The 244,224-nt window shown below is 47.0% G+C and overlaps 2 protein-coding genes across 5 annotated transcripts; both read left to right on the forward strand.

Moving 5' to 3' along the window:
• Nucleotides 1–8,340: 8,340 nt before the first annotated feature.
• On the forward strand, nucleotides 8,341–29,971 carry WSB1 (WD repeat and SOCS box containing 1). Its single transcript, XM_038758958.1, has 9 exons — nucleotides 8,341–8,510; nucleotides 17,128–17,296; nucleotides 17,967–18,229; nucleotides 19,796–19,927; nucleotides 22,362–22,462; nucleotides 24,847–25,019; nucleotides 26,297–26,410; nucleotides 28,206–28,313; nucleotides 28,828–29,971. Exons 1-9 carry the CDS (start codon nucleotides 8,471–8,473, stop codon nucleotides 28,985–28,987), a joined length of 1,260 nt encoding a protein of 419 aa, XP_038614886.1. The 5' UTR covers nucleotides 8,341–8,470; the 3' UTR covers nucleotides 28,988–29,971.
• Nucleotides 29,972–77,261: 47,290 nt separating this feature from the next.
• KSR1 (kinase suppressor of ras 1) lies at nucleotides 77,262–239,581 on the forward strand. 4 transcript variants are annotated; one of them, XM_038758760.1, is made up of 20 exons: nucleotides 77,262–77,371; nucleotides 159,765–159,905; nucleotides 189,260–189,407; nucleotides 191,624–192,083; nucleotides 195,923–195,927; nucleotides 199,895–199,955; nucleotides 202,629–202,712; nucleotides 204,097–204,158; nucleotides 204,241–204,347; nucleotides 205,983–206,151; nucleotides 207,635–207,676; nucleotides 213,830–213,884; nucleotides 218,097–218,145; nucleotides 218,761–219,140; nucleotides 219,826–219,922; nucleotides 222,180–222,313; nucleotides 223,786–223,917; nucleotides 224,292–224,427; nucleotides 228,032–228,165; nucleotides 235,954–239,581. In XM_038758760.1, exons 3-20 carry the CDS (start codon nucleotides 189,299–189,301, stop codon nucleotides 236,030–236,032), a joined length of 2,295 nt encoding a protein of 764 aa, XP_038614688.1. In that variant the 5' UTR covers nucleotides 77,262–77,371; nucleotides 159,765–159,905; nucleotides 189,260–189,298; the 3' UTR covers nucleotides 236,033–239,581. The 4 variants fall into 4 exon arrangements, with proteins under 4 accessions (XP_038614688.1, XP_038614687.1, XP_038614686.1 ...); XM_038758759.1 differs by lacking the exon at nucleotides 235,954–239,581 and adding an exon at nucleotides 229,969–230,892; XM_038758758.1 differs by lacking the exon at nucleotides 77,262–77,371 and having other exon boundaries at nucleotides 159,834–159,905; nucleotides 234,723–239,581.
• The last annotated feature ends 4,643 nt before the right edge of the window (nucleotides 239,582–244,224 follow it).

Consider the following 244,224-nt stretch of genomic DNA (forward strand, 5'->3'; position numbering starts at 1 on the left):
GGAAGACTACCCCTGCCAAGAAAATCATTTTCCTGTGAACACTACTTAATACTGGGTGGGATTCAGGGCTGAAAGCTAAAAAAAAAAAATCCAACTAGAAGCAGGGTGGCCCTCACCAGCCAGGTGGGCTTTAAAAAGACTCTGGGCCCACAGCCCTGTGCCTTGGGGCAGAGTAGGGGCAGCCAAAGAGGAATAATAATAATAATGATGACATTTGTTAAGCGCTTACTACGTGCCAAGCACTGTTCTAAGCGCTGAGGGGGATACAAGGTGATCAGGCTGTCCCACGTGGGGCTCACAGTCTTCATCCCCATTTAACAGATGAGGCACAGAGAAGTTAAGTGACTGTCATTCATTCATCCATTCAATCATATTTATTGAGCGCTTACTTGTGCAGAGCACTGTACTAAGCGCTTGGGACTTGCCCAAGGTCACACAGCAGACACGTGGTGGAGCCGGGATTCGAACCCATGACCTTTGACTCCAAAGCCCGGGCTCTTTCCACTGAGCCACGCTGCTTCTATAATGATGGCATTTGTCAAGCGCTTGCTATGTGCAAAGCACTGTTCTAAGTGCTGGGGAGGATACAAGGTGATCAGGCTGTCCCACGTGGGGCTCACAGCCTTCATCCCCGTTTTACAGATGAGGAAGCAGAGGGAGGCACTTGCAGAGGAAGCAGATGATGGTGATAGTAGAGTACTCGGCACACAGGAAGCGCTCAATAAATACAAATGAATGAATAAAATGCCAATGTTATTATTATTATTAATACGCATATTTCCCACTCTCTGCCCCCGGTCGTGTCGGTGAAGGCTTGCCTCACTGAATTGGGTGTCAAACCCAGCACGCAGGGAAGGATGTGCCTCTGTCTGCATCGCCGCCCTAAGTTGGTCCATCCCCGACCCCCCTTCCCTCCTAAGCAAGGGCGGAACTTTCTTTGGCTGCCACGGCTTGGCTCAGGCAGCCCGGGTTTCTTTTTAACTCGAGAAACAAGTACTCCTAGCTACAGCTCATTTGATTCAGGCAATCACTCTGGCACCTTGCAAGCACCGCTGCGCAGCATTCCCACTTGGGAGTTTCCGATCCAAGACCCTACTGCTCTTCAGCCGGCAGCTGGAAAAAATCGCTTGAATGTTCACTCACCCAGCCTTGAAAGCCTTCACAGAGAGCGTTGCCCATCGGTCTCCAAGTGATCCGGCGATTCTATGAGTAAATGACATTTTTTTCATATTTTAATGATCGGAGTACACATGCCATGTTGAAGTTGAATCACTCCAGTGTTGCCGGAGTTTCGGTAATACGGGATTGACTTTTCTGCGAACTTCAGGAACTTTTAGACTGTGAGCCCACTGTTGGGTAGGGACTGTCTCTATGTGTTGCCAATTTGTGCTTCCCAAGCGCTTAGTACAGTGCTCTGCACATAGTAAGCGCTCAATAAATACGATTGATTGATTCAGGTCAGACGGTTGATGAAAACCCACCTTCCCTGGGCTTACTCGGTTCCCTTCTTCCTTCCTGAAAACAACCGGCTGAATTCCAGGCCACCAGGCAATCAAGACTTTTAAAATATTCTGTTTAAGCTACTCTATCCCTGTCAAAAAGACTGGGTAGGTGGCTTGGGAGTACTGCGGATTGGCAGAAAGTTTAGTGGGCTGACAAAATGGTTCATATCCAGCCCCTTCCATCCCACCTCCAAACCAAAAGATGACTGGGGAATTAACAACTTCATTCTTCAGGCTCACTGGGGGCAGGGAACGTTTCTACCGACTCTGTACGCTGTTACGGGCAGGGAATGTGGCTGTTTATTATTATATTGTATTCTCCCAACTGCTTAGGACAGTGATCTGCACACAGTAAGCGCTCATTAAATATGACTGACTGAATGGATGAATGAATATTATAGTGTACTCTCCGACGGCTTAGTACAGTGCTCTGCACACCTCGATTGATTCGGCACAAACAGGCAGAAAGAACCATGCCCTTCCTCACTGACGGTGAACAGATGGCAAAGGCTATTTGGTGGAGAGACAAACAGGAGCCTTGGCTAGATAGTATCGTCTCTTGGATAAACGACAACTAGGGCATCTTTTCCACCTGTTAGACTTTGCATCCGTTTCCCCTGAGCACTTTAGTTCTCTCAACACCCTACTTCATTTACATATCTTAGCAATTATACTAGTAATTATACTAGGTATAATATCAATATCTATTATCAATATCAATATCAATTATCAATAATAACAATATCTTTTAGACTGTGAGCCTACTGTTGGGTAGGGACTGTCTCTATATGTTGCCAATTTGTGCTTCCCAAGCGCTTAGTACAGTGCTCTGCACATAGTAAGCGCTCAATAAATATGATTGATTGATTGATTGATTGATAGGTAGCACCTCCTTGTCTTGTCTTATGCTGTCGAGTCGTCTCCGACCCATAGCAACGCCACGGACACATCTCTCCCGGAACGCCCCACCTCCATCTGCAAACGTTCTGGTAGGGTATCCATAGAGTTTTCTTGGGAAAAATTCCCTTCTTCCATGCAGTCAACCTGAATCTCCGCCCTCGACTTTCTCCCCTGCCGCTGCTGCTCAGCACAGGGAAGGTAGTGTATCCATAGAGTTTTCTTGGGAAAAATGACCTCCTTCTGCGCAGTCAACCTGAATCTCCGCCCTCGACTTTCTCCCCTGCCGCTGCTGCTCAGCACAGGGAAGGTAGTGTATCCGTAGAGTTTTCTTGGGAAAAATGACCTCCTTCCACGCTGTCAACCTGAATCTCCACCCTCGACTTTCTCCCCTGCCGCTGCTGCCCAGCACAGGGAAGTTTTGACTTGTAGGAGATGGCCTTCCACTCGCCAGTCACTGTACAAGCTAGGAATGGAATGGGTAGGCCTCTGCTTGACTTTCCCCTCTCGTAGTCGAGACTGGTAGCATACTGGAAACTCTCCAGGTGCAACCCTAGCCATAATTTATTTTAACATCTGCCTCCTCAGCTAGAGCGTAAACTCTTTTAAGGCAGGGATTGTCTACTTACTTCCTCACATTCCTCAGCTTCAAAGCCTTATTAAAAGCACATCTCCTCCAAGGGGACTTCCCCAACTAAACCCTCATTTCCTCTTCTCTCCACTCCCTTTTGCACCATCCTTGTACTTGGATTTGTACCCTTCACTTACCCCTCCCTCAGTCCCACAGCACTTAAGTAAATGACTGTAATTCATTTATATTAATGTCTGCCTCTCCCTCTAGACTGTAAACTCGCCGTGGTCCGGGAAAATGTCTACTAATTTTGCTATACTATGCTCACCCAAGTGCTCTGCACACAGTAAGGACTCGATAAATAAAATTGACTGATTACACGCTTCACATCTTACCCCTTTCATTCCCTGCTTCAAACAGGATTTTCACCCCCCAGCCCAGCTGCAAGGAGAAATTTGACATTATCAGCAAACCATTTCCAACAGTGTTGGACGCATCCTACCTTGTTAGAGAATTATGATATCTATTAGGTACTCCGATTAATAATTACAATTATGGTACTTAAAATACCACAATCATTACTATTACAAAATATGCCTTTTGCCTGCCGTGTGACCTTGGCCAAGCCACTTAACATCTCAGGGCTTCGGTTTCCTCATCTGTAAAATGGGGTTAAGCATTGAGAAGCAGTGTGGCTTAGTGGAAAGAGCCTGGGTTTGGGAGTCACAAATTCTAATCCCGGCTCCGCCCCTTACCATCATCAATCATATTTATTGAGCGCTTACTATGTGCAGAGCACTGTACTAAGCGCTTGGGAAGTACAAATTGGCAACATATAGAGACAGTCCCTACCCAACAGTGGGCTCAAAGTCTAAAAGCTGTGTGATTTGGGGCAAGTCACTTCACTTCTCTGGGCCTCAGTTCCCTCATCTGTAAAATGGGGATGAAGACTGCGAGCCCCACGTGGGACAAACTGATTACCTTATATCAACCCCAGTGCTTAGAACAGTGCTTCACACATAGTAAGTGCTTAATAAATACCATCCCCATTCATTCATTCATTCATTCATTCAATCGTATTTACTGAGCGCTTACTGTGTGCAGAGCACTGTACTAAGCGCTTGGGAAGTCCAAGTTGGCAACATATAGAGAAGGTCCCTACCCAAAAACGGGCTCACAGTCTAGAAGAGGGAGACAGACAACAAGACAAAACATGTGGACAGGTGTCAAGTCATCATTTGTTCTCCCTCCCCTTGGAGCCCTGTGGAGGCCAGGGCCTGTGATAGGGAAGATTATTTATTACTCTATTTATTTATTTATTTTATTTGTACATATTTATTCTATTTATTTTATTTTGTTAATATGTTTTTGTTTTGCTCTCTGCCTCCCCCCTCTAGACTGTGAGCCTACTGTTGGGTAGGGACCGTCTCTATACGTTGCCAACTTTCAGACTGTGAGCCCACTGTTGGGTAGGGACCGTCTCTATATGTTGCCATCTTGCACTTCCCAAGCGCTTAGTCCAGTGCTCTGCACACAGTAAGCGCTCAATAAATGATTGATTGTACTTCCCCTGCACTTAGTCCAGTGCTCTGCACACAGTAAGCGCTCAATAAATACGATTGAATGAATGACTGGGCAAGGAATGTCACTGTTTATTGTTGTATTGTATTCTCCCAAGCGTTTCGTACAGTGCTCGCCACACTGTAAGAGTTTAAGAAATACGGTTGAATGGATGAATCTACCTCAGCGCTTAGTCCACTACTTGGCCCTCACTAAACACCCAACAGTTACCACAAATATTATTTCTGGACAGTAATGCCTCAACAATGACCAGATTATTACTATATAGTAATTAAAACAGTTGAGATAATCTATGCCTCGATTTATACACAGCTCTACACTCCCTCCCCGCCTTGGCCTTCCCTTGGCTCCTCCATTTTCCCTTCAGCCTGCCTGTGACGTCATCACGCCCCGCCTTACGCACGGCGCCCCGTTTGGCGCCGCTGAGCGACGTGAGGCTGTCAGTGACGTCACCACGCCCCCGCCCTTCGCGCGACGCTCTATTGGGGGCCGCTGAGCGACGTGAGGCTGTCAGTGACGTCACCACGCCCCCGCCCTTCGCGCGACGCTCTATTGGGGGCCGCTGAGCGACGTGAGGCTGTCAGTGACGTCACCACGCCCCGCCCTTCGCGCGACGCTGTCAGTGACGTCACCACGTCCCCCCCCAGCGGCGCTATTCATTCATTCATTCAATCGTATTATTGAGCGCTTACTGTGTGCAGAGCACTGTACTAAGCGCTTGAGAAGTACAAGTTGCCAACATATAGAGACGGTCCCTACCCAACAGCGGCCTCACAGGCGCTATACGCTGGGTCCGCCCTCAGCTCGTGACGTCACCAGGCCCCACCCTCAAGGCGGTGCTGCATTTATTTTACTTGCAATAATAATAATAAAAATAACGGCATTTATGAAGCGCTTACTATGTGCAAAGCACTGTTCTAAGCGCTGGGAAGGTTACAAAGTGATCAGGTTGTCCCACGGGGGGCTCACAGTCTTAATCCCCATTTTACAGATGAGGTAACCGAGGCCCAGAGACGTTAAGTGACTTGCCCAAAGTCACACAGCTGACAATTGGAGGAGCCCGGGATTTGATCCCATGACCTCTGACTCCAAGGCCCGGGCCCTTTCCACTGAGCCATGAAATGCATGTTTACCATATTTTGCTAATGATGTGCATATAGCTATAATTCTATTTATTCTGAAGGTTTTGACACCTGTCTACGTGTCTTGTTTTGTTGTCTCCCCCTTCTAGACCGTGAGCCCGTTGTTGGGTAGGGACTGTCTCTATGTTGCCGACTTGTACTTCCCAAGCGCTTAGTACAGTGCTCTGCACACAGTAAGCGCTCAATAAATACGATTGATTGATTGCACACAGTAAGCACCCAATAAATATGATTGAATGAATGAATGTGAGCCCGTTGTTGGGTAGGGACCGTCTCTATGTTGCCAACTTGTACTTCCCAAGCGCTTAGTACAGTGCTCTGCACACAGTAAGCGCTCAATAAATATGATTGATTGATTGATTGCACACAGTAAGCACATAATATGATTTAATGAATGAATGTGAGCCCGTTGTTGAGTAGGGACCGTCTCTATATGTTGCCCACATGTGCTTCCCAAGCGCTTAGTCCGGTGCTCTACACACAATAAGCGCTCAATAAATACGATTGCTTGAATGAATGAATATCGGAGAAACAGCGTGACTCAATGGAAAGAGCAAGGGTTTTGGAGTACGAGGTCATGGGTTCAAATCCCAACCCTGCCAATTGTCAGCTGTGTGACCTTGGGCAAGTCACTTAGCTTCTCAATGCCTCAGTGACCTAATCTGTAAAATGGGGATTAGGACTGTGAGCCCCATGTGGGACAATCTGATCAACTTGTATCCTCCCGAGCGCTTAGAGCAGCGCTTTGCAAATGGCATCACTAATTAATTCCGGGTCGCCCGTCGCCCAGAGACCCTCCGCTCGTGACGTCACCGGGCCCCACCCTCCTGGGCGGGGCCGCGCGCGCTGTATTCTGGGGCGTGTCATCATCATCAATAGTCTTTATTGAGCGCTTACTATGTGCAGAGCACTGTACCAAGTGCTTGGGAAGTACAAATTGGCAACATCTAGAGACAGTCCCTACCCAACAGCGGGCTCACAGTCTAAAAGGGGGAGACAGAGAACAAAACCAAACATACTAACAAAATAAAATAAATAGAATAGCTATGGACAAGTAAAATAAATAAATAAATACAGTAATAAATATGTACAAACATATACATATATACAGGTGCTGCTCATAGGCCTCCTCTCATGACGTCACCACGCCCCGCTCTGCAGATGGTGCCGCGGCACTATATTCTGGGGCGTGTCGCTCATTGGCCCTCTTCTCGTGACGTCACCAATCCCCGCCCCTCAGGCAGTGCCGCACACTCATTGGCCCTCCGCTCATGACGTCACCAGGCCCCGCTCCCCTAGGCACTGCGCAGCGCTATATTCCGGGGCGCGTCGCTTATTGGCCCACCGCTCATGACGTCACCAGGCCCCGCCCCCCTCGACGGTGTCGCGGGGCTATATTCTGGGCCGTTGAGAGCCGCGGAACTCCGCCCGTGACGTCGCCTGATGTCACCATGTCCAGCCTCCCCCCCAGGCGGTGCTGCAGCACTATATTGAGAGCCGCGGAACTCCGCCCGTGACGTCACCTGCCCCCTCGGCGCTATACCTGGGGCACGTCGCTCATTGGCCCTCCGCCCGTGATGTCACCATACTCCCCCCCCCCAGGCTGTGACGCAACACTATATCTGGGGCGCGCCACTCATTGGCCCTCCGATCGTGACGTCACCAGGCCCCCCCCACCAGGCGATCCCCCGCGGCGCTCTATTCTGGGGTGCGCCGCTCATTGGCCCTCCGCCCGTGACGTCACCGTGCTCCCCCCCAGGCGGTACCGCGGGGGGGGGGTCTATATTCTGGGGCGTGTCGCTGATTGGTTCTCCTCTCGTGACGTCACCTGTCCCCGCCCTCCCAGGCGATTCCGCGGCGCTATATTCTGGGGCGCGTCGCTCAGCGGCCCTACGCCCGTGACGTCACCGTGCTATATGCTGGTGCGCGTCGCTCATTGGTCCTCCGCCCGTGACGTCGCCATGCCCCGCCCCCCAGGCGGTACCGCGGGGAGGGGTCTATATTCCGGGGCGTGTTGCTGATTGGCTCTCCTATCGTGACGTCACCCGTCCCCGCCCTCCCAGGCGATCCCCCGCGGCGCTCTATTCTGGGGCGCGCCGCTCATTGGCCCTCCGCCCGTGACGTCACCGAGCTATATGCTGGTGCACTTCGCTCATTGGTCCTCCGCCCGTGACGTCGACATGCCCCACCCCTCAGGCGGTACAGCGGGGAGGGGTGGTCTATATTCTGGGGCGCGTCGCTGATTGGCTCTCCTAGCGTGACGTCACCAGTCTCCGCCCTCCCAGGCGATCCGCGGCGTTATATTCTGGGGCGCGTCGCTCCGCGGCCCTCCGCCCGTGACGTCACCGTGCTATATGCTGGTGCGCGTCGCTTATTGGCAGTCTGCCCGTGACGTCACCCTGCTCCGCCCCCCAGGCGGTACCGCGGAGGGTCTTTATTCCGGGGCGCGTCGCTGATTGGCTCTCCCGTCGTGACGTCACCCGTCCCCGCCCTCCCAGACGATCCCCCCGCGGCGCTCTATTCTGCGGCGCGCCGCTCATTGGCCCTCCGCCCCGTGACGTCACCAGGCCCCGCCCCCCGGGCGTCGCCGCGTGGCTACCCCCCGGGCCGCCGGCCATTTTGTGCCCAGTGTGTGGTCGGCGTCGGGCGGAGCGTGAGGGAGGCGTCGGGCGGCGTTGGCAGGTCCCTGAGGAAACCCGTTCTTCCGCCGCGGATCCGCATCCTTCTCCCCCTCACCAGGCCGAGTCGCGTTCCCGGGACCAGTCGGTGCCCCATAGATGGCCAGCTTTCCCCCGAGGGTCAACGAGAATGAGATCGGTGAGGATCTGCCCGCTCCTCACCCATTCGGCCCATCATTCATTCATTCAGTCGTCCTCATTCATTCAGTCGTATTCATTCATATTTATTGAGCGCTTCCTGTGTGCATGTCTATTCTATTTATTTTATTTTGTTAGTATGTTCGGTTTGTATCAGCCTTCCCATCCGCCATGCTCTCTTCCTCCCTTCAAGGCCCTGCTGAGAGCTCACCTCCTCCAGGAGGCCTTCCCAGACTGAGCCCCCTCGTCCGCCTCTCCATCCCCCCATCTTACCTCCTTCCCTTCCCCACAGCACCTGTATATATGGATATATACATATGTTGCCAATTTGTACTTCCCAAGCGCTTAGTACAGTGCTCTGCACATAGCGCTCAATAAATACGATTGATGATGTATATATGCTTGTACATGTTTATTACTCTATTTTACTTGTACATATCTATTCTATTTATTTTATTTTGTTAGTATGTTTGGTTTTGTTCTCTGTCTCCCCCTTTTAGACTGTGAGCCCACTGTTGGGTCGGGACTGTCTCTAGATGTTGCCAATTTGTACTTCCCAAGCGCTTAGTACAGTGCTCTGCACATAGCGCTCAATAAATACGATTGATGATGTATATATGTTTGTACATGTTTATTACTCTATTTTACTTGTACATATCTATTCTATTTATTTTATTTTGTTAGTATGTTTGGTTTTGTTCTCTGTCTCCCCCTTTTAGACTGTGAGCCCACTGTTGGGTCGGGACGGTCTCTATATGTTGCCAATTTGTACTTCCCAAGCGCTTAGTACAGTGCTCTGCACATAGTAAGCGCTCAATAAATACGATTGATGATGATGATGATGATGTTTGGTTTTGTTCTCTGTCTCCCCCTTCTAGACTGTGAGCCCACTGTTGGGTAGGGACTGTCTCTAGATGTTGCCAATTTGTACTTCCCAAGCGCTTAGTACAGTGCTCTGCACACAGAAAGCGCTCAATAAATACGATTGATTGATTGATTGATTCTCCTCCAGAAGGCCTTCCCACACTGAGCCCCTTCCTTCCTCTCCCCCTCGTCCCCCTCTCCATCCCCCCCATTTTACCTCGTTCCCTTCCCCACAGCGCCTGTATATATGGATATATGTTTATACATATTTATTACTCCATTTATTTATTTTACTTGTACATATCTATTTATTTTATTTTGTTAGTATGTTTGGTTTTGTTCTCCGTCTCCCCTTTTTAGACTGTGAGCCTACTGTTGGGTAGGGACCGTCTCTAGATGTTGCCAACTTGTACTTCCCAAGCGCTTAGTCCAGTGCTCTGCACACAGTAAGCGCTCAATAAATACGATTGATTGATTTGTTCTCTGTCTCCCCCTTCTAGACTGAGCCCGCTGTTGGGTAGGGACTGTCTCTAGATGTTGCCAACTTGGACTTCCCAAGCGCTTAGTACAGTGCTCTGCGCACAGTAAGCGCTCAATAAATACGGTTGATTGATTGATGTGCCCGCTCCTCAGCCATTCAGCCCCTCATTCATTCATTCAATCGTCTTTATTCATTCGTTCAGTCATATTCATCCAATCGTATTTATTCATTCATTCATTCGATCGTATTTATTGAGCGCTTCCTGTGTGCAGAGCACTGGACTAAGCGCTTGGAAAGTCCAAGGTGGCAGTATTATAGAGACGGTCCCTACCCGACATGGGGCTCACATGCATTCATTCAATCAGACCAATTGAGCGCTTACTGTGTGCACAGCACTGTACTAAGCGCTTGGGAAGGACAAGTTGGCAACATATCGAGACGGTCCCTACCCAACAGGGGGCTCACAGTCATTCATTCATCCGTTCATTCAATCATACTGATTAATTAATCAATCAATCGTATTTATTTGAGCGCTTACTGTGTGCAGAGCACTGTACTAAGCGCTTGGGAAGGACAAGTAAGCGCTTACTGTGTGCAGAGCACTGTACTAAGCGCTTGGGAGGTACAAGTTGGCAACATAGACGGTCCCTACCCAACGGGGGCTCACATTTATTCATTCATTCGTTCATTCAATCATACTGATTAATCAGTCAATCAATCGGATTTATTGACTGCTTACTGTGTGCAGAGCACTGGACTAAGCGCTTGGGAAGGACAAGTTGGCAACCTATAGAGGCGGTCCCTACCCAACATCGGGCTCATTCACTATTCGCCACCGTTCATCGGTTATTATTGATTCGTTATTGACTGGAAGCCCCCTGTTGGGTAGGGACCGTCTCTATAGGTTGCCAACTTGTCCTTCCCAAGCGCTTAGTACAGTGCTCTGCACACATTAAGCGCTCAATAAATACGATTGAGTGAGCGAATGAATGAATGTGAGCTCGCCGTTGGGTAGGGACCGTCTCTCTGTACTTCCCAAGCGCTTAGTACAGTGCTCTGCACACAGCGCTCAATCAGTATGATTGAATGAACGAATGAATGTGAGCCCACTGTTGGGTAGGGACCGTCTCTATAACGTTGCCGACTTGTACTTCCCAAGCGCTTAGTACAGTGCTGTGCACACAGTAAGCATTTTATCAGTATGATTGAATGAACGAATGAATGAATGAATGTGAGCCCGCTGTTGGGTAGGGACCGTCTCTATAATGTTGCTGACTTGTACTTCCCAAGCGCTTAGGACAGTGCTCTGCACACACTAAGCGCTCAATAAATACGTTTGAATGAATTATTGGGTGCCGACGCCGTGCGGAGCACTGTCCTAAGCGCCTTGACAGTTCAATAACAGGGAAGCAGCGTTGCTCAGTGGCAAGACCCGGGCTTTGGAGTCAGGGGTCAGGGGTTCAAATCCCGGCCCTGTCAATTGTCAGTTGTGTGACTTTGAGCAAGTCACTTCACTTCCCTGGGCCTCAGTTCCCTCATCTGGAAAACGGGGATGAAGACTGTGAGCCCCCCGTGGAGCAACCTGATCACCTTGTAACCTCCCCAGCGCTTAGAACAGTGCTTTGTATATAGTAAGCGCTTAATAAATTTCATTATTATTATTGTTGGGCGCCGACGCTGTGCGGGGCACTGCCCTAAGCGCTTCGACGGTTCAGCAACAGAGACAACCCCTGCCCTCAACGGGCTCACTATTTGGGGCTGGGGGGTGGGGACGGGACTGACATTAAAACAAGTAACAGGCATCAATAGAAATAAATAGAATTGTAGATTTATTCACATTCATTTAATCATGCCTACTGTGTGCAGAGCACTGTACTAAGTGCTTGGAAATAATAATGATGATGGTATTTGTTAAGCGCTTACTATGTGCCAAGCACTGTTCTAAGCGCGGGGGGGATATAAGGTGATCAGGTTGTCCCATATGGGACTCACAGTCTTCATCCCCATTTTACAGATGAAGGACTTGGGACATGGAGAATTATAATGATGGTATTAAGCGCTTACTATGTGCCAAGCGCTATTCTAAGCGGGGGCGGGGGGGATACAAGGTGATCAGGTTGTCCCACGTGGGACTCACAGTCTTCATCCCCATTTTACAGATGAGGGAACTGAGGCACAGAGAATAATAATGATGTTATTTTGTTAAGTGCTTACTATGTGTAAAGCACTGCTCTGAGTGTGGGGAGGGGGAGATACAAGGTAATCAGGTTGTCCCACGTGGGGCTCACAGTCTTAATCCCCATTTTACAGATGAGGGAACTGAGGCACAGAGAATAATAATTTTGTTATTTTGTTAAGCGCTTACTAAGTGTAAAGCACTGTTCTAAGCGCGGGGAGGGGGAGATACAAGGTAATCAGGTTGTCCCACATGGGGCTCACAGTCTTAATCCCCATTTTACAGATGAGGGAACTGAGGCACAGAGAGTAATGATATTTGTTAAGCGCTTACCATGTGCAAAGCACTGTTCTAAGCACCGGGTTGGGGGGGGGGGGGGGGGGGATAAAGGCAATCAGGTTGTCCCACATTGGGGCTCACAGTCTTAATCCCCATTTTACGGATGAGGGAACTGAGGCTCAGGAAGTGACTTGCCCAAAGTCCCACAGCGGACAAGTGGCGGAATTAGAACCCGTGACCTCTGACTCACAAGCCCGGGCTCTTTCCACTGAGCCACGCTGCTTCTCAAGGACAACACAGCAATAGAGAGAGACAATCCGTGCCCGCAACCGGCTCACTATCTAGAGGGGGAGAGACAGACATCAAAACAAGTAACAGGCATCACTAGAAATAAGTTGAATTTTAGATCTATACACATCAATCATTCAGTCGTACTTATTGAGCGCTTTCTGTGTGCAGAGCACTGTACTAAGCGCTTGGAAACTACAATTCAGCAATAGAGACAGTCCCTGCCCGCAGGGGGCTCATAGTCTAGAGGGGGGAGACGGACATCTAAACAAGTGAACGGGCGTCAGTAGAAATAAATAGAATTATAGATAGGTACACAGCGAAACAAGTAAACAGGCATTGGTAGAAATAAATAGAATTATAGATAGGTACAAAGTGAAACAAACAGGCATCAATAGAAATAGAATTATAGTTAGACACATCAAAATAGAAATAAATAAATTACAGATAAATACATATAGACATAAGTGCCGTGGGGAGGGGAGAGCAAAGGGAGTGAGTCGAGGTGACGGAAGGGAGGGGGAGGGGAGGAAAAAGCGCTTAGTACAGTGCTCTGCACACAGTAAGCGCTCAATAAACACGATTGAATGTATGAATGAAAAGGGGGGCTTAGTCTGGGGGGGGGCTCTTGGAGGAGGTGTGCCTTCATTCATTCAGTCGTATTTATTGAGCGCTTACTGTGTGCGGAGCACTGTACTAAGCGCTTGGGAAGTAGGGCTTGGAAAGGGGAAGAGGGATGGTTTGGTGGATTTGAGGAGCTCGGTGGTCGTGCACCGAGGTGCCACTGCTGCCCACCCTGGATTGTCTCTCTTTATTGCTGTATTGTACTTTCCAGGCGCTTAGTACAGTGCTCTGCACACGGTAAGCGCTCAGTAAATACAATGGAATGAATGAAGAGGAAGCAGAAAAGATGCCCTAAGGTTTTGAAGTTCCTTAAGATCAGGCAGCGTGTCTTTCCAGCCTATTGTTCTCTCCCCGAGCGCATAGCACATAATGATGATGGTATTTGTTAAGCGCTGATTAGGTGCTCCAGGCAGTGTATTAGGCGCCTGTTGGCTACAAGTAGATCGGGTGGGACCCAGTCCCTGTCCCATGGGGGGCTCACAGGCTCAATCCCCATTTTGCAGATGAGGTTGCTGAGGCACAGAGGAAGTGAAACGACTGGCCCAAGGTCACGCAGTAGACGAGGGGCAGAGCGCTTACTGTGTGCGAAGCACGGAAGTAAGCGCTTAGTTCTGTGCCCTGCGCACAGAAAGCGCCCAATAAATACCACTGATGGATCGCTGGCTTTAGGGCCATTCAAACCAGAGCTGAGAAAAGACGACTGCACAAAGGTGCTTCGCAACTTGGCTCTCCACCGAGTCGCTGGCTCAGTCATGTTCGTTGTGTGGAGAGCACTGTACTAAGCGCTTGGGAGAGTACGATGCAGCAGTAAAGACACATTCCCTGCCCACGAAGAGCCTACAGTCTAGAGGGAGCCAAATCGGTTGAATTTTTCGGGATTATATCTTTATCCTATTTTATTTCTCCTCCACTGCAGAGTGTCTCCATCCAGTGCAGAGAGAAAAATCTCAGGAACGTGGACGTAGAGCATTTTGCCTAGAGGGGAGTGGGTGAGGGGCAAACTTGGGTCTGGAAACAGTTCAAGGATCTAGGCGTCTTTAAAAAAAAATTATATGGGATTTGGGAACAAAGGATGCATCCACTGGTGAGGCCAGGGACCTTTATCTATGCAGCATTACCTTTATTTTAAAGTATTTTAATCTTGTAATAGAGTATTAGAGGTGACTCTGTGCCTAAAATTGTAGACTCGGGGCTACAATACACCCCCAAAACGTTATCTGGCCCCTTCTTTTTCCCTCACCCCGTCCTTATCTAAGGAACATGGAGACTGGAATGGAGACTCTACAGCCTCCGTCAATCAATGATATTTATTGAGCACTTACTGAGTGCATCATCATCATCATCAATCGTATTTATTGAGCGCTTACTGTGTGCAGAGCACCGTACTAAGCGCTTGGGAAGTACAAATTAGCAACATATAGGACAGTCCCTACCCAACAGTGGGCTCACAGTCTAAAAGTGCAGAGCACAGTACTAAGTGCTCAGGAGAGCACATTCCCTGCCCACAGTGAGATTATAGTCTAGAGGACTGCCTCCCTTGCAAATATTCCTTGGCCTTACAGCCCAAAAATTCCCCTTTGTTTCCAACCAAACTCTTGCTGAAATCCTTAGAAACCTAAGAGTAAGTCTTCATGGACTTGGAGGTTTGCATTTCAGCCTGAACAAGCTTTCCTCCTTTTTTCCATCCCTTCAATACTGTAAAATGTGGGAACCAAAACTGGACACACTGCTAATAAGGCCTTGACCAGTGCCAAGTAGAGTAAAGATGATATTCCCCAACTATGTCACACAGTCCAGGAAATTCGTTCGCTTCACGGGCTGTTATGGCCCCTCGTTTGCCCAATAAGCTTAGCGTGGCCTTCATCTCGTCTCTCAAATTTGGGTTTTTTTTTTGTTCCTCCCCCATTGAGCTTTTTCCTGTATTTGATAGACGATTTTTTTAAACGGCCGCGGTCACTTTGAATTCCGACCCTCTCTTATCCAGCCTTAGTAGTTCCACCCGATGAAGATCTCCTGCAAATTTAGCATTTATATATAAAAAAATAGGCTGTACTGAGATCAGATCTTTGAATTGCAGTAACGATAAAAGGGGTGTGATTGTCAGAAATTTCTGGGCCGAACAAAAATGCGGCGGGAGGATCCTGAAGCATTTTGCATTGAATTTCGACTCGCCACACGCCCTTCACTTCTGGAAGGAACAGAAATGCCGGTTTCTATGGGTAGCAGTCTTATCACCGACGAAGGAATGAAGAATTCCTTCCTCGCCTTCCCTTTGTGAGGATGGGCGGTTGCTGCCATCGCATGTGTCAGGTTTCTCATGTACGCACTGCTTAGAGGCAGTCAGTACACAATGGCAGCAGAGGAATTTCCAGAGAGCACGTAGGAGAGCCGGAGACACCCTTGGGCCTCTACCCTCTCTTTTCAGGGTCGCCTTACCGCACGTTGTGAAAACGGGCCGAGGGAATGGGAGGAAGGAATAGAAAGAAAAAGCTAAGTGACTCAGAGATGGCACAGATGTGACACATTCCCATAATACGCCCTAGGAATTTTCTGTTTATCAAACAGGAGGTTTATCTACTTGGGTCCTGGTGGCTGTTCTCATGGAAAGTCTCCCGTAAAGCAGAGCATTTAAGAGTAAGAGACACGATACAGGCGTGCCGAAAAGTGATCATTAATATGCCTACAGTCTCTTTGGTGCTTTGAAGTCACTTGGGTTTTTTAATGCCCGGAACATTGCCATTATTGCTGTAAAAAGTAACCAGCTGTATCCCTTATTCCTATCTAGTGCATGAAAACAATGAGTATTTTTTTTCATTGAGCCTTCAATTTAGACAAGATGTGAATTTATCCTTGATCGTGAAAGTGGACTTCGTCCTTTCTTTGAAACCTCTTTTCCCATGTTGTTCGTCAAGCGTTTGTGACGTAGTCTTCTCTTTGTGCTGTCATATTAAAAAAATCCGTAGAGACTCACAATTGCTGCCTCGTATTATGGCCAAATGAAGGAATGGGCAGGGTTATTATTGGCCCCTGTCTTTATTTTCATAGGTCTGTAATTGGGAGCTTATGGTTTTTTTTCTGCTTCAATAGGAAAGCTGCATTGAAAAATAAATTTGACCCACAGTTTGTCAGGGGAAAACTATTGATGGTCCTGTCTCCCCAGTTCCAAGAAACTCATATTTCTCCCGGGTTCCTGGCCCGGAATTTGGAAGGCTGTCCAGTCTTTCCAAAAGATGACTGCCCTCAGTTTAGTAAAATAAAATGGGATAAAGTTAGGAATGGGTTAAAAACATGATGATCTCATTTTGGGCCCTGTCCTGCTAGTGTTCCAAACAGATTAGAAATATGGTGTTCGGCACACAGTAAACACTTGATAAATATCATTGATTGCTTGATTAAAAATTGGTTTAAACTTGCTGATTTCCCTCCCCCATCTGTAAATACCTCTGATCTTGTCAGTTCACTGGTGATAAACACTCTCTGAGAGTTCGCACCCACCAGTCCAAGGGACATTGATCGGCCCTTGACCAGTTTCAGCTAACCCTTTTGTACTTTAATTGTGATAGAAGGTAATAACTTGAAGTCAGGAATTGGGCATTTTTTGGTACTCTTACTAGAGCATGATGGTTTAAACGTCAAGATTTTTACATAAGTTCTAGCTTTAAATATTTTTCCTTGCATTCTCCATGCCGTGCCCCTCTCCCCCCACCGCCCCGCCCCAGAAGGCAAAGGAAGAGTTACTTCAAAATTGGGGTGCTTTTTTCCTAGGGTGGGAGGATGGAGGTGTTTAGGAAGAGAACTGAAATTAGTGGTAATGGTTTAGAAAAACGTTAAAGACTTCGGAGGCCGTTGAAGTTACAGGCTAATCACGTGCATTTCTTGCTGCTTTATTTTCATTTTTCACTTTAGTGAGATCACGGACTATAGGAGAACTTTTAGCCCCGGTAGCTCCTTTCGACAAGAAATCTGGGCGTGAAAACTGGACGGTTGCCTTTGCTCCGGATGGGTCTTATTTTGCCTGGTCACAAGGACATCGCACTGTGAAGTTGGTTCCGTGGGCCCAGTGCCTTAAGAACTTGTAAGACTCCCTTTTTCTTTTCCTTATAACATTTTTATAAGACTTGTAAGACTCCCTTTTCCTTATAACATTGTCAGTCATGCAGAATCCCAGGTTTGCTCATACACCTTTCCTCTTGGGAGCAGTGAGGCACTGACCAGCGACTCAGCTCCTCTTAGGTCAGATGGAAAGGTGCTTTCATCTTTGCACCATGTAAACTCAATTATCAGAAATGTTGCAGAGGGGCATTCGGAACAACATAATACTAAATATCCCCTTAGAACAAATTGGCCTATAAACGGCTAAATTTCCTCAGATTAATTTGGGTGGCTAAGAAGCCTGTTGTTCTGGTGTTTTGTTACCAGCTTTTTGGGATGGTACAAAAAGCTTTATCCCAAATGTCACAAAAGAAACCCAAGTAGGCACGTCAGCTCTCTGCTGTTTGAAGGTCTAGGACCTCTCAATACACAAAGAGCGTGATCGACTGCTTGAGTTTGTTAAAAGAAGCCTTGGGATTTGGCATTGGCATTTTTTCCACCCTCCCTTTCCTTGGTGCCATTTTCAGATTAATTGAAGTCTTTAACAAGCATTTGAAAATCATGCTTTTAACAAGGCAGGGCACTAATTAGCCCACGTTGTGTTTAGAGAAAATTTCGAGGTTTTTTTTTCAAAATTTAAACTTGTTTTTCAGTTTGTTGCCCGGCTCCACCAAGAATGTCACCAATTCAAGACTCTCAAGACAAAATAGCGACGGTGGTCAAAAGAACAAGCCTTGTGAGCACGTCATAGACTGCGGAGATATAGTCTGGAGTCTCGCCTTTGGGTCTTCGGTACCTGAGAAGCAAAGTCGTTGCGTGAATATAGAATGGCATCGATTCAAGTTTGGTCAGGATCAGCTCCTCCTCGCAACGGGGTTAAACAATGGGCGTATCAAGATATGGGATGTGTATACAGGTATAGGATCTTCGTGGAAACTCTCAATGTCTTGGTCTACTTTTTAATTGTGGCACGCTCATTTCCCCTTCAAGGCGAAGGATGTACATGGTCACTGAGAGCAAAGTGTGTGAGTTCATGGCTTAAAAGCAGAAAATACTTCAGAATTAGACAGAATGGGATCTCGTTAGTCGGTTGATTTGGGGGGTTTTTTGATCCGGAAGGAGTTCAGCCTGTGCTTGGCATCCTGGGACTTTTAAAAAGGTTTATTTTTTATTTCCTGAGCTACTGCAACTTGTTTAAGTCTGCCCCATTTTTATTTTTTTAAAAAACTTGGTAAAAATGTCTACTCCATGCATGTTGCTTGCTGAAAGAGTCCTTGGGAAAGAGAGAGGAAGTGCGCCAGTTGCTAGTTAATTATTATTGCCCAAATAGTAATTCACTTCATCTTCCCAGCTTAAAAAGGTGTTTTCATGTGGTCCTTGTTCATGATTGGATCACCCTGAGGTTTCAAGGCAAACTCCTCATCAATCATTACCTAACCCCAGGAATGCTTAAGTAGCAACAGGATTGAAAGTTTTAACTCCAATGAGATATTGCGATTTCACTCACTCTGGGTGATCAAATTCATAAGCACTTTTTCTGGAAAGCTAATTGTATTTATTGCGCACTTACTGTGTGCAGAGCACCGTACTAAGCACTTAGGAGAGTATAGTGTAATAATAGACATATTCCCTGCCCACAGTGAGCTTACAGTGCAGAGGAGTGGCTTCTGGAAAAGCAGAATAGCTAAGTAGAGCTCAGGCCCTGCTCTGCCACTTGTCTGCTGTGTGGCCTTAAGCATGTCCTTTGCTGTTTCTGTGCCTCAGTTACCTTGACTGTGAAATGGGGATTAAAATGTGAGCCCCATGTGAGATATGAACTGTGTCCAACCTGATTAGCTGGTCTATACCCCAGTGCTTAGTACAGTGGTTGGCACATAGGTGGTTGAGAGTTGTTCAAATGATAAAATTAGTCTATAGATCTTAGAGGAAAGGATAAACTGTTTTACTGGAGGGCTCGTGAACCAAACTATATTTTGTCACTCTGAGGTATGTAGGCAAGATTCGTTTTCTTCCAGTTAAAGAATGGAAAGTATTTTTTGAACAGTGGTGTATATGAAATAAGGAAAACTTTAATGTATTTTTTTTTACCAAATTGCATCCCAGCCAATTTTCTGAAATGGATGTCTAGTATAATTTTTTTATATATATACAAAAGTTAAATCATCTTGACCCAGGAATATGATTAAATGGCTGACTCCTCAAGGATCCTTGAACTTTTAACGATCCCAGAGCTTACCAAAGAAGAAAATTCTAGAATTAAATCTCATGTATTTTATTTTTTTCCTCTTGAATACAAATAATTAACCCTCCATATAAAACACTTAATTTTTCCTAGATTTTCATGTAGGGATCGTAGAAGCTTTCACTCACTCAGCGATTAGAAACACTAAACAATCTTCTTCCCCATCTTCCTCGTGTTGCAAGATTGATAATTTGAAGTATTTTGTTTAAGATCAATGTTTAAGATCTTTTTTCCGTTTAGGAAAGCTCCTCCTTAACCTGATGGACCACGCTGAAGTAGTAAGAGATTTAACTTTTGCCCCAGATGGCAGCCTGATCCTAGTGTCAGCTTCAAGAGACAAAACTCTAAGAGTATGGGACCTGAAAGATGATGGTAAGCGTCGTTTTTAGGGCCTGAGGAAAGATAATTTGTTGGGGATGTCATTTATCTTGTTCAGGAATCCGAGGCATGGGTTACAGTAGACTTTAATAAATTGTATCGAACAATCTTATCCTCTTCATTTGTTTTTTCATCTTCATGTAAGAAGCAACAGAGACATGAAAGGAGTCCAGAGCAGGAGCCAGCTAGGTATTTTAAGAAAACAATGGGCAGGGATCATCCTTGCTTTCTTTGTGTTTCCCAAGCACTTAGTCCAATGTGTCTCACCGGCATTCCTATACGTAAACCAATTCCATAGATTTAGGTTACCTTCACACACTGTCTGGAGCAGTTTCAGGGTTCTGTCTAAATTGGAAAACTTTCCATTTGCTTTTCTTATCTAAGTATGTAAGCACAGACTGTTGTAGCCCTTGTCTAGTGAAAGTATACTTGGGTCCTAAAGGAGCATGTTAATGCAGAGAAAAACCCATGACCATAAACTAAGACTATAAATGCCATTGATTGAAAGGCAGATGTAATGTGTTGCTTGAAGATGTATTAAAAATGCAGTGTTTCTTTCAGAGCTGTGGGAAGTGTGCCTAGATATATGTTTTTACACTTCTACACCAAAAACATTTTGCATGAAAGACCTGATTTATTTTATTTTGTTAGTATGTTTGGTTTTGTTCTCCATCTCCCCCTTTTAGACTGTGAGCCCACTGTTGGGTAGGGACTGTCTCTATATGTTGCCAACTTGTACTTCCCAAGCGCTTAGTACAGTGCTCTGCACACAGTAAGCGCTCTATAAATACGATTGATTGATCAGTCAACACTAAAACTAAGAGCTCTTGTACCACGTGATTGGGATAATACAGTAGAATAAGGCATGATCCCTGGTCACTCGGAGCTGAAAGCATAGGAGAAAGGCATAAAATGAATTATGAAGAGGAGGGAAAAGCGCTCAAATAGAGTTTGTAAAAATGTACTGGGAGATGGGAAGTAGCAAGAGCAGAAATGCCAAGGAGGACCAAAAGTGCTTAGATGAGAGTGAGAAGACGTGACCGTGGAGAAAAGTTAACCTGAATTGAGGAGAGATCTCACAAGAGGCTTGGAGCTCTGGATTCAAAATGAGCGGGGAGGGGTGTGAGCCAGGGATCGGAAGGGAGAGTAAAGAACGGTGCCCAAGGAGAAGGTGAGCTCTGGAGGAATGGTGGGCTTGGCCTAGTGTTTGGATCAGGAGAAAAGAATGGATAATTAAGAATGGATAATTAGGGAAGAGCGAGCCGATACAACTGCCTTAAAGTCCGGAATCTGTCGGATGTGAAAATGAACGGATTGCGGATGGGGATTTGTGGATCGGTCAATTGGTGGTATTTATTGAGAGCTAACTCTGTGCCGAGCACTGTAGTAAGTGCTTGGGAGAGTACAGGATAAGAGATTTGATAGGCCTGTTCACTGCCCACAAGGAGCTTATAGCCTAGAGGGTGAGACCGACGCAGTGTATTATTTAGTACGGATTTGTACATAAGTGCTCTGGGGCTGATGGTGGGGTGAACAGAGGATGCCAGAAGAGAGTTTTGTGCAGAACTCTACTTTAGATTCAAGTAGCAGAGTGAAATATGGTTTGGTGAGACTGGAGGCAAGGGAAACCAGTGAGGAGGCGGATAAGTAGTCAAGCTAGGACACTGGCTTGTTCATTCAGTGCTGTCATCTGGTCCTGTTCTGAGAGACGGAATGCCATAACATCGACTGTGAGGAGCAGGAAACAAAATGTTCCGTTTGAGAGAGGCAGTTGAAGTTTAGCCTCATCTTCAGCCTGCAGTACAACGCTTGGCGCACAGCATTTTTTTATATTGTATTTGTTAAGCGCTTGATACAAGCTCATCAGGCGGGACACGGTCCCTGTCCCACATGGGGCTCACTGTCTGAATCCCCATTTTACAGATGAGATAAATTACCCCGTGTCATACAGGGGACAAGTGCAGGAGCTGGGCTTAATAAAACCCGGGTCCTTCTGACTCCTGGGCCCAAACCATCACTTAACAAATACCACTAACATTATTACAATAATAATTACCACTGTGTCACTACTACGATTACTTCTGAATGGTTTTTGGAAGTATAGGCAAACTACGGGAGAGCCCTTTTGTGACGTACTTAAAAAATATGTTGACTCCAAGACCAGAAATAACTAGACCTCAAGTAAGAGGACTTTTCGTGCTATGGGAGAACTCAGAGATTGTGTTTGGGCGTCTTTGCTGGAATGCTTTTGCCACACGAGGTCCACGATGGAGAAGAAAAGGACACAAATGGGGTTGTGGAGAATAAATACGGAAAGTTACGAAGATCGAAGCCCTGAAGTTAGGCGGGGCATTGTAAAAGCTTGCTTTTTTATTTTTAAGACGTTTATGTAATGGACAACTCAGTAACGCTACTCTTTTCTGCGCAGGAAATATGATGAAGGTGTTGAGGGGACACCAGAACTGGGTGTACAGCTGTGCGTTCTCCCCCGACTCGTCCATGCTGTGTTCGGTTGGAGCCAGTAAAGCAGTATGTGTCAGAGTTCTTGCACATTGATTTGTGAATTGGGTTATCGTAATGTGTGCGTAATCATTTTAAATCTAAGTAACTATTAAGCCTGTGCTCGGTGTCATGAATAGTGTTTTTTTCATGATGATGCAAGAAATTGCATGAAATAAATTGAATCCATGGACAATTATTGATTGTGAATGGAGAACATGCCCTGCTTTTAGTTGGTAATTTTAAATGTCCTTTAAAGAAGTGGGCTTGGCCCATGTGCTTAGCTGTTTGATATGAACTCAAGATAATTTAATTGCCTAGAAAAGGGGACTAGCCCAAATATCGTAAAGCTATTCTGTTGTAAATTATTTTCTGTATTCTGTTTCCTGGGGGCGGGTGGGGGGTGGGGTGGGAGGGGTGTTTTTTGGTTTTTTTAAATTATTGTGTTTTGAGACAATTCTGAGAGTAACTTTTATAAACACTGAAGTAAAGATAGCTCACCTAGAGTGAGTAGTTAGATGGCTTCTGTCCGGTCTGTACTGCTAGCATAAGTGAGTGCAGAACAGGCATTAAACCACCTTCTGCGGGCTGGTTTGTTTGGTGTTTTTTTTTGTTAGGTAGTTTCCTTTTTAGGACCTAACAGCTCTGAGTTAGCATAAAATAGAGTAAAAGGAGCTTGCATTGCTTTCAGAGACATATAAAAATACTTGGCTCCAAGAGCCCGGTCCAGTGTGACTTGTAAAATGGCTTTTAGCTCATTTGGTTGAGACTACCGTTAGAATGTTTTTTGTAGCGAATAACAACTTTTGTAATTCCAAAGTACGATTTAAAAAAAAAAGAATAGTTGAAAATGCCAGAATAGGATGAGCAGCTTAGTTCCCGATATGCCAGTCTAGCGCTTTAAAAATCATAGAAAGAACAGAGCTGGATGTTGACATTGCTATTTTAGGTTGTGTGTTTTCCATAAGCTTCTTGCTTTCCCTGTCACAGGTGGTGGCAGCAATATTGGTGTGATTGAGGTTAAGCTGGCACCACTCGCACACAGGCGCACAATGGTGTTAGCTGGGCAGAAAGAGTGGCATCTCTGGCTACCGGGCTGGGGGCGACCTTTACCGTAGGATGAAGTAACCTTGCAATCGACTGCAAGGGGTACTGTACGTACGCAGGTGTTGGTCGATGTCCACTTTCTGCTTTTCTTTCTTTCTTTTATTTATTTATTTTTTTAATTTTACCCACAGTGAAACCCACCAACCCTTCCACTTAAATTGGTTTGCAGATTTAACGGCAAGTGAAACCAATTGAGTAGAACCTAATTGGCTTGGAAATGGTTTCCCTGACCCTTTTTTGGGGAAGTCTGGGAGGGGCTAGTGGTACCTCAAACCTTGCTCCTGCCTAAGCTTTCCCTTGATTTCATGGTGTTGGAAATACGGATGTTGAATTTGTGCAGAAAGAGCCAAAAACGTGGCCGGATCCCATAATGGGGAAAGAACGCTCATATGACTATTGTGTGCATAAGCTACATGTTCACCGATTTAAAAACAAACAAAAAAAAAAACCCAAAACAAAATTCTGAGAAATATGATAAAACCATATTTGAAGTCAAATCTGCACAGTCTAAAGTCTCACTGCAATTCTTAATCTGAAAGTCTAAAGTCACTGCAGTTCTTAATCTGAAATGGTGAAAATGTGCACCAGAACACTTTTAAAGTCCGTTCTTTGTAAATGCATTGAATGTGATTAATAGTAGAGTTAAAGTTTGAGAGTAAGAAGGATAAATCTCAGAAATGTTGCCTTTTATTATTTTCGTAATGTAGAAGTTTTAAGTTTATAACGTGGTTAAGCTTCCTTGTTTGTTTGCCAAAGAAATTTCGTTTGGCTGTGAAAATTCTCTTTGCTTGCAGTATCTGTTTCTCTTCCTAGGCTCACGTTGGTGACCCAAGCCTATTGTAAACAAGTGATAATCTCAAAGGGAGATGCCACTGGAGTAACAATTTGTTAACCTTACATTTTCTGTCTGTATATTTTTTAAAATTTTGGTAGTTACTGGAAAAAAGGGGGATTGTAGTGTTTAACCCTATTTGTTTCTGTATATTTTACATTAACTATTTTGTATAAATGGATTTCATTGTACCTTTGTGGTTAAATTGAATTGACTATTTAAAATATTGGTTTACTTTGTAATTAACATTTAACAGAAACTTTTGAAATAGAACTTGCATGTCTGCTTTAATTAACTTTAAAAACTGATTTTAATATACCCGACTATGACACTGAGCGTATTATTTAATTATTCTTAATTGATACGGCCTAATTTAATACGATCTTAAATAAATCTAGCAGTCAGATAAGATGTTGTTGTTTTTTTTTCCTCTGTGTGTCCGAATGAAGCTATAACATTAGCTTTTCTATTACAGGTTTTTCTTTGGAATATGGATAAATACACCATGATAAGGAAACTAGAGGGGCATCACAATGATGTTGTAGCTTGTGAGTTTTCTCCTGATGGAGCACTACTGGCTACTGCATCTTATGACACGCGAGTTTATGTCTGGGATCCATACACTGGGTCCATCCTGATGGAATTTGGGTAAGTGAAACCGCAAATTCTCCTCTTCCCCCTCCTTTTTAGCCTTTTGGGGGGCTAAAATAATACCGTGGGGAGATGCCTGTGTAGCTTTCAGAAGCGACACAAGAGATTATCCACTCTTTTGAAAGCTTGAAGTTTTAGAATTTGAATTACATCAAGAGCCAAGGGGCGTGTGCTGAAACTTCGCTTGGAGTCCTTGCACTGGGATCCAGGGTGTTTTTGTTGTTGTTTTATGGTGTTCGTTAAGTGTTTACTATGGGCCAGGCACTTTACTAAGGGTTGAGACAGACTATTCAGGTTAGACAGTCTACGTCCCACGTGGGGCTCACAGTCTTACTCCCCATTTTACAGTTGAGGTAACTGAGGCACAGAGAAGTGAAGCGACTGATTGTGGTGTGCAGTCCCTTGTTGGGACCAATAGTCACATCTCTAGGCAGGCAGGGTTTTGAAGTGGCTTCTGGGTGGTGACTGGCCGAAAGTGAAACTGTCAGTGTGAAGTACAAGCGCTTAGTACAGTGCTCTGCACACAGTAAGCACTCAATAAATATGATTGATTGATTGCGAAGCAGTATGGGCTAGTGGATAGAGAACGGGCCTGGAACTCAGAAGGACCTGGGTTTCAATACTGGCTCCGCCTCTTGTCTGCTGTGTGACCTTGGGCAAGTCACTTTACCTCTCTGTGCCTCAGCTACCTCCTCTGTAAAATGGGGATTAAGACTGTGAGCCCCATGTGGGATGTGAACAGTGTCCAACTTGACTGTCTTGTGTTTACCCCAGCCCTTAGTACAGTGCCTGGCACATAGTAAGCACTTGAATATCATGGGGAAACAAAAAAGGTGCTGATTCTCTAATAGTATCACTCTGGAAATATGTATATATGTTTGTACATATTTGTTACTCTATTTTACTTGTACATATCTATTCTATTTATTTTATTTTGTTAGTATGTTTGGTTTTGTTCTCTGTCTCCCCCTTTTAGACTGTGAGCCCACTGTTGGGTAGGGACTGTCTCTAGATGTTGCCAACTTGGACTTCCCAAGTGCTTAGCACAGTGCTCTGCACACAGTAAGCGCTCAATAAATACGATTGATGATGACGATGGAAATACTTCATTTGGAAAGCTGGCTTACCTGAAAGGAATCACAACTGGATTTTCCAGTTTAGTGTGCTGTTTGCCCTGCTTGGCTCTCCGGAGTCTTTTTGATCAGATAGTGAGTTGACAAGAAGCCGGGTTGTCAACTAAAGAAAGCTACGTTTGTTTCTATGTTTGCCTGCAGGCATCTGTTCCCCCCTCCGACTCCAATATTTGCTGGAGGAGCAAACGATCGTTGGGTGCGATCTGTATCTTTTAGTCATGATGGACTACATATCGCCAGCCTTGCCGATGATAAGTAAGTACTTTTTTTTTTTTATAGCATCCCTCGACCTTCCCACTTAAGCACATCTTTCGGTCCCCCTGAAAGCCATTTGCGCTGTGGTTTTCTAATATCTCCCTTTAGAAACCAGGCCGTATGAGATGCCGATGTCTGTAAAAGAAGGTTTTTGGCACCTTCCTGAGCTGTGATCTTGTAAGCTAGCGATGACACACGCCATCAGCAGTGGTACTTATCGAGCGCTTACTATGTGCAGAGTGCCGTATTAGTCACCCGGGAGAGTACAGTGCACACACGACTCTTTCCCCACGTCCCTAAGTTGTACTCGTAATTACGGTATGTCAAGAACGTATTGGCGACTGAGTCATCAGTGAAACTTCAGGTTAAACCTGTGACTTGGGGAAGGAAGCCCAGAAAATGAAACCTAAATGGGGAGAGGAGCGCTAAGAACGCCTGCCACCCGCGGTTCAGGTCCACAGCCTGGGGCCTCTGGATTTGGGGTGTGAAGGCCAAGTGGCAGAGGCGTGGTACGCTGACCCATCTTTGAGTTAGCGAGACCAAATGACAGCTTTTTCTGGCCCATCTGAGAAGTTGAATCATGTAGCTGAGGCCCGTTTTTATTGGAAATTAAAATCCAAAACAGTCGTAATAATAGCACTTACTATGTGCCAGACACTGCTGGGGTGGATTCAAGGAAATCGGGTTGGACACAGCCCCATGTCCCACGGGAGGCTCACAGTCTCAATCCCTATTATACAAGTGAGGTAGCGGAGGCCCAGAGAAGTGAAGTGACTTGCCGAAGGTCACACAGCAGACAAGTGGCAGAGCCCATGACCTTCTGATTCCCAGGCCCATGCTCTATCCACTGTAGCATGCTGCTTCTCAAAGAGAGGAGTATGTTTGCATATGCCCCGAGAGCTGGCAAGACATGCTAGATTGAGGTGGTTAAAGGGAAGGAATAAAAGCGTAGGTTTCTTCAGCAAAATTTGTTGCGATTGAATTGCTCTTGTGTCTGCTCTGAGAGACCTTGGACCCCAGTCCCCTCTCAGGTTACCCGCGGGACCCGAAGCAAATCGGTATGGCCGGTTCCCCTGCAGGGAAAGGCTTCCGGTGTCCGATAAAAGGTGGAGTGATGAAATGGATGCAGCGTTTCAAGTCTCATTTAGTTTAATCGAAAGGGAGGGCTGCTACTTCCTGGAAATTTAAGCAAACTGTGTGGAGAATTACTTGAATTTATCTTTCGGGGAGGGGAGTGGCGGCCCGCAAAACATGAACAGAATACCCAGGCTCTGGAAATGGAAGTTGTCCAACAAATAACTGTGGTATTTAAGTGCTTACTCTTACCTCCCCAGCCTCCCCAGCGCTTAGAACAGTGCCTTGCACATAGCGCTTAATAAATGTCATTATTATTATTAACACTCTGTGCCAAGCACCGTTTTAAGCACTGGGGTAGACAGAAGATCGCTCCCATTCTAAGTAAGAGGGAGAACAGGTATTGACTCCCTATTTTACATATAAGGGAATTGAGGCACGGAGAAGTTAAGTGACCTGCCCAAGGTCACAGAGCATAGAGTAATCTTATGCTATGGAAGATTAACTCCTCAAATTCCCAGCTTGCGGGTGGCTTTGGAATGTTTGAGCAAGATGTCATCTCAGACACTTTATGACTTCTCAGCAACAACGTCTAGTTTATCTGGATTGTAAAGTCATTCCTTCTATTTTTGCTCTCAGACTTCAGTGGTGCGTGTCTGGGGAGTTTTGGTTTTGCTCTAAGAAACTCGGCGGCTTACACACTTAACCATTTCCTTTCCAGAATGGTGAGGTTCTGGAGAATCGATGAAGATTATCCAGTGCAAGTTGCACCTTTGAGCAATGGCCTTTGCTGTGCCTTTTCTACTGATGGCAGTGTTTTAGCTGCTGGGTAAATACGTTTTGAATTCTCCCTCTTCTTTCTTCTCCCCTGCCCTCTTTATGTTCTTTGGAAGTGTGGAGTGTAAAAAAGAAAAAAAATTACAAATACTAAAATAGGCTTCTTGGCTATCCTGAAGAAATCCCACCTAGTTTTAAATTCACGAATAGAGATTTGAGACCTGGAACTATCTGGGATGGAAGTCCAGGGCTCCGAGTTGTAACCAACTCCCTGGTTTTGTTCTTTTCTGTGCTGCTGCCTTTTGGGAGCAGCCCCTCGCTGCCAAGGGTGACGAGGCAGCCTCTGACAGTGAGAGTGATCAGTGTCCAGGTCTTCCACCAGTGGGTTCGTTACGGACGCTAATGACCACAGAGCAGTTCCAGGTTTCCCCCCACCACCGTCCTCTCCCCACCTGCTCGGGCCTCGGTGGCCCCGAGATGCCCACAGAAGAGCCGTTCGGGGGTTCTCTATGATTTGCAGGGCATTGAAGGTCCTTTTCTTCGTTTGTTTCTTTCTGTGTGCGCAGGACACATGATGGGAGCGTATATTTTTGGGCCACTCCAAAGCAGGTTTCCAGTCTCCAACACTTATGTCGTATGGCGATCCGGAGGGTGATGCCCACCTACCAAGTCCAGAAGCTCTCTCTCCCTTCCAAAGTGGTGGAGTTCCTCTCCTACCAGTCTTAGAAGGCTCACAGATTTCCAGTGTTCTCGAAACTGGCAGAACCCATTTTACAGAAACCTCAAGCTGTTCAGGCATTTAAGCATCCAGAAGATTTATTTAAATTTGATACGTCCTTGTCCTGCATTTTGACCAGGTGGAGTTTTTTAAATATTATTTATAGACCACGGTAGGAGCGTTTCAGAAGATCTCAAATGTACAAGTTTTTTTTTTATCTAACTGAAAACGTGTACATATTTAGACAAGCTGCTACATAAGTGTACCCATTTATTGCTTTCCTAATTTTTAGTGTGTATCGTGTACATATTGCTTAAGTAGAGCCATAGTATGTATCTTTGCTGTAAAGGGAAGGAGCTTTTATTCCGGGACACTAAGTTAGTACATTTTGACTTAGAGCTGAATTGCCCTCCTCATAAGATGTATTAGCTGGGGAGTTGGAAAACTGACCCACAAGTAAAACACATGTTTAGGTTTGTGGAGGGGAAAATTTTTTTGCATTCCTTAGGAAGAGTGTGTGAGAGGAGAAGAAAGGGGTTGAAGACGATGAATTAAGTATAGAACGGATCCGAGACTGTGACTAGTAAACAAGTAGGTTTTTGTCTGACAAGAACTGCAGGCCTTAATTTTAGAGAGCAACGTGTAATTCCATCCCCGCGTGGTTGGAAGTATTCCAGATCTGAATCGATTCCAAAAACTATCTACTGTACTATTGCCTAGAATTTGGTCTGTGATGTAAGATGCCTTTTTTTTCCCCTCTTTCCGAATACCCTGGTTTTTGTTTTCTGTACCTTATTGTTTCTGCAGGGGGTGATATTGGTGAATTGCCAAAGATAAGCAATATGTTTGCTTTTGCCTTCTGTAATTTATCTGTACCTGCAGATAAGAATGTATGCATTATGTAAAATGCCTGATGATATATTTTTGTTGAATATTTTTATTAAAGACTTGAACAAAACACCTGGACCGATCGAGCGGGGGTGTTCAGTTTTCTAAGTAGTTTGGTCCGCTTTGTAAGAAGATAGGCCGTTGGCCTCCACGGAAATGCCTCACGTTGCATGAATAGTATATGCCGAAAAGCAAGGGAAACCTAAAGTAGGGCAGGGGGGTTGGGTTTTAAACTGGGCTGCTCGTCATGGAGAATCGTTCATTGTAAAGAGCTCGGGACAGCTGGGAGGTAATAGAATTGTGAAGCAAATCGGAGAATCTGGAAGGGTTCCAACAGGCCAGCAGCAAAGGAGGAGAAAAAAGTAATAGAGTGAGTTGACTCAAAGTCCTTTCTTAGTGGCGTTCATCTAGGTTCCTGGGCATATTGAGGGTTTTGGTCACCTGCTGATCTAGCCTTAAAATGGGATGCATTCGTATTTATTGAGCATTTACTGAGTGCAGAGCACTGTACTAAGTGCTTGGGAAAGTACAATACAGCAATAAACAGTGACAGTCTCTGCCCACAACGATCTTACCGTCTAGAGGATAAAAACTGCATTCCAATGAGCTGAACAGTAGTACTTTAAAGTGAAATTTTAATAATAATATTGGCATTTGTTAAGCGCTTACTATGTGCACAGCACTGTTCTAAGCACTGGACTATTTAAGTAGTCCAAGAAGGGTCTGGATATATTCATCGACGATGTTAGAAAAAGTTAGGGATGCTAGAAAGCTGAAGAGGTTAGCTAGCTAGATGCCTCGGGGGAGGTGGGGGTCCAGGAATCCACCATCTCCGGTGGGTGGGTTGTAAGAGAAAGCGGAGTGTCTTACAAGGTGTATCCCGATTGACGGTGGATGTCGAAAAAGCCAACCATCTCAGTTTCTGTAAACGTTCTTCGGGGCCTCCGAGGGAGACTGAAAATCAGCTTAGAGCTGCCGTATCCATGCTGACTCAATTTCCCCCCTTCCCCCACCCCCCATTCCAAGAGCATCTCCTTTCTGCAGGCGAGGAAGAAAGTTCTAAATCGGTGGTGGAAAAATTGCGATAACTTTCATCCTTTGATCAGACGTTGGCAAATGCTAAATTTATGGCCCTCCGATTTTTGTTCGGCTCCAGGGGCCGAGGAGGAAGGAAAGAGCGTTCCCTTTGGACTTCATAGTCGTAAGAATGGCAAAAGGCCAGTGCATAAGAGAAGCAGCGTGGCTCAGTGCTTTGGAGTCAGAGGTCATGGGTTCAAATCCCGGCTCCTCCAAGTGTCAGCTGTGTGACTTTGGGCAAGTCACTTCTCTGGGACTCAGTTACCTCATCTGTAAAATGGGGATGAAGATGGTGAGCCCCCCGTGGGACAACCTGATCACCTTGTAACCTCCCCAGCGCTTAGAACAGTGCTTTGCACATAGTAAGCGCTTAATAAATGCCATCATTATTATTATTATTATAAAGGGGTTTGGGTCTGAACATTAGCACAATGACATTTACGGGTCCACTGGCCTAATAATAATAATAATGATGTACGGCCAATTCCAGAGCACGAGTCAGCATGTGGTTAGGTTAGATTATTGTTGGGGTACTGAAGAACTTGCACTTGATATCGTGACCCTGTGTGGTTAAGGGATGTCACACTCTTGGAGGAAACTCTAAGCATGCGGCCTAAAGCCCAGGGAGCACTACTCTGGCTAGAAGCAGTGTTGCCTAGTGGATAGAGCACAGGCTTGGGAGTCAAAAGGACCTGAGTTCTAATCCCTGCTCCACCACTTGTATGCTGTGTGACCTGAGGTGAGTCTTCCTGTGTGTAGGTGGAAGAGGCCTAATCTTTTCAGTTCCTCCTTATATAGACGTTCTATCTCCCTGACTCTTTTGTCCTTTATATCTTTCCCAGCTCTATTATGGTCTTTCTAAGATGTGGGAATCAAAATTACAAGCAGCATTCCAGGGGCAGAAATGCCGTAATCATACGGCATTTTTCCTTCTTTACGGTAGTTTTTAAGCCTTACTATGTGTCAAGCGCTGGAGTAGATAAAAGTTTACAAGGTTGGATACGGTCCGTGTCTCACATGGGGCTCACAATCTAAGTAGGATTTAATCCCCATTTTACAGTTGAGAACATTGAGACTTGGAGAAGTGAAGACACTTGCCCAACGTCACATAGCAAGCAATTGGCGCAGGACTGGAAGTCAGGAGGCTTGGGTTCTAATCCTCACTCCATCACTTGCCTGCTGGGTGACCTTGGACAAGTCACTTTTCTGGGTCTCATTCATTCATTCAATCGTATTTATTGAGCGCTTACTGTGCGCAGAGCACTGTACTAAGCGCTTGGGAAGTACAAGTTGGCAATATATAGAGACGGTCCTGTCTCAGTTTCCTCATCTGGAAAATAGGGCTCAAGTACTTGTTCTCCCTCTTCCTTAGACTATGAGCCTCATCCGGGACAGGGACTGTTTCTTATCCGATTGTATTGCATCTGACCCCAGAGCTTGGCACATACTAAGCACTGAACGAATACCACAATAATTATTATTATTAAGTAACAATCAATGAAGTGATATCAGAGACTACCAATGAATTAATGATACAGTTTAGGTCAGAATTACAAAGGAGATGTAGCAGGATTTGATATTTTTCCTCCTCCACGTCCCAACCTGGACTTTTTTAGGCTGCAAGACACCTACTCTGGTATTGGACACCTAAGCTTTGCGATTTCAAGCAAAATTGTACTCTTTCATGCCAAGAAAATATTAGTACCTCAGGAAAATCAAATGTTATTTTAACCCAACAAAACAGTGTTTGTCTCTCTAAATGGTGTCTCCTTCCTCAGACAAAATGTTCCAGTGTCTGCAGGCGAAATCCGTTGTTTGTAATGTCCTTGATGACTTTTGTGACCTCAACGCGCTCCATCCCTTCCGGAGAGCTGGTGTGCTGAGAGGTATTGAAAAGCCCACAGACAGGGTGTCTGAGGATACATTTGATTTGGTTTCTTTCCCAAAAGAGGCCAATGAAAGAAATCCTTGGCTGTTTCAAAGCTGTGAAGAGCCAGGGTCATCAGGAACTGTAATCACAATCCTGGCGTTAATGCCAAGAGTAACACAGAAGTTATTAACAGTTATTTTGTACCACTGATGCACTCTGTGAGAAGCAGCGTGGCTCAGTGGAAAGAGCCCGGGCTTTGGAGTCGGAGGTCAGGGGTTCAAATCCCGGCTCCACCAATTGTCAGCTGTGTGACTTTGGGCAAGTCTCAACTTCTCTGTGCCTCAGTTACCTCATCTGTAAAATGGGGGATTAAGACTGTGAGCCCCCCGTGGGACAACTTGATCACCTTGTAACCTCCCCAGCGCTTAGAACAGTGCTTTGCACATAGTAAGCACTTAATAAATGCCATCATCATCATTATTATTATTATCTATGAATGAATCTTCTCTATGTTGAGAGAGAAAAATGAAGAATGGCAACTCTAAAGTTCCCAGAATAAGTCACGAGTCCAATAATGTACCTATGGATTTACATATAATAATAATTGTATTTGTTAAGCGCTTACTATGTGCGAAGCACTGCTCTAAGAGCTGGGGTTGATACAGGATAATCAGGTTGTCCCACGTGGGGCTCACAGTCTTAATCCCCATTTTACAGATGAGGTAATTGAGGCTCAGAGAAGTTAGGTGACTTGCCCAAAATCTTATAGCTGGTAAGTGGCAGAGTCAGGATTAGAACCCATGACCTCTAACTCCCAAGCCCGTATTCTTTCCACTAAGCCCCGCTGCTTCTCTTAGCCACACTGCTTCCCTACTCATTTATTCATTATTCATTTTTCAATTTGCTCTGATCGGTTATGTTGGACTTTCTCTGAATTCCGCTGTTATTTCCCACTGTTCTGTGTATCAGATTGTAAACTCCACAAGGGCAGGGACTGGGGCCTCTTATACTGTGCTCTCTTATCTGCATCTGCACAACAGGAGATGCTCAACAAATACTACTGATTGTTACATAACATAATCCAGCGCTTACAACAGTGCCTTGCATGTAGTAAGCGCTTAATAAATGCCATTATCATTATCAAAAGTTGAATCAAATTGTCCTCCCCTTAGGACTATACTTCAGAAGTTGCATCCTGGGACTTTTCTGAATTGTTGTAATAAGTTGTCTGTCAGTAGTGCCCTGTTTGGGTGAGAGAGAGGTGCTTATTATTATTCAGACCTTATTCAGACCAAATCCTATTAATTGCCTTAGTAATTAATTACACACCCCAGCAGATGCTCCGGGAAGCCCAGAGCAGTCCCTAAGTGTCCCTAGACAGTAGATATTTATAATAATAATAATAATGTTGGTATTTGTTAAGCGCTTACTATGTGCCAAGCACTGTTCTAAGCGCTGGGGAGGTTACAAGGTGATCAGGTTGTCCCACGGGGGGCTCACAGTCCCCTTAATCCCCATTTTCCAGATGAGGTGCCTGAGGCCCAGAGAAGGGAAGCTGACAAGTGGCAGAGCCGGGACTTGAACCCATGACCTCTGACTCCAAAGCCCGGGCTCTTCCCACTGAGCCACGCTGCTTCTCTGTTTATCTGACCTGCTCACACTGGGAGCCCACTGTTGGGTAGGGACTGTCTCTATATGTTGCCAGTTTGCACTTCCCAAGCGCTTAGTGCAGTGCTCTGCACATAGTAAGCACTCAATAAATACGATTGATGATGATGACTGAAAAATCAACAGCAGGGCCCGGATTCAAGCTGCTGCTTCCAGTAGAAACAGGGCTTCTGCACAAGCAGCAGTATTTGAGAAGGTCATTTGTACTGAATAATTCATTTCAATCTGAGCTGGGAAATACAATTTGACTGGAAAGAGGAGGAAGAGGAGGGTACTTTGTCCATGTATCATGATCAGGAGGGCTACATATTCCTTATAGGCTTGGAGCTGCCTCAGGGGACTGAAATTATGGGGTTCCATGCTGTTGGTACAAGTTTTCCCTCCCAGCAAGCCAGTGAAGTGTCTTGTTCTTCACAGAGCCCAGGATAACACCATTAACTCACACCACAAATTGGAGGCCAGGGTGGGATTAGATCGAATAGTAATAATTAATAATTGTGGTATTTGTTAAGCGCTTACTAAGTACCAAGTGCTGTTCTTAGTGCTGGGGTAGATTCATTCATTCATTCAGTCGTATTTATTGAGGGCTTACTGATTGATTGATTGGTAGGAGGGGAGAGGGATTTGCCTCAAAGAGTGTGGTTGGCAAAATTTTCCTTTGTGTGTTTCCATTTCTTCATTGTCCTATTTGCTCTGTCGAGAGATTTTTGATTGGATTTTTGACTCAATCACCTTGCCCCCTCCTAATAATAATGATGGCATTTGTTAAGAGCTTACTATGTGCCAAGCACTGTTCTAAGCACTGGCGGGGCCGGTGGGGGGGGGGGGATACAAGGTAATCAGGTTGTCCCACATGGGGCTCACAGTCTTCATCCCCATTTTCCAGATGAGGGAACTGAGGCCCAGAGAAGTGAGGTGACTTGCCCAAAGTCCCACAGCTGACAGTTGGCAGAGCCGGGATTAGAACCCATGACCTCTGTCTCCCAAGCCTGGGCTCTGTCCTCTGAGCCATGCTGCTTCTTTTCACCTTCCTTTCTTCCTTCTTTTCCTACCTCATTTTGCTACTCTCCTACTACAATCCAGCCCGCTCTCTTCACTACTCTAATCATCATCATCATCATCATCATCAATCGTATTTATTGAGCGCTTACGGTGTGCAGAGCACTGGACTAAGCGCTTGGGAAGCCCAAGTTGGCAACGTATAGAGACGGTCCCTACCCAACAGTGGGCTCACAGACTAGAAGGGGGAGACAAGAGAACAAAACAAAACATATTGACAAAATAAAATAAATAGAATATGTACAAGTAAAATAAATATAAAGATACAAAGTAATTGGGTTGGACACAGCCCCAGTGCCACATGGGCTCACAGTCTTGATCCCCATTTTACAGATGAGGTAACGGAGGCCCAGAGAAGTGAGGGGACTTGCCCAAGGTCCCACAGCAGACATGTGGCTGAGCCAGGATTAGAACCCATGTCCTTCCCCTCCCCACAGCACCTGTAGATATGTTTGTACAGATTTATTACTCTATTTTACTTGTACATACTTACTATTCTATTTATTTTGTTAATGATGTGCATCTAGCTTTACTTCTATTTATTCTGACGAGTTGACACCCGTCCACGTGTTTCGTTTTGTTGTCTGTCTCCCCCTTCTAGACTGTGAGCCCGTTGTTGGGTAGGGACCGTCTCTATATGTTGCCAACTTGTACTTCCCAAGTGTTTATTACAGTGCTCTGCACACTATAAGCGCTCAATAAGTACGATTGAATGAATGAAAGACTCCCACGCCTGTGGTCTTTCCACTAGGCCACGGTTGTGAGGGTCTTTCCCCTTCTATGATAACAACGCTTTCCTGCCCAGGTTCAAAGTCTCCGCCTGATCATTTATTTCCCCTTTACATCTGTTTTCACAGTCAATTTTCAGGAAGGTTTTTTTTTCCAAAACAAAAGCTGAATGTTTTCCAAAAACAGACACACCCCAAATCCAGGCCTCATGTGAGCGGTCTTATGATAAGTAGAAACTGGAGTATCTTGGAGGCAGCGGGGATTCAGGGAAGAAAACAAGAGGAAATAGTCCACAGTAAGGGCTTCTTATCAGCCAGAGCTCAGACTGACTCCTTTTAGCCATGAACATGCCTGCTCTAATCAGCAAATCCAGGCTCTTAGCTTCTTCTCGGGATTTGGAGGGCAGGTGGAGAATTCCAGCAGGAATGACGATTTTTAGAAACCAAAGAGTTGGGAAACACTAGGGTCTGTTCATTTTAATCCTGCAAGTGAGGCGGGAATTTGAAGTGTCCGTCCTCTGCCAACCGAATGAAATGGGACAATGCTAGCTCAAACCTGATTTTTATTATCCAGATCAAAAGTTCACTCCCTCTAAAGGTTCACTCCTTAGATAAAGTCTTGGAGGCCTGGGGTGGGGAGAAGTTAAAGGGAAAGAGGGACTGTAATAATAATGATGGTATTTGTTAAGCGCTTACTATGTGCCAAGCACTGTTCTAAGGCGCTGAAGCTCCTCAAGGGCAGGAATCGGTACTTTCCCAAACGTTTACTGCAGTACTCCCAGTAAACGCTCTATCAAAAGCTCGTTATGGGCAGGAAACATGTCTGTTCATCAATCGTATTTATTGAGTGCTTACTGTGTGCAGAGCACTGTACTAAGCGCTTGGGAAGTACAAGTTGGCAACATATAGAGACGGTCCCTATCCAACAGTGGGCTCACAGTCTAAAAGGGGGAGACAGAGAACAAAACCAAACATATCAACAAAATTGAATTGTAGTAGTAATGATAGCATTTATTAATAATAATAATGGCATTTATTAAGCGCTTACTATGTGCAAAGCACTGTTCTAAGCGCTGGGGAGGTTACAAGGTGATCAGATTGTCCCTTGGGGGCCTCACAGTCTTAATCCCCATTTTACAGATGAGGGAACTGAGGCCCAGAGAAGTGAAGTGACTTGCCCAAAGTCACACAGCTGACAGTTGGCGGAGCCGGAATTTGAACCCGTGACCTGTGACTCCAAAGCCCGGACTCTTTCCAATGAGCCACGCTGCTTCTCAAGCGCTCACTATGTGCCAAGCTCTGTTCTAAGCGCTGAAGCTCCTCAAGGGCAGGAATCGGTACTCTCCCAAACGTTTACTGCAGTACTCTGCTCACAGTAAACGCTCTATCAATAGCTCGTTATGGGCAGGAAACATGTCTGTTGAATTGTAATAGTAATGATAGCATTTATTAAGCGCTTACTATGTGCCAAGCACTGTTCTAAGCTCTGGGGAGGTTACAAGGTGATCAGGTTGTCCCACGGGGGGCTCACAGTCTTTATCCTCATTTTACAGATGAGGTCACTGAGGCACAGAGAAGTGAAGTGACTTGCCCAAAGTCACACAGCTGACAACCGGCGGAGCCAGGATTTGAACCCATGACCTCTGACTCCGAAGCCCTTGCTCTTTCCACTGAGCCATGCTGCTCCCAAGCGCTTAATACAGTGTTCTGTCCATTATAGGGAACTAGCTTGGCATAACGGATAGAGCAAGGGCCTGGGAATCGGACGATTGTGGGTTCTAATCCCGGCTCTGCCACTCTCAATCAATCAATCAATCGTATCTATTGAGCGCTTACTGTGTGCAGAGCACTGTACTAAGCGCTTGGGAAGTACAAGTCGGCAACACATAGAGACGGTCCCTACCCAACAGCGGGCTCACAGTCTAGAAGGGGGAGACAGAGAACAAAACCAAACATACTAACAAAATAAAATAAATAGAATAGATATGTACAAGTAAGATAAATAAATAAATAAATAGAGTAATAAATATGTGGTGTGACCTTGGGCAAGTCACTTCACTTCTCTGTGCCTCAGTTATCTCATCTGTAAAATGGAGATTGAGACTGTGATCCCCATGTGGGAGAGGGATTATGTCCAACCTGATTTGCTTGTATCCACCCCAGGGCTTAGTACAGTGCTTGGTACACAGTAAATAATAATAATAATTATGGCATTTATTAAACACTTACTATGTGCCAAGCACTGTTCTAAGAGCTGGGGAGGTTACAAGTTTATCAGGTTGTCCCACGGGGGGCTCACAGTCTTCATCCCCATTTGCCAGATGAGGGAACTGAGGCACAGAGAAGTTAAGTGACTTGCCCAAAGTCACACCGCTGACAAGTGGCGGAGCCGGGATTTGAAATGCTTAACAAATACCACTATTATTATTATTAATAAGCACCCAATAAATACCACTGATTGATTGTTTGACTGAAGCTGGTAGGGAGAGAGATAAATACAAGGTACTCCTCCTGCAGTTTGCATTTGACTCAGAATTGGCTGAATGTGAGCAGATAAACAGCTAATCAATCAATCAATCGTATTTATTGATCGCTTACTGTGTGCAGAGCACTGTACTAAGCGCTTGGGAAGTCCAAGTTGGCAACATATAGAGACAGTCCCTACCCAACAGTGGGCTCACAGTCAAAAAAAGGGGGGCTGCATTCATTCCACAACAAGCCCAGAGGAAGATTAGTTCAAGGCCGTCAACTCGGATGGAGCGCTGGAACCGGGGCCTGGGAGAAATAGGAGCCGGGGCACACTGAGTCATGAGTAGATAGGACCCGGTTTCTTCATCATCATCATCATCAATCGTATTTATTGAGCGCTTACTATGTGCAGAGCACTGTACTAAGCGCTTGGGAAGTACAAATTGGCTTCCGATCCGACAGCCACCCCAGAGTTGCTGGTCTACCCTGGATCAGCCCCTCAGTCTTGCCCTTCACTTTTCCCATCTGTACTAGGGGTTGAGCTCATAAAAAGCAAGCTGTGGGTTGTTTTAAATGGTATCGGAATGGGTGCCGTGCTAAAATCTGGGGTAGATACGGGATAATTCGGTCCGACGAGGCATCAGGAAACCCGGGTTCTAGCCCCAGCTCTACCATCGGCCTGCTGCGTGACGTTGGGCAAGTCATTTAACCTCTCTGGTCCCCAATTTCCTCATCCGTCCGATGTGGATAAAATAAATTGTGATCCCCATGTGGGACTGAGCCCCTTCCTTCCTCTCCCCCTCGTCCCCCTCTCCATCCCCCCCATCTTACCTCCTTCCCTTCCCCACAGCACCTGTATATATGGATATATGTTTGTACATATTTATTACTCTATTTATTTATTTATTTATTTTACTTGTACATAGCTATTCTATTTATTTTATTTTGTTAGTATGTTTGGTTTTGTTCTCTGTCTCCCCCTTTTAGACTGTGAGCCCACTGTTGGGTAGGGACTGTCTCTATATGTTGCCAATTTGTACTTCCCAAGCTCTTAGTACAGTGCTCTGCACATAGTAAGCGCTCAATAAATACGATTGATGATGATGATGACGGGGGCTGTGTCCTATTTTATACCCTCCTAACGACCTCAGAGCTTAATCAAGGCCATGATTATCATGCTCCTTTTGGATTATGCTTTCATCTTTAACTGCCAAGAATCTCTGTGAACTCAGTCATTTAATCAGGGTGCTGTAAATGAAAGGGGCAGAGCCCCCACCCTATTTTTATGGTATTCCTTAAGCGCTTCCATGAACCAAACAATAGCAATGCAGATATAAATTTTTAAAAGGCGTTAACGACGCACTCTCTTAGACTAAACAGGGTCGGGACAATCCCTGCCGTCCAAAGGTTAACAGAACCTATTTGGGTTTTCGGTGGTTGTTTTTAGTTTTGTTTTGTTTTGTTTTGAAATGGTATTTAAGCACTTACTATATGCCAGGCACTGTTCTAAGTGCTCAGGGTAGATACAAGTGTATCAGGATGGACACAATCCCTGTTCCGCGTGGGGCTCACAGTTGAAGTTGGAGGGAGGAGGATTTAATCCTCATTTTACAGGTGAAGAAACTGAGGCACAGAGAAGTCAAGTGACTTGCCTAAGGTCACACAGTAGATGCATGGCAGAGTCAGGATTGGAACCCAGGTCCTCTAACGCCCAGGCCCCTGCTCTTTCCACTAGGCCAGGCTGTATCTCTCAGCTGTGTGGCCTTGGGCAAGTCACTTAACTTCTCTGTGCCTCAGTTACCTCATCTGTAAAATGGGGATTAAGACTGCGAGCCCCCCGTGGGATAACCCGATCACTTTGTATCCCCCCAGCGCTTAGAACAGTGCTTTGCACATAGTAAGCGCTTAACAAATACCACTATTATTATTATTATTATCCCTGCCTGCTTACTACTAGTTACTACCAATTCTCAGGAGGATAAATTTTTTAATACTTAGTATTGACGCCTGTGGCCCAGAGTGCTTCTGATGCACATTTATTGAACTGGATTGAAATTAATTAGAACATGGAAACACAGGTAAGGAAATGATTTATCTTTTCAATCCATCACTGGTATTTACTGAGCATTCACTGTGTGCAGAGCACTATACCAAGAGCTTGGGAGAGTACAATACAATAGAGGTAGTAGACATAATAATAATAATAATAATGATGATGGCATTTATTAAGCACTTACTATGTGCAGAGCACTGTTCTAAGCCCTGGATGGCATTTGTTAATTGCTTACTATGTGCAAAGCACTGTTCTAAGCGCTGGGGGGGATACAAGGTGATCAGGTTGTCCCACGGGGGGCTCACAGTCTTAATCCCCATTTTACAGATGAGGTAACTGAGGCTCAGAGAAGTTAAGTGACTTTCCCAAAGTCACACAGCAGACATGTGGCGGAGTCAGGATTAGAACCCACAACCTCTGACTCCCAAGCCCGGGTTCCTTCCACTGAGCCACGATCCCTGCCCACAAGCCTAATGGATAGCGCACAGGCCTGGGGGTCAGAAGGACCTGGGTTCTAATCCTGGCTCCCCGACTTGTCTGCTGTGTGACCTTGGGCAAATCACTTCACATCTCTGTGCCTCAGTTATCTTTTAGACTGTGAGCCCACTGTTGGGTAGGGACTGTCTCTATGTGTTGCCAATTTGTACTTCCCAAGCGCTTAGTACAGTACTCTGCACATAGTAAGTGCTCAATAAATATGATTGATTGATTGATTGATTGATTAAAGTGCAGATTAAAAGTCAAGCCCCATGTGGGGCATGGACCTGATTACCTTGTAAAGACCTCAGTACAGAGCCTGGCACTTAATAAGCACTTAACGGATACCATTAAAAAATAAATAAATACCACTGAATGATCGAGGGTATCAGAGATTTGTGTGAGAGAAACAAGCAAGAGAGTATCAGTCATCTTGGGCCTTCTGGGGGGTTATATAAAAAAATGTAGATGGAGCATGGGCTTGGAAGTCAGAAGGACCTGGGTTCTAATCCTGCTCCCCGACTTGCCTGCTGTGTGACCTCGGGCAAGTCACCTCACTTCTCTGTGCTTCAGTTAACTCATCTGTAAAATGGGGATTAGAACTGTGAGCCCTATGTGGGGCACGGACTGTGTCCAATCTGATTAACTTGTAGCAACTCTAGCACTTAGTACAGGGCATGGCACGTAGTAAGTCCTTAAAAATACCATAAAATAAAATTTAAAAAAAATCAAGAGGCTTTAAATAAGGCTGCCTCCCCCAGCCTCCAGGGACTGGGCACTAAAATTGGGGTGTAAGAACCAGGCAACTCCATACTGAACACCGATTCCTGCTCTGATTCAAGCGCACCTTCCACCCTCATGGCCTTGAAAAAGAACAGCAGACTTGAGAGGGGAGTTTTCATATCATTAACTGGGAAAACCTTGGATTAAATTATTTACTCTATTTTAGTTGTACATATCTATCCTATTTATTTTATTTTGTTGGTATGTTTGGTTTTGTTCCGTCTCCCCCTTTTAGACTGTGAGCCCACTGTTGGGTAGGGACTGTCTCTAGATGTTGCCAATTTGTACTTCCCAAGCGCTTAGTACAGTGCTCTGCACATAGTAAGCGCTCAATAAATACGATTGATGATGATGATGATGATCTGTCATGTTTTTCCTTTAAAGAATGTAGCGTCCTTCCACAGCTGCGGTGTCATTGGGAACTAGAAAATGTTATTGAGCTCTCTTGGAAGAAATCCCTTTTGTGTACTCTCCCTATCGATTTTTATATCGAGACCTCAGATTTAATAGGCAGTATGGCAAGAGAGAGCCCCAAAAAACGTCAGTCACCTGAACCAGAACTATTACAAACTCAAAACGCGCGTAGAAAGTACTTTGAGAACATGTACTGTGTCTTTTTCCTAATGATACTACTAGTAATAAGTGTTTGTTAAGCTCTTTCTATGTGCTAAGCACTGCACTAAGCGCTGGGATAGATTTGCCCAAGGTAATACAACAGCGCAAGGATTAGAACCCGGCTCTTTCTGCCTCCCAAGACTGTGCTCTATCCACTAGACCATGCTGAATCTCAAGTACTTAGTACTTCTCAATACTTAATAAAGTGCCCTGCACACAAGTGCTCAATAAATATTTTATTGATTTTAGACTGTGAGCCCACTGTTGGGTAGGGACTGTCTGTAGATGTTGCCAACTTGTACTTCCCAAGCGCTTAGTACAGTGCTCTGCACACAGTAAGCGCTCAATAAATGCAATTGATTGATTGATTGATTGAAATGAATGAATGAAATGGAATGAATGAATGAAATGGAATGAATGAATGAACGAACGAACGAATGAGCGAATGAATGAATGAAGGAATGAGTGAATGAATGAATGAATGAATGAATGAATGAATGAATGAATGAATGGGAATTGAAAAAGAGCCGGCAGCATTCTGGGGTGGGCGCGCCCTCTGGTGGCTGTCTTGTCTCACTGCCGTTGACTTGAGCTGGAATCAATCGATCAATCAATCAATCGTATTGATTGAGCGCTTTCTGTGTGCAGAGCACTGTACTAAGCGCTTGGGAAGTCCAAGTTGGCAACATATAGAGACGGTCCCTACCCAACAGTGGGCTCACAGTCTAAAAGGGGGAGACAGAGAACACAACCAAACATACTAACAAAATAAAATAAATAGAATAGATCTGTACAAGTACATATCTACGAGAGCTGGAAGTTGTTAGAGCTCTCTCTCTCTCTCTCTCTCTCTCTCTCTCTCTCCTCTCTCTCTCTCTCTCTCCCCTTCCTGTCCCTTGGGAAAGACTTGGGATCTAATGGTCCGGAAATGTCCCGCTTCCCGAGACCGGAGGTCATGCAGGCCTGTGCCGAGGCATATTAGCAAAGATCCTTAGCCACCTGGAAGTGTTTTTACTAACTGGAGCCCCTCTGTCCCATATTTTGCTGACTTATTTTGCCATATATGTTGCCGACTTGTACTTCCCAAGCGCTTAGTACAGTGCTCTGCACACAGTAAGCGCTCAGTAAATACGATTGATTGATTGAATGAATGAATGAATATTTAAATTGCAAAATAAACCAGGAGGACTGCAGCCTGGGACTTGAGGAATTCAGCTTTGGCTTCCTCCTCTTTTTTTAAAAAAAACGGTATTTGTTCATTCATTCATTCATTCATTCATTCATTCAATCGTATTTATTGAGCGCTTACTGTGTGCAGAGCACTGTACTAAGAGCTTGGGAAGTACAAGTCGGCGACCTATAAAGACGGTCCCTACCCAACAATGGGCTCACAGTCTAAAAGAAACTGATGGTCAAAGTCAGGAAATAATAATAATGTTGGTATTTGTTAAGTGCTTACTATGTGCCAAGCATGGTCCTAAGCGCTGGGGTAGATACGAGGTAATCAGGTTGTCCCACGTGGGGCTCACAGTCTTCATCCCCATTTTACAGAGGAGGGAACTGAGGCCCAGAGAAGTGAAGTGACCTGCCCAAAGTCACACAGCTGACAAGTGGCATAGCCGGGATTAGAACCCACGACCTCTGACTCCCAAGCCCAGGCTCTTTCCACTGAGCCACGTTGTTGCATTTGTTAATATGTGCCAGGCACTGTGCTAAGCGCTGGGGTAGATACAAGCTAATCAGGTTGGACACAGGCCCGTGTCCCACGTGGGGCTTATGGTTTTAATCCTCCCTTTAGACTGTGAGCCCGCTGTTGGGTAGGGACCGTCTCTATATGTTGCCAACTTGTACTTCCCAAGCGCTTAGTACAGCGCTCTTCACACAGTAAGTGCTCAATAAATACGATTGAATGAATGAAATGAGCTAATTTTTTTTAATGGCATTTGTTAAGCACTTACTATGTGGCAAACACTGTTCTAAGCACTGGGGTAGATACAAGGTAATCAGGTTGTCCCACGTGGGGCTCACAGTCTTCATCCCCATTTTACAGATGAGGGAACTGAGGCCCAGAGAAGTGAAGTGACTTGCCCAAAGTCACACAGCTGACAAGTGGCAGAGCCGGCATGACCTCTGGCTCCCAAGTCCGGGCTCTTTCCACTAGCCAAGATAATTGAGGCATAGAGAAGTGAAGTAACTTGCCCAAGGTCACACAGCAGAGAAGTGCCAGAGCCAGGATTAGAACCCAGGTCCTCAACTCCCAGGCTCATAATCTTTCTACGAGGCCATGCTGCTTCCCAGCACTCCCCTCGAGATCTCCCTTTGATCGCAGACCTGTCTTTCAGGGGGTGAAGGAGAGACAAGGACTCCTCAGTGGGGATAGTCAGACCGGTTTAAAATTGGTCATTTCCCTCCTGACAAAAGGCGTGCCACCTGATGAACGTGGAGACATTCAGACAGTGAAGAAAAAAATCAGACGCGCGCTCAAGAAATAGGCCGAAGATTAACGTTAGGAAGATTTGTTAAGAAGAGCCTGGAAAAAAATCATGAAATGTGTTGTTGTAACAATTGCCACAAAAATACAACTGTCAATTCTATGGTGTTTCCACTGACCTTGTATGGATCCGAAAGGCAGACAGGGGAAAAACAGGATAGAAAGAGCACTGATTCTTTTCAAGTGTGGTAGTGGAGAAGGCTTTTGCAAAACACCACGGAGGGCCTGAAAAACAAACAAATGGGTTTGAGAGAAATTTAAGTCAGTGTGACCCTTGGAAGGCCAAATGACTCAATTTAGATTAGCATATTTTGTACACAACATCAGGAGAGAAGACACTAATGCAAAGAAACGTCCAGGGAAAACGCGAACGAGGCAGATTGGCAGCTAGATGGATAGAGACTTTTAGACTGTGAGCCCACTGTTGGGTAGGGACTGTCTCTATATGTTGCCAATTTGTACTTCCCAAGCGCTTAGTCCAGTGCTCTGCACATAGTAAGCGCTCAATAAATACGATTGATGATGATGATGATGATAGAGACCATAAACAATGATAGCGGAAGAACTGTTAGCGAGGTTGTGGATTACGGCAGAAGACAGGACGTTCTGGAGAAAATATATCCATAGAGTCGCTCTGAAATCGGAAAAGAATCAACGGCACTTGGTAATGATGATAATAATTAGGCTGACTCCCTGAGTTTGGAGGGGCGGTGGTTTCTGCAGCCCCTTGGGATCAGGAGGTTGCCTCCCCCCACCACACATCGAATGTGTCAGCTTCAAAATAGAATCAGCTTTTACTGACACAGGCCCATGTTCTATCCACTAAACCATTGCACTTAGTGCTTCTCAAGGATTTATCACGATGTTCTGAACACAATCAGTGCTCAAAAAATACCATTTGATTGCTTGATTGACTGACAGGAGGGGAAGGGGATTTAGCGCCCTTAGGGTGTGGCTGGAGAACTGTTGCTTTTTTGTGTGTCTCCATTTCTTCATTGTTTTACTTGCTCTGTCAACTGTTAATAATAATAATAATAATAATAATAATAATGGTATTTGTTAAGGGCTTACTATGTGCCAAGCACTGTTCTGAGCGCTGAGGGAGATACAAGGTAATCAGGTTGTCCCACATCATCATCAATCGTATTTATTGAGCGCTTACTGTGTGCAGAGCACTGTACTAAGCGCTTGGGAAGTACAAATTGGCAACATATAGAGACAGTCCCTACCCAACAGTGGGCTCACAGTCTAAAAGATGGGGCTCACAATCTTCATCCCCATTTTCCAGATGAGGTAACTGAGGCACAGAGAAGTTAAGTGACTTGCCCAAAGTCACCCAGCTGATAAGTGGCGGAGGCGGGATTCAAACCCGTGCCCCCTGAATCCCAAGCCCACTCTCACTTTCTATCATTTGACTGAATGACAAAATGACAGGGGTTCAATGCCCTGTCCAGGATTCAAGGCTTGTGGTTTTGTTTTGCCTTTTTTTTAATGGTACTTATTAAACGCTTACTACATACCAATCAATCAATCAATCAATCGTATTTATTGAGCACCTACTGTGTGCAGAGCACTGTACTAAGCGCTTGGGAAGTACAAGTTGGCAACATATAGAGACAGTCCCTACCCAACAGTGGGCTCACAGTCTAAAAGGGGGAGACAGAGAACAAAACCAAACATACTAATAAAATAAAATAAATAGAATAGATATGTACAAGTAAAATAAATAAATAAATAGAGTAATAAATATGTACAAACATATATACATATATACAGGTGCTGTGGGGAAGGGAAGGAGGTAAGATGGGGGGGATGGAGAGGGGGACAAGGGGGAGAGGAAGGAAGGGGCTCAAGTCTGGGAAGGCCTCCTGGAGGAGGTGAGCTCTCAGTAGGGCCTTGATAGGCCCTCTCAGTAGGGCCTTGAATACCAGGCACTATTCTAAGCAGTGGGGCAGAGATAAAGTTAGATCAGGTTAGGCACAGTCCATGTCCCGCATGGGACTCACATTCTTAATCCCCATTTTACATACGAGGTAAATGAGGCACAGAGAAATTAAGTTAATTTATCCGAGGTCACACAACAGACAAGTGGCAGAGTCAGGATTAGAACCCAGGTCCTTCTGACTCCGAAGTCTGTTCTCTATCCATGAGGCCACGCTGCCCTAGGTTCTCCAGAGCATCCAGCTTGCTCCCACTCGGGGCAGGAAGAATGACGAGAAAGGCAGGCTGGTTTGGGAAGACTCAAAACTTGACCTACTTCTTTCCCTTTCTACAGTTGTTGGCAAAATCTTGTGGAATTCTCTGCTCACGGCACAGATCCCAAACAAATGCGTCAGGCTTCTTTTCCCTTTATTTCCTAAAGTCCCAGCAGTCTGCTTTTTACAGCTGGCGAGACTGATGTCCTTGGCTGGGGGCGGGCAAGGAGTTGGCAAGGTCTGGGCAGAGGAAGTTTTGGGCTCCTGCATTACTTTCCCCATTGTTTTCCCTCTGAACCCAACACAGAGATCCTAATCTCTGCCATGAGCAATAAAAATGACATCAGGGAAAATGAAAATCTCCAAGATCCCTGCTCCGTCCAGCTCCAACCCAAGAGCTAGAAAAAGACCTGGATTGAATTGGAGATCTGGGTTCTAATCCCACCTCTGTCATTTGCCTGCTGTGAGACCTTCAAGTGACTTGACTTCTCCGTGGCTCAGTTTCCACATCTATAAAATAGGGACTAAATCAATCAATCAATCAATCAATCAATCGCATTTATTGAGCGCTTACTGTGTGCAGAGCACCGCACTGAGCGCTTGGGAAGTACAAGTTGGCAACATATAGAGACAGTCCCTACCCAGCAGTGGGCTCACAGTCTAAACGGGGGAGACAGAGAACAAAACCAAACATACTAACAAAATAAAATAAATAGAATAGATATGTACAAGTAAAATAAATAAATAAATAGAGTAATAAATATGTACAAACATATCATCATCATCATCAATCGTATTGATTGAGCCCTTACTATGTGCAGAGCACTGTACTAAGCACTTGGGAAGTACAAATTGGCAACATATAGAGACAGTTCCTACCCAACAGTGGGCTCACAGTCTAAAAGGGGGAGACAGAGAACAAAACCAAACATACTAACAAAATAAAATAAATAGAATAGCTATGTACAAGTAAAATAAATAAATAAATAGAGTAATAAATATGTACAAACATATATACATATATACAGGTGCTGTGGGGAAGGGAAGGAGGTAAAGGGGGGGATGGAGAGGGGGACGAGGGGGAGAGGAAGGCAGGGGCTCAGTCTGGGAAGGCCTCTTGGAGGAGGTGAGCTCTCAGCAGGGCCTTGAAGGGAGATACATATATACATATATATGTATACATATATACAGGTGCTGTGGGGAAGGGACCTTCCCGTAAAACTGTGAGCGCCGGATGGGAGAGAGACTGTGTCTGATCTGATTGTATTTTCTCTACCGAAGCACTTTAGCATAATGTTCGGCACATAGTGACCACTTAGCAAATTCCACAATTTTTTTTTATTACTACTAAAGAAGAACAAACTGCTCTCTTGCGAAGCAGCCAAGGTACTGTAAGCATCACAGAATGGGGAAGAGTGGGTGGAGAGGAGATTTTATGAGCTTCCTTTCCACAGAAACTGTGCTCCCAGGCTTGCGGGGGCAGAAGTGGGAAAGGGTACAAGAAAGAAGGTGATGCTTCGGAGAGGAGAGAGCAGTGTTTTTCCAAGGGGGTCTGAGGGCAGGGAGCTTCCTGGGATCATATCCCCCCACATCCACGGGGCCAGAACCAGCAAAAGAGTTGGGGAAATTTTCCTCATGGTGCTCACTGGGACCCCGGACCTCCCAATTTGTGGAGGGGACTAGTGGATAGAGCATGGGCCTGGGAATTAGAAGGTCTAATAATCATAATTATGGTATTTATTAAGCCCTATGTGCCAAGCACTGTTCTAAGCTGTGGGAAGATACGCATTAATCAGGTTGGACACAGTCCCTGTCCCACATGGGGCTCATAGTCTTAACCTCCATTTTACAGATGAGGTAACTGAGGCACAGAGAAGTGAAGTGACTTGCCCAAGGCCACACAGCCGACAAGTGGCGAAGCCGGAATTAGAACCCATGACCTTCTAACTCCCAGGCCTGTGTTCTATCCATGCTGCTTCCCATGCTTGCTGTGGGCAAGGGATGTCACTGTTTATTGTTGCACTGTACTTTCCCAAGCACGTAGATCGGCGTCTGCACACAGTAAGCATTCAATAAATACGATTGAATGAAAGAATGAAGTCATGGGTTCTAATCCCGGCTCTGCCACTCCTCTGCCGTGGGACCTTGGACAAGTCACTTCTCTGGGCCTCGGTTACCTCACCCGTAAAATGGGATTGAGACTGGGAGCTCCACGTGGGACGGGGACTGTGACCAAGCTGATTTACTTGTATCCACCCCAGTGCTTAGCGCAGTGCCTGACACAGTAAGCGCTAAGCAAATACCATTATTATTATTACTCTTCCAAGTGCTTAGCACAGTGCTAATTCTATTTATTTATAATAATACCTGTTTACTTGTTTTGATGTCTGTCTCCCCCCTTCTAGCATGGCTTAATGGAAAGAGCCCGGGCTTGGGAGTCAGGGGTTGTGGGTTCTAATCCCGGCTCCACCGCCAGTCAGCTGTGTGACTTCGGGCAAGTCACTTCACTTCTCTGGGCCTCAATGACCTCATCTGTAAAATGGGGGTTATGACTGTGAGCCCCACGTGGGACAACCTGATGACCTTGTATCTACCCCAGCGCCTAGAACAGTGTTTGGCATGTAGTAAGCGCTTAATAATAACGATAAAAAGCCCGCTGTGGGCAGGAATTGTCTTTCTTTATTGCTGAATTGTACTTTCCAAGCGCTTAGTACAGTTCTCTGCACACAGTAAGCGCTCAATACCTGTATATATGTTTGTACGTATTTATTACTCTCTTTATTTGTACATATTTATTCTATTTATTTTATTTTGTTAATATGTTTTGTTTTGTCTTGTCTCCCCCTTCTAGACTGTGAGCCCGCTGTTGGGTAGGGACCGTCTCTATATGTTGCCAACTTGGACTTCCCAAGCGCTTGGTACAGTGCTCTGCACACAGTAAGCGCTCAATACCTGTATATATGTATATATGTTCGTACGTATTTATTACTCTATTTTATTCGTACATGTTTATTCTATTTATTTTATTTTGTTAATATGTTTTGTTTTGTTGTCTGTCTCCCCCTTCTAGACTGTGAGCCCGCTGTTGGGTAGGGACCGTCTTTAGATGTTGCCAACTTGGACTTCCCAAGCGCTTAGTACAGTGCTCTGCACACTGTAAGTGCTCAATACCTGTATATATATATATATATATATATATATATATATATATATATATATATATGTTCGTACGTATTTATTACTCTATTTATTTTATTTGTACATATTTATTCTATTTATTTTATTTCGTTAATATGTTTTGTTTTGTTGTCTGTCTGTAGACTGTGAGCCCGCTGTCGGGTAGGGACCGTCTCTAGATGTTGCCAACTTGGACTTCCCAAGCGCTTGAAGGTACAGCGCTCTGCACCCAGTAAGCGCTCAATAGATGATTGAATGAATAAGCGCTCAACAAACAATAATAATGATGGCATTTATTAAGCGCTTACTATGTGCAAAGCACTGTTCTAAGCGCTGGGGAGGTTACAAGGTGATCAGGTTGTCCCACGTGGGGCTCACAGTCTTCATCCCCATTTTACAGATGAGGGAACTGAGGAAGTGAAGTGACTTGCCCAAAGTCACCCAGCTGACAATTGTGCCCCTTCCTTCCTCTCCCCCTCGTCCCCCTCTCCATCCCCCCATCTTACCTCCTTCCCTTCCCCACAGCACCTGTATATGTTTGTACATATTTATTACTCTATTTATTTATTTATTCTACTTGTACATATCTATTCTATTTATTTTATTTTGTTAGTATGTTTGGTTTTGTTCTCTGTCTCCCCCTTTTAGACTGTGAGCCCACTGTTGGGTAGGGACTGTCTCTAGATGTTGCCAACTTGGACTTCCCAAGCGCTTGGTACAGTGCTCTGCACACAGTAAGCGCTCAATAAATACGATTGATGATGATGATGAATTGGCAGAGTACCATTGATTGCTTCTCCCCTAATCTCTCTTCTTCTTTGCCCTGATGGGGGGACAAAGGGTGGGCTTCCCTCAGGGCCTCCATCTCCTCCCTCCCTCAGATTCCTTCTGTGAGGGAGGAGGCCGCAGAGGCTGACGGGAAAAAACCAACCCACTTCCGGCCGCATCCTTCATTTCCCGCCATTATCTGGGGGGCGGGTGTGTCCTCCGCGCATGCGCAGCAGCATTTCCCCGCTGCCCAGTGACGTCATCCGCCCCGCCCCTGCCTCTAGCCGCTCCGACAGCAGAGGGCGCCATTCTTCCAGTCATTCATTCAATCCATTCATTCATTCAGTCGTACTTATTGAGCGCTTACTGTGGGCAGGGCACTGTACTAAGCGCTTGGGAAGGGCAGTTCGACATCAGAGACCATCCCTACCCAACAACAGGCTCATGGTCTAGAAGGGGGAGATGGACAACAAAGCAAGTAAGTGTCAATACCATCAATAATAATAATAATGGCATTTATTCATTCAGTCAGTCATATTTATTGAGCGCTTACTGTGGGCAGAGCACTGTACTAAGCGCTTGGGAAGGACAGTTCGGCATCAGAGACCATCCCTACCCAACAACGGGCTCACGGTCTAGAAGGGGGAGACGGAAAACAAAACAAGTAGGTGTCAATACCATCAATAATAATAATAATAATGGCATTTATTCATTCATTCAATCGTATTTATTGAGCGCTTACTGTGTGCAGTGCACTGTACTAAGTGCTTGGGATGGACAGTTTAGCATCAGAGACCATCCCTACCCAACAACGGGCTCACGGTCTAGAAGGGGGAGATGGACAACAAAGCAAGTAGGTGTCAATACCATCAATAATAATAATAATGGCATTTATTCATTCATTCATTCAATCGTACTTATTGAGCGCTTACTGTGTGCAGAGCACTGTACTAAGCGCTTGGAAGTACAATTAGGCATCAGAGACAAACCCTACCCAACAACGGGCTCACAGTCTAGAAGGGGGAGACGGACAACAAAACAAGTAGGTGTCAATACCATCAATAATAATAAAAATAATAATAATGGCATTTATTCATTCATTCAGTCGTATTTATTGAGCACTTACTGTGTGCAGTGCACTGTACTAAGCGCTTGGGAAGTACAAGTACATATAGAGACAGTCCCTACCCAACAGCGGGCTCACAGTCTAGAAGGGGGAATTTATTAAGCGCTTACTATGTGCAAAGCACTGTTCTAAGCACTGGGGAGGTTACAAGGTGATCAGGTTGTCCCACGGGGGGCTCACAGTCTTCATCCCCATTTTCCAGATGAGGTAACTGAGGCCCAGAGAAGTGAAGTGACTTGCCCAAAGTCACACAGCTGACAATTGGCGGAGCTGGGATTTGAACCCATGATCTCTGACTCCAAAGCCCGGGCTCTTTCCATTGAGCCACGCTGCTTCTCCCTTATCAAGGAGATAAATAGAATTATAGATCTATACACCTCATTAATAAAATTCAATCGTATTTGGTGAGCGCTTACTGGGTGCGGAGCACTGAACTAAGTGCTTGGGAGAGTGCAATTTGTACATATTTATTCTAATTATTTTATTTTGTTAATATGTTTTGTTTTGTTCTCTGTCTCCCCCTTCTAGACTGTGAGCCCACTGTTGGGTAGGGACCGTCTCTATATGTTGCCAACTTTGACTTCCCAAGTGCTTAGTACAGTGCTCTGCACACAGTAAGCGCTCAATAAATACGATTGATTGATTGATTGTACTTCCCAAGCGCTTAGTACAGTGCTCTGCACACAGTAAGCGCTCAATAAATACAATTGATTGATTGATTGTATTTCCCAAGTTCTTAGTACAGTGCTCTGCATGCAGTAAGCGCTCAATAAATACGATTGACTGAATGAATGAATGCTGCTTTTCAGATGAGAAGCAGCGTGGCTCAGTGGACAAGAGCCCGGGCTTTGGAGTCAGAGGTCATGGGTTCAAATCCCGGCTCCGCCACTTGTCAGCTGCGTGACTTTGGGCAAGTCACTTCACTTCTCTGTGCCTCAGTTCCCTCATCTGTAAAATGGCGATTAAGACTGTGAGCCCCCTGTGGGACACCCTGATCACCTTGTAACCTCCCCAGCGCTTAGAACAGTGCTTTGCACATAGTAAGCACTTAATAAATGCCATCATCATCATTATTATTATTATTATGAGGAAACTGAGGTCCAGAGAAAACGAGAAGTGAAGTGACCTGCCTGGCGATCAAGCAGAACTCCCTGGGCTGCAAGAGGAGGGAGTTTCCAGCTAGGAACCCACACCTAACCCCCATCCCAGTCCCACAGCATTTATAATAATAATAATGATGGCATTTATTAAGCGCTTACTCTGTGCAAAGCACTGTTCTAAGCACTGGGGAGGTTACAAGGTGATCAGGTTGTCTCACGGGGGGCTCACAGTCTTCATCCCCATTTTACAGATGAGGGAAGTGAGGCGCGGAGAAGTGAAGTGATTTTCCCAAAGTCACCCAGTTGGCAATTGGCAGAGCCGGGATTTGAACCCATGCCCTCTGACTCCAAAGCCCGGGCTCTTTCCACTGAGCCACGCCGCTTCACCTCCGACCCTGCCAGCCCCATGAGTCAATGGGCCACCTAGATGCCCAATGGACACCTGGAAACAGAGGATAATCTGTAGTCCCCAAAGGACCCAAGAGTTGTTATCTGGTCCCCTTCCCTGAAGCCAAACAGCCACAAAGTGGGAATTTTCTGGAATTGGGCCTCATTAAAGCCGCATCAGCAGCATGGAGTCAGGGGTCGTGGGTTCGAATCCCAGCTCCGCCCATTGTCAGCTGTGTGCCTTTGGGCAAGTCACTTCACTTCTCTGTGCCTCAGTTCCCTCATCTGGAAAATGGGGATGAAGACTGTGAGCCCCCCGTGGGACAACCTGATCACCTTGGAACCTCCCCAGCGCTTAGAACAGTGCTTTGCACAGAGTAAGCGCTTAATAAATGCCATCATTATTTATTATTTATTATGGTCTAGTAGTTGGGAGTCAGGAGATCTGGGTTCTAATCTCAGCTCTCCAACCTGCCTGCTGGGTGACCTTGGGCTAGTCACTTCAGTTCTCTGGGCCTCAGTTGGTTTCCAGTGAAAAGGCACCTCCGAAAATGTCATAATAATCACATTAATAATAGTATTTGTTAAGCGCTTGCTACGAGCCAGGCATTGTGCTGAGCACAGGGGTGGATACAAGCAAATCAGATTGGACACAGATACAGATGAGGTCACTGAGACCCAGAGAAGTGAAGCGACTTACGCAAAGTTACACAGCAGACAAGCGACAGTGTAGGGATTATTTATTTATTTTATTTGTTCATATCTATTCTATTTTATTTTGTTAGTATGTTTGGTTTTGTTCTCTGTCTCCCCCTTTTAGACTGTGAGCCCACTGTTGGGTAGGGACTGTCTCTCTATGTTGCCAATTTGTATTTCCCAAGCGCTTAGTACAGTGCTCTGCACATAGTAAGAGCTCAATAAATACGATTGATGATGATGATGATGATGATGATGAGAACCCATGTCCTTCTGATTCCCAGGCCCGTGCTCCGGCGTGCCGCTTCTCATCAGCCCTTCCTTGGGATTTACTATCCTCCCACTGGCCCTCAATTATCCAGGCTCTGTCATCTTCCTTCAATGTGTGCCCAGGATTGCCACAGCACTTCATAGGATGAACCAGAGCTGATCCTGCCCTCAGGAGCTTCCATTCTCGCAACCCAATTTCAGCCCAGCTGAAGTTCCCACTCAGCCTTCAAACTCGGGAACACTGCAGAAATTTTGAATCCTCAGGGGATCATTCAGTGTCACATCTCTCCTTTGAGATGTGAAATGTGAAAGGCAGATGTGAGTTCTATCACGTCCTGAACAGCTGCTGCTTCCAAGGTGGGGGCCTGGCCCGCTGGTCCCCCTTTCTCCGGGAAAGGGGCGGCTGGAAGGGAAAATGACTTAGGGGCCTATTCCCCCCCCTCATCCCCCACCCCAGGAGTCTCCTTTTTTATTTTAGTGCCTCTCCGAACAGCGTGGAGAGACGCAAACGGGCTTATTGTGTTTGGAGCAAGAGGCCTGCCAGCTGAGAGCGGAGTGAAGAGGCTGTTGTGTTTAGCTTCTCTGCCTTGGGACTGGATGGCCCAAATATTCCCGTGGGAAAGGAACAAGACACGGGACTTCACGCCCGCAAGCCCTGCCCGGCTCATCCCGCTGGTCCCAGCCTCGAGTCCGGGATGATTTGCCCCCGGGCTTGGGGCCTCGAAACTCTGAAGCGGCCTGCCGGCCCGGTACCCGTTAATTTCCGTTTTAATGGTATTTGTGAAGTGCTTATTATGTACCTGGCACTGTATTAAGTGCTGCAGTAGATATAAGCTAGTCAGGTTGGACACAGCCCATGTCCCACCGTCTTAATCCCCATTTTACAGATGAGGTGGCTGAGGACCCAAAGAAGCGAAGTGACTTGCCCAGGGTCACCCAGCAGACAAGTGGTGGAGCAGAGATTAGAACCCAGGTCCTTCTGGGCCGTGCTGTATCCACTAGGGCTTTTAGACTGGGAGCCCACTGTTGGGTAGGGACTGTCTCTATATGTTGCCAACTTGGACTTCCCAAGCGCTTAGTACAGTGCTCTGCACACAGTAAGCGCTCAATAAATACGATTGATGATGATGATGATGATAGGGCACGCTCAGCAGCCTTGAAGCCCACCCTCCCCAGCTATGGAACTGTGACCTTGGACAAGTCTCTTAACTTCGCTGTGCCTCAGTTCTCTCAACTACAAAAAGGAGATTAAATACCTGGTCTCCCTCCTACTTAGACTGTGAGCCCCATGTGGGACTGGCTTATCTAATAATGGCATTTTTAGATATCTAGATATCTAGTATCTATCCCAGCACTAAGTACAGTGCTTGGCACATAATAATAATAATGACGGTATTTTTTAAGCGCTTACTATGTGCCAAGCACTGTTCTAAGCACTGGGGGAGATACAAGGTGATCAGGTTGTCCCACGTGGGGCTCACAGGCTTCATCCCCATTTTACAGATGAGGCCCAGAGAATAATAATAATAATATTAATAATGGCATTTATTAGGCGCTTACTATGTGCAAAGCACTGTTCTAAGCACTGGGGAGGTTACAGGGTGATCAGTTTGTCCCTCGGGGGGCTCACAGTCTTAATCCCCATTTTATAGATGGGGTAACTGAGGCGCAGAGAAGTGAAGTGACTTGCCCAAAGTCACACAGCAGACAAGTGGCGGAGCTGGGATTAGAACTCATGACCTGTACATATGTATATATGTTTGTACATATTTATTACTCTATTTATTAATTTATTTTACTTGTACATATCTATTCTATTTATTTTGTTAGTATGTTTGGTTTTGTTCTCCGTCTCCCCCTTTTAGACTGTGAGCCCACTGTTGGGTAGGGACTGTCTCTATATGTTGCCAACTTGTACTTCCCAAGCGCTTAGTACAGTGCTGTGCACACAGTAAGCACTCAATAAATACGATTGATTGATTGATTGATTGACCCCTGACTCCCAAGCCCGGGCTCTTTCCACTGAGCCACGCTGCTTCTCTAGCGTGGTAAAGCGCTAGAGAAGCAGCACTTAACAGATAGTAGCGCTTAACAAATACCACAATTATTATTATTACTACAGTAGTACCCTGAGCAGTGAGGCATCCTTAGGCCTTCACCCATTACCCTCCCCGCAAAAGCCTTTTCATTAATTAGGTGCTTTGCAAATACCCGTTCCTGCCCGGGGTGAAGAGCCAGCGAGAGATCCTTCTTGGGAAGACTCGCTCACTTCTATTGTTAGCATTGAGGAAACCGAAGCACAGAGAGGTCAAGTGGCCAGGCTAAGGTCACACTGCAGAGCTGGGAGTAGAAAGTAGTTCCCCTGAGCATTAAGCTCAGTTTGGAAACCTTCTCAGCCGGCAAAAGCACAGTTGCCGTCCCACCGAAAGGCCTTTTAATGTCCTAAATTCCCCATCCCGAGTATCAAGGGCGTTAAGTAACCAGGTGCCTTGGACTGGAGTCACCCAGGGCCCACCCTGGCTGGCTCCAACTGGGGCCCTGCAGCCAACAACTGCCCATTCTGGGAGTCCGGGGACTGGTAAGCGCTCAATAAATACGATTGATGATGATGATGGTCCCTTCTCTGGCCCCCAAGGACTCTTGCGAAAGAGAAAATAACCACCGACCAAATTAATCCTGATCGGAGGTCGTTGGGGTGGGGGATCAGAGATGGTGTGGAGAGTCAGGGCGGAGCATCTGAGAAGGGGTCAAATCGAGAAACGAGAAAGGGAGTGAGCTTTGATGCTGCTTATGGGCGGGAAAGCTCTCCATTCATTCATTCAATCGTATTTATTGAGCGCTTACCGTGTGCAGAGCACTGTACTAAGCGCTTGGAAAGTACAATTCGGCAATAGAGACGATCCCTACCCGACAACGGGCTCACAGTCTAGAAGGGGGGAGATAGGTAACAAACCAAAACGAGTAGATAGGCATCAATAGCATCAATATACATACAATTATAGATATACACAGGTCATTGATAAAATAGAATAACAAATCTGTACATATATACTCATTCATTCATTCATTCAATCATATTTATTGAGCGCTTATCGTGTGCAGAGCACTGTACTAAGCGCTTGGAAAGTACAATTCGGCAATAGAGACGATCCCTACCCGACAACGGGCTCACAGTCTAGAAGGGGGGAGATAGATAAGAAACCAAAATAAGTAGATAGGCATCAATAGCATCAATATACATAGAATTATAGATCAATCAATCAATCAATCAATCGTATTTATTGAGCGCTTACTGTGTGCAGAGCACTGTACTAAGCGCTGGGGAAGTACAAGTTGGCAACATATAGAGACAGTCCCTACCCAACAGTGGGCTCAACAGGTCATTAATAAAATAGAATAACAAATATGTACATATATACTCATTCATTCATTCAGTCATATTTATTGAGCGCTTACCGTGTGCAGAGCACTGTACTAAGCGCTTGGGAAGTACAATTCGGCAATAGAGACAATCCCTACCCGACAACGGGCTCACAGTCTAGAAGGGGGGAGATAGATAACACACCAAAACAAGTAGATAGGCATCAATAGCATCAAAATACATAGAATTACAAATATATACAGGTCATTAATAAAACAGAATAACAAATATATACACATATACTCATTCATTCATTCATTCAATCGTATTTATTGAGCACTTACCATGTGCACAGCACTGTACTAAGAGCTTGGGAAGTACAATTCGGCAATAGAGACAATCCCTACCCGACAATGGGCTCACAGTCTAGAAGGGGGGAGATAGATAACAAACCAAAACAAGTAGATAGGCATCAATAGCATCAATATACATAGAATTACAGATATATACAGGTCATTAATAAAATAGAATAACAAATATGTACATATATACTCAGTCATTCATTCAATTGTATTTATTGAGCACTTACTGTGTGCAGAGCACTGTACTAAGCGCTTGGAAAGTACAATTCGGCAATAGAGACAATCCCTATCCGACAATGGGCTCACAGTCTAGAAGGGGGAGATAGATAACAAACCAAAACAAGTAGATAGGCATCAATAGCATCAATCTACATAGAATTATAGATATATACAGGTCATTAATAATAATAATAATAATGATGGCATTTATTAAGTGCTTACTATGTGCAAAGCACTGTTCTAAGCGCTGGGTTAATAAAATAGAATAACAAATATGTACATACATATTCATTCATTCAATCGTATTTATTGAGCGCTTCCTGTGTGCAGAGCACTGTACTAAGCGCTTGGGAAGTACAAGCTGGCAACATATAGAGGCGGTCCCTACCCAACAGCAGGCTCACAGTCTAGAAGGGGGAGACAGACAACAAAACAAAACGTATTAACAAAATAAAATAAATAGAACAGTAAATATGTACAAGTAAAATAAATAGAGTAATAAATCTGTAGAAACAGATGCTGTGGGGAGGGAAAGGAGGTAGGGCAGGGGGGATGGGGAGGGGGAGAGGAAGGAGGGGGCTCATTCTTGGAAGGCCTCCTGGAGGGGGTGAGCTCTCAGTAGGGCTTTGAAGGGAGGAAGAGAGCTAGCTTGGCGGATGGGCAGAGGGAGGGCATTCCAGGCCCGGGGGAATAATAATAATAATGGCATTTATTAAGCGCTTCCTATGTGCAAATCACTGTTCTAAGCACTGGGGAGGTTGCAACATGCAACATGCAACATGATCAGGTTTTCCCACGGGGACAATCCCCATTTTACAGATGAGGGAACTGAAGCACAGAGAAGTGAAGTGACTTGCCCAAAGTCACACAGCTGGCAATTGGCGGAGCCGGGATTTGAAGCCATGACCTCTGACTCCAAAGCCCAGGCTCTTTCCACTGAGTCACGCTGCTTCCCCATACTCATCGGATGGAAGGGATAGGATTCATTCATTCGTTCAAGCGTATTTATTCATTCATTCATTCAATCGTATTTATTGAGCACTTACTGTGTGCAGAGCACTGTACTAAGCGCTTGGGAAGTCCAAGTTGGCAACATCTAGAGACGGTCCCTACCCAACAGTGGGCTCACAGTCTAGAAGGGGGAGACAGAGAACAAAACAAAACATGTTAACAAAATAAAATAAATAGAATAGATATGTACAAATAAAATAGAGTAATAAATACATACAAACATATATACCTATATACAGGTGCTGTGGGGAGGGGAAGGAGGGAAGGCGGGGAGATGGGAAGGGGGAAAGGAAGGAGGGGGCTCAGTGTGGGAAGGCTTCCTGGAGGAGGTGAGCTCTCAGTAGGGCCTTGAAGGGAGGAAGAGAGCTAGCTTGGAGGATTACCAGAAGGATCCACACTCCCTCCCCACCGATCAAGAAAATACTGGCCCAGAACTTGAGTCAGAGAAAGCCAGATACAGCCCCAGATGGTTTCATTGCGGTGCAAACGGCTCCCGGGATACTTACATCTTATCAATTTATTGAGCGCTTACTGTGTGCAGAGCACTGTACTGAGTGCTTGGGAAGTATAATTTGGCAACATATAGAGACGGTCCCTACCCAACAGTGGGCTCACAGTCTAGAAGATAGGATGGTCTCACCCTCTGGAGAGACTTCAGAGTCCAACCGGGACTTCTCTGGAGAAGTCCCGGTAGCCCAGCAGTCGGGGTTCCGCCCGCGGATGTGGAAAGGGGGCTGCGGATGGCATTATCTCGCCCCTCCGGAGCTCCAGCCGGCTAAAGGAAGCAGTCCAACGCCACAGGCGGCTTGGACCCCAGATGGCCGGTGATCCGGCCTTTCTCCCGGGAGGAAGGAAGTGATGAGCAATAGGTCCGAAGGGGCTGTCCGGGCTGGGCCTCGGTGGGGAAGGGAAGGCTCAGCAGACAGCGGGGAAGGAGGTGATGCATTGTAGGGGCGGGAAATTTCCATCCAGAATGTGCTTCTCTGTGTCTTGGAGATCAATCAATCAATCAATCAATCAATCAATCGTATTTATTGAGCGCTTACTATGTGCAGAGCACTGTACTAAGCGCTTGGGAAGTACAAATTGGCAACACATAGAGACAGTCCCTACCCAACAGTGGGCTCACAGTCTAAAAGTGGGCTCACAGTCTAAAGAGATAAGGTCGAAGAGCCTTTGTCATCTGTTACGAGTTAAAACCTGAACAGGAGTATAATAATAATGATAATAATGATGATGGTATTTGTTAAGCGCTTACTATGTGCAAAGCACCGTTCTAAGCGCTGGGGAGGTTACAAGGTGATCAGGTGGTCCCACGGGGGGCTCACTGTATGACCTTGGGGAAGTCACTTAATTTCTCTGTGCCTCACTGTGCCTCACTGTGTGCTGAGCACTGGACTAAGCGCTTGGGAAGTCCAAGTTGGCAACATATAGAGACGGTCCTCCTCCTCCTCATTCATTCATTCAATCGTATTTATTCAGCGCTTACTGTGTGCAGAGCACTGGACTAAGCGCTCGGGAAGTACAAGTTGGCAACATATAGAGACGGTCCCTATCCAACAGCGGGCTCACGGTCTAGAAGGGGGAGACAGATGACAAAACAAAACATATTAACAAAATAAAATAAGTAGAATAGTAAATTCATTCGATCGTATTTATTGAGCGCTTACTGTGTGCAGAGCACTGTACTAAGCACTTGGGAAGTACAAGTTGGCAACACATAGAGACGATCCTCCTCCTCCTCATTCATTCATTCAATCGTATTTATTGAGCGCTTCCTGTGTGCAGAGCACCGGACTAAGCGCTTGGGAAGTCCAAGTTGGCAACATATAGAGACGGTCCCTACCCAACCGCGGGCTCACAAGTCTAGAAGATTGTCCCTATCTGTTGCCAAATTGGACTTTCCAAGCACAGCCTAATCATCATCATCATCATCAATCGTATTTATTGAGCGCTTACTGTGTGCAGAGCACTGGACTAAGCGCTTGGGAAGTCCAAGTCGGCAACATCTAGAGACAGTCCCTACCCAACAGTGGGCTCACAGTCTAGAAGGGGGAGACAGAGAACAAAACCAAACCTATTAGCAAAATAAAATAAATAGAATAGATATGTCCAAGTAAAATAAATAAATAAATAGAGTAATAAATATGTACAAACATATATACATATATATGTATGTATGTGTATATATGTTTGTACATATATATACATTTATTACATATATACATATATATACATATATATATATATATATATATATATATATATATATATACATATATGCAGCCTAATCACCCTGTAACCTCCCCAGCGCCCAGAACAGTGCCCCGTACTTCCAATCTTAGTATTATACTCTGGATTTTTCCCTGCCCCCTGGACTTCTCCTCCTGGGGATTTAGAGGAAGGACAGACTGTGAGCCCACTGTTGGGTAGGGACTGTCTCTATGTGTTGCCAACTTGTCCTTCCCAAGCGCTTAGTACAGTGCTCTGCACACAGTAAGCACTCAATAAATACGATTGATGATGACAGAGCAGACTCTGGCAAGCCGCCCCGTTCAGTGCTGCAGTCCCACCAGATGTTTGCGCTCAGAACTGGCTTAAAATGTGAGAACCCGAGTGTACGTTCTCCGTGCCTGGGGCAGGGAGAGCCAAGAAGCACACGGTTGAAGTCAAACGGATTGAGCAAGAGATGTGAACTAGATTCAGGAGGAGAAAAAAGCAAGTGAGAGACAGAGACAGTGAGAGCATGGCTCTCAAGAGGCTCTGAGACAATGTCCTTTTACCCCAAACCCTGCGGATCTCCATCCGCTGGGCCGCTAGACACAAATTTGGGTCAAGGCACGGGCCCCGCTTCATGAAAAGGCGAGAAACAAAATGGGCCATTTTCTAGAGGGAGGGGACAGTCCAGGAAACGGCAGCTCTTGGAATGGGTGGCTGAATGCAGCAAGATCTATAGTGCTCTGATGGGTTGAGCCAAACTGGGCTGTCTCTTGGGGGGAAACTGTGAAGAGAGGAAGTGTGGAGACCTCCAATCATGAGCCACTGATGGATGATTTGGTTATTAAAATTGGGATTAGAAAGGTCACCAAGTCCATTCTCCTGCCTCCAATCAATCAATCAATCAGCCGTATTTATTGAGCGCTTCCTGTGTGCGGAGCGCTTGGGAAGTCCAAGTTGGCAACATATAGAGACAGTCCCTACCCAACAGTGGGCTCACAGTCTAAAAGGGGGAGACAGAGAACAAAACCAAACATACTAACAAAATAAAATAAATAGAATAGATAGGTACAAGTAAAAGAAATAAATAGAGTAATAAATATGTACAAACATAGATACATATATACAGGTGCTGTGGGGAAGGGAAGGAGTGAATGCAGCAAGATTTATAGTGCTCTGATGGGTTGAGCCAAACTGGGCTGTCTCTTGGGGGGAAAGTGTGAAGAGAGGAAGTGTGGAGACCTCCAATCATGAGCCACTGATCAATCAATCAATCAATCGTATTTATTGAGCGCTTACTATGTGCAGAGCACTGTACTAAGCGCTTGGGAAGTACAAATTGGCATCACATAGAGACAGTCCCTACTCAACAGTGGGCTCACAGTCTAAAAGACTGATGGATGATTTGGTTATTAAAATTGGGATTAGAAAGGTCACCTAGCCCATTCTCCTGCCTCCATCATCAATCGTATTTATTGAGCGCTTACTGTGTGCAGAGCACTGTACTAAGCGCTTGGGAAGTACAAATTGGCAACATATAGAGACAGTCCCTACCCAACAGTGGGCTCACAGACCAAACTGAACTGAAACCACCCCAGTGGCTGCCTCCCCATTTATGAATCTTTCAGAAAACAAATTCCACAATCTTTTTGAGCAACCACCTTGGAGAGATATAACCCGAACCACCAGAAAGTTCTTTCTATAACGTAGCCAAATCTCCCTTGCTGGTTCCAGCCAATTTCCTCTCACTCCTAATGGGAGAATAGCCAGTTATGAAGCAGAAAGTCCTAAGGAACCCAACCAGTTCTTTTCCTGCTATTTATCCACTCTTCTCCCACTACACCCCAGCTCCTCCTCATTATTCCATTTATTTATTTATTTATCTTACTTGTACATATCTATTCTATTTATTTTATTTTGTCAATATGTTTGGTTTTGTTCTCTGTCTCCCCCTTCTAGACTGTGAGCCCGCTGTTGGGTAGGGACTGTCTCTATGTGTTGCCGACTTGTACTTCACAAGCGCTTAGTACAGTGCTCTGCACACAGTAAGCGCTTAATAAATATGATTGATTGATTGATTGATATTCATCTCCTACTTACTGTGCCTCGTTCTTTTCTTTCCCTCCTCCATTCATTCATTCATTCAATCGTATTTATTGAGCGCTTACTGTGTGCAGAGCACTGTACTAAGCGCTTGGGAAGTACAAATCGGCAACATATAGAGACGATCCCTACCCAACAGTGGGTTCACAGTCTAGAAGGCGGAGACAGACAGCAAAACAAAACATATTAACAAAATAAAATAAATAGAATAAACATGTACAAATAAAATAAGTAAATAAAGGGTAATATAAGATAAATAAATAAATAGAGTAGTACACATGGTAAGAGCCCACTGCGGGACAAGGCCTGCGTCCAACCCGATCTCCTTGGGAGCCACCCCGGCGTTAATTCATTCATTCAATTGTATTTATTGAGCGCTTACTGTGTGCAGAGCACTGTACTAAGCACTTGGAAAGTACAAGTTGGCAACATATAGAGACAGTCCCTACCCAACAGTGGGCTCACAGTCTAAAAGGGGGAGACAGAGAACAAAACTATACTAACAAAATAAAATAAATAGAATAGATATGTACAAGTAAAATAAATGCTCATGTCCACCCCACAGCCTGGAACTCTCTTCCCTTTCATAAATAATAATACTAATAGTTGTGGTATTTGTTTAGCACTTACTATGCACCTAGCACTGTTCTAAGCTCCAGGGTAGATACAAGGTAATTAGGTTGGATAAAGTCCCTGTCCCACATGAGGCTCACCATCTTAATCCCCATTTTACCAAAAACTGAAGCACAGAGAGGTTAAGTGACTTGCCCAAGGTCACCAAGTAGACATGTCTCCCCTAGGTCTGATCTGATTGTATCGTAACAATGCCACACATGGCACAGCGCTCGACACATTGCAAGCACTTAACAAATACCACTATTATTAATAGTACTAAGCATTCTGGGCATCAACAGTTGAGGCTTGAAATGCACAAGAGCCGACCATTGTTGGAATGAGCCATCTAGAAAGACGGTAAAATATCCTTTTTTTGGAGATCTTTAAGATCAACCACTGTCTTTTAGGATGATTTAAATATAGCCCAGCCAGGAAGCAGGGGATTGGTAGTCAAAGGCTACTGCCTGTTGGGAATCTCTTTCAGTGATAAGGATGTTTTCCCTTTATCTCATCTCAATCTCTGCTCCTGCAAGTTGAATCCATTTCCTTTACTTCGTGAACATAACTGGAAAATAGTCACCACCTTCCATTTAATCGTCTAATTTCCCCAGAGTTGAAGGGACCCTGTTTGCTCTCTCCTGGAGACACAGTGCCTTGAGGATGTCCCGTAGAACCACGGAGAATCGGGTCATCATCATCATCATCAATCGTATTTATTGAGCGCTTACTGTGTGCAGAGCACTGTACTAAGCGCTTGGGAAGTACAAGTTGGCAACATATAGAGACAGTCCCTACCCAACACTGGGCTCACAGTCTAAAAGGGGGAGACAGAGAACAAACCCAAACATACTAACGAAATAAAATAAATAGAATAGATATGTACAAGTAAAATAAATAAATAAATAAATAGAGTAACAAATCTGTACAAACATATATACATATATACAGGTGCTGTGGGGAAGGGAAGGAGGTAAGATGGGGGGGGATGGAGAGGGGGACGAGGGTCCCCTATAATGCCAGGAGAATGTGATAAAGGAGCCATGAGGCGACATGCTTAAAATGCTACTCTGGAGACAAAGTCAAAGAACCTGCAAGGGGGTCATGGTGATGAAGCGAATTGGGGGTAATGTTAGATTTCTAGGGCTTGCCTGCCTCTGTGGTTCCCTGGCACGAGAAGCAGCGTGGCTCAATGGAAAGAGCCCGGGCTTTGGAGTCAGAGTCATGGGTTCAAATCTCGGCTCTGCCAATTGTCAGCTGGGTGACGCTGGGCAAGTCACTTCACTTCGCTGGGCCTCAGTTCCCTCATCTGGAAAATGGGGATTAACACTGTGAGCCCCCCGTGGGACAACCTGATCACCTTGTATCCCCCCAGCGCTTAGAACAGTGCTTTGCACATAGTAAGCGTTTAATACATGCTATTATTATTATTATTATTATTTGAATGACGTCTTTTTGGAGTGCAGGAAATGATGAGAGAGTTTCCAAGGCCAGTAGAGTAACTACACTAGAATGCTTTCCATGACTAGTTAGGGTTAGGGTTAGGAGCAATACATCTGTGTCCCTCAGTGGGTTTAGAAATAATAATAATAATAATAATGGCATTTATTAAGAGCTTCCTATGTGCAAAGCACTGTTCTAAGCACTGGGGAGGTAACAAGGTGATCAGGTTGTCCCTCGGGGGGCTCAGTCTTAATCCCCATTTTACAGATGAGGTAACTGAGGCCCAGAGAAGCGAAGTGACTTGCTCAAAGTCACACAGCTGACAATTGGCAGAGCCGGGATTTGAACCCACGACCTCTGACTCCAAAGCCCGGGCTCCTTCCACTGAGCCACGCTGCTTCTCCAAATAGAAATAGTTTACGCGGAGAGCCTGCCTGGGGAAAGAGTCTGGCTCTCCTGAAGGCAAGAGAAGCCTTCCTGGGGACTGTAAACTCGTTGTGGGCAGAGAATGTGTCTGCTGTACTCTAGCAAGTGCTTAGTATAGTGCTCTGCACAGAATAAACCCTCAATAAATACTATTGATTGATTAATTGATTGAAGAAGCAATGTGGCCCAGGCCCATAGCCTGGGGAAGGGAAGGGGGGTGTCAGGAGATTCCCATTCCAGCCCTACCACCTGCCTGCTGTGTATCCTTGGACAAGTTATTTCACTTCTCTGGGCCTCGGTCTCTTCATCTATAAAATGGGGATTCAATGAGGATGTTCTCTCTCCTACGTAGACTCTGGGACAGGGATTGTATCCGACATGAGTCTCCCCCGCAGTGCCTAGTATGGTATTTGGAACATAGTAAGTCCTTAACAAATACCTCAATTGTTATTATTATTATTACTATTAGTATTGAAAAAAGCAGGCCAACTGTAGGAGAAAACATAGAAATAGATGGTCCAACTGCTTCTTGGGCCAAGCTAGGGCCTAGCTAGGGTCAATGAAGGCGTAATCTTAAATCCCTCCTCCCCAGTGCTGTTTTTGGGTTTGCTGTGGGCTCCCAGGCCCTCAATCCCTCTCATCAATGACCAAAGAGGTTGCAGGACAACCAGCATGGACCGCCTACTGTTTCAGCCAATAGACCCGAAATTCAACCTTAAAAGAATGGTTCCCAAAGCACAGTGCCGGGGGTGAAGAAGACAAGCTAATATTTCCCTCTAGCTCCTTTACGGCTGACAGGCCCATCAGCTGTTGAAATGGCCCCTGAATGGATTTCCCAATCTACAAACCCCCCCGGGGGTGCTTCCAGTCTGTGAATTCCAAGCAGTTTGGGTAGTTTCTCAGGGTGAGTAGCAATTTATTGGAGATGAGAGAGAGAGCCTGCTGATTCCATTTCTCTAGCTCCCCGGGCCAGGGAAGGAGGAGAGGGGTTCGTGCGGACTGCTTGTTATGGGGCCTTTGGTTTCAAGGCGGGATTGGAAATAATAATAATAATAATAGTATTTGTTAAGCGCTTACTATGTGCCAAGCACCGTTCTAAGCGCTGATGGGGTGGTAGTGGGGAGGGGGAGTCCCTGCTTCCCCGCCTCTATTCGAGCGATACTGTTCTCATTTTTAGCTTGCCCGCCAACAGCGCAGCTCACTTATCACAACATTGGAATGAGACGATGAAATTAAATTACCGAATTTGAGATAATGGGAATTTTGTCTGAAGATACTGGCATGGGGATTGGGGGAAGCGAAGAGGTGGGCGTTTCCTAGAGAAGAAGTCTGTGATGGCTCACTCGCCGTTCCCCACCTTCCTCCCCAACACCTAGAAAAGCCGCCCCCACAGCATCAACCTCTCCATCCCCCCCATCTTACCTCCTTCCCTTCCCCACAGCACCTGTATATATGTATATGTCTGTACATATTTATTACTCTATTTATTTATTTATTTATTTATTTTACTTGTACATATCTATTCTATTTGTTTTATTTCGTTAGTATGTTTGGTTTTGTTCTCTGTCTCCCCCTTTTAGACTGTGAGCCCACTGCTGGGTAGGGACCGTCTCTATATGTTGCCAACTTGGACTTCCCGACCGCTTAGTACAGTGCTCTGCACACAGTAAGCGGTCAATAAATACGATTGATTGATTGATTGATTGATTACTCTATTTATTTATTTATTTATTTTACTTGTACATATCTATTCTATTTGTTTTATTTCGTTAGTATGTTTGGTTTTGTTCTCTGTCTCCCCCTTTTAGACTGTGAGCCCACTGTTGGGTAGGGACCGTCTCTATATGTTGCCAACTTGGACTTCCCAAGCGCTTAGTACAGTGCTCTGCACACAGTAAGCGCTCAATAAATACGATTGATTGATTGATTGATTGATTACTCTATTTATTTATTTATCTTACTTGTACATATCTATTCTATTTATTTTATTTCGTTAGTATGTTTGGTTTTGTTCTCTGTCTCCCCCTTTCAGGCTGTGAGCCCACTGTTGGGTAGGGACCGTCTCTATATGTTGCCAACTTGGACTTCCCAAGCGCTTAGTACAGTGCTCTGCACACAGTAAGAGCTCAATAAATACGATTGATTGATTGATTGATTGATTAATCAACCGGCCTCTCTCTGCCAAGTGCAGCGAGGGGCAGCGCACAGTCACTCAGCATCCCCCTGGGCGGCTCTCTTGCTTCCGGCCCGAAGAGCGTCCGATCTGTCATGAGGCCCAGTGGTGTCTGAGGTTCCGCCGCAGGATGTGGAGAAAATGGAAATGAAGAGAATCATTTTCTTCGAGGAAATGCTTGTCCCCTGCTTCTGGTAGGCCATTCGTCACAGAAAAGCCCCTCTAGCATTGTTCTTCCTCAGCCTAATTGGAAACCCCAAAGGAAGATTTTTTTTTAAAGCCAGAAGAGTTTTCATTTCTGTGGACATTCCAAGATCTTTGCAAAAAAAAAAAAAAAAATGGCATTTGTCTGTTCCAGGCACTGTACTGAGCACTGGGATAGGTATAAGATAATTCATTCATTCAATCGTATTTATTGAGCGCCTACTGTGTGCAGAGACTGTGAGCCCACTGTTGGGTAGGGACTGTCTCTATATGTTGCCAACTTGTACTTCCCAAGCGCTTAGTACAGTGCTCTGCACACAGTAAGTGCTCAATAAATACGATTGATTGATTGCAGAGCACTGTACTAAGCGCTTGGGAAGTACAAGTTGGCAACATATAGAGACGGTCCCTACCCAACAGTGGGCTCGCAGTCTAGAAGGACTCTAATCAGGTTAGACACAATCCATGTCCCACGTGGGGCTCACAGTCTTAATCTGAATTTTACAGCTGAGATAACTGAGGCACAGAGAATAATAATAATAGTAATAATAATAATAATAATAATAATAATGATGATGATGATGATGGCATTTATTAAGCGCTTACTATGTGCAAAGCACTGTTCTAAGTGCTGGGGAGTTTACAAGGTGATCAGATTGTCCCACATGGGGCTCACAGTCTTAATCCCCATTTTACAGATGAGGGAACTGAGGCACGGAGAAGTGAAGCGACTTGCCCAAGGTCACCCAGCAGACAAGTGGCAGAGTCAGGATTAGAATCCAGGCCCTTTATTTGACCTCTAATCTTGTCTCCCCCATTTCCCGCGAGCAGTCCAATGTATTGACTGCTTACTGTGTGCAGAGCACTGTACCGAGAGCTTGGAAAGTACAGTTTGGCGACAGATAGAGACAAACCCTGCCCACAACAGGTTCACAGTCTAGAAGGGGGAGACAGGCATCAGACCAAGTAAACAGGCTTAAATTCCCACCTTTGTACTCTTTCCCAGTGCTTAATACAGGGCTCTTCACCCAGTAAACACGGAATAAATATTAATACTATAGAAAGCAAATCAGAATCAAACACCGTAGCTCCAAATTAAGTCAACCCCCTTTTCCTATTTGCATGTTTTTATCAGGAACTCAAGAGATCAGGTTTCCAGGGCTTTTTCCTACAGCGCTGGAAGCACCGGTGGCATCAGTGCATTTTGAATATTAATAACAATAAAATCTTAATGAATAAGATAAGCAAAAAATGTCAACTGCTCAGAGGTAAATGCAAGAGAGCCTCAGCTCGGGGGGACCTTCGAATATCTAGCTTAAACCACCCCGCTGATAAATTGCCCTTTAAAATGTAAACATCACCTCGGCTAAAACTGTAGCTGGGCCTTTAGCCCTGCAGTAAATGTGAAATTAAAATAAATGTATTTCTGTAAGAACTAAATCAAACTGCCCGATTCCTGTCCTCTGAAAGATGTCTGCATTTAAAAGATGGATGAATTGCGATAGTTCTCTTAGGGAAAATAAAATATTGGTCCGATGCAGGTTAAAAAATAAACTTTGACTTCCATCACCCTGGTATTTCCGCAGAAGATTAGGGCCTGAACTGTCTAGATAACACGCTAGTGTAGACAAGGGCCGGTTTTGTTAGCTTTGGGGCGTCTAAGGTGGTGTTTCTCTTCAGGCCAAGAGGATGTTGTGAGTGGGAAGGGCATTGGGTCCAATCAGAATATCTTGTAGCCACTCCATCATTTAGCACATGGTATTCGCTAAATAAATAAAATACTTCCACTTTCTAATAATGAAAAAATGACCTCAGACTTGGGGACTTTCACCTGTCCGGTGAAAGACTTATGGAAATGGTCATAGCGAAACCAGCATTAGCAACCTACTCAAAACACTTATTTGCATGCAGGAGTTATGTACTCTTATGAAACGCTCTGAAAGAATTGACGTAGCTCTTTCTATAAACATTAATGTATCCTTCATGGTGTTGCAATTGCAAATCCGGTGGACTTCCCTGGGGCAAAACACGAGGAGAAAAATAGATTCCCAAACCCCTCTAGACTGTAAGCGCCTTATTTTTTTAAAAAATGAGATTTGTTAAGGGTTCACTAAGTGCACTATTCTAAACACTGAGGTTGATACGAGGTAATCAGGTTGGACAGAGGCCATGCCCCACCTGGGGCTCACAGTTTTCATCCCCATTTTGCAGATGAAGTAGCTGAGGCCCAGAGAATTTAAGTGACTTGCCAAGGTCAACACAGCAGATAAGTGGCAGAGCCAGGACTAGAATCCAGGCCCTTTTGACTCCCAAGCCCATGCTCTAACCACGCTTAGAACAGTGCTTTGCACATAGTGAGCGCTTAATAAATGCTATTATTATCATAGGCCATGCTCCTTGTCTTCCCCAGCATTTAATACAGTGCCTGGTATAGAGTAAGTGCTAACAAATATCATTTTAAAAAGAGCTCGTTTGGGGCATGAAAAGCGTCCACAAAAATCTGTCGCATTGCATTTCATTCATTCATTCATTCATTCAATCGTATTTATTGAGCGCTTACTGTGTGGAGAGCACTGTACTAAGCGCTTGGGAAGTCCAAGTTGGCAACATATAGAGACGGTCCCTACCCAACAGCGGGCTCACAGCCTAGAAGGGGGAGACAGATGACAAAACATGTGGACAGGTGTCAAGTCGTCTAGTGTTATCCCCGTTTTGTAGATGGATAGACTGAGGCCCAGGGGGAGAACAAGGATAGAACTACCATCGCCAGACCCACAGCTCAATAATAATAATTATTGTGGTATTTGTTAATCACATTATGTGCCAGGCACTGTATTAAGCGCTGGACTGGATAATAATAATAATAATAATAATAATGGCATTTATTAAGCGCTTACTGTGTGCAAAGCACTGTTCTAAGCGCTGGAGAGGTTGCAAGATGATCAGGTTGTCCCACGGGGGGCTCACAATCTTAATCCCCATTTTACAGATGAGGTAACTGAGGCACAGAGAAGTTAAGTGATTTGCCCAAAGTCACACAGCTGACAATTGGTGGAGCCGGGATTCGAACCCCTGACCTCTGACTCCAAATCCCGGCTCTTTCCACTGAGCCACAAGCAAATCGTGTGGGACACAGTTCCCGTCCCACATGGAGCTCACAGCCTCAGTTCTCATTTTTCAGATGAGGTAACAGGCTTAGAGAAGTGAAGTGACTTCTCCCAAGCGCTTGGTACAGTGCTGTGCACACCGTGAGTGCTCATTAAATACCATCGATGATGGCGAGGATAGTCAGACATAATCCCCATTCCAATCAATCAATCAATCGTATTTATTGAGCGCTTCCTGTGTGCAGAGCACTGGACTAAGCGCTTGGGAAGTCCAAGTTGGCAATGACGAGGATAGTCAGACATAATCCCCATTCCAATCAATCAATCGTATTTATTGAGCACTTACTGTGTGCAGAGCACTGGACTAAGCGCTTGGGAAGTCCAAGTCGGCAACATATAGAGACGGTCCCTACCCAACAGTGGGCTCACAGTCTAGGTGAACCCACTGTTTCCACCCAGAGTATCCACACTGGGTACACAGTCTAAGAGAAGTGGAGAACGGGTCTCATCCCGTTTTATAGAAGAGAAAACTGAGGCTCAGAGAAGCCAAGTACTTGCCCGAGGCCGCACCGCAGGAAAGCGGTGTTATGACTTGAATCGGGGTCTCCTGCCTGCAAGTGCGCTGGTCTTTCCTACTGGACCAGGCCGTGCTGCCAGCTTCCTCCTGAAAAGTGGAAAATAGGGCCTTCTGAACAATGGACTTTTGTCAGAGCGAAGAATTGAAGACTGAGCCCCTTCCTTCCTCTCCTCGTCATCCCCCTCTCCATCCCCCCACCTTACCTCCTTCCCTTCCCCACAGCACCTGTATATATGTATATATGCTTGTACATATTAATTAATTTATTTATTTTACTTGTACATATCTATTCTATTTATTTTATTAGTATGTTTGGTTTTGTCTCCCCCTTTTAGACTGTGAGCCCACTGTTGGGTAGGGACTGTCTCTATATGTTGCCAGTTTGTACTTCCCAAGCGCTTAGTCTAGTGCTCTGCGCACAGTAAGCGCTCAATAAATACGATTGATGATGATGATCAATCTCCTCACCGTACCTCGTTCTCGCCTGTCCCGCCATCGACCCCCGGCCCACGTCACCCCCCGGGCCTGGAATGCCCTCCCTCTGCCCATCCGCCAAGCACGCTCTCTTCCTCCCTTCAAGGCCCTGCTGAGAGCTCACCTCCTCCAGGAGGCCTTCCCAGACTGAGCCCCTTCCTTCTTCTCCCCCTCGTCCCCCTCTCCATCCCCCCATCTTACCTCCTTCCCTTCCCCACAGCACCTGTATATATGTATATATGCTTGTACAGATTTATTCCTCTATTTATTTATTTATTTATTTTACTTGTACCTATCTATTCCATTTATTTTATTTTGTTGGTATGTTTGGTTTTGTTCCGTCTCCCCCTTTTAGACTGTGAGCCCACTGTTGGGTAGGGACTGTCTCTAGATGTTGCCAATTTGTACTTCCCAAGCGCTTAGTCCAGTGCTCTGTGCACAGTAAGCGCTCAATAAATACGATTGATGATGATGATGATGATGAATTGAAATGTTTGTTTTTTTTTCCAGAGCTTTCCCCTGCGCCCCATCCCTGAGAAAAAGCTGAGGGGGGAGAAGCGTCTGAGAGGCTACAGGGAGAGGCTACATGCTCCACTTCGGAGGGAGGCTACAAGCCCTGCTTCCCAGCCCGAAGCACCGTGCCCTCCCTTGGCTACTTTTTGAGAGCCAACTATGGCTGCGGAGCATTTCCACCCAAAGAAAGGGAGACCAGACCCAAACTCAGATGCCATTTTGCAGTCCGGGCTGTCACCGAGACACCTGCCCCGGAGAAACGAATATGGCTCCGTAGGATCACCGCTTCCAGAGTGTGAGCCCACTGTTGGGTAGGGACCATCTCTCTATGTTGCCAACTTGGACTTCCCAAGCGCTTAGTACAGTGCTTTGCACACAGTAAGCGCTCAATAAATACGATTGATTGATTGATTGAAGTCTCTTTCACCACTGGCCCCTGGCTCACAACCTCCCTCCTGTCTGGAACTCACTTCCCCTTCACAATCAATCAATCAATTACTGGTATTTATTGAGCACTAACTGTGGGCAGACCACTGTTCTAAGCATTTGGGAAACTTGGTAGACACGATCACCGTTCACAAGAACCTTGCAAATCTAGTAGAAGAGTTTACAATCTACATCCAATCTAGATGAGAGAAGCAGCGTGGCTCAGTCAGAGGTCATGGGTTCAAATCCCGGCTCTGTCACATCGGCTGTGTGACTTTGGGCAAGTCACTTCAGTTCTCTGGGCCTCAGTTACCTCATCTGTAAAATGGGGATTAAGATTGTGAGCCCCCCGTGGGACAACCTGATCACCCTGTATCCCCCAGTGCTTAGAACAGTGCTTTGCACACAGTAAGTGCTTAACAAATACCATTATTATTATTATTCAGCAGACCATCGCTCTCTCCCTCTTCAAGCCCATACTAAAATCGCATCTCCTCCAGAAAGCCTTCCCTGCCTAATCTCTCATCTCTCCACACCATTTCCCCCTCCAATTCACAATCAATCAATCGTATTTATTGAGCGCTTACTGTGTGCAGAGCACTGTACTCAGCGCTTGGGAAGTACAAGTTGGCAACCTATAGAGACAGTCCCTACCCAACAGTGGGCTCACAGTCTAGAAGGGGGAGACAGAGAACAAAACCAAACATACTAACAAAATAAAATAAATAGAATAGATGCGTACAAGTAAAATAAATAAATAGAGTAATAAATATGTACAGGCATATATACGTACATATATATACACTATATATACATACATGCACAGCCGCCAATTGTCAGCTGTGTGACTTTGGGCAAGTCCCTTCACTTCTCTGGGCCTCAGTTACCTCATCTGTAAAATGGGGATGATGACTATGAGCCCCACGTGGGACAACCTGATCGCCTTGTAACGTCCCCTGCGCTTAGAACAGTACTTTGCACATAGTAAGCGCTTAATAAATGCCATCATTATTATTATTAGAAGGGGACGTCTACCTCACATTACCCCCTAGCGATTAGAACGGTGCTTGGCTTAACAAATACCATCATCATTATGATTATTATCGAGATCCGAAGCCGGGGGTTTAGGCAGGGCCTACCGCAATGGCGTCGGGGTGGGGCACGTGGCGGCGGCGGCGACAGACTACAAGTCCCAGCATGCCCCGGGGGGCGGGGGTTGGAGCAGGTGCGGACTACAAGTCCCAGCGTGCCCTGGGGCACTCCAAGCCCCAGCGTGCCAGAGAAGCAGCGTGGCTCAGTGGGAAAGAGCCCGGGCTTTGGAGTCAGAGGTCATGGGTTCAAATCCCGCTCCGCCAATGGTCAGCTGGGTGACTTTGGGCAAGTCACTTCACTTCTCTGCGCCTCAGTTCCCTCATCTGTAGTAATTATAATAATAATAATGATGATGATGGCATTTGTTAAGCGCTTACCCTGCACAAAGCACTGTTCTAAGCGCTGGGGAGGATACAAGGTGATCAGGTTGTCCCACGGCGGGCTCACAATCTTAATCCCCATTTTCCAGATGAGGGAACTGAGTCCCAGAGAAGTGAAGTGACTTGCCCAAAGTCACCCAGCTGACAAGCGGTGGAGTCAGGATTTGAACCCATGACCTCTGACTCCAAAGCCTGGGTTCTTTCCACTGAGCCATGCTGCTTCTTCCATCTGTAAAATGGGGGTGAAGACTGTGAGGCCCCCGAGGGACAACTTGATCACCTTGTATCCTCTCCACTGCTTAGAACAGTGCTTTGCACATAGTAAGCGCTTAATAAATGCCGTTATTATTATTTATTATTATTACTAAGTCCCAGCGTGCCCCAGAGGGGGGTGGAAGAGGTGCAGACTACAAATCCCAACATGCCAGAGAAGCAGCGTGGCTCAGTGGGAAAGAGTCCGGGCTTTGGAGTCAGAAGTCATGGGTTCAAATTCCGCTTCACCAATTGTCAGCTGTGTGACTTTGGGCAAGCCCCTTAACTTCTCCGGGCCTCAGTTCCTCACCTGTAAAATGGGGATGAAGACTGTGAGCCCCCCGTGGGACAACCTGATCACCTTGTAACCTCCCCAGCGCTTAGAACGGTGCTATGCACATAGTAAGCACTTAATAAATGCCATTATTATTATTATTATTAAGTCCCAGAGTGCCCCGGGGGCGCGGAGCAAGTGCGGACTACAAGTCCCAGCGTGCCCCGGGGGGGGGGTGGTCGTGGAGCAGGTGCAGACTACAAGTCCCAGCATGCCCCGGGAGGGTGGAGCAGGTGCGGACTACAAGTCCCAGCGTGCCCCGGGAGGGCGGAGCAGGTGCGGACTACAAGTCCCAGCGTGCCCGGGGGGGGCGGAGCAGGTTCAGACTACAAGTCCCAGCGTGCCCGGGGGGGGCGGAGCGGGTTCAGACTACAAGTCCCAGCGTGCCCGGGGGGCGTGGAGCAGGTGCGGACTACAAGTCCCAGCGTGCCCGGGGGGCGTGGAGCAGGTGCGGACTACAAGTCCCAGCGTGCCCCGGGGGGGGGTGGTCGTGGAGCAGGTGCAGACTACAAGTCCCAGCGTGCCCCGGGAGGGCGGAGCAGGTGCGGACTACAAGTCCCAGCGTGCCCGGGGGGCGTGGAGCAGGTGCGGACTACAAGTCCCAGCGTGCCCCGGGGGGGTGGTGGTCGTGGAGCAGGTGCAGACTACAAGTCCCAGCGTGCCCCGGGAGGGCGGGGTCGTGGAGCAGGTGCAGACTACAACTCCCAGCATGCCCCTGCAGGGCGGAGCAGGTGCGGACTACAAGTCCCAGCGTGCCCCTCGGCGGGCCGCCCCTCTCGGCCCCCGTAGCCAGCGAGCGGCGCTCAGTTGGTCCCTCCCGCAGCATCAGCGGCAGCATCCCCGGGGCGGGCGGGATACGGAGGGAGGACCCGAGACCCGAATTTCTTTCCGATTTTGGGGGGGGAGGAGGAGGAGGAGGAGGACTCGGACCCATCCTCCGTCCGTCCCCGATGCGGAGGGATGGATAGAGGGTTCCCGGGCGGGGCGGGGACGATGGGGGAGACGGCGGGCGGTTTGGGGGTCGCGGGTCCCGGTCCCGGTCCGGGTCCCGGTCCGGGTCCCGGTCCGGGTCCCGGTCCGTGCCGGGCGGTGCAGCAGTGCGCCCAGCTGCAGAAGCTGATCGACATCTCCCTGGGCAGCCTCAGGGGGCTGCGCACCAAGTGCGCCCTCACCAACCACCTCACCCAGCACGAGATCAGGACCCTGGAGGTCAGTAAGGAAGGGCGCGCCGGGGACGGAGAGGGTTAATGAGCAGCAGCATCATCATCATCATCATCATCATCATCATCAATCGTACTGATTGAGCGCTTACTATGTGCAGAGCACTGGACTGAGCGCTTGGGAAGTCCAAATTGGCAACATCGAGAGACGGTCCCTACCCAACAGTGGGCTCGCAGTCTAAAAGGGGGAGACGGAGATCAAAACCAAACAAACCAACAAAATAAAAGAAATAGAGTAGATATGGACAAGTAAAATAAATATGTAAAAAATATGTACAAACCTCCCTCTCCCCCTCGTCCCCCTCTCCATCCCCCCATCTTACCTCCTTCCCTTCCCCACAGCACCTGTATATATGTATAGATGTTTGTACATATTTATTACTCTATTTATTTATTTTACTTGTACATATCTATCCTATTTATCTTATTTTGCTGGTATGTTTGGTTTTGTTCTCTGTCTCCCCCTTTTAGACTGTGAGCCCACTGTTGGGTAGGGACTGTCTCTAGATGTTGCCAATTTGGACTTCCCAATCGCTTAGTACAGTGCTCTGCACATAGTAAGCGCTCAATAAATACGATTGATGATGATGATGATGTTTGGTTTGTTCTCTGTCTCCCACTTTTAGACTGTGAGCCCACTGTTGGGTAGGGACTGTCTCTAGATGTTGCCAATTTGGACTTCCCAATCGCTTAGTACAGTGCTCTGCACATGGTGAGCGCTCAATAAATACGATTGATGATGATGGTGATCCATATATACAGGTGCTGTGGGGAAGGGAAGGAGGTAAGGCGGGGGGGATGGAGAGGGGGACGAGGGGGAGAGGAAGGAAGGGGCTCAGTCTGGGAAGGCCTCCTGATGAGGAGCAGAATAATCATGACAATATCACAGGTCCTGGGGGCTGGTTCCCTTTGATGCCCTGCCTCTTCCCCCCACTTCTAGCCTGGGAGCCCGCTGTTGGGTAAGGATAATGATGATAATGATAATAGTGACAATCAGAGGTCATGGAGGCTGCTTCGCTTTGGGGGTGGGCTGCCTCCCCCTTAATCATCATAAGGATGAATAATACCCATGATGATTAATAATGATAATGATAACGATTATTAATAGTAATTCTGGAAGCCGGGTGGCTCAGGGGAAAGAGTTCTGTCTGGGAGCCCGGTATTGGGTAATGATAATGGTAATAATAATGATAATCAGAGGTCATGGGGGCTGGTTCGGTTTGGGGGTCTGCCTCCCCCTTAATCATCATAAGGATTAATAATAATGATGACTAATAATAAGAGTGATTAATAATAATACGGATGGAAGCAGCGTGGCTCAGGGGAAAGAGCTCTGCCTCCCCCCACACTTCTAGCCTGTGAGCCCGGTGTTGGGAAATGATAATAATAATAATGATAATAATAATGACAATATCAGAGGTCATGGGGGCTGGTTCGGTTTGGTGGCCTGCCTCCCCCCACTTCTAGCCTGGGAGCCCGCTGTTGGGTAAGAATAATGATAATAATGATAGTGATAATAATGACAATCAGAGGTCATGGGGGCTGGTTCACTTTGGGGGTGGGCTGCCTCCCCCTTAATCATCATAAGGATGAATAATACCAATGATGATTAATAATGATAATGATTGATAATGATAACGATTATTAATAGTAATTCTGGAAGCCGGGTGGTTCAGGGGAAAGAGCTCTGCCTTTCCCCCCTTCTAGCCTGGGAGCCCGGTGTTGGGTAATGATGGTGATAATAATAATGCCAATCAGATGTCATGGGAGCTGGTTCGGTTTGGTGCCCTGCCTCCCCCTTAATCATCATAAGGATTAATGATAATGATGACTAATAATAAGAATGATTAATAATAATAATGATGGAAGCAGCGTGGCTCAGGGGAAAGAGCTCTGCCTCCCCCCCACTTCATTCATTCAATCGTATTTATTGAGCGAGCGCTTACTGTGTGCAGAGCACTGGTCTAAGCGATTGGGAAGTACAAGTTGGCAAGTTGTAGCTTATGAGCCCGTTGTTGGGTGGTAATAATGATAATAATGATAATAAGAATGACAATATCAGAGGTCATGGGGGCTGCTGCCCTGCCTCCCCCACTTGTAGCCCGGGAGCCCGGTGTTGGGTAATGATGATGATAATAATGACAATCAGATGTCATGGGAGCTGGTTCGGTTTGGGGGTCTGCCTCCCCCTTAATCATCATAAGGATTAATGATAATGATGACTAATAATAAGAATGATTAATAATAATAAGGATGGAAGCAGCGTGGCTCGGGGAAAGAGCTCTGCCTCCCCCCCACTTCTAGCCTGGAAGCCCCGTGTTGGGTAATGGTAATGATAATAATGATAATAGTAATGACAATCAGATGTCATGGGAGCTGGTTCGGTTTGGGGGTCTGCCTCCCCCTTAATCATCATAAGGATTAATAATAATGATGGCTAATAATAAGAATGATTAATAATAATAAGGATGGAAGCAGCGTGGCTCGGGGAAAGAGCTCTGCCTGCCCCCCACTTCTAGCCTGGGAGCCCGTTGTTGGTTAATGGTAATGATAATAATGATAATAATAATGACAATCAGAGGTCCTGGGGGCTGGTTCGGTTTGGGGGCCTGCCTCCCCCCCTTCTAGCCTGGGAGCCCGGTGTTGGGTAAGAATAATGATAATAATGATAATGATAATAATGACAATCAGAGGTCATGGGGGCTGGTTCACTTTGGGGGTGGTCTGCCTCCCCCTTAATCATCATAAGGATGAATAATACCCATGATGATTAATAATGATAATGATAACGATTATTAATAGTAATTCTGGAAGCCGGGTGGCTCAGGGGAAAGAGTTCTGCCCTTCTAGCCTGGGAGCCCGGTGTTGGGTAATGATGATGATAATAATGCCAATCAGATGTCATGGGAGCTGGTTCGGTTTGGGGGTCTGCCTCCCCCTTAATCATCATAAGGATTAATAATAATGATGACTAGTAATAAGAGTGATTAATAATAATAAGGATGGAAGCAGCATGGCTCGGGGAAAGAGTTCTGCCTCCCTCCCACTTCTAGCCTGGGAGCCCGGGTGTTGGGTAATGATGATGATGAGATTGACAATCAGATGTCATCATCATCATCAATCATATTTATTGAGCGCCTACTGTGTGCAGAGCACTGTACTAAGCGCTTGGGAAGTCCAAGTTGGCAACATACAGAGACAGTCCCTACCCAACAGTGGGCTCACAGTCTAGAAGGGGGAGACAGAGAACAAAACCAAACATATTAACAAAATAAAATAGGTAGAAATGTACAAGTAAAATAAATAAATCAATCAATAGAGTAATAAACATGTACAAACATATATACAGGTGCTGTGGGGAAGGGAAGGAGGTAAGATGGGGGGATGGAGAGGGGGACAAGGGGGAGAGGAAGGAAGGGAGCTCTGCCTCCCCCCCACTTCTAGCCTGTGAGCCCGTTGTTGGGTAATAATAATGATAATAATAATGACAATCAGAGGTCCTGGGGGCTGGTTCGGTTTGGGGGCCTGCCCCCCCCCCCCCCCTTCTAGCCTGTGAGCCCGGTGTTGGGTAAGAATAATGATAATAATGATAGTGATAATAATGACAATCAGAGGTCATGGGGGCTGGTTCACTTTGGGGGTGGTCTGCCTCCCCCTTAATAATCATAAGGATTAATAATACCAATGATGATTAATAATGATAATGCTTAATGATGATAATGATTATTAATAGTAATTATGGAAGCAGCGTGGCTCAGGGGAAAGAGCCCTGCCTTTCCCCCCCTTCTAGCCTGTGAGCCCGTTGTTGGGTAGTGATAATGATAATCAGAGGTCATGGGGGCCGGTTCGGTTTGGGGGTCTGCCTCCCCCTTAATCATAATCAGGATTAATAATGATAATGATTACTAATAATGATTAATAATAGTTATGGAAGCAGCGTGGCCCAGGGGAAAGAGCTCTGCCAACACCCCTTCTAGCCTGTGAGCCTGTTGTTGGGTAATAATAATGATAATAATGACAATCAGAGGTCATGGGGGCTGGTTCGGTTTGGGGGTCTGCCTCCCCCTTAATCATAATAAGGATTAATAATGACAATGATTAATAATGATAATGATTAATCATGATAACGATTACTAATAGTAATTATGGAAGCAGTGTGGCTTAGGGGAAAGAGCTCTGCCTCCCCCCCCTTCTAGCCTGGGAGCCCCTTGTTGGGTAGTAATAATGATAATAATGATAATCAGAGGTCATGGGGGCTGGTTCGATTTGGGGGTCTGCCTCCCCCTTAATAATAATAAGGATTAATAATGACAATGATTAATAATGATAATGATTATTAATAGTAATTATGGAAGCAGCATGGCTCAGGGGAAAGAGCTCTGCCTCCCCCCCTTCTAGCCTGTGAGCCCGTTGTTGGGTAATAATGGTAATGATAATAATAATGATAATAATGACAACCAGAGGTCATGGGGGCTTCTTCGGGTTTGGGGGGGTCTGCCTCCCCCTTAATAATAATAAAGATTAATAATAATCATAATTATGTAAGCAGCGTGGCTCAGGGGAAAGAGCTCTGTCTCCCCCCCTTCTAGCCTGTGATAGATAGGGTAATAATAATGATAATAATGACAATCAGAGGTCATGGGGGCTGGTTCTGTTTGGGGGTGGTCTGCCTCCCCCTTAATAACAATAAGGATTAATTATTATTATTGTTATTATTAATGATTAATAATAATAATTATGGAAGCAGCATGGCTCAGGGGAAAGAGCTCTGCCTCCCCCACTTCTAGCCTGTGAGCCCATTGTTGGGTAATGATAATGATAATAATGACAGTCAGAGGTCATGGGGGCTTGTTCGGTTTGGGGGTCTGCCTCCCCGTTAATAATAATAAGCGCTTAGTACAGTGCTCTGCACACAGGAAGCACTCAATAAATACAATTGAATGAATCAGGATTAATAATAATAATAATAATGGAAGCAGCGTGGCTCAGGGGAAAGAGCTCTGCCTCCCCCCGACCCCTTCTAGCCTGTGAGCCCATTGTTGCGTAGTAATCATAATAATAATGATGATAATAATGACAATCAGAGGTCATGAGGGCTTGTTCGGTTTGGTGGTCTGCCTCCCCCCCTTCTAGCCTGTGAGCCCGTTGTTGGATAATAATAATAATTGTAGTGACAGTCAGAGGGCATGGGGGCTTGTTCAGTTTGGTCGTCTGCCTCCCCCTTAATAATAATAATGATTAATAAGAATAACAATGGAAGCAGCATGGCTCAGTGGAAAGTGCCCGAGCTTGGGAATCAGAGGTCATGGGTTCAAATCCCATCTCTGGCACTTGTCTGCTGTGTAACTTTGGGCAAGTCACTTAACTTCTCTGGGCCTCAGTTCCTTCATCTGTAAAATGGGGATTAAGACTGTGAGTCCCACGTGGGACAATTTGATTACCTTTTAACCTCCTGAGTGCTTAGAACAGTGCTGTGCACATAGTAAGCGCTTAACAAATGCCATTATTACTATTATTATCCCGGCTCCACCAATTCATTCATTCAGTCGTATTTATTGAGCGCTCACTGTGTGCAGAGCACTGGACTAAGTGCTTGGGAAGGTCAAGTCGGCAACATATAGGCGGTCCCTACCCAATAATGGGCTCGCAGTCTAGAAGGGGGAGACAGACAACAAAAGAAACCATGGAGACGGGTGTCAAAACCGTCAGAAGGAATAGAATTATAGCTATATGCACATCATTAACAAAATAGAGTAGTAAATATGTACAAGTAAAATAAATAGAGTAATAAATCTGTACAAATATATATACAGGTGCTGTGGGGAGGGGAAGGAGGTAGGGCAGAGGCGGGGATGGGGAAGAGGAGAGGAAAAAGGCTGCTCAGTCTGGGAAGGCTTCCTGGAGGAGGTGACTTTGAAGGGAAGAAGAGAGCTGGTTTAGCGGATCGGGGATTTGTTCTGTGTTGTTGTCTGCCTCCCCCTTCTAGACTGTTGGGTTGGGATTGTCTCTGTTCCCATATCGTACTTTCCAAGCGCTTAGTACAGTGCTCTGCACACAGTAAGCGCTCAGTAAATACGATTTGAATGAATGGAAGTGGGGCTGGGGGGGGCCTGCCATTTTTCACAGCATCCCCCCATCGCGTTGTGGTGGAAGGTTTTCCTTTATTCCCTTCAGCTGGGAACCGGTCACCCTGGGCCCGGCTCCCTTTTTCAGTTGGAAGAGAAAAAATTTCTTCAAAAACCCCCCTTGTGTGTAGGAAGGATCCTGAATATTGCAATCCCAAAAGCAGTGACTAGGCTACCACTCTGACTTTTCTTATGCACTGGCCGCATTTTTTTTTAAGCTTGGCCTCTGCGTTGTTACCATGGTATTAGGCTAATCAAAACATAAATTATCTTCCCCTGCCCTCACCACCCGAAAAGCCTGTCTTCTGCTTTTGATGGATTGTTTAAAGGAATACAGCGTTTTGTTTGGAAGGGCATTGTACTTAAGGGCTCTGTTGGGGATGAGGGAGGGAAGAGGGAAAGCAGCTGTTGGATGCTTGTGTATATGTGAAATTTACACTCCCCCCCCCCCCCATTATACAAGGGAAGTGAAGTATTAAATGGGTTGGGCAGAACAATGCAAGGAGGTAGCTAGTCTCAGAAGCACAATTCCCCCCTGCCTCCCCACCAGATTTCCACACAATGAACTAAAGAATGTTCCTTTTTTCCCAACTTGCTTTTGTCCAGCGACTTTTAACACTTGGACTCTGCAGCATTTGCGTAGTTCGTCCTCAAAGAGAGCAGTTTTCAGGTTTGGGAAAGTTCAGCTGGACCAGGCTTGAATTTACGCCGCACCCTAGCCATCTTTCCCATCTTCACCTGTCTTCCTTTTTCCTAATCCCCTAGGCTGTGGGTATTTCTTTCAAGGTAAAATGTTATCCCTCGATTGGTACCACACCAACTGAAAACCAATCACCAGAGGTGAAGGGCTTTTGATCTAACAAGGCTGTCTTATTTTTGAAGGGCCTCATTTCCCCCTTAGTAGTACGAAAGGTTTCTGAGGCTCAAAGGTCGTATTTTTGCATTTTGAAAAATTGCCTCAAATTTTATGCCACTTGAAAAGCTGATTTCAGAATACGGCCGAGAGATGTGGTTTGGTTTTTTTGTACTTCATTTGGCAAAGCTGTTTGAATCTTCAAGCTGACAAGATGGGGGGTGGTATAAATTAATTACAATAGGAGTGTGGCAGTTATTTACCTTGCATCCATATGTCAGGTCCTCTCAGATATCCCTTGTGGATAAATAGATCGAGGGAGATATAACTACTTGCTCCCTTTTTTTTTTTTTTTGGAAATGTTGAGAAATACAGTCTTACTCTTGAAAGAGTTGAAAATTCAGGTTGATATTGCTTTGGTCTGATGCCGTCTTCGGTCACTGGAATTGTTGGGAGGGAGGAGCTGAGGAATATGGGTCTACACTTGCAGCAGTTTTCCGTCTACTTTGGTAATTGCCTGAAGTATCTGGAACCACCCACACTGTGCCTGTGGGCATTGGATTTGTTTGTAGCATCTAATGGGATTCAACTGTTCCCACTGATTTGGCACAGAAAAAAAACCCTGTGTCCTAATCATCCAGTGCTCTTTGGGTGAACTAGGTCTAAATCCATTTTTCTCGCTCACACTATTCCAGAGTACCGAAGAGACCAGTTAGGAATGAAGTGCAGATTCTACCATTAAGAATGCTGTCAGTTCTACCTTCATAACATTGCTAAAATCCACCCCTTCTTCTCCAACCAAACCGCTACTACATTAATGCAAGCACTTGTCCTATGCCACCGTGATTATTGTATCAGCCTCCTTGCGACCTCCCTGCCACTGTCTCTCCCCTTTCCAGCCTGTGCTTCACTCTGCTGCCCTCATCATTTTCCTTCAAAAACATTCAGACCGTGTTTTCCCCACTCCTCAAGAAACTCTAGTAGTTGCCCATCCACCTCAGCACCAAACAAAAACTCCTCACCGTTGGCTTTAAAGCCCTCAATCACCTTGCCCCCTCCTACCTCATCTCACTATTCTCCTACTACAAACCAGCGCGCACTCTTCGTTCCTCTAATGCTAACCTCACTGTACCTCGATTTCGTCTCTCTCACCACTGACCTTTTGGCCACATCCTACCTCTGGCCTGGAATGCCCTCCCTCTTCCTATCACACAGATAATAATAATGGCATTTATTAAGCGCTTACTGTGTGCAAAGCACTGAACAGATGGTTGTTCTCTCCCACTTCAAAGCCTTATTGAAGGCACATCTCCAAAAAGCCTTCCCTGATTAAGCCTTCCTCTCCTCTTCTCCCACTCCCTTCTGCGTCATTCTGACTGGCTGCCTTCGTTCATCCTCCCCCCATCCCCGCAGTACATATGTATATATCTGTGACATGTATATTAACGTCTGTCCCTGCCTCTAGACCACGGGCTCATTGTGGGCAGGGTATGTGTCTGTTTTATTGTACTTTCCTAAGCAATTAGTACAGTGCTTTACACACAGTAAGTGCTCAATAAATACGATTGAATGAATGAAGATGGATTGAGATCTGCTTCAAGTCCTCCTGGTGGTTTTTTGTTTTTCCCTTAGGAAAAACACGTACTATTATAATGCTTACTATGTGCCGAGCACTCTTCTAAGCACTGGGACAGATACAACGTTATCAGGTTGTCCCACGTGAGGCACACAGTCTTAATCTCCATTTTACAGATGAGGAAACTGAGGCACAGAGAAGTTAAGTGACTTGCCCAAAGTCACAAAGCCGACAAGCGGTGGAGCCGGGATTAGAACCCACAACCTCTGACTCCTTTGGGTTTGAAGTTACAGACCGGTCCCAAATCCTTTTGGTCTTATCGTATTTTTTTTTTTCCCGGAAAAAAATGTCATCTCTCTTGTTAGGGTAGAAGGAGCCCAGGGGTTCCTAGTGAGAGAGTTAGCAGGAGGAAAAGGGGAAATATAACCTTGGGTCATGATGGGGATTTTGCATCTCCCAGGTTGTAAAGGCTGTCCTCGGATTTACAACAAAATCATTTCCCGAGAACTGCATCTTTAGTCAAAACATTGCAAGTAGAAGCCACTTTTCTCTTAGGAACAATATCTTACACGGGAGATTGGTTGCTGTGGGCAGGGAACCATGTCTGCCAACTCTGTTACATTGTACTCTCCCAATGCTCAGTACAGTGCTCTGCCTACAGTAAATTCTCAATAAATCCAATTGCTAACCAAGGTCAGATACCCCAAATTGTGAAGTCAGATCAATACCTGAGTAACAGAGATTCATTTGTCTGTTTTTTATAGTGTCAGAGTGATTCCACGATAGGGTAACTGATTTTTACTTCATCCCATGCCTGGCAATCAAGTCACCCCCTTCCTCCCTCCTTGCTGTCCCGCTACAACCCCAGCTTTGTTTGCACCCTGGGAACTACTGCCACAAAGGAGACTAGAGTGGCACGATGGAAACCGATGCGTGATAATGCTGAAGCAGCCTGCAAATTTAGAAAAGCAAATGCCGCCCATCTTCCCCCGAGACATGTTATGTAGGGCGGCTCTCTTACTCCCATGTGAGACGTTAATTTGCCTCTGCACATCTGTTTGCCACCTTGAAATCCTTGAGCAGAACATGTGGTCTACCCATGGCCATGGGCACGAATGCCAAGCTTGGGAATGTCAGGGTTGCCGCCACATGTCAATACGAGATATTGATTGACCTGAGTGACAGTTTTTGGGGTTGGAGTTCTCTAGTGGACTGAGGAGAAATTGGATCCATTTCTCTCATCTTGGTTTTTTTTTATTTTTAAAGAAAACTAATGGCAAACCTTTCTATTAAATCTTTTTTTATGGATGTAACAGCATTGGAGTCGTAATGTCCTTTTCTGCTCAGTTTAGCCTTACACACTGAGTGAATTTTTGCAACACAGATTCAAGGCTTGGAAGAATGTCCCGAGCAGAGCTTGCCCAGTACGATAAAAAAAAATATTGTGACTGTAAGTAAAATGGGCAGAACTCTGTGGGCCGATAAACCTTTAGTTTTTTCCTAAGTCCATGGTAATAATAATGATGGCATTTATTAAGCACTTACTATGTGCAAAGCACTGTTCTAAGCGCTGTGGATTACAGGGTGATCAGGTTGTCCCACGAGGGGCTCACAGTCTTCATCCCCATTTTATGGATGAGGGAACTGAGGCCCAGAGAATAATAATAATAATAATAATAATAATAATAATAGCATTTGTTAAGCACTTACTATGTGCAAAGCACTGTTCTAAGCGCTGCGGGGATACAAGGTGAACACGTTGTCCCACATAGGGTTCACAGTCTTCATCCCCATTTTACAGATGAGTTAACTGAGGCCCAGAGAAGTTAAGTGACTTGCCCAGAGTCACACAGCTGACAACTGGCGGAGCTGGGATTTGAACCCATGACCTCTGACTCCAAAACCCGGGCTCTTTCCACTGAGCCATGCTGCTTCTCATGGTAATGATTCACTTAGAACACATTTGTGGAAGAATTGATGCAAAGTCCCGGTTTAGATGTGTTAGAATGTGGCTGGGTTATCGGGTCAGACTCAGTCCTTTTTCTACCTGAGTCTCACAGTCGATCATTTACCCATTTTACAGATGAGAAAGCTGAGGCCCAGAGAGGTTAAGTAACTTGTCTCAGGTCACACAACAGGCAAGTGGGGGTGGGGTGGGGACTAAAACCCAGGTCTCCGGACTCCTATCCTGCGGCCCCTAAAAACGGGATTGTTATGCCTGTGAGTTCAGATGGGAATCCCAAGCTTGATGTTGAAGTTTTATGAGCCTAGAAAAACACTGATTGATTGGTTCTAGTGCATGGTTCTCACTTGAAAAGTGGGAAGCAGCTTGGCTTGATGGAAAGATCACGGGTTTGGGAGTCAGAGGACCTGGGTTCTAATCCCAGCTCCATCAACTTGCCTGCTCTGTGTCCCTGGACAAGTCACTTAACTTCTCTGTGCCTGTTACCTCAATGGTAAAATGGGGATTCAGTGCCTCTCCTCCCTGCTGTGTAGACTGTGAATCCCATGTGAGACAGGGATTGTGTCCAACGCAGTTAAAATACCCCAGTGCTTAGAACAGTGCTTGACACGAAGTAAGTGCTTAACAAATACCATAATTCTATTATTAAAATAAGCACAGAAGAGAAAAGGTGCTGCAGGAATTTATTTTCTTTTCTGTTGCATTATACTGCTTGATGATTTGTCTAAACAATCAGACTCTGTCCAAGCGTGAATGTGCTTGTTGTAACAAACCTCGGCTTGTGCAGCGACCTGTTTAAATGGCTTATCTCTGATTATTTGAGGTCAAGCTTGGACTTCTCTCTCTCTCTCTCTCTCCCTCCCTCTCTCTCTCTCTTTTTTGTAATGAGGTAAGGGAGATACAAAAGCCTTTGAAGCTGGAATCTGATGGTATATCCTGAATATTGAGGGAATTCTGACTTAGGAGAAAGCTGCATTTCCCCTTTGCAAATCCCAAGTACATTTTTTTGGCCCAAAGACAGTATGAAAGAAGGGTTTCCTCTTTGAGGTGGGTTCAGGAAAAGACAAGGTGTGTCCCCCTTCTGAGCAGGGCAAGCAAATGCTAGGAACTTTGCTTATGTCCAGCCTCAGCTTAACACTTATTTTTAAATTTTTTCCTTCTTACCCAGTGAAGGTCTGCCTCATGACACAATTACAGACAATCGGCTTTCAGTCCTCTCCCTGCTCAGAGGAGGAGCAGGGAACTTGAACTCCACAAGGGAAAAGTGATTCTTCTGTTGTTACTGAGTATGTACAACTAGAGGAGCAAATGCAGAATAATTCTCCTGTAAAATGAAGTGGAAGGGAGGGCAGGACTTTCTTCGGCATCGCAATTCAGACCTCCCATTGGCTCCAAGTCCCTTAAAGACCATGATTTCCTCCAGGAACCAATCAGTGGAATTTATGGAGTGCTTTTTGTGTGCAGAGCACCGTACTATGCTCTTGGAAGACTATGTAACAACAGAGTTGGTAGACAGGGTCCCTGCCCACAACAGGTTTACAAGTCTTTCCTGATTCACCTCTCGGCACCCCCATCCTATTTTCCTTCCTCTGCAACACCTATGCACTTAGGTCTGTACTCCTTATGTACTTTGATGCTCACCCCATCTCCCTACTCCCACCACATTTAAGTTCATATCTTTATGCTCTGTTGCTTCCCCCACCTGTAAGTTTTAATGTCTGTCTCCCCTGTTGGAATGTAAGCTCCCCGAGAGCAGGGATCATGTATCCTATGGTACTATCCCCAGCACTTAGTGCAGTACCCCACACACTCTAAGCACCCAACAAATACCGCCGATCGATTGATTGTTCCACAGCTAGAGCGAGAGAGGCGCAGAGTTGGGATCACGGGGTGGCAAACTTGTGGTAAGAGAGCCGGGCAGGGTTGGTTGGCAGACAACAGCTCCCGGAACTCAAACTCTAGTCATTCAGCCAGAAAAACTGCTGCTCCCTTCCTGTATCCTTGAAGATTCATCACGGAATGTCTTGCCAGCAGAGCACCACGCAATGGGTTTGCATTTGCATACTGAATTCCGAGAACCCGCCTCATGATCAACATCTTCGGGTTTGATGACAGTCGATGGGGCATTTCAGTGGTGCCGCAAAGATCATTCAAGTACGGCAGGGCCTGTTGGCCTGGAAAAACGACGGGGGCGGGGGCCCAGCTTTGTATCTTTCTGATCTTCAGTCCTAGGCTGAAACGGTGTCTCCACCACATGTTGAGCCCCGCTCTGCTTCTTGTTTGGAAAACTGGTGACTTGAGTCACCAAAGGGTTCAGAACCTACCTCGCTCCTCCTTTTGAGAAGAAAACTTCATTTTGCTCCACCTTGCTCACAGTGAATCAAGCTAAACTCCGCCGGTGTGTTGGGTAGGTTGGGGTTTTTAAAAATAGCATCTGCATCCTGTATCAGTGTTCTCGTTTTATCACATGGAAACCCAAGTTCCAAAGAACAGATTTGAGCATCCTTTATCTGGCCCGAACCGACTCTGACGATTTCTTCTTCTCCTTTATCATCTCAAGCTAGAAGACAGCACATCAGATTAGGTTTACCAGAAGGTGGTACATCCGGTTCTCCTAAAACGCGGTTTATGTTCTTGCAAAACCTCGCGTTAAGGAAAAGCCACACTGTGGCATTGGCAGAGTTAACACCGCACGAGCGTGCCCAAGCATATAGTCTCACAAGCGACTTCTTCCGCCACCTGGGCGTTCTGTATCCAAACAAGTTGTCGGACAGACATTCCCCAATTCCTTAAAGTTGTTGAGCCGAACGAGGAGTGAAAACACACCTTATCGCAGATCTAAATGTAAGTAGGACACAGTCTTTAGGACTGTCTAGAAGGGCCCCTTGTGGGGGCAAAGCACTGGGGGACACTACCTTGAGTAGCAGTATCTGGATAATACTTGGAAGCCACCACATCTCTTGGATTGGGTGATTCTTTGGGGTCTGCCCCGTCTCTGGGCTGATTATTTGTCTTTAGGGTTGTTGCTTTAGGTCCCGGCCCCTCCCCAGAGTCCCCATCAATTGAGCTGAGCTGGAGAGAGCAGTAGGACTCCGGGATGATGGCAGGTATACAGAGCCTGTGGCATAGGCGGTGCTAGAAGCTTCTCAGAACTCTGTAGCTGTGGGAGGAAGATACTCCCTGGTACCCAGGATTAAACCAGTGGCCTGGTGTGCCACCCTACACCCAAAGAAAAGAACGGTGTGGGTCTCAGCTCTCAGGAAGAAGGCCTTGGATCCTCCACACTAGGTGACTGTCATGGGGGTTTTGATCCAGCCAGTTGGGACTGAGGGTGGGGAAATGAGCCTGCCAAGGAGGACTGGCGGTGTGGTGAGGATTGTGCTTGCTGTCCTTGGTGGGGACTGGCACAGCCCTCTGAAACCTGGGCCCCAAACTAGAGAGCAAAGAAGCTTAGGGAACCCCATCTTTGGCAACTGAATGCCTGCCAGGGGATTGCCGCCGGGCTTGGGTGCCTTCCAGGGCCTTGGGCATATATGATGTGGCACTTTTCGTTCACTCAGATGTGTCAACTAGAGAATCCATTGGTTTGAGTTTCCTGCTGGACCTCATCGTGGGGGTGGGGGAGGGTGGTGTATGGCTTGGATTGATGGATTATGGGTACAAGCCCCTGAGTAAAAGATGCTGTTGTTACTCCCTAATGTCATTGTTCATTTAAAAAAAAATAATGATGGCATTCATTAAGCGCTTACTATGTGCAAAGCACTGTTCTAAGCGCCGGGGAGGTTACAGGGTGATCAGGTTGTCCCACAGGGGGCTCACAGTCTTAATCCTCATTTTACAGATGAGGTAACTGAGGCACAGAGAAGTGAAGTGACTTGCCCAAAGTCACACAGCTGACAATTGGCGGAGCTGGGATTTGAACCCATGACCTCTGACTCCAAAGCCCGTGCTCTCTTCTCTAGTAAATGATATAGTGCTCGCTATGTATACGCTGCTTCTCTAGTAAATGGTATAGTGCTCACTATGTGCCAAGCACTGTACTAAGCACTGGGGTAGAGACAAGCTAATCAAGTTGGACATAGTCCGCATCCTGCATGGGGCCCACAATTTTAATCTCCATTTGGCAGATGAGATAACTGAGGCCCAGAGAAGTTAAATGATTTGCTCAAGGTCACACAACAGACCAGTGGCGGAGCTGGGATTAGAACCCAGGCTCTTCTGATTCCCAGGCCTACGGTCTATCCGCTAAGCCACACTATTCTCTTCAGTATTTCTAAAGTCTCATCCAAAACATTTCTTGATTTGATTTGGTCTCTTCCCCCACGAACCTTCCTTGCCTTCTGTGGGTGGTAGTGTGTTTAAACTGGGAGGATTGACTTCCAAAATAACGGAGGTGAAGTAATCCTGTTTGAATGGTATTTTTCCCTTCTATTTTTCCACCCTCAGAAAAACCGCAACTGTGAATTAGACTTGCTTAATTTGCTAAAACCAGCATAATGCAGCATGTGGAAAAGACAAGCAATGATTAGGGAAAATAACTCCTAGCATTGGCATGAAATACATACTGTATCAGTGATGAATTTAAGTCAAGTGTTTCGTTTTCCGGGAATCTGCCAGTAAAGTTGCTTACAGAAAGGACCATTTAGGCTTTTTTTATGGTATTTAAGTGCTTACAATGTTAGGTGCTGTACTAAGCGCTTGTGTTGACTAAAAGAAATACTGGTCACTCTTGGCAACTGGAAATTACTTTGCCTGTTTCTTCTATTAAAGTAAGCTTCTCGTTTCAAGGGAATGCTTCCTTCTCTGAACTTCCCCATGTACTTAGAACAGTAATACTTAGTAATGAGCACCTAGTGGATGCTCATTAAGCATCACTACTACTATCTGTTAACCTTGATGTTGGGTGAAAATTTTTGCTACCATCAAGTATCAGGGATAAGTCAGAATCCCTCTGCTTGGTGTCCGTTAAAAATTCCTAGTAAGGAAAAAAAATAAAAACTGACCTTGAAAGTGTCTTGCCTTGTGTCATCGTTTGTTTCTCATGCCTCCTTAGGCAGTCCACCCTCAAAGACAGGGGCTGAATCCTTTCTATCCTGCATATTTAGAGAACCAGCATGGCTCAGTGGAAAGAGCACGGGCTTGGGAGCCAGAGGTCATCATCATCATCATCAATCGTATTTATTGAGCGCTTACTATGTGCAGAGCACTGTACTAAGCGCTTGGGAAGTACAAATTGGCAACATATAGAGACAGTCCCTACCCAACAGTGGGCTAACAGTCTAAAAGGTCATGGGTTCTAATTCTGGCTCCGCCACTTGCCAGCTGTGTGACTTTGGGTAAGTCACTTCACTTCTCTGAGCCTCAGTTACCTCATCTGTAAAATGGGGATTAAGACTGTGAGTCCTGATCACCTTGTAACCCCCCGAAGCGCTTAGAACAGTGCTTTGCAAATAGTAAGCACTTAACAAATGCCATTATTATTATTTAGTCTAGAACATTTGGTGAGGGTTAGTAATTAACAATATGCCTATCAATCAGTGATATTGAGCACTCACTATGTGCAGAGCACTGTACTAAGCACTTGGGAGAGTACGATACAACATAGCTAGCAGACACACTCCCTGCCCGCAACGAGCACCCAATCTAGAGACTATGTAAAAACCATTTGCTCATTCAGTCGTACTTACTGAGCGCTTACTGTGTGCAGAGCACTGTATTAAGCACTTGGGAGAGTACAACAGTCACATTCCCTGCTGACAACGAGTTTACATTCTAGAGCAGGGAGACAGGCATCACTACAAATAAATAAAATTATACAGAAGTGCTGTGGGGCTGGGTCGGGTGAAGAGCAAAGGGAGCAAGTCAGGATGATGCAGAAGGGAGTGGGAGATGAGATGCCGATGGGAGGTTTCAATGTGGAATACTTTAAAAAAAAATTTAAAAGTGGAAGATAAGGAAATGCCTGGTCTGTATGGAAGGGAACGGAAGCAACTTCCTGTTTCTGGCGGTGGCTTTTGGAATGGGATCTTTGGAACGGGATCACTTGGGAGTGAGGCTGGAGGGAGGAAGAGCAGACGTTAAGGACAGCTGAAAGTGATTCTAGATGGAGGTGGCCTTGTGGTGGCCTGTTTTATACAGCTGCAGTGTAGCATCTAAAAATAGATCTCTAGCTCCTCCCCTGCATTTCTCACCAGATAGGCAAATCAAATGTAGGACGAATATAAAAATGAAAAGAATTGCCCTGCTGACATTTTGTTGTTGTTGTTCAACTCGCAGAGGTGCAGTGGATTTAAACTTTGAGCTTTTGATCCACTGTCTTGGTAGGGTGAGGATGACTTTGAGGGAGTGGAATGCTGTGCAGTGTCAGCGCTCAGTACAGTGCTTTGCACATAGTAAGTGCTTTATAAATGCCATCATTATTATAATTATCTTTTTTAAACAGCATTTTCTTCCTTTTAAAAAAAAAAGGTATGACTAGTATCTTAAGGGTTGCCCTCTCTTCCTGTCATTCAAAGTCTTGGGATGGAAGGACCTTCCAGAAGCACTTAATCCCTCCCCCTACCTCAAGATAGAATTTGCTCCACGCCATTATGCTGAGTATCTTGTTTCTTAGATATCAATCAGTGGTATCTGTTGAACATTTTCTGCACGCAGAGTGCGGCACTGAACAGAGCAGATAGACTCAATTCCTGCCCTTGAGGAGTTGACAATCCAGCAGGGGAGAGGGACACTAAAAGGTGGGAGGGAGAAGTGGATCTGCTAACAGGTTAGCGCTTAAATAGGGTTAAGGTTCCCCAGCACTGTCACCGAGGCCTAGCATATCCTAATCTAAATCTCTGGCTGCAGTTTAAGCTGCTGTTAGTCTTTTTTTTGTGCTAGCTTTTCAAGGAAGCAAACCCTCTTCAGCCTGACAGCAGATGCCCCCATTCTAGGGCATCTAGTCCCCATGGCTTTAACCCTTCCTCACTTCCCATTGCTGCTAACTTGTCAAGTCACGAGGCCTGAAACCAAATCTGGCTCTGTGCTCGGAAAGGCCATACCAGGGGTGAGTCTAGTGAGTGGATTTTTTTTTTTTTCAAGACTCTTCTTATTCTGGGCTTCTAATACATCCTATCGTCTAAGCTTGTTTTGTGGGCAGGGAATTCATTCATTCAGTTGTATTTATTGAGCGCTTACTGTGTGCAGAGCACTGTACTAAGCGCTTGGGAAGTACAAATCGGCAACATATAGAGACGGTCCCTACCCAACAACGGGCTCACAGTCTAGAAGGGGGAGACAGACAACAAAACACTTAGGTGTCAAAGCAGTCAGAATAAATAGAATTATAGCTGTATACATATGGGTATATAGCTGTATATAGGGAATGTGTCTGCCACCTCTACACTGTGTTTTCCCAAGTGCTTAGTGCAGTGCTCTGCACACAGTAAGTTCTCAAATACCATTGATCTACTGCTGTCGCTTTTCTTTAAGGGCCATCAGGGGCCACTTTAAGGGTTGAATCAGGGAGCTGTGAAGGAGTGTGTGAGAGCTGAAATCAGGCATCCAACTTTGATTTTACCTATATTTGGGCAAGGAATCATCTAGGCTGAGGGAGATCCCTCAGCTGGTATCCAAGAGCCAGGTGTGTACTGGGGAGGCAATTCCACCGTATTTATTGAGCACTTACTGTGTGTACTGTACTAAGTGCTTTTCTAGATTAGAGAAGCAGCAAGGCATAGTAGATAGATCGTGGGCCTGGGAATCAGAAGGTCATTGGTTCTAATTCCAGCTCCACCACCTGTCTGCTGTGTGACCTTGGGCAAGTTACTTCACTTCTCTGGGCCTCAGTGACCTCATCTGTAAAGTGGGGGTTGAGACTGTGAGCCCCGTGTGGGAGAGGGACAGGGTCCAACCCGATTTGCCTGTAATAATAATAATAATGATGGCATTTATAAAGCACTTACTATGTGCAAAGCACTGTTCTAAGTGCTGGGGAGGTTACAAGGTGATCAGGTTGTCCCACAGGTGGCTCACAGTCTTAATCCCCATTTTACAGATGAGGTAACCTAGGCCCAGAGAAGTGAAGTGACTCGCCCAAAGTTACACAGCTGTTACTTGGCGGAGCCAGGATTTGAACTCCTGACCTCTGACTCCAAAGCCCGTTCTCTTTCCACTGAGCCATGCAGCTTCTCATGTATCCACCCCAGTGCTTAGTACAGTGCCTGGCACATAGTAAGTGCTTAACAAATACCATAATTATTATTATTAGGTTCTCTGGAGGTGAGTTAAACATCGCTCTTCTAACTCCATTTAGCACACTTGGTGATGATTGGATACTTTTCCCTCAGAAACAGGCATCCATCAATCTTATTTATTGAGCACTGTACTAAGTGCTTATAGTATAATATGACGTGTCCTGCCCACAAGAAACTTACAGTCTAGAGGGGAAGTACTGCCATTAACTGTGTAGGCCACAGATCTATATGAGGTACGTCCATACCTTAGAAAGAGTTTTTAGCAGAGAAATCACCATCAGTGGTGTTGATTGAGTTCTTATTGTGTGCAGAGCACTACACTGAGTGCTTGGGAGAGTACAATACAACAGAGTTGGTAGATGTTGAGCCCACAACAACCTCAAGACATCATGCAGGAGGATAACAGTAATATTGGGCAGATATTCGTAGAGCAGCCCTTTAAGGAAGCAAGATGGAAGGGGAGGTTCATCACTGGTGAAGTCACAGCTGGCTGTCAACTCGGTCACAGAAGATCGCGTGACTCCGGTAGTTTAAAGGGGGTTGAATTTTGAGTGAAATTTATTTATCTGATTGTCGGGCCTGCAGTGTCTTTTGAATCAAAGAACTTTCGCTTCTGTTTTGAAGAGTCTTAAATTAGAAAGCGAACTTTATCTTCCATTCTGTGTGAGGGGTTGTGAAGACCTCAGGCAGCTAGATGCAGTTGTAACTTTAGGTACTGATGGCAAATATTTTTGAAAACAGAGCAGTGCCGTGAAATATGTAAATCCTTTTTTTGTTGTTCTTTCGCCAGCCCATTGCTACTTCAACCTCCGGTTGAATATTTTTTTTCTCCTTTGGAAGGATATGTCAGTTAATGAAAAATTATCTTTTTGGAAAAGGACTTCTTGCTAGGGAAGGAGGAGAGCTCACCATGAGGAATTACTGGATCTGGAGTAATTCTGGAATTTGGGAAGTGCTGAAAAGACTAGTTGGAAACCTGCAAATAGCTATTTGGCGTGTGTGTGTGCACGTATGTATTTCTAATTATTCCTAGGATTAAGCACTTTAATGCTATACCCCCGGAAGGTCCTACGAAAATACTTTGGTCCTCTAAACAGGATGGGCAGCTATTATTAGCTCAAGGTTTGGGCCTCTCTTGCTGTAGCCTGATTGAACTTGATATAGACCCTATATCAAGCAGCCCTGACTATGCTCCACCCCCGGGGGTTTTAGCCGTTTCCTGGTCTAGTGGAGGCAGAAGTGAACTGTGTTGTGTTAACACTTCAGGTTGTTGAAACCCCGGCTCCAATGATCCCACTTGGGTAGGCTTCTGCGACATGTCTGAGCATGCCAGCAGGACGTGAAAATCAATTTCTCCCTAAAGCTACAGCTCTAGACTGTAATAATAATAATAATGATATTAAGCACTTTGTGTCAAGCTCTGTTCTAAGAACTGAGGTAGGGACAGGGTCATTAGATTGGACACAGTCCCTGTCCCCAGTGGGGCTCACAGTCTTAATCCCCATTTTACAGATGAGGGAACTGAGGCCCAGAGAAGTGAAGGGACTTATCTACGGTCCCACAGCAGACAAGTGGTGGAGCTGGGATTTGAACCCAGGCCCTTCTGGCATCCAGGTCAATGCTCTATCCATTAGGCCTTGCTGCTTCCCAGTCTTTTTGTGGGCAGGGAATGTGTATCGACTCAGTTATAATGTGCTCTCCTAAGAGGTCAATACAGTACTTGGCACCCAGTGAGCGCCTAATCAATATAATTGATCCATTCTCAGATCTGCCACCTCCTTACTTCCCAGGGGGGGAGTGGGTTTGTCTGTGTGTGTGTCTGTATGTGTGTGTGTTTGGAGTTGTTCTCCAAGGAATTCTAGCCAGTGCATTGTCATGCATAGCATTGAACACATCATCGGGATCAGTGCTAATGACTTATTAAGGATGGGGTGTGACCTGGGCATCCTAATATCCCCTTCTAGGGCCTCTTTTTTCCTCAAATTTTAGCCATGTAAACCTGCTTTCAAAGGCAGAGAGTTGTAAATAATAAGATCCCTATCTCTGCACTGCGGGCTCTCCCTGTTGAGATGCTAAAAGTTTTTGGTGAAACAACTTAATGGCTTGGATCCTTTGCGAAGCATTCTTCTTAAAAATAATAACTGTGCTATTTAAGTGCTCATTGCGTGCCAAGGGCTGGGGTAGATACAAGACAATTATGCCAGACACACAGTCCCAGTTCTACGCGAGGCTCAGTCTGGAGCAGGAGGAAGAACAGGTATCGAATCCCTATTTTACAGATGAGGAAACTGAGGAACAGAGAAGTTAAGTGACTTGTTCAGGGTCGCACAGCAGGCGTGACAGAGCGGAGATTAGAACTCAGATCTCCTGACTTCCTTTCCACTAGCCCTCAACACTGCTGTGGCCACAGGGGCTAGATTGGCTGCTTTTTGGGCCATTCCTTGCTTCCTCTTTTCCCTCGTGCTCCCTTGCTTGTGACCCCCTCTAACCCTGCCCCACCTAAAGTGACTCTTTTTGGTCACCCACAGAGAAAACTTGTTTCACTGGCTCCTGATTTTGTTTGCTCAGTGGCATTGGCAAGTCACCACACTTAGGTTGCACTTATAATGCAACTTGCATCTAAATAAGCCCCTCATTCTGTTCTACTTGGGAAGCAAAATGGGAAGCAGCGTGGCTCAGTGGAAAGAGCCCGGGCTTTGGAGTCAGAGGTCATGGGTTCTAATCCCGGCTCCACCACTTGTTAGCTGTGTGACTTTGGGCAAATCACTTAACTTCTCTGGGCCTCAGTTACCTCATCTGTAAAATGGGGATTAAGACTTTGAGCCCCACATGGGACAACCTGATCACCTTGTAAACTCCCCAGCGTTTAGAACAGTGCTTTGCACATAGTAAGCGGTTAATAAATGCCATTATTATTATTATTATTATTAATAGTTTTGGGGGTTTGGTAAATGGAGTCGTTGCCCAGATTTGCCCCTGCGCAGTGAAAGTTCTTTGTTTGCAGAAGCAGCATGGCATAATGGTAAGAGGTTAGACCCTGGAGTCTGGAGACCTGGGTTCTAATCCCAGCTCTGCCACATGCCTGCTGAGTGGCCTTGGGCAAGTCACTTGACTTTTCATACCTCAGTTTTCCTTTCTGCAAAATGGAGAAGCATATATTTCTCCTTCCCCATTTACAGAGCCCCATGAAGGACAGGGTCTCTGGTCAGACTGTAGCATCTGCCCCAGCATATAAAAAACTCTCTCAGCCTTGAGGTTACTAGTACCATCTTGTAAGTGTTTAAAGGTCTTCCCCTCTAGGCTGTAAGCTTGTTATGGGCAAGGAATGTGTCTGTTAATTCTGTTGTACTCTCCCAAGTGCTTAGCACAGTGCTCTCCATGCAATAAGCGCTCAATAAATACCACTGATTAAAAAACTCTCCAAATAAAAGGATGCTGCAGGTGCCAAAGAGGGGTTTAGGGTTCCACTTTTCGAAGAGGATGTTTCCAGGAGCTTTTAGCCTCCTTTCTCCTCTCAGTAAGGAGCCGTGGGGTGAATTTCTCACTCGCTTCTGCTTTCTACAGTCTACACTTACGCTGTTGGCATTTGGGGAACAGGGAAGAGGGAATGTAGCCTGTGGAGGGCAGAGGTCATGATGGCAGTTGGCAATGCAGCCTGATTGCACCTACAACCCTGAAGCTTGCCAGGGTGGTTGGGGAAGTCTGGATTTGACCTGGTGTGCTGTGTGTGTGTGTATCTGTCTGTCTGTGTGTGCATGCTTCAGGCAATATAGAACAGCGGAGGAGGGAAAGAAGGCTGAGCCTGTTCAGAACAGGTTCTACCTGATGTGAACCCACTATATTTTTTTTCCTTTTTGGGGGGTAGCCGGGTAAGCGATTGCTGCTTAACTGCTGGAGATTTTGGTGACACGGCTGTATTAGCGAGGTAACACTATGGCAGTTAACAATCTAAAAAAAGTGTGTGTGTGTGTGTGTGTGTGTGTATGTGTAAATAATATACCTATTCCTTTCTTCTTTCCCTCATGAAACTGTGGTCTTCGTAAAAACCAACTGTGCTTTGGTGAACCAGAGCCTGGAATCTGGTTTTAATTTCCTCTTTCTTTTCCCCTGCGGTGGATTTACAAGACTTTGACAAATCACTCTTGGTTGAAATGTGCTTTATCATGTTCGGCTACTAAAATGGGCCACTCTTCTGACAGTGTTTGCATCACTCATTCGACTTCCCCTTTTTTTTAAAAAAAAAAAGCATTGATAATGTTGGCAGCCCTAACCAAAGTAATCTAGAGTTATTTCTTGAAACACCAAACAATGCTGAACACTTTTTACTTGAGAGCGCATTAATCGGGACCAGGCGAAACCAGCTCAAGGGTAGGCAGTTCCTTCAATCAATAGTATTTGTTGAGCGTGCTGGGCACAGTGCTAAGTACTGGGGAGAGTACAATACAATGAGTAGGTAGGTCTGCCCTCCAGGAGCTTACAGTCTAGCGGGAGAGATTGGCACTGAAATAAAATACAGGTAGGAGAAAGCAATAGCTTAAAAAGATATTTTACATAAGGATAATAGATGAGTTTCCAAGTACTTAAGTGTGAGGAGTTGAGAGTAACCAAGGAAGGCTTCCTGGAGGAGGTGGCACGTCCTTCCCCTACTTCCCCTGCAAGCAATAACTGTTTTTGCAAGGGCTAGTGAAGAAGGAGAACTCTACGGGTACACATACCAGAACGACTTCATGACAGAAGATGGGGTGTTCTGAAGAGGGTGGTGTCCATGGAGTCGCTATGGGTCAGAATTGACTGGACGGCGTTTGCAGAAGCGTTCCCTCCCACGTCGGTAGTCCAGTGGATCTCGGGTCTTGCAGTCCAGAGGAAGCAGCAGAAGGGGTTTTTTGGTCAATCGGTCAGTGGTATTTGTGGAGATCCTGTACAGAGCACTTTTACAAAGCACTTGGGAGAATTCAGTAGACTCTTGGTGGAGAGAATTTGGGCAGGAGCTGACCTGTGATCGGTGGATACCTGTATATATGTATATATGTTTGTACATATTTATTACTCTATTTATTTATTTTACTTGTACATATCTATTCTATTTTATTTTGTTAGTATGTTTGGTTTTGTTCTCTGTCTCCCCATTTTAGACTGTGAGCCCACTGTTGGGTAGGGACTGTCTCTATATGTTGCCAACTTGTACTTCCCAAGCGCTTAGTACAGTGCTCTGCACACAGTAAGCGCTCAATAAATACGATTGATTGATTGATTGATTGATTGGATACTGCCATGGTGTTCTCTTTCAAAAGCCTCTCTCCCCTGCTTTCGCTGCCAGGGTAGGGTGGCAGGAGGACCTAGTGGAAAGAACACAGGATTGGAAGAACCGGGAGACTTTGGGTTTTAGGCCCGGCTCCACCACTGGCCTGCTGAGTTACCTTGTATAAGTCACTTAGCCTCTCTTGGCTCAGTTTCCTCATCTGTAAAATGGGGATAAGATAGCTTTTGTTTGATGGGGACTGTTTCTGATACCATGACTTTGTAACTACTCCAGTGTCTAGCACATAGGAAGTGCTCAAAGCATGAGAAGCAGCGTGGCTCAGTGGAAAGAACACGGGCTTTGGAGTCAGAGGTCATGGGTTTGAATCCCGGATCTGCCAATTGTCAGCCATGTGACTCTGGGCTAGTCACTTCTCTGTGCCACAGTTCCCTCATCTGTAAAATGGGGATTAAGACTGTGAGCCCCCCGTGGGACAACCTGATCACCTTGTAACCTCCCCAGTGCTTAGAACAGTGCTTTGCACATAGTAAGCACTTAATAAATGCCATTATTATCATTAAAGGCTGCCATTATTCTTAATAATAGCTGCTGCCACCACTATTTACCTCTCCTCACCCACCAGTGGGGTTAGCAGGAATTGGACCCTGTACCCTCTTTTGGATCCTTTCTTAGCCTAGAGAAGACATTGTTGCCACCCTGCTCCTTCTCCACTTCAGCTGTTATTTATCTCTTCTTCCCACTTTATTGTTATTGTATTTGTTAAGCGCATACTGTATGCAAGGCACTGTACTAAGCGCTGGGGTGAATACAAGCAAATCGGGTTGGACACTGTCCCTGTCTTACATGGGGCTCACAGTCTTAACCCCCCTTTAACAGCTGAGGTAACTGAGGCACAGAGAAGTGAAGTGACTTGCCCAAGGTCATACAGAACACAAGTGGCAGAGGCAGGATTAGAACCCAGGACCGTCTGACTCCCACCCCGTGCTCCATCCACAAGACCGTGCTGCTTCTCTTCCTCTGGTTCTGAATTAAGGAAAGCTTGGAAAGTTGAAATGCACAGACTCTAGCCATCAAGGATATCGGAGCCCTGGTTGTGGGCAGAACACAAATTAAGCGCTTGGGAGAGTGCCACACCACAGAGCATATGCTTAGATGGGGAGGTGATTGGAGCAGAGGTCTAGACCGATTTACGTCTGATGTCCCCCGTTGCATTAAGAGTCAGATTGCATTAAGTGTCAGAATTTTGGAGAATACCAAAGGCATTTCTGGAATATACCAGAACTGTTGATGCAGAAATAGAGCTGATTTGTTCCCTTTTGGAGGATTTTGAATTTTGCTTTTTTTAATGGTATTTAAGTGCTTACTATGTGCCAGGCACTGTACAAAGCGCTGGGGTAGATACAAGCTAATTGAGTTGGACGCAGTCCCCATCCCACATGGAGCTCACAGTCTTAATCCCCATTTTACAGATGAGACCCCCGAGTCCCAGAGAAGTCCCAAGGTCACACAGCAGACAAGTGGCGGAGGCAGGATTAGAACCCAGGTCCTCCTGACTCCAAGGCCCAAGCTCTATCCATTAGGCCACGTTGCTTCTAATGAATTGCCATCTGGAGATATACAAAACAAAATCTTCAAGGGAAATCAGCATTTTGTGGAATTGGAGCGGCTATAATAATAAGAATAATAATGATGGCATTTATTAAGCACTTACTATGTGTAAGGCACTGTTCTAAGCGCTGGGGAGGTTACAGGGTGATCAGGTTGTCCCACGGGGGGCTCACAGTCAATCCCCATTTTCCAGATGAGGGAACTGAGGCCCAGAGAAGTGAAGTGACTTGCCCAAAGTCACACAGCTGACAATTGGTGGAGCTGGGGTTTGAACCCATGACCACTGACTCCAAAGCCCGGGCTCTTTCCACTGCTCCATGCTTCTTCTAAATTTGCTTCTATATTTCACCTGGGAAAGACCTACGGAGGCTGGGCTGGAAGCTGGATGGTAGCCAGACGGTCAGGCTAATTCACAGGATGGGCTACCCACTTTTTCCCCCCAACTTGATTTTTTGGCCCTGTGTTGGTGGGCCTGGCATCTGGGGGATCGTGAGCCCTAGCAGATCCATTTTCAGTGGCTCTGCTACACCTGCAATTTTTTTATACACTTGTGCAAATCCAGGTGCGCTCATTGGATTACAAATTGGTTGAGAAGCAGCATGGCATAGTGGATAAATAACTGGCCTGAGAGTTGGAAGGACCTGGATTCTAACCCTGACTCTGCCACCTGTGGGACCTTGGGCAAATCCCTTCACTTCTCTGGGCCTCAGTTACCTCATCTGGGAAATGGGGATTTAGACTGTGAGCCCCATGTGGGACTTAATTATCGTGTATCTACCCATGTGCTTAGTGCAGTGCTTGACACATAGTAAGAGCTAAACAAATTTATTACTACTGGATTTTTCAGCCTAAATTCAGAATGCTTGCCTTCTGTTGATGAATATCTATTGTTCTGACGTCTTGACACCTGTCCACTTATTTTGTTGCCCGTCTCCCCCTTCTAGTCTGTGAGCTCATTGTTGGGTAGGGGCCGTCTCTATATGTTGCCAACTTGGACTTCCCAAGCGCTTAGTACAGTGCTCTGCACACAGTAAGCGCTCAATAAAAATGATTGAATGAATCTATTGTTTGAAGTAAACACTTAGCATTTTAGTAGTTCCCTTGTAATACTGTAATAATGATTGTGATATATAAGTGTTTGCTTTGTGCCGAGCACTGTACAACATGATAATCATGTCAGACAGTCCTTTTCTGAAGGTAAGCAAGTTGCTTTTCCTCCAAGCACCGGAGATGACGGCTGCCAGAGTTATTAGCCCTCTACAGTTCTGTCACCAGTAGCATCCTCATCGAACAGAAGGACGACTCCAGTGCTTCAGAATGCATACTTTGTTTTTTTCCTTTTGATATGGAGGCAATGTTTGCTCATGGTGGTGGGTGTCTTTGAAGCAAAATCACTGGCACATTTTGGCTTGTAAAAATACACAATGGTAGAAACCGAAGCCAACAAAGCCGTCATGGAAAGTAGCGTCCAGGTTGTCTGCGAGTTGTAAAGTACAATAGAGATTGAGGTGGGAACTCAGAATGAATGAAATTCGAATCCAAAAGGCTCTAGTCCTAATGAAGGGGAATTTTAGTGGCTTTGCATGACTCAGTACAGTCAGATCATCAAGCTTCCTTTAGCCTTCTGAAGATTCTTCCTCTCCTTATGAGTACATACACTGGAGTGGGTTCACCGCAATTAGGCCTGGGCTTTTAAAGCTGTTCATTCATTCATTCAATCGTATTTATTAAGCACTAACTGTGTGCAGAGCACTGTACTAAGTGCTTGGGAAGGAACAATACCATCTGCTGCTGTTTCATGTCTCAGGTTTCATGTTTCTGGGCTTGTTTAGCTGGGAAGTCCAATACTGGCTGAGGGTGGTTGGCCTGCAACAGTGAGAGTAAACACTGGATTAAAAAAAAAAAATAATGATGGTATTTGTTAAGCGCATACTATGTACTTCTAGACTGTGAGCCCACTGTTGAGTAGGGACCGTCTCTATATGTTGCCAACTTGTACTTCCCAAGCGCTTAGTACAGTGCTCTGCACACAGCGCTCAATAAATACGATTGATTGATGTGCAAAGCACTGTTCTATTTAATCATTTTTTTCGTTTAATCATTTAATCATCTATTTAATCTTTTTTGTGTGTGTGTGTGTGAGACTTCTCAGTTCAGGCAGCTTCCATCAGAATTGCCTGGCTTCCTTTGAACATATTTGGAGGATGTTCTGTGCCAGGAATGCAGTGGCTACCCTCTGCAACAAAGTGGCCTGTGGTTGCAGAGTGGCTAGATGGAGCGCGTGGGTGAGCTTGTCATCTTGTGGACTCTAACCTTGACTTTGTCATTGGCTCAATATATGATCTTGGGCAACTTGCCAAGTCTCTGAAGGGGCCTTTATAGCTTCATCTGTAAAATGGGGAGAGCCTTGGAGCGGATGGGGCCCTGGGAGGTTGCAGAAGCAGAGATGTGATTTCTGGGTGGATTTGGAAGTGTTTATTTTTAGTAAGTTGAGCAAACTGCTGATATCTTCTAGCACTTCTTTTTTTTTTTTTCTTAAAAAAAAAACAGCCCTTTATGTAGCAAGTTTTCAGGCTGCCAGGAAATTAAGAAAAAGGGCTCTGGTAGGCTGTGGTGATCCATTCTTCCCATTGTTCATTCCCATCCAACAATAATAATAATTATGGAATTTAAGAACTATGGGCCAAGCACTCTTCTAAACACTAGGTTAAATAGAAGTTAATGAGGTAGGACACAGTCCCTGTCCCACATGGGGGCTCACAGCCTTAATCCCCATTTTACGGATGAGGAAACTGAGACACAGAGTAGTGAAGTGACTTGCCCAAGATCACCCAGCAGACCTGTGGCAGAGCCTGGATGAGAACCTAGGTCCTCTGACTCCCCAGTGCAGGCTTTTTCCACTAGGCCATATTGCTTCTCTGACCCTTTAAACCTCTTTTATCCTGGCTCATCTGTTCCCTCAACCTTGTCCCACCCCCTTGTCTCAGTCTGGGACTTACTCAGGATCTCACAATTCCTGTGGCCCCAAGTCTGTTGGAAGAGGCGTGGTGCCTGAATCCTTGTCAGAATAGGGAATCCGTGTCCACGTATATGTATACGGGCATAGGTATCGAAGACTGATGTGGGCTTCTGCTGTGTGACTCATTCTGTGAAGATAAGGAACTTTCTTGCATTGAGTAATGCCTGCTCTTAGTCCCACCAGACACCTACGACTTGACTGGTTCTCTGCCCCTCCCAGAGGCGGACTTGAAGGACTTGTCCTTTAAGCAAACTGGAGTTAATGTCTTGATTGTTCAGATGTCTCTAATTTTTTTTATGGTATTTGTTAAGCACTTACTATGTATCAGGCACTGTTCTAAGCACTGGGGCAGGTACAGATACAGCTAATCAGGTCGGACACAGATCATGCACCACATAGGGTTCACGGCCTTAATCTCCAGTTTACAGATGAAGTAACTGAGGCACCAAAAATTTAAGTGACTTGCCCAAGGTCACACAGCAGACAATTGGCAGACCCTGGACTAGAACCCGGGTCCTTCTGACTCCCAAATCCTTCCGTATTCACCAGGCCACACTGCTTCTCTAGTTCTATCCAGTGTTCTTTTCTCTCCTTGAAGACTAAAGATTATGCACCTTTTGACCTGAAGTGCAATCACCCACGTCTTATCCTGTGGGAAGAATGCGTGTCTTGGCTTCTGTTATTCTTTCCCAAGTATTTAGTACAGTGTATTGCACATAGGATTCTACATCAGTCTTTCTCCAAACAATACTCGAGTTCTCTCTAGATAGCTCATTGTGGGCAGGGAACATGTCTGTCACCTCTCTCCTAAGTGCTTAATAATAATAATAATAATAATAATAATAATAATGATGGTATTTGTTAAGTGCTTACTATGTGCAAAGCACTGTAGTATAGTGCTCTGCACGCAGTAAGGGCTCAATAAATGCCATTGATTGAGTTCTTGGTCCCTGTCATATCACAGTTCTGTTTGGCAGGAGCTCATTGTGAGTAGGGAATATATCTGTTTATTGTTTTGTGCTGTACCAGGTGCTTGGTACAGTGCTCTGTATAGAGCAGTGCTCAATAAATGTGTTTGAATGAATGAATGAATCGAAGGGTGGAGCGATGGCTTGCCAGAGCAAGGGACTGCCTGTCAGGGCACCTGGATTGTGTTTTCCTCTCCACCACTGAAGGGGCAGGTCTCCTGCTCTTTCTCAGGTTATCCACCTGAAGGGTGGAAGTATTAACCCTCAGTAGTGTTATTAATGTCGGTGGTATTTATTAATTACTGTGTGCAAAGCACTGTACTAAGTGCCTGGGAGAGGACAAGTCAGTAAAATTGGTGGACACATCCCCTGCCTACAACGAACTTACAGTTTAGAATCTACTGTGTGCAGAACCCTGTCCTAGGCCCTTGAGGAACAGCCCAAAGTATGAAGTAATCCCTGCCCTCAAGAAACTAATACTCCAATGGAGAAGACCGGGTGTCAAAAATAATCTGTTTGATGGATTGTGAGAGTAATATATGTAAGTGAATAATAAATCCAGACAGATCTGTGCATAGGAGAGCTAAAGTTCCCCTCACCTTCCCTTATTATACTATAGTATGTACTGAGCTTATTGTGTGTGGAGCACTGTACTTTACGCATCTTAGATTACAAGTCCTTGAGGGCCAAGGGCCAAGTCTGATTTTTTCCCTGTATTTCTTTTCACAGCGCTCAGCACAAAGTAGGCACTTAATAAATACCTTTGCTACAGACATGAGTGAGGGGATAGCATGTCTGGGAAAGAGATGGAACTGCCTGCCATGGGGGAGTGATGGAGAACCGTTGAGCTCCTTGGGAAAGAGATAGAAAGGGGCCTGGGAAGAGTGTGTGTCTTGGCTTCTGGTGTACTTCTGTCGTGGGGTGGTGGAGTCTCTGAGAAATGGCAGTGTATTCCTCTATCTGTAGGCAGCAGCTCTTGTTTTTTCCTCTCTCTGAGTGATTAAATTTTAAGTGACACCTGACTGTTAGATTTGCCCAGCTGCTAGAGGGTTTGTGTCTAAATGGTATTGAGCTCTTACTGTGTGCAGAGCAGTGTACTTAAGTGCTCAGGAGGGTACACTATAACAGAGTTGGCAAATACATTCCCTGCCCACAATGTGTTTACAGTCTAGAGGGAAATAATGGCAGTATTAAAGTGGTCAGATTTTGGTTTGCAGTGGCCTTTCTCTCTTTCCTCCCAGCTATTTCCCCACCCCTATCAGTTCAAGCTGATAACGGGGCAACAGTGGAATCTGGTCTGATGGCCATTGGTTTTTTTTGAACTCTTTATGACCTGATAGGAACTTGGCTCAAAATGAGCAGGTTAACCCCCCCCCCCCCCCCCCAAAAACAACAAAACTACACTTGGAAGAGAGATTCTGATGCTCCCTTCCTCCCTCCCTTCTCTCTTTGCAACTTACCATCTGTCAGCAAAGCACTTGTCAAACTGTTATTCCGTCCCTTTGGATGCTTAATGAGATGTTCCCTTTTCAATAGGCCCTAATCAAGTGTTCTGGGGTTGTTGTTCAATTATTTATGGTGGCTGTTACCTGGTGGAACACTTGAGCTGAAGACAGTCTGTGCTGACAGAATTTAATTGCAAGGTGGGATAGGCATTCGGGGGCAGGAGGGCGTTAGGCTGGGTGAGAAGGGGATGACAATTCCAATTGGAGAACCCAAAATAGAAATTCATGAAACATCCAGATGAGAATAATTTTAAACCTAGATTATCTGGACACAAGGAAACGGGGGAAATGAAGCTCAAATCCTGGAATGGTGCATAGATCTATAAATGGCTAAATGTATGATTTCTCCCAGACTGAAGTGGGACACCAGGTTCCTTTAGAGTAGGGACATCTTGTGCAGAGAAAAAAAAATCATGGACCCGCTCCCTCTCCATCTGGCTTTTCCAGAGGTGATCTGTCTGCATTTGTAGGGTTATAGTGAGAGTAATATGTGCAAATGAATAATAAATCCAGACAGATATGTACATAGGAGAGCTGAAGTCCCCTCCCCCCACCCCCGCCTTCCCTCCCTTATTCTTGTTCTATAGTATGTATTGAGCTAACTGTGTGTGGAGCCCCATATTTAGCCCATCTTAGATGTTCTCTTTAGGGGATCTTAGAGAGAATGTCAGCACTGACCAATTGTAGCATATATTGCTGCAAGGAGCTGATAGAGGATTGTGCAAATACAGAAACTTGAATTCATACAGGCAGGGAATGTGTCAACCAAATCTGTTGTATTGCACTCTCCCAAGCACTTAGTCCAGTGGCCTGCACACAGTAGCACTCAATAACCATTGATAGCAAATCTTTCTTTTGAGATCCTCCAAGTACCCCATAAGGAGTGGAAGCTGTATGGCCTAGTGGAAAGAGCAGAGGCCTGGGAATCTGAGGACCTGGATTCTAACCTCATCTCTGCCACTTACCTACGTATGTGACCTCGTGCAAGCCATGTAACTTCTCTGTTCCTCAGTTCCTTCATCTGCAAAATGGGGATTGAATACCTGTTCTCCCTCCTACTTAGACTGTGACCCCACGGAGGACCAGATTATCTTGTATTCATTCATTCATTCAGTCATGCAGAGCACTGCACTAAGCGCTTGGGAAGTACAAATCGGCAACTTATAGAGCGCTTGGAACATAGTGCTTAAATACCACATATTATTATTCTCTAGCCTCATACCTGCTTCATGGGGAATAATAATGATAATTGATTCTCAATTGCATCAGGGCCAATAACTTGGCATTATCCCAAACACTGTAGAAGTTCTTGTGCATCTTTCCCATCAACCTTCCCCATGATTACGGACAAGGCACCTCCCTATAAGGATAATTACCCGACTGTTTGCTTCCTTAGTGCCTCAGTGTAAAGAGTCTGGGCGCAGGAGTCAGGAGATCTGGGTTCTAATTCCGGCTCTGCTGTTTACCTGCTGCGTGATTTTGGACAAGTAACTTCACTTTTCTCATCTGGAAAAATGGGGATAAAATGCCTTTTCTCTCTCCTACTTAGACAGTAAGCCTCGTGAGGGATAGGGGCTTTGTGCAGCCTAATGATCTTGGATCTACTTAAGTGCTTAGTGCAGGGATTGGCACGTAGTCAGCACTTAGCGTGCTATTATTATCATCCCCTTTGAAGCATCTATGAGGATGCAGTTGAATTTGAAAGAGAAGAGAGTGCCCCGTTGGCTCTGTGGGAGCCAAGGAAAGGTGAGACAGCAAAAATATAAAAACAACATAAAGGACAAGGGGATATGTGTGAGTGTGTGTATGTATGTGTATACGTAGACATACACACACACACACACATATATGTAAATATAAAATGAAAGCAAAAAGAGCAGTTAAGTTCTGTGACCAGAGGAGCACTTTCAGGATCCCCGTAGCCTACAGTCCAACCATCTCACCCTCAGTAATAATAATAATAATAATAATGTTGGTATTTGTTAAGCGCTTACTATGTGCAAAGCACTGTTCTTGGCGCTTGGGGGGATACAAGGTGATCAGATTGTCCCATGTGGGGCTCACAGTCTTAATCCCCATTTTGCAGATGAGGTAACTGAGGCACAGAGAAGTTAAGTGGCTTGCCCAAGGTCACACAGCTGACAAATGGCAGAGCAGGGATTCGAACCCATGACCTCTAGACTCCCAAGCCCGTGCTCTTTCCACCGAGCCACCTCTGCCTTCCCAGCATTCGAAATCTTGTACGTGCCCTCCTCCCTGGCACAGGGCAGGTCAGTAACCAAGGTTTGAGGCTGTTGTTGCTGCTAGTTAGATTTTTTTTTTGTTTCACGGTTTCTTCACTCAGATTAACCAGAAAGAATTTCAGCAATGCTGAGATGCATTTGATCTTGATTTTTTTCAACTTTTGCAGAGCACAAATGCCTTGAATAACCTGCCTTTGCATCCAGGACTGTCTGGAGCTGAGGCAGTCTTCTTGTCAACCAAAACCAAAATCCTCTTTGGAAATTAAGCCTAAAAATAGCTTCCTGAGACTATTTATGGATGGGGGAGAAAAAACAACCCAACACAGAAGTGGAGATTGGAGAAGATGGGAAGGGAAATGTGCTTAAGAAGACACTCTTTAAATTTCCTGAAAATTTTGGTAAACTCCCACCCCAGCTTAGTCCTGCTGCGTTAGAACTAGAAAGCAAAGCTGTTGAGGAATGCAAATCGAAACTTAATCTAGTTCCGTCCCGCAAGCGGAGACAGTTGCAGGAAGGCAACATGCAACTCGAAGGAGACTAACTTGAGTTTATTTTGGATGGGGAAGTTAGGCAGTGGCCAAGTGTCTACCTTGTTCTCTAGACTGTGGAGAGGCTGAGGCCTAGGGACCTTAAGTGACTTACCCCGGCCACACAGTGAACTCCTGGCAAGGTGAAGGCTAGAACCCAGGCCCCAGACTCTGCCCAATCTTTCCCTCAACATAGCTGTTGAGAGTTGAGAAGTTGTGGGCAAGACTGTGAATCCCGCATTGGCCTTTTCAGTTACCCACATTCATATGCATATATAAATGTGTGTATCACACACAGAGACGGTGTTGAGTTTCTCCAAATCCATTTGGGTTCAGAAGTCTGTTTCCCACAACCAAAAATGTTCTAACCTCGGGACTGGTGGAAGAGAAACAATTAAAAAGCAGGAAGTGGGGGTCTGTTTATTTCCTGGCTGGGTCTTCCTCTAGGAAACCTGGGCAGCCATTCAGACGGGTGTGCCTTTATCAGAGGCTGAGCATTTTGAATGTTTCTGTCACGGGGCCCCTGGACGGCTTTGCCTCCACAAGCCCTACAAAACTTTTCTGGGGGGTGTTCCCCAGAGTTAAATAAGGTCTGAAGGTTTGCACGCTGATCCTGGGGAGTGGATGGGGAAGCCAAGAGAGGCAGGGTTTGTCGGGGGATGGCTCTGGAGGAGGTGCAGCGGCCAGGTCCGGGAACAGGTGCCTGAGGTAATCCTGTGTGCTGGCACCGCTGAAGTGAAAGGCAGGAAGGAAATAGTTCTCACTGACTCAGGGGGAGAACACAGAGCGGCTGGTAAGCAATGCCGTGACCAGAGCCTGTTTTCTGAGGTTGGGTTTCGGTGAGATTTCCCCAAGGGCCGTTCTCTTGAAAAGTTCCGGGAATGGCATTTAACCTTTCTGAAATTTTTGGCCGTTTGATGCGGGACACCTCTCACCCAAAGCAGGGAATCAGGTGAGAGGTGGGAGCTCTTACTCCTCTCCTAAGTTGTTTTTCCCTTCCCCTCGACCCTACCTCTTCAGAGTCTCTGGAAACCTGGACTTTATTAGGAAATGGCAAGCATTTAACTGAGGGAAGCTTTACAAGGCCACCCTGCTTTGGATCAAGGTTTCGATTATAGTAGCTGGTCAATTTCCCCCTGTTGGCCCTGACACAATCTCAGGGGTATTTAATATTGTTTTGTTTTTGTTTGTTTATGGTCTTAAACACTTATTATGTGTCAGGCACAGTACTAAGTGCTGGCATAAATGCAAAGTAATCAGGCTAGACACAGTCCATGCCCCACATGGGGCTCACAGTCAATCCCTATTTTACAGAGGAGGTAATCGAGACACTGAAAGTGAAGTGACTTGCCGAAGGGCACACAGCAGACAAGTGGAATTAGAACCCAGGTCCTTCTGACCCCCAGGCACGTGCTCTATCCCCTAGGCCATGGTACTTCTCAGTATAAATTATAAACTCTTCGCGGGCGGGGAGAGCATCTACCAACTCTGTTGTATTTTTCCAAGCACTTAATGTCAACATTATCTTCAATGGTATCTATTGAGCAGTTAGTATGTGCAAAACATTGTACGATGCCCTTGGGAGAGTACAGTACAATAGAATTGGTAGACACGTTCCCTGCCCACAACGTGTTTATAGTCTAGGGACAAGTTTAGTCCGGCGCTCTGCACACAGTAAGCCCTCAAATACCATTGTTTGACATTTTTAATTTTAAACATCTAGTCTTCCTTTGGCTCTTTCCTCCTAATCCTGAGACTCAGAAGTGGCGTCCTTGTTCACAGGGACTTGGGTGGGGACAGAGTGATGGGGTGGGGCAGAGGAGTTCGGGGGAAGGTCTCTCCTCCCACCCTCAGCTTTTGGTAGGAGGAAGAAAGCATGCTGTCATCATGTCTCAGGTCCTCTCAGGTGCTGGGGCTGGACCCAGGCGGTTCCCTTATCCTGGAACTGTGGCTGAGGATGGGACAGTGTTTATGGGGTGTCCAGACCCCAGTGGCCCCAGAATCCTGGCTCCTGCTGACATGGGTACCTGGGCCCCCTGCATCTGGCTCCCTGGTGAGTCCCCAAAAATCATCAGTGGAGAGGGAGGAGGAAGAGGAAGAGCACCTGTGAGAACTGCTGCTTGCTCCCCTTCCCCTATTCCTCTTCCTCTCATCTTCCCTCTTTTTCTTGCTGCTCCCAAGTTTGTCCCCATGTCCAAAATCAAAGAGGTGGTGCCCCCAAATGGAAGCCTTGCCATAGAGGCCACGGTAAAGGACACATCTAAAAAACTGTGTTGTTTTTTTTTTTATGGTTGTCTTTGTTTTCGTTTTACCTAAGAAATGAGCATTGGGCTTCGGTCAATCATTTGTTTTGTCATTTCCTTCTCGGGCCCTTTTTGGACCTGACCTTATGGGCTTGGCCTCTTTGGCCTCTGCCATGGGTGGGAGAGGATCATGCTTGGTTAATTTCCTCCCCCTTCCCCTCTCTCCTCCCAGCAATGTGCACCATCAAGTTTCTTTGAATTCCTGTCTGGCTTCTCATATGGCATACCGAAAGAGGCATTTTTTGACATATATAACAAAAACCACAGCGATTATTTTGAAGTGTTTTGATTACTTGGGAACCAGGAGTGGAACCCAAGTTTCCTAATAGAAGTAATAATAATTGAGATGTTTGTTACGTGCTTACTCTGTGCCAAGGACTGTACTCAGCCCTGGAGTAGACACAATATAGTCAGATCAGACAGTCCCTGTCCCACATGGGGCTCATAGTCTTAGGCGATGTCCTGACTGTCATTATTGTGTCAGCCTACCCAAATGCAGTTGGGAAAGTGGCCTGAGGAGCACACACTGTACTGAGCACTTGGTAAAGTATAATACAGCAGAGTTGGTAGCCACGGTCCCTCTCCATAAGGAGCTTACAGTCTAAAGGGAGAAACTTTAGTGCCCTGGAATAATGATTGTAAAAATAATTGTGATATTTAAGCACTTACTAAGTGCTGAGGTAGAGTCCAGATCGGATTGGACATATCCCTGCCCCACATGGAGCTGACAGTGTAGCTCGGCGGAAGGAGGATTTAATGCCTAGTTTACCAATGAGGTAGCTGAACTTAGAGAAGTAAAGTTATGTGCCCGAGGTTCAACAGCAGACAATTGGCAAGAGTCAGGATTAGAACCCAGGTCCTCTAACTCCCAGGCATGTGCTCTTTCCACTAGGCCATGCTGCTTTCCATGGCCTAATTTAATGAAACACAGAAATAGAATCAGCAATGCAGTAGTGAAGTGGCCGTTTACATCTTGGAATTTGTGTCTTGGGGGTCTGAAAGATTGGAAAAACAAGAAGGGGCACTGATCTCATCTGTTCCCTGGAGATTGGTAGGTGTCTCCTCATTGTGTACTCACAGATGTGGTTGTTGGTCTGACAGAATTCGATGAAACCTGTAAACCTTTAAAAGTTCAGGTTTTGGGAGGGGCTGAAATTAGCCCATTCTAAGTGTCTGCCTGCAGCCGAAACCCTGCAGAAACAGGAATCTGGTTCTGTTCTGTCATCTGAGGAAGGGGAGAGAATCTGTGCAGTGTTGCAATTAAGGCAGTTTTACTGCTGGATGCATTACTGGAAAGTGACTAAGGACTTCTGGAGAGGTAACTGGCTTTCCTGCTTCCAATAAACCCTCCCACAGTGTGGAAATCAAAGGCCTGGCTGGCCCAGAGCCCCTCTGGTTCTGTTTTATGGGTCTCAGAGAGTAGAGAGGTGGAGAGCTGGCAGCTCCCACACCTGCTTTGTCCAGCAACCCTCCATGTCTGAAGCAGGCCTGGCCTCGAGAAGCCTGTGGTGCGAACAAGCCGCAGTGTGAGCCCTGAGAAGGCCGGAGGGTCTTCTAATGGCAGCTTGGTGGCCAGCTAGGCTGATACCTCAGAGAAAAGCATTGTTTCCAGGCCGTTTTTCGAAGGCATTTCAGTGGGCTGATTCGGCACCCCAAATTTGCCGGAGAATGTTCCTGTCAATTGAAAGGCGGGTGTGGGAACGTCCCTCATCAATTATATCTGTTTAGCGCTTATTATGTGCCGAGCACTATACTAAGCACTTGGGAAAGTGTAATATAACAGAGTTGGTAGACATATTCCCTCATTTTACAGATCGCAAAATTAAGAGCTAATGGTACCCACAGAGAAACTGGAGCTTTGTGGAGGTTAAATCCAATTTCGGCTAGTTTTTCACGGCTCCCTTTTCACTGATTGGGGTTGTTTTTTGTTTTTGGGAATGGTGCTCATTTCAGCAGGACTTCCTCCTCTTCATCTGGAGTAGCCACCAAGAGGCAACTTCTGATTTTTGCCTTCGGTGTGGAACTCACAGAGGTGGGGCCGGCCTGGACGTCTCCACAAGCTGGTATTGGTTGTGGGGAACGTCTGCAGTCTGTCTTCCCGATAGTCTGACTGCTCAGCCCAACTGGAAGCTTTGAAGGCCTATGGCTTTGACCTGCATCGAAGGTGGGCCCAGATGGAGCAGAAGTGGCCCCCATCTCGTTGCCATGGCAACTCATCATCCTAGGATTCAAGTTACTGATTAAAACCGTGACCCTTGTCCTAATTCAGGTGTTATATCTGTGTATAGTTAATGCTTTTTTCATTTTAAGCCTAAATTGGACTTGCCGTTTTGTTTAGCCTCTGAACTGAATAGCTTGGTATTTTGAGGTGGAACAAGGGCATTAAAAAAACTAATTAGAAAATCCAGACCCCGATAGTATGAGTTTGCCTGAAACCTTTAATGTGAGGATTTAAAATCACAGGGGGATGCAGATGAGGCAGTCTGAGGGTAGGGATCATGTTTATTGTTATTATTATTAACAGTAATATTGTTATTGTTAACAATTGTTATTCACAATATTAGCAATTATTGTTATCAGAATTATTGTTAACAACAATAATAATAACAATAATAATAATAATGTTGGTATTTAAGTACTTATTATGTACCAAGCACTGTTCTAAGCGCTGGGGTAGATACAGGGTAATCAGGTTGTCCCACATGGGGTTCACAGTCTTCATCCCCATTTTACAGATGAGAGAACTGAGGCCCAGAGAAGTTAAGTGACTTGCCCAAGGTCACACAGCTGACAAGTAGTGGAGCTGGGATTAGAACCCATGACCTCTGGCTCCCCATCCCGTGCTCTTTCCCTTGAGCCATGCTGCTTCTCTGCTTAATAATGGTGTTTAAGAGTTTACTATGTGCCAAGTGCTGTACTAAGCGCTAGAGTAGATAGAAGATAATCTGGCTGGACATAGTCCCTGGCTCACATGGGGCTCAGTAGTCTAGTCTAAGTGAGAGGGAGAGCAGGAATTAAAGCCCCATTTCACAGATGAAGAAACTGAAGCACAGAGGAGTGAAGTGACTTGCTTGAGGCCACCCAATAGAGATTAAAAATCTGAGTCTTCTGATTCCCAGGCCTGTGTTCTTTCCCCTAGTCTTGCTGCTTTTTGCCTCCACCTGGAAGGAGGAATACATGTGTGGGCAAGTTATTGACCCATTTTTCAGACAGATAAGGAAGGTGAAGCATGTAGTGGACATTATTTTTGGCAGGGTTGTTTTAGCAGGGTTAGGAACAGTTACCAGGAGTCCTGCTCTCAATTCAAAATTTAGATGAAACTCGGCACCTAGTAGGATGGTTACAGTCTTCATTTCTGTTTAGAGCAGCTGGCTTCCCCTCCAGTGTCTACCTGCTTGATTTAAAAGAGGCTTTTTCCTGAGTAGAAAAGCTAGTTAACTTTTTTTTTTTTTAGTGATGTCGTGCTGGGCTGGGCCGGGAATCTCTCGGAGACATGTGCAGCTTTGCACAAAAGGTCATTGTCTACTCGTGGGTGACAGCTCTATTTGTCATGAGCCTTTTACAGAGGAAGAAGCTAATTTATAATCTAATTGTGTGTGCATATACTGAATGTCAGCATATTCTTGGAGCTACCTAGCTTGGAATCATCATTGGATCCCAGCTAATAATGGTGGTAAGCATTTAATACGTGTCAAGCGCTGTTCTAAGCTGTGGGGTAGATCAAATTGTACACAGTCTCTGTCTGTGTCTGAGACAGAGGGGGAGGGATTTAATCCTCATTTCACAGATGAGGTAACTGAGGCACAGAGAAGTTGTGGCTTGCCCAGGTTCACACAGCAGGCAACTCCCAGGTCTGAACTCTTGCCACTAAACCATGTGAGGATGTGCTGGTTGCAATCCTAATCGATGGTATTTATTGAGTACCTACTGTGTGCAGGGTTTTCCATAGAGATTTCTTGGAAGAGGCAGACCAGCAGCAAGATGGGATAGAAACCATAGCAACGATGAAGGAAGAACCGTTAGCAAGGTGACGGATTATGGCAGAAGACAGGACGTTTCAGAGAAAATATATCCATAGAATCGCTGTGAGTCGGAAATGACTCGACGGCACTTGATGGTAATAACTGTTTGCAGAGCATTCATTCATTCAATCGTATTTATTGAGCGCTTACTGTGTGCAGAGCACTGTACTAAGCGCTTGGGAAGTACAAGTTGGCAACATAAGCCAGAGCACTTATTGAGTGCTTGGGGAAAATACAATACAATGGATGGGGGACCTGATCCATGCCCTCAAGAAGCTTACAACCAAGGCTAAAGGGAGGGAGAGCATATATCAATCAATCGTATTTATTGAGTGCTTACTGTGTGCAGAGCACTGTACTAAGCGCTTGGGAAGTACAAGTTGGCAACATATATAGACAGTCCCTACCCAACAGTGAGCTCACAGTCTAGAAGGGTGCTGGGATCTTAGCTCCACCATGACACTAGCTTGGTGATCCTTCTTCCTCTGCCTCCAAACGCATCTCTGGGTGGGTAGGTAGGAAAGTTGGGGTCGCGGGTAGTTGGGGCATGGAGAGACTCTTCACAGCACCCCTCCCTCGCCAGCTCCTCACTACCTTCACTCCTTGCCTGTCACAGAGATGTTGTTAGAGCTGGTGTCCATGGGAATTCTCTGACCTCCACACATCCTCAGTGGAGTAGCGTTCTCTCCCTCCCTTTCGATCCTGTCTGGAGACACTTTCTGTCCAGAGGGCAGTCCACTGGCTGGAGTATTCCAGGGAGCGTGAGGAGTCCATGGTGAATTTTCGTGGCGAACAACGTGCCCCACTGGAAAAGCACGGACCTGGCACTCAGAGGACTTGGGTTCTAATCCTTCCTCCACTATCTATCTGCCTTGTGACCTTGGACAAGTCACTTCTCGATGCCTATTTCCTCATCTGTAAAATAGAGATTAAATCATCCTCCTTCCAAGGTAGACTGTGAACTCCTTTTGGAACAGGGACTGTGTCCAATGTAAATATTGTGCATCTTCCTCGGTGCTTAGAACAGTGCTTGGCATATAGTAAACGCTTAACAAATGCCATGATTACTGTTGTTATTGTGGTATCTGTTGGAATATTCTGCCCCCTCATACCCTCACTGAGGTGGAGTAGGTTCTTCTTTTCCCTCCCTCCTCATCCTATCTGGAGGTGTCTTTTCTAGGGAGGGCATTCCATTGGCCAGTGTATTCCAGGGGATGTGAGGAGTCAGTGGTGAAGTTCCATGGGAAAACAGCATGGCCTAATGGAAAGCGCACGGGCCTGGTATTCAGAGGACCTGGGTTCTAATCCCAGCTCTGCCACTTTCCTGCTGTTTGACCTTGGGCAATTCACTCAACTTCTTTCTGCCTCAGTTTCTTCAACTGTAAAATGGAGATGAAATTCCTGTTCATCCTATTTAGACAGTGAGCCCCTTATGGGATAGGAATGATGTCCAACCTGATTAACTTGTACCTACCCCAGTGCTTAGCACAATGCTTGACACATAGTAAGCATTTAGCAAATACCCTAAAACAGAAAACCGGGCCTGGCCACTCCTCTGAAGGCACATCTCCAAGAAGCCTTCCCTGACTCAACTCTCTTTTCCTTATCTTCTTTTCCCTTCTGCGTCACCCTGACTCGCTCCCTTTATTAATCCCCTCTCCCAGCCCCACGGCACTTGAGTACCTAACTGTAATTTATATTAAAGTCTGTCTCCCCCCTCTAGACTGTAAGCTCATTGTGGGCAGGGAAAGTGTCTTATATCGTTGTACTATACTCTCCCAAGTGCTTAGGACAGTGCTCTGCACACAGAGCTCAATAAATACGATTGACTGACTCTCTGGGGGCATCCGCTCTGTACCCCGTGGCAGAGTCCCGCTCAGGCCAGAGCTCCAGAGCTCAGCTACCTCGGCTGTTATTGGAGGTGATGATAAATTGAAGAAAGCAGAATGAGGGGGGTAAAAATAGGGGACGAGGACTTGCTTTTCCCCTTCTCCGTCTCACAATAAGTTGAGCTAGTCAAAGCCATCCGCCGCAAAGCTTTGGTCAAGTAGAATCTGAGACAAACAACAGATTCGGCTACCCAGCCCCCTTCTGCCCAGGGCAGTCGAACCCTTAACACCCCAGCGCCACACAGGAAATTGTGCCCCACATGCCGTGGTTCTTTCCATTCTTCTGTCCAGGGCTTCTGTTGTCTCAGGGGACGGTGCTCCCTGCCCCTTGTGCACACAGGTGTCATGGAAAACAGCCTTGTGTTAGAAGGGAAACTCCCCAGACCCTGCCACATGGGGAGGGGGCATCTGGAAGAGGTGTGGTCCGAGGAGGGGCTGCTTCCAAGCTGGACAAACAAGCCTTTCCAGTCTGCCCTGAAGCCCCCCAGCTGGTGAGCAGGTAAAAAAAAAAGAAACAAAACCTGTGGTTGACAGTGGGTGGAGGAGCCCAGCTGCTCTCTGGGTAAACAGCCCAGCCAGGACAGACACCAAGAACTGTGGGCAAGAAGGCTTAATGGGTTCATTTATAAAGGTGACTGTTTTATTTTTCCAGTTTCCAGCAGGCACAGGGTCTCCCCCGAGTGAAAATAACGGCTGGGCCCTGTCCAAGGACTACCTGATCTGGGAGGAGAAGGAAGGGTGACTTCGGTTTGCCTTGTTTTGTTTTTTGAGGAGAACACCAGCTGCTGCGAAGCTCCCGGATTTGCCGAGCTCCGGGAGCAGATGGGTCCAGAGTGGGTGGTGGGATTTCTTGTTCGTAATGCTGGCCGACATGGCAGCCTGCCACTGGCCTTGAAAGGGGTAAGGCCCGTCCCTGGATGGAGTTGTCAGGTGGGGGGAATCCTGCTCCCTCGACTTGGCTTACCTGCCCTGAAGAGGGAGAGGGAGTCCTTTACTTCTCCTCCCACTCCCCCTCTCTTCAGTGTTATACCGGCTCCCAGCCAAGGTCTGGAACATGTCTAATTTTTATTTTTTTTTAAGGAACAGGACAACAGCACTGTGCTCCCTTAAGGCAGGGAGTGTGTCTATGTACCCTATTGTACTTTCCCTAGTTCTAAGTGCAATGCCCCCCCCCACAGTAAGTGCTTAATAAATGCCATGGATTGGTTGGGTACGGTGATCTCATCAGCGAGCGGGTTGAAGATAAATTATTTAGGATTTTTTTAAAAGTCAGTCATTGGAATTTCTTGATGGTTGATGGACTCCGGTTATTGAGTTTTAGTTGATTTTTCACTCCTCTACATTGAGCATTATGTTTTGCACACCGTAGGTACAGCACAGTTCTGGGGCACAGTCTGGGGCACAGTCCAACGTAATCAGGTTGGACACAATCCCTGGGACTCATAGTCCAAATAGGAGGGAGGAGGATTCAATCACCATTTTACAGATGAGGATTGCCATAGAGAAGCAACGTGGCTCAGTGGAAAGAGCCCGGGCTTTGAAGTCAGAGGTTATGGGTTCAAATTCCGCCTCTGACAATTGTCAGCAGTGTGACTCTGGACAAGTCACTTAACTTCTCTGGGCCTCAGTTCCCTCATTTGTAAAATAGGGATTGACTATGAGCCCCCCCCCCCCCCCCCCAGTGGGACAACCTGATCACCTTGTAACCTCCCCAGCGCTTAGAACAGTGCTTTGCACATAGTATGCACTTAATAAATGCCATTATTATTATTATTATAGGATCCTGTGGGGATTTTTGTTTTTTTTTTGTTTTTTTATTTAAACGCACTGTTCTAAACACTGGGTTGGATGCTAATCAGTCAGGCTGGGTACAGTCCTTGTCACACCCAGGGCTCAAGTCTCTGTAGGAAGGAGAACAGGTACTGAATCCTCATTTTTCAGCTGAGGAATCTGAGGCACAGAAAAGTTAGTGACTTGCCCAACATCACACAGTGAGCAAGTGACAGAGCCGGGATTAGAAACCAGACCTTCTGACTCCCGAAGTGGTGCTCTTTCCACTAAGCCATTCTGCTTCCGATCAAAGCAAGCTTTACTAAGCCTGTGTGGGGCTGCAGCGCATTATTGCCAGATGCACTGTAGGAACTGTTCAAATTGTCCTTGGATGCATCCCATTCTGGCAGAATTGTTGATATACAGCCTGCCTCTCCCTTAGCTGTGGACTCTCCTCCCCTGAAGCTTGGTTCTGCCAGTCTCAAACAATTCCTCAGCTTGAGTCTCCCTGAGAAGGATGTTCAGGTCTGTGCTTGGTGTGGTGATTCTTGTGGTGTCTGAAGTGCTTGCTATGTCCTGAACATTGTATTGAACACTGGGTAATTGTAAGATAATCAGGCGGGACACAGTCCGAGGCCGTCATGGGGCTCACAGTCTAGTGATTTTGTTTTTAATGGTATTTAAGCACTTACTGTGAGTTCCAAGTGTTGGGGGTAGGTAGAAGTGAATTAGGTTGGACACAGTCCCTGTCCCATACAGGGCTCACAGTCTAATTGGAAGTAAAGGTAGGAATGATTGGCTTCTAAGTCAGTGTGTTTGTTTCCCTCACACTCCTCCTCACTGGTATCACCCATCTACATCCTAATGCTTCCCTCGAGCTGGACTCCATGATCTCTCCAGCCCTTTCTGATGGTCCTGGCTCCTGGGCCCAGATAAAAAGGCCTCAGCCTCTCACTGTCTGTCCCCTACATGGAGGAAGTGAAAGGGGTGTGTTTGCCCAGGGAAGCAGGGCTGATGTGGGTGGGAAACCCAAATGGGCCTCTGGGGCCTCCCCCTCCCTGTCGGGGAAAACCTTGGGAGTGGCCCACACTGACCCCCATCTTCTGCTTTCCAGTCTGCTGTCCTTCCCCCAAGGCTGTCTGCCTAAATAAAGGAGGTGGTTTTCAGGGCCAGAGTCTTGAACAAAACAGGCTGTTAGTCCATAAAGGGTTTTTGATTTTTGTGGGGACATTCAGAAGCCAATCTCTGGTCATGGTACGGTTTTTATAATGATAATTGTCGTATCTGTTAAGTGCTTACTATGTACCAAGAACTGGGGTAGGTACAGTTTTCAGGCATTCGTGTGAGAGCTGTGTTGCTGCTCTCTTGTCTTTGTTGCGTAGCTTGTGGGGTGCTGGTGGGTTCATAAGTGGTGACCTCTGATCCCTTCCTCTCGTTCTTTCTCCGCGTTCCCAAGATCTGATAGGGGAAATAACATTGAGAAGCTCTTTCTAGTGGAAAGAACCTGGGCTTGGGAGTCAGAGGACTTGGTTTCTAATCCTGGCTCTGCCACTTTGCTGTGTGACCCTGGGCAAGTCGCCTCTCAGGGCTTCACATCCCTCATCTGTAAAATGGGGATTAAGACTGGAAGCCCCTTGTTGGACATGACTGTGTCCAACCTGGTTAGCTTGTGTCTATCCCAGAGCTTAGCACAGTGCCTGGCATGTAGTAAGGACTTAACAAATACCATTTAAAAAAAAATAACTTAGGGCAGGACGGGGGAGCCCACTCTCTCTCCGTGTGAACTGGTACTTATGTAGTTGTGGTCCCCCATGGCTTTCTGCCTTTTCAGTTATATTTACTGAGTGCTTACTGTGTGCAAAGCACCCTGTGCTAACTGTATGGTTTTTCCATTGATTTAGCTCTTTCATAATGGCTCAGCAGCACCATGCGCATGTCAGAAAGGCCCAAGGAGAGGTTATCGTGGTTCAGGCTCCCTGGGTGGAGTGGGAAACAGTGGGTGTCTTGTGGGCAGCTGGGGAGGATTTCATTAAGAGAGCTTGGGACTCCAGCTAAAGAAGACTGAATAATGATAATAATGATGATGATGATGGCATTTATTAAGCGCTTACTATATGCAAAGCACTGTTCTAAGCGCTGGGGAGTTTACAAGATGAACTGACAGTACTCCTGGACTCCTGTGCTGTTTGGCCGGGCCGGAAACGTGGCAAGGGGAAGGAATGAGATCTGGGGGTGGGAGGGTGGAGAGGGTCAGGGGAAAGTGGGAGACGCCACTGGGGCTGTGGACCTTGGAAGTGAGGGGTGATGGCAAGAAGTGGGGCTATGAAAGTCTAGTTCTGATGTATTTTCAGGGCTGGAGGGAGAACTGGGGAGGGGTGGGGCTGGTGGGCTGTCAGTCATTCAGTCAATAGTATTTATTGAGCCCTTGTGTGCAGAGCACTATACTAAGCACTTGGGAGAGTACAATATATCAGGGCTGGAGACTTTTTAGTAGAGCGCAGGACCCAAGGGGCGGATAGTTCACTTGCCCTCAGCATGACAGGGGCAGAATGGGTGGGGATTCTCTGGGATTGACATGAAACCCTAAAGCTTTTCCTGGTTTCATCTGCTTGTCTTTGGCTTCCTCTACTCCCTCTCCCTTCCCTGTCACCCTTGCACTTGGATTTTTACCCTTTATTCACCCCGTCCTCAGCCCTCACATCTATAATTTGTTGAAATCACTGTCTGTGTCCCCCTCTGCACTGTAAACTCTTTGCAGGCAGGGAATGTGTCTACCAACTTTGACCTTTCCCAAATGCTTAGTACAGTGCTCTGAACACAGTGCTCAGTAAATACTATTGATATTAATTTTCCTAGCACCTAGAACCCAGTCTTCTCTGATATTCAGCCATCTCTAGTACTAAGGAGCTTGTAAATAAGCTCCTTAGTACTTGTGTGCAGTTCTGCTTTATTATACTTTTGACCTCTGTAGTATAATATACTTTTATGTTAGTTTGCCCTGATGGAATGTAAGCTCCTTGTGGGCAGGGAATGTGCCTCTCTTTTTGTTCTGAACTTCTTGAGCATCTAGTACAGTGCACCATACTGAGGGGGTGCTCAGTAAATGCAGCTGTGACTGCTTAATCATCATCTAGTAGGGCATCCGGCACTTGCACTGCACTATGCTAGGTGAAGGGAAAGACAGCAGGCCATGGAACTAAGGCCCATCACTACCTGAGAGGAATTTGTGCCTGCAAGAGTCTTCATAATTAATAATAATAATTATGGTATTTAAGTGCTTACTATGTGCCAGGCACTGTACAAAGCACTGGGGTGGATACAAGCAAATTGGGTTGGACACAGTCCCTGTCCCATGTGGGGCTCATAGTCTCAATTCTCATTTTACAGATGAGGTAACCGAAGCACAGAGAAGTGAAGTAACTTGCCTAAGTTTACTCAGCAGACAAGTGGCAGATCTGGTATTAGAACCCATGACATCCCATGGAATATGAGCTCCTTGTGGGCAGGGAATGTGCCTCTCTTTTCGTTCTGAACTTATTGAGCATCCAGTACAGTGCACCATACTGAATGGGTGCTCAGTAATGCAGCTGTGACTGCTTAATCATCATCTAGTAGGGCATCCGGCATTTGCACTGTGCAAGGCTAGGTGAAGGGAAGTAATAATAATAATAATGATGGTATTTGTTAAGCTCTTACTATGTGCAAAGCACTGTTCTAAGCACTGGGGAGGTTACAAGGTGATCAGGTTGTCCCACGAGGGGCTCACAGTTTTCATCCCCATTTTACAGATGAGGGAACTGAGGCCCAGAGAAGTGAAGTGACTTGCCCAAAGTCACACAGCTGACAGTTGGCAGAGCTGGGATTTGAACCCGTGACCTCTGACTCCAAAGCCCGGGCTCTTTCCACTGAGCCACACTGCTTCTCAAGACAGCAGGCCATGGAGCTAAGGCCCATCACTACCTGAGAGGAATTTATGCCTGCAAGAGCTTAATACTTAATAATAATAATTATGGTGTTTAAGTGCTTACTATGTGCCCGGCACTGTACAAAGCACTTGGATGGATACAAGCAAATTGGGTTGGACACAGTCCCTGTCCCACGTGGGGCTTATAGTCTCAATCCCCATTTTACAGATGAGGTAACTGAGTCCCAGAGAAGTGAAGTAACTTGCCCAAGGTCACACAGCAGACAAGTGGCAGATCTGGGATTAGAACCCATGTCATCCCAGGCCCGTGCTCTATCCACTACGCCATGTGCTTCACTTGAGATGAAGATCCGTTGATGGATATTAGGAAATGTCTGCCAACTCTGTTGTGTTGTACTTCCCAAAGTGCTTAGTTATAGTGCTCTGCGTACAGTACAGCTCAGTACAGTACAGCGTACTGCTCTCCCCCTACTCCCCCTCCCCATTCCCCCGCCTTACCTCCTTCCCCTCCCCACAGCATATGTATATGTTTGTATGTATTTATTACTCTATTTTATTTGTACATATTTATTCTATTTATTGTATTTTGGTAATATGTTTTGTTTTGTTGTCTGTCTCCCCCTTCTAGACTGTGAGCCCGCTGTTGGGTAGGGACCGTCTCTCTATGTTGCCAACTTGTACTTCCCAAGCACTTAGTACAGTGCTCTGCACACAGTAAGCGCTCAATAAATACGGTTGAATGAATGAATACAGTAAAGCACTCAATAAATGCTGATAATGATGATGAAAAGAGAAAGGACTTACTGGGTTAGAGAAGTATTAATGTTTTACTAGTTGCCGATGTACAAGCTGGATTGCCCCATGTTGGTCATTTGGAAGAAAATGACAGAGATTCCCCACCTAGTTCAAAAAAAGGGGAGACTGGGGAGAGGAGAGGCAAAAGAGCAACTTATTGTGGCTTTGTTTTGAGTCCCGGGTGGGGTGACCCACGCGACTGTGGGACCTCCTAGATGTCCCCTCCCCTCCCCAGAACAGAGTTGCCCCCTCACTCTGGGTCACCACAAGCTCTGAGCAGCCCCCAGCCTGGAAGTAGTGGAGCTGCTGTGGGTAGGAATGCTGGCATTCATTCATTCCATCGTATTTATTAAGCGCTGACTGTGTGCAGAGCACTGAACTAAGTGCTTGGGAAGTACAAATTGGCGACATATAGAGACGGTCCCTACCCAACAGTGGGCTCACAGTCTAGAAGCAGAGCAGTCTCTCTGGTGCACAGATGATTCCATAGCATCATACTTCCCTTGCCTGCCTCAGGCTTTCCCCAACTTCAGCTTGACTCTGCCTTCTGATCAATCAGTTGTATTTATTGAGCATTTATTGTGTGGCGAGTACTGTACTAAGCGCTTGGGAGAGCACAGTAGAGTTAATAGAAAAAACAGCATGGCGTAATGGATAGAGCACAGACCTGGGCATTAGAAAGTCAAGGGTTCCAATTCCAGCTCCACCACTTGTCTGCTGTGTGATCTTGGGCATGTCACCTCACTTCTTTGTCCCTCAGTTCCCTCATCTGTGAAGTGGGGATTGAGACTGTGAGCCCCACATGGGACAGGGACTGTTTCCAACCCTACTTGCTTGTATTCACCCCAGCGCTTAGTACAGTGCCTGGAACATAGTAAAAACTTAACAAGTACCAACATTATTGGTAGAAAAAGAGCTTAGCCTAGTGAAAAGAGCATGGGCCTGGGAATCAGAGGACCTGGGTTCTAATCCCCACTCTGCCACATGTCTGCTCTGTGTCCTTGGGCAAGTCACTTCACTTCTTTGTGCCTCAGTTCCCTCATCTGTAAAATGAGAATTGAGACTGTGAGCCCCATGTGGGGTAAGGACTGTGTCTAACCTAACTTGTATCTACCTCAGCACTAAAACAGTTCTTAGTATAGTAAGTGCTTAACAAATACCATTTTTTTAAAAAAGGACAGGATCTCTTTTCTCAAGGATTTTACAATCTAGAGGGGAGGGCAGGAACTGAACCTATAAGTATGGGGATTTCAAGGATCTGGACATCAATACTAGCATCAAATCTAAGGTATATAATTTCATTGTAGGTAGGGAACGTTCATGCCAACTCTGTTATAGTGTAGTCTGCACATAGTAAGTGCTCAGTAAATGCTAATGATATATTTGCCGATTTCGAGTGCCCGACTGTAGACTCTATTTCCTACTGATAGGACCTGGCTTGGTTTCAGCTTATTGTGCGGAATGGGATCAGGAAGCCTGTAGATCAGCCAAACCAAGTCTGTAGGCCCTCTGTCTGTGGCATGATTAAGCTTTTAATGTGTCTTTTCTAATCAAAGCAGAAAGATCGGATGTGGTACTGACCCCTTTGCTGTGAAGTCCTGTTGTTTTTATTAAATTTCCCATCAGATTCCCAAGTTAGACGAGAGACAGTACCCACTACAAATAACAAATATTTTATTTTATTGTTTTACTTTGGGGAGAATGGCATTTAAAAAGAAACAGTGTGGGATTGGAGGGGAGGTGGCCTGGGTGTAGGAGACCAGAGCTTGATGTTGTGACCTTTGATAGTGATCCTCGTTGGACAGAGAAATAACTCCAACCCAACTTTTCTTGAAAATTACATCTGCTTTTACAGGCCTGTGGAAACTGTACTATGTGCTGGGAAAGGATTCATAAGTGAGAATTGGACATGGTTCTGGGCCCTCAAGGGGTTTCCAGTTTAAGAATAAAGGAGAAAAGGGGATTGGAGACAGACAAGAAAGAAAACAAGGGCGCACACACCCTTCAAAAAAAATACTACCTAAATTGTAGTATTTAGGTGCTAGGCACTGGGGTAGATACAGAATACTCAGAGACACAGTTCCTGTCCCACACAGGGCTCAGAGTCCAACAGCATAATGTGTGTGTACAAATATGTGTATTGTATAATATATATGTTATTTATATAGCTCTGAGTTGTCTGTCATCTTGAAGATGCAACAGCTGCTTGTGAGACTACCTCCCCTTGTTTGGGAATGTCATGAAGACAATCTCTTGCATCCTGTTAGTGACCCTATCCCCCTTTATTTTTTTATGGTATGTAAGCACTTACTATGTGCCTGACACTGTTCTAAGCCCCGGGGTCGATACAAGGTAATCAGGTTGGACACAGTCCATGTCCCATGTAGGGTTTACAGTCTTAATCCCCATATTACAGATGAGGTAAATGAGGCACAGAGAAGTGAATTGAATTGCCCAAGGTCACACAGCAGACAAGTGGCAGAGCTGGGACTAGAACCCGGGTCTTTCTGCCTCCCAATCCCGGCCCCTATCCACTAGGCTGTACTGCTTCTCTACACTTGTTTTGCTTGTCTACACTAGGTTTTCCGTTACATAACACACAAAGGCGGGGTGGGGGGAAGGGGGCAATGGCTCTCTTCCTTTCGAAATTTTTCTCTTCAGTAGAAACACTTGGAACACGTACCTCACAGTTTCTGATCTCAGCTGCCGTCTGCTCAAGCCAGCCAGAAAGATTTCCCTGCCCCATTCTCCTCTGCTTTCTCCTGCCAGCATTAGACAAGCCACTTTCTAATTAGTGGAGGTTATTTTTAGACAAAAGCAATAATTAAACCTCGATCCAGAAGAGAAGTGATGAGAAGCCAAGGTGGGCTCCTTTTGACCCCTGCCCCTTGGAGACTTGGAAAGAGGATTCTGTGTTTCTCCCCCACCCCGACATTATTGTTTTCTCAACTTTTTTAACATCATAAAGGGAGGGAAAGCATTTTTACCTCTGTGTAGCAGCAAGGAAAGGGGAGAGGTGATATGGTGGATACAGTTCCAATTTTGATGTCCTAACCTGCCATAAACTCAGTTTGGGGGTGAAATGGTAATTTAAGAGCTTGATGCCTTGGGCAGAATGATTAGCAAAGAGAAATGCGTTTAGCAGAGTGGCTCTTTGGAGAAACATTGGGCCCTAGTGGAAAGAACATGAGCCTGACAGAAAGCTGGGGTTCTAATCCCAGTTCTGCCACTTAGCTGCTGGGTGACCTTGGACAAGTCACTTCTCTGTGCCTCAGTTCCCTCCTCTGCAAAATGGGGATTTAATACCTGTTGTCCCTCCTGCTTAGACTTCTATCTATCCCAGCACTTACACAGTGCTTGAGACAAAATACCACACCTACTATACTTTACTTTTGTCTCTTGGAAACTTAGGGCAGGATGATTAGCCAAACTGTTTGAGACCAGCTTGGTTGGGTGGAGAGCAAGCAGAAGAGGAAAAGAGGGGTCAATCATTCCGAATCCATTTTGGGTTCCTGTACCACATTCTGCCAGGACCCTTCTCTAACACTTGGGTATATCCGGAGGAAGTTTCTGCAAGCCCAACAGCCTTTTTCATGTTCCCCATTCACTTTTCCCACCTTCCTGCTGCAGATTAGAACATACTGTGTGTATCTTTCAGATGTACTCTAAGGAGAACACTTTTAGAAATGAACCCACTAGCTTTCCCCCTAACTGTAATTTATTTTAGTGTCTGTCTCTGTTGCCCGATTGTCAGTCCCTAAGGGCAAGGATTGTGTCTTAGAGTGGGTTACTTTGCTCCATTCTTTGTGACTGGAGAGGAGAGCATAATAGAGGTTTTTACTCATGAAAAATTCAAAGTGACCAGTTTTAATAGTAATGGTGGTATACTATAAGATAATCAGGTTGGCTACAGTCCATGTCCCACATAGAGCTCACAGTCTAAGTGGGAGGAAGAACAGGGATTGAATCACCATTTCACATATGAGGAAACTGAGGCACAATGAAGTGACTTGCCCCAGGTCACAGAGTGGGCAAGTGGCAGAGCTAGGCTCTCCTGATTCCTGGCATTTTTGTCTCTCCACTAGGCACTGCTGCTTCTTTCAGTTCTAGCGACCTTGCTTTGTTCTGTGTAGCCAAAACATTTTAGTTCATTTTGACCTGAGATTTGGTGTGTGGCAGTAGGGGAGATCATTCAATCACTCTTATGGAGGGTTGTTGATATATTAAAAAAATCTATAAATCCTAGGTAGAGTGGCCAGTGAGATCACTCAGGAATTCCAGACTCCAGCTCCCACTGCTGTATTTTTTTATATAAATCCTCATAGAAAGACCAGTGTCGGGGGAACTGGCTGGAATTCAAACTTCTGGCTATTCCTGGTAGCATTCGTTTTTTTTGTTTTGGGTTTTTTTGTGTTGAAACAGATGAGATAATCACCCTTATGTATGTACACCAGAAAATGTTTTCGTTTTTTGCAGGAACTCTCCAAACCTATTTAGTTTCTGGAAATTTATAAACGGGTATCTGGTGCGCTATATGGTCAGTAGAGTAATGGACTGGCCAGTAAAAATCTGGACAACTGGCTACCTCTAGTCAATCAGTGGTATCTGTTGAGTGACTAGTGTGTACAGGGCTCTGTGCTAAGCACTTGTAAGTCACACCAGTCTTCAGTTGAAGCTGACCGCACTTAGGCGAGAGTGAGCATGGGGTTTGGGGGGTGGAGGAGGGAGGACATGTGAACTGCATGTCAAACCATCAGAATAGCTCATATTTACCAGTAATAGCATATATTATGTACCCACTGGGGGTAATGCACTGTAGTAAACACTTAGGGAAGTTCAAAACACAGAACTTTTATGGTCCCTGCCCAAAAGGAACATGCACTAGGGTAGACAGACATAAAAATATTAACAAATAGAGTAATTAAATAACTAAGTACTGTAAGCTCCTTGGGGGCAGGGATTCTATCTACCAACTCTATTATATAGTTACTACTCGCCCAACTGCTCAGTTCAGTACTCGGCACATAGTGAGCACTCAAATACCATTGGTTGTACTATGCATAGCTTCAAAAGGTCTAGAGATGGCTGAGGAGGGGGTACAGTTTGAGGGGCTGCGATCGTGGGAGGAGGTGGGCAATAAAAGGGCTTTGAATTTGGGGAGGACTGTCATCTTTCAGTTTTGTATAGGGATACCGGGTTAGGAGGACACAGTGTGAGCCATCTTGAGAGGAATTAAGAGTGAGCTGGAGAGAAGTGGGTGGATGGAGTTGATTTGTAAAATGGAGAGAGATGGTAGAGAGTCATGAAGCCAGTTGGGAGGTATCTTTCTTTCTTCGCCACGGGAAATGGGAAGCCAGTAGAGGTTTTGGAAAAGCTCAAAGATGGGAACTGAGCACTTTTTCCACACATGGAGAAACTCTTTATATCAAGTGTCCTGTGGCATGGTTTTACCAGAACATACCAGGGAAACCTTTGGCCGTGGGCCACGTTTCCAGATTTGATTCAAATTTTTCTTCGTTTGCTGAACCAGTTTCCTTTAGACGCAGACTAATTTCTTCAAGGATCTGGGCCTAAACACCCATACTGATTATTATATTTTTTTTCCTGGTTGATTTGAGTACTTCCATAATGGACGGATGATTGTAGCCCTGGATTTCTCATCTGAAGTGCTGGCCAGAAGGCCCAGCCCTCCTGGGAGTAGTTTGCTAATCCAGTTATTTGAGGGTTGGTGCCTTGAAGAATGTGAGCCAAGTGACCCCGAAAAAAATATTGGAAGCAAAACAGAGCTCCAGGGATTGAGGGGAAATGCCCTGGGGGGGAATGGAAGGGAGAACCCAGGGAAATAATTTCACTGCTGCAACTCAAAACCTTCTGAGCCTGACCTGTCAGGATCTGTCAAGTTCGTTGTTTACTATAAATTGGAATCTTTTGTTTGTATTTCCGTGGCCCTTTCCCATGCCTGTACAAATGAGCAGCCTGCTGGGTAGGAGGGGCTTCCCATCTTGGCTCGAAAACATGGGGGGAGAGCCGTTAGTCGAGAACTTACTCTGTTCACTGAGCTGGCCTTTCTCTGGGTCAGCCTTTTCTTCTCCTGCTTCACTGCAACTGGCTCTTTCTTACTCAGTGACCAGGATTTCCCTCTCTTCCTGTCTAGAAAAGGAGGAGAGAATCCCGAAATGGTTGGGTGGCTGGCTATCTTCGTCTCAGGCTGGATGAAGCTGACTCCTTTTTTTCCCCCCTGGTGAAAATCTAATCTCCCAACAGGATCAACCCAGAAAACTGGAAGTTGGGAAGTGGTGTTTGCCAGACGTATTGAACTCTGATTAGGAAACTGTCTCTTAGTGGTGGTAGCAATATTTATTGAATGCCCTCTTGGTCCACTAGTCTGTACTACTAATAATAACTGTAATTGTGGTATTTGTTAAAGGCTTACCACTCCGTAATACTAATAATAACTATAATTGTGGTATTTGTTAAGGGCTCACTACTCTGTAATACTAATGATAACTATAGTTGTGGTATTTAGAGGTTTACTACATGCCAAGTGTTGTACTAAGTGCTGGGTTAGATGCAAGAAAATCAGGTCCCACATAGGCTCCCAGTTTGAGGAGGGAGAACAGGTATTAAATCCCCATTTTGCAGATGAGGGAACTGAGGCACAAAGAAGTGAAATGACTTGGCCAAGCTCACACTGCAGACAAGTGGCAGAGCTGGGATTAGAACCCAGGTCCCTTGACTCTCAGGCCCAAGCTCTATCCATTAGGCCACGCTGCTTCCCTGTGTGTACCGTAATAAGTGTATGGAACAATACGTGAATAAAGAAGCGACACACTTCCTGCCCACAGGGAGCTTACACTTCAACAGGGAGACAAACATTAAGTACTTATGGCACAGTGGTCAGAATAAATAACATCAATCATGGAAAGAGCACGGGCCTGGTAGAGGACCTGGGTTCTAATCCTAGCTCCACCACTTGTCTGCTGTATGACCTTGGGGAAGTCACTTAACTTTTCTGTGACTCAGTTCCCTTGTCTGCAAAATGGGGATTCAATGCCTCTTCTCCCTCCTACTTAGACTGTGAGCCTTATGAGGGATCGGTTATCTCTTATCTACCACAGTGCTCAGTATAGTGCTTGGCACACAGTAGGCGCTTAACGAATATCACGGTTATTGTTAGGGGGACCATTTGTCTGATTTTGTACTGCACAGTCTTTTTTTTTTTTTCAGTTGGTCAGTTCTCTGGTATTGAAGCAGCAACGGAAGTCTTTGATATTTCTATTTTAAAATACTCTCTTCCCAGGCTAGACTTCAAGCTCCTTGAAGGGAGGGATTGTGTCCACTAACCCTGTAGTACTTTCTCTAGCGCTTAATAACGGTACTCTGCACAGAGTATGTGCTCATTAAATTCTGTCATTTGATGTTTAAAGTTAAGGGGCTTGTAGGCTTCTTAAGGGAAAGGTTGCTTTATGGATCGAAGGGTTGTAACATAGTCTTTTAATGACCAAGTATAGCGATGTGAGGCAACCCCAAATTAACCAGCCAGTGGTATCTGTTGCACTAAGACCGATGTTGAAGGAGCTTGCAATAAGACTAGCTGATGTCTAAACAGAAAGCTAAGCTGCTTCTTTGGAGTGTGTGGATTCCTTCCTCCTTTCGCTCATTTCTCCTATACCTTTCTTGCTTTCCCTGTCTCTTACCGGATCTCGCTCATTCTTCATTCCCTTCTCTTTTTTTTCCTGTTTACTTCCTTTCCTCTTGTTCTTATTAAATAGTTTTTAGGGAGGTGAAGCAAGGCCCTTACTCACATGGTTCGTTGTTGGTTCTCAGTGTGGGGGTGGGGAGGGGTGCGTGTGTGTCTGGTGGGGGGGCAGTGAGTTGAGAAATGGTTTCCTTTCTCACTGAGAAAATGAAAGTTCTTGAACCTCTAGGAGACATCAGAATAGTGCAGAATCACACAGTTCAGTGGGTGCTCTGCCCCTGTCCCTAAGAGGGATGAGGAGTGGTGGGGGAAGGCAATTGTCAGACTCCCGGCAAGGTCTGTCCATTTTCCAGGTTCAGATGCGCCTGCAGCAGCCTGGGTTACCGAAGGGCACCGGCCTTAAAAGGCTCAGAGTTGAAGATTTAATATCTGCAATGGGAGGAGGCCGTGCTCAGCTTGGAATGTAGCTTAACAGGTGAAGGCTCAGTTATGTGACTGGAAAAATCAAACAGAAGGGTTGCATCCTTCCATTTGCTATGACACGAAGTTTCGCCAGACATTTGGTAGACGGACATTGCAATGCATTGGCCTCTTTTCTCTCTCTCTCTCTTTCTCTCTCTCTCTCTCACACACACACACAGAGAGAGAGAGAGAGAGAGAGAGAGAGAGAAAGAGAGAGAGAGAGAGAGAGAGAGAGAGAGAGAGAGAGAGAGAGAAAACACATATGCATTTGTGAATTCCCTTGTCTCAGTTGCTATTTGGTTTCCCCCGCCTGCCTTGGTCTTTATCTGTCCTCCCTGGGCTCTTTACCCCAGGTGGTCAGTTGTGAGAAGTAAGTGCCTTTTTCATGCCTACCAGATGTATTTGCTTCCATACGTCATCATTCATTCATGCAATCATATTTATTGAGCGCTTACTGTGTGCAGAGCACTGTACTAAGCGCTTGGGAAGTAAAGTTGGCAAGTGTAAAAGTCTGAAAGTCATCAGCCCTTTCTCCCCAATTTTCCTCTAATGTGCTCTTTTTTAAGCACTTACTATGTGCTAAACACTTTACTAATCCATGGGGGAAGACACAAGATAATCAGGCTGGATGCAGTCCCTAACCCACATGAGGCTCACCGTCTAAGGGGGAGAACAGATATTGAATCCCTATTTTACAAACGAGGAACTAGACACAGAGAAGTTAATCGACTTGCCTGAGGTCACACAGAACTCTATTAGCAGAGCCCGCATTAGAACTCAGGGTCACCAGATTCCCAGTTCATGCTCTTTCTACTAGGCTAAGGTGATTTGTCTGCAAATTCTGTTATGCTCTTCTAAGCGCTTAGTACAGTGCTCTGCATATAGTAAATACCAACGATTTACATTCACACACTCCCCCCCCCCCACTCACACACTCACGGGAGTCTGAAGTGGCAGTCAGGTTGATTTAGGATGTGGAGATGAGAAATGAATCGGGGAAACCCAGCTGGAGGAGGAGTGATGTCAGTAATTTCAGCAAATACTGATTCTATGTCTACTGCGTCTATGTTTGAAAATCCAATCCGGTAGCAGGAATGTTCTAAGAGACTCTGCCTGAAGCTTATTTTTAGGGGCTTGGTGATTTATCGTCAGTTCAGGCATTAACCTAGTCTCTTTAATATTAAGCACTTAAATATCACAATTATTATGCGATATTAGATTAGATGCATGATAAAGTTAGATACACAATAAGCAGGTTGGACCCAGTCCCTGTCGTCCAAGGAGCTCACAGTCTAAGTAGGAGTGAGAACAGTTTTTGGATCCTCATGAGGAAACTGAGACCCAGAGAAGTTAGGTGACTTGCCCAAAGTCACGCAGCAGGGAAGTGACAGAATGGAATTAGAACCTAGGTCCGCTGACTTCCAGTCTGGGCTCTTTGCTGTAGGTCACGCAGCTTTCTTATGGTACCAAAGAACTACCTGTGTTGCCCCCAATCTGTGGTTATTTTTACCATATGGAGAAAGAGAGAAAGGATGAGTTACAGTATTTATGGTGTAGTAAGAACTGTGGTTACTCACTGAGATAGATTCCAGGTAATCAGGTCTGACATAGTATCAAAACTGGGCTCACATCATTCTTTTTTTTGTTTTATTTTTTTCCCTCGTCATAAAGGGGTGGAAAACGAAGGCACGGAGAGATAAAGTGACTTGCCGAAAGACGCATCAAATACGTGACTGACTGATTCAGGTCTCCTGACTTCTAGATTGGAGGTTTTCCCATACTCTGGGCAGTGTTGCCATGAAGGCCTTAGTTATCAGCATCCCTAAGCACACAAAGTCACCAGTCATGGTGTGCCAAAACACAAAATGCTCCATCTTGGTGTCCTGCCACTTTTATACCTCTGGCATCAGGGAACCCAAGCCCTTGAGACTCTCCCTTATCACAGAGTTGCCCCAGTGTCTCTCCGTGATGGTGGCCTCATCTCCTCTCACAGGCAGAGACGAGTTTGAGCATCTGCAAGCCGGTGTGTGAAGGAGAACCTACGTCTTTGGGGACGTGAGCCATTCACTCCCCGATCTGGACGTTTATAGAAGCTCGGGTGCTTTGTGTGTGCTAGTCTTCCTGAGAGGCTCCGATTAGCTAACTTCACTGCATTGCAGGGTTTCAGGAGCTCTAAGAAATCCGTGTGCTGTAAATGTCTCAGGCTCTGGTTGGGGAAGAGGGAGGAGCAGCTGGGTTGCGGCAGGGGGTCCGATTGGGAGAACACCCCTTTGTGGTGATGTACTTTTTGCCTGATGAATACCATAATAATGATTATGGTATTGAGCGCTGGGGTGGATACAAGCAAATCAGGTTGGAGAGATTCCCTGTCCCACATGTCCGATTGGGAGAACACCCCTTTGTGGTGATGTACTTTTTGCCTGATGAATTCCATAATAATGATTGTGGTATTAAGCGCTGGGGTGGATACAAGCAAATCAGGTTGGAGAGATTCCCTGTCCCACATGGGGCTCACAGTTTTAATCTCCGTTCTATAGATGAGGTCCCTGAGGCACAAGAAGTGAAGCGACTTTCCCAGGGTCCTACAGCAAACAATTGGTGGAGCCGGAATTAGAATCCAGGTCCTTCTGACTAACCACTAGGCCACACTGCTTATATTGGCTAGTGTTTTCCTTTTTCCTTAATGGAGGGAGATAGAGGGGGTTCTCCTCCACCTGGTTATCTCTGTTTTTTGGAACTTGGCTTTGGATGCTCAACTTGTACTTCCCAAGCGCCTAGTACAGTGCTCTGCACACAGTAAGCGCTCAATAAATACTATTGAATGAATGAATGAATGAATTTTTATATGGTTTTCGAAAGCCCTTGGGACAGGGTACCTTCATCTGGGTTGGTTTGTGGGAACGAAGTAAGGGGAGATTGACTTTTAAGCTTCTTAATTGGTACGAGCCGCAAGGGCCTGAAGTGTGAGAGGGAAAGCTGGCCTCTGCTTGCCTCTGTGAAGTTGGGTGGTAGTTATGGTATTTATTTATTCAACAGTCATTATATGCCAAGGACTGGTGTAGATAAGAGAAGCAGCATGGCCTAGTGGAAAGAGCCCGACCCTGGAAGTCAGGACCTGGATTCTAATCCCAGCTCTATTACTTGCCTGCCGTATGACCTTGAGCAAGTCACTTAACTTCTCTGTATCTTCCCTGTGGCTCAATTTCCTCATTTCATTCATTCAGTAATAATAATGATGGTATTTGTTAAGCGCTTCCTATGTGCAAAGCACTGTTCTAAGTGCTGGGGAGGATACAAGGTGGTCAGGTTGTCCCCCGTGGGGCTCACATTCTTAATCCCCATTTTACAGATGCCGTGACTGAGGCACAGAGAAGTTAAGTGACTTGCCCGAAGTCACACAGCTGACAAGCGGCGGAGCCGGGATTTGAACCCATGACCTCTGACTCCCGAGCCCATGCTCCTTCCACTGAGCCACGCTGGTTCAATCATATTGAGCACTTACTGTGTGCAGAGCACCATACTAGGCGCTTGGGAGAGTACAGTACAACAATAAACAGCATGGCTCAGTAGAAAGAGCACGGGTTTTGGAGTCAGAGGTCATGGGTTCAAATCCCGGCTCTGCCAATTGTCAGCTGTGTGACTTTGGGCAAGTCAGTTCACTTCTCTGTGCCTCAGTTACCTCATCTGGGAAATGGGGATTAAGACTGTGAGCCCCCCGTGGGACAACCTGATCACCGTGTAACCTCCCCAGTGCTTAGAACAGTGCTTTGCACAAAGTAAGTGCTTAATAAATGCCATTATTATTATTATTATTATTAATAATAAACGGACACATTTATAATAAGAATATTAAACACCCATTTTCCCTCCTACTTAGACCGGGAGCCCCTTATGGGACAGGAATTGTGTGGCCTGACCTGATTCTCTTGTATCTGTCCCTGCACTTAATACAGTGCTTCATACCTAGTAAGCACTCAGCAGATGTTGTCATCATCACAGTCCCTATCCCATTTAAGAGGCAGGAAAAGCAGGTGTCTCCATTTCATAGATGAGGAAACTGAGGCTCAGAGCAGTTATGACTTGCCCAAGTTCTCTCAGCAGCCTAGTGGCGATGCTAGCATTAGAATCCAGGCCTCGGGTTTTCTAGTCTTATTTGTTTTCACCACCAGTTCTCTGGATGTTCAAACAGGATTCCTTTTTCTTCCCTGGTAGCTCATTTCGGATCGGTTTGGTTTAAGGGCTCCACAACCCAAAAGTAATGTTGCTTCTGGGAACGGAACAGAATCCAGCTTCTAACAGAGTGGCTGGCCGGGCAGGGCAGACTTTTTAGTTGATCATGGCTACTCCTCGGTCCCCTAACTCCCCAGCCTCCGTCACCAGGCTTCTGAAGTTGTGAAACCACTGAATAGCTGTCCTCATTTGCCTCTGTAACACTAGCACTTCTGCTTTGGCTCCCTCCACCCCCAACCTCTCTGCTCTTTGCAGGGGTTAAAGAGCTCTTAGATGTTCAGCAGTCTTTAGCTCTGTTTGAAGTTTCTGAGTTTCCCCGTCCTGGTTGTTAAAAGAAATAATGGAAAAGTCATAAATTAGGACATCACTCAAGGGCTGAGCCCAGTGTATTTAAAACACCTCTCTGAGAATTGGAAAGAAAACACAAAGCAGGAGCTTGGGATTCTCCTTCTGTTGGGCCCTTCTCCTTCTCCACCAACCCCTCTTTCCTCCCCCCTTGCCAGGAGCACCCCCAAGCCAATTTTAGTAACCTCCAAACCAGTTGAAACATCTGAAGGTCACACTTGCCTGGAGAAGTTTTGATGGGGTGAGTGGAATAAAATGGGAGTAAATTCAACTCTGCTTTCTGTTCATCTGAACATCTTGGAGCCTTCCAAAAAGCTTGTTCACTGCTCCAGGCTTGTGATCATGGTCGTTGAGCCCATTTTGGTGGTGTGTAGACTGAGGCACCCAATAGCAAGAAGCTAATGAATCCAGAGAATCATGGGTGGCCAGAGGATGTGTAAGGGAGAGGGGGGAACCTTGGAACTGTTTGCCTCCCAAGTTGTTGTTCTCAAAGCTGATTTTATGGAATTGTGTTCTCACCCAGCATGGTGTCAGCCCAGTGTGTGGTTTGCTCCCTTTTTGACTCCCCGTAACCCAGAGTTCTTTAAGTTCCTCTTCTCACACAGCAATCCCTTGAGGTAAAGACTGTTTTGTTCTCAAGCAGAGTAGGTCTTGTTTTGAAAATGACTTGAAAAAGGTAGCCTGGAAACCGTGGGCGGGTCCATCTGCCAATTATAAACTCACTTTGTCAAAGAAAGAGGCATTAGTAGTCCTGGTGTGAACATTGCACCTCTTGCATCCATTTGAGACCAAAGGACAAAACCCAATTTATCCTGTGACATATTAATAATGCTAATGGTATTAAGTGCTTACTATTTGTCAAGTACTGTTCTAAGTGCTGGGGTAGATACAAGCTAATCAGGTTGGACACTTCAGAGAAATGGAGTGACTAGTCTAAGGTCACACAGCAGACAGGTGGCGGAGCTGGGATTAGAACCCAAATCCTTGGCTAAACTCATTGTGGACAGGGACAGACAATTAGCTGCTAATTCTGTTGCTCTCCCAAGCACCTAGAACAGTGCTCTGCACTTAGTAAGCGCTCAAATACGATTGATCCAGACGTAGCGTGGCCTCATGGGTAGAGCACCTGGATTCTAATCCCGGCTTCACCACTCGTCTGCTCTGTGATCTTGGGCAAGTGACTTCTCCGTGCCTCAGTTCCCTCATCTGTAAAATGGAGATTAAGATGGCGAGCCCCTTGTGGGACATACCGCATCCAATCTGATGATCTTGTATCTACTCCAGTGCTTAGTACAGTGCCTGGCATATAGTAATCCCTTAACAAATACCATTTTAAAAAACACACATCCATTCTCTCCTGCTACCCCTTTTGCTTTCCCGCTCCCTTCCTCTGTCATAGAGCCCTGAATGTGTTTGGGAAAGCTGCGGCTTCCACAGGGGATGCTATTTGTCAGGTGCTGTAAAGGAGTGTCTGGTTCTCAGCTGAGCCGTGGTTCGGTAGAGCACCTGATGGATGCCTTTATAGCTAGGGAAGCAGCATGGCTCAGTGGAAAGGGCACAGGCTTTGGAGTCAGAGGTCAGGGGTTCAAATCCCGGCTCCACCAATTGTCAGCTGTGTGACTTAACTTCCCTGTGCCTCAGTTGCCTCATCTGTAAACTGGGGATTAAGACCGTGAGCCCCCTGTGGGACAACCCGATCACCTTGTAACCTCCCCAGTGCTTAGAACAGTGCTTTGCACATAGTAAGCACTTAATAAATGCCATTATTATTATTATTAGCTGGGATTTTTGCCATAAACGTACAGCCTCCCGCCACTAAGTTCAGTGGCTGGGAACTGGTGTCTGTGTTTGCAGACACCTCCAAACCACCTGTAGTGGCTCTGGGAGCAGGGGGCCGGGGGAGAGAGAGAATGAATACACACTGGAAAAATGCTCTAGGTTCAAATTGACTCAAGTGGGCTTCCACAATTGTATCATGTACATACTCCCAGAGAGCAGGTGTGGGCACCAGCAGTTTCAGGGAGTGTGTGTGTGTCTGTGTGTCTTTGTGCGTGCGTGCTCTCTGAAGGACAGCAGAAGAGAGAGTGGGGGGTGGCGAAGGAGAATGTGTGTGTGTCTTTTCTCTTGCCTGCCTAGCTGTTCCTCCCCCATTTTCTTGGACAGCTGTCATGCATTCATTTCGTCGAATTTATTGAGCACTTACTGTATGCAAGGCGCTGTATTAGATACTTGGGAGAGTACAGTACCCAATCACAATAATAGTGGTGATGGCATTTATTAAGCATCAACTCTGTTTATTAAGCATGGGGGAAAAATGCCCAGATGAAAATTAAGCATGATCCCTGGCCTTCGAGGGGCATGACTGTAATTTTGGGGAGAGGTGCAGGTTTGGAATCCACCTCTCCAAGCCAGCTGTGCCTTCTCTTTGAGGGTGCAGAACTTAAAGAGCTTCTGACTCGCACCGCTTCTGTGGGCTGGAAGTGTCTGTCTCCTCTCGGGCTGCAGCTGAAGCTGGCCCGTCGCCATCTGGATGGAGTCCAATAGCCCACACTGTTTTCTTTGAGCTGGGCCAGCTCCACCTGTAACAAGATGTGGGTCACTGAGAGGGAAGGAGCAGAGAACGGGGACCCTTCTGTGCTCGTTTAAACCAGAGTGAGAAATGTGCAATGTCTGTCAGTCTGTGGCATCTGAGCACTTGCTGTGTGCAGAACACTGTACTAAGCACTTGGGGTGGGGAAGTACAACAGAATTGATTAGCAGTGTGGCTCAATGGAAAGAGCACAGGCTTTGGAGTCAGAGGTCGTGGGTTCAAATCCCGGCTTTGCCAATTGTCAGCTGTGTGACCTTGGGCAAGTCACTTAGCTTCTCTGTGCCTCAGTTACCTCAACTGTAAAATGGGGATTAAGACTGTGAGCCCCACGTGGGACAATCTGATTACCTTGTAACCTCCCCAGCGCTTAGAACAGTGCTTTGCACATAGTAAGCGCTTCACAAACGCCATAATTATTATTATTATTCTTCCTGCCCATGAGAAGTTTATATTCTACAGAGGGTTGACAGACATTAACATATAATAGGGATAGGATAAATAGAGGGTAGGCAAAACATGTGATTGTGCGTTACCATGTTTTGAAAAGGCTGGTACACTGCCTTTCTGTTTTTTGAACTGACATTGGTCTGTTGGATGCTAATATGGAAGAGCCCTTCTATCTGGTCAGGTGTCTCAGCAATCTCTCTGAGGGCATAGATGGTAAATTGATTCTAGCACTTCCCATGACCATGGAGGCTTTAAATCCCTGTTTTCACATGGCTCCAGTAGAAGTAACAAATGGATAGTAGTCACTCTACTGACGCTGGGAGAGAGGGTCAGCTGAGACTCAGAGGAATCATACAGAAGCCCCAGAGCAGAGTTGGAATAGCTCCAGGTGGGTGAGTACATTTGAAGATAACTCTTTTCTGTGGTAGTGAGGTCAGGCAATAACTGTCTGGAAGGTGCAGCTGGAGCTGAGGGGGGTTGAGGGGACCTGGAGACTTAAATGAGTCAGCTCCTTGCGGTAAGAAAGGAGGTGCAAGCTCTCGGAAGGGGCAGAGTTCAGAAGAAATCTAATTTTCAAGTAGGGAACTGCCTTTAGCATTGACGTCAGGTTGGCAGGTTCACACTGTCAGCGAGATGCTCCCTCTAGCAGACTGGAATCCGTATGGTGGGAGATGTGTTATTTTCTAGAAACCTTGCTTGCTCTTCTGATGGGGTCATTGCTCCTTTGGGTGGGATACCCGGTTCCTTCAGGTCCTGCCAGGAAGTGGTCCTCTAGAAAGGAAAGAAGGGGCTATTTTATTAAAAATTACCACCAGCAGGACCACTGCGCCCACATTTCAGGCAGTTCTCTGAGCACGGTAGGAACTCAAGAAATAAAATGAATTCAAAGATTCTTTTTCCCCTAGTGTTTAGAACACGTGTCAAGCACTGTGCTAGGTGTAGGGTACAGTGCCCAACAATAATAATAATATTATTAATTATTATTATTATTAGGGTAATCAAGATACTGTGTACCAGAGAAGCAGCAGGGCTCAGTGAACAATGCCCAGGTCTTGGAGTGTGAGGACCTGGATTCTAATCCCAGTGACCTTGGGCAGGTTGTTTAATTTCTCTGCGCCTGTTCATCGGTAAAACGGGATTAAGACTGTGTGGTACGTGGACTGTGTCCAAGCTGATTATCTTGTATCTACCCCAGTGCTTAGTGTAATGTCTGGCACCTAGTAAGTGCTTGACAAATACCATTTTTTAAAAATGTTCTGCCCACATTATAGGTGCTCAATAACTACAGTCGACAGAATTATTTTTTTCAAAGTGCTTAGTACAATTTTCTGTATAGTAGTTGCTTAATTGATGTTTTTCCCTAGTGCTTAGTATAAGGCACTGCACACAGGTTCTCTATATAAATTATACTTATTCTGTTGTTTTGATTTTTAGACCGGTAGGATTTGTTTAGCTCTTACTATGTGCCAAGCACTATACTAAGCATAGGGTAATCCAGATACTCTGGTCACAGTCCCTGTCCCCCATTTGGCACTCAGTCTAAATAGAAAAGAGAGAAGGTATTTAATCCTCCTTTGCATTTGAGGTAAATGAAGAACGGAACAGTTAAGTGATTCGGTAGGCAAGTGGTAGAGCCAGAATTAGGACCCAGGTCCTCTGATTCCCAGGACCATCATCTTTCCACTAGGCCCCGCTTCTTCTCGCAGTACTTCAGGCTCAAAGGTGAGGATGTTGGGGAATTGGCGATGACCAGGGACACAGTAACTGGGTCTCTCCTTCCCCTCTTCCCCAAGAGACATGCACACCCCATGCTCTCCCAGGAAGAATTGCCTTGTGGGCAGGCCTGACAAGGAGACGAGCCTGGCAGAAATCTGTCCTGACATGATGGATGACCTCTGGTTTTATCCTTTCCTGGCAGGCGATTAGGGGTCGGGTTATGTAAATGCCATCCAGCTCAAATACCTCAAAGGTGCAGAATTCAATAGGGCTGACGGTTCTTAAGATGACGCTTGACTCATTGGCAGTGGCGGTTGCGTGTGTGGTATCCACGGCTCCACCCTGGAATGTTGGGATACACATTTACCTTGTCACCAGTCCCATCGCTTGGAGGCACAGGTGCCAGTTCCATGGGGGAAAGAACCCCCTTTGGGCTCACAACCATGTGAGGTTCATCCCAGGTCGCCGGACAGACCTGCGAGTCTCCTCAGCACTGGAAAGATCCAAAATGGTAGCTCTCTGGGCCGTTAGCTCTCTGAAGCTTGCCCTCCTCTCACCCCTGCACGAAGGCAATGAAATTCAGTCAAGCCCGCCTTTGGTTTTTTTCCCCCCAGCCCCTTCGAAGCTGCCTGATCCTTAAGACAAATGGTAGATTTTTAGCAACTTTACAGATTTATCGCAGTGAACTTGAGTTTAGAGTACAACTTGAAAGCCCAATAAATCATGCCGGCTGAAGACCAGTAAATGTACTTTCCACTTTCAAGTGGAAGTCTTTGGAATAAGAAGTCTTGGCTTGAATAAAGTGGCTGCGGGGTTGGATTTCGTTCTCTAGATCTTGGCCGCCAGATGATCTTTCTCCTCCTTCCCTCCCTCCTTCCTGTTTCTGGGGATTAAATTAACCCGCGAGGCCTTCCTGCTGAGCTATACTGTAATAAGTATCATCAGATGAAGGGGCTGCCCTAAAAACTCCTTCAAGAATGGGTGGGCCCCTTGCTCCCGGACAACCTCAATTTGCCTGGCGTTGTTTAGGCTCCGAAGGAGGAAAATGGTCATGTTGACCCCTCCGACCCAGCTTGCTGCCGTTCCAGACCAGCGGGAGCCCCATGTGGGACAGGGACCGTGTACGCTCAGATTGTGTCGTCTCATACCCAGTCAGCGCTCAATAAGTACCATGACGACTTCCGTTCTGCCAACTGTCACGAAGCCTCTGGTCCACACCTTGGCGGGAGCCCAACTCCGAGGAGCCAGGGCCCACTTCTCCCTGATGCAGTTTCTCCGGCCCGCCCTCGGCTGGAGCCTCTCGGTCCGCGGTCTGGGGCGGGCTTGTTGTTGTTTGTGTTTGAAGTTCCCCCAACAGTGAGTTTGACGTCAGACTGGAAAGCGAGCGGGCGTCTCGAGAGGCCTGGCTGGTTATTTTGTCTCCGGACAAACGTCCGAGTCTGGCGAGCTTCCCCTGAAGTGGGCTGTGCCGCAGGAGGCCGAACTTGGATGATGGATGACAAGTGAAGCAATGGCTTTAGGGGGAGGGTTAAGGTCACTGGTATGTTCCTCGCTCTTCTCATTTTCTCCCTCCTCCCTTCCTTCCCCCTTTTAACGGGGCTGTTTTCGAATTCCCCTTGTTCTCGGCTCTCGGCCGCGGGGCCGTGAAGATCTCTGGTGTCTGGCGGGAGAGGGAGGTTGGGAAGTTCAGAGTCACTGCCCACTCTATCACTCTGTTAAGTTTGTGGTCGTCCGTTCTCCCCCATGTCTGTGTGTGGATTTTTTTCAGTTGCGTCACGGCACCCGAGAAATCTGTTTTCTATTCTCAGAAATAGGTTTTGCAACCTTTCCTCGGCCGTCGCGGCAGCCAAACCGACCCTTAGCGCTGGTGGGTCTCTGGGTGGGAGTGGAACAGTGCGATCAATCAAATTGACTGACCGGCTCTGTGCAGACCACCGTTCTAAGCTCTTGGGGGAGTACAGTACAGCAGAGATGGTAATAATGATGGCATTTATTAAGCGCTTACTTTGTGCAAAGCACTGTTATAAGCGCTGGGGAGGTTACAAGGTGATCAGGTTGTCCCACGGGGGGCTCACAGTCTTCATCCTCATTTTACAGATGAGGAAACTGAGGCCCAGAGAAGTCAAGTGACTTGCCCAAAGTCACACAGCTGACAATTGGCACAGCCGGGATTTGAACACATGACCTCCGACTCCAAAGCCCGGGCTCTTTCCACTGAGCCACGCTGCTTCTCATGGTAGACATGATCCTTGCCTTCAAGGAGCTTACAGCCTAGTAGTGCTGCTTCTGCCTGGGGAAAATGTAAGATAAAAACTCATGAATAATGGTTGGCTCAAGGAAGGGGTAGATAATAATTATGGTACTTATTAAGTGTTTGCTATGTGCCAAGCACTGGGTTAGTTGCAAAGTAATCAAGTTGGACATAATCCCTGTCCCACATGGGGCTCACACTCTTAATCCCCATTTTACTCATGAGGTAACTGAGGCCCAGAGAAGTGAAATGAAGTCTTTTAGACTGTGAGCCCACTGTTGGGTAGGGACTGTCTCTATATGTTGCAAACTTGTACTTCCCAAGCGCTTAGTACAGTGCTCTGCACACAGTAAGCGCTCAATAAATACGATTGATGATGATGAAGTGACTTGCCCAAGGTCACACATCAGACTCCTGACAGCTGGGATTAGAACCCAGGTCCTTCTGATTCCCAGGTCTGTGTTCTGTCCTCTAAGCCATTCTTGAACCCCAAAGGCCAGGATTTGAGGGTGATGGGGAAGGAGAACTTGTGGGAAGAGGCTGGCGAGCCCATCGTGGGGAGGGCGCAGCCGCAGGAAGACATCCCGGGGTTTTGGATTGGGCTCTGAGAGATTCCTTCGGCCCTCTGGCAGCCACGCTGGCTCTGGCCGTGGCAGGGCCCCCGTGATGTCCTCAAGCTGAAGTAAGTTCTGAAGAGGACGACGGAGCCTGTGGAGGCTGAGGGACCCAGTTAATGAGAGATGAAAGGCTTCGTCCTTGGCAGAATGGTCATTCAGATGCCCAGGAGGCCATGCTCACATAATCAGCCACTCCTTAAGTGCTTCAGGCCCTTTCTGGGCTAGAAGCTGGACTGAGAGGGCATCCAGAAGAGACCTTCAGCCCCTGCCTGTACCATATCTGCTCTGGGCTAGAAGCTGAATGGACTGGTGATCCAGAGAAGGCTTTCAGGTCCTCGCTAGTGCTTACAAGACGAGGCGGAGGGGCACTTTGATTTCGTGATATAGTTTCTCCCCCTTGCTCCTCTGATTCCATGTCTTCCCTCACCCCCCCAGTTTCTCTTCTGTCTTGTTTCTCTTTTTGAAGCGGGAGGCAGGAGAAGGAGGATTGCTGGATGTGTTCCAGGGGAGGAGTGACTAGAATAGCCGGGGGTGATTCCTCTAAGGGCAGCCAGGCTCCAGGGACTTGGGGACCCCGTCTTTTGGGGTCTGTTGGCCCAAGGAGGGAGAGAGAAGCTCTGTCCTTTGCAAGTGCCACACAACCACCCTTCCTGCCTCTACTGCCTAACCTCTGGCTTCTCTGCATCTCACCCGCCTCACCTTGGCTGCTTCTGGCCGCACCGCTCCCTCAAGGGCAGACCCCTCTCTCCCCCTCCTAGTCATCACTCCCCACCCAACCCCCTGGCCCAATTCCTAGTGGTTATGCTCCCAGAGTAACCACCCTGTTTACCCCTGCCAAGTTCTGCCCCCTGAGGCCCAAGGACTTGCCTGCCTACTGGGCCTCTTCCGCCTGGCTTCCGGGAGTTGCTAATTTGTTTCTCGTGGCCATTTGGCATCTTGCTGTGAAGCAGGATGGAAAGCAAACTGGCAGGGCTTGGCGTAGGCCCAGATGAGATGGGGAGATGCAGGATTTTGGTTGTCCCCTGTAGCCCCGCTGTGCCCCTCCAGATATGGAAGGGGACCTGGGGTGTCATTGGAAGGTGGGAGGACAGCTGGTTAAAACAAACTTGTAAAGTTTAGAAATCATCTGGAATATTATAGACAGTAAGTTCCTCCTCTCTCAGTTCAATCGAGCAATCATATTTGAGTGCTTTCTGTGTGCAGAGCACACCCACTTGGGAGGGCACAGTATAACAGAGTTGTTAGACATGTTCCCTGTCCACTAGACATAAGTTCTTTGGCGGAGGGACTATGGCTACTTAGTCTACTATAGTGTACTATCCTGAGTGCTTCGTACAATGCCCTGCCCAAGGGGTGTCTTTTGCTGAGCCTAGGTAGCATCGTGACCTAGTGGGAAGAGCCTAGGCCTGAGAGTCAGGGTACCTGGCTTCTAATGCCAGCAGTGTGACCTTGGACAAGTCACTTAACTTCCGTGCCTCAGTTTCCTCATCTGTAAAATGGGTAGTCAATCAGTTCTCCCACCCCATTTGGACTGTGAGCCCATAAGGATTAGGGACTGTATCCGATCTGCTTATATTGTGTCTGCCCCAGCACTTAGTACAGTGTTTGTTACACAGTAAGCACTTAAACACCACAATTATTTTTGTTATCGCTCCACTTGATAAAATGAGTTCCTTGTGCAGTCTAAAGTTCGACTGTGATCTCTTTATATGCAGATAATAGAGAGCCTAGGCACAGTGGCCAACTTGTCCGTCCCAGTCTTCTAGTGATAAAAAAACTGAGGCCCAGAGCCCGTAAGTCACCAGCCCATTGTCACCCAGCCAGCAAGTGACAGAACCAGTCATTCAAAGGTACTTATTGAGCACTTACTTTGTTCAGAGCACTGTACTAAGCTCTTGGAAGAGTACAATACAACAGAATTCAGATGTTCCCTGCCCATATCGAGTTTCCAGGAGAAGAATTTCCAACTGTTCTGTCTTCAGCCGTGCTCCGTCCCTGAATCCCACATAAGGGTGAGTCTGGCAGGCTGGGGCAACTTCAAGCTGGACACCAGTCGAGGGGGTGAAGGGGCGAGAGAGCCACTTTTCATTCCGGATCGGGAGAGAGCTCTGTTTTGTTGTCTGTCTCCCCCTTCTAGACTGTGAGCCCGTTTTTGGGTAGGGACCATCTTTATATGTTGCCAACTTGTACTTCCCAAGTGCTTAGTACAGTGCTCTGCACACAGTAAGCGCTCAATAAATACGATTGAATGAATGAATGAACTGAAACGAACTCAGTTGACTGCAAGCGGCTTTTATTTCACCAGCTTCAATTCAGGCTCCTGTTGTCTGCCCTGATTCCCTTGCTCCTTTCAGCAAAGGGTCCTTATCAGGAAGGCCTCAGTGAAGCTCTGACTGCTTAAAGAACGAGAATTGTGTGCTATTGCTCCTGGGAACGTTTCAGAGCCCAGTTTGGAACTCAAACAGTTCGTTGGTCCCAGCAGCCCAGACAGATCAAGTGGCTGGTCTGAAATGGGAGCCCCCCACCCACCACCACCCCACCAAGCCCTCAGGTTTCTGAGTGGGGGAATAATGAAATCATTGTATTCATCATCTCCTTCGTGAAATCAGGCCTGATTGAGCTTCTCCTCCTCCTCCCTGCACAGACACCATTCGCTCTGGCACTTAAGGATAGCTGGCATGGATAGGATACTATCCAGAAAGATTTGGGGGAAGTCTAATTCCACCTGAATCTAGAGCGATTTTCCGGGGCAGGGCCGGGAGGTCGTCCCCTCCCAGGTCCCTGTGAACACAGGTGCCGCTTGCAAGCTGTGAAACTCAGAGGCCGGGGGGGGTGGGGTCGAGAGATGGGACGTAGAGAGACTGGGAATTTAAAATAAAAATACCAGACATCACGGCGTCTGGTGAAATGCCTGTACCACGCTGAAAACTGGACGGTCTGGTATCATCTGGCTGGATGACCAGCCAGAGAAGCAGCGTGGCTCAATGGAAAGAGCCCGAGCTTTGGAGTCAGAGGTCATGGGTTCAAACCCCGGCTCCGCCAATTGTCAGCTGTGTGACTTTGGGCAAGTCACTTAACTTCTCTGGGCCTCAGTTACCTCATCTGGAAAATGGGGATTAAAACTGTGAGCCCCCCATGGGGCAACCTGATCACCTTGTAACCTCCCCAGTGCTCAGAACAGTGCTTTGCACTTAGTAAACGCTTAACAAATGCCATCATTATTGTTACCGGCCACCTAAGTGGGAGTGCTGCCAATGGAACCAAAGACATTGTCACCTCTTTGCTCCTCTATTGCTCCTCTGTTCATCACTAGGACATCTGCAGCCCTCGACAGCCTGTTTTTGTATTATTATTTAAGTGATTACTGTGAGCTGGGGTATATACAAGTTATTCAGGTTGGACACAGTTCCTGTCCCACGGGGGCTCTCAGACTTTTAATCCTCATTTTTCAGATGAGGTAACTGAGCCACAGGGGAGTGAAGTGACTTGCCCAAGGTCACCAGCAGACAAGTGGCGGAGCCGGCATTAGAAGCCAGGCCCTTCTGAATCCCAGGCCACGCTACGTCTCAGTGGCCTTGCGCCAAGTAAGTCATTGAGCCCTTGGGCTGAAATCATTGGCCACCCTGGTCTAGGATGTGGGCTGCTTTGGCGTCTCCACAAAGGCTTAAGTCATGCTTTTTAGCGGTGGAGCACACAGATCACCCTCTTAGGTTTTGGATTGGAAAGCTATTGGCTTTAAGAGTGCCAAGAGCCATGACCGCACACCAGACAAGCAAGTTAAAGCCCCGTGGCTTAATGGGGCAACTTGAATGGGAGGCAACCGCTGAACTCCTGGAGTCACGACCTCCAACTTCTAGTAGAGCAGCGGATTGGAGTTGAGAGTCTGATAGCAACTGGGGACATTTGGATTTGGGGCAGGGGTGTTCCAAGAATCAGCAGCGATGGGCTTCCAGGCACCCATTGATGGGAAGCAAGTCGAGATGTGAGGGGAGTCCCTCATGCATATGGCAGTTCTTGGTTTGGATTGCCAGGCTGCAGCTGTAAGCTTGTAACAGGCAGGGAATGTGCCTGTTTAATGGTTATATTTTACTCTCCTAAGTGCCTAGTACAGTGCTCTGCACACAGTTAAGCGCTCGAGTAAGATAGACTGACTGGACCTGGGCTTTTAAGATAGTGGCCACCCATGAGTGAACATGTTCAGATCAAGACTTCAATCATTCACTCAGTGCTGTATCTGTTGAGCCCTTACTTTGTGCAGTGCACTGAACCAAGTGCTTCCTCTTGTAGTGGAAATAAATTTTTGTTCTGTTCTCACAGTATTTTCCTCCTGTTCCCACTGAATGTTTCCTCTTTCTGTCTGCCTCTCTCCCCCATTAGGCTGTACAATTCTTGAGGGTGGGGATCGGGTCTGCTGTCGTCACGGTGTGCTCCCAAGCACCCAGTCCAGTGCTCTGCACGAAGCAGGTGCTCAATAAATGTCATTGAATGAGCTCAGGAGGAGGAAAAATGGGTTTGCAAATGTCCAATTAGGTTGCAGCCTGTTCTGTGGTAGCTTTTCCAGCCAAAGTGTGGTTCTGTGAAAAGCTCTGACTTTCATCATTTGGTTTCACCCTCCAACTGATATTGACCCAGTTCTCCAGCAATGGTATTGAGGATACGGGATTGGTAGGAACCCACTGAGAAGAAAGGGGTCAGTTAGTGCCACCTAAAATCTTAAGCACTGGGAGTCCAGACCACCGCTTAGAATAATGATAATTGTGCTGCTTAAGCACTTCTATATGTCAAGCACTGTGCTAAGCACTGAGGTTAATGCAAGATAATCCCGCAATCAGTCAGTGGTATTTGAGCACTTGCTGTGTGCAGAGCACTGTAGTAAGCACTTGGGAGAGTAATAATAATAATGATGCCATTTGTTAAGTGCTTACTACGTTCTAAGCACTGTGGAGGTTACAAGGTGATCAAGTTGTCCCACGTGGGGTTCACAGTCTTAATCCCCGTTTTACAGATGAGGGAACTGAGGCTCAGAGAAGTTAAGTGACTTGCCCAAGGTCACACAGCAGACAAGTGGCAGAGCCGGGTTACAATATAACAGACACATTCCCTGCCCACAATGAGCAGCATGGGAGTCATACTTGGGGTCAAGTCCCATCTCCACCATTTGTCTGCTGTGTGACCTTGGGCAAGTCACTTCTTCTCTGTGCCTTAATTACCTCATATGTATAATGGGGATTAAGACTGTGAGCCCCATGTGGGACAACTTGATCACCTTGTAACCTCCCCAGTGCTTAGAACATAGTAAGCGCTTAACAAATGGCATCATTATTATTATCTACCCTAGTGATTAGACAATACCTGGCCCATAGTAAGTGCTTAACAAATACACTAAAAAAAAAAAGAAGTCAGACACATTCCCTGTCCCACATGGCTTTCACAGTCTGAGGGGGAGGCAGAACAGGCATCTAATCTCCATTTTATAGATGAAGAAACCCAGTTCTCCCAAAGACAAGTGATTCGCCTAAGGCCTCCCCCTAGCCTGAATCTCCCTACCCCTTTATATCGCTCTCTCCACCTTCAAAGCATTATTAGGGTCACATCTCCTCCAAGAGGCCTTCCACGATTAAGTCCTCTTTTCCCTGGCTCACTCTCCCTTCTGCATCATATATGCACTTCAATCTGTGACCTTTGAGCACTTGCTATTTGCTCCAACCCCACAAAACCTATGTACATATCTTTAAATTGTATAGTATAAACTATTTATTGATATTAATGTTGGTCTCCCACTCTAGACTGTAAGTTCATTAAGGGCAGGGGACATAATTCTGTTGTATTCTACTAAGTTCTTGAGAGAGCACAGTGTTTTGCACCTAGTAAGCACTCAATGAGTATGATTCCTGATTAACTTTACAAGGCTACTATGAAAATAACAGAAGGATTTATAGGATGTCTTCTGTGCACAGTGGAATAAAGCCTCTGTTATCAATACACAGTGGATTTTGTTTTAATCACTTTAGGGGCGGGAGGTCAAATAGGAGGGAGAGAAGAAAATTGAATATTTTTATTTATGATCCAGGGCTGTGTAAACATAGCTCTACCCAACCTTTGGGACTCTACTGTTTGTCTTCCTCACTTCTCACATTTCTGTTCAGGAGAAATGGTTTTGTGGTTTTGCGGTTAAAGAAAAAATTAAGTGGCTAATGGTTAGGTCTTGTCAGTGCATCTTTGATACGTCCACCCTCCTCCACTGAAGTCCCTGAGAAAGAGTCGCTAGGCGGTTCTCTGCTGAAGAGGAAAGGCGATTTACAAGCTCTTCGGTTGCTCTCCTGTGCCGAGGGCGTGATGAGAGAAGTCTGCTTCCACTTGCAAAATCGAACTCTGCAGTCATGCTTGCCGCTGGGGGAAGGCTGATGTCTCTGACTCATTTCTGCATCCAAGTTTTATGAGTTTCGCGGAGATCATAGCTGTCAGGTTATCAAAACCTTTCTTGTTACAGGACATACTAACCAGTGAGTAATGTTGATATTGCGTATCTCTGGTGCTTTATCTATGCTGTTCTTAGTTCCAGCCGAATGAGGTTACAGGTTATCATCTCTCAGAACAATGAATGTCTGTCCTGGGTTCTGTGGCAGGGGAGGGTGGGGGTCCCAAGAGAAGGGATGCAGGAGTGGGGAGGGGGCCGTACAGATAATGTTGAGGGTCTGGGCTTCATATCGGTCTAATAACGAATACCGCGATTATTATTAAGTGCCTGCCTTGTGCCAAGCGTCATTGGTGATAGGTACAAGAAAATCAGATTGGACACAGCCCGTGTCCCTCAGGGGGCTCACAGTCTAATGGGGAGGGAGAACAGGCATTGGATCCCCACACCCCCCCGCCTTACCTCCTTCCCTTCCCCACAGCACCTGTATATATGTTTGTATGTATTTATTACTCTGTTTTATGTGTACATATTTATTCTATTTATTTTATTTTGTTAATATGTTTTGTTTTGTTGTCTGTCTCCCCCTTCTAGACTGTGAGCCCGCTGTTGGGTAGGGACCGTCTCTATATGTTGCCAACTTGTACTTCCCAAGCACTTAGTACAGTGCTCTGCACACAGTAAGCACTCAATAAATACGATTGAATGAATGAATGAATTTGGCAGATGAGGAAACTGAGGCCCAGAGAAATGAAATGACTTGCCCAAGTTCACGCAGAAGACAAATGACAGAGTGGAGTTTCCAACCTGTGTCTTCCAACTCCCAGACACATGCGCCTTCCATTAGACTATGCTGCTTCTTGGGGTGGAGGGGGAGGTCCTGCGGGGCTCTGGGTCTGTGAGAGTTGTGCCGCACTTGCACTGGTCCCTCTAAGCTGCAGACAGATGTGAAGGGGGAAGTTGGGTGATGGCGGGCAGGCAGGCTGGGGTGGGTTGTACCCCCAACTAGCAGAAGCGGGAAGACGAAACCACCGTGAGCTGCCTGTCTCCTCTGTCAGAGAGGTGGTAAATTCCAGCAGTTGGTAGGCTCTATGTGGGCAGCCGTGAAAGTCCTGGACCTGCAACCGCGTATCTACATATAGGCAAATTACTGGCATAGTTCCACCGCTGGGTAATTTACAGTCAAATCACAGTTTCATGGTTTATTCCTCCGGGGGAGGTTGAGGGTGGGAGAGGAGGCAACCGTAGAGAATTGAACAGAAGGCAGGTATGATTCTTCTTCTTTTTTTTTTTTTTGTGTGTGTGTGTGTGTGTCAAAAAAACCCACTTCAATCAATCAGTCGTATTTATTGAGCGCTTACTGTGTGCAGAGCACTGTACTAAGCACTTCAGTGGCTTTGGGCCTCCCTCTTTTGCCAGAGACCACGCCCAGGGAGGGCCCTGGGCACGGTCCATTTGATTTGAAAGTCCTAGGGATGGGGAAGTGTCTGAGGGAGGTTGGGGAATAATAACAATAACAATAATAATAATAATAATAATGGGATTTGTTAAGCTTACTTTGCGCCAGGCACTGTACTAAGTGCTAGGATGGATACCAGCAAATAGACTTGGACACAGTCCCTGTCCCAGGTGGGGCTCACAGTCTCAATCCCCATTTTGCAGATGAGGGAATTGAGGCACAGAGAAGTGAAGTGACTTGCCCAAGGTGTCACAACAAAGTGGCGGATAAGGGATTAGAACTCATGACCTTCTGGCTCCTGTGTTCTATCCACTATGCCATGATGTGTCTTGTGGTTATCAGAAACACTCTTTTAAAAGCCCAAATACAATGGGGGGCACAGAATAAGCTAACCAGATGGCCAAACAAAGCCTACCTGGCTAACTGGCAGGGGAAGGGAGTTCAACAAAGGCCATCTGTTAAAAAACTGGAAAGCCCAGTGAACGAGTCTGCCGTGAAGAACCTTAAAGGATGGCAGACCGGAAGACGACATGATCATAGCCTACTCAGTCATGAAAGGTGTGGACCAGGTGAACACAGAATTGTTCACCAAATCCCGCAGGAGGGCCAGGTGGGATAACCACTGAAGCTTACAGGTGGGTGGCTCAAGATGAACCAAAAGTGAAATATTTGTTCACCAAAATGGTGATGGGGTTGGTGGTCTAGATGGAAGCATATGGAATTTGTTTCCACAGGAAGTTGTGCAAGCAGAAAGCCTCAGTCATTCCAAGCAGGGTTTGGCAACCTGGGGGTGTAGGGGGGAAATTTTAGTGACGTCAACAGTCCGTAACCTTTAGGATGGATGTCAAGGAGGACAGTGATCGCAACTTCCTCCAAGCATGGCCAAGCCACCGTCACAGACGGGATACTTGGATGGTGACTGGTTGACCCCGGGGGTGGCGTTTCTTATGGTCCCAAATCAGTCGATCCATCCATCCATCCATCCATCCATCCATCAGTTGTATTTGAGTGCTTCCCATGTGCATTGCACTACTAAGGTCTTGGGCAGGTAGACTGCAACAGAGTTGGTAGACCCATTCCCTGGTGAGTGGTGAGTTACGGAGCTCAGAACAAGTCATTGCCATCTTGCAGCAGAGACCTATCCGACACCGAGGCCTTCCCAGACTGAGCCCCTTCCTTCCTCTCCCCCTCATCCCCCTCTCCATCCCCCACATCTTACCTCCTTCCCTTCCCCACAGCACCTGTATATATGTATATATGTTTGTACATATTTATTACTCTATTTATTTTACTTGTACATATCTATTCTATTTATTTTATTTTGTTAGTATGTTTGGTTTTGTTCTCTGTCTCCCCCTTTTAGACTGTGAGCCCACTGTTGGGTAGGGACTGTCTCTATATGTTGCCAATTTGTACTTCCCAAGCGCTTAGTACAGTGCTCTGCACATAGTAAGTGCTCAATAAATACGATTGATGATGACACAGATAAAGCCTGTAACCGGTGGTGAAGCGGACTCTGTCTCTCCAGGGCCGGTCCAAGGTATGAAGCCCAAGTGTGGTGACACAAACTTAGGGACAGAAAATGTTTCCAACGGAAACTGCAGGAGGTTAACATCAAAGTGGACCCAGAATGGAATGCGTGTTTGTTTTTTGTTTTAATTACGTGTCTGATCTCACCCCGCCCCAGGGCCAGCAGCTTTTAGCTTATTGACAGATTTTTGTGGAATAGGAGACTGGGTAGACTAAATGGCTGGAAGGAGACTGCTTATCCAGAGTCTTTGAAGCTGGTGCCTGTACAGTGGGGATGTCACATTTGGTAAGCGTGACAAAATCGAGTTCTTGCATTCAGTAGACCTAGGGAAATGATATTCAGTGTCTTCGTGACATTACAATAAAGAACATTGAATTTAGCCTGTTACCCAAAATAGGCTATGTTGGTACCTTAGCAGGACATTGTTAAAGCTTTGAACATTGGAGTGAAGTTAAAAAAAGTTTTCTCCTTGGGCATGTATCTGGGCAAGGTTCATGCTGGTCAATATTGCCTATGTAGTTAATAATAATAATTATGATGGCATTTGTTAAGCACTTACTATGTGCAAAGCACTGTTTTAAGCGTTGGGGAGGGTACAAGGTGATCAGGTTGTCCCACGTGGGGCTCCCAGTCTTAATCCCCATTTTACAGATGAGGTAACTGAGGCACAGAGAAGTTAAGTGACTTGCCCAAAATCACACAGCTGACAATTGGCAGAGCCGGGATTTGAACCCATGACCTCTGACTCCCAAGCCCAGGCTCTTTCCACTGAGCCATGCTGCTTCACTGGGTCAGTATAGTGCTGGTCAGTAAAAACGGGAATTGGAGTCCATTGAACAGTGGGCAAAAATAATTCATAATAATGGTATTTTACTGTGTGTCAGGCACTGTACTAAGCACTGGGATGGATACAAGCAAATTGGGTTGGACACGGTCTCTGACCCACGTGGGGCTCACAGCCTCGTTCCCCATTTTACAGATGAGGTAACTGAGGCCCAGAGAAGTGAAGTGACTTGCCCAAGGTCACACAGCAGGCAAGTGGCAGAGCCAAGATAAGAACCCATGACCTACTGACTCTTAGGCCTGTGCTCTATCTACTATGCCATGCTGCTTCTCAAAAGAAAAGCTTAGTATGTGTCAAGCACTGTTCTAATTAAGTTGTCGTCTCACGTGTGGCTCTGTCTTAATCCCCATTTTACAGATGAGGTAACTGAGACACAGAGAAGTTGAGTGACTTGCCCAGAGTCACCTAGCCGACAAGTGGCGCAGCCGGTTTCGAAGCCACGGCCTCTGACTCCCAAGCCTGCGCTCTTTCCGCTAAGCCACGCTGCTTCAATGAAGATGCGCTCCCCGCCCACAGGAACTTTATAGTCTGCAGGGGAAGACAGACTTTAAAATCGATTAGGGATAGGGGGAAATAGAGTTTAAGAATACTTACATAAATACTGTGGGGCCGGGCTGAGCATCAAAGTTATTAAGGGGTATACCGCCAAGTTCAGAGTTAATGCAGAGGGGAGGGCAGATAAAGGAGATCAAGAGCTTAGTTGGGGGAGGCCTCTTGGAGGCCATGTGATTTGAGGAGGGCTTTGAAGCTAGGGAGAAGGGTGGACTGATAGACATAAAGGGGTAGGGAGTCTCAGGCCTGAGGGAGGAGATGACCAAGGGGTCAGCAGTGGGTTAGATGAGGTTATGATACAGAGAGTAGATTGGTGTTTAAAGGAGCAAAGTGTGCGGGCTGAGTTTTAGTAGATCTGTTGAAAGAACTACTACAACTACTAATAAGGATGGCATTTATTAAGCGCTTACTATGTGCAAAGCACTGTTCTAAGCGCTGGGGAGGTTACAAGGTGATCAGGTTGTCCCACGGGGGGCTCACAGTCTTCATCCCCATTTTACAGATGAGGTAACTGAGGCACAGAGAAGTGAAGTGACTTGCCCGAAGTCACACAGCTGACAAGTGGCGGAGTCGGGATATGACCCTCTGACTCCAGAGCCCAGGCTCTTTCCACTGAGCTATGCTGCTTCTTTATTACATATTACTACTGTGACTATGAGACTATTAGACTGTGAGCCCACTGTTGGGTAGGGACTGTCTCTATATGTTGCCAACTTGTACTTCCCAAGCGCTTAGTACAGTGCTCTGCACACAGTAAGCGCTCAATAAATACGATTGATTGATTACTACTATTACGTCTGTTACTATTAATACTAGTTAATACTATTAATACTACATTACTATTAATATTACTACTATTACATCTGCTGCTGCTGCTACTACTACTACTTCTACTCCTAGTATTTATTGAGCTACCCGAGGGAAGCGGGTTGCGGTTGATTGGTTGAATAAGACCAATTCCACTGCAATTGAGGAAGCCAGGGGTCGTCACCGCAGGGATCTTCCTAGCCAGTTGGGAGGCAGGGGCCCAGGGCTGCTGCAATATTCAAATACTATTTTAAAAGTTAAAGATGCAGAGTACTTACGGTGGCTCTCTCCTATCCCTCCTTCCCTTCTCCCTCCTTCTCCGCCTGCCTCTCGCCAGAGCGAGGTTGGAGACAAGCTAGTTTGGGTTAGCGAGAAATGATGCCGGCAGCTGTGCCTCTTGGGGACAGAAGTCTTGGTGGACGGGGGGCTGCAGAGACCCCCTGAGAGGTCACTGGGGTGAGGGTCCCGCTACTCTCTGCTGTCACTCTCTCCGGGCGCCTTTGATTCTTGCAGTGTCCCAGGGCTCCCGCCGACTAATAACTAATCCACTTGTGACGCTGTGAAGCTGAACGAAAATATGAAATTTGCCAGAGGCTGCAAGTGGCACTGTTAGGATTGGAATAGTGCTCAACTTTGTGTTTTATTTTGTTTTGTTTTTAAATTGTATTTAGTGCTTACGATATTCCAGTCATTGGGGTAGATACAAGGTGGTCATATTGTCTGTCCCTTCTAGACTGTGAGCCCGTTGTTGGGTAGGGACCCTCTCTATATGTTGCCGACTTGTACTTCCCAAGCGCTTAGTACAGTGCTTTTAGACTGTGAGCCCACTATTGGGTTGGGACTGTCTCTATATGTTGCCAAATTGTACTTCCCAAGCGCTTAGTACAGTGCTCTGCACACAGTAAGTGCGCAATAAATACAATTGATGATCATGATGATGCTCTGCACACAGTAAGCGCTCAATAAATACGATTGAATGAATGAATATTGGAGACAGTCTCTGTCCCAAATATGGCTCAGTCTTAATCCCCATTTTACAGATGAGGTAACTGAGGCCCAGATAAGTGAATTCATTCAGTCAGTCATATTTATTGAGCACTTACTGTGTGCAGGGCACTGTACTAAGCGCTTGGGAAGTACAAATCGGTAACATATAGAGACGGTCCCTACCCAACAACGGGCTCACAGTCTAGAAGGGGGAGACAGAAAATCAATCAATCAATCAATCATATTTATTGAGTGCTTACTATGTGCAGAGCACTGTACTAAGCGCTTGGGAAGTACAAATTGGCAACATATAGAGACAGTCCCTACCCAACATTGGGCTCACAGTCTAAAAGGGGGAGACAGAGGGCAAACCCAAACATACTAACAAAATAAAATAAATAGAATAGATATGTACAAGTAAAATAAATAAATAAATAACAAATAAATAAATAAATAAATAATAAAATAATAATAATAAAATAAAATAAAAATAATAAAATAAATAGAATAGATATGTACAAGCAAAATAAATAAATAAATAAATAAATAAATAAAACAAAGCAAGCAGATAGGTGTCAATCCCATCAGATGTGAAGTGACTTGCCCAAGGTCACACAGCAGACAAGTGGTCGAACTGGGATTAGAACCCAGGCCCATGCTCTTTCCACTAGCCCACACTGTGTTTCCCTCTCCTCATTCCCCTCGTCCAGGACGGGGACGAAATCCGGGCGGGACCCAGGGGCCAGGGTTCCCCCTCTGTCTCCGGGGGCGGGCTGAGGGCTCTGGGCCAGCCCTCAGGAGCAAGCCCCCCGGCTAAACGTTCCGCTCTCTGGATTTTCCAACAGGCCAAACTCGTTCGGTACATTAGCAAGCAGCGGCAGTGCAAGCTCAGCGTGTCTCCCAGGGAGAGGACGGCAGAACTCAACAGCTACCCGAGGTTCAGCGACTGGCTGGACACCTGTGACCTGACGACTCAGGTGGTCCAGGTAAGCCCCTGTGCCCGGGTCCAAGGGGACTTACAGACCATTCCTTCGTCCCCTGTTAAGCCACAGAAGCCGGTTCAACTGGAACCAGGCAGGGATCAGGTTTTCAATCAGAAGGACTTGAAAAGCTTTTAAAGGAAGTCTTCATTAATAATAATTCTGGGATCCGTTAAGCGCCGACTGGGTGTCCAGCACTGGGGTAGATGCAAGGTGATCAGCTCGGACGCGTTCCCCGTCCGACGTGGAGTTCACAGTCGGAGGGAGAAGGAGAACAGCGATTGAGCCCCCATTTTACAGATGAGGAAATTGAGCCGCCGGAAAGCGAAGCGACTCACTCAAAGTCACGTGGTGGAGTTGGGATTAGAACCCAGGTCTCCTGACTGGCAGTTCTGTACTCTTTTTTTTTTAGGCCATTCCACTTCATTATCAATCGTGTTTATTGAATGCTTACTGTGTGCAGAGCACTGTACTAAGCTCTTGGGAGAGTATATGCCTAGAGAAGAGCCATGTCAAAACCTTGACCAGGAAATCTGGACCTGCTGCTGGTTTTCTTCATGACCTTGAGCAAACCACACAACCTCTCTGCTCCTCGGTTTCCCTCCCTCCGGGAAATGGGACACATCATTTTGACTTTAAGGGGACATTGAGGGAGAGGGTATTTTTTGAGCTTCTTCAAATAAAGGAGCTTTGTAAATGAACTGCTTAACCCTGCTCTTCAGGGGTAGACTGTCTCTCTTCTATTCTCCCCCCGCCCTCTTTCTTTTTGTCTTCAAAACCCATTCCTGTGCTCTATTTCCAGCTGTATGGTCCCAAGTAGGAAAGAGAACAGTGTGGCCTAGTGGATAGAGCACAGGCATGGGAGTCAGGAGGACCTGGATTCTAATCCCGGCTCCATCACCTGTCTGTTATGTACCCTTGGGCAAGTCACTTCACTTCTCTGGGGATTATTGGAGATTAAGACTGGAGCCTTATGTGGGACAGAGACTGCATCCAACCTGATGAGCTTGTATCTACTCCAGTGCTTAGTTAAGTGTCTGGCACATAATAAGCACTTAAATTCCCTAAAATGACAGTTGGGATGTGGAAGTGAGTCATGGCCTAGTGGAGAGAGCCTGGGGATCCAGAGACCTAGGTTCTAATCCCAGCTTCACTGTTTGGTTGCTGTGACCTTAAACCAGTCATTTAATTTAGTGCCTCACTTTCCTTATCTGTAAAAAGGGGATTAAAATAACTGTTTCCCCTCCCTCAAAGACTGATCCCCCTGTGGGATAGGGACTATGTGAGATCTGCTTATAGTACACCTACTCCAGTGCTTAGGGCTATGCTTGGCACATCAATGCTTAACAAATACTGTTATAATAACAATACTTAACAGTATTTATTTCTCTTCCCAAGAGAAGAACTAGAAGCTCCCAAGGCCTAAGCCAAAAGTACAGAGGAAAACAGGACAGAGGAATGTTGGTTGACTTCTAGGTAGTTCCCGATCACTAGTCTTAAGTTCTAGGTGGGGAGTGTTGGAGTCTAGAGGAAACTAGGTTGACCCTGAAAGAGACCAGGGAGCACTCAAATGAGAGACTGGATTGAAAATGGGAAAAAACATTTCCAGGAACCTGCTCTGGCCTTCTGATTGCTGAAAGGACACTGTCCCTTGGCAAGGGGACTTGGAGACAGGTGAAAGGGTGTGGAGCTGGTGGGAATGATTTTATTTTGCTTTGTCTTTAACGAGAACTGGCCCTCCCAATCTGGTAGGGCGAATCAGGGCAGAGCTAGTAGCTCGACAGTTCCCCACGGCTCTAATCTGGGGTTGAAGCAAGGCTGCATTCTCGTGTTTTGGGGAAGAAGGGTTAGAGTTAACAGGAGTTTATGTGTACCCACATGTGTGCATACGGCACACACAGCAGTGGCATCACGACCCCATGTCCAGTGACGAAGCAGAACGATTTATGGGAAAGCAGTTTCTCAATAGATTCAAGGCAGATGGGGCTTCCAGGGTGGGTGGGGGCAGTGGAGTGAAACTGGGCTTGGCTGTTTCCTGCTTTGGGCTTCTTCTGCCCCCGCCATCTCCCGCTTCCTGGTCTGCTGTGGCAGAGCGGGAGTTGGGATGGCAGATGGGCCGGTATGGTGCCCGAGAGACAGTGTGGCCCAGTGGAAAGGGCTCAGGGCTGAGTGTTGGAAGACCTGGGTTCTATCCCAGCTCCAGCTCTTGTCTCATGGGTTACTTAGAGTTACCAAGTTACTAAGTTACTAAGAGTGTTGTCTTCCTCGTCTGCAAAATGGGAATAATAATAATAATGATGGCATTTATTAAGTGCTTACTATGTGCAAAGCAGTGTTCTAAGCACTGGGGAGGTTACAAGGTGATCAGGTTGTCCCACGGGGGGCTCACAGTCTTCATCCCCACTTTACAGGTGAGGTAACTGAGGCACAGAGAAGTGAAGTGACTTGCCCAAAGTCACACAGCTGACAATTGGCGGAGCCAGGGTTTGAACCCATGACCTCTGACTCCAAAGCTCGGGCTCTTTCCACTGAGCCACTCTGCTTCTCAAATCAAATACCTGTTCTGTCTCCATCTCAGATTCTGAACCCAGTATGGGACGGGGATTGTGTCCGTACTGATTGTCTTGTATCTGCCCCAGTGCTTAGCTCAGAGTAGCTACTAAACAAATACCTTATCAATCAAGCATATTTGCTGCGTGCTTACTATATGCAGGGCACTGTCCTAACCATTTGGGAGAGTACAAATACAACAAAATTAGCAGACATGTTCCCTGCCCATAACAAACTTGCGGTCCCTACTCATTAAGAAGCAGCATGACCCTAGTGGAAAGAGCACAGGCCTGGAATTCAGAGGATGTAGGTTTTAATCCCAGCTCCGCCACCTTTCTGCTGTGACCTTGGGCAAGTCACTTTACTTCTCTGTACCTCAATTACCTTGTCTCTAAAATGGGGATTAAGACGGTGAGCCCCACGTGGGACCGGGACCGCGTCTGACCCAATTACCTTGTATTTATCCCAGTTCTCAGAACAGTGCTTGGCACACAGTAAGTACCACTAGTATTATTATTAATGAGAGGGAGCAAGTGCCTAATACTGGTTTTTCCGAAGTCTCTTTTTAAATCCTTTCCCTGGCCCAGGAGGGAACAGTGAGGGTATTTACTGAGCCGCTGGGTACAACCATCCGCACTAGGTATGCAGGCAAGCCCAGCAGAAACAAAATTCATGTTTCACAGCTACAAGGGACTCACACTGCAAGAAGAACCCCCTCCCCGACTCCTCCATCCCAACGAGCGCAACAGCCTCGGTTGGATGGGAGAAACTAAACCTGGCCAGGGTTGGGTGAGGAGATAATAATAATAACTGTGGTATTTAAGTGCATGCTATGTGCTATGCATTGAGGTAGTAAAAGATAATGAGGTCCCACAGTCTAAGTTGGAGGGAGAACAGGCTGTGGGACAACCTGATCACCTTGTAACCTCTCCAGCGCTTAGAACAGTGCTTTGCACATAGTAAGCGCTTAATAAGTGCCATTATTATCATTATTATTATTATTATTAAGATAAGGGAAATTACAGAGTATAAGGACAAGGACAGGTTCACAAGGGCTATGGGAGTGAGTGTCCAGAGCTCTGAAATGGGGGTTTATTTTAGTGACCCCTCCAAATGAAATAATTGTTTTTAAGTGTTTGCTATATGCCAAGTGTTGTACTAAGCGTTGGGATCGCTACAAGAAAAATGATCAAATACCGTTCCTCTCCCACAGGGGGACTTGCAGGCTCAGTGTGGAATGGGAGAGGAGACGGGTATTTAATCCCCATTTTACAAATGAGGAAACTGGGGCGATGAGAAGTTCAGTGATTTGCCCAAGTTCCCACAGCAGGCAAGGTGCAAAGTCAGGATTAGAACCTGATTTCCAGGCCTCAGGGTTTTTCCACTAGACCATGCTGCTTCTCCCTTTTGCATCTGATTTTTTTTTCCTCCCAAAATTTTCATTAATTCTCTGTCGGGGTTATTTAAATATGATTTTTGTACAGGCTGGGGCTCCAGATAACTTCTGTGGTACTAAAGTTAATCAGACTCTGACAGCAACGCCGCCCTACCTCCTTCCCCTCCCCACAGCACCTGTATATATGTTTGTACAGATTTATTACTCTATTTTACTTGTACATATTTAATATTCTATTTATTTTGTCAGTGATGTGCATCTAGCTTTAATTCTGTTTGTTCTGTCGACTTGACACCCGTCCACATGTTTTGTTTTGTTGTCTGTCTCCCCCTTCTAGACTGGGAGCTCGCTGTTGGGTAGGGACCGTCTCTATATGTTGCCAACTTGTACTTCCCAAGCGCTTAGTACAGTGCTGTGCACACCGTAAGCCTCAATAAATACGATTGAATGAATGGATAAATGCTGGTGCGGCTACTACTCCGAGGAACGTGCCTTACCACTGACTGAAGGGTCTGGAAGAAGGAAATTCAACTGCTAAAGCTCAGGTCGTCGTCTGGGATTCTTGAGATCTGCAGCTCATCCCTGGCTTCTGCAGTCTTGAAGATCCATTTGCTCGTTTTGGGTTTTTTGTCTCTCCCTTACTCAGTTGAAAAGTCACGATCATCTCTCCTGAGAGCTCGTTTTCTGAGAGGGACGTGGTAGTGATGCTGAAGCTAAGTGACGTCTTTTATCAATCAATCAATGGCATTTATCGAGTGCTTACTGTGGTCAGAGTCTGCTACTAAGCACTTGGGAAAGTTCAATATAATAGAGTTTGTAGACACGTTTGCTAACCACAACGAGCTTACGATCTGGAGCGGGAGACTGACATTCATATAAATAAATTACAGATATGTATGTAAGTGCTGTGGGGCTGAGGGTGGGGTGAATAAAGGCTCCAAATCCAATTGCAAGGGTGATGCAGAAGGGAGTGGGAGAAGAGGAAATGAGGGCTTAGCTGGGGAAGGCCTATTAGCAGAGATGTGCTTTTAATAAGGCTTTGAGGGTGGCGAGAGTGGTCGTCCCATACCAATGGGGGTGAAAATCTTTTAAACCAGTCCTGCAGGGAAGAAAAGAGAGCTGAGAAGGGAGAGCCCCTGCAAGATGTGTTTAGAATACTGAAGATGAAGAACCAGGATGAAGAACCTTCTAGACTGTGAGCCCGCTGTTGGGTAGGGACTGTCTCTATATGTTGCCAACTTGTACTTCCCAAGCGCTTAGTACAGTGCTCTGCACACAGTAAGCGCTCAATAAATACGATTGAATAAATTAATATAAATAAATTACAGATATGTATGTAAGTGCTGTGGGGCTGAGGGTGGGGTGAGTAAAGGCTGCAAATCCAATTGCAAGGGTGATGCAGAAGGGAGTGGGAGAAGAGGAAATGAGGGCTTAGCTGGGGAAGGCCTATTAGCAGAGATGTGCTTTTAATAAGGCTTTGAGGGTGGCGAGAGTGGTCGTCCCATACCAATGGGGGTGAAAATCTTTTAAATCACTCCTGCAGGGAAGAAAAGAGAGCTGAGAAGGGAGAGCCCCTGCAAGATGTGTTTAGAATACTGAAGATGAAGAACCTTCTAGACTGTGAGCCCGCTGTTGGGTAGGGACCATCTCTATATGTTGCCAACTTGTACTTCCCAAGCGCTTAGTACAGTGTTCTGCACACAGTAAGCACTCAATAAATACATACGATTGAATGAATGAACCAGTTAAGCTGTCTCCACAGCAGAGGCACACAGGCCGCCTTCTTGTGGGTAGGCAAGAACCTAGGCAACATGGCCTAGCTGAAAGTGTGTTAATCCCAGCTCTGCCATTTGGCTGTCATATGACCTTGGGCAAGTCACTTCCCCGTGCCTTGGTTTTCTCATATTTAAAATGGGGATTCAGTACAGAAAAGTGCTTGGCACATATTAAGCACTTAACAAATGCCATCATAATTATTATTATTATTATTACTCTCCTCCTCCCTTTAGACTGAGCTTTTCATTCATTCAATCGTATTTATTGAGTGCTTACTGTGTGCAGAGCACTCTACTAAGCACTTGGGAAGTACAAGTTGGCAACATATAGAGACGGTCCCTACCCAACAATGGGCTCACAGTTTAGAAGGGACCTTTGTAAGCTTTGTGAGGGACAGGGACTGTCTGATCTGATTGTATTGGATAGACCCCACTGCTTGGTACACTGTGAATATTTTACAAATATTGTTATTATTGTTATTATAAATATTAGGCCTATGTCCTGTGCTGGACTAGGCCCTTGGCTCATTGCTCCTGCTGGTCACCCATAGCAAAGACTCATCTACACTGTATGGAATGATTTGTTGTTCAGACATCAATCTTTGCTGCTAAACCTGTGCTCTTGGCCCTAAACCTCAAGGCCTGGAGTGCCCTCTCTAAACCGAGGCACAGCTTCCTTTTAGATGAAAGCAGACACCTGAAAAAAGACACCCTCCTTTCCCTGCTCTACCAGGGACAACAGGGACCGTGAGAGTGGCGAGACTGAGTCACTGACACCATGCTGATTCGCAAAGCGAACCCGCTGTCTCCAAGGTTTTCTGGGGGCAGCCTTGCCTTTGTGGTGGTCTGTATGTGCAGGGGCCTGGAGCGGCTGGCCTATGGTCCTCTAAGATTTGTCAGGTAAATGCCGCAGCGCTTTGCCCCACGGATTCAGAAAAGTCGCCAGCATCTTTGTCTTCACCAAGGCGGGGCCCTCTTGATGTCAGCTAAAGCAGAGGTGTTAGATTGTGAAGCGACAGAGGGGGCAGAAGCAGAGTAGCTTCTGGGAATAGGAAGACGTCTAGAGACCCTTGAAGGTGGGCAGCCCCCTGGGCCAAAACTAGAGCCTCTCCACTCCAGTCCTGGTTTCCAGTGGGACCGTTTTTCTTGTTAAGTGGTTCTTTGGTCTCTCTTGAGCGTTTCAGACGTACACTCAATCTTTGCAAAAGTCTTTCTAGTCTCCCACCCTGGGGGATGGGTATGCTGGGAAGAGAGAGAGGGAGAGAGAGAGAGAGTGTGTGTGTGTAATAATAATAATAGTGATGGCATTTATTAAGCTCTTACTATGTGCAAAGCACTGTTCTAAGTGCTGTGTGTGTGTGTATGTGTGTGTATAATGGTGAACGAGAGCTTATGGAGGTCAGCGGGAGTGAAACAAATCTCCGTGGTCAGTCAGCCTGAACATGAAAGGCAGGAGTGGAACTCAGAAACACTGACCTGTGCCTACCTGCATTCCTAAGGTGATGTACCAAGAAGAAGCCTTTTTCCCCGACCTCCCCCAAGCTGCTGTTTCTTCTGGAACTGGCTCCAGTAGGGTGTGGCTTATCCATTTTAGATCCTACAGGGGAGCGCGCTCACCTCACTCGTTTAGCGTGCCTGGCCTTCTCTCCAGTGGCAGCCGGGCATTGGGCTGCAGCTGCAGGTAGCCCTGGTGGGCAATCGCCTCTTGCAGCAGCCCGGCTGCCAAGTTTCCAAGCCGGTGCCCGTTTCTGGGGCAACAGCGCGTGCTTCAGCGGGAAGGAATGTCTCTGCCGCCTAGATGTGAAAATGCTTCAGGGAATGTAATGAAAAATCCCCTAGGGTGACTGGCTGGCTTCTGGATTCCCACTGTTCCATGGCTGTCTCCTTTTTCATGGCTTCTGGAACTCACCTGCTCCTCTGTTTCCTCCCTTCTCCCGCTTCTGGCCTTTTTTTAAAAAATGGTATTTGTTAAGTGCTTACTATGTGCAAAGCACTGTTCTAAGCGCTGGGGAGGTTACAAGGTGGTCAGGTTGTCCCACGGGGGCTTACAGTTTTAATCCCCATTTTACAGATGAGGTAACTGAGGCACAGAGAAATTAAGTGACTTGCCCAAAGTCACACAGCTGATGGTTGGCGGAGCCGGAATTTGAACCCATGACCTCTGACTCCAAAGCCCGGGCTCTTTCCACTGAGCCATGCCGCTTCTCCTTCTCGTGCTCCACCATTTCCTCCCTCACCCCACAGCTTCCGGATTTCTCCACTCCATGAAGGGAAGGTGGAAACTCACCTGGATATTTCTCCTCATCCCTGCCACTTAAACTCACCAAGGAATGATTATATTTAGATATGGGATTGGAAGTGGGAAAGCAATTTAATAGATAACCCCCCGCCCGAATCTCCTCAGCTAGTTCTTGTGCTGGGCAGGGTCACAGAATCCCCATGGAAAAGGTCACAGCCCTTCAAGGTTGTTATCCTTGTCATCATCAAGGATGAAGCAGGGGAAGCAACGTGGCTCAGTGGAAAGAGCACGGGCTTGGGAGTCAGAAGTCATGGGTTCTAATCCCAGCTCCGCCACTTGTCAGCTGTGCGACTTTGGGCAAGTCACTTAACTTCTCTGTGCCTCAGTTACCTCATCTGTAAAATGGGGATTAAGACTGTGAGCCCCACGTGGGACAACCTGGTCACCTTGTATCCCCCCAGCGCTTAGAACGACGCTTTGCACATAGTAAACGCTTAACAAATACCATTATTATTATTATCATCAGAGCCTGCCTCTGAGGTGGAGCATGGTAAGAGCTGTTCCCATCATACAACTGGAGAGACTGAGGTGCAGATCAGTTGCTGTGCTCGCCCAGTAAATCAGGAGAAAAGCTGGGTCCAAGACCAATGTCCCATAAGCCCCTTGCCTCACCCCTCAGCTTCCCAGCATCAAAAAAAGTTCTTCCTCCCCCTCCCCTTTTCTGCTGCCACTTTCTTCCCTAATATTGGCCAGTGGCAGAGCTTCTTTTAGTTAGGACGTTGGACCTCATAGTCCTGGGAGGGTGAAGAGTTGATGGAACTGGGCCCCAAATGAGCTCTCCTCACCTTCGGGGTGGATGCAGCAGGCATACATGTAATAATAATAATAATAATGATGGCATGTATTAAGCGCTTACTGTGTGCAAAGCACTGTTCCAAGCGCTGGGGGAGGATACAAGGTGATCAGGTTGTCCCATGTGGGGCTCACAGTCCTAATCCCCGTTTTACAGATGAGGGAACTGAGGCCCAGGGAAGTGAAGTGAGTTGCCCAAAATCACACGGCTGACAATTGGCCGAGCCAGGATTGTCCTTCCCAAGCGCTTAGTACAGTGCTCTGCACACAGTAAGTGCTCAATAAATACAATGGAATGAATGAATGAGGGGGACCCCATGTTTATTTGTCACCTGTGTCCATGTTTTGTTGTCTGTCTCCCGCTTCTAGACTGGGAGCCCATTATTGGGTAGGGATGGGCTCTACATGTTGCCGACTTGTACTTCTCAAGCACTTAGTACAGTACTCTGCACAAAGTAAGCACTCAGTAAATACAGTGGAATGAATAGGGTGGGCAGGGTGGCAATGAGCAGAGCTCCGGAGCTATTGGGTGGGCTCACTTGCTGGTGCCTTGTCACTGAAAAGACACTAGGAAGGACAAAGCATTTGCATGACACAGGGCCGGGCCTTGCCACTGAATTCATCCCGTGAGAAGTCGGTGGGCCAGTGACACTGGCCCGGGCCAGGCAGACTGGGGCCTAATGGACCCAAGGCATTTAGATTCTCCAACAGCAGGCCGGGAGGGAGAAGAGATGACTTCCCCATCCCACTCTGAACAGAAGAGCGACTTGTTTTCCTCCAGATTCAAGAGCTGTGCAGGTTTGGTAGAAGGCAGCTATGGAAACGCAACCACCATCTGCCCGGATGCAGCCGGTGCCAGTGACTCTCTCGGCTCTGGGCAGGTGACGCTTCTCGGGTGGGCCGGGGGAGAGCCGTCTGGTGATTGCTTCTCGTCTCCTGGGTAGGTCTCTCCCTCTCACCGGAGTGGCCCTTTCTGATTTCTCTGCTTTGGTCTTTCCCCCTGAAAACTTGGAAAAACCTCCCGGGAAGCAGAGGGTGGGAGGAGAGGGGGCAAGTGAGGAATTAGTTGTCAGGAGGCTTAGCAAGCCCATGGGGAAGAGGAATGAAGGGATCAAGTGTTTTTTCATTATTATTATTATTCTTAGAACAAGCAGAGCTCGGGACCCTCTCTCCGTGTCCATCCACGGTGGCGAAGGGGGTCCCCAGACTGGTTTGAGGGCTGGAGGTGAAAACCCAGGGGAATCCCCCAGAAAAACAGATTGGGGTTTCAATCACCCAAGGCCCAGCGCTTGCAGAGGCCCAAAATAGCCCCACTGCGGACGAGGCCAAGAGCCCTGCGTGACTCTCTCGTGTCTGAACCGAAGCACCTGCTCTCGTCGCAAATATTTGCTGACTCACATGGCCTATTTTGGTCCCCGTGACTTCCCTGCAGTCATTCCAGCATGGGGTAGGCTCCGCGTCGCTGACCTCGGCCCCTCACCAGAAAGCGACGCTTCCGAGCAGAGGACGTTACGGTGGCGGTGGTCTCGGGGAGGCTGTAGTTTGGTCCGAGGGGAAGGCGGGGGGATCCCTCCTGCAGCGCACAGCCTTTGACGCTGGGCCGTGGCTAAGGCCCCAGCACAGATGGGAAACTGCCACCCCGTGGGGCCTCCGGGAGCGAGTGGGCGATGCTGTGAGGAGCTGGTCAACCCCCAGGTAGGCTGTCCCCCACCTTCCAAGGATCCAAGAGCAGTCCAGGGAAGGGAGGTGTCTTTTTTTCTTTTCCTTAGTGTCAACCGCGTGGTCTAGTGGATAGTGCAAGGGCTTGAGAGTCAGAAGGACCTGGGTTCTAATCCCAGCTCCTCCACTGGCCAGCTTTGTGACAGTGGGCAAGTCACTTTACTTCTCTGTGCCTCAGTTGCCTCATCGGTAAATTGGGGACTAAGACTGTGAGTCCTATGCTGGTCAGGCACTGTATCCAACCTGATTAGCCCTGTATTTATCCCATTGCTTAGAAGAGTGCCTGGCGCATAGTAAGTTCTTAACAAATACCACTATTATTATTATCTCTCTAGACTGTAAGCTTGCTCTGGGCAGAGAATGTCAGTTTATTGTTTTATTGTACTCTCCCAAGCACTTAGTACAGTGCTCTGCAAACAATAAGCACTCAAATATGATTGAATGGATAAATTATATTAACGTTTGTCTTTCCCCTTTAGACTGAAAGCTTGTTGTGGGCAGGGAGCATGTCTACCACCTCTTTTGTATTGTATTCTCCAAGCGCTTAGTACAGTGCTCCGCATCCAGTAAGCACTCAAATATCATTGATTGAGGGCAGCATTCTAGGCAGTTTTATGCTTTTTCATGTGCCCTGACAGTCCCCAACCTGCTGGGTGCCTTACAGAATTTGGCCCAGAAGCTGAGTCTGCCCTCCTCGAGTTTACTTTCTGTGGTGGAAGCTTTGAATTTTAAAATGGAGAGCTCAGGGGCTGGGCATGGCAAGATGTCAAAGTTGCTCAGGGCTTGGATTGTAAGCTCCTTGAGGGCAGGGAAATACAGGGTTCAGCTCAGAGTAGGTGCTTAATCAATTAATGGCATTTTTATTGAGCACTTACCATGTTCAGAGCATGTACTAAATGCTTGGGAGAATGCCACAGAGTTGCTAGGCATTATCCTTGCCCTCAGTGAGCTTTTACAATCTAGTAAATCTACAATGTAATAAACACCATTGAGTGCTTGAAGTCACATGGTCATTTCCTGAGATAATGTTCCAGAATTTTTCCTCTTTCCCCACTTGCTTCCCCAAAACATCATTAAGCCTTTCAGGTGTGCACTTTGCTCTGGATGCTCACGTGTGGCCTTTGGGCAGATGGGAAAATCAGTGAGGAAGATCCATCCGGTCTAGATGAGAGTGGCTTTGATGTGCTTGGGGCCATACTCAGCCGTGCTTGAAACCAGTGAGCAACTGGAGGTGCGTTGAGAGAGGACATGTACACCTGTGACTCCAAGGGTCTCTGCAGCCGGTCATAAAGGGGATGAAGGGCCCCGTGGCTTGTTACAAACCTGTTCAAGGTGCTCGGGAAGGAGTGCTGCCTACTGGAAAAAGCAAAGTCCTGGGCGTCGGGAGGCCCTGGTTCTGGTTCCGGCCCAGCCACTTGTCTGCTGTGTGGCCTTAGGTAGGTCTTTACCCTTTTGGACCTCAGTTTCTTCTTAAAAAGTGCCTTCTACCTCTTAGAGAATAAACAGGGAGTGGGACAGAGACTCTGTCCCATCTGATTATCGTAAACCTATCTTGTCACTTTGCCCAGAGCTTGTCAACAAAGTGAATGCTCTTAAAAATACAATAACAATAATAATAACCCTATGAATTTAGGTTATACTAGGTGTAATTCATTCTTCCTTTGCAACACTGAGAATTGGGGAGAATCTTTTTTTAAATGATGTTTAAGCACTTACTATGTGCCAGGGTCTGTACTAAGTATTGGAATAGATACAAGACACAATCCCTGTTCCACATGGGGCTCACAGACTATTTAGATATCTAAGAGGACCACAGCCTGAGTTGAGATGCAAAACCTGTATTTTGAATAAGGCTTCCACCCCAGAGATATAGGTAGGTAGGTGGCCGTTGCGGGGAGATGGGGTGGGTGGAGAGGTCATTCCCCAGGCTTCCTGGTTTTTGAGGTTGGAAAAGAGACCCAACATCAGAGTTGGGACTGAGACTCAAAGCAGTCCTGGTTTGCATTCAGCTAGGGGCTCACAATCTGGGGCTCGGTGGTCAGCCAAACAGCTGGGTTGGTGAGCAAAGAGCAAAAATGGTAGTGATCTGTTTCCATTGGAGACAGAGTTGTAACCTGACTGCTAATTAAGTGTGGAATTGTTAAACACTTATTAAGCATTGGGTAGATTAGACAGTCCTTGTCCCAGGTGGGGCTCACAGCCTGAAGGGGAGGTCAGGTATTCCCCATTCTACAGACGAGGAGAATGAGAATCAGGGAAGTCAAGCATGCTATCCAGTTCTTTCTTTTTATTCTACTCTCCCAAGCACTTCATACAGTGCTCCGGGGCACAGTAGGTATTCAGTAAAGATTAGTGAAAGAATAAATGCCATTGTTGTGATGATGTTGCATCTTGGATAGGTGTCTGAGACCCTTGAATTTTTTTTCCAGTGTTCATGATGAATAGTTAAGTACACCTGCTGGTGAGGTCAGGTTACAGGTGAGGGACGGTAATGTTGGTTGGGCCTTATTGCTGAATGTTCCTGGGGTGTTTGTTGTATTTTTGAGGTAATGAGTCAAAAGTTCCCCTGGGATGTTCTAGTTGTTGACGGTTGAGCGGACAGTCTTCCCTCTGTGTCGTGGCTCACCGGCCTGTCCTTAATCAGCGGCATTTAATGAGTGCTCACTATTTGCAGAACACTGTACTAAGCATTTGGTAGCATAATATAACAGAGATAGTGGATGTGTTCCCTGCCCACAAGGAGCTTTCCCTCCTCAGCAAGGCCCTCGGCCTTCCAAGATCTGATCCTCTCGGGATGGGATTGCACTAGTGTGTTTCTCGTTTCCAGTTAAATGGCTGCAATTGGAAGTCCCTGCCGAGTCCCAACCTGCAGGGGCGGTGAGAAAAGGGAAAAGAGTCTCTTTGGAGACTTTCTCTGCACAGAGCGGGGAAATAGAGACCTCTCTGCGTTGCGAGATGGGGTTGAGGGAAGCTCCTCCTCTGCCCATCTTGTCGCCTTCCAGCAAGTTGAACTCTGTTTGCCCCCAGAGCGGTGCTCTCTTGGTTTCAAGGGAATCTCACCACTGTGATTGTAGAGCTCTGCCCTGCGTGCGTCGACAGGAGTAATTAGAAAGATTAGGGCAAGACGTGGGTGGACGGTTTGTAACTGGATTCAAAGATACTAGGAAGGATCTGCTAGGGAGACACGGAGGTGAGGCACAGGTGAAGAGCGCATTAATAATAATGATGGCATTTATTAAGCAGCTACTATGTGCAAAGCACTGTTCTAAGCGCTGAGAAGGTTACAAGGTGATCAGGTTGTCCCACGGGGGGCTCACAGTCTTAATCCCCATTTTACAGATGAGTTAAATGAGGCACAGAGAAGTTAAGTGACTTGCCCAAAGCCACACATAGCTAACCATTGGTGGAGCCGGGATTTGAACCCATGACTTCTGACTCCAAAGCCCGAGCTCTTTCTACTGAGCCACGAGACCAAGAGTAGCGAATTGCTCCTTTCTTCCGGTCATTAGCAGTCCCGTGCTGGTCGAATTTCAGTGGGTCCTACCTGAAAACCCATGCCCCCCCTCCCCACCCCATCCCTGCCTCCCCCCACCTCTAGAAGAGAGGGGGTCACTTGTTAGAATGGTACCGTGCTCTTTTCCCACCAGTTCCAGCTCCTTCCTTGGCTCTCCCTCCTTCTGCCTCAGCAATGATCGTGCTGGTGTTTTAAGCGCCTACTATGTCCTAAGCAATGGGGTAGATTATCAGGTAAGATGCAGTACCTGCTGCACACGGGGCTCACAGTTTACGTAGGAGGGAGAATGGGTGTTAAATCCCCTTTTTACAAATGAGGAAACGGGGCACGGAGAAATGATGCAACTTAACGTCACGCAGCAGGCAAGTGGCAGAGCGGAGATTAGAACACCAGTCCGCTGACTCTCAGTTTCAGGCTCTTTCCACTAGATGTGTTAAGGGGGAGGCTAGGAGGGAAAGGGTTTCTGAACTGGGCTTGAACTGATTGCTGTAGACGGGTCAACACAATGTTCAGTAGTGGAGAACTCCAAATGGCCCGAGTTTACTCATCTCGTCTGGACTGAGGGTCGTAGGGCTGCCAGGCTCTAAATAATCAGGCGGTTCATATTTCACTTCAAATTTCCTGACCCAGCTTCGAGACTTAAATACCTGAAAGACACTGGCATTCCCCCACTGACTTTTTCTGGGGGAATGTCCATGCTTACATCAAGATCTACACGGTTGGCCGTCATCATGGGCGTGAAAGGGACTTCCAGAGTTCCTCTGGCCCAGCCTCCAGGCAAGGCAGAGTGCTGGAGTTGGGAGGCAGGCTGGCACAGAAGTAGTTGTATTGCTGAGAACCCAAATGTTGACCAGGTGGGTGAGAATGATAATAAGTAGTAATTGTTAAGCACTTACTATGTGCCAAACACTATACTAAGCACTGGGCTAGATACAAGATGATGATGATGATGATAGCATTTGTTAAGCACTTACTATGTGCAAAGCACTGTTCTAAGCGCTGGGGAGGATACCAGGTGATCAGGTTGTCCCCCGTGGGACTCACAGTCTTCATCCCCATTTTACAGATGCGGTAACTGAGGCCCAGAGAAGGGAAGCGACTTGCCCAAAGTCACACAGCTGACAAGCGGCGGACCTGGGATTTGAACCCATGACCTCTGCCTCCCAAGCCCGGGCCCTTTCCACTGCTTCTCTAATTTAAGATAATCAGGGCGGGCACGGTCCCTGTCCCACATGAGGCTTACGGTCTAAGCAGGAGAGAGAACAAACTTTATTTCCGTTTAAACGTGTGGAGAGAAGTGAAGTGACTTTAAATACGATTGATTATTGAGCATTAGAGCAAGTGCTTGGGAAAATACGGCACAGTATAACAGACACGTTCCCTGTCCACAACAAGTTTACAATCTAGAGGGGAAGACTGATGTAAATAGAAATAAATTACAGTTCTGTACGTATATGCTGGGGGGAATGGAGGGGAAGGTGAATAAAGGGTGCAAATTAGAACAACGCAGAAGGGAATGGGAAAAGAGGGAATGATGGTTTAGTCAGGGAAGCCCTCTTGGAGGTGATGTGCCTTCAACAAGGCTCTGAAGGTGGGGAGAGTAATTGTCTGTTGGTTATGAAAAGGACATGGGCAAGAGGGTGGGGATGAAGTAGATGAGATCGAGGTACAAGGAGTTTGGCATTGAGGAGCCAGATTTGTGGGCTGAGTCATAGTAGGAGAGTAGCCAGTTGAGGTAGGAGAGGGCAAGGTAATTGAGTGCCTTATAGCCGACGGCAAGGAGTTTCTGTTTGCTGCAGAGGTGGATGGGCAACCCCTGGACATTCTTGAGTGGGGAAATGGGGACTGAATGTTTTGGTAGAATGACCTGGGCAGTAGAGTGAAGTATGGACTGGAGTGGGGAGAGACAGGAGGCAGGGAGGTCAGCAAGGAGGCTGATTGAGTAATGGAGGCAGGATAGGATAAGTGCTTGGATGAACATGATAGCAGTTTGGAGAAGAAAGGAGGGATTTTACTGATGTTGTGAAGGTTGAACTCCTTATCATCGGCTTTAAAGCACTCAATCACCTTGCCCGCCCCTATCTCACCTCACCCCACCTCACCAGGCTACCCAAGCCGGCGGAGGCAGAATCGCCACCCGTCACAGCCAGTTTAGCAATCCCTGCAATTGATCGGCAGGAGACTGAAATTGGCCTGATGGGATTTGTCCCCCTCCCCCAGCTCCGCGGGGGATCAGCCCAGCCCTGTGCATATTAAACCACTACATATGTGGAGCCCATGGGAGTAGCAAAAACTGTTTATGTATTTTCTCTTCCTCCTCCGCAACCTGCTCTGAGGACTTAGCTTCTTTTTTTAGTTTTTTCTTCTTATTTTGTCGTGCGGCCTCGGGACTGAGTTTTCCCCATCCAAGGTCAGAGGGATTTCTGAGGAGGGTAATCTCCTTTTCTAGACTTAGAGAGTTTCCTGCAACTGGCAGCACTGGTATTGGGGTTTCCTAAAATGGAGCACTGGACAGGAGTCAAAGCATGGCTGGGAATGGTGGCATTCATCATACCAGGGAGGGTGAGAAAGAGCCTCCCTCTACTTCAGAAGGGAGGAATGCGGTCTTTGGGACCAGGAACTAATAATAGTAATAATAACTGTGGTGTCTGCTAAGCGATTTGTATGTGGTGAGCAGTGTATTCAGGTCGGACAAAGTCCTTGTCCCACCTGGAATTCAGTTGAAGTAGAAGGTGTTAAAAAAAATAGTATTAAATCTCCATTTTACAGGTGAGGAAACTGGACCCTGTGGTCACAGAACAGGCTGGGGCCATATCCAGGAGTGGAACACAGAACTTCCCAGGCCTGGGCATTTTCCACCAAGCCATGCTGCTTCCCGCAGGCTCTTCTTGTCTCTGGCACAGCATCCAACCTAGGGCAAGTCTTCCCATCCCTGGGCATTTCTAACCCAGTCCCATGACAGGCCTCTCGGAAGGAGTGACCCTCTGCCACATCTCACTCCCCCATCAGCAGTTTTGTGTCTAATGATTTGTGTCCAAGCCTCCAAGCTTCTTGGGAGCGGGACCGTGCCAGCAACTTCCCCGCTTATCGCCATAGAAACCCCCTCACGTGGTTAGCACAGGCAGTCGCTCCGGTCCCCGGCCCCTCCTTTTCGCTTCCCAGAATATCTGCCTATTCTTATCTGAGCCCTCTTCCTGCTCTCTCAGTGGGAGGGAGCATGGAGCATCTGCCAGCTCGTCTCTCGGGGCCACCCCGGGGCCCCGGCCCGAGGTTCTGGGGGCCACAGTGGGTGTGGACTGGTTCGGTGGAACTCCTCCTGCTTTGGGTGCCCCAAACCGGCTCTCCAGGCTGCGATCCGGCTCGCTTGCCTAGTGGCTCTTCCAATTTCAGCCCGGCTGACACTTGTCATTTAAGTTAGGGAGCAAGCAGGGTCCGTGGAAGACCAGTCTCTCCCTCTCTCTCTGGCGTAAAGTTAGAGTGCGGTCGTGGCTTCTAATGCCACTTGTCTGCTGTGTGGCCTTGGGCAAATCACTTTTCTCTGTGCCTCAGTAGTAGTAGTCAAATGCCGTCGAGTCGTTTCCAATTGATAGCGACCCCATGGATACACTCTCTCCAGAAAGTCCTGTCTTCTGAGTCATTCTGGTGTGTGTATATCCTTAGAGTTTTCAGTTACTGAGGTGCCTCAGTTACCTTGTCTGTAAAATGGGGATTGAGGCTGTGAGCCCTATGTGGGACGCAGACCGTGTACAACCTGATTTGCTCATATCCACCCAGGTGCTTAGTACAGTGCCTGGCACATAGTAAGAACTTCACAAATGCCACTATTATTATCGTTAGTATGTCCCCGAGGATGACTCTCCAGACCCCACTAGCCTGGCAGTCTCTGGGTTAAGGGCCTGGGGGTGGATTTAGTCTCCCTGCTTCTGGTGCAGTCAAGCAGTGAGTTTTTATTGAGCATAGATGGGGCAGATTGGACACGATACTCAAGGAGCTCATGTTTTGATAAGGAGTTTCAATAGCAACGGGGGTGGGGGATTTAGGGGGGATGTCTCCCTGTCGTTTCGTAGACTTGCACCTCGGGCTGTGTTCTAGCTAAAGTAGACCTTGTCCCCTGCAAGCGCTCCCACCTCCTTGGAGATAGACATGGCGGGGAGGACGGCCACTGCCCCCCACAGAAGTTGAACCATGAGGTAGTTTGTGAGGACTGAGCTCCCTGCCAGGGAAGTGCCCCCTCGCTGAGGCAACTGAGTGGAAATCACCCGCAAAAAGAGCTGTCACCAGGTTGGATTATTGCTCATGATGCCAAGCTCAAATTTGCGAAGAACAGCATGGCAGGGCTGTGGGCCGAAGCCCTGGGCTTCCCCTGAGGGTAATGTGGAGGGGGTGATTTTTTTCCCCTTCTCTTTCCCCTCCTTCCCATTCCCTAGTGAGGAGACCCTCTCACCGTGACCAGAAGCAGTTGCAACAGCACTGCACTCCACCTGTCTGTATTTTGCCTGGGATTTTCCAGGAAGAAACCAGACCTGCCTCCATTTCAAGCACAGATTCCCCAGGGCAGAATCCTAAATGATTAAGCAAGTACCGTGAGCTTGCTGTGGGCAAGGAATGTGTCTGTCTATAGTTGTATCGTACTCTCCCAAGGACTTAGTACAATTCTCCACACACAGTAAGCGCTCAATAAATACGATCGAATGAAGGAAAATGCCCTAGCACAGTCCTGAGTGGTGGGGTTAGATACGAGAACATCAGATCGGACACAAGACCCTGTCTCCCATGGGATTCATAGTCTGAGAGGGAGGGCAAACGGAGATTTCATCCCAATTTTGCAGAGGAGGAAACTGAGGCCTAGATAAATGAAGTGGCTTGTTCTAAGTCACACACAGGCCAGTGGCAGAGCCAGGACTAGAATCCATACTTTTACCACTAGAATCCTGTCATTGTTCTTGTTCCGAAGCCAGTTTAAAACTAGGTGGCAAAAGTGTGTATATATATATATATATATATATATATATATATATATATATATGTAGATGGCATTTGTTAAGCGCTTACTATGTGCAAAGCACTGTTCTAAGCTCTGGGGGGCGGATACAAGGTGATCAGGTTGTCCCACGTGGGGCTCACAGTCTTAATCCCCATTTTACAGATGAGGTAACTGAGGCACAGTTAAGTGATTTGCCCAAAGTCACACAGCTGGCAAGTGGCAGAGTCAGGATTAGAACCCATGACCTCTGGCTCCCAAGCTTGTGCTCTTTCCACTGAGCCACGCTGCTTCTAAGTAGACCTGCAAAGGTTGCAAATGTCTACTGCAACTAGCCAAGTGGAAAAACGAAGAGAGATTCTGCTCCACTCCCTTGAGTTTGCCATCTCCTCACAGCTTGTCCCATAAGCAGGGCATCGTGCCACCCTGCAGAGCCCCTGTGGACTTGGAGAGAAATCCCTGCACACTTCCTCATCCCGATCATTAGGGAAGGTGAAGGGAAATCAGCCTCTGGTCTAATGGAGAAGGAGGTGAAAAACATTCCTCCTGGCTGGGACTGGCCCACACGATTACTCAGAGGCAGGGGAGGCGAACATGAGGGTCAGTTGAGCTGGGGTTTTCCCAGCCCTGCGGAGCCTTAGAGAACCAAGAGCAGAGGTGCACCCCGATTCCCTAGGGGAAGGGAAGTGGGGGAAAGTGCAGCCAACACAGAAATTGGGTGGCTTGCAATTATCTGTAATAATAGGAGGGGAGGAGGGACACTGGGGGAGAGAGAGAGAGAGAGCCTAGTTAAGTGAAATCTGAGCATGTTCAGAAGCTCCGTTTCAGCATCCTTCATCATCACTACCAGCGTCATGATCAGGTGACCGTGGCAGCCTGCTTTGAACAGGGCAGTCTGCTTTGCTCATGAGAAAGTTCAAAGCCAGACTAGGGGAGGGGAGATGACCCAGTCCATTGTCTTCAAGCATCTTGCTCTGAGATGTGGCAGGGGAGGGGGAACAAAAGGAAAAAAAAGTACCAATGAATGAACACAAATAACGAGCAAAAATCTCTAGGTGTCCCAACAGGGAAATCTTCAGGCACTGACTCTCAGCTTCCCCACAGGAGGTGGGATAACTTCTCCATTCAGTGGGTATCTTGCCTGTCATCCCAAATGCAGTGTGAACCGATTGGGGGGGGGGTGGTGGTCAGGAGTGCATATGTGGGGGTGCAGGTGGGCATTGGGAGAGGGTGGGTGTTCAGAACCCAAGGATCTGAGGTCAGAGTAAATCTTGGGGTTCCCTTCCAGCATTAGAGATGGAAGCCGACAGGGATGGTGGGGCTGTGCTTCCCCTAATGGGGAGTCAGTGGATCAGTGATATTTATCAAGTGCTTGTGGTGGAGGGTTGTGAGTTGCCTTAAAGGAAAGAGAAATGGGATTGGGCTATAACGTGAGAGCTTATGGGAGAGGAGGAAAGGGCCTGAGCCACTGAGGTCTTGGCTGACAAAGTGGAGAGCTACCAGGAGAGGGCAAGGGCAGAACATATGTCTTCATGACTTTAGGTTGTATTTGGCAAAAAGGGGGGGCTTGGGAAACAGACCAAATAAAGTGTTTGGGGCCCCTGACTTGGGAGTCCTGAGTGGATAAAATTCTCCAGTCCATCTTGCAGGGCAGTGTGGGAAAAGTGAACATGCACCGCCCCCCTCCCACCCTCTCAGGAGTCTCCAGAGGCCATTTTTCTTGGAGGTTAACAAGGCATAATTCAGGAGGCAGCAAGCTCTGTGGCCATTGTCTTGGTTTATTAGAGTGGAAGCTCCCCGAGGGTAGCTTCTATACTGTGTTTCCAAATGCCTAATAAGTGCCGAGCCCACAGGCTCTTGAAGATTGAAATGGCGATGATGATCATAGGCTGCTGCAGCTTAACCACACTGCTGCCTGGGAAGACTATATCCTAGTCAGGGGTGGGCAATCGTTTGGGCCGGAGGGCCACTTAATGAGTTTTAGTAAGGCAGTCGGCAGGGCTCATGTGAAATATTTGATGTTCGCACTGTTGCAGCATTTATTATATAAAGAACCTTTTATGTCCTTTCCACATAAGAGCATGTTTGCTCTCGAAATGGTGACCCAAATTCAATTCTTCAAGCCCTGCTCCACGTTCTTTGGGCTTCCCCATCGGGTAAACTTGGAATGTGGTGATCCATTCTTTGCTGAATACTGAAGCTATGCTGGGCGGATGCCTGAGAAGAACGAGTGACAGCAGGACAGCCGAACAGCTGCCGTACAGAGAGCTGGAATTGGGAAACCGAAAGCCAGGAGGCCGGATGAACGCAGTGCCTGCCATTGCTGAGGTCAAACCAACCTGGCCTACAGCTGTTAAGAAGGGAGCGACTCTCTTCCAGCAAAACCTCATAAAGAGCGAGAGACGAGGAGGCAAAAGTGAAAACAGCGCCAGGCGCTGAGGGCATCAAATATGACAGCGTGACAAGGGACGCTCTTTTTACGTACATGATGTGGCTGTTTTCAGTCACACGTGGAGTTAAAGGTGAATTTCATCAGCAGTGGGTGTCTTCTTCGAAATCAAAAGACAGCATCCTCCCACTTGAGATTCTGGGCCAGAGTCTGGGTTTGTTTACGTATTTATTTTTTCCTTTTTGTGTCCTCATCCCAGGGGTTATACAGTGCCTTGTACTCTTTGAATGTTTGGTAAATGTCAGCAAGGACGAAGATGATGATGGAGGCAGGAACGCAACAAGCGTGGTCTAACCAGGACTATGGGATGTGGGGGGCAAGTTAATCAGAAAAGACTTCATGACGTGGGGAGCTTTGAGGGAAAGAAGTTTAGAGTAAGATTGGGAAGCAGCTTGGCTTTGTGGAAGAAGCATGGGTTTGGGAAGTAGAGGACTCAAATTCTAACTGTGGACCCATCACTCGCCTGCTGCGCGGCCTTCTTTGGCCCTCAGTTTCCTCATCTTTAAAATGAGGATTCAGTAGCTGTTCTCCCTTCCCCTTAGTCTGTGAGCCCCATGTGGGACAGGGCTTCTGTCAGACCTGATGATCTCGCATCAACCCTAGTGCATAGTACAGTGCTTGGCACATAGTAAGCATTTAACGAATGCCACAGTAATAATAATTCCGCAAGGCAGATGGTCCGAGCCCCACACGGGAGCCTAAGAATAGACCGAGATATCAGTGACGAGGTTCGTTTGGCTGCCGATCCATCCCAGGAAGGCATATTTGCGGGCTCATTTGATACCTGCTCCAGTGACCTGGCCCAGGCCTACAACAACAACTGAGGGGGAGTGGAGGTTGAAGGCTGGTTCCAACCGGCTCTCGGTGATCCGTGCCGCGAGGTAGCGTGGAAAACCGAAACCCACCGAGAATCCTCCAGTCCAGTCGCTTCAGAGCACAAGTGAAAGGCTCTGGCACAGGGTGGGAGTTGGTGCTGCTGTTTTTCTTTGGGGTTGATGGTATAATCTCATTTCACCGTCTGTGACCCCTCACGTAGCCTCTTGCCCTTATGTAAAACTCAGAGAGTGAGAGAGTGTGTATATATATGTGTAAGTGAGAGAGAGATAATGCAGTGTGGTGTAAAGGAAAGAGCATGGAATCGGAAGACCTTTGGGCAAGTCACTCTACTTCTTTGGGTCTCAGTGTCCTCATCTGTAAAGTGGGGAGAAAATACCTGTTTTCTCTCTCTTAGACTGTGAGCCCCCCTGGGGGCTCTGATTGGATTACCTTACATCCCCCAGTGCTGGGCACTTAGTTAGTGCTCAGTAAATAGCATCATTATTACCAGTCCAGCAGGGGTTCACTGAGGTGTTGATCAGTCAGTGGTAGTTGAGTGCTTACTATGTACAGAGCACTATACTAAGCAGTTGGGAGAGTACAGTACATAAGAGTTGGCAGACACGTTCCCTGCCCATAATGAGCTTTCAGTCTAGAGGGGAAGACAGACATTAATATAAATAATTTAAAATGTATAGTTTAAAGATATGTACGTAAGTGCTGTGGGGTTGGGGTTGATTCATTCATTCAGCCGTATTTATTGAGCGCTTACTCGGATGGAGCTCAGAGTCTGAGGGCAATCCTCATTGATGCCTCAGTTTCTCCACTAGAAGAGTCAAACCTGCCCATTCCCGGCCTTGCAGGGTGCTTCTGAGGGCCCGTCTACTGTGTCCTGTGAACTCTAAGGGTGAAGGAAGTGATTTAATGTAAAGGGGCAAGGATCTGTGGGGCTCTGAGTTTGGCTTGCCACACCTACAAAGGTTGCCCATTCCCTCCTGCCCCTATTACCTCTCATTCTTGGAACCAGCTTGAATGCTGGCCAGATCCTAGACCTCAGCTCCTGCTGGACCAGAGTCTGGGCTGATCGGAGCATGAGGGAGACCTTGAAGGCTGAAACAGACTACCCTGAAGGAGACATCTCAGTTTGACTAAAGACCCTCCCTGGAAGCCACCCGGGAAAAAGTCTAGCCCAGGATCCCTCGTTCAGTCCCACTGCTTCCAGCCCAGTCTGGCCATCTGAAGCCTGGGAAAGGAGAGCCAGCCTGGGTCTCCTGTCTATATAGGACAGGCCCTGGGGCAGGATGAAGCTGGGGCCTTTTGAAAGGATGAAGCTGAGTAAACAATGCTCCTTCAACACCATCTGCTCTTCGGGAGAGCCCTGTGATGGAAGGCCAAGGCCCCCGCTTGGCGAGGAGCCTGCCGGGAAATCATCTTGGATGAGGCAGCGAGATCCAGGGGAAAGAGCATGGGACCGGGAATCAGGAAACTCAGCTTCAGGTCCCAGTTCTTCTACTGGCCTGCTGTGTGACTTATAGCAACTCCCTTAAACTCTAGAGGCCTCAGCTTTCCGGTATTTAAAATGGGAATGAGATCGTGAGCCTCATGTGAAATGGAGACTGAATCTGATTTGTTAGCCTTGTATCAAGTCCAGCTCAGGGAGTGCTTCATAAATGCCAACTTTCCTTGGTTGGTTTGGTTTCTTGGCCATATGGGTGCCAAATCTCTAGAACAGGCTCCTAGCGGAATTCATGGAAGACTCTGCTTCCGTGGTGCTCTCTATTATAGAATAGGTATCAGTCTCTCCTGGCTGGTTTAGTGTCTAATTGCTGGGAGGCAGAAGGCTGAACCAGATGACTTGGGGAGCCCCTTTCAGTTCTAGGGTTCTACGTGGGTTGTCAGAAGCACCCATCTTTCCCTGCCCCACAGTATTTCAGCGCTGCCTCCGCAATCCAGGCAGAGTGGCCTGGAATTTGGTTCTCTGTCACGGTTGAGCTTGGCTGATGTTCTGCTTATTGGGTCTGGCTTTGTGGCTCTGCTGGGAAGGTTTCTAGAAAATCTTCTGGACCAGAAATGCTTCTGTGAATTTCCCATATCCCCGAGACCTGGGCTCAGGAGCCATTAAAAATAATAATAATGATGGCATTTGTTAAGCGCTTACTATGTGCAAAGCACTGTTCTAAGCGCTGGCGGGGGGGATACAAGGTGATCAGGTTGTCCCACGTGGGACTCACAGTTTTAATCCCCATTTTACAGATGAGGTAACTTAGGCCCAGAGAAGTTAAGTGACTTTGCCCAAAGTCACAAAGCTGACAAGGGACAGTGCCGAGATTAGAACCCATGACCTCTGGCTTCCAAGGCCGTGCTCTTTCCACTGAGCCACGCTGCTTCTGCCGCCAAATGATAGTGACTGCCATATTTGGTAAGCACTACTATGTGCCAAGCACTGGGGGAGATACAAGATTATCAGTCCTTATCCCACATGGGGCGGCTCACAGCCTAAGAGGGAGAGAATCCAGGTATTCCTGTGTTACAGATAAGGAAAGTAAGACATGGAGTAATGAAGTGACTTTCCCATGGTTACAGAGCGCAAAACATAGCTAAACTGACAGCACGCTTGACCTGGGCAGTGCGTATAGCACCGGAGTGTGAAGACCCTTGAGCTTGTTGCTGTGGCTACAGCTGGAGGGGTAGTGGTACGAATGGTTCATGTCTGTGGATCCGGTTGGCATCGAGGTGCCCGCTGTCTCCCTGTGTGAACAGGTGCTGCCTTACTGTACTCTGAGCCTCTTCCCTGAGCCTCCACTGAGCACGGGCGGGTCAGAAAGGGACTCTTGGGGGTGAGGGAGGGGTGGTGGGTAGTAACAGATGTGGCTGTCCATTCCTTCCCTTCCCCCTCCTGGAGACAGGGCTTGAGTCTCCGTTGACTACGGAGTCTCATCCCTTAAAAGGCTCCTCGGGAGCGGCTCGGCTGCTCCCTCTTACCTCTTGTTGACATTCTGTCTCCGTCCCTCCTCCTCACTTCTCCCCATCCTTTCCCAGATGTCGGTCCTCAAAGCTGTCACCGAATCATTCCGGCATGCGCTGATCTGGGCCCTTTAGCCCTCCTCATGGTCATTTCCTAACTACAGACCCAGAAAAATGACCAGCCCACAGATATTCCTCACCCGTCTGCCTCCCCGACTCTGCCAGGTAGGAAGGGAAAGGTGTAAAATTTGCATTCTTAAGTTTATCATCATCATCAATCGTATTTATTGAGCGCTTACTATGTGCAGAGCACTGTACTAAGCGCTTGGGAAGTACAAATTGGCAACATATAGAGACAGTCCCTACCCAACAGTGGGCTCTTCAAATCATTCCTTCCCCTTGTTATTATCTGCAAGGTAGCTTGTGCTCTTCTGAACTCCTTGTCCATCTGAACTGCTGCTCCCTGTTTTTATAGGTAGCTTTATTAAGAGTGTACTATGTGCCAAACATTGTACTAAGCATTGGAAGAGATGCAAGTTAATCAAGTTGGACGGCCCCTGTCCCACACAGGGCTCTGTTGGAGGGAGAGCAGAAACCTTATGCCCATTTTACAGATGAGGAAACGGAGGCCTGGAGAGGATGTGACTTGCCTTTGGTCACACGGCAGGCCAGTGGCGAAACACCGGTCCCCTGCTCTCTGAGGAGAATCCATCCATCTCTTCCTGGCATGTCAGTTTGCGAGATTGAGCCGGGAATCTCAAGGCCAAAGGATTTTTTTTTCCCAACCTGATGCGGCAGGGTGATCGACAGGACTGAGAGATGGAGTGTAGGGGGTATCAAACAATTATCGTATTTTTTGAGTGTTTACTGGGTGCAGAGCAGTGTACTAAGCACTTGGGTGAGTACAGTATAGCAGATATTTTCAGCCCACAATGAGTTTATAGTCTAGGGTGCATTTATTGAGCAGCTACTGTGAAGATATGGGTCAGTCTTGCCGTTTCTAGTGTGTTCTGCACAGAGGGCTCTGAAGTTGCGTATCCAACTCCACGCCACCAGTGTCCCTAAGGTCTTGGACCATGTGGAGACTTAGAGAAGCAGCGTGGCTCAGTGGAAAAGATCCCGGGCTTTGGAGTCTGAGGTTGTGGGTTCAAATCCCGGCTCCGCCAGCTGTCAGCTGTGTGACTTTGGGCAAGTCACTTAACTTCTCTGTGCCTCAGTTACCTCATCTGTAAAATGGGGAGGAAGACTGTGAGCCCCACGTGGGACAACCTGATCACCTTGTAACCTCCCCAGCACTTAGAACAGTGCTTTGCACATAGTAAGCACTTAGTAAATGCCAATATTATTATTATTATTATTATTAGGGCTTACAGTCTGACGGGGGACACAGACACTGTAATGAACTGATCGCCTTCCGGCCACCACCCAAGTACAGGGAGTTTGTAGGTTTCGGAGATTCTGCACCTTCCCAAATCAAACCAGTTTGCCAGCCTTTCATGCCAGCTGGGCTCTGTCCATTTCCACTGGGGCCAAATTCACAGCTGACTGTGCATTGGGGAAATGAGTTACCAAGCTTGATTTGGGGAGAAGGGATCCCCCCTAACTCCCACCCAACCTTTGGGCTCTGCCCCCCCCCGTCCGCTCCACTGTAACACTAAACTCCTCAGGAAGAGGAGCTGTATTCTGGCTCAAGTTGATGTAGCAGTGGTAGGGAGCCTTCTGCACCAATGCCTTCTGCACTGAAGTTTTCCCCTTGGTGTCCTAATCAATCAATCAATCAATTGTATTTATTGAGCGCTTATTGTGTGCAGAGCACTGTACTAAGTGCTTGGGAAGCACAAGTTGGCAACACATAGAGACGGTCCTTACCCAACAGTGGGCTCACAGTCTAGAAACGTGACCAAGCAGCGTGGCTCAGTGGAAAGAGCACGGGCTTTGGAGTCAGAGGTCGGGGGTTCGAATCCCGGCTCCGCCACAAGTCTGCTGTGTGACCTTGGGCAAGTCACTTAACTTCTCTGAGCCTCAGTTCCCTCCTCTGTAAAAATGGGGATTAAGACTATGAGCCCCACGTGGGACAACTTGATCACAGTGTATCCCCGCCAGCGCTTAGAACAGTGCTTTGCACATAGTAAGCGCTTAACAAATGCCATTATTATTATTAGAAGGGAACTTTGTGAGCTTTGTGAGGGACAGGGACTGTCTGATCTGATTGTATTGGATAGACCCCACTGCTTGGGGTCTTACTGCTTACAGCCGAAGGCAGTAGAGGCTGGGGAATCCTGTGTGGAGGAGGCTGAGGGGCTAGGGGCAGGCACTTGGACACCCCCAGGGTCATAGCAGCCCTCCAGTTGGTCACGAGATCATGGGCTCCTGATGTGCTGGTAGCTGACTTGCCCTTGGGGAACGGCACAGCCTGGAGGCATGTGCCTTTCCTGCCTTTCTCCTCCAGTTAGACTGGAGCAGGAATGTGTCTATTTTTTGTTGTTATATTGTACTCTCCCAAGTGCTTAGCAAACTGCTTTGCACACAGGTAGCACTCCCATAAATTGGAGAAATTAGGAGAAGCAGCGTGGCTCAGTGGAAAGAGCCCGGGCTTTGGAGTCAGAGGTCATGGGTTCAAATCCCGGCTCCGCCACTTGTCAGCTGTGTGACTTTGGGCAAGTCACTTCACTTCTCCGGGCCTCAGTTCCCTCATCTGTAAAATGGGGATGAAGCCTGTGAGCCCCACGTGGGACAACCTGATTACCTTGTACCCCCCCCCCAGCGCTTAGAACAGTGCTTTGCACATAGTAAGCGCTTAATAAATGCTATCATTATTATTAATAAATACAAGTGAATGAATAGAAGTCTGGTACATTGCGGAGTGAGGGCTCATGAGCTGGAGCTGAGCCGCCCTGTGGCATGGAACTTGTGGCAGCTGCCCTTTGATAACTTTAGACTTAAATAATAATAATAATAATTGTGAAATTTAAGTGCTAACTATATGCCAGGCACTGTTCTAAGTGCTGGGGCAGATACAAGATAATTGGGTTGGAGACAGTCCCTGACCCACATGGGACACACAGTCCTAATTCCCATTTTACAGATAAGGGAACTGAGGCAGAGAGAAGTGAAGCGACTTACCCGAGGTCACACAGCAGACAAGTGGCCCGGGCGGGATTAGAACCCAGGTCCTTCTGACTCCCAAGCCTGTGCTCTACGTACTAAGCAATGCTGCTGACTCCTCCTCTAGACTGTAAGCTCACTGTGGGCAGGGAACTTGTCCCTCAGCTGTTATATTGTACTCGTGCAAGTGCTTAGTTCAGTGCTCTGCATAGAGTAAGTGCTCAGTAAATTCAATTCAATCGTATTTATTGAGCGCTTACTGTGTGCAGAGCACTGTACTAAGCGCTTGGGAAGTACAAGTTGGCAACAGTAAATATGATTGATTGGGTGGGGGGGGGAAAGGGTGCAGTGGTCCCCAGGACTGCCAGCCCTTTTAGACTGTGAACCCGCTGTTGGGTAGGGACTGTCTCTATATGTTGCCAACTTGTACTTCCCAAGCGCTTAGTACAGTGCTCTGCACACAGTAAGCGCTCAATAAATACGATTGATTGATTGGAGCAGCTTCCTCCAAGACCCCAGGCCGAGCCTGGCCCCGGCATGGATGGTTGGGTGACCCAAAGTCCCAGCACCCAGACAGGGCCAGTCTCTCCTGTAGCCACCTCTGGCTCAGGGGGGCACCGGGCGCTACGACAGGGGATGACCCGGCCGGGGGGCGGGGAGAGAGCCCTTGTAGAGCAGCCAGGGCCATTCCAGCCGGTGCCGTCCTGAGAGGGGGAGCCACGGCTGGCTGTGCCCCCCAGATGGCCTCCAGACAGGCAGCGGCAGCTTCTGGACCGAGGCCTCGCAGGCCGACAGAACAAACAGCTGCCCCGGCCAGTCAGCCAGCGGGAGCTGCCCATCCCCGGCCCGAGCTGGTGGGCTGGGGGAGGGGTGGCCCTCTTTCCTGCCCAAGTCCTCACAATCGAGCGAGCCGCCTCCGCTTTGCGCTGGGGTGGGCGTCCGTCCCTCCGAGGCCTCCGCGCCTCCCGTCCGGTGACTAGCGCTCCCGTCCTCCCTGCAGAAGATCCCCCAGGAGCTCACGCTGGACGCCTTGCTGGAGATGAACGAGTCCAAGCTGAAGGAGACACTGGAGCGATGCGGAGCCAGCGCCGAGGAGTGCAGCCGCCTTCACTCTGCCCTCGCCTGCTTACGGAAGGTGACCGGCTTAGGTAGGACTCGCTCTCCTACCGGTTGATGGGGTGACCCCTCTTCCCCATTTTTTCTTGCTACAGCTCAGTGCTTTCGCCTCGGGCCGCTTTCCAGGCCGGGGCTACCTCCTTAAAGGGCCGTACTCTGCCCTCTGGGACCCGAGGGGAGGGCGCGTCGAGCATGGAGAGAGGTCCCCGGGTCCTGGGGACGCTGGCTGGTGATTTCCGTGTGGCGTCTGTACTCCCCAAAGGGCGGAGGCCAGGCTGGGGTGAACTGTAAGTAGGCAAGCATTGTGTCGATTGGGAGAGGTGGGGAATTTCAGGGGCCGCTGGGGTGTTATAATTCTGGCGGGATCTTGGGGAACCCACTCCCTTTCTGTAATGACTGTCCACTCCTAGAACTGTCCAGAAGAGCCTTGATCTTGCCCAAGGGCCGCCCTCTGGTTCCTGAGCAGAGGGGATTTTAGGTGAATTCAGCAAGAGGAAACAAACACACCATCAGCCAGGAATGTAAACAGCCCAATAGGACTAACAATAATAGTGGTATTTAAGAACTCACTACAATCCAAGCATTATACATAGCAGCGGGGTAGATACAAGATCATCAGGTCCGATGCAGTCCCTATCCCACATGGGGTTTCCAGTCTGAAAGTGGGAGAACATACATTCATCCCCATTTTACAGAATGGAAACGGAAGCCCAGAAAAGTTACGCGACTTGCCCAAAATCACCCAGCAGGGCAGTGACGGAGCCGAGATTAGAAGTCAAATCATGGGCTTGGGAGTAAGAAGGACCTGGATTCTAATCCTGGCTCTGCCATTTGTCTGCTGTGTGACATCGGGCAAGTCACTTAACTTCCCTGTGCTTCTGTGATCCCATTAGTAATATGGGGATTGAGACTAGGAGCTCCATGTAGGACACGGGTTGTGTCCAACCTGATTAGCTTGTACCTATCTACATAATAAGCACTGAATACCATTGAAGGAAAAAAACCGTAGTCCCTAGGCCCCAGCTCTTTCCACTAGGCCACAGTGCTTCTGAGCATCTTCATAGCAAAAGTGTGCTCCTTTCAGAGTCCCTGCTGTACCCCCTACCTGAGTCAGTAGAGCTGTAGAATCTGCCTTTGAGACATCAGGCCAGAGAGAAAAAGAAAAGATTGGGGGGGGTTGTTTTTATAGGCCCCGTTCCTTCATTCATTTATTCAATCATATTTATTGAGTGCTTACTGTGTGCAGAGCACTGTACTAAGCGCTTGGGAAGTACAAGTTGGCAACATGTAGAGACGGCCCCTACCCAACAGTGGGTTCACAGTCTAGAAAGGGGAGACAGAGAACAAAACAAAACATATTAACCAAATAAAATAAATAGAATAAATATGTACAAATAAAATAAATAAATAAATAGAGTAATAAATCCGTACAAACGTATATACATATATACAGGTGTGTGGGGAAGGGAAGGAGGTAAGGCGGGAGGGATGGGGAGGGGGAGGAGGGGGAGAGAAAGGAGGGGGCTCAGTCTGGGAAGGCCTCCTTCATCACATTGCAGCTTTAAGCATCCTTTTGGGTTTTATCAAGTCCCAGCCTTGGACCTGAGGGAGGGAAACTAGTGTTCTAAACAGCGTCCTAAACAAGGCTGTCATCCCTTGTGCCTCCCACGGCCTCTGCTGAGAACCAGCTGCACTGAGATTCCCAGCCCCAAATTCCATTTTGCACCCTTCCCCCACCTCCCCCAATTCCAGCATGGGGATTCAAGCTGACTCTTTGGATGAGAATGGGTCAGTACGCGAGGTTTCCTCTGGAACTCCGGACTGGAGGAAGCAGGCCAGTCTTTGCTGAAGCCCGGGGGGCCAGGGAGGAAACCAGAGGCGTCTGGGCCTTCCTCTGCCCCTGGCACGGGCTCTGGATGCTTTGTGAAGCCGTGTGGCGCAGTGGAAAGAGCCCGGGCTTTGGAGTCAGAGGTCATGGGTTCAAATTCCGGCTCCGCCAATCGTCAGCTGTGTGACTAGAGGCAAGTCACTTCTCTGTGCCTCAGTTCCCTCATCTGTAAAATGGGGATTAACACTGTGAGCCCCACGTGGCACAACCTGATCACCTTGTAACCTTCCCAGCGCTTAGAACAGTGGTTGGCACATAGGAAGCGCTTCACAAATACCATCATTATTATTAGAGGAGGGGGTGGCAACGTGGCCTCCCGATCTGTTTCCCGCCGAACTCCTTGTCTCCGTTGGCCGGCAGGCGCGACGGACCCGAAGGATGACGTGTGTCTTCCGGGAGACCCGCGCAGGGAAGGCGGCACCCCCAACCACGCGGACGCCCTGGGCCCCGCCGGCGTGGCCGCCATGGGCTGGACCTCGGGAGCCCCCCACCTCTGCAAACCCGGCAGCGGGCCGCAGCCGCGCTCCGTCTCGGTGTCGGCCTTCCCGCCGGCGGCGGAGGCCTCCGTCGAGGGCTTCCCCGACGCCTTGGCCTCGCAGCCCCCGTGCGGGCGGCTGACCCCCAGGACTGCGCTCGGCTCCCCCGTCACGCCCCCCTCCACGCCGCAGCTGCGCAGGCAGCTCAAGCTGAAGCCTCCCCGGACACCACCCCCACCGAGCCGCAAGGTTTTCCAGCTGCTTCCCAACTTCCCCACCCTCACCAGGAGCAAGTCGCATGAATCGCAGCTCGGCAACAGGATCGACGAGGCCCCCGCCACCAAGTAAGTGCCTTCTCCTTCTGCTTCCTACCGGCGGGCGGGGAGAGGGGACCCCTGGGTTCTTCCCCTGGCCATCAGCCACCGGCCTTGCCGGTGGGGGCCCAGAGCTATCCTGGTCCTCGGTTTCCCCATCTCCAAATAAGGCCTCCAGATGGAGTGAGCGTTGATGATGGTAGGAGTAGCAATCAACGCTACCTCCTGAGCACTTACTATGTGAAAAGCAGTGTTCTAAGTGCTTGGGAGAGTACAGTGCAAGAGAATTAGCAAGCTTGCTCCCTACCCATAATGAGCTTATCGTCTAGGGGGAAGGTAGACATTCATGTGATGACAGACACTGATATGAGGAATACTTACTGGGTGCAGGCATTGTCCTAAGTGCTGGGAAAGACTTCACAGGCGGGGAATAGCGCATCTCAAAACCAGAGGATAACGAGCGTGGCCTAGCAAGAAGAGCAAGGGCTTGGAAGTCATAAGTCCCAGCATTAACTGTCACCTGCAGTGTGACCCTGGACAAGTCGCTTCACTTCTCTGTGCCTTAGTTTCCTCTTCTGTAAAATGGGGATAAAACACCTGTTTTCCTCTCCCTTTAGACTCGAGCCCGAGGGTGGACAGGGACTTTGTCCAATTTACTTATGTTGATTCTACCCCATTAGTTCATTCATCCATTCAGTCAGTCGTATTTATTGAGCGCTTACTGTGTGCAGAGCGCTGGACTAAGCACTTGGGAAGTACAAGTCCGCAAAATATAGAGATGGTCCCTACCCAACAACGGGCTCACAGTCCAGAAGGGGAAGACAGACAACAAAACAAAACATGTAGACAGGTGTCAAAATAGAACAAATAGAATTAAAGCTACAGGCACATCATTAACAAAATAAATAGAATAGTCAATATGTACAAGTAAAATAAATAGAGTAATAAATCTGTACAAATATATACACAAGTGCTGTGGGAAGGGGAAGGAAGTAGGGCGGGGGGGAAGGGGAGGAGGGGAGGAAAAAGGGGGCTGAGTGTGGGAAGGCCTCCTGGAGGAGGTGAGCTCTCAGTAGGGCTTTGAAGGGAGGAAGAGAGCTAGCTTGGCGGATGTGCGGAGGGAGGGCATTCCGGGCCGGGGGAGGACGTGGGCCGGGGGTCGACGGCGGGACAGGTGAGAACGAGGCCCGGTGAGGAGGTTAGCGGCAGAGGAGCGGAGGGTGCGGGCTGGGCTGGAGAAGGAGAGAAGGGAGGGGAGGTAGGAGGGGGCGAGGGGATGGACAGCCTTGAAGCCGAGGGTGAGGAGTTTTTGCTTGATTCGTAGGTTGACAGGCAGCCACTGGAGATTTTTGAGGAGGGGAGTAACGTGCCCAGAGCGTTTCTGTACAGAGATAATCTGGGCAGCAGAATGAAGTGTAGACTGAAGTGGGGAGAGACAGAAGGATGAGAGCTCAGAGAGGCACATAATAAGTGCCTAACATACATGCCAGCCAGTCGTATTTGAGTGCTTATTGTGTGCGGAGCACTGTACTAAATGCTTGAGGGAGTACAATATAATAGACACATTCCCAGCCCACAATGAGCTTAAAGTCTAGTTTTACGGTCTACAGGCTATTATTATTAAGTCTTTGGGCCGGCGGATCCCTGGTTTCCCACCCTGCTAATCCCCACAGTGAGCCAGCAGGGCTAGACAGCAAAACAGGCCCCGAGCATCTCTGTCCAGGCACTTCCTTTGTATCTTCTTAAGAGGGCAGGGAGTTGCCAGCTGCCCTCCCCGTTCCCCTTAGACTGTAAGCCTCTACTTAACAGGGATCGTGTCTACCAACTCTGTCGTCCTGCACTCTCCCAAGCACTTAGTACATTGCTTTGCTCACAGTGCTCCATAAATAGCATTGATTGATGGATTGATTTCCCCTGGGAGCCACCTTCACGCCAGCCTGTCACACTAGCCGCGCATCCTGCCTGGGTGAGCCCACCGAGGCCGAGAGGGTTGGTGAATTGGCCAGAGGCTGCAGCAGGAGGAGGTGCCAGGACTCTGGTGAAAGGGGTCCAGGCGGACTCACTTTCCCCTCAGAGAGTGAAGCCAGATCTCTCCACGACCCCTGGACTCCTCTGTGGAGGAACGCGTTATTCCGGAGTTGAGCTATCAGCGCTTGGGAGATCTTTGGGAATGGCAACACTGTTACTTTTAGATTTTTGTGTGTCACTTACCCTCCCCAAGCCCCCGGAAGACAGAGAACGTCGAATCATTCCCATTTTACAGATGGAGAAAATGAGGCCCAGAAATATAAAGGGACACAGCCAAGACGAGGCTGGAGAGGCAGAACTCCTACATCCAGGGCCCCTCTGCCTAGACTTCGGTGTCCCGGGTGACTCATCTTGGCCTGTTTGGCCACTACTTTGGCAGCTACCAATAGCATGTTAGTTCTGACCACCTCAGATCCTTAGTACAGTGCCTGGCACATTGTAAACACTTAAATACCACAATTAATATTATTGAGATCCCTTTTCCTCCCCAGCAAGCGAGTCTCTTGCACTAGCGACTGTGAGCTGGGCCCGAGGACGGCAGGGGAAAGTAACCCTTCTGAAGGGGAGAGGATCAAAATTCCTCTCTCCCCAGCTGCACCACCTTATTGGCGAGCCCAGCTCCACGAAGGGGCCTTCCGGCTGTCTGATAAAGAATCTGCAGTTCCGGACTCCAAGTAGATGCAAGATAAAGCCCAGAGAAAATCCAGGGTCTGTAGCCAGTGAGGCTTGAATTCTTCCTCAGAAAAGCCCATTTCCCATCTGAAAAACCCTCTTTGCACCCAGCCACCGCCCGCTCCTTTATTTGTTTTGAATAGGACATTTTGTGCCAGCTGTCTGGGATGATTTAAAGTCTGAGGGCTAACAGGGCCTTCCAGGGGTCATCTGGTTCCACCCTCCCTGGCCCTGGGTCTGCTGGGGGCCTCTCCTTAAAGACCTCCGCTACTTTCCCTCCTTTTCTCCCAATTCTGCAGCCTCTACCCAAGGAGTAGGGAGAGGGGCAGGAGGAACCTAGGAGGCTCTTCCAAAAAGGAGCAGATGATTTCAAAAGGCCCAAAGTGGGTCCAGCTGGGGCTGAAACAGCCTGTCTTAGCCAAGGACAAATGGAGGCACCCCGTGTCTAGCGACAACGTCAGTAGGGACCACCTCCAGGCAGGCCTGTCAGGGCCCCAGCTGATGTGTTTCCATCTTCCAGGCGTCCCCTGCACGCTAGCCCCATCCCGGAGAACAGAACAGATGTGCCTCATCGTTCCTGCCCTAGGGGAGTTGACGTTCTTTGTGTCCCGTCTCTGCCAGGAAGTCTGTGACCAGTGAGGCCTCTCCTCCCAACATCCCCAGCCTAATAACTGTGGTATTTAAGGGCTTATTTTGTGCCAGGCACCGTGTTAAATGCTGGGGTACATATAAGATAAGCAGAGGGAACAAGGTGTCTGTCCCAGAAAGAGCCCGCGATCAAAGCAGGGGAGGGAGATGGGTCTCCCATTTTGTGGTTGAGGAAACTGAGGTACAGTGAAGTACAGTGACTTACCCAGGGTCACACTGCCAGCAAGTGACGGGGCTGGAATTTAGCACCCGGGTCTTTTGACTCCCAAGCCCCTATGCCACTCTGCTTCACATGCCTTACTTCTGAGTAGCCCATCATTCTGTCCTTTCCCTGGAGAAATGAAGAGAGGGAAGTGAGAAATATTAAGGAGAGAGGGGTCAGAACAGAACCAGGGCCTAAATTTTTCCCATTTCTGAAAATTTAGTTGGTAAGACTTTGCCTCTGAGCCCAAGTGGTAACACTCATTTCCCCCCCCCACCCCCACCCCTCTCTCTCTCTCTCTGTCTCTGTTCTCTCATAGGTTCGGTAAGAATGAGACTTTGTTTTCTGAATTCGATGCCCCCTTCGCCTGTTAGCTGTAGGAGGCTGCTCCGTTGTCGCCGTTCTCCCTGTACTGATGTGGTCTCATCCTCCCCTTGTCCCTCCACCCCTGCTCCCATGACCGTCCTCTGCAGAGCCTGGAAGCGGTGGTGTTGGAGAATCTGGTGGGAAATTGAAGAAGCCAGCCCTGGGCCAGATCTCTGGCTGTACGTCCCACCGAGGGCAGCGCAGGGTGCCTGAGAATGCCTTAGCTGAAATTAGGAATTTTGGTTTTTGAGAGGAACTAATTGGGGGTTTTGTCAGTGAAAGGGCTCGAGCCTCAGCGTAGGCGAAGGCTGGCGGGCTTGCTGCTCTGATTGTCGTTGGGTTTTGCCTCCGCTGCCCGCGGTAGCCGTGACTGCCCTGCATGGCTTAGAATTCAACCTGGATCTTCCCGGAGCCCCGCTCAAGTGTCCTGGAGCAGTGGGTGCTGTTGGCCGTTTGTTGAAGAGAAAGCCGGGCCCCCGACCCGCTTTCCCTTCCTGAAAGGAAGGCTCTTGGAGAAGGGACCCGTGGGAGCCGTCCAGATAAGATGATAAAATGAAATGGAGCATTCACGTCCTGTTACAAAGCCTCTAATGGGAAGGGGGTCAGGCCTGCCCGTTTCTTGGAGGAATGAGACTTCAGAGATGAATTTTGCCTATGAAAATGGACAGCATCCCCCCAGATGTCCGAATGCCTAAACCATTCATTTCAGTCAGTGCCCCAGCCCAGATGGCAGGAAGAAACCAGATTGGCCTGGGCTTGGCATCTTTATATGCTTTTTGTGCTTTAGAGAAGCAGCGTGGCTCAGTGGAAAGAGCCCGGGCTTTGGAGTCAGAAGTCTTGGGTTGAAATCCCGGATCCACCAATTGTCAGCTGGGTGACTTTGGGCAAGTCACTTCACTTCTCTGGGCCTGTTACCTCATCTGTAAAATGGGAATAAAGGCTGTGAGCCCCCCGCGGGACAACCTGATCACCTTGTAACCTCCCCAGCGCTTAGAACAGTGCTTTGCACATAGTAAGTGCTTAGTACATGCTATTATTATTATTATTATTATCATCATTACTATTATTATTATTCTAGGCTTGAAGCAAAGGTTGTAGCGCCACCTAGTGGGGACAGAAGGATTACTTTGGATTCCCCCCCTAAAACTGTCAGTTCCACTCAGCTAAAAAACAAAAAAGGTGGCATTTGTTAAGCGCTTACTGTGTGCCAAGCACTGTTCTGAGCGCTGGGGGAGATGCAAGGTAATCACGTTGTCCCACGTGGGGCTCACATTCTTAATCCCCATTTTGCAGATGAGGTAACTGAGGCACAGAGATAATAACAATGATGATAGCATTTATTAAGCGCTTACTATATGCCAAGCACTGTTCTGAGCACTGGGGGAGATGCAAGGTAATCACGTTGTCCCACGTGGGGCTCACATTCTTAATCCCCATTTTGCAGATGAGGTAACTGAGGCACAGAGATAATAATAATAATGATGATAGCATTTATTAAGCGCTTACTATATGCCAAGCACTGTTCTGAGCACTGGGGGAGATGCAAGGCAATCACGTTGTCCCACGTGGGGCTCACATTCTTAATCCCCATTTTACAGATGAGGTAACTGAGGCACAGAGCTAATAATAATAATGATGATAGCATTTATTAAGCGCTTACTATATGCCAAGCACTGTTCTGAGTGCTGGGGGAGATGCAAGGTAATCACGTTGTCCCACGTGGGGCTCACATTCTTAATCCCCATTTTACAGATGAGGTAACTGAGGCACAGAGAATAATAATAATAGCATTTATTAAGCGCTTACTGTATGCCAAGCACTGTTCTGAGCGCTGGGAGAGATGCAAGGTAATCACGTTGTCCCACGTGGGGCTCACAGTCTTAATCCCCATTTTACAGATGAGTTAACTGAGACACAGAGATAATAATAATAATGATGATAGCATTTATTAAGCGCTTACTATATGCCAAGCACTGTTCTGAGCGCTGGGGGAGATGCAAGGTAATCACGTTGTCCCACGTGGGGCTCACATTCTCAATCCCCATTTTACAGATGAGGTAACTAAGGCACAGAGATAATAATAATAATGATGATAGCATTTATTAAGCGCTTACTATATGCCAAGCACTGTTCTGAGCACTGGGGGAGATGCAAGGTAATCACGTTGTCCCACGTGGGGCTCACATTCTTAATCCCCGTTTTACAGATGAGGTAACTGAGGCACAGAGATAATAATAATAGTAATAGCATTTATTAAGCGCTTACTATATGCCAAGCACTGTTGTAAGCTCTGGGGAGGTTACAAGGTGATCAGGTTGTCCCACATGGGACTCACATTCTTAATCCCCATTTTACAGATGAGGGAACTGAGGCCCAGAGAAGTGAAGTGACTTGCCCAAAGTCACACAGCTGATGAGTGGTGGAGCCGGGATTAGAACCCATGACCTCTGACTCCCAAGCCCAGGTTCTTTCCACTGAGCCACGCTGCATCTTGCTATGTAGTAACTGGCAGGAGCAGCAAAAGCCTTAGAACTAGGGTCGGGGTCAGGGGGCACAGAGTCTCAGTGAGGATCAGCTTCCGGGCCTTGAGTAAACAAAATCTTAAGGTCTTGAAGTTATCAAATCTGCCAGGGCACAGGATGGCCTCTATCTGTCTAATAATAATAATGATAATAATAATAATAATAATAATAATAATGATAATGTTGGTATTTGTTAAGCGCTTACTATGTGCCAAGCACTGTTCTAAGAGCAGGGGTAGATACAGGGTACTCAGGTTGTCCCACATGGGGCTCACAGTTTTAATCCCCGTTTTACAGACGAGGTAACTGAGGCACAGAGAAGTGAAGTGACTTGCCCAGAATCACACAGCAAATAAGTGGCAGAGCCGGGATTAGAACCCATGACCTCTGACTCCCAAGCCCGGGCTCTTTCCACTGAGCCGCGCTGTTTCTCTTGCCACACACCGGAAAACGGGACAACTGCGACGTCACACATGTGTCGAGGCATTGTTCCGTCTCTATGTGTTGCCAACTTGTACTTCCCAAGTGCTTAGTACAGTGCTCTGCACACAGTAAGCACTCAATAAATACGATTGATTGATTGATGTCGAGCACGCAGCGTGGCACGTTGATGTCGTGGCCACCATCTTGGTGGGAAAGGGGTGAAGTCGGAGGATCGGGGAACACCCCCTCCCCGCAACACCTCCGTTTTCTCCAGCACTTTGCATTCCCCTCCTGGGTCAGTGTGAAGTCTGGCGTGGAGTGGGACACATGAAGCTAGGCAGTGGGTGCCAAAAATAAGAAGCTGGACACCGTAACATCGGGTATTCATTCATTCATTCAATCATATTGAGCACTTACTGTGTGCAGAGCGCTGTACTAAGCGCTTGGGAAGTACAAGTCGGGGGAACCGGATTGTCCTGTATGAAACCGTGTGACCACTGGCCGCCCTTTGGGGATTGTTGCAAAACCAGCTGCAGCCGGACCCCACCCCAGGGCTTGGGGGGCTCCAGCTTCGGTTTTGGAGTTGGCTTTAATTCCGACATTTCTTCTTCCCCGTTCAGCAAGGGAGTAAATTCTTCCCAGGGAGCCCTCGGTGATGGAGGGGCCGGCATCCCTGCCCCTTTCCCTGGGCTTGGCTAGCTACTCGGTGTCAGTCCCGTCCCCTGCCCCAAGGTTGACTTTAGGAGATGATTGTCCAGCATGGGGGAGGTTGTCCTAAAGTGGCTGTTCTGAAGTGGTCACAAGAACCTCCGCACGCCCCCTTCCCACCCCACCAACCCCCTCTGTCGCCAATGGAGTCATTAGAGCCTTCTGGGGTTTGCTTGAAGCCCCCAAATTTAAGCTTACATAGCTGCTGCTGGGATTCACTCTGCCATCTGATGTGTGGTTTACCTGTCGGAATCTCAATCTTGTGCCCCCAGATATCCCCCAAGGATCCCCCCAGATGGTACGAAGAGACATTGGCCTCTCGGTAACCCACAGGTAAGCCAGACTGAGCGTCCCCGTTTCGGGAGAGCGGGCTGTGGCTCAGCAGTCAGAGCCTGTTAGGGACCAGGTGCGTCTGCCGACAGAGACGTGGATCGTCCGCAGCGCCAGTGCTGAGGCAGAGCAGAGTCGCGACAGAGAAGTGGAAGTGCCGTGGAAAGCCAGTGCCACGTCGGGAGTGGCAGTGCTGCACTGGGGCAGTGGCCCCTCAGAGCAGGGCTAATGCTGCGGCAGAGAAGGGCTGCGAGGGGCCGGGGCCGGAGCTGCAGTCGAGCAGTGAGCTGCTACTCAACTGAGAAGTGGTCTCGGAGGCCTGTGTAAATGCTTCATCCTCCTCAAATCTCCGCCCTCAGAATAATAATAATAATGATGATGGCATTTATTAAGCACTTACTATGTGCACAGCACTGTTCTAAGCGCTGGGAAGGTTACAAGGTGATCAGGTTGTCCCACAGGGGCTCACAGTCTTAATCCCCATTTTACAGATGAGGTGACTCAGGCCCAGAGTAATAACGATGGCATTTATCTATGCATTTATATATGGCTTACTATGTGCAAAGCTCTGTAGTAAGCGCTGGAGTTAGTAGTAGTTAGGAGTTAAGTAGTAGTAGTAGTTAAGTGGTTAACTTAGTGGTTAAGTAGTTAACTTAGTAGTTAAGTGGCTTGCCCAAAGTCACACAGCTGACAATCGGCAGAGCCAGGATTTGAATCCGTGACCTCTGATTCCAAAGCCCGGGCTCTTTCCACTGAGCCACGCTGCTTCTCTGCTGCTTTTAGACTGCGAGCCCACCTTTTAGACTGTGAGCCCACTGTTGAGTAGGGACTGTCTCTATATGTTGCCAACTTGTACTTCCCAAGCACTTAGTACAGTGCTCTGCACACAGTAAGCGCTCAATAAATATGATTGATTCTCTGGCTCAAAGAAGCAGCAGAGAATTATGGCTGGTCCTTGTAAAGCCCCTATTTTCTCTCTGTTCCAGCCCACCCCGGACCTTTTATTCATTAATTTATGTACTCTCTGAGGCTTCTCCAACCCCCCCCGTGAGAAGCAGCATGGCCTAGTGGATAAAGCAAGGGTTTGGGAATCAGAAAGACTGGTGCTACTGCCTCTGCCACTTGTCTGCTATGTGACCTTGATCGTCATTTTGCTTCTCTGTGCCTCAGTTGCCTCATCTGTAAAACAGGGATTAAGACTGTGAGCCCCGTGTGGGACAGGGACTGTGGTCCAAAACAATTTGCTTGTATCCACCCCGGCACTTAGTACAGAAAGCACTTAACAAATACCACAATTGTTGCTATTATTATTATTATTCCTTTTGAAGCTATTCAGGGCTTTTGCCCATGAATTCATCCAAACTGCCCGGAACTTGCGGGGCGGGGTGGGGGTGGGGGGGGGGGGTCTCCTGCCCTGGAGCATGGAAGAAATTGTGTGCCGCCGCCTCCCGCCCTCCCCAAGCAAGGATGCCCATGGGGCTGCAACGGGAGCAAAGTCTGCCTCAGTTCCCCATTTCTGACGCTGCTCCAGAGCTGCTCGGAACATTGGAAATTCTGTCCCGGACATAGCCTTCCAGGCAACCTCCGCCTCCCCTTCCCATCTGTCAGCAGAAAGTCTGGTCTCAGCACACCTCAGAGAAGTAGTTAGCAGTTTTTTTAATGGTATTCATTAAGTGCTTACCATGTGCCAGGAACTGGACTGAGCGCTGAGGTAGATACTAGCTAATCCGGTTGGACACAGTCCATGTCCCACATGGGGCTCACAGTCTTAATCCCCATTTTTACAGGTGAGGGAAGTGAGGCACAGAGAAGTTAAGTGACTTGCCCAAGGCCCCACAGCAGACAAGTGGTGGAACTGGGGTTAGAACCCAGATCCTTCTGACTTCCAGACTCGTGTTCTAGGGACCTGATTTTTCTAAGAGTTTGGTTACTTGGGCAGTGCTGTTCTTAGCTGCAAACCATGCTCTGGGAATGAGGCAGTTTGCTTTATTTTTTTCAAGCACAGATCCAAGTTTGAACAGATCCAACTGATCCAAGTTTCATGTCAGCATCAGCCTGTTTTTGGACCAGTAATCCTTTTCCCTCTTCTCAAAGCCCTCCCTCTTTCTAACTCTGTCATTGGAAAAATCACCTTTTTTATGCTCTCCACCTATCTCTTTTCCTGACTCTCTCTCTCCCCTTCTCCCATTCCCTCCCTACCTTTCCTTTCCCTTTCTCCTCTATCCTCCCTTCCCCACACCTATTAAATTGCTGCCTTTCTGCTTCTTCTTTAGTTCCTGCACCTTCGTTTAACCCACTCAACTCAGCAAACTACCCAGCAGGTTTTGCCGGTGCCCCATTCCCAGCCTGGGGCTCCGCACTTTTCTCCCCCCGTCCTCCCACCCTCCAAACCACTGCAGAGGCCCTGATCTTTTATTAGGATTTCAAGAACAGATGGCAACATCACGGCTGCAATTCCTGCGAGGAATCCTGGCACTCTTCCACCTGGAATTGTGGGGAAGGGGATCCGACTAGTCCTTTCAGGGAGTATCTTCTACTGGCACCCGCTTCCTTCCTCCACCCAATCACACGGGTGCCTCCTCGGTTCCTTGGGCCAGGCCCAAAATGCTGTTGTTCTGGATCCGGTTCACTCCCACTGGACTCTGACCTTTATGCTGTGGGATTTTATTCCCCTAGGTTCTCCACCAAGTCTTGGCTGTCCCAGGTCTGCCATGTGTGTCAGAAGAGTATGATGTTTGGGGTGAAGTGCAAGCACTGCAGGTGAGACAGTCCCCCCAGCCCATGCCTCCTCCATGCGGGACTCCTGATGGTCTAAGCCCCTGGTGTATGGGAGGGGGTGACAGAGGGGTGGGGTCCAGAAGTGTCCTAGTTGGTTCAGGAGATTAATAGGGAACAGAGGGTCAGAGAGCGTGCTGGACTCAAGGATTACCTTTGCTCCTCCCCTGTTCCCCACAGTGGAGTCTGATTCCCTGGAGTTCCTGAAATTTTGGCATGGGTCCTTGTGACTGGGGTATATCCAGGGGAAGTGGGATACTGAGATGCAGTAAGGAGCAGTGACTGAAAATGATGCTTGAAGCGAAAAGAACAAGAACACAAGGCCTTACTGGGATGACATTTGGAACCTACATATTATGTGGAGAAGGATGGGAGCACTAGCTGGAGAGCAAGAGGGGAGATGGGAGAGTGGTGGTTCCCTGCACTGAAAGGGGGTCCCTGAAATCTGGGTGCCAAAAGGAGGGCTTTGAAGAGAAGTCGGGAGCCACCAGTACCCCCTTCCAGCCCCTCTTGTAGCCGATTTGATCAGGATGGTGGTCCCAGTATGCGGAGGGGAAATCTGAGGTCTCAGATGTTGTCAGGGTGAGAAGGTGGATTCAGAAGCCCCCTCATCTTTTCTAGGTATCACCATCAATGCGGAGCACTGTACTAAGCACTTGGGAGAATGCAATACAACAGAGTTGGTATATATGTTCCCCACCCACAATGAGCTTACAGTCTAAGGTCCACTACAGCCCCTCTCTGCCAGGCTGGCCCTTGCTAATTTGGATTTTCTATGTCGAGATCTAGAGGCCAATAGTAACCCAGCAAAGATTTCTAGGGACCTTGCCCTTTTTACTCAAAGGCATTTTCCCCAGACTTGACTTGTCCTCTAGACTGAAAACTCGTTATGGGCAGGGAATGTGTCTGCTTACTGTTGTATTGCATTCTCCCAAGAGCTTAGTAGGCACACAGTAAACGCTCAAGAAATACAATTGAATGAATGAATAAAAGTTCTACCCCCACCCCTCCTTTATTCCTCTCCGAGGAAGACCATGGCTGGAAGAGAAGGAATTATGAAGAAAGTCAAGAAATTCCACCTACAGAGCTGTTCTAATAGTATTTTCAGTTCCACGTTTCTGGAAACAAGAGTGTGTTCTCCCAACTGTCTCCCCCTTCTAGACTGTGAGCCCGCTGTTGGGTAGGGACTGTCTCTATATGTTGACGATTGGTACTTCCCAAGTGCGTAGTACACAGTAAGCGCTCAATAAGTACGATTGAATGAATGAATGAAGTGCAGATCCAGCACAAGCGTTGGGGGAAGGGAAGTGTCTGATTCCTTCCCTTGATCCATGCCCTTTGCTTGCTAATATTGGTCTCTCTTCTACAGATTAAAGTGTCATAATAAATGCACAAAAGAAGCCCCAGCCTGCAGAATATCATTCCTGCCCTGTAAGTTTCTTGCTCTTTATCCCACCTTCTTTCCTCGCTAAGGTGAAAATACTGAAACAATACATTCCTCTCTGCCTTCCAGTACCTAAACTCAGGAGGACGGAATCTGTACCTTCAGACATCAATAACCCAGTGGACAGGTCTGGTGAACCCCATTTTGGAACCCTTCCCAAAGCCCTCACAAAAAAGGTAGGCTGGGCTGGGAGCTGGGATTATGTACACGTTTGACTCATTGAGGTGTGACAGAATCAGCTTAGAAAGCGCTAAGAACAGTGCCAGTGCTTAGAACAGTGCTTTGCACATAGTAAGCGCTTAATAAATGCCATCATCATCGTCATCAAAGGGCCCCTATTTCACAGCTGCAAGTGCAGTCACTGTGGTGAGTGTCTACTGATGCCTGCTAACTACACCAGGGTGAAAAATAGACAGAACTGGTATAAGGGCCAGTAAACAGAATCATTCTCTTCGCCCCACCTTGCCAGAGGGTTGTTTTTAGGTATTTGTTAAGCGCTTATTATGATTCCAGGCACTGTACTAAGCGCTGGGATCGATACAAGCTAAGAGGCTGTTGATGACTTCTTTGCAAAGGCTGGGCCCCAAAACACCCAGTTCAGATCATGCGCACCACACATAGAATGGGGAATTTAGCACTGGATCGGCAAATTAGCCTGGCCAACTTCACCAATAGGTAGAAATTTTGTTGTTGTTAATAACACTAACAAATATCAATGTCACTCTTATAATTAATAATAATACTGTTATTTAAGTGCCTACTGGTTACCAAGCACTGTGCCGACTGCTGGCAGGGGATACAGTAATTAGACACTGTCCCTGCCCCGCCTGGTGCTCACTTTCTGAAGGGGAAGGATTTTCCTGTTGAAGAGGAAAATCAGAAAGCAGCAGAACGATGCAGGCTAGGCCCAGTTCAGATCGCGGACTTAACCTGGTGGCAAAATGGGAAGGTCTGCCTCGCCCATGTCCTGCTTCTGTCCTGGAATGGCCTCCCTCTTCATATCTGAAAGACAATTTCTCTCCCTGACTTCAAAGCCTTATTGAAGGCACGTCTCCTCCAAGAGGCCTTCCCTAACTAAACCCTCCTTTCCTCTGTTCCCACTCCTTTCTGCACCACCTTGATTTGCTCCCTTTATTCTTCCCCCCTCCCAGCCCCATAGTACGTATGTGCAGATCTGTAATTTTATTGATACATATTCATGTCTGTCTCCCCCTCTAGATTGTAGGTTCGTTGTGGGCGGCAGAGACTGTGTCTGTTATATTGTACTCTTCCCAGAGCTTAGTACAGTGCTCTGCACACAGTAAGGGCAAAATAAATATGATTGACTGACAAAGGGAGTAGGAAAGATGAAATAAGTACAAATATAACTTACAAGACAAAGTTCAGAGTCCAGCTTGTCCAGTGGTGGAGGGAACACGATGTTCTAAAGAAACGTTGAGGCCGTATGCTTCCACTGATTAAATCCCCCCACCCTGTGTGCATGGGGCATGTCAGAAGTGGGGGCTCTGGGTCCCGGTGGTCTCTCTCGGCAGCCCGGCGACACTCTGCTGCAGCTTGAATCCCTCGCACTCGGATGCACTTAGTCTTCCCCATTTCCCCTCTTTCTTTCCACACTTCCATGCACTTCTTCCTCCCTTCAGGAATGGTTCATTGTCATCTGGCCCAGGTACAGCTGGTCAACCAGTATGCCAGCTGGAACCTCAGCCCATGGCAGAGCGTTTGCTGGGCAGGAGTGGAGCTAGAGGGTGGGCATCAGGGCCTCCTTCCCTCTGGCGACGTCTGAGATCCCGCCTGCTTCTGTCGCTCTGCAGGAGCACCCGCCTGCCATAAACCACCTGGACTCCAGCAGCAATCCATCGTCCACCACCTCGTCCACCCCGTCTTCTCCAGCCCCATTCCACTCCTCCAACCCCTCCAGTGCCACAACTCCCCCCAACCCCTCGCCGATGACCCAGCGGGACAGCAGGTTTAACTTTCCAGGTAACTTTCCAGGTGGGTGTGGGGTGGCCAGCTGGGGGGAGGTCTGGGCTCTGAGACCAGGTCAGGTCTTGCCAGGAGTCTTTGCAGACGAAGGGCCTAACTCACCCTCAGCCCCTCTGCCGTGAAGGCCTGGTTTAGAAAGCAGGGTAGTGTCTGCCCCCAAGGAACCAGGCTCTCCCGTCTGCTCCGGACAGCGAGGCTCTAAAGATAATAATAATAATAATAATAATAATGGTATTTGTTAAGCGCTTACTATGTGCAAAGCACTGTTCTAAGTGCTGGGGTAGATACAAGGTAATCAGGTTGTCCCACAGTCTTCATCCCCATTTTACGGATGAGGGAACTGAGGCCCAGAGAAGTGAAGTGACTTGCCCAAAGTCACACTGTTGACAAGTGGTGGAGCCGGGATTTGAACCCACGGCCTCTGACTCCAAAGCCCGTGTTCTTTCCACTAAGCCATGCTATTATTATTATTATTATTATTATCAAGGTCAGTAGGGGAGAGGATCCAACACGATATATGGTTTGGTCACATCAAATGTGATTATGGTTGAAGACCCAAGCTCTTCAAGCCCCATCCATCTGGTCAGATCACTGGGATATGCCCGATTACTGTCCCCAAGAGTGCATCAACAGCATGGAGCTTGTGGTCCCTTTCTTTGGCTTTTTGTCTAAGACCTTTAGAGATGAAAATAAAATGCTTCTCCCTGTCATTTCTCCTTTCACTGTAATATGCATGTTGCATGATGAGCCCCTGCTTTACTCTGATAGCCATAGCAGGAAAGATCGTTCCGGATGAACTATCAAACAGGGGTAGCTGTCTGCTCCCAATCTGGCTGCTCCAGACACACTCCGAGTGGGTGCCAAAGTTAGATGTTAGCTTCTGAGCAGGTCAAGGGGGAAATTAGGGGGCCTCCACTTTAAACCAAGGGAGGAAGGCCCAATTTGGGTGCTCACCAAGGAGCTGACTGTTGTCAGAGAAGCAGGCTCACCGGGTTACGGACCACAGTCCACTTTTCCCGGCACCACATTCCCATTGAGCAGAGAAGGCTGAATGCACAAAGGCTTCTGGACTGGAAGTCCGGTGAGCTCCACCGCCCTGCCGTGAGGCCAGGGGCCAGACAAGGGCCGGCCACAAAGGAGTGTGGGAAACATTTTACTCTCCCCTGAGCCCATTTCATCCACCCTCCGCCAGAGATGAGCAGGGATTCTCAGAGCCACAACCTCACCAGCCTCTTCTTTTCTTTTTATATTTCCCTCCCTCCCGGCCCTTCCGCTCTTTCCCGCTGACTGCCCGTCACCTCTGAGCCCTCCACTCCTCACCAAAGAGGAGACTTGGGGGTCACTCTCCTAACCTAATGCTCCCGCAAAATCACCGAAGCTAACTCACTGACTGGCGCGGGGCCGCCGCTGACGGCCCCTGACCTTCTTCCCTGTGTGTGCTGTTCTGCCTGTGTGATTAGCTGTCCTTTTTTGTTTAAAGCTGCCCACTACATTCATCATAGACAACAGTTTATCTTCCCAGGTGAGTTGTTGCTTTAATTCTACTAACCGCCCAGTGCTCTGACTGCCTGTTTCCAGCTTGCCTTTGCAAGTCTTGTGTCCTGTGACGGTCTTGGACGGGATTTTGAGGGATCTGAAGTTGGCGTGGAAGGATGCATGGAGAAGAAGCTTCTGATAGTGTTCTGTCTAGCTCCGAAGGAGGGGTCAGGCAGGGTGGGCAGAGCAGCTTTTTTTCTGGCTCCGCCTTTTTTCTCTCTCTCTAGTTGTACTTGGGAAAAGGACTCCATTGGCAGGCAGCGGGAGGTTGGATTCAGAGTCTTTGTCCTTTCCTCTACCTGTATCCCCTGGTCTTCGGACAGTGTTACACTCCTAAGCCTCCCCATTATGATATTTTTGAGTACTGGCCAAATTTGAAGCTACAGCATGGCACCATTTTAATGCCCTCTGGGGGATGTGGCTGAGGCTCAAGAAGCCCTGGGTCTTTAGAGGGAGGAACTTTTGGGAACAAGTCCAGAATGGGACTTCTCCTCTTCTTCCTTCTTCTCTTCCTCCTCCTCCTTCTCTTCCTCCTCCTCCTTCTCTTCCTCCTCCTCCTTCTCTTCCTCCTCCTTCTTCTCTTCCTCCTCCTTCTTCTCTTCCTCCTCCTTCTTCTCTTCCTCCTCCTTCTTCTCTTCCTCCTCCTCCTCTTCCTCCACCTCCTTCTCTTCCTCCTCCTTCTTCTCTTCCTCCTCCTTCTTCTCTTCCTCCTCCTTCTTCTCTTCCTCCTCCTTCTTCTCTTCCTCCTCCTTCTTTTCCTCCTCCTCCTCTTCCTCCACCTCCTCTTCCTCCTCCTCCTATTCCTCCACCTCCTCTTCCTCCTCCTTCTCTTCCTCCTCCTTCTCTTCCTCCTTCTCCTCCTCCTCCTCCTCCTCCCAGGGAACATCTGAGTTCAGAGAGGGAGGGTGTTCAACTCTGCGTTCTGTCCCCTTCATTACTGGGGAAGTGGAAGAGGGTTTGACTGGGGTTCCACGGGACTAAGGGAGCTGGAGAATGGGGATTAACTCAGTTAATTGCATTCAATCAATTAAACGTATTAAACGTAGTACAGAGCACACTGTACTAACGCCCGAGGAGAATGCAGAGTTGGTAGACACGATCCTTGCCAGAACTCGCAATCGAATGGGGGAGACGGGCATTCAGATACCTTATGGATGGGGGAAATGGTAGGGGGTAAGAATATGATCCTCACAGTGTTAAACAAGATCATTTAGACCTAATGAATTATTTGGCCTGAATTAATTCAGGCCAAAGCTACAGGGATGGATTTTCTATTTGGATGAATAATGCATCAGCCTGCGGTAGCTGTGGTCTTTATTAAGCCCGTAGAGTGTATGAAGCATTTGGATGGATGCAAGATAAAGAAATCAGACACATCCATGTCCCACACAGGGGGACAGTTAGGGTAGAGGAAGGAGGTCCTGAGGATCTGAGCCAAGTCTGCTTTCATGGCTGCCCTAGCCTTCGGATGGGGCTTTCAATTCCAAGGTTTGCTATTTTGTTCATTGGCGTTTGGGATTTTTTTCCTTTAGCTGAGTGTGGGATATGGAAACTGGGTATTATGTTGTATCTGCTCGGGGCTCAGTGGAAAGAGCCCAGGCTTTGGAGTCAGAGGTCATGGGTTCAAATCCTGGCTCCACCACTCGTCAGCTGTGTGACTTTGGGCAAGTCACTTCACTTCTCTGGGCCTCAGTTCCCTCATCTGTAAAATGGGGATTAAGACTGTGAGCCCCCCGTGGGACAACCTGATCACCTTGTAACCTCCCCAGCGCTTAGAACAGTGCTTTGCACATAGTAAGCACTTAATAAATGCCACCATTATTAGTATTATACATGTGTAAATGTGAGAACACACACACGCATTCATTCAGTTGTATTTATTAAGCACTTACTGTGTGCAAAGCACTGTAATAAGTGCCTGAGAGAGTAAAATATAACAATAAACATACACATTCCCTGCCCACAGTAAGCTTACAGGCTAGAGGGGGAGGCAGTCTTTAATACCTCCCACGCCACCAACATCATCATCACCACCATGCACGTTTGCGGGCGTAGCAATCCTCACAGTCCAACTGTCTACAGAAACTTTAAAAAAACAATTCTGCCCTTGCTGTAAATTTTATAAAGCCACGGGCTCCAAATCAGCCACATAAATGGGGCCTCATGAGAGCTGGACCAGTAGGGAGACAGTGACCCAGAATGCTGTGGACTTGGAGAAGCAGCGTGACTTAATGGATAGAGCACGGGCCTGGCAGAAGGTCATGAGTTCTAATCCTGTCTCCGTCACATGTCTGCTGTCTGGCCTTGGGCAAGTCACTTCATCTCTCTGGGCCTCAGTTACCTCGTCTGTAAAATGGGGATTAAGACTGTGAGCCCCCGCCATGGGACAACGTGATCACCATGTCTCCTCCCCAGTGCTTAGAATAGTGCTTCACACATAGTAAGCGCTTAACAAATGCCATCATTATTATTATTACAGAAGAGGAAACGAAGGCTTTGACTCATCTGTAAAATGGGGAATTAGAGTGTGAGCCCCGTATGGGACAGGGACTATGTCCAACCTGACTAACCTGAATCTATCCCAGTGCTTAGAACAGTGCCTGGTACATAGTAAGCACTTAACAAGTGTCATTATTATTGCTATTATCCATTTTGCCCCTACGGGTTTCCACCGGTGAGGGTGGGCCGGGAAGATTCCCAAAATCAGCAGCCACTCTCTCGGGTCTGGGTGCGAGGTTGAACCAGACCCCAAGCCCGCTGGGGAGCACCCACAGAGACCTCGGCCTTGGGCAACTCTCCGGGACCCTTTCCCAGGCTACTGCTGAGAGAGAGGAGCCTTTATCAATAATAATAATAATAATAATGATGGCGCTTTTGGGTAGGGACCGTCTCTATATGTTGCCAACTTGTACTTCCCAAGCGCTTAGTACAGTGCTCTGCACACAGTAAGCGCTCAATAAATACGATTGAATGAATGAATGAATGGGGAGCGCCCACAGAGACCTCGGCCTGGGCAACTCTCCGGGACCCTTTCCCGGGCTTCCGCTGAGAGGGAGGAGCCTTTATCAATAACAATAATAATAATAATGATGGCGCTGTTGGGTAGGGACCGTCTCTATATGTTGCCAACTTGTACTTCCCAAGTGCTTAGTACAGTGCTCTGCACACAGTAAGCGCTCAATAAATACAATTGTATGAATGAACGAATGAATTTATTAAGCGCTTACTGTGTGCAAAGCACTGTTCTAAGCACTGGGGAGGTTACAAGGTGATCAGGTTGTCCCACTGGGGGCTCACAGATTTTACAGATGAGGGAACTGAGGCCCAGAGAATAATAATAATAATAATGATGGCATTTGTTAAGTGCTTAGTATGTGCAGAGAGCACTGTTCTAAGCGCTGGGGGGATACAAGGTGAACACGTTGTCCCACGTAGGGTTCACAGTCTTAATCCCCATTTTACAGATGAGGTAACTGAGGCTCAGAGAAGTTAAGTGACTTGCCCAAGGTCACACAGCAGACATGTGGCGGAGCTGGGATTAGAACCCATGTCCTCTGACTCCCAAGCCCGGGCTCTTTTCCACTGAGCCACACTGCTTCTCTAAGCCCAGCAGCCATTCAAGGCCCAGATGGTATTTGTAAGAATTCTGAGCTGGTGAGGGAGGGACAGTTAAAATCTCAGAGAATTGCGGACACACCGCCCCGTCCAATCAATCAATCAATCAATCATATTTATTGAGCGCTTACTGTGTGCAGAGCACTGTACTAAGCGCTTGGGAAGTCCAAGTTGGCAACATATAGAGACAGTCCCTACCCAACAGTGGGCTCACAGTCTAAAAAGGGGAGACAGAGAACAAAACCAAACATACTAACAAAATAAAAAAAAAATAGAATAGATATGCACAGGTAAAATGCAGGTAAAACAGGTAGAATAGATATGTACAGGCTGGCCAGAGACGTGGCCAGCCAGGTTACTCCGGTGGAGTCTGCGTTGAGGTGTGATCTTTCAAGACCAACTTGGCAGAGGATGAAGGGAAACTCCTTGTGCTTGTGTGCCGTGGACATTGGATGGTGCTAAGAAACCACGGGGAGAGTTTTCATTTATACCCATGGCAGCATAATGAAAAGTCATCAACTCCTAGGACCGAAAGTACCTCCGGAGGTCATCTGGTCCGGCCGCCTGCCTCGGTGCGGAAGGGTCCCCAGTTTAGTCAGATGGCTCTTCACTCAGGTGGTGAAGTCTGTGGTGAGATTAGTGGTCCTGGAGAGGGAGGAGTGAGGATAAAGCTAGGAGTAAAGGATAAATGCTTCTTCCCATAGCCTCTCCGGCCTGCCCTCTAATAGTAGTAGTAGTAATAATAGTAAGTGTGGCATTTAAGCACTTACTATGTGCCAAGAACTGTACTAAGGACTGAGGTAAGTACAGGATAAGCGGATTGGATTCTATCCCTGTCCCAAAAGGGGCCCGCAGCCTAAGTAGGGTGGAAAACATGAATTCAATCCCCATTTTCTAGGTGAGGAAACAGGCACAGACAATTTTTTTTATAATAATAGTAATAATAATGGCATTTGTTAAGCGCTTACTATGTGCAAAGCACTGTTCTAAGTGCTGGGGAGGTTACAAGGTGATCAGGTTGCCCCATGAGGGGCTCACAGTCTTAATCCCCATTTTACAGGTGACGTAACTGAGGCCCAGAGAAGTGAAGTGACTTGCCCGAAGTCACACAGCTGACAAGTGGCAGAGCCGGGATTTGAACCCATGACCTCTGACTCCAAAGCCCGGGCTCTTTCCACCGAGCCACGCTGCTTCATATATATTTATGATATTTAAGTTCATTCATTCATTCAGTCATATTTATTGAGCACTTACTGTGTGCAGAGCACTGTACTAAGCACTTGGGAAGTACAAGTTGGCAACATATAGAGACGGTCCCTACCCAACAGTGGGCTCACAGTCTAGAAGAGTGGGCTTACAGTCTAGAAGTGTTTACTATGTGTCATACACTGTTCTAAGCACTGGAGTAGATACAAATCAATCAGGTCAGACAAAGTTCCTGTCCCCTTTGGCACTCACAGCCTGTGCAGGAAGGAGAACAGGTATTGAATCCCCATTTTACAGCTGAGGAGACTGAGGCACAGAGAAGTTAATTAGCTGAAGTGACGAGGCTGAGATTAGAACTCAAGTCCTCTGAGCCTCAGGTCCGTGTTCTTTCCACTAGGCTCGCTGCTGCCCAAGTGACTTGCCCAAGGTCACACAGATGAGACAAGTCACCTCATCTCTGGGCCAACCTGCGAGGAAGGAGAAGTTGGGGGGGATGAATATAGCCCTGGGGTGACCTTTTGCTGATTTAAATGAAATGAAGATGAGAGTGCTGAAATGATCATCATCATCATCAATCGTATTTATTGAGCGCTTACTGTGTGCAGAGCACTGTACTAAGCACTTGGAAAGTACAAGTTGGCAACATATAGAGACAGTCCCTACCCAACAGTGGGGTCACAGTCTAAAAGATAATAATAATTTTGGTATTTCTTAAGCACTTACTATGTGCCAAGCACTGTTCTAAGTGCTGGGGGAGATATAAGGTAATCAGGTTGTCGCACGGCGGGCTCACAGTCTTAATCCCCATTTTACAGATGAGGTAACTGAGGTCCAGAGAAGTTAAGTGATTTGCCCAAAGTCACACAGCTGATAAGTGGCGGAGCCGGAATTAGAACCCATGACATTTATTATTTATTTATTTATTTATTATTTATCTATTTATCTATCTATTTATTATTATTATTATTATTATTTATTTTACTTGAACATATCTATCCTATTTATTTTATTTTGTTAGTATGTTTGGTTTTGTTCTCTGTCTCCCCCTTTTAGACTGTGAGCCCACTGTTGGGTAGGGACTGTCTCTATATGTTGCCAATTTGTACTTCCCAAGCGCTTAGTACAGTGCTCTGCACATAGTAAGCGCTCAATAAATACGATTGATGATGATGATGATGATGACATGATGGGAAACCAGTTGGCTCAGAAAACTACATTAGCGTGCTCATTCTCTCCCACCGGATATTTCTGGAAGGGGCATTAGGACAACTGGTAAAATTAAAGGAGATTCATCTTTGTGCCTTTTCTTTTTCTCCAGAAATTTCCATCCCACCCCAAGTGACACAGCCCCTCAACCCAACGGACGACCTCCGGTAAGCATTTCTCCCTCTTGGTTTGTCCCTGGCAGGGGATGGGGGCATCTGCCAGCCCAGGGGCACGAAACAGATGGCAGGTCGGGTGGCTCGTTTTTTGATCGAGACTTGTGCGTCCGGAGGAGGATCTGGGAAACAAGGCCTTGCTCCTATGGAAGCCAAGCTTGGGCTTGCAATTTCACTCCAACTTTTCTCTGGGCCAGAAGCAGTCAACCAGTCAGTGGCTGGGCGAATACAGATCAGTAGAGTTGGTAGACACAATTCCTGCCCACAGGAGTTTGCAGACTACTGGACCTGTGTCTCCTACAGTCCATAGGGACCGTCTATATGTTGCCAACTTGTACTTCCCAAGCGCTTAGTACAGTGCTCTGCACACAGTAAGCGCTCAATAAATACGATTGAATGAATGAATAGGGTTTGCGCTGGAATGTCTTTCTGAGTGGCTTCCTTTTCTTTTTAATGGTATTTGTTAAGCGCTTACTATAATAATAATATTGATGGTATTTGCTAAGCAGTTACTATGTGCCAAGCACATTGGGTTTGCTCTGGAATCTCTTTCTGAGTGGCTTCCTTTTCTTTTTAATGGTATTTGTTAAGCACTTACTATAATAATAATATTGACGGTATTTGCTAAGCAGTTACTATGTGCCAAGCACATTGGGTTTGCTCTGGAATCTCTTTCTGAGTGGCTTCCTTTTCTTTTTAATGGTATTGGTTAAGCACTTACTATAATAATAATATTGACGGTATTTTCTAAGCAGTTACTATGTGCCAAGCACATTGGGTTTGCTCTGGAATCTCTTTCTGAGTGGCTTCCTTTTCTTTTTAATGGTATTTGTTAAGCGCTTACTATAATAATAATATTGATGGTATTTGCTAAGCACTTACTATGTTCCAAGCCCATAGGGTTTGCTCTGGAATCTCTTTCTGAGTGACTTCCTTTTCTTTTTAATGGTATTTGTTAAGCGCTTACTATAATAATAATATCGATGGTATTTGCTAAGCAGTTACTATGTGCCAAGCACATTGGGTTTGCTCAGGAATCTCTTTCTGAGTGGCTTCCTTTTCTTTTTAATGGTATTTGTTAACCGCTTACTATAATAATAATATTGATGTTATTTGCTAAGCACTTACTATGTGCCAAACACATAGGGTTTGCTCTGGAATCTCTTTCTTAGTGGCTTCCTTTTCTTTTTAATGATATTTGTTAAGCGCTTACTATAATAATAATATTGATAGTATTTGCTAAGCAGTTACTATGTGCCAAGAACATAGGGTTTGCTCTGGAATCTCTTTCTGAGTGGCTTCCTTTTTTTTAATGGTGTTTGTTAAGCGCTTACTATAATAATAGCATTGATGGCATTTGCTAAGCGCTTACTATGTGCCAAGCACTGTTTTAGGCACTAGGGTAGATACAAGATAATCAGGTTGTCCCACGTGGGGCTCACATTCTTAATCCTCATTTTACAGATGAGGTAACTGAGGCACAGAGAAGTTAAGTGACTTGCCCAAAGTCACACAGCTGATAAGTGGTGGAGTCAGGATTAGAACCCATGACCTCTGACTCCCAAGCCCGGGCTCTAGCCACTAAGCCACGCTGCTTCTCAATGTGCCAGGCACCATACTAAGCACTGAGGTAGATACAAGCTGATCAGGTTAGAAACTGTCCACGTCCCACATGGGACTCATAGTCTTAATCCCCATTTTACAGATGAGGTAACTGAGGCCCAGAGAAGTTAATTGACTTGCCCAAGGTCACACAGCAGCACGGCCTAGTGGATAGAGCATGGGCCTGGGAGTTGGAAGGTCATGGGTTCTAATCCTGGCTCTGCAACTTGTCTGCTGTGTGACCTTAGGCAAGATGCTTCACTTCTCTGGGCCTCAGTTCCCTCATCTGTAAAATAACAATAATAATAATGGCATTTATTAAGCGCTTACTATGTGCAAAGCACTGTTCTAAGCGCTGGGATTAAGACTGTGAACCCTATGTGGGACAGGGATTGTCTCCAATCTATCTTGTATGTACCCCAACGCTCAGAACAGTGACAGGGACTTTCTCCAACCTGACTATCTTGTATGTACCCCAACGCTCAGAACAGTGCCTGGCACATAGTAAGTACTTAATAAATGCCATTGTTATCATTAATATTATTATTATTAAGTGGTAGAGCCAGGATTAGCACCCAGGTCTTCTGACATCCAGCCCCGTGCTCTTTCTACTTGGCCATATTACTTCCTTAGTATCTATCAATCAATAGTATCTACGGAGTGCTTATTGCTTTGAACCCCTGGGTAGGCTTGATAGAATTAGCAGACACGATCTCTGCCCTCAAAGATCTTACAGTGGCCAATCTAGAAACAGTTACGGAAATAAATTAAAGACAGAAGGAAGTGATAGTTGCCCATTAATTGCTTGCAACGTGTCATGGGCTTCTTTCTTGGAAAACAGTTTGCAGAGAGTTTTCTGGTCTGTTTACGGTGCTTTAGAGAAGACACTGAATTTCATTTCTCTCTCAGATCACTCCAGCTTTCTTTCTAGAATCGGGAACTCACACTTGCAAAGGTTCCTTCCTGATGCCGCGCAGCAAGGTTTAATGTCAGTCAGTCAGTCGTATTTACTGGGCACTTACTGTGTGCAGAGCAGTGTACTAAGTGCTTGGAAGAGTAAATAATAATAATAAATAATTATAGTATTAAGCGTTTATATAATAATGATGGCATTTATTAAGCACTTACTATGTGCAAAGCACTGTTCTAAGTGCTGGGGAGGTTACAAGGTGATCAGGTTGTCCCATGAGGGGCTCACAGTCTTAATCCCCATTTTACAGATGAGGAAACTGAGGCACAGAGAAGTTAAGTGACTTGCCCAAAGTCACACAGCTGACAATTGGCAGAGCCAGGATTTGAACCCATAACCTCTGACTCCAAAGCCCGGGCTCTTTTCCACTGAGCCACACTGCTTCTCTACGCTGCTTATATGTGCCAAGTGCTGGGGTAGATACAGGGTAATAATAATAATGGCATTTATTAAGCACTTACTATGTGCAAAGCACTGTTCTAAGCGCTGGGGAGGTTACGAGGTGATCAGGTTGCCCCATGGGGGGCTCACAGTCTTAATCCTCATTTTACAGGTGAGGTAACTGAGGCCCAGAGAAGTGAAGTGACTTGCCCAAAGTCACACAGCTGACAATTGGCAGAGCCGGGATCTGAACCCATGACCTCTGACTCCAAAGCCCGGGCTCTTTCCACTGAGCCACGCTGCTTCAGGTGGTCCCACACAGGTCTCACAGTCGTAATCCCCATTTTTACAGATGAAGTAGCTGAGGCACAGAGAAGTTAAGTGGCTTGCCCAAGGTCATACAGCAGACAAGTGGCGGAGCCGGGATTAGAATCCACGTCCTCCGACTCCCAAGCCTATGCTCTTTCCGCTAAGCCACTCTGCTTGCCAATATAACAGATACGTTCCCTGCCCACAGTGAGCGTGAGTCAATGACCAGCACACTAAATTGCAGGGAATGTAGACCTCCCCCTGGAAGCAGAGTCTTTCTCCCTGCGAGCTCTGCAGCTTCAGAGAAGTAACGGAGATAGTAAATTTCCCCCATCCTGCTACCATTTTGAAACTGTCATGGAAAGAGTAATGGTTGAGTATCCTCATGGTGCACTGTACTGGATGCTTGGGAGGTGCAGAATAACAAAATGACCTGTTCCCTGCCTACAAGGAGCTTAAGCTCGAATAGGGGAGAGGGACATAAAAATATCTAAAGATACTGGACGGGGAACGTGACTTCTTTCAAGATCCTGGTTCATTTTGGGTGGGATGAGGAAACAGTCATGTGTCTGCCTGGAATTTTGGCCAGGGCTACGGAGGAGTGTCGAGATTTCTCATGAAGAGAAGCAGCGTGGCTCGATGGAAAGAGCACGGGCTTTGGAGTCAGAGGTCATTGGTTCTAATCCCGGCTCCGCCGATTTTCAGCTGTGTGACTTTGGGCCTCTGTTACCTCATCTGTAAAATGGGGATTAAGACTGTGAGCCCCCCATGGGACAACCTGATCACCTTGTAACCTCCCCAGGGCTTAGAACAATGCTTTGCACATAGTAAGCGCTTAATAAATGCCAACATTATTATTATTATTATTATTATTTCTCTCCCAGCTTCTAATTCTCGCAGTCCGGCCAGTCTGTCTCAAAGCCAAACCGTCTTTCTTTCCCTAGTGCCAGTGATCAGCCGAAAACTGATGCGGCTGAAGAGCATGAAGCAGAGGTGAGTGACTTTGTGGACCTCATGATGGTATCATGGGCAAGACACAACCTCCCCCTTCTCCCCACACCCCCCAAACTGCCCAGGGCATCTGGGGGCACAAAATACTGGGTCCCTGGGGCATTCAGCACAGTGCCTTGGCCCTTAGGAGGCTCAGCAGAGTCCCTGCCCCTTGGGGCACCTGTTAAAGAATAGACACGGTACCCGCTTTAAGGTCTCTATCAGAACAGGCAAACAGTCAATAGTATTTGTAGTAGCATTTGTGGAGCATCTACTTGGTGCAGTACACTGTACTGGACGCTTGTGAAGTCTAGCATAATAATAATAATAATAATAATGGTATTTGTTAAGCACTTACTATGTGCCAAGCGTGACGATGCTACATATTCCCCACCTCCAAGGAGCTCACAGTCAAATGTAGCCAACCCACACAGGTCCACATGGATGAATTGAGGAGGGGGCACAGGGTTGGGGGTATCTCAGAGGGTGTTGGGAGGTTGGTGGTTCCGAGCGGAGGAGAGCTTCCAGAGAGCCCCTCGGGCCACGATACGGGGATGGAGAGAGAGGGATGGAGTTGGGTGGCACCATGCATAGCTCCGGGCCCTGGATTCTTCCCAGGCGGAGGAACAGGAGGCCGCGAAGTCAGAGCCGGAGGACGACGAGGATGAGATCGAGGACCTGCCGAACTCGCGGCCGCCGTGGAAGGGGACCATCTCCCGCAAAGCCAGCCAGACCAGCGTCTACCTGCAGGAGTGGGACATCCCCTTTGAGCAGGTGGAGCTGGGAGAGCCCATTGGGCAGGGGCGGTGGGGCAAGGTGTACCGTGGCAAGTGGCACGGGGAGGTGGCCATCCGCCTGCTGGAGGTGGACGGCCACAACCAGGACCACCTGAAGCTGTTCAAGAAGGAGGTGATGAATTATCGGCAGACCCGCCACGAGAATGTCGTGCTCTTCATGGGGGCCTGCATGAACCCCCCGCATCTCGCCATCATCACCAGGTGAGCCAGCCCTTTTATTTATTTTTTTTTATTTATGGTATTCATTAAGCACTCACTATGTGCCACGCACTGTTCTAAGCGCTGGGATAGATACAAGGTAATCAGGTTGGACACAGTCCATATCCCACATGGGGCTGCTAGTCGTAAACCCCATTTTGCAGATGAGGTAAAGGAAGCACAGAGGAAGAGAAGTGACTTGCCCAAGGTCACCAGCAGAGAAGTGGCGGAGCCGGGACTAGAACCGAGGTCCTTCCGACTCTTTTGGCACAACACAGGCTCTCGTCCAGTCCTTCTGGCATTCTCGGTCTCGCTGGGGTCTGCTGCCATTCCACAGGCCTGCTCAGAAGTCCTGGGGGTAGTAAATGTTGATAATAATGTGACAATAGAACCAGTAGACAGTGGTTCTAATTCTGGCTCTGCCGATCACTTGCTGTGTGACCTTGGGCAAGTCACTTCACTTCTGCGCTTCAGTTGCCTCATCTGTGAAATGGGGACTTTACCAATCCGGACCTCTGGGGATGTCTGTGGGGGGATTTGCCAGCCCTGGAAATTTCAGTATTCGGTTGGGCAAGAACAGTACCTAAATGTTTCTTAAAGGAGATTTCTTAAGCCCAACATAAGGTCCCCAAGTTCAACTCCCCATCCCCGACTGGGGATTGAAAATGAGCCTTATCTTCTCCTGCAGCTTCTGCAAAGGGCGAACACTGCACTCATTTGTGAGGGATCCCAAAACGGCCCTGGACATTAACAAAACGAGACAGATTGCTCAGGAGATCATCAAGGTAAGATGACTTTTAAGGTGGCATTAGCACACAGGTCAACTCCCCAAGGATGATGCGGGGGCTCTCCGCTCCCTGACAGCGTCACTCAGTCCAGATTTCTGAGGAGATCCGAGAGCTTTCCATGATGACTGAAAAAAGACCCAGAAGGTTATTTGGAGCCTGGTGACTCTTGTCATCCTGTCCTCCTTTCTCTCCCCCCTCAAAAATACCTGTCCCCTTTTCACCCTCACCTTCAAAATATAAAGTTGGCACCCTGGTGGGTGTGTCCCTTAGAGCCAGGCAGAGCTGAGCTCAGTCAATCAGTGGTATTTATTGAGTGCTTGCTGTGTGCAGAGCACTGGACTGAGCACTTGGGAGAGTACAGTACAGTTGGTAGATGCAATCCCAGTCCTCACGGAGCTTACAGCCTAGCAGGGAAGACAAACGTTAAAAAAAATTACAGTTAGGAGAAGCCTCTGAGAATAAGGAGATAAACAGACACATACCCTGAGGTGGATAAGTATCTAAGAGCTTAGGGATATGGTCTCAAGTGCCTAGGTTCATTCATTCATTCAATTGTATTTATTGAGCGCTTACTGTGTGCAGAGCACTGGACTAAGCGCTTGGGAAGTACAAGTCGGCAACATATACAGACCCAGCAATGGGCTCACAGTCTAGAAGTGACACAGAAGGGAGAGAAATAAGAATATGGAGATGAGAGAATATTCAGGGAAAGGTTCCTGTAGAACAGGTGATTTTATTGGAACTTTGAAGATGGGTTGAGGTGGTCTGCCAGTTGTGACTAGGGAGGGGGCTCCAGGTGGAAGGGAAGATCCGAGCTAGGGGTCGATGGTGAAGAGAGATGAGAGTGAAGCACAGTGAATAGGACTGACAGGGCGCCTGATGGCTCCAAGGTAACCCAGGGCATGGGAGGGGAAACCTAAAAATGGGCCCCGTCACCAAGAATGGAAAGGTTTGCACTGGGAGAGTCCATCCTGCCTGGGAGCGCCCTACTCCTCCACGCTCCGAGGGAGCCGAATCCCGGGGAAGTTTCCCAGAAAGGCAGGGCACCCAGGGACCGTCTGGTCCGCTGGCTGTGCCGACACCCTGATTGGTCGCCAGGTGCTGCCAGCTGTAGGCTCTGTGCCACCGGGCACAGTGCGGCCCACCCCGACTCTGGAGAAAGCGCCAGCCATGTTCGGGTTTCTCGGCTGTCCGAACACCAACCAACACACCAATTGCCGGCTACTCTCCCCTGTGGGTTAGAAGTCGGCTGGCTTTAGAGGAACTTCGGGATAAAACCAAAAACATCCCAGCTGGACTTGGGAATTGAGGTGGTCAGTGGTGTGGGTAAAAGTGGGGTGAGGGGCAGCCTGTTTGGGACAGGGTTCTATTAGATCTCAGCATCTGTCCCATTGGGATGCTGTGGGGCCTGAGAGGGAGGTTCACAGCTGGGTGGGATGGATGCCTGCAGTGGCGTTGAAGCAGGGAAGGGGCCTAAATTTCTGGCTAAATCTCCCAAGACCTGACCTAAACCATAGGTTGGGCTTTACAGAGACTTTCTGATTGTCTAAGCCCCTCTGAGCTGATCCTCAGGCTTGGAGATGGAAGAGGCAGCTTCCTGTTTTTCCCTTCACTCTGCAGCAGCTGAGAGTTGTATAGTGTAAATTGTGTATGTTTTTTTAGCCTTTAGTTTGCCTTCAGATAATCCACCAGCTCTCTCCTGCAGGCCCCGAAGTTACTTGGGTTGTCATCCCAGCAGGCTGAGCCCATCCCCCGGTAATGAAACCTAAATTGGACCATTCTGCAATGATTACAGGGTGATTCCTTGGGCAGATTCAAGCTTGAAAAAGCTTGGGCATGCTGCTGTAGCGGGGAGAAAGCTGTGTTTGGGTCAGGGCAGTTGGGGAGAGGGTGTTTGTTGCCCCTACTTTGGGCAGAGTTTGGTCCGGGCCACTCTCTTGGCAGGTGACTGGAGTGACTGCTTCATGAAGGAAGTTCAGAATTGCTTAATCCAGAGTTACTTCCTTTAAGGAAGCTTACCTAACCTTGCTGTCACCTCCTGTTCTCTGCACTGACCCTTTGACCTCCCAGTAGTAGCCTGAAGTGGAAGATTTCAGGCAGAGTCGTAGATTTCAGGCAGAGTTGTACCTCTGAACCCCAGATTCCCCCAGGTGATTCTGTGGATTGAATTATACTTTCCCAAGTGGTTAGTACAGTGCTCTGCACGCAGTAAGTGCTCAATAAATACGATTGAATGTACCGATATGTCTTTCAGGGAATGGGGTATTTGCATGCCAAAGGCATCGTGCACAAAGATCTGAAATCTAAGAACGTTTTCTACGACAATGGCAAAGTGGTCATCACAGACTTCGGGCTGTTTGGGATCTCCGGCGTGGTGCGGGAAGGAAGGTGAGTGAGTTGGCTCTTGGGCTGGGCCAAGACCCAGCCCATTTTGCTCTTGAGGCTCAGCTCAGAATCCACCCGATTGGTAAAGAGTATTTATTGGATGCTCATCCTGGGTAATGCCCTTGCACTTGTTAAAGTACAGTAGAGTTGGTAGGCATGATCTTTACCTATGGGGAGCTTCTTGTGTAACTGTGGAGACAGATCCTAAAATAAATCATAGGGGGAAAACAGTAGAGTATAGTGATATGTAAATATCTGCTCTGAGGTGTGGGGGTCCTGGTATGGCCCCTCTGTACCCTTCGATCTCTGCCAGCCTCTCATTCTGCCTCCACGGAGGCTAGAAGAGTGTTGGAAGTGAGCAGGAGGGTCTTTGATTTCCACCTCCAGTCTGAGCCCCCTCAGCGAGGTTTCTCCAAACTTGGAGGTTGAGCATAAGAAGCAGAAGCAGCATGGCCTAGTGGGGAAAGCATGGGCCTTGGAGCCAGGCCCTGTACTAAACGCCAGGGTAGATCCAAGCAAATCAGATTGGACACAGTCCATATCCCATATGGGGCTCACGGTCTTAATCCGCATTTTGCAGATGAGGTAACTGAGGCACAGAGAAATGAAATGCCTTGTCCAAGGTCACTCATCTGAGCTGGGATTCGAACCCAGGTCCTCGGACTCCCAAGCCCGTGCTCTTTTCACTAGGCCATTCTGCTTCTCCTGTTTTACAGGATAAACTTGCTGCTTCCTGAGCCCGTGCAGCAAGGCCTAGCTCCTTGTCCCTTCTAATACCTTGTCCTAAGGAGGTGAAATTCAGAGCATTCATTCATTCAAACGTATTTATTGAGCGCTTACTGTGTGCAGAGCATTGTACTAAGCGCTTGGGAAGTACAAGTTGGCAACATATAGAGACGGTCCCTACCCAACAGTGGGCTCACAGTCTAGAAGGGGGAGACAGAGAACAAAACAAAACATATTAACAAAATAAAATAAGTAGAATAAATATGTACAAGTAAAATAAATAAATAGAGTAATAAATAGAGCAAACCAGGCTGTCTCAAGTGAGGTCCTCATCTCCCTCTTCTCATCTTAGAGAAGCACCATGGCTCAGTGGCTTTGGAGTCAGGGATCATGGGTTCAAATCTCGCCTCTGCCAGTTGTCAGCTGTGTGACTTCGGGCAAGTCACTTAACTTCTCTGTGCCTCAGTTCCCTCATCTGTAAAATGGGGATTAAGACTGTGAGCCCCCCATGGAACAACCTGATCTCCTTGTAACCTCCCCAGCACTTAGAACAGTGCTTTGCACTTAGTAAGGGCTTAATAAATGCCATCATCATCACTATTATTATTATTATCTCCCAGGATTGCTAAGTTTTATAGGGCCAAAAAGGTTTTCGTTCGAAAATCTGAAATGTTTGCTAAAATGAGGCTTTCTTTCTCAGTTCTCCTATGGCTTTGTTTTTCTTTCTTTCTGTTTCTGGTTTTCATCAGGCGTGAGAATGAACTGAAGCTGCCCCATGATTGGTTGTGCTATTTGGCCCCCGAGATAGTCCGGGAAATGACTCCTGGCAAGGATGAGGACAAATTGCCTTTCTCTAAAGCAGCTGACGTCTACGCGTTTGGGTGAGCTGGAGAAATCTGTCTTCCCTTCCCCGTTTGTGCTTGGGTCTACAGCCAGGGCAGTAACTCCGCAGAAAGTCCCCTTTCCCCAGTTCTCTCCTGCCGCCTCCCCTTCTCCTAGCCTCCCCTCCCCTCCTGCCTCTCGGCATGGAGATTGGCCTAGAGGAGCCAAATTCTCTAACTTGCAGCAAAATTCCTTGGGGAAAAAGTTTGGTATCTTTAAGATCTATGCTACCTGCGCCCGCCTCAAACCAATGCTGCTAATCCACTCTGCTGAAAGCTCTGTCCCTCCAGAAAATCAAGTAGGAGACCCCTGGGGAAAGCTTCACTGTATGGACGCCCGTGGGGAAGACCTCACTGTGTGGATGATATTTCAGAACGATTTGGTATGAACTCCAAGCGAGAGACTGGCCTTTCAAGAACCAAGCTGCTGAAGCCCTGATCTGGCAGATTGGAAGCTGGGAAGGTGTGAAGCAAGTTCTGGCTACAGTCAGCTTGGGGAAGGAAGTTAGTGTAAGTAAACCAAACATGGACATCTTCCCTTTTCTTAAAAAAAAAAAAAAAAACTCTTGCCAACTGGGCCTAGCTGTTGAGGAAGATACTTGATCACCTCTGAAAGAGGTGATCTTGGGATTTGAAATAAAATCATTCAAGGAAAGCCAAATGATGTTATTTAGCCTTGAGAAAAGGCCGAGTGACTTGATTACAGTCTTAAAGTATATGGTGGGAAGACAGTGTAGTAGTAATAGCCTTTATTAAGCGCTTTTTGTTGAGAACTATCCTGTGAGTGTGGAGTAGATGATCTCCATTTTCGCTGAGGACAAAGAGAAATAGCTTCAAATCGCAAGAGAGATTTAAGCTCAATCCCAGCAACCGTTTCTCCTTGATAAAGATTGGTGTGAACACCCTGAAATATCTGACCCAGAGAGACTGTAGATTCTCTGAAGACTTATAAGATTAGGGTAGGTCCCCTGGGATGGGATAAGACCCATCCTTCCTGGAGGCAGGGGGATGAAGTAAATGACTCCTTGAATATCATGTGAGTCTGAGAATTTTGTGATTCACATAAGAGCTATAAAATGAGAAAAGAAATCCGTTTCCCTCTGATTGAAACCCAGATGACTGTTGTAGTCTAAATGGGTACCCATCCTCAGGAGGGTTTGGGATCATGAAATAAACTGCTTCCCCAAAACACTAACCAGTAAACCGTGTGCCATGCAAACATAAAGCCATCTCCTCCTTTCTCCCAATTCTTTGCTTTTGAGAACCGTCTCAAGAGAATGAAACATGACACTGAATAAAATCAGGGGCCCTGAGAGTCAAAATCTCTTCTTTTTGCATATCGTATAATCCTTACAAGTCTTTTGATAACCCGGTTGCAGTTTGGGCCACCTCAGAGGAGAACAGAGAGATGACCATCACCATTCCTGGATCAGTCTAATGGTCCGTCCAGCCCAGGATTTTGTTTCCGACAGTGGCAGCTTTCCCTCTAGAAACCCATTATGAATTCACACAAGCCCTTCGTGAAACTACTGAGAGTGTTAGTGTGCTCAACTTCCTGTGGGAATGGAACCCACCGTGTGAGGAAGCGTTTCTTTTTGTTTCTTTGAGTCTCCGATTTTCAAGAGGCACTGGGGGGAATCCTTCCCTCCTCCCCGCCGCCCCATGGTGAGGTGGGATTTGGGAGACAACAATGCCACGTTTGCCCCATTCTCACCCTTCACTATCTTGTCGACTCAGGGAATGTCCCCTCTCCATCTCCATCTTTCCCGGCTGAAGTCCGTAATCTTGTGTATATCTCACTAAGAAATTTTTCTTCATGCTCCATGATCACTTTACAGTTTGCTCTCCAGCTCTGTGATGTCTTTCTGAAAGTTCACATGATCATCTCTATCCTAGACGCGGGAGTAACGTGTCTTACATAGTGGTGAAACTGCCTTTGACTTGGATTTCTACCTTCCATCTTGATGGTGCCCAGATTTCACATGGTGTCTTTAGCTGCTGCTGGACATTTGATCAGTGATTTAAATGATCAGTCCACAGAAACTCTGAGATCTGTTTCCTGAGTGGGGACTAGCAGCTCAATCTAAGCGTGCATCAATGGAGATGAAATCTACACTATTCTTTTTTTCCCCGGGTGCTTTGCCTTGCAGTTGATAATAATGATGGCATCTATTAAGGGCTTACTATGTGCAAAGCACTGTTCTAAACGCTGGGACCTCATCTCCCATCCTTCTGCCCACCACTCACGCAGCTGTTTAATAACAACCATGGTATTTAAGTGCTAATTATATACCAAGCAATGTACTAAGAGGTGGGGTTGATAGAGAAGCAGCATGGCTTAGTGGAAAGAACCCAGGCTTGGGAGTCAGAGGTCGAGGGTTCTAATTCCGGTTCTGCCACTTATCAGTTGTGTGACTTTGGGCAAGTCACTTAACTTCTCCGTGCCTCATTTATCTCATCTGTAAAATGGGGATTAAGACTGTGAGCCCCACGTGGGACAACCTTATTACCGTGTATCTACCCCAGAGTTTAGAATAGTGCTTGGCACAGAGTAAGCGCTTAACAAATACCATCATCGTCATCAAACAAGATAGAACAGTGTTCAGCGCTTAAAACAGTGCTCTGCACATAGTAAGCGCTTAACAAATGCCATCATTATTAATCAAGTTGGAAACAGTCCCTGTCCCACATGGGGCTCACAGTCTAAGCAGGAGGCTTTCCTATCGGTTATCCTCACTTGTGTGCCTTGTCACGACCAGGAAGGGCATTGTGTCGTCCGCAAACCTGGAGATTTCATAATCCAATTCCTCTCCTATGCCACTGGGGAAAATGTAGAACAAAATTAGCTTTAATAGGGGATCAACTCCATGAGGCTGATGGAGACTATCACCCCCAACCCCAGTTTCCTGTGCTGGACTCACCGTCTCCTCAGATCTCTCACGAGATCTGAGTGTTTCCAGTCAGGGCTGAGGTGATCCAGAATCAGGTTCTCTGGCTTGTTAACTCTGGGAGAGGGCAGGCTTCAAAACCTTCTGCCCCCGAATAAAATCCCTGCCGGTATTTGCCTCGGCACTAAAAAATGAAAAGTTGGCACCTATGACTCCTAGCACTTAGGCTGTGATCAGTTTTCATTTGTCTCACCACAAACAGCACTTTTTCAGGTGCTCCCAGGAGAAGTGGTAGTATTAATAGTAGCGTTTATTGATTGCCCACTCAGGACAGGACACTATACAGTTTACTGGGAAGTACAGAATGAAGAAGTGACTCGTTCCCTGCCCACAAGGAGTTTCATCTCTAATTTGAGAGACAGACATAAAAAAAATTTCAACTAGAGTGGTCAGAATAACAAATGGAATGTTCAGTTGAATAAACCTATAAGCAAGAGTTCTGAGGTTGGGTATGAATAAACTCTGAAGTGCTAGAATTTGCTGAGGGAAGTAGGTGGCTTAGGGTGCCGGGAAATTAATCGAGTCACTCTTGTTGAAGGAAGTGGTTTGGGAAAGCTGTGGTCTGCCTGTGAGTAGGGTGGAAGTTCAAAGATGGGGGAATAGTGGGAGAATCCAGAGTCTAGAAAGTTGGCTTGTGGGGAATCAGAGACAGGGAGTTATGGAATAGTGGGGTGAGTGGGGTTTATATATACATCATATATATATATGTGTTTGTGTGTATGTATGTGTGTATATACATATACACACATAAATATATAAGATGTATACATAAACCCCACTCACCCCGCTATTCCATATGTATGTATATAGAGAGAGCTCTCTATATGTGTGTATATATGTGTGTAAGCATGTATTTAAATGCTTACTATGTGTCAAGCACTGTTCTAATCACTGGGGTAGATTCAAGTTCATCAGGTTGGATGTAGTCCCTGTCCCACAAGAGACTCACACTCTGAGGGAGGGAGAAGAGGTGTTCATCATCCCCATTTTCAGGGTGGGGAAAAATGAGGCCGGAAGGGGCCGGCAAAGCAGTCCCAAGACCAGCCAGTGGAGATGGCTCTCCACAGCTGCTCCAGGGCTCAGCTTTCTCACCCAAAGGGAGGAGTGGGGTGGCAGGTCTCCCTGGGAAGTGTCCCACCACCAACCGGCCTGTGGGCCCCTTGCAGGAGATCCTGTCGGCCTGCTGGGCTCTGGACCTCCAAGAGAGACCCAGCTTCACCCTGCTGATGGAAATGTTGGAGAAACTGCCCAAACTGAACCGGCGGCTCTCCCACCCGGGACACTTCTGGAAATCAGCTGAGTAAGTACCCCATGTCCAAATCCTCCAGTAGACCCCCAGTGACCCTCCCCAACACCATGCTCACCCTACACAGCCCGGTCTCGGTTTCAGAAAGAGTCACTGTGAGTATTAACCAAAGCTAACTTTCTTCTTTTAGTACCACAGCCCACCACAGAGGAAACTTACCCTTCACTCCTAGGTTATTCATATAAAAAGAAAATCGTCCAAAACCTTCCAGGCCCAGCCTAGAGCTGCTCCCTGGGGTGTGGGGCCTGATCCCCTTTACTCACCGGATGACTTGTCATTAACGTTCTCCAAGGTTCTTCCTACCCATGACACTCTCTTCTTTTCCTGACCCAATAGCCAAGCTAGCATCATTTATCCTGTCCCTCTCAGCTATCGTTCCCTACCCTAATTCTGAGCAGTCCTTAAGATGTAAGACGGCCGTAGGCCACTCTGATGGAAATGTTCCTTGGGTTATCAGCCCTGGATACCTAGTGTCAAATCTCATCGAGATAAGGCCATCTCTTCAAAATGAGTTTAGGGGAGGTTGAAGGAAATGGGACTGAGTAATTGGGTTTCCCCAGCCCTATCCCCTCCTTGCATTTTATTACCATGGACTGAATTTATTAAGTTCCTCCTGGGTGCAAAACTCGTTGTTGGTGCTGTGGAAAGGAGAAGTGAAGATAAGATCTCTCCCTTAGAAGGACTTTATGCTATATTTAAGTTCCTTAGGCACCCCAGAGCTAGCCACAGCCTGGGATTCCCTACTGTTTAGGCCATTATTGGTTATACTTCTTTCTTCTAAACTAAAGGCTTACAAAATCCCTTTTACCCCATCAGGTTTTACAGTTTCCCCCTTTAATCTGAATGCATGGGATGGGTGGGGGTAAATCTATTGCTTTAAAAATCCATCTGTCTTAAGAGAATCACGAGTTTGAGTGCGTCTTAGGTTTGTGGAAATCCATTCATCAATAAACCAATCATACTTGTTGAGCTGTACTTGCTGTACTAAGCACTTGGAGAGTTCAGTCGCATTAGTGGCCCAGGTCGCTGTTCTCACCGAGCGTACAATCTAGTGGGCATTGAGAGATGTCAGCATTTCTTAATTCCTAAATGGTGAAGTGGTACATCGGGAGTAGCCCTAAAGTGAATACTGAAATGGGACCGGGGAGAGCGGTTTATTTTTTAATGGGCTCAATCTGTACTGAATATATGGTAATAAAGGGAGGGAGAGAAGCAGGGGAGAAAATTCTCAATCAGCCAATCAAAAAACCCATACTACAATCAGAGTGTCTGATCTGTGGAGCTGTGCAGCTAAAATCATTGCTGTCTGGATTACCCCAATTTTGACAATACGGTCAACTGTTCCAGGTTACCCAGGGAGACATTACCCATATCAAGGCCCATTAAACCAGTGTCAATGTTTTCCAACCCATTTCTGTTCATTGCAGCATTTTTTCCGCATACTGAATGTCTAACTTTCATTTTCTCTTTTCTTTTCCTCTGGGACCATCCCTCTGGGGAGTCACTTCACTTTCTCTCTCTCTCTCTCTCTCTCTCTCTCTCTCTCTCTCTCTCTCTCTCTCTCTCTCTCTCTCCTTTTTTTTTCTTTTTTTCTTTCTTTCTCCACACTTCACGGACCATCTGACTTGTCGCCTCCCTGCCTGCTCTTCTTTTCCAACCTTGTCCTTGCCACTGCACTTCCTGCCGCTCCTCCATCCACCTTCTGGGCCGGGAACTCTTCCCACCTTTCACGTCACGCTGGTTTCCGAACGGCCTGGACCGTGTCCCACCTGGCGAAATGGCGATACTTCCCCCCAGCCGCTGGCGGTCCCGCTACTACCCGAAAGGACATTATTATCAGCCAGACTTTAAGAACTTCTGTCCTGTTGTGGAGGAGTAGATTCCCTCGTGCCAATGAACACTCACCTAACCGCCCAGTCCTCTCTAAGTTTTGTTTCCTGAGGGTCTTGACGTCTCGCAAATGGAAATGATTTCCCTTTTAGCTGAAAGAACAAACTGGTGCTTAGCCAGTTGGCTGCTTTGTCGACAGCCCTTGACTGTCCTGTAACTGGGAAAAGGATCTGGACTCGTTTTGCATAGAGAAAGGGTGGGTAATGGTAAGGGTTTTTGTGGGAAAGGTGCCGCAGGATGGGAAAAAAGAGGAAGTGGGCAGTAATGGGAGCATGGACAATTTGGGAAGGGGCATAAGGCAGAAGGGATATACCCTGGGGTGGTTACCAAGCGAGGTCATGGAGTGGAGACTTCACCCTCTGGAGAGATCTGTGCCAAATAAAAGACCACCATTGGTTACAGTGGTTGAGTTATTTATCTGTTTGGAGGTAGGGGCCTGCACCAGATGAACTCTTGGAGTCTCTTCCAGGTGAATGATTCTCTGACCCTCTAGCTGAAGGACCCATTCTGCCTGAAACAAAACCCAGAAAGAGGAACTCCTCAGGCTGTTCAACAGGGGCCTGAGAAAGGGGAACCGGAACCTTGGAAATCACAAGGAGATGGTTCATAGACAGACAGGAGCGGGGGGGCCAGGGATAATTCCTCTCTCTCTCTCTCTCATGCTCACTTTATCTCTCTCGTACCTTCTCCAAGCTGTGTGGTGGGCTAAGAAATAGTTTACCAGGATCTATATCACTCACCCCTCTTAGAGAACGCTACCTAGTTGGGTAGAAAGTGAACAGCAGGAAATGCCTATCCTTTCTGCACATCCCTTTCAGCCAGTAGTGGAAAAGTGTCATTCATTAATTCATTAAATCATATTTATTGAGCGCTTACTCTGTGCAGAGCACTGTACTAAGCGCTTGGGTGAGTAGAATATAATAGACACATTCCTGCCTACAACCAACTCACAGCCTAGAGGGGGAAAAGACATTAATATAAATAGATAAATTACAGGTATATACAGATATATACAAATGTGCTGTGGGGATTGGAGGGAGGATGAATGATGGAGCAAGTAAGAGCGGCACAGAAGTGAGTGGGAGGAGAGGAGGGCTTAGGGAAGGCTTCTTGGAGGAGATGTGCTTCAATGAGGTTTTGGAGGAGGCGGGGGACAGCAATTATCTGTCTGATATGAGGAGGGAGGGCATTCCAGGCTAGAAGTAGGATGTGGGCGAGTGGTCAGCCACAAGATAGAGGTACAGTGAGAAGGTTAGAATTAGAGGAACCAAATGTGTGGGCTGGGTGGTAGGAGAGTGGTGAGGTGAGGTAGGAGGGGGCAAAGTGATTAAGAGCTTTAAAGCCAATGGTTTCCTTGAGTTGCCCTCCAGGAAGTTTTCAAGCCTTGATCATCCCCATTGTCATTCAGGACAGACTCAGCTCCTATGGTGGTTCTGGTGCTGTTATTGGAGCTGTGGCATCTAAGCTGTGTTTCAGAGCCCTCCACTGACCACCCTGCTCGGTAAATTTAATTCAAAAATGGTGAAGCAAGAAGCTTTAACTTCTGTTGCCCATTTTAAGGCAAAATCATTAAAGTTTTCTTTTGCTCTAATTATCTAAATCTTCTTGAGTTTCCGGTTTTATTTTTGGTGTGTTGAGAGCTAATTTCTCTCCAGAAAACTAGGGGGCTGATGATATCTAACATCTACACCTGTCTTTGGAATTGCCACTCACACAACCACACCTCCCTGTCTTTCCTACTATCACCTCCTTCTCCCTGACTCTTCTTGAACCTTATTTGGAAAAGCTTTGGCAATAACACCCAATTCCATATAGGAGTAGCCAATTAAGGTGAGGAGTCAGTGTCATCTTTTCCTCATTGGTGTTTACTGAAGGCCAGCTGTGTGCAGAGCACACTCAGAGAAGCAGCCTGGCTCAGAGGAAAGAGCCCGGGCTTTGGAGTCAGAGGTCATGGGTTCAAAACCCGGCTCCGCCAATTGTCAGCTGTGTGACTTTGGGCAAGTCACTTAACTTCTCTGTGCCTCAGTTACCTCATCTGTAAAATGGGGATTAAGACTGTGAGCCCCCCGTGGGACAACCTGATCACCTTGTAGCTTCCCCAGTGCTTAGAACAGTGCTTTGCACGTAGTAAGCGCTTAATAAATGCCATCATCATTATTATTATTATTACTCAGTTGTTAGGAGGGCAGTATACAACTTAAAGTCACAGTCCCTGCCCCCAAGAAGCTTGTAGGCGAGTGGAATTTTCTTTGGGGGTAGCTCTCGCCCGACATATACTACTTGATTGATGCCCCAGCTTATTCTTGACATTGGCCTCTTGAGATTCACCTCTCCGGTGCTCCTCCCAGACACTGGGATTCCTTCCTGCCATTCACCTTCTCCCACTAAAAGCTGATGCTCACAGCTCCACATCTTCGGCCCCGGTAAGGTATGGCCAAAAGCATCTGGCAGTGAAGCATGATGGAATACCTCCCACAAAGGCACACTGAAAGAGGTGACAATTAGGACAGTTTGAGTTGCTTCATAGGAAATGCACTCACAGTGAAAATGTTGCACTGTAGAAAGCCACATGTGAAAGCTACTGTGAAGCCGCTGTGAAAGCCACATCCCTGAGCCACCAAAATGGCTAATTTCACCTCATGAAATCCTGGTTCTCAGTTCGGCTCTCCTCCCCCAAACTCATTCAGCCACAGAGTTGCAGCTCATTTGACTGCCAATTTGGGTTCTAATCCTAGAATTCTCCTGGTCAGACAAACCCTCTGAAGAAACCAAAATCACACATCCACACAGATCCACTCAGACTGCCAATAATATCCCATTAATTTTTTTCACCTGGTTAACATTTTGTTTTGCTCTCTGGCAGTCCACCCAGGGCAACAGAGCAAAGGGTGTCAAAAGTAGTTCATTTTGCTACTACTTCACTTCCCAGGCAGAGAGCAAGCTAGTGAGAAAAATGTGTGTGGAGGCTGGTAAATGTCTGACTGGATTATGGGGTCTTATTTGATCATCATCATCATCATCAATCGTATTTATTGAGCGCTTACTGTGTGCAGAGCACTGTACTAAGCGCTTGGGAAGTACAAATTTGCAACATATAGAGACAGTCCCTACCCAACAGTGGGCTCACAGTCTAAAAGGGGGAGACAGAGAACAAAACCAAACATACTAACAAAATAAAATAAATAGAATAAAAAATAATAAATAATAAATAAATAATAAAAAATAAAATAAATAAATTTGTTGCAAGCCCTGAGCTGGGAGGAACCTCCAAGTTCGGGTGGGGAGCAAACGTGCACTTTGGGAGCAATAACTCCACACTGCTGAGGGGTGCAGGCTTCTTAAGCGCTTAGTACAGTGCTCTGCACATAGTAAGCGCTCAATAAATACGATTGATTGATTGATTTTGGGCTGCCAGACCCCCCAGAAGCTGATGGACAGCAAGCAGCAGAGCCAGGCAGACTCAGAAAGCCCCAATTTTGTCACTTGTCTTGAGTGACTCCAGAGAAAACCTCCTTTCATCCAACCAGCTAGCGGCCAGGAGAGAAGTAAGAGTTGGCTTCTAGGAACACAGGCTCAATTTAGAACTGTTGCTATCTCAGGGACTTTTTAAATTGCATTTGTTAAGCGCTTACTATGTACCAGGCACTGTCCTAAACACTGGGACAGATACAAGCTAATCAGGTTGTCCCACATGGGCCTCACAGTCTTAATCCCCATTTTAAAGATGAGGTAACTGAGGCACAGAGAGGTTAAGCGACGTGCCCAAGGTCACACAGCAGAAAAGTGGCAGAGCTGGGATTAGAACCCAAGTCCTTTTGACTCCTAAAGGCCATGCTCTCTTTTGAGCCATTCAGCCACCAACCTCAGTTTCTTTCCAAGTGCAGCATGGGAACGTGAGGAAGGTTGATCCATCAATCAGTGGCATTTTTTGAACTCTTCCTGTGTGTAGAACACTGTACTAAGCGCTTGGGCGAGGACAGTGCAATGGAATTGGTAGATATGTACCCTTCCCACAGGGACCTTAAAGTCTAAAGGGGGATAGAGACATCATCATCATCAATCGTATTTATTGAGCGCTTACTATGTGCAGAGCACTGTACTAAGCGCTTGGGAAGTACAAATTGGCAACATATAGAGACAGTCCCTACCCAACAGTGGGCTCACAGTCTAAAATAACATTAAAATAACATCCCCTGGGAACGGATCAATTTATCAGAGCAATTTATCTAGAAGGCTGGGTGGAGAGAGCAGGGGCCCTGGGAGTCAGGAATATCACATACTTGTCCCCACTCTACCGCCTCCCTCCTGGGTAAGTCCTTAATCTCTTTGTGCCTCAGTTTCCTTATCTGTCAAATTGGCATGAAACATCTGTTCTCCCTCCCACTTAGGCCTGTGATCTCATGTGGGACAGGGACCGTGCCTGATCTATCTCATATCTCAAAGAAAATTTGTTAATTCTCTGTTGTTCTTTCTCATGCTCAGCTGCCGTCACACTTCCCCCCGCTTAATTCCAAATGTCGGGCTTTGAAAACTAACGCCCTGTTCCAGCTCGTGTGCGGGAACAGCACTATTTCTAACGTTCGTGTCCCGCAGCTTCCCTGGCTACTAACTCTCTCTGACTGTGTGTTGTGTTTTTGTTTCTTTCTGTTTTCTTTTTATAGGTTGTAGCTCCTGGGCTGCCTTGCATGTCCCCACAGGGGTTTTCTTCTAATCGACAAACTTGGAGCGATTACCTCTTCTATTAAATGCAAACTCAGATTGTGCTCTAATTCGGGTGACGTAATCTGCACTTCTCTGAATCCTTCCTCGTGACTCTGTTTCTCAGTCATCCTTCCCTCTCTCTGTACGCTTGAGTAGCTCTTTTCTGTTGGGAAATCACTCTGCACTAGCTCCGGGGGATTCTGAGTACCTGGGATTCTCCTGGATGTGAGTTACTGCACTCGGCCGCAACTGAGCACCACGAGCCTGAACTGTCTCATTTTTAGTAGATGCCGGTTGAGTAAATCTTGGGGTAGAGGGGGCGAACGTTGTCCAGGCAGAGAATGTGGGCCCTTGCCAAATACGCAGTTCCTCCCAGAATGGCCTACAGTGGTCTGTGAGCTTATTGTGGGCAGGGAATGTGTCTGCTTATTGTTATACTGTACTCTCCCAGTCGCTTAGTACAGTGCTTTGCACACAGTAAGCACTCAATAAATATGATTGAAAGAGTGAATCAGCTGCACCTCATTTACAGAATCACCAAATGGGAGTTTTCCCAGTAGAATCCCCCCCTGTATTTGCTGCTTTCCCCCACCTGACCTTTGCGGGCTTTTAAGCTTGAAAATTTGTCTTTCAAAGGGCAGCCCCTCTGTTGGCACAGTATTCCAATGCCAGACAGGTCAAAGGGACCACTCTGTTGTTTTTGAGCTTCTGTATGCCCAGAGTGCCACTTCTGAGCAAGGAGAGAAGTGTTTGCTTCCTTTGCCCTCTTACCAACTGAGTGGACAGAGCTTGGTGTAGACTTGGTTCTGGGACCTGGTTGTTCAGTGTCTTCAGAAGTTTTCTTTTTGGATCCCCTACCCTCACCTCTCCGCCCCCAGTCGGGTCTGCTCTAGTTGGAGAAGAGTGGAGGTATAGCCCACCTATTGTCAGGAGGACCAGGCCCAAAGGAAGGGCAGCAGAGTGGGGCCTGGCCACTGGAGCTAGCCCTCATCTCCTGCCCTGTCCATTTCCTGGCTGAATTGAGAAATACCCTTGCCATGGATCGGGGACCTCAATTACTCTTGGACTGGTCTGGCTCCTCAGAGGACTAACTGCTGGACTGTTGGAAAAATGCAAACCCTCCTGGTTGGGAGTTTCTCCGTTGCAGAAGCATCGGCGGAGATGTAACTCACTCTTTTTTCCTCTTTGCAGCATTAACAGTAGCAAAGTTGTGACCCGATTTGAAAGGTTTGGTTTGGGCAGCCTGGAGTCCAGTAACCCAAAGATCTAGCCTGGCGTGCAGTTGTCTTATGGCTGGTTTGGTGTGTGTGTATGTGTGGTGTGTGTGTGTATGTTTAAAAAAAGAAAAAGAAAAAAGACTTCCCGCAAACAACAGAACACCTTCCTGGATGCCAACCAACAAGGAAAGCGAGGAAGGCGTACCCTGAAGATTTACCGACATCTATTAAAACTGATTGAACATGTGTGTTCGAATGTTGGTTCCCGAAGTTGGGAGTTGTGCAAACCACCCCCCTCCCTCCCCTCCCTGTGTTATTTAAAAACTGTTTACATGTATGTTTTTGTGAGTGACTTTGTATTTGATAATAATAAAGGTGACGAGCTTATTGGACCTGAGCCCTGAGGCGGATCTGGAAACAGTGCGGTGCATCATTCCCGGCTCCCCCTTGGGAGTTTCCCAAGGTGCTCAGAAGCCAGGGCCGATGGCAGAAAGGACTTGGAATCTGGGCACCTCTCCAAGGATTGGGAATTTCTTTAGAGTGTGGTTTCAGGAGGATTTGGACTCTGTTCCTCATGGGCCTGGAAACGGGAGGGCTGGAGGGATTGGCAACCCGCTCGGGCTGCCCAAAGCCAACTCCCGAGCGCTAACGCCCCTTTTCTGAGCTGCCCTGGGAGGCTGGTGAGTCCAGAGAGCCGTTTGATCTTCCAACTTGGTCAGTGACTCCGGAGCCCAGGAGATGCCACCGGGCCATGAGGCTTTGGCCCTGGCTTCAGAGGCGCCCTAGGGCTCCGCTGATTTGGCAAGGAAGGCTCACTGTAGAACACTACATAGTTCCTGGCCATTGGCATCCAGTGTCTTTGGCATTAAGAAGTGCTTGGGGTGGTTTAGAGAGGTTGAGGCACAATGTGTCCCCACAGCCTAGGTCTCCCAATGAAGGGAGGAACCATCCAAGTGGAAACAGTTTTGGCCTTTCCACTGGGCCTTACGGGAACCATGAGAATCCCCTCTCAGCTTGGTGGTCTATGTTTCCGTGGCACTGAGAACCTGGGGTGTTTGCAGAGATCCAATTCATTTGGGGCCTGCCTCCCTTCTGGATCACTGGAAGGCCTGACTTTTTGGGTCTTCTGCCTGGAACTGGGTCAAAGAGAATCCCAGTGTCCAAAGGGGATTGGGAAGGAGCCATAAAACCTCAAAGGCAGGGGAGGACAAGAGGGATTCCACTCTGAGTTTTGAAGGCACAAAGCCGGGAGGGCCTTTTGGGGTTGGGGTGAAGAGCGTCCAGGTAATACAAGCTCTTTCTAGTAGAGGTGGGACTGAATTGGGATCCATTTTTGAGAACTACCTCTGCCCTCACTAAGAAGTTCTAAAATGGGAGGAAAAATGGAAGCAAGTAGGAAATGATGTAGAGAAAGAAGGTAGGGAGAAATTGTGGGGATCAGGAAGCGGGATGGGACTCTAAGTCCTTGAGAGGTTTCTTCTCCAAGGACTTTCAGCTCAGCCCAAACTCCTCTCTGGACTATGACCTAAAGCCCCTCTGCCTTGGCACTGAAAGAATCAGGAAGTTCTGCCAACCAGTCTTCAGGAATTTTATTTTCCAGGTGCCTTTGCAGCCACCCACGTCCTGCCTTGGTTCCCATTCTCTTGAGTTTATACTGTGCAGTACCAGGCTCCCAACTAATCCTTAGTTGGGAAGTGTAGAGTGGTAACAGCAGATCCCATTCCAGGACACATGACGTGGAAGTTTTGTGCAATGTGTTTTGTTTTTTTTTAAACTTGGGCCAAAGAAATTTTGCCCCAATTCTCTGATGAGAAAGATGTCCTGTGACCCGAAACCCGTGATCTACCGTCCTCCAATCAGAAATTTTGAAGAGATATCCTGAAAGGCACCAAGCACTTGTGGAAGACCAGTTGGCAGAATTTCCATGCACCGTTTCACACACTGGATGTTGTTATTGTGCTCAGCCTTAAATCTGATGAGGCCCAGTTTTCTGCTCTGAACTCATTGAGTTGAAATTGGAAGGCTTCTAAGGTAGGCCTTGAACTGTGTGTCTTTCTCTTCTTTATGAGGTTTCAGTCTCCCCCTCTAGACTGTAAGCTCGTTGTGGGTCGGGAATGTATCTGTTATATTGTACTCTCCCAAGCGCTTGGTACAGTAAGCTCCGCACACAGTAGGCGCTCAGTAAAGACGACTGACTGACTGACAAGTTGAGTTCCTGATCTGTAGCCTGTCAGGGCCCGAACCCACGGGTGATGGTGGTGGGTCTGGAGGTGAGGCGGAGGTCAGAAAGCCTCTTAGCTTCCGTTGCTCAGCTGGGCTGACAGTAGGGCCTGGTTTGCTCCTGTTAGCCCATGGAGCTATTTTGCCTCCCCTCTCTCTGATCACAGTCAGTTTCCTGATCATCCCCAGAGCAAGAGCAGATGGAGGCTCCGAAAGCCAATCCGGCCGGTCCGTTCTGCCCAGCATCGAACCCTTGATGGCGGGGGCAGAAATGAATGTAGCATTTTCTCTTTTGGATCTGGACAGACCACAGACCGTGCTGGGTATCTGAGGCTGCGGTTCCTCACACAAAAGTCTTGAACGTAAGGTAGTTTGGAGTTGGTTGCTGAGTGTTGCATCAAGGTACTTAAATGCTCCATCACCCCCACTTCTGGTTTTTTTCCCCCTCCTTCTGCCAACTTATATTTTTTGTAGCAAAGGACCCTTTACTCGTCGCTTTCATGTTTTAAAGTAACTGTGAATCGAAGTGAACAAAGCGCCCCTTGCCATCTCTGTTCCTGTCAGTCTTGGTCAGAAACAACTGAAGGATGGGTGTTTACTGTGAATCTTAGCCGCACGAAACAGCCAACTCCAGCCTCTGAAATGGGGTGCTGGGATGGTCCATCGCCATGCCGGCAGTTTTCAAGGTCGCTGTAACTGTGTGACGGGCCAGTGTTCACTGGGAGTCTCAGAGGCAGAATTTAAAGTTGGGAGTCCCCCAAGACTTTCTCACTTGAAGTAGCCGCCTACAAGGTATAAATTCAGTAGCCCAGTGCCCTCTTGCCAGCCACCCTGAAGGAAATTGGTGTGTGTTTCACCTCCCCAGTGTCTTGCACCCTGCCAGGTTGTTTTTCCTCAAATGCCTTGGGCTTGTCAGAGGCGTCCGTTTTCCTTCTAAATATTTGTGAGGCAACCGAGTCTTTCTGCTGCGTCTGATTCCTGTTTGTAATTCTTCCCCTCCTGCTATAGGGAGGGAGTGACCGGCCCTCTAAGACTGTATTGTTTTCAGATGTGTAAATGTGAAATTGTTCCGGGGGCTGTACAATACTGCTGTATTAGCTAAGATTGCACCGGAGTGTATAAATGGAGTGTCTGATGGTATGATAAATATGGAACTGTTTTCTTTTTGAATGTGATGTAAAATTTGTACAGTAAAAATTTTTATATTTTCTATCAACTGAGTTTGTCTTCCAGAACTGCTATTAATTTAATTAAAATGGTTAGTATTAACAAGTGTGCTGTATTAGTTTATGCAACTGGCAAGAGTGTGCTCTCTGCTAATGAAATTCTGGATGTCTGGGGTTGTTTTCAGTGAATAAATTTTCCGCTCTCAGTAAAAGGAAGTCGTTGTTTGGGATTTTGTCTCTCTGTTTCGCTTTCTGTCTCAGCCTATACTGACCGAGTATTAGCTGTTGGAGGAGGAATGTGGGACGAGGTATCAGTGATATTTACTGAGCACTTAGTTTGTGCAGAACACTGTACTAAGCACTTGGGAGAGTACAGTACAACGTGGTAAGGGAAGGATATCTTCGATGAAGTGGGAAAAGGGTAGCATCTTGAAGAGGTTGTCAGGTTCTCATTTTGAGGGGCTGGGGCCCTCTGACTTGTCTGCAGATGTCGGGGTAGGGCAGAGTGGGTGAGCGCTTTCACTGTTCTCACACGATGGTCTCACGCTTAACAGTGACCAGGTTAAGTTTTGAAGAGTAATTGTTTTAAAAATGCTTTGCCCATCCTCTCTGCCCCCTCACCTGAGGGACTGTTTCTGTCTGGCAGCGGCAGAATCTCTTAAAAACATTTCTGGCTAATTGGAAAGGTGAGTGAAGGGCGTTGAAGATTTCAGACGATTTATGGAATTATCCACAAAACATTTTGCCACCTTAACCGTCTTCAAATTACCATAATTCAACTATAGGTATAAACCACATTGATGATGATATACTCTCACTTCGGGAATCAGTCATATTTATTGAGTGCTTACTTTGTGCAGAGCTCTGTACTAAACAGTCGGGAGAGTATAATAGACAAATTCCCTACAAGGAGCTTACAATCTAGAAAGGGAGACAGACATTAAAATAAATTATAGATACATACCTAAGTGAATGATGGTTGAACCTTGGGCTGAAGACTTCAGGCATAATGACCTGTATAAATTTATAAACCTATTATAGGATCCGTTCCAGAACTTCTGGTTAGGCAATGTGAAATTCCTTTAGGTATTAGATACTGTAATGATACATATTTTTAGTGTTTACTCTTTAGTAAAGTTATTAGTGAACATCACAATATTATAGCATACTCTTTTCAGTGGTTACCCAACCAATTCGGGATAGGATCGACCAGATCCTCGATTCGAAAGCAGGAAATTTTCACTTATTTATTAATCTCCACTCCCATCCTGGAAGACTAGCGGTCCGAGGGCTTGACCTGTGTGAAAGCCTGCTTTGTTCCCTTGAATTTAGAGGCAACTGGCCTAGTGGAAGGAGCTCGGGACTGGGAGTCTGGACACCTGGGTTCTATTCCGGGCTCCGCCCCATGCTGGATGACCTAGGGCAAGTCACTTAACTTCTCTGATGATAAAATACCTGCTGGCCTTCTTGGATCGGGATCCCCAGGTGGGACAGGGATTGTGCCCCCTTGTGATTATCTTCATTCATTCAATCGTATTTATTGAGCACTCAGTGTGAGCTGAGCACTGTACTAAGTACTTAGAAAGTACAATTCGGCAACAGATAGAGACAATCACTACCCAATAACGGGCTCACAGTCTGGAAGATTATCTTGTCTCCATCCCAGTGCTCAACCCACAGTAAGGGCTTAATAAGTACCGTTGTTACTCCGATTGACCCTCCTTCCTGCCTCCTTCTTGGCTGCCCTGTGGGGACTCCTTGCTTCCTCATATTTGGCTCATTCCCCAGTGGAAAGCTTTGCTCTCTGTCCCTTTTGACCTGCCTTGGCGACCGCTCGTCGTCCCTCAGAGGAACCATTGCTAGCTGTCCTCCCACCTGTCCCTTCCGCATGGAAGGAGTGGGTGGGGGAAGCAGGGGCTTCCCAAAACCCGTCCCTTCTGTGGGGCCCAGTGGCTGCAGGGTCACCTCTGGTAGCCCATCCTCTTCTGATGCCCCTGAACACAGGTGGCCACCATTGGGAACCAGTGGGGGAGAGTGAGGGGAAGGTCCAGGCCGGCCAGAAGGGAAGCCTAAGGGGTGGGGGGAGGTTGGAGTTGGGGAGGGGGGCTCAGAGCTGGGTCCAGCCAACTCCCACCCCTTGGTTGGCACCCCAGTTAACATGAAGAGGAGCTATAAGTGGATTACTAGCCTTTGAGAGAGACTGTGGAGATAGAAACTTGTTCTGCCGATCGAGGCTTTTCAATTTGGGCGACACATCTGCCCAACTCAGGTTACGTTAGCAGCCTTTTTTCTTAAAGCTCAGTGAGCAGGCAAACTCCTGAACCTCTTTGTGCACTTTTGGACTCCCCTCCGTAGCTCAGTTTTTTGGTGGTGGTGTTGTGTTTTTTTTTGAAAACGGATGCAAGGTGAAGAAATTCTAACTGCTCTATCTGCTTCAGCATATTATTGCAATGATGTGCTGGATTGTGAAACTTCAGTAAGGTCTTTGCTGAAGGCAATTAACTCATCGGGTCTGCATAACCTATTCAAAGTCGCCACCTCAGTTCAAGCGCTTCTTTGGTCATCTGCTCCGGAGCCTCCAATGCCTTGAAAATCAGGCAACTGCGAGCAGACAGTGGAAGGATGTGAATGGTGCCGTGCAAATCACCGCTACTTGCTGCAAAAATAACGAGCACATGTCGTGGTGGAGGCAGACCATAGCTTCTCCGTCTACCATTGGTATTTGAGCAGCTCTCATCAGGAATCAGAAAAGGAGCATTAATGTATTTTTGTGGTCAAAGTGGGTAGGTATATAAGAGATGTGAAAGTTACCTTCGCTTTCACGAATGCAGTCTCACTCTCGGCCATATTGTCTTCAAACAGAAGGACATTGCTACTATGATGCCCGGGCAGTCAATTCTATCACATGAAGTTGTGTACTCTCCTACACAGTCAGTACAGTGCTCTGAACATAGTAAGTATTCAATAAATATGATTGATTAATTGATCCATGAAGAATCCTGAGGTAAAAAAAACTTGCTTTATTGAACGTACTCCCTGTCCAATGCCATGTGAGCCTGTTGCTGGGTAGGGACCGTCTTTATATGTTGCCAACTTGTACTTCCCAAGCGCTTAGTACAGTGCTCTGCACACAGTAAGTGCTCAATAAATACAACTGAATGAATGAATGTGTACGTACACAGCCATTTCTTCCTCTTTTGCACCATGTTCTATCCAGACAGATGCTTTGTCACAAGACCGCTCCACAGTAACACGTAGTAAAAACACATACTATAGCAGAGCTGACTGTTCAGTATATTCCTTAGTTTTTAGGAAAGAGTATTTTTTGGCTATACCAGTATTCTGGGTGAGCGAGATTTGTGAAGAATATGTTCTTTTTTTCTCCTCTGATGTCTCGACAGCAGCATCAATTCCATGTAGCAGTAGTAGTAGTAGTAATGTAGACTGTTAGCTCATTATGGGAGGGGAATGTGTCTACTAATTATGTTGTATTGTAGTCTTCCAAGCACTTAGTACAGTACTCGGCACATAATTAGTGCTCAACAAATGTCACTGATATTTATTGAACACCTTCTGGAGGCAATCCACTGTCCTAAATACTTGGGGAAGTACTACATCTGTCTACATGTTTTGTTTTGTTGTCTGTCTCCCCCTTCTAGACTGTGAGCCTGTCATTGGGTAGGGGCCGTCTCCATATTTTACCAACCTGTACTTCCCAAGCGCTTAGTACAGTGCTCTGCACACAGTAAGCACTCAATAAGTATGATTGAATGAATAAATGAACAAAAGCACAAAACTTGTTCCTTCCCCACAAGGAGTTTACTCTTTAACAGAGGAGGCAAATAAAAACAGTTTTAACTAATGAAATCAGTCGAAATGTAAATGAGAAGCATTCATTCATTCAATCGCATTTATTCATTCATTCACTCATTCAATTGTATTTATTTTTTTTAATGGTATTTATCAAGCACTTACTCTGTGCAAACCCCTGTTCTAAGCACTGGGGAGGTTACAAGGTGACCAGGTTGTCCCACGGGGTGCTCACAGTCTTCAACCCCATTTTACAGATGAGGTAACTGAGGCACAGAGAAGCAAAGTGACCTGCCCAAAGTCACACAGCTGACAATTGGCAGAGCCGGGATTTGAACCCACGACCTCTGACTCCAAAGCCCGGGCTCTTTCCACTGAAGCACACTGCTTTTCTATTTAGTGAGTGCTTACTGTGTGCAGAGCACTCTACTAAGCGCTTGGGAAGTCCAAGTTGGCAACATATAGAGATGGTCCCTACCCAACAGCGGACTCACGGTCTAGAGTGTGGTTTGAGCAGTGTGGCTCAGCGGAAAGAGCCCGGGCTTTGGAGTCAAAGGTCATGGGTTCAAATCCCGGCTCTGCCAATTGTCAGCTGTGTGACTCTGGGCAAGTCACTTAACTTCTCTGTGCCTCAGTTCCCTCATCTGTAAAATGAGGATTAAGACTGTGAGCCCCCTGTGGGACAAGCTGATCACCTTGTAACCTCCCCAGTGCTTAGAACAGTGCTTTGCACATAGTAAGCGTTTAATAAATGCCATTATTATTATTATTAGAAGGGGGACACAGACAACAAAACAAAACATATTAACAAAATGAAATAAATAGAATAAATATGTCCAAATAAAATAGAGTAATAAATCCGTACAAACATATATCCATATATACAGGTGCTGTGGGGAGGGGAATGAGGTAAGGCGGGGGGGATGGGGAGGGGGAGAAGGGGGAGAGGAAGGACGGGGCTCAGTCTGGGAAGGCCTGGGGGCTCAGTCTGGGAAGCAGTGTGGTCTAGTGGAAAGAGTCTGGGCCCGGGGGTCAGAACACATAGGTTC

This window comes from Tachyglossus aculeatus, chromosome 17 (assembly GCF_015852505.1).
Source record: "Tachyglossus aculeatus isolate mTacAcu1 chromosome 17, mTacAcu1.pri, whole genome shotgun sequence".
Taxonomy (NCBI): Eukaryota; Metazoa; Chordata; class Mammalia; order Monotremata; family Tachyglossidae; genus Tachyglossus; species Tachyglossus aculeatus.

Coding starts and splice junctions, on each gene's coding strand:
- WSB1 (XM_038758958.1), top strand. CDS start 8,471: ATGGCCAGCTTTCCCCCGAGGGTCAACGAGAATGAGATCG. Junction 19,928..22,361: donor ATGGGACCTGAAAGATGATG/GTAAGCGTCGTT, acceptor TTTTCTGCGCAG/GAAATATGATGAAGGTGTTG. Junction 25,020..26,296: donor TCCATCCTGATGGAATTTGG/GTAAGTGAAACC, acceptor GTTTGCCTGCAG/GCATCTGTTCCCCCCTCCGA.
- KSR1 (XM_038758759.1), top strand. CDS start 189,299: ATGAACGAGTCCAAGCTGAAGGAGACACTGGAGCGATGCGGAGCCAGC. Junction 222,314..223,785: donor GGCGTGGTGCGGGAAGGAAG/GTGAGTGAGTTG, acceptor GGTTTTCATCAG/GCGTGAGAATGAACTGAAGC. Junction 228,166..229,968: donor CACTTCTGGAAATCAGCTGA/GTAAGTACCCCA, acceptor ACTTCCCCCCAG/CCGCTGGCGGTCCCGCTACT.